Source organism: Pieris brassicae, chromosome 4 (assembly GCF_905147105.1).
Source record: "Pieris brassicae chromosome 4, ilPieBrab1.1, whole genome shotgun sequence".
NCBI classification, from domain to species: Eukaryota; Metazoa; Arthropoda; class Insecta; order Lepidoptera; family Pieridae; genus Pieris; species Pieris brassicae.
Genome location: NC_059668.1, coordinates 3,312,830 through 3,547,461, shown reverse-complemented (window position 1 = coordinate 3,547,461; position 234,632 = coordinate 3,312,830). Strand labels below are relative to the sequence as shown.

Genomic DNA, 234,632 nt, shown 5'->3' with positions numbered 1-234,632 from the left:
ATACCGATGCGTCCTAGAAATTGTTTATAAAAATTGAAGGGAGACTATCAACATTCCTGAAGTCTACCGTTTTTGCATACGATTTCAGTTGCGTTAGTTTAGCACTTAATTAATAGTTATCACTGTTATTTCTAATTATATCTAAAAATAACTAGTTAGATATTATCAAGCTGAAACATATAAGGAAAAAGTGTAGGTTTCAAAAAGCCCTATTAACTCTCGAAGCAATGCGTAGTCTTAGTTAATTAGAAATGTTGTAGACCCTTAATATAAATATATATTTAATCAAGAATAAATGAAGCGAGTACCTTTATTATACGCATAAATTTTGAATTTGAATATCCCTCAAAATATGTGTCAACTGTCATTAACTCACCTAAAAAAGAGAAATCTTGCGTGATACCATTTGTTTGGAGTCATCGAAGTCAGAACATTGATTAATCCTGTAGAATAAACCTAGCAGAATCTTGGGTAATCATTGCATTTCTGTGGTTTTATAGAGAATGTCTGAGGTCAATCGTCAAAAAATCGAGTTTCGACACTTTGTTGCAAACGCATACTACGTAAGTTTTTTTGAACATCTAATACGCAGTGTTCCACTAAAGTTAAGATAGAAATTGCCTTAAGAAACGCTTAGTTGTTGAACAACGGACGACGTGACGCTACCTACTTACTATGCCTTGACGTCCGATGATGAAAGATTCCGAGTTAGTAATAATTAGTATAGTAATACTTAAATTTCTTACCGACGTTGGTGGTAACGCTCTCTATCTGCAATACACGATGCTTTGAGTACGTGCGAATCATATCCATTTTATGACAGTGCCCATGTTCAGGCGTAAGTTACTGCAGTCACCGTTGATCCATCACAAACATTAAGAAATAATTAAAAAAAATTGTTTGTATTTCTGAATCTTGTTTATTGTCGTTATTTTTATTGTAATTCTTTTCTCTTTTGTGAAACTTTTCATTGATGAACGTGCATGTATTCTCTGTAAGTGTTTGTATATGTTTGGTTAGTGTGACTTTTAAAAAACAATAAATAAATTTATTAAACATATATGAGTACTGACTTTATGGGCGAATCAGCTCACTCCAGGTAAACTGAATGCTGAGAGAAACGCTTCAGCCAAATCAATGAAGCAACCTTAGGTGCACATAGTTGCACTCAGAGGCCTTTTAGCTATTATATCCCTTTTAACGACTTATACTTTATTAGTTCACTCACTTATGATATGGTCAATGGCAAAAGGTAGAATACTTACCTAATGTTAAATGATAAGCAATGAACGAAGAAGGTATCAAATAGCCACTCGTTCCTAATGTCTTTCTGCTACCGTGTAACATAAGGGTTTAGCTTATAAGCTTATCACAAATGCCACTTGGAATAAAAAAAAATCAAGTGCCGCAATGATCTAATGTAAGTAGGTTTGTAAATAAGGGCTGTACTAGGTAAGTTATAGCAACTAAATATAGTGATTCTGCGCTGCAGGGAGTCAGTCTCTGTTTCTGTATGTAACTAAGACAGTTCATCAATCAAATGCTTATCAAATAAATAATTCACGTTTGGACTTCTTGCACGTCTTGCTTCTAGAATTACCCAATTTTCAATATTATCGTCAGATGTTTATCATTTCTTTTTTACTCTTGAGTGACTTTGCAAATAGGTAAAAAACATTATTTATTAATATGTTGGTAGATATTTCGTACAGTAACCTTTTCAGTTTCTATTGGATTCTATACGGAGGGGGTTGCACGACTGCTACGAAGCCTGAGGAACAAAAATTGGTTATGAGCTCCTTTTTGCCACAATCAGACATCAATCCGTATAATTAGAAGGTTTGGCGGATTAATTAAGTTAATGCAACGTCTTTCACCTCGAAGAATTCTGCTGAAAGAAAAATATTTGTAACATGTGACCCTGTATTTGGAGTGATATAATTCAAAATTACCTTTAGATTAATTTGATATTAATCTAATATGTTAACCACAGTTGCTTGAAACGTTGAGTTGTGTAAAGAATGTAGGAATTTGCTTCTTTAGCCGTTTTTGTTTGTTTGAATACTTTATAACATAGCCATTATTGCAATTTTCGGACCAATACCAGCAGCTGAGTTTCATCCGGACTTCAAGGCAGAATACGAAATTCCACCCGTATCACGTCGACGTCCGTCGTTCCACAACTATGCGTTTTGAAAGGCTGATTTTAAGGTGCCCCGCGCCACCGCTGCTGGAGAACCAGCTGCCTACTGAAGTATTTTTAAACAATTTGACTTAGCGTGCGTCAAGAGCGTACCAATTCTTTGAAGGCCGCCAATGCACTCGCGAGCCTTCTGGCATTGAGTGTCCATGGGTGACGGTATCACATCAGATGAGCCTCCTGCCATAGCAAAAATAATTTCTGTTTTTCCTTTTTTATATTACGTGTAGACAAATAAGAGATTAGATATAGGTAAAAAAACACTAAACAATACGGGTGACTGTTTGTTTTACTTACAATCTATATTACAGTAGTAGATCTAGTTTTAATATACAAAAAACTATCTTTAAACTAGGGTCTAGAGTGTTCCATTAAATAACATAGATACCAATAGGTTTGTATGATTATGTCTTTTAAACAATTGCATCGTAAATATGTATTAAGAAACCTATAAGGAATACAAGAAAGACCGTCTAACCTTCGGTACAACTAAGATCAACCATGAATCCATCAAACAGGTATCTTTTCTAAATGTCGTGTAATAATATTATTTACCTGTCCACAGTTCGTAAAAATATCTAATAACACTTAAATAGCACCAGAGGCAGCAATAAGGCTTTTAAGTATTATGTTAATCCCAGTAAAGCAAAAAAAAACAAAAACTCATTCGCATTCGTGCGACAGATGCGATGATATTCGCATGGCGGCGCCCGCGCACGCGCCATACGCTCATAAACACGATTTTTACTACCACTTGAACGATCGTAAACGTCACGTGAATTGCGCCGTTTGTAGAACTCACAGTAAACACCGCTCAGATTATTTCGTATACGCCTCCGGGGCTAAACCTCGATATAAATTCGAAACTTTATGGCGGCAGCGGACGAACACGGGTTATTATGCCGCACTTTAGACATTTATTGAACCATTATTGACTTGTTTAAAGTATCAACCGCTTAATAGAGATAAAGGAGTCGTTGATAGTTTATGTCTTCATCGTGTGAGGGTATACCTAACGATGCTCGCGTCTAGCAGTCTGCCCAGACGCGATTGCAGGTTTATGGCGGCAATTTTCCTTTTTATAAGCCAGCGCAGCCTGTTTGATTGATATCAATCAATGCGATATAATGGTGTTGTCTGCTCACTTAATTAGTTTATTACGTGTGTGGAGTCGTTAGGGGCCCAATAAATCAGTTCTAACTTAATTATCACGTTTGCTTCAATTAGTGTTTTGTTAACTGTAATGTGGGAATGGGAGTGTTTATAATTAATTCTGGAATTCAAGTACTCAATACCTTCAATTTTCTTTTAAATAAAACTTTTTTCGGCTTGAAAGTTGCAGAAATCTGATCTGACGCATATAACCGGACATAAAGTAGTAGTAAAAAAATACTTTTCATTGATTTCACCACTAGATAGATATCCAAGATATAAATAAACTAATAAAACTATAAATCAAAGAAAATTCTGATATGCAGGATCAAGGCTAATTATGTGTTAAATAAATGAAATGCTGGCTGTTTCTTAACTATCAAAAAACAACCAATAAATTCAAATGTATCCAAATATAATTTAATGTTTACTTACAATTAATATTTAAAAAAGCTTCTATATCATTGTTACATACACATACAGCACATATTGGTGCTTTCGCGCCAACTTTGTTTACTACTTGTTTAACTCAGACTCCATCTATGGTTGAGTTATTGCACCAAAAAGTTGCAATTATAATTTGTAATATCTCATTTTAGTCCTTTACATAAATTAAATATTTATAACAGGCGTAATATTTTAAATTTTGCATGAATATTTCCAAAATATAACACGAAAGCCTAAACAAAGACATTGGAAAACCTTGTTATTACCGCCATCTAGAGGATTATAATAAAATTTAGTTAGCTCCACATGCGTTTTGTTCCACGGCGGTGGTACTAAAATGTATAAGGCATCTTTAAAAATAAATGATATAGCTTTTTATACGGAGTGAGAATATTAATGAATTTTTCACTACTAATATACTAATAAAGATAAACATAACAAATTAATGAATAAAAATAGAATACAAGATAAAGAAATCAATAAACCAAAAACAGTTATAATTATCTATTCAATTGCAATCATAAAATGATGCTAAAATTAATCAAAGTGATTCAAAACAATATTATTTTATTGCGAGCGTTATCACGTGTTACATAATTTTAATACGAAAAGGTGTCATAACAGCCAATATAGAAACGATAACGGGATCGTAAAATCTCAGTTTATTACTTTATTCATCATTCGGCAATATAAATTCATCAATACACTTGTTAATCGTAAAATAAATCTTACGACATAGTAAAACGTTGTTTAAATAATTGACGACAAGACTTTTATTTCGTCATAACAATAAAATTTATTTTTATGAGGGTGATGAATAGTGTCGTTTATATCAGCGTCACCTAACGGTAAAAGAGTGAACTACAATCTCAAGGTGATTTGACGTCATTGTATTAGTGCGTGGCGCCCTGAGTCTTGTTTAGTATTAAAATATATTTTAGTAAAAACAGTATTATCATGTTGGTAATAAATAGTATCTTTATTGGCATTTTAAATACTTAATGATTTAAGTATTTTTCTTTAGATTTTACTTGAGAGCGCAATTCAAAATTAAATTTTGAAAAAATGTATTTAAAAACTATATGAAAAAAATAGATTTTAATATAATACGGATATAAATATTGTTTAACGCAGTTTTTGTGAATAATTTATATATTAAATATTGAAAGGATTGGAATGTTTTACGTATCGAATCAATATGATTGTTATCCAAAATGGTTCTTTATAAATATAAAATAATATAAAACTACATAATCCACACTGAAGACTGCTCAGGTCGAAATCTTTGTGAGCTGTGGCATGGACTATGGAGTGTAGAACAAACTTCCCTATCCATTAAAACTAGACTAACTTTGCATAATTGTCTCATTCACGCACATGGGATCGTTATGATACTGACCGATAATACTATCTCTCTTCCTCATGATCGTCAAAATGGCCTCCAAACGGGATATTTTGAAGCAACATCGCGCAAACTTTTGTAGCTTAAAATAGGCGGAGCGTAGAAACAGAGCCGTACTTGTACAAGATTTTTTTATAATTTTTGAACATCTCATTCGACAATGATATTATAACTAATTAATTGAATTCTATTACATGTACGATTATTTGTATACCTGAATGTTTTTATACCGTATACTCGAAGCTTAACTATCTATGATTGAGCATTTTTTATTTGTTAGTTTATTAGTTAGCACTCGTCTTTGGTATTGTACAATGTAACATTTTTTTCATTGAAATGTCAACTCTTTACAATACCTAAAAATGGCTGGTCACACTAACGTTGCTATACATATTTTGAAATAGGTATAATCTAATTTAGTTGTAATACAGCTACATAAACCTAATACTAGATTTTATAAAATTAAACTAAAAAAAAGATATTCCCAGAGTTAGTTCCGTAAGTATACTAGTGACTATTATATTTTAACTTAATGCCCGTGCATATCAGTAAAAAATTATATAAATTATTGACTCTTCCTAATTAATATATTTTTTAAACTCGTCCTAATAGTAAATTCGGCCCTGGTTAGCTTGCCTCGCTCGGATTACGGATATGGCGACTGATAGCTTGGTGTTATAGTGAATATTTGTGATTGTGTGCGTTTTAAAACACTATTTTTGCAATATATTTAGTTCCAACAGTGATCAAACGTTAATTTATGTTAGATTAGTGCTTATTTCATGTGATTAATTAAGTTTATCTCACGAAATGTCTGAGAACATTTCAGCTTTGTGTTATTGTGTCCGCCATATTGTCAGCGCGGTCTCAGATGTAGGTTGTCTCTTTCATGTATGTAGTATTGAAAAGAAACAGAACGTAAGTTGAAATGAGAACTTTTATTTTAAATAAAGCTTATATTTAAAAGATAATAGTTTTCATATTTAAAATATTATTTAAACATATGATAAAAATGCATACTATTTCATTAAAAATAAATTCAAATACCTTAAACCATAAATATACTACCGATGTGATTATATGTTTAAGTTCGATTGGTCCCATTCATTCAAATAAACCACCTTCATAACCTTGTGGTTAAAACACACCGCATGCACACCTACAGCCCGGGCCCTTACCCATAGACCCTGGGTTCTATAATTAGTTAAACAATATTTTTTTGTACTGACAGCTCACCCTGAAATCACATATGAAACAGATGACGAATTATCTGCACGATGACTTCCGTATCTATTTTATATTGTCCTCATAATATATTTAATATGAATATTTAGTCACATTTACCAAGTAGATACATGTTCTTACTATATTACTACTGTTGGTAATACTAGAATGTGACTTCTCTTTTAAACCTACCTAATGAGATAACCAAACAAAATAAATAATGAATGTACCAAACTCGCCCTTATTCCGAATTTAATTACGACATATATTCAAATATATTTCAAATTTAAAAATAGACCTTTCTTGAAAGATGATACCGACGATGGTATTGCATAGTACTTACTAAGTACACTCTGTTTGACAGATCTCAAAATATTACCCAAACACCTCAGAACTAGATGTAAAACGCCATTTACATCAAACCAAAAAAAAAAAAACATAAATCAATCAACAGTTTCCCGTAATTTTTCCATCATTTTAAGCGTAAATACTTCAACGGATGTCGGGAGGCGCGTGCGGCGCCGGTGTTTTAAAATTCAACTCATGCGCAGTTGTTTTAACACTAACAGATGATTGCGTGATTGTTTTATTGAGTTTTTATTATGTGCCTGTGAGAACATGATACCTAAGTCGGAAATACTTGTTAAAGTTCATAACACAGAAAATCTATTAAAAATAGTATAACATTTGTTGTTAAAAAATGAAATGTTATAATAACTTTCAGTACCTACTAAGTTCTTAGTGAGTATTTGTAATAATTAAAACTTAATATTTACATAAAGACAACGCAAAAAGACTTAGTACAGAGCAATGTTGGCCTAGTGGCTTCGGCGTGTAGGTTCGTTCGTTTCTTCTACCAATTCACTTTATTTATATGTGCGTATTTAACTTTCGCTCGAACGGTGATGAAAAACATCGTGAGGAAACCCGCGTCACGAGGCACAGGAGGCTAATCACCTACTTGCCGATTAGATTGATATAATGAAACATGACACAGAAATCTGCAGCCCAGACATAAAAGGTGGTTGGCGCTACCACTGATCTATTTTTTTAAGTATCAATATAATATATATCTATGCATATTATGTATAAAATTATGAAATTATAATACAATAGCACTGCTATTAATTATGTTAGACCACCTCTATTCTTTGGTTATGTATTCTGTCGGCGGTTCGTAGACCCTATTGAATGAAAATTAATGATATTGTTTATTCATTTATTTAGAACCTTTAAATCTCAGTGGATTAACAATTAAATATATCAAACTGAACACTCTCAACTAACCTATGAAATGTAGGCCACGATTAAAGTATATATATACTATTAATGTTTACAATAATTTACGAAAAGAGTTAAAATAGTTTATGGAAAAAATATATTACTCAATAAGTGATTATTTGCGTGAAACACTGTAGTTGATATAAATTTAATAACATTTGATATGATGTGTACGATACAAATAATTGACCCATTTGATTATGACTATTAATGTAAAATGTAAAACTCCTCTAAAGACAAATTTTCGCGCCATTGTATGAGGCAGAATATGCGAACTTTTGTACTATATCCTTGCACTAATTTAGTATTATTATTATTACTGATATATAAGAATTGTATTTCATTTAAATTTTAATATCGCACTAAATATATCTCAAGAATACAGCGAATGTTGAAGGCGCGACCCTCTTGCATTTAGTGTCCATGTGGTGTCATTTAACATCAGGTGAGCCTACTAACCGTTTTCCTCTTGTTCTATAAAAGAAAATCCGTAATATATTCTTATAAATAGGTAAGGTAATAATTAAAATTATAAAAAATTGTCTGTAGAAGATGGAACGTATATATATGCCTTTTATAACACAAATAGTTGTTTTTTGTTTATGGCAATATTAGATTTTTATTAAAAAATACAATCCGTATACAATCAATACTTTGTCCGTATGATATGTATGCAAATTTTCCGCATTAACATTATACAGTTAAAACGGATTATTACGTATTTTATTTTATTTATATTACTAACCACAATATAAAGATTTAGTGAATCAAAAACTGGAGCCACTCCCTCTCACTGTCCCCGCTATTTTCTTTATCTTTATTATTAACAAAAAATTTCATAATTAACTTTATTATTCACAAAATTAAGGTTACTATAATAGTAATTTGAATCAATCTACAAAATAACCTACATTTTATAAGATTCAAAAATTATGATAAAAAAATTTTACGCAAAAATAATTGAATTATTTCATAGGCCAACACAATCCGAGATGTAAGCTTTATGCGTAATTAATTATTAAAAACATTACCATTACCTACAAAGCGCTGATGTTTGTATGAGTTTTTTTGCCTTTTTATACTCGTAAAAAATTAAATTTTTTGTATATATCGCTGGTATATTAGTTTTAAAACTATTTGACTTCCTGGCGGACAGTAAAACTGTGTCCAGATTATGTTTTTTCTACAAAACTGTAAACTTTTTTCTGATTGATATATAATAGATAAATTAAAAAGTCAAATAATATTAATTAGATACAAAATTTGCATTTTTAAGTTCGGCATTTACCATAAATCGCATTTATCCATTTATATAGTAATGTCATAAGTAGGAAGACTAAATAGGCGCCAAAGTACGTTAGAAAGTGTTCATGTCGCCATGTCTATATCTCAAAATAACCTAACATATAACCCAACACTGCTACCCTATATCGGGCGGGCTTACATGCATTGATGAAATATTTTTTAGTAATTTTCTTTTTTAAATACACAAACGCCAAGTTTAAGTATTAAACTTATCAGACGTGTGTAAAAATTAGAAGTTATTAGTTGTGAACAATTTCTTTATTGAGAGAGCCCTCTACCCCCACTAGCTTAGGTAACTTTCGCTGTCAAAAAGCTTATTACTCACTATTTGGTAAATGTACCATTGGAATTTAGTAATTTTATTCAAGCTTTAAGATAAAAATACATAATACTATTAACATAAATTAATATAACTGAAAACAATAACCAACCTTAAAATATAAATAACATAATTATAGGTCTTTTAGACGTGTGTGTGAAAGTAATTCTTATTTAACAATTTTTATTATATACCTACCTTATATCTTCTGTTAGTACTTCATAGTTACTGTATTTTTATAAAAAATATTCGCACTAAACGTATATACGGTCGGTGATATAAATATATATAATTTTTATCTAAATATATAAATAATGCATGACTTTAAAACTATTTTTAGAATTCCCAAAAACAGTTGAAATACGAATAAACTAATTAGAATATTTCTTTGATATCTCAATAATCCCCAAATTAATCACAAAAGCAAAAATGCTCTTAAAGGTTATATTCCGGAGCTCTCAGCAAGATGACGGACGACTCATGTCTGCGACTAAAAGTCGGCCATCTTGGATCCCTATGTAAGCCGCGCATCTCCCGCCGCGCCGGTAGTGGGGAAAGCAACCCCAATAAAAAAGAAATTTGAACCTTATCGTGTTATCATAAGGGTTATTATAGTATTTATATAATTTGGTTAGTCGAATACTGCCTGTTTATGTAGCCGAAACGGTCGCTTCATACACTGATGGCGTCATAGCCATCACTTTCATTATTATCGGGCGATTCACGATGTTTACCGAGCACTTGCTCGAATCTCGGTTTTGTTGTTCAATTAAAACTTCTTGATTTTATTAAAATCACCATTATTTGTAAAATGGATGGTTTTCGAAAAATAATTACTTAATAAATTGTGTTGTGAACTAATTGTTTTCAATTATTTTAACATAAAGTTTGTTTAGCCTATTTAGTCAGTTGTAGTTTGAAGTTTATTTAGTCACCGTCCTATGCCACTAGTAGATATGTTTTTACTAAAATGGGTTGGTAAATATTAGCTTAAATATTATGAATTTTGAATAATATTCGCTTTATAAATTATAAAAAAAAGTTTTGTTAAATAATTAGCCACATAAGCTCTCCAGCTTATTCAGAAACACTAAAAATACCTAACTAATTATTGCTACCAATTTACCGTCTCTTTCTATCCGCGTGTAAGCACAATTCGACAGAAAGAGTAGAACGATGACGTTTATTTATTTATTATTTATTTATTTATTAACACTTCGTTACATTACAATATAAAAATTTAACATAATTATATGAAAAGGACGTTAGTAGTGTTTAAGACCTTCATCAGGATAAGTCTTTAGCAACAACTATATAATAATAAAATTGTAGGTTTTTAAATGAACAAAACTTTCATAGTCCTATCGTAAACAATTTAGTTATACCTACTTCATACCAAAAAACACCAAAAACAATACTTTTTTATCTTTATAAAATATTATAGAAATGATACCTACTAAAATGTATTTGTGGTATAAATAATATTCTATACCACATCGTTTTGGTTTTCATCCAAACCGAAACGCGAGGCTCGTTCTTAATTACCCATCCTTATTAAATTTATACTAGGCACAGTTAAATTTCAGTTGTTTAATTACTCGGAATTTTGGCCAAGGGACACCGCAAACGATCGCTGCTGCGGACCGTAACAAAATGGAGTGGTTAGAACTACTGCATATATAAATTATAAGGCTTTTCTGTGCTAAATATAGCATTTTTCTTAAATGTAATATACATTATTATTAAATGTAAAAAGTTGGTTCGGTATTTGTCTTCCAACCACATCCTCATATGAACATATTTTATTTTATTTGCAAATATTTTTTTTAAGTTTTTTATTCTTCTTATAAGGAAGAACTACATAAATCTATGATAGGATTATTTGCCTTTTTGATTATGCTAAATAATAGAAAGCGTTTTGAGGCACTGTTGGCTTGAAACAGTTATCCATAAATATATACATAAATGTAAAGGTTATACGCGTAGCGAAACGAAAAGTAATATTTGTGGTAGCTGTAATAGGTTAGGTTATAACCATATATTTATTTTGCAATTTTCTTTACCGCCATTGAAAAATAAATCATAGTTAATATATTATATTAAAAATATACAAACTTTTTAATCATAAAGATCAGATGAAACTACTATTGCTTAGTAATTTTATTCGATATATAGTCAGAAACAAAAACATATTTTTAATTTGTGTTTGAACATGTGTTTGCACAAAAGCTACTTTTTTATATCTTAATAAAAATAACGAATAATGTGTACCTGCTGGCATAAATAAAGCATTAAATATTAAACAAATGTTGATAACATTTCTATGAATTTAAACATAGGCAGTTCTTCTTGAAGACAGAAAGAATTAATCACCAAGATCGGCAAGTGTATTAATCTCTTATATATATATACTCTTGAACAAGGTACTGTATCGAAGAAATTTATTTTTATTGAAGTCTATGAGCATATAATATAACAGTAATATTGGAAATACACTTATATAAGCTAATTTAGGTTAAAAACATACTCAATTCAATTCAACGTAAGACGTTTGACACTTTACGTTACGAGTCCGCCATAAAATAAAAGCGCATCGGCCATCGTACGCGAATAACCCTCCCAAATGAAACGCGTAAAATATCGTCTCATAGCCGTCTACACACCAACCTTCTCAACTCGGTAGCATTATCGGGGTTCCTTTACGATTATTTAGTCGTAAAAATCAAAGTTATAGCCTATTTACAACCGTAACTGTATGTTAATCTTTGTTTTACGAGTGCACGGTGGCTTATTATTTAATAGTCAATCATTTAACGCCTCAAGATGTTTATGGACTTTTTATTAACACAAGTATTTACGTCTTACACTAATTTTTATTTAAGGTTAATTTGAATGTAAATAACTCGAAATCGGATAGACATTTCGATAAAATTTATTGGATAATTTAAATAGCGAAGTCAATTCCAGGCAGTAATAAAATAAAGCTAACACTATATTGACAGTCCAAACAAGAATATTGTTTGTGTAACTCAACGGATATCGCAATGCAACAAAGACATTAAACACAATGTCAAGATCTAAAACAATATCGTACACATCTTTTAGTGCGTTATAAATCTGTGTGTTTCATGTAACAAAGCATTTTGTACGCACACAGCAATATCGCCTTTATTTATAAACAGTATGAGTAATTTTCGTCTGAGGCTAATCTGCGCCGACGCATACAAACTGATGAAGAATGCATAATGAGTTAGTTGACCTATTGTGCTATCGGTTAAGACGTATTTTTATTGAATAAATAAAAAATATTTTCTGATGTAATTAAACTTTAGCACTATTTCGCAGTTGCTTCTACCTCATCAAAGCTTTTTAAGTATGCTCTGGACCGTCCGGAGTAGTTGTAGTTATAATTTGTAAAAGCTATCCTTGCAATAGACAAGATTAATTCACCAAATACGTTTTCGGTATAAGCACTATAGAAGAGGTCTTTGTTTACTAAATTCTATAAAACATTTAATTAAAGTGTTCAATTTTTTTGTAATAAAATATAGATTTTTTTAACAATGCACTGCAATGTTATATGTTGTTTAATATTACTTAGTTATATGTATCGAATGATTTTAATTGTTTTTTTCCTTTTGTAAATGTTTGAATCTTTTTGTAAATATTATGAATTTCAACTTTGGCTATATGTTTAGTGTAATTAATTGTTGCTTTTACATACAATTTATGTTATTTGTAGGATTACGAAATAAGTATATAATGATATCGCAACCGTAATTTTACATATAAAAGGTAAATTTTAATAATTATTTCTAGATAAAATTGAATTAAATTTTTAAATAAAAATATTAGGTCAGCTCTGGTTCAGCTCTACAACCCTTGTTGTTCAGCACATTGTCTATCTTTTGTGATTTTTTTAATGGTAAATCTCGTCTCGGTAACTCAGACTCCCAAAAAGGCCAGTCGTCGTAGCCCATGGCCACCCATTTCAGTGGGTGTGTTGCTGGCTTTTGAGAGAGGAGTATACTCTTTCTTTAAACAATTGGAGGTCGTCTCTCCCTGGAAAGACACCCACCAGAAGTCGATTCCATAGTTCGCTAATTTTTACCATTTTGATTTATTTAAAAAACACGTTTGTGCGACATTTGTACTAAGAGGTTAATTTGTTTAAAAAATGGTTTGATAAAAGTGTTTTTTTTATATTAAGTAGTAGACGAACCAGATATTAGCCAGAACAATACCTTTTACGCTAAATATCTGGCTTTAGGTAAGGGCTTCTAACGAGTTACCGACACTATTACCACCTATAGCTATCAGGCCATAGTGTATAGAGAACCTTATCTCGTAGACGTGTATTGCAGTCACGTTGTTTGCAGTCGTGACGGAATACATCAACCGAGATAAAAAAAAAACATTGGGACCCCACTCACGATTTAAACGAACCTTTACCCTTTAATGTAAGAAATGATAAGAACACTATATTCAATTAGAGGAGCTCTTTGATAGGAATTTCTAAGATGTTTACAGTACATAAAATTAAGTATATCTAAAGTAGTGAATGGAAAAGTACGTCACCGTAAACACTTGTTCTGGCAGAATAATGAGTTCAATAAATTGCAGCTTTAGCATTCTTAATTCAATTTTTGTTTACGCTCAAATAAGATTATATACTAATTATAACAACATATAGACACTTTTGTGCAGTTAAATGCTATTCATGTACTTACTATAGAGATTACTTTTGGGACAATACTGTCTTATCCGAAAAGAAAAAGTCGCAAGTATCAACTAGTCTGAGTTTAAATCTTCAATCAGCGTATAAATCATTGATCTCGCGCGTACGCGATTAAAAAGAGGCAACACTGAGAAGCTGAAATCGAATAAGCTGGCAATAATTTATTCGATTGTGAGTTATATGGTATTAAGTTTAGGTGGGAGGTGCGGGGGCTTATCAACCGGACAGTTTGAGTTATTGCGCAGATATCTAAACGTTATATTACACCCGTATTCTTATAGAAATAAGGTGCAAAATAAAAAGAAGAAATTCCTTGGAATGCAGCCATCTTGTATTCTCTGTTTTTTGGATTCTGTTTTTAGCGTCTGTCTATTACAGCTAGATTATAAATAGTGATTGTCAGAGGACAGTGACTTAATTGCAATTGGTCTGTCCTCATTAAATATAATTTATTATTCATTGTTTCACTTGTTACGCGCTCACGTGTATGATAACAATAATGTAATTAATAATTAAGATTTTCTTAATTAAACTTACCTCAAGATTAATTCACCAATCACTCACTTTAACCAATAAATGTACGAGTGAACACTAGAACGATTTTTTCGAGACTAAAAATCTCTGGAACAAGTTACCTCCACACAATAGTCCTATATTTTGTATAAAAACAAAACATTACAAAAAGTTATATCGAGCCGCGTTCGCAGAAGACAATCATCTTTTAAAAAAGCTAAAAATCTTTGTTAGGAAACAATAAATAACCCTTACAGGTCGGACAAAGGTCTGCGTTGTTTTCAACATAAATGGGTTATAGATGTCCTTGAATAAATCGCTTAAAAAAATGTTTTGTATTTAAGAATCCCGCAATGTTTTGCCTTAAGTAAATTTTATTACCGCTAAAAAACACCTTTCTTTACGTAGAAAGGTGTTCCGGTCGATTTGTCTCGTTAAAAAATTATTATGAAGAAAGTCTTTCACCCATTGTTTGACAATTGCACAATACCTGTAATAATTGTTATTTGCAGGTGAATTATGAGGCGTAAAGATTTTAATGGTTTTAATGTTTTCTTTAATAATGTAGTTTGTTGAGTTCTGTGGTCGTGGCCAGTCTGTGTGAAGTGGTGAGTGATTTTACTCTGATCTAATTTGTTTTAATATGTATCCACCTCGATATGGTATTAGTAAATCTTCTCAAGTCATACGATAAAAGTAATTTTCATACTTAGAAATTACTTGAGAACAGTTTTATTTAATTCAATATTATTTATAACAAAATTTAGTAGCGCTACAACCTTTTTGGGTTTGTTACATGATTTTGGTGATCAGCCTTCTGCGCTTGACACACGCCATCAACTTATTGGGTTAAGGCAAGTCGCTTTCCTCACGTTTTTCATTTACCATTCCAGTGAATGCTAAATGTGCACATGTACAGGAAGTACATTGGTGCTCAGCCGGGAATCGAACCTACGACCTCAGGGATGATAATCGCTGCTATGTTATACTATATGTACCTACATATTCTAGCAGATTAAAAAATATTAATATTTAAAGCCACAATAAAAGCGCACAGCACAATCGTATAATCTAAAACTTATCGATTTTATGCTTCCGATCTAAAACAAAGGATATTCGATGAAAGAGGAAGAATAGACAACACTGCTACTATTTTATTATTTATTTATTTAATATACTAAATATTTTGCGTTCTAGTAGTCTATAAAAATTAATAATAAATATAAATAAATTTATACCATAACCCTCTTTCTGATTACGAATTTCAAACGAATTCTTCTATAGCTGTTAGGTAGCTAGAACGCACTGAATTATTTTAATGTACATTTGCATATCTGGCCACACAGCGTCTAAAGCCACAAAGCCGGTTAATGGCGCGACAATCGGAGCAACATTTCATAATTATCGCCTATTTTGAACGCCCTGTATCGAAGCCTCCAGGCCTTGCTTGATACGCAGTTTGCATTAGACCCTTATTAAACCTTATAAATATGGGGGATAATGGGAACTTCATTCGAGATGCTGTTAAGATATGGTTTTTTGATCATGGCGCTCTTTGTTTTGTGAAGTGAATGTGTATCATTTAGTTATTATAATTTGCAGTACAATGAATTTGTTAAAGCAATATTTTAAATTAAAATGTAATAATATTAAAGATACTAATCTTATTTATTCATAAAATTTGAGTCAGACCCTTTAAACCATTTTCATTATACCGTATGATCTAGGTACCTACTCTTATTCATTTTCGTCCCGTAGGTACCTACTGTGTAGACGGTGATTAGATTGGTTAAATAATAAAATTGTAATGAAATTTGACATATAATAAATTGATGATATTCAGTATTTACAATATCCTCAATATTATAAAAAAAAATCAAATTTTAAAAAACGGTGTGGCAGTATACCTTTAATGCTGGCAGCATTTCCTTGCTGTATTGCGTAATTTATTCGTGGAGTGACAAAAGCACCAGCTCTGGATTTACCAGTACTACGTGTATATACCAGGCGTCAACTTAAATCTGCACTTGAATCCTGTGCCCTGCCTCTATTCCAAAGGGAACAAAATCAAACCCAGAAGAGAGACACTTATATTTTAATCGTTTATTATCATCCGCTTATTCTGCGGCTGCTCCAGCTTTTGTTAGGTACTTAGCTAGTCCGAGGGAGGTGAAACGCTTGGAATCCACATAGGCAATGGTAGGCGATGTGTAAGAAAAAATAAAGTTAATATTAAAGGACTTAGTTTTATAGTATTCCTAATGTGCCAACAATACCAAAACATTATTTGTTCGACGTATTGGGATCACAATACCGTTGCCAAATGCGATCATACAATGTCACTTTTAATGCCAGCACTAATCGAGCGTAATGGCTATACTAATATACATCTACAGAGCTTCCGCATTATATAATAATAGTTTTATTATTCTAAAATTGTTCCTTTATCCTTCATGGTACCTATAATGATTCTTATAAGATCCATCAGTTTGATAAATGTAAAATTTTCTTAATAGGTAGGTATGTGGAATTCATACTAAAAAGTTATGCTGTTACACTGTCGGGAAAATATACGTAATAATTTTTTATATAGTTATAGATATATCATGTACGAATCATTTCAATTAAGCACATAAACACTACAATTGTCCGTAAAGCAGTATAGCCATCAAAAAACACCTAGTCCTATTTCTTTATAGATTCAATACAATAGCTAATGTACGCCGGAAAGTATTATTTCTCATAAAAATAACTTAATTCGTCGTATTTAAATCACCATAGCTCATTAAAAAGCTTTAATTTTAAAATTATATTATAATTTACATTTTATGTTATATTTATCGACTTAATTACATACCATACTTTCAAACCTTTGATATAACTAATCTAATTGCATTAATTGTAAAACAAATTAACTCAAGACGAAGGGCAGATAAATTGTGTAAATTGAACATTTAGATTAGGTCTATATTCGTATGTAAATGGTTAGGTAAACGCAGTTTGGGCCGGACGGCTTGGCTCATTACACTTAATTGGAGTACCATTCGCGGAACGTAAGGGTGCTCTCACTACTAATCTGTTAGAATATGTTATGATAGCTTATGTAATAATACCAGTTAAATGTTTATACTTAAACACGTACATACTAAGTACGTACGTACTTACTAAGCTATATATATACTAATTCAATAGAATGTTAAGGTAAAAATTCACTAAAAACGGATAAGACTTACATAATGCCAATTATTTTGTACGTGTTTTATTGCGGCTGAAATTTCCGTAGTTGTAATGTATCCAGTCATAGGTTGACTGACATGTAAGTCAGTTATGTTATGACTCCTTACATGAAGTTTATAATTTCTAGTCAACGTAATATAGAAACAAAATGAATATAAATATCATTATTTATATAATATAGAAAAGACACTTACTTGTTTGGTTTACATATTTTCCTTGGCTAAAAAGTATAATTTAGATGGAGTATGATATATATACATGAGCAGACCAGAAAATGTAATTTTACAAATTTTAAACGATATAAATAAAACACTAAAAGAAGTCATCTGTCATACTTCTGATTATGTTAATTTTTATTTTTATGATATACCCTCAAATAGTTTAAAATTCACTCTGTACCTATTAGACCTGAGCAATATAAAAAAATTGTCAGCATCATTTTATCTCTTTCTTTCTTAATCCTACAGCTAAAATAAATTAAATATAAGAAAAGAATGTACCAAAGATATTATCGAATATGGAATACATAATATATACAAAAAAAGTTAAAAACGTACATCTACATTGTAGTGGTTATTGTAAAGTACATTGCTTTATAGTAATGTTTAAAGAAAAGTATGGTAAACAATTTTACACTCACTTAGCACTAAGCGACAAGAATACACGTAAAGCTATATCAGACTTAATAGGTTTCGTTCAGGCAATAAGCGTTTTTCATAATATACCAGAGTTTATGAAGCATTTTCTTACAGTTATCTCTGGTTAGGCGGAAACGTTAAATATTGGCATTCATATTCCATTTACTTTCCTATTTCAATATTAAAAATCTACTGTATATGAACAAAGTACCTATGTAATAATTTGCTCTGTTCTCCTGCACTGCCTATTTTGTTTATACAGTTACAGCAGGTAGTTACAATTCATTAATGGCACCGATTGTAATTGCCTCCAAGCCAATCAGATCTTTATTTACATACATACGTGCACGGAACGAAATTAAAACCTGGCGCGCTATCACAATTGGCAATAAGCAATCTCTTATCCGAACACATCTCTATAAGCCTTTTAACATAAACGAAGTGCGCGGCCGCGGGCGGCGAACTAATCTCCATAACTTTAATCCTTTAACCCTCGCAGTACCAAGAATCCAATCAAACAGTACAAGTACCCTCCTTCCGCCAGTTCACACCCCCCGACCCCCTTCACCCGCGGCTCGCCTACGCAGCCTGTCCCGAGTAATTATCAAAGCTTTAATGACGTCATAAATCGAGTGTATAATCTAATCTGGAAAGCCCTGGGCTCCAGCGCGCAGCTTAATGGTGTGAAAGCTGCCTTATCTCCCGCCATGTGTGAATAGAGCTTTATACGCGGCAGCCTGAAAGCTCACACCGGGAAACTTTGGAAAAATATGTCGTAGAACATTCAAGATAAGAATGTGGGACGTAGAATGCTTTCAAGTTTAATAGAAAATCGAACATTATCGTAAACGGGATGTCTTTACTAACAAATTCCTTGGAAGCTCAGCGAGGCTTTAAAAAGGTTACAATTAAAAGATAGCAACCACTTTGTGTTAAACGAAAAAAGCACCAAGACTTGAATGAATTCGGGAACCGTATAAGTTGGTCAAATAGAACAACTTTTCATACAAACTTTTTATGACATTGAGTGACAATAATTTTTGTGTCAGGAACCCTGGCCGGGTCATCCAACAATCTAATGGTAATATATAATGTGCAAAATCGCTTAGGAACTGTGATATGCCATTACCGTTGCAATAGCAGTATTTTAACACATCTTTAGATGAAAGTTGCATCGTGATCTAAGAAAAGGTCGAAAAGCGATGTTCGTAGCGAATTGATGATTACATATATTAATGGTTCGACGTTGTTAGTGCCGCCGGTCTTGGAGACTATTATTGAATTACACGCCAAATTCAATCTAAAACCTTTGCATGAGAATCGAACCGCTTTGGGTATTCATTTGTGTTGCCATATGTCAGGTAGAGTAAAATAATTCGATATTAATAAATATTGTTTTACATAGCTGTACTCTACTTATACATATTTACTCTACACAATTACGAGTATATAATTTTAATATAAATGTAAAACGTTGGATAATTGTATTATATATTTATAATGTTAAAAAATGTATATCAATTATTACAACGAAATTGATAATTATTGCGTGATTTGACCCGTCCAAAATCAACTTTAATATAAGTCAAATTACTATAACTTCAGTAATTTTACTAATTGCTTGGTATTGGTTATAGGTATGTATTAAGTATTAATAAAGACTTATTTGAAACACAATTGTTGTGAAAATTGAGTTATATAACACTTATATTACATCATAATAACTAATGTTTAAAATATGTTTAAATGCGCCACCAAATTCCGTAACTCATGAACCAACCAGCTGATAATCGTCAAATCGATAATGGTCACAGACTACGCGAGTCCCATAGTATGCTATAACGGAACCTTTTATTTTCAAATTAGTTTTTTCGTTATTGCATTAGACTGTGAACGTGAGTCAACTTGTTAATTCGATTTGTTTTTTATTTCGAGAGGCGATTCATATTTAACTAGCTATTTAAGTACCGTATCGAATTCACTTCGTTCTCACGTTTTTCTTTCGTTAGCCTTTCGTGTCCATACAGATGTATTAATCAATTGGCTATCGTATATTTTTATTGCTTTAGAAATTTTGCACATTTCAAATCGATTTGAACTTTGAGCATTCACTGTTAATTACATAAATAATTAAAGATAACTTAACGAAACAATAAAATATGTCTTGTTAAAACTTTATACTTAAAACTCTAAAATAACTTAAATAGGCAAAATCAAAGTCATAAAACATAGTAATATAGGTAAAGAACTTTTCAAAAGTTGACAAAATTATTAATGTGGTGTGACTATCAAAGTATGATTTATATTATTTATGGATACAAAATTACTAGAACTACTTAAAAATATAAGTATATCTGACGCTTTGGTCATCTTATCAAACAATGACTACCAGGAAAAACTATTAAAAAAGAATTACCAGAACTCGAATATCATTTGTAGCGTTCTTAACAATATCTCTTTAAATTCTTACACTACATTTAACCATAGATATATCAAAACCACAGGCGCCAAAATGCTCATTTAGCTGTATCTATAAGTACGCAATCAGCCATTATCCTAAAATTCGCTCGCTCCCCCGCCTCGCTTAATGAACGAATAAATAAATTGAGCCCTTCTTGTAAACAACATGATACGTGGCCCACTGTAAGGGGTAAGTGGATTTTGGTGTTGTACCTCCGGTACATTATCTACCTAAGTGTATAACAGTTCATATAGCGCATGAACATACGAGTAGGGTAGGTTTGTATAACATTCTACGAGAATTCTTCGAAATTTAAATTTTTAAACTTTGAACAAACCTTTGTTATAATTAATGAAAAGTTAAGACGAGTGTTGTTCGAAATTTAAATATTTAGACATTGAACAAACCTTGTCTTACTGTAAATGTTTTCGAACTAAAAATTCAACGCCCAAAGATGTTCTATGTGCATAGATCATTTTTAAACAAAGAATTAATGAATTTTTTAGCATAAATACTTTTTTATCATGGAGAACAAATTAAGAGAACTGTATAAAATTCTGTGAGAGTGCAATAATGCAATAATCGAAAACAGCCACCGGATTAGTCAATTTATAATACCTACTTTAGGCGCTTGAAAATTACTTTGCTAATAAATAATTATATCTTCGAGAATAATTTTACTAAAATATGGGTTCACTTTGAAATATTTTTAAGATCACAAATAATGTGCTTATTTCGACAACGTGCTGACAGGAGCCTTTCATTGAAACATCTTTCCGATACCACAAAACTTGTTCAAGGCTGCCTAATTTTAACTTCAATTTATTGTATGGAATGTCTGGTTAATGTTTTGACATTAGAGACGTGTATAAGTTAAGGATTGCGTTTGATTTAGCTAATTATATTTAAGACATTTTAGTTTGTAATAACCCTATAAATATGAGTATTAATCTAAAATGTCTACTTCAGCTTCATTTATTTTTGTATAGATCAGAAGTGTCATAACAGTCTTCACTGCCGAATACCCATTGCCTCAATCTTAGATACACCAGTCTCTTTACCTTATTTTATTTCAGCGAGCCAGTGTTAATTGAGAATAAAGACATTTTTTTATGGATTCACTCTTGATAGATCTGCTCTTAAATAGAGTAAAACATTTTTGGAGCTCAGCTGGGCTCGTAATCTCTGACTTTAGTACTTCTCTTTACTTCCGGAAGCTATTTAAAAACTCACGAATGAACGCGCAAATACTTGTCGCAATAACGTGACAATCAATATTCAGTCATTTAACGAAAAAGCGTCGTTAATTTTTGTGTGACATTATTTACTAAGGCAAGTAGGCAGACATGGAACGGGTTTCAGGTCGTAAATCTTTTGTTGAAAGGCCGAAATAAATCCTTTGAATACACGATAAGAATCCGATGTCTCACGCGACGTAGGTATTTATTATAGCTACACCTATATACACCCGGAAGACTCCTGAATAGGGCTAGCATATTATATATTTAATTAAAAGCAAAGGACTGCCTGAATTTCATAATGTCTAGCTGCGATTTTAGCCGCATTAATTTGATCTTAGGATGATGTTATGTACCTATAGACTTAATTAATAAATAACCTAATACAACATTTAATATATATATAATAAAAATAATATTTAATAAAATATAATTGCTTCAAAAGAATGTTTAAGTTTACTTAATTAAATATAATTTTATTTAAAGCATATGATCTTCAAATAATAACATAAATGTTCGATTTTTAAAAACAAATACTAACTTAGGTTCATAGCAGTTATGAATTATTACTGAGAATCGTTATGACAATCGTGATAGCCCTATACAAAAATTTTCAGGAAACTCCTTACGTGAAGGTGCCTACTTTCCCTTTAAATAAATTCATTTTGACAGCCGAAGTTTTTACATCAAATAATTCAGGTCTCCTTGTGCATAAATCAAGATCAGTTAAAACAAATTGTGAGACTCCAATTTATGTGAATACGAATTATTATTGCAATTTTATTTTTTTGCTTATCGTGAATTATCTTTGCACTCGAAACACAGAATTTATTTGTAAACAATATATTGTTTTTAACAAGACATTTCATAATTATAAATACCGCTACGTAAGATATCTTTCATAACTAGTTTTGGAGCTTTGGCATGCTATAATTTACAGTCGCGGAGGAATTTTATGTCAAAGCCGTAAAATTAACGTCGTGTGCTGTATAAACGAAAGTATATATTCACAGATTTAATGTTTTTTGTGATTAATACTTTCACGTACAAAGGAAAATCATTGGTATGACTCCTATGAAGTAAGCTGATTTTTTACTTACCTACTAACAATCAAGCAACATAATACCTAACTAGTGACTAAAACCAAGAGGAAGCGCTGATAGCTTTTATTGGTAATATTGCATATATTTAGTACGCATTAGTTTAACAAGAAAGCCTATTTTTTATCAATTATTACAAAACACCTTTGCCTTGAAATGTATGCACAATAAATTACATTAAATCTAATCTTGGAACTGCGAGGTAATTTCTAAAAGCTTTATATAATTTGGTGTAATAGCCGAAATAGCGGGCATTGACCCGTTAGGGAGTGTGTCGGTTGGTCGAGGCCACTCGGAACGTTTATCATTGTACTACCATTTTTTATTAAAAGCTTCCTCATTTGCTCTGCATAAACATAATGTTCTAAATTAATAAAACGCCTCAAACAGTAAATATATGCTAATTGTTATTTGGAAAATACATTGTTTTATAGAATTCTAAAGAAATCAATTTAAGAGGTATGTTCTTTAATTTCCTATTTTGATATAAATTAATAAATAAAATAATAAAAATGTACATATATTTCATTTTAGAATTTCCAGTGAAACGTAGGAACGGTGGTATTTAAATTATCAATGATATACTTTTTTATACTATTTGTAGATGGCCACTTGGCCCAATGCCATTGTGCGTGAGGTGAGATGCACGAGGGTGGGAGCCACGAATGGAAATCAATACTAACTGCACACTACCACTGCATTGCTCCAGTATAAATCACCCCTGCCTGGCACCCCGTTGCCAAACTTTCAACCCCTAAAACGCAAACTTTATTCCAAAACGATAGGGTTCATTTTTCCTTGCGCCCAAGCGTAAGAATGGCCGCGAAGCCATTAGAATGTATCTATAGGTAAGTCTTAGATGTTTTAAAGGGAGTGTATTGTCGGAATTGCACTGTTTGTTCTATTTTACATTTACTGTCTTCTTGCTCTATGAATTTTATTTGGAGTGCTGGTTTTGTAGCAAGAAAATATATTATTTTGAAACTACCTAAATGGGTTTTAGATTGAATCATAATTTTTTTTTCAAATGTTTAATTATACAACTGAAATGAAAATTATATTAATCACAAGTCGGTGACCAGAAGCTTAAAGCTAGATATTATCATTAAAAATTAGTAAGGTCGACAATAAGTAAAAACACGGAAATACTAAGACTAACCGTATGTCAATGTAAATAATTATAAAATGTAAGTAAATACAAATTGAAATTCAACTTTATTAATGTCTTGTTAATCAACACCGCCGGTTTGCGTGTGATCGTATTTTCTCAACTATGTACCAAAACAATAAGTCAAGGTGCTAATAATTTAAGTAGGCAGGTTTAAACTTAACACCCAAACAGGATAGGGTTACAAAGCCTAGAATGCTGTAGATAAGGAACCGGGGTGTTCGCGGCAGGCACTAACTCTTAGCCTTTATTTACTGCGAGCTACATGCCTCAAGCAAGTAATCTTGGTACCACAACATTCTGCCGGAATCGCCATGACGCGTATGGGATACTCGACCTTATTATCATAGTGATAAAACCCGAGATCCCTTTCTATAGATCCAACAGACATTGTAATGTACTTCTAATTGATAAGGTGCACTATATCTGGTATTGCCATGATTTAAAAGCGCCTTCAAACCGATATGCGATTTATCGTCTGTCCGTGATGGTACTGAGAATGCGCATAAATACTTTTTATCTGAGACCTAATTAATCTTGTTCGATACGAAAAATAATATAGAAAGTAATTTTATATAGAGAAATCTCATACGCTTATGTAAATGAGACGTAGGTATTGCTTACGTCAAATTTACATATCTAATCGAATTAATGTTCACAAAAATAAAGAACGACGTTAGCTATAGATATCTGGTTTTGTAACATTGTCTATCTCTTTCAGTCCATCACATTTGATGGATGCGTGAGAGAGATAGTTGAAGACGGATTACATTTTCGCGCTGGCAACTTGTTTTTTTGGCAGTTGATACAAACTTTTTTGACGGATGTTTTTCTTACCTGGACTATTATCCGCCATACCTATATTACAGAATTAATTCCCTTGAGAGACAGTGGCAAATACTTTGATGTTATAAATTAGATTAATAATAAACCAGTTTAATTCTCACAGTATAATCTCAAAGTTTCAATGATCGGGTCCACTTACAAAGTAAGGTATGGGCCTAATTAAAATGGGAAATTAATGTTAATTAATGCCTTACTAATTAATAGTTAAAGGTCACCAGACTACTTTTTAATTAGGTACGTACCGTAATTATTATTCATTCACAATGTTATTTATTTATCAACATGATATAATTAAGGGCGAAAGTCTTATCTTCCGTGGTTTTTTAAGTTTTTGAAAATTTAGTCTGTAAAATCCTTTGATTATTAACATATTACATTGAGAATAATACATATTTATATTTCAAGCTTACATTGATTTTTTTTTTCAATTGCTTAATGAAATTGCGGTAGAAGGGCAAACAAATCAATATTTTCAGATATGATTTATTTGTGCCTCAAGGCATGGGAATTATTTTCGTATATTATTATTCGAAATATTTATACGAAGTTTTACAACGATTATTTAATAGGAATAAAATCTAGTACAGTGAGCTCGTAAATATTTTTAAAAGCGTAAAGTTGGCTCGTTGTCAGAGAGCAGAGTGTTGTGCCGGGCTGTGCCATAAGGCAATACACCAGGCGGCGTAATTTAGTGGCTTTCGAAGTTTGAGCGCGGCAGCCTCCGACAAATTACGTCTTTTTAATAAACGTTTAACTTTGCGTTTATTAAAGAGTTATATTTTTGATGAGTTTGTTATATTTGGTATGAATATTATTGGTTATTCCTGCATGTTTCACGCATAGGTAAGTTTTGTTTGTACCAGATGAACAATAACTTATTACTAGAAGTTGGCTTGTTCATAGGTTCTTATCGACATGAAAGAGATGCTTTCAAAACATAAAAAAAGAATATATAAACAATTTAAATTAAATAAACATAATTGTTGGTCACTTTCTTAAAAATAAGGAGATCTTTCATCATTGTGTTAGTTTAATAAATATTTATGATTTTCTATAAATAATTGAGCAGCCATGGGAAAAAATTCAATTAAAATTTATGTGTATATTGCTGCTATATCTTTAAGTAATGTCAGTAATTAGTCAAGGTTAAACAACGAAAGTTACCATACTGTTTGTTTGGATAATGATCATTAATATTCTCATATCATCCGATGTGTAAACTATAAAATTGTACCGGTTAAACTAAGAATGAATAGACTTTAATTATCGTTTCAAGAAAAAATCCAATTTCATACAAGTTAAAAACACTTAAAGGTGTTTTAAAATACCTTAAGCGGTGCTTAAAAATATTTTTGTCCGTCATACTTCACGTAGAACTATGTGCGTACAAAAAACTTGCATGAGACTCCCGACAGGTGTTGTTTATAAGCTTTGTGTTGAGGGCAAAAACTTATTTCCATTATTGTATTTACTGACTTACTAAGGTCACTTTATCATATTGAGGTGATAAATATCGTTTTTACTGTCACCTTGTATACAGAGAAGAAATAATTATATAAGCATCATATATCCTTGGCTTATATATACATTTTGAGCTCTATATAACCAACGTAAAAATGGAGCATAGGATGGACAAAGACTGCTTCTGTACGATTGTCAGTGGTAAACTATATTTTTTTTATCAAATTTTTAATTTATTAAATTCAAAATTAAGTATCAAATTTAGGACTTATACGCCACGTGCGTTTAGCTACAAAGGCTTCAACTAACATCCTTATTCATAGTTTCCTTTGGTTCACTTTCGTCTTAAATATCGGTAATTAATGTACCTATATCCTGTATTTAATATATAAAAGAAGCATAAATATTAGTATTTACGGCTTTCAAAATATTTGATGTGACTGTGTATACATACGTGTATATATACCTAAAATAGAGCTAACAGTCTTATAATGAAATATTGTCTTTCAATTTATTAAGACATAAACATAACAGTGAATTAATAATTTAAAATTGTTAAAGACTACATCAATTCTAACTAAAAACACCAGATAAAATCTTAATTGAAACATAATTGCATAAACTCAGTTATTTCAAGAACGAAAACTCGACCTTTTAAGACAATAATTTATTTAGTCTATTCACAATGGAGCCTACTATGGGTGGTGATGGCAAAATATGGAGGCTTCATGAAATTTATCTACACATCAATGGAATTCCAACATGTACAGTAAGGCCGCTTATGGTTCGTATAATTAAACGTGTTTTTGTGTATAAGTAGCAGTTATTTACGCAATGCATTATCTATTCAGAAGACTTTTTTGCGTATGACTGGAAAGTGAAAATTCTTTGACCGTATGTGTAATTTTTGATGAATAAATTTGCGTAGTGATAATTCATCTACAGTTTACATACCAATGTATCGTTTTGTGGTCGTTTACATAATCAACTTTCCTGCACATGTAACACTAAAAACACTTTTTTGTAAAAAAAAAACACAATTGATCGAGAATGTTTTAAATGAGAAAGTCAGAACTTATACTTCTTTGGCGTAACAAGATAATAATCTTTTCAAAAATTGTATCTTTCGTCTTATTCTACGTTTGTAGGAAAAGCGACTCTAACAATAGGAAAAAGGTATTTAATACATTGAAAGTTTTATTATAACAAATAATTCACTTTAATAAAGTTTATTTAAATATAACAGTAAAAATTTCGACGTAATTAAAGAAATTTATCGGTTTATTTTGACGGTGTGCGCGCGTAAAAAATTACCTTCATCTTTCCTAATGCGCCAAAAGAAGTATAACTTCAATAAAAATTAAATGTCTATACATGCATCAATAAAACCCGTAAGTTCGTTCGTTCGATCGTTGAAACAATCAATAACTAGTTCCCGAATAAAGGCCTTTATGGTAAGAATTCGTATGTCCCGATTTTCACTTCTTTAGATGAGACCGCCAGAATTCCATTGTTTCATGGGTCAAGCGAGTCAACTTGCGATTTATACAGACACTTGACCTCAATATTTGATTTAAGCACAGCATAAATTTCGTCTTGAAATCATATATACTTACTGGCTGTTCCATTATTTTTGTGGCACCAATAATGTATCGATATTGCGCCTATATGAATTACGTAATATTCAAGTGAATTGATTAAACGTATAAGGAATTCCCTCAATTTATGCCGACGTAACGTCTCAATCTTAGAACTAGAAAGATCTGTATCAGAAATCTATTGCTTTATAATGTATTTGTTGTAATTTAGACATTTATTTACCACTGTGACGAGTGATTGATGGCGTAAGATCTTGGTGTGTTTCCTTTACAGTAAATAATTAATCGATTCGGGTTCAAATGCGAAAAATTATTGCAAAAATAGTAAAGGCTTCGATGTAGACTTTGAAAAATATTTTTTTTAAAGCTTGCCTTGTTGTGCCTTGAATACCCAAAAATATGAATGTATTAGCTCGCTAGTTTTATACCAACCGTCAATCAAATACTGTAAATATTTTATTCTAAAACAAAACCCTAACTGACCTTTGCCTTAGTAAATATAATTTCAGATTTTTATTTGTTTATTTTAAATTCAAAACCACTCACGGTTTACTTAAGCTGGAGTCACTCCACTGTACAAAAATTGTTTTAATTTTTAAAATTAGAACTACCTTTATAATCCTTTTATATAACGTCTCCGGTAGGACATTAACAAAACTTGGTATTAAAAACTCCAACGTATTGTTACCTTACTGGTTGATAGTATATAGGTAATATAATATAAATGTCTATATACATTTTCCTATGCAGCTCAACTCACGCAAAAGGCTCAGCATGACGCGGGAACGGATGAATACATTTAAATAGTAAACGCGACACCAACGGAGATTTAGTATGGAATAATGTAACTACATAACTTCCATTACTCAAGCCTATAACTCCGCTTGTCTTGTAAATAAGTTTTGTACGGACAACTTTTAGAGTTACTGCCAACGTTAGTTCGCTCACAAAGGGTTTGTTAGTTGAAGTTATGAAATGCCCACGCGCGCCATATTTAGATTATAATAGAAATATATACCATTCTAGCTTCAGAAACGATTAGTGAAATTGTTAGGAAATATTTTTAAATGCGTATCTATTTATAAAAAGTGTTACAACTTTGTGTTTTGTGAATGGAACACATGTTTGTTTCTTAATCAATTATTGCTTGCCTGGGTATCCAACTCGGGCCACTTCCCTTGTACACTACAATTGAAGCTACATATGCAGTCGAGTTGTTACTACACAAATAATAGTATAGGAGCTCCTATGTATATCAATATTATTATATATTCGTTTAAATATTGAATTCATTTCTACATATGTCTACTTTGTTAATGTAAATGTACTATACCAAACGAATTGCGTACGTATGATTCAACTACTACAATTCGATACACAATTCCATTTTTGTCCGAGTCTTTCCTTCATATTCCTTTCAACCAATACCTAACATACCAGTTTTCACAATGTAAATATTTCAGCATAACCGATCCTCGCATGTCCTGAATTAGTCTGGCCTGCTTTGATCTGCACTCCTTAAATGTCCATGACGTGGCCATGCGTTTAATATGCAAGTGATGGTATAAGGTACGAATCATAAGTTTAAAGCGATTTTTAAAGGACAACATTCTGGAAGCCCCATAGCGAATGTTTTCTCCCTATCATTTGTCTTAGTAAAAAATAAAGGAATGAATGTATTTTTTAGTATATGGGGTCTGTAACATTAAATTTACGATTTTTATCTAGTTTACATTAAGCGAAAGTTTTAAACATTTTCACACGCTTAAACAGTTATTATTCTAAACGTTTTATCCTTTTTCCTTGTATTTCACAGATTCCTTATCCTATTTATAGAATTTTCGCTGGATTACTAATACAAAAAAAACTGTGGATTTCCTCAAGATGTTTTCCTTCAACGTTAGAGCGAATTTTAACTGCACACATACAAATAAAGTCCATTGGCGAAGAAGCTGCTATCGAACCTACGACATTAGGGATAAAAGTCGAATGCTGAAGCCACTAGGCCAGAAATGCTCGTAATATCGTTAGAAATTTACTTTAAATATTTTAAAATATAATATAAAATAGTTTTAATCACACTCTCATCTCTGCGATACATAATCTAATATCTGAAATATTTAACTTAATCTTAATTTTCATGACTTGTACTGCACTCAGTAGTCTAAATGAAACTTTCGGAATTTATATGAGTCTGTGCTAACACGTGTTTCGCGTATATTCTGAAGCTTTTCCTTTACAACCGATGTCTTCAAGTACTCAACAACTTACACTTATTATACATAAGTCTGACGAATTTTCTAATTTACCTAAAACTTACGTTTTAAGCAATAAACTTTTTAGTCTAATTTTAAATCCTAATATTTAATTCGAGTATTACAGGATTTTGAGCTTGTATTGATTTCCAGTGTATAATGGTTTCTGATGGAAATATAATATATATATAAATAATCTCACGGGTTTGAAAATGTTAGCTCTATACTCTATTTGCAAGTTACGGAACTTTATTCACATACATATAGAAAACATCTTATTTAACGTAAAATACATAATGCTGTCAAATTTCTGTATTTTTAAAAAACCTTAAATAATATATCGAAATAGAAGTAGATACATTAATTTATTACCAACAACCATAATCTTCGAATGTAAGTAGGTGTGAAATAAAAATAAAATGAGCATTATAAATTAAGATGACCGTATGTTATTTAAATTCAAATCGTGAATAATAATATGTATTTATTTATTGAGAAATGTGAAACGTGGAGCAGCCACGTGTAATATAACAACAAAAACCTGTATCGATAAATAGTTGGTAACATTTGGGAAAAGACGTGAAATAGTAATCTTTTTAATTCAAAGCAACGGTAAAATAGTTAACGTTCATGAAAAGAGATGCAAATAAATTTATTAATTAAAATTAAAATTTATTTAATTTATTAAAAAATCTAATAGGGTCTCCGAGTAATTGTATTCAACACATATATGTAGGTACCTTATATTAACTTATTTAATTATCGTGATGAAAACTAAAGTTTCACGTTTAAATAGCCGTTTGACAAACTATTAAGTTCGTAAAAAACATCGTCTAAAGATTTTTATAAAGATTGTCTAACCTATTGGTGTGTGCATTGCGCTATATGATTTTTTATGCAAACATTGATACGTGTAGGAACTTTAGGATATAACTTTATTAAAGTTTTAGTATTGCTATAGAAATACTTGAATGTGATAGAAATAACAAGTATTTTGGTAAAAACAGTGTTATTAAGATTATTTTAATCTTTTTTAATACACTTTATTACTAACTACGATCAAAATAATAAGCAGAGCAGTATTGGACTAGTTGCTTCAGCGTTTGACTCTCATCATTGAGGTCGTAGGTTCCCTGACTGTGCACCAATAGACTTTTCTTTACGAAAATCTGAGGCCCAGACCTATAAAGGTTGTAGCGCCACTGATGTATTTTAATAAAATTTTGTTAGAATATACCATAGATTTCGAAGATACTTGAAATCTAAATTACTTTTGCTAAAGAATATACCTTCAAATACCCAGTAAAACATCAAATTTCAAACAATATTAGGACTGAAATTTTTCATTCTTGTCGAGTCACGATCGAGTCTCTTTAAATATTTAATCTTTATAATCTTGGTTACGACGTGTTGGAATTCTTATTGTTTCAAATTTTAACATTTTTAGGTGTCTTTTTATGTAAAGAATAGTGATAACATTTATAAACAGTATTTAGACTTGGCTCAGATTTTGTTTGTGACAAACATAGCACATACTTAAGCTTTATAGAGTTGTCACTCGTCTTAGGATTCACTTTTATTTTATCACTGATACATATAATTCTGTTAAATATGAATTAAGCGAAAGTCTCAAGTTTTGGGTGTACCGCGCGCGCGCACACTCCAACTTGGTTAGTGAAGCGCCACTCACGCGAGCAATAGGTACATATAATAAATAGAATTTATATCGCGGTAGACCTTATTGTTTGTACACTGGCTGAGTTCACAAGAGCTGCTTTATTATTAGTTATTATACACATTTTGTTTGTTTTTCTATCGAATTAGTAGTAGAAAGTTTACAAAGAATTCAGATAACTTTATTATTAAGAACGGCTTATTTACGAGCGCGTTTATAAATATTGGTAAAAGAACAAAAGAGAGAGGTAGGTATATTTTGTTTAAGTTGATACGAATTTATTCTTCATGTGTTTGCGTTGCTAATTGCTAGGGTTGATTCTAAAGGGTATAACGAAACGATGACTGCCTATTGCTACTTGACTGCTAAATCAAATCGATCGAGTTAAGCTTCAAAGAATACACAAATAAAACAAATTGATTTATTTATAAATTATACTAGAATCTTAAGATTTTTCACAAATTTTAATCACAATATGCAGTGATAAATGATTAATTCCAACGAAGAGCGGTTCGAATCGTCGATGACCAATCCCTCTCCGAGCGGCTCGATCCTTTGGCGTTGCGTAGAGATGTGGGGTCACTCTGCATCTTCTACCGCATTTACCATGGAGAGTGTTCAGAGGAGTTGTTCGGATTAATACCTGCAGCTGAGTTTCAGCATCGGACGTCGAGGCAAAATACAAAATTCCACCCGTATCACCTCGACGTCCGACGTTCCACGACTGAGCGTTTCTCAAGGCAATTTCTGCCGCGCACCACCGCTATGTGGAACCAGCTGCCCACTGAAGTATTTCCGAACCAATTCGACTTAGGGTCCTTCAAGAAAAGAGCGTACAAATTCTTAAAAGGCCGGCAACGCACTCGCGAGCCCTCTGGCATTGAGAGTGTCCATGGGCGGCGGTATCACTTAACATCAGGTGAGCCTCCTGCCCGTTTGCCCCCTATTTTATAAAAAAAAAAAAAAAAAATACATTCAAAATGACTTTGGTGCCCACGAAATATTATTATTATGTATCTGTTCCATACGTTGTTTGGACATTAGAATGTTGATTTTTTTTATATCTTTCGTCTTTATATGAACACTTGTTTCTTCATCTGCTATTTCAAATAATAATCGGGATTCGGATTGATTATATTGCAAAATCAACTCAAGTCTTATCATTAGTAGGTATAATTTATGTTTATTTATCAGTATTAGTGGATAAAAGCGTTATAACTCATAGGGCAGAGGTGATAGAATTAATTTTGACTCAAAACGATAAAGAGTACCTACTAAATATTATATTATTATTATAATGTATTGAATGATGTACGGGATTTTATTTTGTGTAATACATTGAGTACATTAGCTGTAGTTAAAAACAGCATCATCGTAATGCTTTTGCAGTACTTTTGAGTTTTAATCTTTTGTGTCTTAATGCTTTTATATATAGTTATCTAAATTCCTTCCTTACCTTCATGCCTTATGCACATTACCATACCGTGAGTCCAGGGTTTGATTGATGACAAAATAATACCTAATTGTTTCGGTTCGTTATTGAAAGTAGATCTTGCAGAAATCTTCATAAAATCTCTGCCATATTTACACTATTTTAGGTTAGGGACTTTGGTCAAATTATCATTTATTAGTTGTTAAGTTTTTGAAAAATCTGTAAATTAAATCAGACGTTTGGAAATGGTTTAACAGTTATCTCTGATATATAAATGTGCAAAAAGTTTGCAGCTTTGCGATACGACAGTATCTATAAATTCATGTATTGCATTTTACATATGACTTTTTAATCAAACACAAGGCGTTCGCGTGGATAATATGCATTTATCAAGGCACCGTATCCATAGATCTATGTCAGTGCAAAAGTGCATTGTAGTTAAAATACGAAGCTTAGCGTCAACTCATAAGTTCCAATTTGTGTCTGCCCCTCGCAACGTGAACATACATCAGAGTTAGCGACTGAATCACAAGCGCTAGGATGTTTTGTTGGTATTAACGTGTTTTATGGCATAAATAAATTGCTTAATGTAGCCTTAACTATAGCCAAAGCTTAACTGGTTTAGTCTTTAGTTTTTGGTTACGTTCAAAAGTCAATATATAGTTATGATTGGTCGTGGTATTGTAACTCATTATGATACTGAAAATATATAAGCGTAAAAGACAAAGAATTATCTGGGATAATGCGAACCACAATAAAATACGTACGTTTAACAATCTTCAACATAAATAGGATCATATAATACAAAAGATACATATTTACTCATTTGGAGCAGGTACCGGCCAACATTTCGTTAATTGTCGTAATTAAAAAAATATATAATAACAATACAATTTTTATGTTGTTTTAGTGCATTGTACCTATTAGTACAAAAATAAATCAGTGGCGCTAGAACCTTTTTACACACCGTCGTGTTTTTGAGGATAAGGGAAGCCGGTTTCGTAACGATATTTTCCTTCACCGTTCGAGCCAAGGTTAAATGCGCACATAGAAAATAAATTGATGCATAGGTGGGGATCGAATCTACGACCTCAGGGATGAGAAACTCACGCTGAAGCCACAAGGCCAATACTACTCTATTGCATTATAGTACACTTGCTTTATTTATTGCACTATTTATTAATTAGTCTACGTTAATATTAATTTGTAAGTACGCTAACTTTAATAATATTCTGACGGAGCATCTTCTCTTGTTCAAGATTCTAAAGTTAAATTAAACTTCTCCCTGGAGCATACTGCAATTACTCGGCCCGTGTTAATGCAAATAAGTTTGCTACAGCGCACTTTATTGGTCAAATAACGTGTTTTCCGAAACACGAAAATTCGTGTCGGCCTCGGAACTAATCCATGTTAGGAACAGACAACGTTAAAAGCCTTTTTGGTTCAAAGTTTTCGAAACTTGTTGGTGTCGTAAGTTAAGGCGCAGACGGTATTAAACTTTTGTAGACAAATTTGTAAGAACCAAGTAATACGTTAATATCAAGGAAATTTATTTAAAAATATATTCCTATGAATCCATCTATATGGAATTATATTTTCTGGTTTTTACAATATTTGTGTCACTGTTATATATTTCGTTGCCCCATTGACTGCTAGCTGAAGACAATCATTAAGTTACAGTGTAGATAAGACTTTCGATTTCCCATCATAATTTTAGTGCCACTTGCTGCCTCATATGTTTATAATCATCTATGTTTTCTAGTACTTTTAATATTTTTTATAACGCAAGTTTCGCACGTTAACAATTCTACTCATGCTCGTGGCTGAGAGCCACACTATACTTGCTATACGAGAGTAACTACCCTCTACACTTTTAAATAAAACATTTCTAACTGGTGTTTAACGTTTGAAACGTCTTTTTATATAAATAAGACAATTAATATAAGTCCATAAAAGTTTCATTTTAATAAACAATTACAAAACAGAAATATGTTCCTAGACACTATTGAAGTATGAAAAATGTGTAAGTGTTGGTCTCTATACGTTTCTCTTTGTATTAAACTAACACAAAATTAAATGCCAAACTCACCGTGGGATATGAGATACGACAATAATAATAAACATTTGCACATCCTAATTGGGATCGCAATATATAATCCTTATTATCAGTAATTGTTTTTGTATGCGAGAAACATTTTTTGCATAAGATTTACGCACATTTGCGAAAAAATAAATATATTCGCGGCTCTACAGGATTTATGTTTTCCTTTTACATAAGACAGTGACACATTGTCGAGCGATTTCTTTTAAGTGTCATAAATTCGTTTTTATGTGGCAATGTAAATAAATATGGAGGATGAGAAAAATCTTAATCAGCTTTAGAGATATATTTTATAAGAGCAAGTAGGTATATCAGATTCGATCGGAAAAAAATATTTATAGAAAAGTTCCTATAAATTATTCGAATTATGTACGAATTCATTTACTAAAATTTAATCAATCTAATTACAGCGTTTTAAATTAGATATCCGTCTCTTTTAATGACAGTGTAAGCCCAACTTGACGGATAGAGATAAAAGATTGCAGTTATGCATTAGCATTTACTAAATTTTAGGTTAATAATAGGAAGCGTTTAGTTGAAAAGTCTAACAATATTACAAGACTCACCTTAGAACAAATCAAGCAATAGTTAATGTTAAATCTCTTGGGACTGACAATACATTTAGATATTTAACGACTTTATTAACAGTGAATAACGGTACAATGATAAAAAGCGTCCATTAATGTTGTCAGGGCGCAATTAATAAAACACAGTTCAAAAACCTCAAGGCTAAGAGCTGATCAAAAAGCCATACTTCAGCCTTGCGATGTCCAATCCATATTATGATAGCGATGCTTCCTTTACATAGTACTGTGTTACAACTAGCATCTGGTACTATATGTTGTGTATTTAACTATAATAATATATATACTCATAGTTCATGCTCAAATTCGTTTGGTTCCATTCGTTAATTGGAAATGAAGAGATGGATAAGAGATGAGATAGATTAGTTATTGCAATTAATGAATTCAGTTACCAGATGTAACTGACCAAGACTGATTAATTCTGACAGTGACGGGTTTGAGTAGGCGAAATACCTTAATTCTTTTTAAGGGAATTATGCAACTCTTTAAATCTTAGATCGTAAACAATATCGAATCGGTAGAAAATCAAAAAGCTTAAATTACTTTTGTATCTGAACTGATATAGATATGATTTTGCCATAGTAATTATAATAATGATGTCATCTGTAAAATAAATATCTATATTTGACTTTTAATACTTCTTCGATTAGCTAGATTGACTCCGTGCCATGTTAGTAAGCGCAGTAGGTCTTGAAAATGAATTGATAAACAGTTATGTGATGCGATACCCTATTTACTATATTTCTTGTTTTATTCAAAAAACATACTTTAAACAAAATTACTATACAATATTTATTAGTTCAATAATTATGGTGGCGGTAATTATGTCAGTTTCGTGAAAAATGCCACTTAGGTAGGCTATTATAATAATTTGAATGGCGCATAAGGCCTTGTTTTAATTTTATCTGATGATCGTTTACATATTAAGTAAAATCATGATTAATATGTTTCAATAAAACTAAACAAAATCCAACTTTGATACTTTAACATCGACTCATGTTATAATAGTTAGTTAACGATTTTTATACCTGTTACCATGAATATGTAATAGTATATCTAGTGTTAGTTATATTTTCTATAAGTCGCGGTATTAAAGTCGTAGAAAGGGAGTATAGTAATTTTGTAAAAGTAAAAAACCTAAAAACCCAACTTATCTTATAAAATAACTTAACTTATCTTGTTACCGTACAAAAAATAATAAATTTAACATTGCGCATATCAGCTTGCCCAAGTTACTTGCACGGTCAAACATTCTTAAGTACGACACCATTGCTCCGCACACCGTATTTCAATTTGAACATCACACATTAATGCCTGTAGGAAAAATATTGAATGCAACTGCCATAAATATATGGCGGGTGCAAAACACATATTTCTTTGGAGCCAATTAGTGTTGAACACATAAATTGTTAGGTATACCGTACTATCACGATAACTGTTTTTGTGGAAATCGGTAGTTTAGAGCATTATTTTGGTTTTAGAATTCGAGTTATAACTATTGACAAAATAATTCGGAAGAAAATCTACAAATACCAATAGTAAATTCCGTCTTATACGATAAATAGTGATTACCTTCTTTTGAAACTACATTCCCGTCTCTTTCTGTTAAATTGTGTTTATACTGTGATAAAGAAGGAGATGAGTACCTACTTTGATTTAAAGGTTGCAATATGAATCGTCTGACACTGATTTTTATATTTAAATATTACGAAAGTTATTTACGAAACGAACTGAATTTTTAATTATTTGATCAAGCAACACTGATAAATCAACTGAATTGGTATCTTTGTAATTTGTTTCATTTCGCGCACGCCCTGAATTAATTTCATGAATTTTAATATAAGTCTATACCGTTGAGGGCGTTTCATTAAGATTAAACTGTTTCGCTCGTTTTTAGTCTGTTATATGCGATATAATACATTCCAAATAGATTATCTGTAGGGAAAAATGGGAACAATTTAGCCCCCTTAACCTTTTAATATTTTAATTAAAATTGACGTCTTATATTGAATAAAGTTAAACTTGACGTTGTAGGTTTTTTAATTGTAATCTTAACCGTTTTTTAATTCAAAAGAATTACATATATGTATTTAAATTAAGCTAATTGGCGGGAAGTGAAACGATAAAAGTCGATTAAAAAACAACTGCTAAAATAATAGTGTGTTTGATGCTATTACAAGTATTGAATCATGTAACAATTAATCATCATACATATGGTTCTTAATGAGACAAATGTGAAATAAATTACAGCAGAACGTATACGAACAAAATTCATATGCATATTAGCTATTTAATAAAATAGCTAATATGCATATGAATTTTGTTCCAATAGATTAGGCAATCGTTAAGAGCAGAATATATTTCTAAACATTAATTTACGTCGACTTTAAAATGCTGAAGGTTTACAATTCTGTGAGTATTGTTCTAATTTGCTTGTGTGCATAACACACACATAGCGTCTACACTTTACACGTCCTTATTATTATATATGTTGCGGAAGAGCTGGGTCTCGATACTAGTAAGTGTTTTTTTAATACACATTGTATGTAATTTTTGTTAATTTTTGTCTTTGATGAAACAGCGGCATGGGTCCTGTGTATTATAACGGTCTTATATAATGTGTAACCTGTGTAAAATAAATATATACTAGTTAAAAATAGAAATATTGCATCGTTTTGTGAGTTAAAAACCTATCTATAAATAGATACAAGCCTAAAATAGCTCGGCGCATCGCCTACTGTTTCATCGTAGCTTTAGTCGAGGGTCGGAAGAATGTTGACATTTTTATTACCTAAGATAGTCAACGATAAATAAACCGGGATTCAGCTTGTGGCTTGTCTTGTGGCCTCAGATAATATTAGAATAGACAAAGGAACATGGTCCATAGACATTATCAACAAACGCTCCAAGATTAAAGTAAAATCATGTTTCAAACTATATATTTCGATGCAAAGACGTCAACATTTTATTATATAGTTAATCTGTCATGAATGTTATGTTAACCACATGCTAATGTTGGTTTTGAATATAATCGTTAAATTTTGTCACCAATAATACAGAGCAATAGATCAGTCTAAAGCTGTCAAACATTTTTTTACAGCATTAATATAAATAGGTTTTTAAAAAGCTCGGGGATGCGTAATATTGCTATTTTTTAATATAAAACGAGGAATGCCGCTGTGGAAATTATTGGAATCTGTTTTTAAAGATATATTCTAGTAGGTACCAGGTGGACCGTTGTCCATTCTTAAAGATGCTATTCAGATGAGCCTCATTCTCTTTTTTAATCTTTGATAATTTGTAATTGAATTTAAAATGAAGCTACACGACTGAATGATTTTCCGTATTGGAATTGATGAAGTTGATTTTGTTTGATTAATGATAAATGTGGCCAGCTTAGTCTGTATAATTTGAAATGCACATGCTGCATAAAAATACCTTGTAAAAACATGTACACCTTGAAATTAAGGCGTACTACTTTTTGTATATAAATTTATTAGTTTATGAGCGAATACAAAAAAAGTTAAACAAAACTCAACATATTTCTAGCTAGCATAAATCGGACCTCCATATGTATATTTCAGTTCACAAGCTTATCTATTTGCCAAATATCAAATTGTTAAATTCGGTAAATAACACCGGCACTCGTTTAGGTACATAAAGTATTTCACATCAAGGGTACAAACATGTTTTATTTATTAAGGAAGGAAGGTTAAGATATAGAATCAACCATCAAGTCCTAGTGCTAAGTATGATGCATTAGATTTTTGGAATAAGTTGTTTTAAATTTTTAATCATAGGTACCCTAAGAGAAGGTATTCCGTCGTGAAAATAAAATATTCATTGCTAAAGCCTAACAAAGTTGATCTCGAAAGTACTGAAAAGCCTCGACCCAAGGGGGGTTAAGGGATATAGCTGAGTTTATTTTTCCAGCATAGAGGGTGCAAAGAGTAACCCTCGCGTGTCGGTGACAGAGTCGGATATCAACAAAGTGTGTAATGGTCCGGAAATATCGGGACCTCTCTCGTTCCGTTCCGTTTCGCTAGTTCCGCTCATTATCCGTTCGGAACGATCCTTTGTTGCTCTTAGTGGCTTTATTTACTCCTACAATTGTGTGCCGATGTGTTTTATATAGGGATATCTTGAAGGGTTAGTATGAAGCTAAAATTATGGAAGAAGGAGAATTATTACATTGGCTTAATTCGCAAAGGAAAAAGTATTGTAACTGAAATAATAATTCCTATATTCAACAATTAGAATTATACAAAATAATCAAACGTATATAGTTCATATGCATATTACTTTTTAAGTAAACCGTCAAACAAAAAAAGGGATTTTTTTTAACAGCGAATATTGGTTTAAAAAAACTTACATGTGTCTCTTCAAATATGGTTAATTTATATAACTGAAGTATCTAATTCAAACATACAAATGTTAAATGAACTACTTTATTCTGTAAATATTATTGTGACTATGAACTTTAGAAAGTCGGGCAACTGATGCCAATACAAATTTAAACACAAAAATATAAACATTCAAATCGATAATACAAGTATTGAGTAAACATAAAAAATATTAATATTTGTCAAAGGAAATAGGATAATAAATAATGTACGTACGTGTGCGCTTCCGTCGGACGGGGAGACACCCTCTACTCAACATATTTGAAATTCTAATTTACACTATTGTTACAAGAATATGAAAATTAAATTGCTTTATGATCCATTGGTCAATAGTTTATATATTACGAGATAATGCCTGTGTAGATATTATTATCTCCGTGGCTATTGTTTTAAAGTCGTTGTATGTTTAGTTAACACGATCAGTTCCAACTTTAAACTGATAAATTATACAGGATATATAGTTGCTCAGCTTGCTTGCATTAGTATTGTATAAACAATATTAAAGATGTTTAACAAATGTATTATACGGATGGGCCATACCAAATATTACCTATCTATATTTGAATTTCGTTCGCAACTAGAATATTATTAAAATATACACCTCATTACGTAAAACATCTCAATAATTATATGAACAAATAAATGCATACATTTTCGTTTATACGCCCAAACATTACATTTCCCAAACATAGTTATGTAATAATAATTATTTATTACATAAAGAACAGTTGTCCAGGGATTCTGGAGTACATAGTGAAAAGTATACTTCAGGAGCCCGTGGCCTTTCAGTTATACTAAAAAATCTACAATTGAGGCATAAAACATAAGGAAACACAAAAAAAATTAAGGAAATACAATTTATGTGTTAAAACACTTGTATAACATAGTAATTCAGTTCAAATACACAAAACCCCTTAGTAATAAATATTTAGTAATGCATTAGCGTTCTACGCCAAGTACAACCAATCTAACTTGAAATTCCACCATGTCTCGACCCTCAATCAAATCAGTATAAAGAAGAGCAAAAGGTCGGAAAATCAAGGGCCTTCACTTATTGGCCAGACAGACGAATTATAGTGTTGATTGAATTAAAGAGTACAATTTATGTGCCAATTTAGCAATGATGTGAAATGGCTATAGGGGCTCCCTGACGGCGTTAAGTGAAAAATATGACGGTCATACTTTAATGAATTAGTAGGGTTAAGGAATACATTGTAACTGGATTAAACCGCGTTTAATTATGAATATTCTTTAAATCTCTTCGTAGTAAAACAAAGCCAAACGTGCGGCCTTTGAATAGTGTTTCTATGTTTCTGAGGAATTACCTGACCCTCTAACAATACTATGTATATTGTAAATACTGTAGTTATGATATAATATATTATAAATACTGTAAAAATGTCCTGACGTTTTGCATACTTTAGTCACGCATTAAGAAAATTCAGATCAGTTTATAAAGGCAAAATTGTGTTTAAGATATGCGTTATTATAAAAAGATATGCGTCATTATAATATATTAAGTTTATTGCCTATTGAGATAGTTACTACAAGTATACATTAATTGTTATAAGAATGTTAATAAACCTTCACAAAAAATATTTATAATCAACCAGTAGGTATCGCCATCTAGTAGGTTTCTCGTGAACTACGTTGAGGCGAAGGCTTTTACGCTCGGCGAATGACTGCGATATGAACCACATCTCAGAAACTTGTTTATATAAATAAAATAAGGTATCATACTTTATTGCAATACATAGTGTATTGCAATCCCTCAAATACTACTCAATAAAATCACATAAACTTTTTTGTTTAAGAATACTGAGCACTGAAAATCTTTCATACCAAGCTTGCTACCAAAATCATATAATATAAGATACTTTAATAATTTCTCCGATATTCAGCGTAAACCTAGTCGTACAAAATGTACGGTTAATCTTCCCACTCCTAAAATAAACCTTAAATGGGGTTTCCAGCCTAAAGTGACTGGTATTCCCGATAAGACTAACCCAAGGGTCAGGACGTCGACAAGTTGTCCGATAAGTTTCGATTTAATACGTTAAAAGGTACCCTAATCGTGTCATTCCCATTCGTTATGGGATGCCGGCCCATATTTCTTCGGTACATACTAACTTATGAAGCCGTTATACTCAATATTACTGTCTACAAAAATACTATATTGAGTAGGTACCTTGTAGATTCATCTGCGTAATTTGTCATGTATAGGTCTTTCAACTCAAATAACATTTATATGTTTGATTAATCCCGTGAATGAGTCAACAGGAGTGTCTCCTGTTCATAATTTTATATATGTCATATGTCTTGTTCAAGACCATGTTGGTAACAATATCTATATAGTATTAATTAGATTTTTTAAATTTAATTAATCTAATATATATTAATTAAATAGTAAAAAATAAAATTGTCAGTATATTTAAGCAAGAATATTGTTGTGTTCCAGAGTTTGAGAGATTAATAGTCGATGTGTCAAACGAAAGAAACAAGGAAAATTTTGAACGCCAATGTTAAGTGTTATTACTTACAAGGCATTAGGAGGATTAATTTTATTTAAATAGTATCATTATGATTCGAAATATCCATGTTTAGATAAAATGCATGCTAATTAATTACTATTGCAACCGCAAAAACATTAACACTAAAAGCATTTTTACAATCTAAAGAGGTTTTGTTATCAATTGTTTTCAATACTTTTGCATTATCCGTCTTGGCTTGCTAATTAATTATTTTCATATAGAAAGTACTAGACTACACGGAATTACTAATTAATTAACGCACATGATATTATGGCGGAAGTCTTGTTTGTTTTAAGTTCAGAATTTTCCAAATTCCGTCTGTAAAAACCAACCTAAGAAGAACCTTCAGACATTATTCAAATAATTCGCAAAAATTAGAATAAACCATAGTTTGATATGGAATGATCAATTTTAAAAAAAGCGTTGTTAAGCGCCTATCTGGTATCTAATCCGATTTGCTAAGCAGACATTTACTAGATACTAATAACAAAAATTAAGAAATAAAATTTTTGAAATACAAATTTTAACCTTCACCTTAATGTTCACCTTAGTTGTTATGTATTTTGAAATAGACATCTTGTAACATATACTGTAGATATAAATAAAAATATAAGGTAATTAACTAATTACTAAAATCAAACGGACGCAACATAATATCTACTCTAAGCTTTAGATGATTAACTTGTTGTAATCATACTAAATTTATTTGTTATAGCTATTTAGTTCATAAGTAAGTCTGTAGACAGATATCCGTCTGCCCCTCACCAACTGGCAAAACGCTGTTAGCAAAGTGAGTTTGAAGACTTTATTTTTCTATGTGCGCAACTAATTCCTTTTGATACGGTTAATAAAGATAAATATTGTATATTACATTTTCTGTATTATTCTCTAAAAAAAATATCAAGGAAACAAAGCACCTATGAGCATTATCTGGCATATTATTGTTATTAAACCGACTTAGATTCATACCAAAAATCACCGAGATTCGTAAAGCGTATGTGTGATAAGCAAACAATGTTTGTGAATAGTCAAAACAACACCTCTGTATATCATAACGAAATGTGATACAATGAACATAAAATTGCGGTATAATTTAAGTTAAATTTGCAGTAACACGAAGTTTTTCAAAGCATTTTCATGTATCCCTAATTAAAATACGCTGTGCCGCCATAACGGGGCTGTGGTCGCTTTATTTGCTGAAATTATTATTTTAGACCTTATGCAAATTTACCCTTGCATTTTGCACGTTTTTTGTACTCAGCAATGTTTGAAATTATTATGTATTAATACAACTTGCGTTGCGCTCATATAAAGTTTGTTTAAAAACACAGTTCTAGTTTGGATTTAAAGTAAATTTTACACTTTATGATATACATAATAATATAAAAAATATTAAAGTTATAATACATAATTACTTACAATTTTTTGATAACTTCCGTAATACCAGCTGACCACTGAAGTATTTCCGAACCAATCCGAATTAGGGTCCTTCAAGAATAGAGCGTACCAATTATGAAAAGCCTGGCAACTCACTGGTGAGCCTTCTGGCATTGAGGGTGTTCATCTGCACTAACTTAAGGTGAGCCTTAAGACAAAAAAATAACATGAAAGTAGGAAAACCGATTCCAAATTTAATATCCACATCAATAATAAAAGAACATAGTAAAAATATGAATGAAAAGTTTTTTATTAATTTATATATATTTGCACACATTTGGTTGAAATATACACTAATAAAGCGTTGCAGAATAAGAATGAATTAGTTTTCAATAGGTAAATAATAAACCTTCACCTACCATTTCTGAATAAATAGTTGTGATACTCCAATGGCCTTCTTACTTTGAAGATAATAATGATACTTACGAAGTCGTTTAAGATTCTTCAGCCCATCTCAGGCCCTAATTAGTCCTGAAACCCAATAAAAGATAATACGAAAGCCAAAACGAACACCGCATTCATAAGGAAAGTTTGACGATTAAAATTCCTCTAACGACCAGATCCTTTAATAAATACAGGGCCCTCCTAATTTCCTCGGGAGAGATTTAAGTGCCATATATTTTTCAGTCTGAAAAGAAACTCAGAAAGAAGAACTTGTACATTTTACGACTCTCATTCGCCCCTCGAGAGACGACTTGTCTCCTTTAAATTAAATTTTCACTCCTAATTTGAAAGTATAATGTCATCTGAGTGGGATTTCGTTATTAAAACTTTTAAATCATTCGGAAGTTTCCTATTGTAGGCATTTAGGGTGAGATCACGTGATTTTTTAATCAAAATGGGATCGTTTCTAGTGATTTTTTACGAGCGCCACTCCGACGGCATCAAACGGTCATTAGACACTCGCGCGTCGGATATTGCGTTTCTTTTGAGTTTTGCCGATTTTATTGAATAATTTGAGACCCTTTGTAATATAGCGTAAGAAATATTGAATTTAAATTGTATTTTTTAATAATCTAACAGAAGCGCATCAAATTTTGTATTCTTTTGTCTTTTTGCGAACTGTCAATCTTTATACAAACAAAGTTAAGCATCTGTTTTTAAAACAAAGAGATGTTGTCAAATCCGTAAAATTTGCCTCAAGTCCTTGACACACAGACACAGTTCAGACGAGCTTTTATAGACCATAAACATTTTACTAGCTCGGCCTTGGGTAGGGTCTGCAATGAGGTCGTTGCACTCAACTTTACGACTCCCCGTCACTGTTGTGACGAATGACGTCACTCTATTGTCTTTTAGCTTAACTTCTTTTATACAAATTAGCGAATACTTTTTTCTTATAGATTAAGATCTCTTCCTAACACCCGTAAATAGTTTTATAATTTTACGGGTAATTTGGTATATACACAGCCAGTATGAGCTTTAGTCAAATGATAATATGTTGACGTAAATGAAATGAAAATAACAATTATATATTTATTTCAAATTAAACAAATTTGACTCAACGTTTAACGATACATCCAAATTAAGAACAAAACTTGATGAAGTTTAGTCCAAAGGTTTTAAATTTTATAAAGTCTGATAAAATAAATTAAGTTTCTTCCTCAAACTTAGGAATGTTATAACAAATTGTAAAATTCACAGAAAATTGTGCAAATTCTATTATTTTTTTCAATTACATTGTTTTAGATATCTACCTGTCCCTACAGTATTTTTTCTAAAGCTTCCAAGAATCCATTGCGTCAAAGTAACGGATTCTCTTGTAATAAAAGTTGGACCGTTTCAATGAAAGGGTTGTTTTTCTTACAAAAACAAAAAGGGTTTGGTCATTGTCACCCTTTCATTGTTTATTGTTCTAGTAGGATAATAGATGGCACAAAGTCTTGTGCAACTTCGAGTTCATTGTTTGGCGTTGTTGCATTTTTAGCCTATAATAGATACCTTTTTGACCGACTACAATTTATGAAAAATTACTTTAAAAAAAACTACGTCCTTTGCTTGAGTAAACTGATTTCGGAACCGAGGAAAATATTTGTTAAAAATTTGTTAGATTTCTGTATATATTTCATGATAATCAGCCTCCTGTGCCTGACACACGCCGTCGACTTTTTCGGTCTAAGGCAAGCCGGTATCCTGATGAATTTTCCTTCATCGGTCGAGTGAATGTTAGGTGCGCAGTCGGCGAACAAACCTAAGACTTCAGCGATGACAGTCTCAGACTGAAGCCCCTAGGCCAACACTGTTCTTTTGTAAAACAATGTTTGTTCTATTTTAATATTATAATATTACGAAACTTAAAAGGTTTACATATGCCCAACGCTCATCTGGAACTAATTTACTTAAGAATATGTTTTTAGTCTGCACCATATAATAATCTAAAAAATATGAATTATACAGCCTTAATCATTTGAACCTTAAATTTAGTATGTGACTCACATCAATAATTTATGTTTCCATTATGGTAAGCAACGATTTATGACCACATAAGTAAAGTGTTATGTGGAAGACAATATCACATTTAAATTTAAAACCAATCTCAGCACGACATCACTCGATTATTTTTTCTTTTTATCCGTGCGTTATCCTACACAGCATAAATCGACCCAACCCGTATAACTCTCGGCCACCATTAAAAAGATAAACAACTTAATATAGGCATAATAATAAACAAGTCGACTTAGTTAGAGCCACGTATACCGGCGCTCATAATTTTATTTATTCACGAAACCGTAAATATCTGTAGAAATAATTCCGAAGGCTTTTTGCGAGGATTAAGGGAGCTGCGGGCCTGAGAAAATTATATTCGGCCATAACAGTTATCATGCATCACCTGAAGACGGTTAATGCGTCTTTCGCAATCTCGAGGGCGGCGCGCGGAGATGCCGCGCAAATTACTTTTTCAAAGTATTTACATGTAAATAGAGTTGCCGCTACGAGCTGTGTGATCTAACGGCGAGATCACCTTCCACGCTTATGTGCCAGATTTATTTTTGATACAATTTTTGAGTAAGATTACATTTTCCTACCGTCTTTGGTGGATTCAAGGTTTTATTGAAAATATAATATTCCATAATATACCTTTTTCAATATCCACATTTCTTTTATACCTTTGATGCAATGGATAGCTTACAATAGGTTTACAATTACTGCAGGCTTCAATATTAGTTAGGAGTAGGTTTTGTTTAGGCTATGAACAAAATTCGAGTGCAGTGTTTTTGTATTTATCATAAATATTAAAAAAAAATCTATTGCATTAAAGCAATAGTCTCGGACAGGCATGTTTATAAACACTTAACATTGTTGATCATGAATAATGTAAGATCGAACTTACATATTCCAGAAGCGATCACCAAAAGCAGGTGATACCGTCCCTACACGCGTCTGTATAATTATCATCCATTCTACTTATAAACTTTCATAATGGCCCATACGTCGACTTAACCTCTACTTTCGGAGCCTCCCTCAGGGTGAAACTCCCTTCTTATAATGGGACTCTAAGAAAAACGGGTGCACGGCTCGGAATAGAAAATGCTCCTTTGGAAATAGCTTCGGCGGAAAGCTGGCGATTTATGGGAAGAACGGGAAACTGGGAAAATACTCGGGAGCGGATTTTTAATGAGGCCATTGTTTCTATTTTAAGTGGCGCGTGCGAGCGGAATACCAAAGTTGAGTTTTGTTGTTTGTTTAATGTTATGTGCTTGTGTTGATGATAATAACGTGTATACTGCTCTTGGATATGCCTAAATTATATTTGACTTAAATGGTATCGAGAATTACAGAGAGAAAAAAATTTGGATCAGCAAAAATTTGTATCTCGTTAGATGTTATAAAAGCTAACAAACTAACATATCTCATAAATGATTCATAAGTTATTAGCATTAATAAATGGATTTTGGATGTCTTAATAATAACCTTTAAGCATCAATAAAGCAGTTGCCTAATATTTAGTTTTCAAATAAAAAAATTCAAGTTCAACCATTACACGACTAAATAGAGCCATAAATTTAATTAATGTCGAATTTCGAATAGATGCCGCTCCGTTATTATCTCAAAAAACCTACCTATTTCTGTATTCCGCCCATACGAGATGTAATTTTTCATCTCCGGAAGGTATAAAAATGCCTAAAATAATGAACTAATGGCTCGCCGGGTACACCGAAAGCAAAATATATTAGTAGGCAAGTAACACATCGTTTCGACGGTATAATGAACATGGCTCCCTCTAGCGGGGGCCATTAATCAACCCCCTGCCCCCGCGCCCCTTTACTTTACCCTACGAAACCCCTGCGCGCCATCACGGAATGTATCCAATTCATCACTTAACCCCGCCCTTGACAACTTTATAAGAAAGCGGTCGAGAAGACACTTCTGTGTGTACATCTGAGACCGAACTTAATACGAAATTGCTAAGGATAGATTTCTAGATGGTGTTTTCTCGTCGGCCATCAAAGATAAATTGTACCTTGCCTTTTATTTTTAATGAGCCGTTGTTGGTTTGTTGCATCTTGAGTTTCGGACAGTTGTTTAAAAATATCGAAGCTTTTATAAAACTAAGTTTATGTGATATTAAACTCCATAATTTTCATTTTAAAGGATTAAAATATTGAATAATGAATGTATGCCATTTTTACTTAAATAGTGGTCTGGGGTCTTATTCACTAATATAGAACAGATATTAACTTTAGAATGAGGTTCTATGATGTTATTAAATTGAAGTAGGATTGTATAAGCGAAATTGTCAAATTAGTCATTTGCAAATTGTATACCTACTATGGTTACAGTAATATAATACAATTATTATCTCTTCTGTATAATGTAATTATTAGCTATAACGTCATATAAACAATATAAGTGTTTTTGTATGGATTTTTGTTATTATTTTATGAAATCATAACGTCATAAAAAATATATATAATTTGATTTAAACATAAATAAATTAAGATTTTTTCTTTATGACAATATATATTTGGGCTGTCATATTTATAGTATATAAAACATCTAGGTTATCTAGAGAATTAAATTAGGATCAAACGAATCAGCAACAAATATATCATAGTTAAATTACCCATATAGGTATAATAGTTATATGTATGAAACAGTAGCTTACACAGCCGCAGTTTAATTGCTTGGCACATTAAATGCACATCAATTGTTATTCATTGCCGCCATTTAGCTCACTGGCGTTGTACCTATCTAGACGCAGTAAATTGTTTATTATGTTTGTAGATTAACCAATATGGTATTACATATTTTTAGGGCATTTGTTCCGAATATACATACCTAGGTTTACTGGCTGTGGTAGCGCTTTCATTTGTGTTGATTTGAAGAAAAGATCTATAGTTTTATAATTGTTTGTACATTTCATAGAATAAGAACTGTCTCATTGGTATGTATCTAAATTAGTCAAATTATGTTGGATTTGAAATAATGTTTTTTTTAATTTTAAAGTGTCCATTAAAATAGGGTTGTTTACTTTCTAACCGTCTGTTCTGATTTAAATAAAAACAGTAATCACTGCGAAAATTATATTAAAGAATTGAAAGGTTTTATTGTAAAATTACATCTATAATAGGAAAAATTATTACAAAAATCCATCTGCTCATAGGAGCATTTTTGTATTTGGTTTTTGATTTTTTGCACCTAGTACGCCATAAGTTCTGCTACATGTAAACATTTTCTTAATGAAGTAATGTAATATTACTGGGCTAGATGAAGGCTAGTCTTCAGCTTTTATAAAGTCCGGAACGTTAATTTCAAGCCAGGCTTGGGTAGTTTGAGCCTTGTGGCCAGGTGCTGAATCCTGCTAAAAATTCAACGATATATTTAAAAAAAAATATTGCCAAGATATTTCACAACATGATCCAAGACTGTATCCTGATACACTTTGACTGAAGGTTTTACTCGTTTTTAACTTGATAATGAACACGAAAAAAGTTTTTAAAATAATATACGTGTTCCAAATTCAAAATAATTAACAAGTTGAAAAAAAATATTTGACAGTATTTATGGCTAGGCTAGTTATATTCTTAACAAAAGCTCAAAGGAGTTTTAACGCGTGTAACCTCTTTTAAATTTTCTCCGTTAGCAAATTAGCAATGTAAGTAAAGGTAGGCTAGGTAGCTACTTTTATTTACAAATAAGACGTATGCATTTCAATAGAGGAAAAACATCGTCTATTCGGACATTTGAAATTGCAGTAACAAACTAAAATAACACCGGCGCGAATAGTTTATTCGCAATAAAGAAAGTGGAATCCCCGGTTCGCTCCAATTACAACGAAATACGGGGCAATCCGGGTGACGTGTGGCTTACTCGCCACGGCACTGCAATTATACATGTTGCGAAAGCTGTTTTGTAGATTGAGTTGAAACAGGCTTTTATACGTCTAAAAATATTTTTTTCCGCGAAGCGAATCTCTTAGATATCTGTTTCCTTGATGATTATTTATAAGTGCGTTCGCAGCCTCCACATCTGGTTCGCTATGTAGTAATCGCTAAGCTTCGGACGCGATTTGTGAACACGGCGATTGTTTACATATGACATTAAACGTAGTTCACTATAATTCTTGAAATATGCCTTTAACAAAATTATATAACCATACGAAATGAGACTGGTCTATGTATATTGTTAATACGAGTGAAGCCAATAAAAGCCTACATATATACCCCTAGATATAGGTTTCGTTATAAATAATGATTGTTCGTAAGTGGAATAAGCCTATATAATATAGTAATTAACTATAAGTAGCTGTCTTACTAAATATAATTTATTTGATATTGTCTACTTTCAGATTCGAGACTATTACTCCAATGGAAAATTCGTCTAAGCGAATCGTGGAAAAGCCATTTCCTTAAGCCCAAAGACCCGAGGAAAGGCCCGAGGAAAAGCTCCCCAGGGTGCCACACAAGTTTTTCCCAGCATATCTTATTGCTCCTATGTTGATTCCTACGGTAGTTAGTTTCATCGCTCCGGGTCACAAAAAGCCTAAGATCTGTTTGTACCTTTGTTACCATTTTAATGTAATTTATGATTTAATCTAAGTGTAATGAAACAATAAATATGCATTTAGCATTGGAAGTTTAGCAAGGTCAATCAGCTGATTGTCTATGAACAAAGTAAACTAAAAATATGTCTGCCCATTGTTACAGAGGTTACATGGAATTGTTGAGACCTAATTGTAAAGCTGAGAATTAATATATAAAGAGGGTTTATAAAAGCTGTTTTATTTACTAAATAAACCTATCAAACCTATGTTAATTATAAGTAAGTGATACCTTATTATGATATTATTGCCTAACGTTTCTTAGATAATAAATAAACGACGCTGGTCGAATGTGAAAAAATAATATATTTACTCCTTCCATGCATATTTTTAATAAAAGTTAGACTTTACCATGATTATTGATATTTCGTTTTGAGTTCACATTCTTCTAAATGAATCTAAGTGAAATATTTATTTTTTGTTATTTTGTCTTACTAATAATTCAAGCCGGTTGTCTCACGATGTTTTCCTTCATCGTTCTAGCGAATGTTAAATGCGCACAAAGAAAGAACGTCGAACCTTCGACCACAGGGATGAGAGTCACATAGTCAAGTAACTAGAGCAACGCTTTGGTAAGTATCAATCTTAAAATATCTTATGTTTAATTATTAAAGCAATATTCATTTCAATTCACATCGGTCAATTATTCAGTTCCATTCCTCCTCAGCTGTAATATTCAAAGGATTAAAACATTCAAATCAAACAAACGCAATTTTACAAGTGGGGATAACCCTCGACCCCTGTCTTATTTATTCATCGTAGGAAAAAAGTTGTTTTGTTTACTCCCCTAGATAGGGTCAGGAGCGCGGTATCAGCATTTCGTCGGATACAAGATATTTTACTTGTTTTCTTGGGATAAATCTTTGCGGAGTTACTTTGTTTACTATTTCGTTACGATACTATTTTAAGATTTGTGTAGTGCAATATTTGTGTCTTTAAATACAAATTATATTTTTACTTAATTTATTTGTAAAGTAAAATTTAATAACGATATGTACTTTAATTAGACGTCTGCGAAAGTATTCTTGTCAACGTTCACTTGGCAACGAAACTCTGTACAAAGTTGGTTACGAGATGTAAAATAACAATTATTTAGACAATTATAATGATAGTTTCTGTAAATTGTAGTACAATTACAATTTAAATCAATTTCATCTTGCCTCAATTAAAAAATTCCCCGTAAGAAAAACACTTTTTGAACGGATTAAAGCTATGTATTATTATTAAAATTTACAATTATGTAAATAATTTTTAAGTTTTAATAATAATACATAGCTTTAATCCGTTCAAACAGTGTTTTTCTTAACGTGTAAAATCTATTTTAACAAAAGACAATTCCCCGTAACTTTTGTTAGTAGAATGTTCTTTTAATTTTTTCACTTCTTTTCACCTAAAGGATGGAGGATTTTTATGCTGTAATTTCAGATCTCAGTACGCAAATGTAAATAGAAATCGACTGTAAGATAAAAGGTAAAGTAGGTCTTAAATTATCAAACAAAAAAGGAACACATGAACATTTAAAGCTAATATTTCAATACAAAGATGATGTAATGACACAAAATATGACACAAATTATAAGCTTCAATATTCTAATAACAAACAAACGAACTTTTAAATTAAATAATTTTAATTCCCATTTCAAATAATTCCATTTTATTGAACTTTACATTACATACAAGTTTAGTATGCAAAGACTGTCTCACGTTTATTAGATAATATAAACTAAACATTTAGTTAGTTTAATCACGCTGAGGTTGCCATTCTAGGTGCATTCTAAGATAGCCTAAATCTAGTCTGGATTTAGCTAGAAACGTTGTAATGAAAACGCCACCCCAGGCTCTGCGACTCGACAGAGCACAAAGTTTTGCTTGGTAGTGCTTTCCAACATTTTGATTTTCGAACATATAATCTTATTTTATTATTAAGAATGTATGATGATATTTAATTGTAACATCACCTCACCACCAATGGACCCTATGGACACCAGAATGTGTGTCGCCGGCCATTGTTCGAATATAGTTTATGCCTGTTTCTGACTGGTTTAGCTTAAGATTTTTCTAAGTTTCTTAAATTGATTCTTTTAACATTTATTTATTTTATAGAAAATAAGACCTAAAACCGAAATTTTGTTGTGTTGACTAAATGTAAGTTTTTACATTGAATTTGTTTTAATTGCTTTACTTTGTTGATAAATGTACAGTCACAAGCTAATTTTAATTTATTACATTCTAAAGCTATACGAGTACTAAACCCTTAACAAATTGTAATTAATTATAAAAGGTGTTGTAAATATACATACAACCATGCTTAGTTTAAATAAATTAAGGCTGTTAAATGGAAATTTAATTCTATGTTTATATCATTAAATTTCAAATAATTGCACAAGGAAGAAAAAGACAACGAAAGTTTGACTATCACTGAGTCCTGCCACCCCAAAGCTACCCTTTTAAGGGGATTTCTTTATGTTGTGAGAGCTCATTCTTAGCGTCCATCAAGACGATTCAGCCGTCATTACGGTCTCGCCAAATGTACCGAAATCATCGCTACACTGCTTCGTTCACGCTGGACATATTGTATCTAAATAATATTATAAAAATACTTTGTCTTCGTGCAAGTTGTGTCGTTATTCTGTCTGCTATCTGAAATATGAAATTTATCAACGTTTCGTTTTCCGTTTCTGTATGGGCCTGGGTATCCGGGAGCTATATCAAGAATGCTCCCTTCCCTCGGTGAATATTATGCGCTGGTTCGGCTGTCGCGTCTCAGTATATTAAAAAGGAATCCAATAATCGATAAGACTAAAACTAGCACTTACTATGAACGGTGGCGTATCTTACTAAAACCTTCCTGGATCCTTCAATGATGAATCAAAAAAAAGTAAATGCTATATGGTATGCGGTATATATTAAGTGCGCACGCGACAGCGGTTAAAATTTAACTCCCTTGCGCCATTACACCGGGACACCACCTACCATCTCCGGTTCGTGTGTCAAAGTCAAATCGACAATTGTCATCCTTCTTTGATTGACACCGATTTAGCGCGAACAGTTTCGTTTTTATCTGGTAGATGAAATTATATCAAACGAACACAAATTAGAATAATATAACTTTTATTTTTATTTATATAAATTTGTGTTAAATAGCAAGAATTCAATTTCTAGTATTCTATGTACCTAATAAAAATTGATAATTTATTTTGTCTGTGTTTTATTGCTTAAACAACTATCATATACATAACATAAGTAAGTAAGGTAAGTAAACAAGTTAGACAATAAGTTTAGACAACAATTATAAATATCTTAACTGTTATTTTTATGACATTATGATTATAAATATGACATTTTCATGCCTATTTTTATACGTCTGATTGTGTGGCTTATTTATAATTAATCAACCTTTTTTATATAGGAAATAGCTAAAACGGTAGTCGACATCAAAGGGAACCGAAGAGCTAACAGCTACCTCAAACAAAGAATTAGTCTTGATGAAATTATATCAAACGAACACAAATTAGAATAATAGAACTATTATTTTTATTTATATAAATTTGTGTTAAATAGCAAGAATTAAATTTCTAGTATTCTAAGTACTTAAATAAAATTGATAATAATAATTTATAATTGTATTTTTCTAGCTATTGAAGGGAGGAACGCTGCCAATATCTTCGGAACCTTGCCTAAAAGGGTTTTTAGTTTTAGATTCAAGGAATGTTATTTTTACGATGCTTTATCGCAATTGTCTTAATGATATTAATCAATTTGCATGCTGAATGTTCCAGTTTATTTACAAATAAATGATCAATTATTATTTATTTATTAATCTATCAACACAAAAGAAACAATTTATATGATATTGAATTTGAAATTTACTAATTAAACAAGTATAAATATTAACCTAAACAAGTGTAATCCAATAGTTTCTTTAAAGGCTATATTAAGTTAACCCGTTCAATGCTTGCGGACATTTTGTGGTGCGAAATTTTGTTTTAATAAAGGCGGCTATATAACCTTCGCAGTCGTTACGCCGTCGATATTACGCGGAGAACACCCACTAATGTTCTCTTTTCATATTACATTCAAGCATTATTATGTGCTTGGGGTTGACAATCTCTGTCTTATTGAAGTTGTGGATCTATTTTATTGTCGTAGAGTTGATGTTACAAATAAGCAAATGTTCTTTTTTGTATTTACCATCATTTTAGCTTTACGTATAAGTTAAGCTTAGGTAATATCAACAGGGCAGAAAAGCATCTTTTATTTTTGGACTTCAATTGTTTTTAACAAATACAGCAGTGGGTGCCGCTTCATTTTCAACTGAAGAGCGATAAAAGTTAATTATTACCTATTTAAAAATACCTATTTAAGATAAGAAATGTACTGGTGCCGCACAAGGACTACGGTAAATGGTATGTGTTCCCGTATCACCTCGACGTATATCGTTCCACAACTGAGTGTTCAACCACTTGGGAACCAGTTACCAACTGAAGTATTACCGGACCAATTCAATCTAGGGTCCTTCAAGAAAAGAGCCTCTGAAATTGAGGGCTCGACTTAACATCATGTGGGCTTGCTGTCCGTTTGCCCGATGATTTATAAAAAAAAGGTTTAGAATCTAATTTAAAACTTTAACTAATTGTTTACTAATCATTATGATTCTTAAGGTACCTTATCGGGTCACAGTTAATATCCTAAAGTAAACTTAACCCTCGTTAATCGTCCAAAGTAACGAAAATAATATAGTGCAGGGTTACTGGTCATAATGACCAGGAGTCTCTGAAAATGCCACCAAAGCAATTAAGATCGGAAGACCCCTATATTGCTTGTGTAGTAGGTACGTGCTTTGGGTCATTATTGGCTGTTAATGACTATAATGCTAAAATAATAATAGAGTAAAATATGAAAATTTTAGGTGTTATATTAATATATAATTAAATTATCTTGAACTATGGTATTAAACTAATATAGACATACAAATAAGCTATTAAAATTATTTACCTAAGAGCAAGAATAAATAATAATAAAAAAATATTATAACAAGTGAGGAGACTGAGTAGAGCCTTTAAAAAGTTAACAAGTGGAGTACAGTAGATATCGTGAGTACGTAATAAGGGGCATATAGCGGAGGCTCCAGTCCGGCACGTCGGCTTTATGGACCGTTAGTGCTACTGAAATCAATAAAAGTGCCGGAATGTACCGCACATGCGCAATAGAATAGCAAACTGACTCAGCTACATTCCTTTTATAGCCACTTGTATTTGTGTCTATTGCCACTTTGTACTTTTTGCTGTTGTTACAATAAAATGTGAGGAAATTAATCCACATTGTACCTTGTAAGGTTAACGTTCGCTCATAATATGAAAATACAAAAGATTAATTTATTTAAAAATTCTTTTATATTACCTAAAAAGATCAAGAAATAAAACAAAAACAAGTTACTATTTCATTTTAGGATAATATCATCTCGAGTCGAAACTTTAATAACTTTTACGACTTCTATGGCCATAACGGACGATTGTTATTGAAGATTATATTTACCATTTATTATACACATTGAATAGATTTAAAAATCCCGCTGTGACATCAAATATTTTTTAATGGATCTTCAGTGTGTACGTAAATTTTTAATTGAGTTTTTTGGTGGCACGTTTTAATATATTTAGCAATTTTAAATTACTGAAAACACTAATTATATTTTGATTATACAAGTAAATACAAAATACCACTATTTTAATTATATTCGTCAACCAAGTTAACTAACAAAAGCATATATTTAGCGTCCACAAACGAGCAAGCGTGTTATTTTATGGCCAATATTAAAGCAATAAAATTTGATGTTTAAAATTTATTCCCAATAAACGGGACATACAACGGACATTTATGTTACTTTTATTATCTATTAAACCATCAAAGTCGTTTTATTGAATCACTAGATCGTCAACAATTTTCAAGCCGTCAAAGCTGATAATAGCTTAGAGACGGGACAATTAATTAAAAAGGCATAAACGCGACTTTTATGTACGAGAGGACTATAAAGACTAACTTTTATATGTCGTAAATGTGATTGTCTGAGTACCCTGACGACTTCGCCATTGGGGTAGATCTTACCAAAACGCTTATGGGCTATAAAAAATCGGAAGTGCTTGAATCAGGTGCGCTTTTAAAATGCTATCATTTTTAAATGGACGGTTAATAGATAAAGAAAGTCTGCGAATAATTTAATTAAATTGTCTTCAATTAGTTCGTGAAATACACGGAAACGAAGATTAGTATTATTATCGACGCGAATTTAAAATCTATGCAATTAAAAAATGGAAAGGTTTTTGAATTTAAGTAAAAACAATATCACCGTGCTATAAAAATATTAGTATGGAACGTATTTAATATACATAAGTTATTTTTGCTAGACGAATAAATACATTATCATTTCTCGTGTGCAAAACATAACGTTAAATCACAAAGATACTGAGGAACAAAGCAAACATCGCATAAAAGCGATTGAGATCAAAGTTAGATGTCTCCAAGGGCTAATAAAAAAGATTTATTCGGCTTTATCGAAGAAACTTTGAATGAAAATAGCGTGATTTTTAAATAAACCATTAAAGAAAAAGTTCCGGACCATTTAAGGCGGTCTATTGTACCACTATCGAGTCGTGCAGTGTTATCATAGTGCAAGTATTCAGTGGCCTTTTGTGGAATCCTATTGTGGAGCTTTCGTGCCTTTCATTTAATATATGTATTGAAATGTGTTTTCGGTATAAGCTTTGATATATAAATGGCAACGAAGTCGCTTTAGTACAAACATTGTATGTAAAATAAATTGTAAGAACTATTGGTTTCTTTTCGAACTATAAGAATAACTTTAAAAGTCTTTACTAGTAATATTTTTATATACTAATATTAAAATATATATAGCATATTAAACAACCATCCAATAGTTTTATTGATAATGTTTAAGTTTTAATCTAGAAACTCTTACAAGTTTCTAAGTAACTTCGTACGACCATTAATTTTTACAACCGGCCGCATCCTTTGATTAATACTTAGTTTATCGAAAGAACAACTTTGTATTAAGTCGTTTCTTATGTCTTGTAAGTACAGTGATAAATTCCAAATACAAATAAAAGAGTATACATATAAATGTATATTTGTTTAACACAGTTTAATAAAATCTTTTTGATGAACTCAGTCGATTAGTCAGTGATAGTAAAAAGTCTAAGAAGAACGTCCAAGAATTAGGTTAGTGACGATGATAATAATTGAGACTATGTGCTAGTTGTATACCCATTATGTTTTCAAAGGTGATCTAAATATTATAATAGAATTTTAAATTGCCACATAGGTGCCTTCTAAAACTATATAATGAACCTTAGAACTGAAATTGTTTGTTATTATAGAGTAAAATATAAGTAAAATTCGCATCTATTGCGATTTTCAGTAAAAGGATTCTATTTCAAATAAGAAAGATTTATATATAGCTCAAGGGATGTCGTTTGTATTTATTTGTGTGTAACTAGGGGACTCCCTGGTTGGAAATCAAACACAGGAAACAGCTACCAACTTTCCCTTGAACCAGACGGAAGAGGTTTTACTGGGGTGACGTTGATATTTTCGTATTCTTAACATAATTAACTGTATTCTTTAGATACATTTTATGATAATACAGTTTATTATGTAATCATTCTGATAAAAATAAAATGTTGATAAAAAATAAATAAAAATAGTCTTTATTCGAGTACAGCATTAATATGTAAGGATTATATTAAGTTTATGTTATAATATTTAATGTTAGTACACGACCTCCAACCAAGAAGACCTACTCCAAATTCTTTCATTTGTCTCTCATCACTACTATTTTCCAATCTTGCCCGCTATCTCTCTTATTGTATCTTCCCAGGTCTCTGATGGTTCCTGTCTTTTTTCTTCCCACTGGGCCATTCGAAATGAAAGTATTTTGACCCATCTGTCATTAAAAACGCGGGCAATGTGACCGGCCCATTTCCACTTAACCTTTTTAAGAGTGTTACGACATCTGTTATTTTTGTAAGGCTTTGTATTACAATGTTTTTTTTACTTTATCTTTAATTTTCAACCGACCTAAAAATAATACGTTATGTTTCATCTATAGTTTTTCTAAATGTTTATTAGCTTTTCGACTGATTGGTGCACAGTCAGAGATCGAACGCATAGCCTTATGGTAGAGAGTGATATTGATAATATAATTCCCTATTTTACTAATCTATAATTTATGCTCAGTTTTTTGTTTTTTTTTTACAGGGACACTTCTAATAGAGCAGTGTTGGCCTAGTAGCTTTAACGTACAACCCTCATTTCTGAGTTTGTACGGCCTTGGCACTCTCAATCTGGACTTGGCTCTAATAGAACTTTAAAATTAGCACTTGTTTCTATGGCGAAGGCAATCATCGTGAAGAAACAATCACAAAACGTATGTAATCTTATATCAATACCCATATAGGATTATTATTACTACAAATATATAACTATATTCAAATCAAAACGTTGAAAAATATTAAAACAAGTAATACAACCATAAAACACATGCCATTGCGATGTTTTAAATAAAATACCAACTGCAGATATAAAAAAACTCAATTTTGATGAAATGTTACTTTTAAACGGAACATATGGAAGTAGCTCGACTTTCATATTTATATTTTTAATTTTAGGACATGTTTTGATGTTTGTAATTAAAGAAAGTGCGTTAATTTTTGTAGCCATTCATACGACTTATAAATTAATACAATTACAGAAAGCGCACCTTACAAACAAGATAACTAATATTGGACCAGCGATTGAGCCTGCTTGGCCCATTTGGCTGGGTAGATTTTCATTAACCATCATTCAATCAATCAATTTAATAAGAGATCCATTCAAATATCTCAAGCAGGGACTACTGAAAAAACTTTTTATGCCTTCAAGTTAACGATGAATTCCTGCCTCAATAGCCGGAATTGCCCTACCAAAGCAAGTGGTTTTCGGTTGCCATACATAAATGCAAAAACGAAAACCTCTAATCTCAAGCACTAGAAACGATATCGAGTATTTTTTTTTACTTCAACTGATATAAATTTAATAGAGCGACATTCAAAAAGACAAAACAAAATCGCGAGTTATAAAATATAAATTCCTCGTTTCAGTCGTTCTGCGCACACGTTACTTGTTTATCTTCTTAAGGGCGGGTTCTCATTTGAAACAACTGCTATGATCGCTGTGTAATCTTATAAAGCCTCCCCTCACAATTTGCGAGAAACAAAGTATTACGGAGAATGCCTTGAGGTTGGATTATTTCTGTCGACTCATTAACTGCTCGTTGGGCTGTATTTTCAGTTTTAGTTATTTTTATTTTCAGTACCTACCTAGCACATATGATGAAATAACTTCCATCAGTATCGTGATAATTGGACCTTTTTTAATTACATTATTATGTATAAATTATGCATTAAAAGTTATTTGTAATACAGAATTTATTCAATAAATACTTTACTTACGAAATCAAGTGTCTTTTAGTTAAAAACTACTACAACAGGCTACTACTGGTGATAAGATAAGTTATCCAGCAGTAAAGTGCAGGTATGTCAGTCTCATGACTTGTCCTGTACCAGACGAAGCAACTCTTAAGGTTTGATTTTTCCTTCTTCCAACACGTAATTCTACTTTACTCTACTGTTGGGTCACTGTAATTATCAAAATTAGTGTTCTTCACTACAGCATTCGTTTTATATGTCAATGGACACTGAAATAGTGTGATGATACGCCACCTGTGTCCCGTCTAAACAATCGCTTTCTGTTTATATCTACTAGTACATCGTATAATGTATGGAATTTGTGTCTATAGAAAACTACCTACATAAATAAACAGTTTCAAAGTTGTTCATTTTGAGAGCTCCAAACTTCCAGATTATATTTATATTTTAATAAAAATTGAATAAACATTCTTTTCGAGTATCATAGAGCAATACAGTCACTCAAGTACAAATTAACATTTAATAACTGAAGAGCATATAGTGATAATATTGAAATATGTGCGTTTGGTTCCGTGTGTTTTGGCACAGTGTCAAAGTATTTTTGGCTCAAAATGCACTTCATGAATGCAGTCACTTTGCTCACTCTAAAATATTATTATGACCTTTTTGTACGCTTCTACTGAATATATTTGTTACAGTGATATGTTCATTTGTTCCAATATTTCCTATATTTATGCATTTAATCTGTGTGATCATTGCGTTTTCTGAAATCGACGTACATTCAGAACTCAACGAAATATATTTCAGAGTAATGTTTGAAATTTATTCGACCCATTTCAATATAGTAATAATTTAAGTTATATTATCTACTGTACATCTTAAAATATTGTATTTAAATATATTACCAAATAAATGGCAACAATTATTCGTTTTGACTTAGTTTTCGAATTCAAAAGTTTTATACTTTATAGTAAAACAATTTATACATATAAATTCTTAAATATCTATACAATTATAAAAATTACAATACACTCTTTGTATTGTATAATGCGACCTTGCAAACAAAGAAACATATAACATTAAGAAACCAAAGGAAAAGGCGAAACAAAATTGAAAACAGGCCATTGTTATGTTATACGGTTGTACGAAAAAGGCAATCTACATAGGTCTGCACCGGACGCCTCCAAGATGAGGAAATAAGAATTCATCCTTTCGCCTTGGGGAGGTGAAAGCGGGTGAAGGGGGGTGAAAAGGGGGTGTCAAGACGGACGACGCCATTCCAAAAAGCCATTATACCAGAGCTGTTTTCTATCTAAAGGAACCTTTCCCGACCCTCTCCGGATTCCCAAGCTTGTTTATGAAAATTACCTATTAAAATAGCTATGAAAGTAACGCTTTTCCGCTGACAATTAATACGAATTGATATAGATTGTTTTTTGCGAATTTTAATTAATTAAAAGCCTTGCGTTTTTCTATAGCTAAAGTGTGGTTCATCAAAACAATTTGCAGTCGTAACCATATTAGTTTGGCTTTTTCTTATGATAGATAAATCTTTGGCAGTAAATATTAAAGGTATTTTAGGGTCATTTTAATTTAGTGAGTTTGATTTAAAATGTATTGTTATGATCTCATGTATGAATTAGTAGTAAATTATTTAGCCCATTTAAGCTTTATACAAACGCTTGAATTGAAAATGAGTATTATTTTCTGATTTATTTTTAAAATTTAATATATTAGTGGAATAACGTTATAAGCCTTTGAAGAGATAATAATATCAAGAAATACATTGACATTTCTTGATGGAGCACAAATATCTCATAATCGTAGATTTATTACTTTAATTCTAACGCGGTATAATCTTAATTTACAATCCCCTTCAAGCGTGCTCATTCAAGATTACTTAAGAAGATTTATTTTATGTGCCCTTTAGAGATTTACAACGTCATTACAAATTAAATTAAAAAACGAAATTATTACACTTGAACCAAAATTTAAATACACATTACCGTTCCCTCCTTATTGGGAAGCGAAGCGTTTCGCAAGGATTTTCTGTCTCTGTCGTGAAGGTTTGTTTTTGAGTTTTTAGAAAGAGATGAAAGTTTCCGTAGACGCTGCTACGAATGCGATATAAAGAAAGATTATTCAAAGCCCCTAAGGAAGTTTGAAATTGCTATTGTAGCGAAAAGGATTATACGTTAGTGCTACGCCGTAGCGGGGGATGGATTTCGAAGATCATGTGCTGAATTCTATATTGATAAAATATCTTTTTTACATACTGAAATCAGACATAGGTACACCATTCTTTGTTTTTTTGCTATTTTTATGAAATCAATTCATTTTGATTTAAAATAAATGCATTAAATACTTATTATTTTTTACGTTAGGTGTCTTATTTTATAAGAATATTGCTTATAAAGGGAACCAATTTATAAAAGCTTCCGTAATTCCTTTTCTGGTCTTAGTATTTTAATTAAAGAAAAAGTAATAACTTAAATTATGCAAAATTCTATTCGTAAATTATTGTATGAGTATATGTATTGTATGCCGATTCAAATAATAAATGTTTGTCTTTACATTGCGTGTGATTAAAATTAATACCTTAAATAGGCAATATCCATAGTGCAATGTAACACATAAACAATTCGATATCACCACAATGCAGGAGTCGCGTTACCGGTTTAATCCGGTAAAATCCGGTCGAAGCCTGCGCGAGCCTGATTTAGGGAGGGCGATACGAGCCTAGACGGTGTTAATCCCGGTTTTAAATTCTGATAAAGCCTGTTAGAGTATAATATATGCAATTCTATGTATTTGTATGTATAGAAACTATACATTAATTTCTGATCTGCAACCGTTGTGAGATAAATAATATCTGGTTTCACGTAATTGACACTAATTAAAATTGACAGTCCTACAAAAGAGCTAACTTTTTTATTTACTACTAACGCCAAAAAAAAATTTAATCGCTGACTCGGCTATATAAGTCTGTTACACAGTAATAATATTTAAACTGAAGAATGTTTAAAAAATTGAAAAGCGATATAAGCGACCATACCTAAGATCGTAGGTTCGGTTCCCATCTGGGTACCAATGGACTGTTTGTCCATGTCGCTTGAAAGCTAAAGCAAAACATCGTGAGGAAACCGGCTTATTTAACCCCAAAATCTTAACGACATATTATTATAAAACAAATCCGAGAAATCAGATAAATCTGAGGCCCAGACCAAAAAAGGTTGTAGCGCCACTGATTTATTTCTATTAATTTAATAAAATAGTGTAAATAATAAAATAATAATTTTCAATTATATTGTATTATGAATAAGGAAGTCAGCTCAATATTTATTTAATTATAAATTCATAAATTGCTATACTAATTTTGGTTTAATTTATTTTACTGCAACTGCTGTTATATGTTTACAAACGTAGATAATATCAACTTAAGTAGGTACCCAAAATTTGTGACTGATGTGTATTAAATTTCTAACACGCTTATGTAAAGGAATATATACTTACCATACTAAATAACTGTATATGTAATACTAAGTCCTATAACCTAAGTCCGATGCCACTAAACAAAGATATTTGCATATCATCACGAGGGTCCGTAATCCAGCGTGGATAACGAGATCGAAAATGAAACATAAATCGCCACACGACCATTAAAACCATTAACATAGCTCACCGGTCACCCAGGAGTATTCTAACTAACCCTTTTACCAAAAGGGCGCACGGAAAAAGAAAATAATGGAAGTGACAACCCTATGTATTTTACGCAAGAAACAAGATACCTAATTCTTATAATTAAGTCATCATATGAACTATTAGCTTGATTATCCAAATTAAAATATATAGCTCGTGGTGGGAAAATATAATTTTTAATAAGAATCTTGCAATTTAAATCTGTGATCCTTCTCGTAATTACATGAACATCCCAAGCAACTTGTAATTACGAATACTATAAGATATTTGCTGTTTCATTCAAACATACACCGTCCATCAGCCTTTACATCTGTATATAGGTTGTATTGGAATTGTCGGTGTATCAGAATTCATACCACCCTACGCCCCCACGATATACGGTAACGATCGCACCACAATACCATAGACGATAAATATAGCCTGTACGCGGGTATACATGTTTGTATTGTTTATGCCACATTAAATTGTTTGAATGCCCGGTTATTGCCGAAAGCGTATTCCGTTCGTATCGTTACGCAGTAGGCGTAAATTGTTTGAACAGAATTCTTGTGTTCAATGTTGTGTTGAAAGATTCTTTTACTCTAATAAAACTCTGTATGTATTCTTCTTAGTGTAAAGTTTAAAAATAAGGGTTCAAGTTGGATGTTGCATTGGCGATACTTGGTATCTAGCGAAACAGTAATTGTTTTGCGTTGATAGAAAGAAGGATATTGGTATCAAAAATAATACTGTGTGTCCTCCATTGGCTACGGGACTTATGTGATATCGATATTTTATTTAGTATAAAACTGTGAAAATAATATTATTTTTCTTTGAGTTTCATAATTCCAACCGTTGATGATGATTTTAGTGACTCACTTATCCATGTCATTCTTAAAATAGAGTTGCGTGACTATACAACATTTATCAAAAGCTTTTTAAATAATTATGGGTGAACAATTTTCTTAAATGTCTTTATTGAACAACCTCTCGATCACTGTTATTACCCATAAATACATATTAATGTTAATATATACAGGATTATTTATTAGAATCTATGTTAAGTTATTTTATATTAAAATTATTTATTAGATCTAGTTGTGAGTTTTTATGATGAAGTCCAAAATTATTATTTAAGGTTTTTTAAAAATAATTCATTTATTTAATAAAGATATTTGTAAAGTTTGTCTAAAAAATTGGCATTATAAAGTTTGGAGGTCTACATCTCTTTTCTGATATATAGGTACAATTCTTCAGGGACAAAATCATTGATCTGAAGATAGATAGATGAATATAGGAATAAATGGAAGATAAAATATCGAAAAAATCGTTTTGGTGGGAGTCAAGCGGAGAACTAAGATTTTTTTTTCAAAAAAATGTCTTCTTGCTAAGTCGCCCAAAGAATCTCAATTGAGAACTAACACACTACTGAAACTAGCCTAGCTAGACTGGCTAGATTTGCTTACATGCACAAAATATATATCTCAGTGCTCCAGTGTATGCAGTATTACATGCCATATATTTTTGCTTGTCCTTGCTAAGAATTTTGAACGAACTACAGTCGAAGACCAAGAGGTGAGAAAGGAAAAAAGGGTGTAATTTCAATATTGCATAAGTAATTAGCACATTTATTCACTAACATTTTAATTGAATTTCGATTGCTGGCCTTCGTTTAAAAATATTGAAATCCTATATTCCAAGGCTTAAGGGGCTTGGTACTTTTGAAATATCTTATAGATGAAGTTAGTGAGCGATAAAGGACGCTTTCGGATACGACCCACGCTACCTTATTTCAATAACAATGTCTTCCCACAAAGGGATACTAAATATATGTTTATGTTCCCTATGGCTTTACCTTTTCTACCTTACATAACGCAGGAAAGCACTGTTTTATCTATGTCAGTATGTATTTCCATCTTTAAAGCTTCTACATTGTAATATCTAAGTATTTTTAGCTAATGTATTGTAATCGTAAAATAATCGACTTTTTAAATATATTAAAATTCAATCGTATAGATATATCTAATCGAACGTATTGTATTAAATTAAAAAAAAAACATTCACTTACATAACTTTATGTCAACGTTTACGCTACAAACCAAACCAAACTTGTACAGCCTGCATCATCACGGTTTTTCATACAAGAGACAGAACATGTATAGCCGGAGTAATAAGCTGTTCATCTCAAGTAAAAAATGTTACTAAATAAAATGATTTGACATTTCTTTACATAAGTTACATGTTAAAAAAATATTTCTGATGTAAAATGGCATAGTTATGCAAGTAACACCATTCAACAAGCGAATACTCGGAGCCGAAACGCCTACTCTGAATAATTTTCACACGAACATCCAAACATTATCATAATGTTGAAAAGAATATGGAATTTATGATAACAAGTTTGGTAAGAAAATCGAAAAATCATAAATACCACCATTTTTAGGGAATAAAAAAAACAAGAAACAAATATTGTGAAAAATAATAATAAGTTTACGAAATTTAATGGAAATATATATGCCTATGTTATTCTATGATAATGACACATTCTAATGTTGCGTTCTACAGTTAGTTTTTTAAAATAATTCGTTCCAAATATAAAATACAAACCTTTCCTCTGAGTAATGTTAGTAATATATTAACTGACAAATGTTGTAATGGTAGAAATAAATCTAAATTAATGTGGTTTTATTTTGAGTTAAAACCTCATCAGTTACGGATAATGAAGTTGTTTTATGTTATATAATTGACTTTTCAATATCTCACAATAGGTACTTAATAATATACATACATTATTTAATTTTATATAATTAAGACTATAAATTACTTGAAAACACTATCCCTATGTTTTTCATTAGGCAAACATAATTAGTTATTAAATAAAAGTGAAGTAATCATAAAATTATCAATATTAATGATTAATTCGAATTCTTATAATTATTATAAAATATATAGCATTATAATTTGATTATCTTATAACGTTACTTTGTTTTTACGTAATTTCAAAAAAAGGAACCTTTCCGGTATAACGAGCGCCACCTATCGCTACTGTGTAACCATTTCTTATAAGAATGACACAACTATACCATTGTCCACAACCAGCCACGCATAGAGAGATTTCTCGGTACGTTACACTCAAATATCTTTATTTCATTTGATATATCGTACATAGATCGCATATACGATTTTAATGTATTCGGGGTGGTCACAAGGGAAATTTAACAACTTCGCAATATTTGAACTGACCCTCTATTTGAATGATATTTGCATCTAATTGTAATCCATTGTTGTTTCATGGGAATGGTCAATGTGGGTCCGATGATAAATTGTAATGTTCATAGAGTTATCACCAGCGTGGGGCGGTCATTATGTAGTTACATATATATCTATAATTATATATAAATAACACGGTATATTTTTTCTACTTAACTTGGTTTTAGTTGTATTAGCATTTTCATAATGTCTAAACTTTTCATTGAAATATTAATGATACATGTATTTTATATAGGTATTGTAGTTTTAAGCGAGACATTTTACACAGGAAAACCAATCCTAAAGGATAATTTTAAATGTTGCGTACATCATATTTAAGTAAGTAACAACATCCCCATTGTTTCACTGATCTGATAATTAAAGTCCCTGTGCCGCTAGTGAACCTTAAAACATATGACGGTTCCCAGAATCTCATTGTCCAATGAACTAACTAAAAACCAATATAACTCAATTCTCGGACTAAAACGCGTAGCTTCCGTTTTTCAGAACATTGGGCACAATTTGAAATATTTTACTGTTCTTGTAACGACTTGATGGCATTGCCGAGGGCCACTTATATATCTCTTTTATCTTTTGTTGGTTCGCCCCTTTGCCCTCTGTCAGGATAAAAGTTCGGGGAGCTTTTTTGTTCAACACTGGATTAAGCTTGAAAAGCTTTATCGCGAAATCTCGATTTAATTATAAAAAGAGGCTTCATTTAAAATTGACTTTGGTTTTCATTACATTAATATGATATTTTTGTTGTTGGACACAAATAGAGCTGTAGAAATTTGACAAACTTCAAAAGTCAGTTTGTTTCTTTAATACGATAATAACACCAGTTAAATCTGTATAAGTTTTAGTCACTATTATAAAACTTCTAACATTATATCTCTTATTATATAAGTTGAGCACATCTCAATTATCAGTTAGAATAAAGTAAAAATACAGTTAAGCCCAATCGAACAATCAACATCGGATCAATTGAAGCCTAATAAATTCGTATATACAATGTTATGTACTATTTAAAAATATGTAGGTATAGTAACTACAAGTAAAATTGCAAAAGACGAAGTCACCTGCCGCGATAATTTCTTATGTGAAATAATTATATTTCTTAGCGACATAGAATTTATCAAATCCTATCTGTTACTTTAGTACTAACATAAAACGTCTCGGAGACGCTACAAATCTTGAAAACTATGAGTTTAAATCAACTGCTTATCTGTTTTGAGCTCTGTCCTATTCCTGGTATTTCCTTTATATCTTTCGTACTCATATAGGTACAGCATTTAGAAACCTTGATGTGTTAATTATTTGCTATTATTATTATTTTTCTTTATTCTCACATAATTGTACATACCTACAGCGTTTACTAGTTCACAGCCCCAGCTGTGCTGTAAAGGCCCTTATGGCCAACAGCGACATTCCATTCCAAAATAAAGCTTTTATTCGTGGATGCTTGTGGACTCATGCGACTTCTTCAAAACAAAGAGTCCCCGCGTGAGTTGAGTGCTGCGATATTGCGGGCTACTTGAGTGTGAGGAACTTGCATGGATCTGGATAGCTATGCGCCTGCGCTCTTAATTTCTCAAGTTATTTTCACACATGTATTTTTTCTTAAAAATGATTTTCGTCGTTTGGCTAATTACAAAGTAACCATCATATTTGTAAATCAGAGGTTATCGATTACCAAATATCAATTTTTAGGTTATAACTAATTACAATAAAAATATTTATAACTAAAACGATAACTGAATAATTTTGCTGCAATTCTGAAGTGGCATTTTGTTATCCGACTATTAACATGTCGCAGGTACTTTATTACCACAACTGGTTCCCAACTCTACTTTATTGCTGATATATTCATAACATCTTTCCCATCGCATTATAATGCTTTATATAAACTAAACAAAACGGCCGACCCGGCTGTAAGTTACGTCAAACTATAATTCAGCCAAAACAGAAAATATAGCTACAAGTTTTTTATTTTCGGTAACATCTTGATTAAGTGGACCACCTGCCTGGGCCCAATTCTTACGGACTCAATAAATAAGACTTGAAAAAATATTAATGGTCATATAAAGAATACGTTGAAATTTAAGTGGAATCTTCGCTGTCCTTTTGCTTTTGCCGAACCGTACTAAGGCTGTTTAATTACTGCTTTGTGATTTTATTTATTTTACAGACTAATGTCTTAAAACTTTGATAGAAGATTACCGTACCTGTGAATTCTAGTAGTGTAGTTTTTAATACGCTGATGTGTTAATTTATCTAAAGTCTGACAAGTACGCAAAATGATTTTAATGGCCAATATAAACCAAACCGTGCAAAACAATTTCACGCTAACAAAAAAATCCATTTTCAAACTTACATTGTGGTCGATTTTAAATGAATATCAAAGTACAAAGCACTCCAGGTATATGGAAGAAAGCTTCCCCTCGCATAAATCAGGGAAGACATTTTTATACCTAATCGCAAATTTATTGTTCCGAGGCTCACCATAGTACGAATTAACAATGAACAAACTATTACATATTTTATATGAATCACTTGGGTTATTGTTATCTATACGTAGTGGTAATGAAGCCGTTTCCACTACCGCATAATGGTATGAATATATCGTAAATTCATTTTTATATTTTGTTTGACGTAAATGATTGACATGAGAGCCGGAGATTGTTCAAGGGAACTCTTTATTGCCTAATCGACATTTTGTACAATCAATTCTTCTGTTGAGGGATATTTGGACAATTTTATGAGTCATTTGATGGTACTAAATGTCCGTATATCGCTTAAGTGTAAGATTACACGTTTGTATTTTATTATGGCGCTACTGTTTACGTTTATTGTCACAATAATCGTATAGTTTTTTTAGGTGATTATTGTGATAATCACCTAGTTATTCTTGTAATAAAAATGAAACCACATTAAATGACGCCTGAAAATCTTTTATATGTGTCTTTATGTGTCTCATATCATTCTTTTTTTACCAACAAGCGCCTTCTGCACGTTCCCTACTTAAGTAATTATAGTTCTAAGGTAGTGTTTCCTCTTGACTTCCAACTATAATATATCTAAAAATAAATATCTAATTCAAAGAAATAAGTAGCATTTTCTAATTATTATTAATAAAATAAAAAAAAACGATGTTGCAATATTAAATTATTAAGACTGTTTTCATAACGTGGATCTCATCACGAAATAAGTCAATAGATAATTTAATCCTACTAAAAATGCCATACGTGTTCCAGCGTAGCAGCGTAGCAGTCGCGACGAAGGCTTCAGAGGAACAACATTAGTCTTCCAACAAGCGCCGCCTACTCACAACCTCTCTTCCCATTGGCCCAACACACTCCGCCCATACAGCCTACAATTATATTTATAATGCACACGCCAAATAATTTACATTCAAGCTGAATTTGCGACTAGTATGGGTAATTGAAAATTTGTTGTATTGAACCCAATACGGCCCATGGCTATCGGAAAGGGATTAATTTAATTAATTGCATTGATTTCCGGATTTAATTTTAATTGTATTTTTATTGTTAACTTAATAAATGAACCTTTCAGCCTTACCCGTATGAATTTATTATAATGTAAAAAAATGGGCATTAAAACAAATGTATGCATAATTGCATACATACTATACTATGTGAAATACAATTAATGAAACTACTTAAAAGTATTTTTTCGTTAACTTAATAAATGAACCTTTCAGACTGCTATAATTTTATGATAATGTAAACAATGGGCATTAAAAGGGAGCCTATGTATCAAACAATTATTTGTCAATCTAATATGCATGTAGATGACCTCCTGTGCCTGACACACGCCGTCGACTATTTGTATCTTATGCAATCTAGTTTCCTGACAAATGTTTTCCATCGCCGTTCGATCGATGTTTAATGCGCACATAGACAAAAATTCCATTGTTGCACACCCAGAGATTGAACCTTCGAATTCAAGTCGCACGCTAAAGCTACTAGGTCATGCTCGTTACTTTAACGAGGCATATCTATATATAACTTGTTAAAATAAGTATCACTACTACATGTTAAATTAAGTACCATAGATGTACATCCTTAGTTTTGTATTGTTAACGTAGTAAATGTACTTTTAAGCCTTACTACATCAACACAAAGGTAAGTTCATAAAGCCATGTGAAATTAGGAACAGGAAGATGTTCTTCATAAAAAGTATGTTTGAGTTAAATGCTTTGAAACCTTAAAAAATTTATGATATAAACAAGCGTGTTAATCGTATCAGTTTCTAGATTTTTTTTAATAGCAGGCATACGGGCAAGAGGCTCACCTGATGTTAAGCGATACCCATGGACACTCACATTGCCAGAAGGCTCGCAAGTGGGTTTCTAGATACGCCTAACATACCATATTGACAATAACTACTAATATGTCAAAATATGTCTCTTAATTAATTTTAACAGTGGCTAAAAGTGTTCACTTTAGGTGAGGCCAACTAAGTCTTCGCGTCTTAGTAACACGTAAGTAACCAAATGATGAACTTATTCATTTATTTAGTACTTATAAATGAAACAGTAATATACCATCTTAATTTTTTCTATGGTTAATCTTCCTATACCCATAGTAGTACTACAAACAAAATGTTTACGTAAAAGAGTTAACAACTCTTTAAATTGAAAAAAATCTTGCAATATCCGTGGGCATATTTGGAACAAAAGTAAGATGGTCACGACAATCAGCTTTGAATAATTCCAGTAAGATTTATTACTAATAAGTATGTTGAATACATAAGAGCATTTATATAAGAGCAAGTAACTCAAACGTTACAATCCGTCAATAAAAATATTTTACAATTTCAGTTCGAAAACTAGGCTCCTAACCAGAGCAGATCAATAAGGCCGAATAGAAGTTGTGATACTACGCGCACAAATGACTAATTATCCATAGCCATTTGAAGTAGACTTTAAATAAAATTCTTTCACTCACGTTCAATCCACAACCCTTACACATATTCACACACCCACATCCTGAGTGGATGGTACTTTCGTTTTGTCTTATTGGTTACAATAGGTTAGTCATAATATGTAGTCGAGATGACTACATATTTGTAAATTTTTTATCCGCTATCAAATGTGACCACAGGACTTCTATACTCCTATAATAGGCACCACCAAGATGGCCAAGACCTGCAGCATCTAAAGCTGTACTAGTCAATATTAAGAAGAGGCAGATAAGGGTTATAATAATTTTCTAATAAGTAACTGTAAATATCCACTAACAAAAGCAATTACAAGTCCAATTTAAGAATTTAATTTTATCAGTTTCCTTTCATAATCTTAGGAAAAGTGTAAAGATCATTTAGGTAAAGTATATAGAGCCTAGGGAGTGGGTTTTGAGCAACTTAACCCCACTGGATCATTCTTTCTACTAGAAGAGGGAAAAATTTATAAAATAGACTTTTTAACTAAACAGTAACTTTTGTCATCCATAAAATGGTCTTAATAATACCACCAGTCCATATCTCTATCCATCTATCTCGTGTTGGTCACTATCAATATCGTCATAGAAAAAATATTTTACATTTATAAAAACTAGATATACTTAATTCATTTACGTTCCAGAGGGCTCATATATAAAAAAACGGTGCTTGTTAGTAAACGACCAATGCAAGACAATGTCAATGCATGACTTTCAATTGGTTAATAGTATTACTCAATGAAACATTAAACTCTTCCAACTTCCATACATTTCTTGAAAGCTAGCTTAAATCTTACATTTAAAACGCAACAATAACCTCGTTTTTCAACTCGTTTTCATTATCTAAAGGAGTCTAATTAAGCCACATGTAAATGTACTAACATAAATACGTGTGACACTAACTGCTTCAATCGGCGTTCACGATAAACTCAGAACCCAATTCTAATAAAGCAAAACCTTTTTAATTGGTCCTTCGATATAGATTTTAATTGGCCATAAATCGGATGTCCTTTAACGGCGGATCTCTGGAATTGAGATTTTTCTTACGATATATTGCACTGATACGACGGAATACAAAATGTTTTTTTGAGATTGTTTATTCTTTTGAGATTTTACTGTGTTTTGTTATTTTAATTGATACTCAAAATTAAAACCTGTAAGCTTGGTAACTGTAAACACTGTACTGTTATTGTTTTGTGCAATACATATTTAGTATGTATCTACTTGATATTTATGTGGTCGTCAAAAATCTACTTAGATGTAATAAGGCGACATAAAATAAATAGAGTAAAAATAATGACTAATCCTAATATTTAATTTAAAGTAACTATACAAAACAATACAATTAATATAAGCCATTTATTTTTCCAAACAAAAGAAGGGTTGTTAAAACGCTATAAAAACGAACAAAACTAGTCTCTTCCTAAGATTCAGACAGCTGTAAATGAGTTTCGTTAAGGTTGGTTGGCTTAGCACTTACTTTAGATTATTAATAAAGAAATACCAATTATGATGAAATTCTAATATCTATGTATAGTTAGATATAAGATATTGTTACAGTTTCGTTTAGGTGTTACAACAGCGATGAAGAAAATCCTGCTATTTTAGACTTATTATTAATTTAAAAAAACTGTTGTTCATATAAACAACGATATTTATTTTTTATTCTCTAGTACTTATAGCTTTTGCATTTCATGCTTGAACTTAACAATTAACTGTAAATTAAACATTTGTTATACATGGGTAACACTGAAAATGTTTAGAACTGGCCAGTTACAAACATTGCTAATGAAATCTTTTTATATAATATATATTGCATTCATTTGTCATTTGTTTTTGTGAATTGGCGGCAAATTTCCTGTTCCTGCAAAAATCCTGTTACACGTGAAAATGAACCTAACGCGAGAAAATTTTCGGTCAATGATTTATTATGACTTTCGTTGTGGCTTACCAGATTACCATTCCCCATACTTTAACTGAAGACAGAAATACCTGCGCATGGACTGGTGTTGCCAAATGTTAGATAAGTTCAACAGCGGTGACTCAAATGGCCAACTAAGGTAAAGAAAGGAAGAAGTCAAGGAAAAAAAATGATTGCTTTATTATTTGGTCGGAAAGGTTATTATTTCGCCTGCCTGTTGTCTTGGAAAAAATTTGACAGCAGTGCCCTCAAACCAGGATCCTCCTTCACCACAACAACGCTTCAGAGCACTCCGCTAAACGGCCTGTTGAATATTTGACTATATCAGGTGTTGAGATAATGACCTATTCGCCATACAGTCCTGACCTGGCACCCTGCGACTTTCATCAATTCCCAAGAACTACGATAAAATTCGAGGTATTCTCTTTACGAGCATTGAATATGCAGTGAAAGCGCGAATAATTAGTGTTACCTAGGTATATTTAGTGTTGTAAATTTTGCCTGAACACAATATAGAGATTTTTATTCGTATTAACGTTTAGGGTCTAGTATTCGATATTCTGTAATTTATATAGAATTTAAACTGTAAAACTGTGAATATGAAGTTATCACAAGAACGTATAGGGCATCCTAAAATAACGCATATTTACTCAATTACTAAATGTAGCATAATATAATATAAGTGTAAAGCGGACTGGGATTAACCACAAATAACACAACTGTTGGTGAATTGTGTACCATACAAAGATAAAAGGATACTTTGTTAATAGCCAAATAATTGAAATGATTGCCTTAAAGTGTGATTAAAGAATTCAATGTCTGGCTATATAAATATATATATAAGTTGGTTCAGCTAAACGCGCTCGGCCAATTTATTATTTTTGTTTTCACTTTCTGTATATTTTTTCTAATAATAGTAATATTGTACAACTCATATTTATCCAGAAAAAAACAACAGTCTTGTAATGGTTAATATGCACTCGATATTTATTGGTCGTCAAAGACCTGGATTTTATAATTTATAGACCATAAATAAATCAACAAATAAAGTAAATACACAATATTTCATTTCAATAAGGAAAAGAAATGTAGTTATAGAAAGTATACAATTCTAAACATATTATTTATTTTGTAACATAAAAACATCATTAAAGTAGTAATTACACTTGTGTAATTTCACTCTACAGCAACACGATTTGCTGATATATTATAGGCAAGAGGTATACCTCTCACAATATTTTTTTCACAGGGTCTTGAACGCTATCACATTTTCTACTTATAATCTTGTGCAAGTATTGTGATAATATTTTTTTTCCTACACATCTGACCCCTTTTAATTTTTGAGAAAAATTCATAAAGCAATAAAAAGTTACTTTACATTTGTTTTACTTCCCAAAATCCATCTTTGCCTGTACCTGAAACAAGAAAGTTTTTTTATTTAATTACAGTAATAAATAGTTAAAAATTAACATAATGGCTACAGCGGTACTTCAAACGGCCCATGTTTAACTATATTGCGTAATAAAGTTAACCTTTTTCGTTAACCGTTAACTGAAATGTACGAATGGTAAGGGTTTTACTCAGTTAAGTAGAAAGAGTGATAAGTGAAGTTCAAATAAAGTTACTTACAACAAAATTACTTAGAGTTTGGACTAATATGTTTGCTTCCGATTGTGATAAATTAGTGATACAAATGATTGGCTAAGGTCCCGGTAAGTACCAACTAAATTTATTAATCACAAAATAATTTCTAATAAATATAAACTTAAAGATAGTATTGTAAAACGAGAGAGAAAAGAAAAACTAGTAGACAGGTCAGGCGATGGAGGTACCTAGTATGATCTGGAAACCACAGAAATAAGTCTAAAGTGCTACGTGTCCCAGTATATATTATCTCCTGTAGAACAAGTATTATTTTGTTATACTATAGTTATAAAAAAATCTATGGTCACATAAGTAAAAATTATTTAATAATAACAACTATTGATACTAAACGTTATTGTACGTGTGTAATGTTTAAATGTTGTCTGATATAATATTCATTTTTTAGTCCGATAGCTCTTAACCTTCTTAAATAAAAAGGTAACATATATAGATAGGTAATCTTTCAGATTGTAGGATGTTACTTAAACAACATAATTGTTAAAAAAATATTTATTTTAAAAGCGGTATAACAAAAGTTCAGTTTACGCCTTAGTTAATAGAAATTTAAAAACTATTTTAAATAATAAATGTTTTTTAAAGTGTCCAACAATGCGTTTCTTATTACAATGTTCATATATACAATTTAAATATGAATAGGTTAAAGCTAACTACAACACCATCTCTTAAGAAACAGCGAGGTTACAACTATTACTATGTTTTTTTTATTATAGTGCCATCTGTGAGCACGCGCACGTACTGCGTAAGAGTCTAAACATGTGCAGTTGCAGTCGCGTTGTAGTAGTTTATGTGTATCAACGAAAGATGCTGTTTCCACAGATTTCGCAAAATATTTAAGAATAACATTATCACATGTTTCATTTCCTATCCTTTGTTTAAATAATATATTAAAATGTATATTATGTTCCACCGTCACATATTTTTTTGTATTTCAATCATTGTTTTCTTCAATAAAATAAATAATAATAATTAATACGTAGGTAATTGTTTTTTGTTAGCTTCACGCACTTTTATAAACATTTATATGGAACAATCTTAAGTACCTAAATACTTCAATGCTAGGTATATAAACTCCTAATTTCAATCGACCATTTGTAATTTTTTTCTTAATTCTATATGCGTTACTAAATCATCATAACTGCTCTTGCCCGCTCTACGCCCTTGACTTGCGAACTGGTAGTAAATGTAAATAACAACAGGTCCTTCGTGTGCCACATACGAAAATATTATTGAATAAAAAAATGCTACTTAATACATATAAGTTTTTATTGTTTAAAAAATTTAACGTATCATGAATATGAACAAAATTTTATACAAATTGTATTGCGTAATAACTGTTATAAAATGTATTTAAAGGAATCAACAGTCTTGTTAAAATTATAATTAAACTGAATTCCAATTCAATGTGAACTCGTCACACCAATAGATCACGGCAATTGGCGCGTAAGGGTGAAAACCTTCTAAGTAGGTTCATTCATCGAGTTCATGTTCTTAATATAAAAAACATTAACAACCTGTTAAGTTTACACTTCAAAGTGTGTATAAATTTGTAGTCTCCTTTTCAAAACCATAAAAATTTAACGACTGAAGGGTGTCCGATTTAAGAGCCAATTTTAAAAATATTTATAGTTTTGCTACCATTTTTGACAAGAGCCAAATATGTAGTATTTAAAGCGAGAATGTATACACTTACATATATTATGTATAATCTTTATTAAGTATTTATTTTCTCTTGATAGTTTTACGTAACCTAATATAATACGATGAAAAGCTTAAAAGTAGGGATATGCTGTACAGGGCTGTCAATAAAAGATTTTACTGTGTAAATTTTAGTAGTAACATTAATTGTAACTTACTAATAAGTTATTCATGCAATTATGGGAGTTGAAATCAGAAGGCAATTATTTATTAAATAATTTTCGTAGATGAACAAATATGTGATCAGTTTTCTGTTACATGTCGTCGATTTTTGGCGTACATCTTTGGGCGTAACATTAACCATAGGAGCAAGTAATTACACACATAGAAATAAAAATAATTCGCCAGGAATTGAACGCACGAATAATTTATGATAATGTAGGTGTTATATATAGATATCTAGCCATCAGTATCAAGAACTACAGTTTTCTTCTACAATCAACGCATGCATGTATACAGTCCCAACAACTTACTCCAGTGCTATTTAGGAAACCCATCATAAAAAAAATGTACAAAGTCAACGGGCTATTTCTCAACCCTATTATTGCGGTCATAAATAGACAAACGTCGAAAAGTTATTCCTTAAAGCAATCTATCTTGAGGCCTTGCAGTATCGGTTTCTGAACGATTAACAGAGGGCGTGCGTGCCCTTCGGTTTTATGGCTTAGGTACGTACTTTTACGACGTCGTAAAAGTCGGCTATAGCCGCCATAATCTTTTTCTTCTAAAGCCTCCGGGTACCGCTGATAGATGGCGCTAAACCTGAATCACTGTCACCGACTAATGTTTAAGTTTTATTGTATGTTTCGCTAATGTGGTGTGAAATTAATAGGCAATAATGCTTTTATGGGTGCTTGTGGCCTTTTATAGGGGCATAAAAGTGTGCCAGGTGATTCTTATGATGTATCTATTTGTTTTAGTGACCGACCTCATTTTTTATAACATCCTTGTTCTCTGATTTCTATTTTGCATAGATAACAAATGATATTCATTGCATCCATATGAAGAATGTATATATTCATGATTGAGTATAGCATTTATGATCACGTCATGTCATATCCACAACTTACACATGAATGTAAGATTGCATGAAATAAAAATTATCGCCATCATTTCGCTATACAATGTTCCGCAACTTAAGTTCAAAACGAGAGCTCACAGAGAGCTCGATTAAAATTTATTATTCTTATATCAGCAAATTATACACAGTTCGTTACTTCTACATTATAATAGAATTCAGTACTTAGTAATAATTGTGCAAGCATTCCTATAGGTATAATTGTTAGTCTACAAGAATTTTGCCTACACTAGAATAGTTTTAGGCGGAATGTCCAATTCCGTACAACATAAATTAAAGTAAGCGTGAGCTAAAGTGCCATTACAATATATTTTAACCATCTCGCAATTCCGTCCTTAATTTTCAACCTACAACTTTACTCGTCTAGACTGAAACTACACAGATATTACCCCCAATTACTTTAATTTATCTTCTATCCCTGTTTGGCGTATAATTTAATGGTAAGCGCGAAAGGGACGGAAAGCGTAATTTTAGGGTGGGTCCGATTTTCCATGCAATTGAATAGAAGTATAATATGGTGTTGATGTCATGATGTGTGCAGGATTAGGAGGATTTTTTCTATTATTCTGTTTAAAGGTTTACTATTTAGCCAAGTGTTTTTATGCAATTCAATATTCACGTTATTTTTAAAAAGTCATAACAAGCTTTATAATAAATAAATAAAATGATAACTTTTTTAAAGGGTTAAAAACAAGTTATGTCTACTGTATAGTTAATAATATATTGGCTAATATAGAATGTATTTATTTACTTGACTTCTAAAGATTTTCATTAAAGTTCTAACATAATTAGATATGCAAACTGTTTTAGTAAGTAATTGTTTTAACGTGAAAAAGTGTCCACGTAAGTTGGGGTTTTGAATGAAGGGTTCTGAAAAATGCTTTGACCTTCATTTCCAAATTCCAATATGATTCGTACATTCGTACACTTACTTAATTTTAGTATATCGTCCATTTTATGCAGCTAGCTTCGTAACGGTATTTCCAAGTCTAAGAAAAAAAAAGGAATAAAAACTATTATTGACAAGAAGAAGCCTGTACACTAGTTTTATTTCGTATGCAGTGTATAACGGCATTAGGACGGCCTTCTGCGCCTGATACATGCCGTCAAAGTTTGGCTGCCATCATTCGTCGAGCAGTGATGAATTGGCGGAGTACGAGTGCGTATTCAAGGTTCAAAATCATACAACACTGTTATTCCACTATGCATGAAAATGACATAAAAAGGTCATTTAGATTTTGCAATGCACTAGGCCAGTAAGACAGGTTAACGAAGCGTCATTCTTGCCCAATGCTACCTAATTAACGTATTATCTAGTAACCTATTAGGTTATCCTAAGTTAATGAAGTACATTTAAGAGGTACTTAACGTTACTTACGTTCTTATATTACTTCTTACAGAGTAGCATACAGAGTTGAGACTTTAAAAAATATATATTCCCCGGCTTTATAGTCGTCAAAGGTATTAAACAACTTACGTAAATGGTATTGATAACCTGGATGATTAAACACTACTACCAATTTCTTTTAACAACAGTTTGTACAACATTTACAGCAAATTCCAAAATGCCTCTCAAACTATTTTTGAACAAGTTAAGAGGCATCTTTCTGGAATTTCTTATTGATAAGAAGATACAGTTAAAGGAGTTAGGCCTTAGTCATTTATGTCAAAATCGTATTGGATTCTTGAGTCGGTACAGTTGTCAAAATTCTCATCTCTTACCAATAAATTTCATATTAGAAAAATATTAATGAAAATCAAATATTCTTCTAGTCCTCCTACAGAACCCCAAAAAGGTACTTGATAACACAGCGAAAATACATGAAAGCCCTCCAGAGTCGAAACCTTGCTGAATTTTCAGTAATGGCGGCTGGAACGAGTTCGGGGGCCGTAAACCGGCGGAATTTGCATTATCGCGATATTAATATTAGGGCTATACAAAAACTCGAAGGCTTCTAACATTTACAATGCTCCTTACAGATATACCTTTATCTGTATATAAATAGGTATGCTAGTATAGCCTGCGAGGTTATTCGACCATATTGTTAGCTTTTATTATAAAATTAAAAAGTCAAATGGAGTAGCGGAGAGTAAATTGCCAGTTCTTCTCTTCCGTTCTACTTGTTATTATTACTTATTAATTATTTAATAAATTACTGTTAAAATGGATAAAAATATTCACAGGATAAAGGATTGCGATTGCACCAATGTCCTGAAACCTTAATACTGTTTTTACTTCTTCACTTTGCTAATTAGGTGGAAATCCAGTTAGTCGAATCTAAGACAGCCTTAAATTAAAATATGGATTTTTTTCACAAATTTATTATTCATTTACAACAGGTCAAAGAATAACGAGTCTTGGAAACGAGGAACATGTATTTATTTATAAAGTCAGTTTTTACTATATCCCGTGGCGCTACAACCTCCTCGCAACGTTTTTCTTCAAGATACATGTTAATTATAAACAAGACTGCATGCTAACAACTTACATGTACTTTATATTATATATATAAATTTTCAAACATGCAGTCCGGGCTCGTGAGTGCGTTGCCGGCCTTCTAAGAATTGGTACGCTCTTATTAAAGCACACAAGCAAGGTAATATTCAATAGTAATCTTAATTATTAATAAACTTTTAAATGCGATAGTGTTTTGTTTTAATCCTGTTTCTGGCAAATATTACTCTATGTACACGTTCTTCTTAGACGATAGATAGTTACCTACTACGTGTATCGTGTTGCCTCCCGTATTGTTTCTGCCGGGAATACAAACGGTTCCTTTTATTTCATATAAAATATTGCTATCGATATGGGTCTGTACGAAGGAAAATAGGCTTATAATATTTAGGTAGCATTCAATTCGAAAGTTCAATTAATCTCATTCTACAGAGTTTCTAGAGATGGAGGATTAATTAATTGGAAAATCTCATCATTGATTCCATTAACGTAATACTTTTATATTGCATTCACTCATATTTTTACATGAAATTTTGATAAATACTGAGATTTTCCGTACCCCAAACGAGCGTAGCAACAGGCATCAGCTTGTACATAAAAGCAATAAACCCACATACAAACAGTACAATTGCTAACATTAATTTACGTGGAGATTCAATTTCATTAGCGCCTCCCTAAATTAGCATTCAAAATGGGAGCTCACGTAGGTACAAATACAGTAAATAAATTCCATAGCTAAGTAAAGAGCGGTCCGAATAGCGTTATTTTAATATCCTTATCAAAAAACAAGCCACATTACAAAATGGCGGGCTTTCATGAGTTTGCGCGGGAAACGTGAAAATTATAACAAAGGCATCGCTATCTTTGTAATTATAGTAAATCACCTTGCTACATAGATAAGACCCGTTTCGAGCTTCAAGTCGTATGGGGTGGTGAAATTGTGCCCTCTACGACACTATAGGTTTGTTTGTAGGTTGTATTTGTTTTAATATGGGAAACAGGATCGTTTAAAATAGGATGTTGCTTCTATATAAAGGTGGGTTTATTTTTGTATATATAATTTATCTGATATTCGTGTTGATCTAGTGTTCGTAGATAAAAGCAAACAATATATATTCCTTCTAGAAATAAAGTGATTGGTTGATCGATGGAAAGTCTCTAATCAGTTACGACGCTTGTAGCAGGTGCTACAATTCTAAATTATCACATTAGAGTGTGTATTTTTGACTAATAGGCAATTTTAAGCATATTATGTACTATTAAGAAAAATTTAATATTCTATCAAGATTTATTTTTTAAAATAATAGTCTGTTTCGATGATTAAACATTCGAAGTGCTTAGTTTTAATTAATTACTTGGTTTTCGTGATTTATGATTGTCTGATATATCATATATGTTTCGTTTTATATACGAGGTAATTTAAATCACGCGTACACGTATAATTCTTATTGCGTCTGATCTTTGTGAAACGATAAAAAAATATAACTTAGCAAGAAAGGAACCGAAGACTTCCTCGTTCTGCCGCACCGAGGCTTACATTATTGCAATTTGTTACTCCTCATATAGTGTCTCCCACGCAATGTAAGACCCCGCAACCCACCTATGAAGCATGGTGTAAAAACAGCTGCGTATATATACCTTTGATCTTTATAGGCATGAAGGTCTTCTATATTATCTCACCAAAAACAATTATTGCTTTTTTAGGTTTGCGTTTATTTAATGTACTCGTATCGTTTGCGTTTATCGATGTACTCGTAGCTATAAATTAAAAACACAAATAAATTGCGATTTCTTTATGTGACATTTATGCCAAAAAAATAATGAAATCATAATCATTCAAACGTGAACAAAAGTAATTCATTTAACCAATTCATTTTTGTTGATCACACCAAACCAGCTTCGTATCAAACGACTATTGCCAATAAGATAGCTATTATTATACCTACCGCGATGCCTCCTTACCACGAAACAAAATACAATTTTTTATTCCCAATTAACGTACATTGCGGGATTTGTTTGAATGCTGTAAATGTAGCGATATAGTTAGGACGTAGGTTGTTGGAAAAGGGCAGAATTTTGTGGCTTAGTCGAACGTGATACTGGGTGAACACTCCGACCTGGGTTCTATCTGCAAAATCAATGTAACCATTAGCTAGTTTTCGCGCAGTCGCAAAGCAATGAAAGCTACCGGGTGAGCCAAAACGAAAAAGGAAATAAAAATTACTGTTACCTGTACTTCTTCGCTCCTTGAACTCTCTAATATTTTTAAGATAACTTTTCGGTACTGCGCTACAATTTACGTGGTTTTAGAGCAAAATACTGTGAGTCATTAGAAATTTTCTCAAAATACGATACAAATGACAATATCCTAACTAATCAACCTTATTAGAAAAAAATGGTGTTAAAATTTCATAATAATTTTGCAAGATAATATTTTAACAAAACGGCGTTATATAACCAAGTCGGCGATCAATACTGCATTCTTAATAGGTATAAGTTGTTTGGCACGGACTGTGATGCTAGTATACGGAGCTTTAAGTAGTCTGTTATCTTCCTAGAGCACTAAATGGCTGACTTGAAGGATTTAATTAATAATTTCAGTGTACTTTCCATATACATATTTTGCGAATTTTGTAAATTACGAAAATCAATAACTACGTTAAATTGAAAAGAACTTCTAGCATTGGTCTGGTGTTCCTCGTTTGAAATTTTGTAAACCTTTGTGTAAGGAAAAAACATCCATGACGCCTTTGATTAGTTTGACAGTTGGATTGTATACATTTTTGCTTTTTTATTCAATATAACTCGCTTCAATTATTATTCAGTACAAAAATCATATCAATATAATCCAAGAAAACTCCTCACTCATGATTGATATTGTTGTAAGTAATGTATTCATGAATTAATTGTTAATTTAATTTTCTCTTTTGTTTGAAGAGTCCTTTGTATAAACTGTATTACAAATTATCAAGCAGAAGCTAGCAGTGACATAAAAGATATGATAGGAAAATATTAATACATACAAAGTTTTACAATAGCAAATGTTTCTTAACAATAGGTTTTTAAAGCAAAGGGGTGTGTCAGCTATCTTTTGATCGTAAACTTCTGAACGATCGTGTGAAATTTTGTACATGTATTAGATGAAACTAGTTATTATAGGTAATAACTTGCAACTATATGATTCCTAGAGAAAGCTAAAATATATACTTTAAGTTAATTTACTCTTCCTTACTTAAATACTATAGATTTATATCCCAATAAAAATCGTACTTTAAACTCAAAAGAGGTAAAGTTGATATTCGTACGAAATATTGTGAACACATTTGGAGCTAAATCTATGAAGTATATCCGTTTATTAGAAGCTTTTTTTGTTCAAAATGCCTTTGTTTTATAAGCTTTAATGTAAGTTTTATATATACTCCAAAGTTACTGACCCCACAGTGGGTTAGATTTCCAATTAATTCTGTTAGTAAATCGGTCAAAAAATATCGATTATGGAGACGCAAATGATTCAAGCTCTATTGATGTGGACCACAGACAATTTTAAATGAAACCTTATCAAAAATTGTTATCGAAAATTCCACAAAACGAATAACAGCATCGAAATAAAAGAGTAAAAATTCTATATTTTATCATATTTGCGATAGTTTTGGAGCGGATCTTGGTCGCCATGTAAAATTGGAGCAAGTTTCTCTTGCAGTTTATAATATACTAACTGATACTTGAGTCATCCAATTTTTAGTACAAAAATTTCTTTTGAATTTTCTATCAAACCAATTTCCGCGTATAAATCCGATTACCAAGTGACTTAATAAAACTGAGAGTGTATCAATTTTATCGTGTATTGTATGTTTAATAGTACACATCTCGGCTTTAACTACTTAACACCACATTTTTAAGATGCATGTCCATAAATTCGTTTAAGTCAGTTTCGGTCGTCGTAAGTCATCATTCTCATTATTCAAATATGATATGCATTTTGTTCGAAATAAAAACCACATTAAAAACGTATATAAAACGGACAAAGTTGGGTAAATGTGAACCAGTGTTCCGTATTATACAGTAGCAAGGCTAGCAGTTGAGCACATACACGTACAAAACCTGTAACGGTGACCGCCAGAGCATGAAATTGGTATCCTCTACCTACTGTAGTTAACCTGTGCGGAGTATTTTTTCATCGGCGTTCCATTTTCAAAATTAAAACTTTTGTGAAAAAAAAATCCTATAGCTTTTTTGTAGAATTAAAACTTGCTGCGTTATTTGTTTAGAATGCACCTTTAAATATTATCATTAGTTTTCTTTAGCATTATTGGAATTACCTGATAATATATTTTATTATTTCTTACACAAATATTTGTTACAGCGACAACAAAAAAAATTAGTTTAGGAAAAGCCATAGTTCATAAGTCAAATAAATAATCTATCGCAAGAATCGAATTGAATTTGTTTTGGTTTGGTTTAAACAGTTTAAACTACCATTAGAATTTGCTACGATCACACTATAAGATATCGGGCGCCATAAAACTAATGTCAAAAGATAGGGGTACTAGAAAAACTATCTACAAAAACTGTTAGGCAAAATCAGATGAAAGGTCGGTACAAAAAATATTTATGACTTTAAGCTGAAAATCGTTTGAGATCCTGGTTCGAATCGCTTAGGTTTTATTAGGAAAAAGGAATAAAGTGCCCAGCAATTTTGAATTCAACGTGAAAAGATCCCACCTATTGTGAATTCCGTAGCTCTGATATTTATTTGACAGGACTAGTGTCTATGGATGAAAATGGCGGAGAATAAATGGTTATAACTCATGGTTTGTTTTTGGCGGGGATCCGACAAACATTATTGGTATTTAGGGGCAGTTACCTATTAAGGGCAATGGCTTTCTTTTTTCTAATGATTTAGTAGACAGTAATTGTAATAAGAATGACTTGCCGACAGTGTGAATGTTAGCTACGGTGAGATTATAATTTTATTTTAGTAGTAAGTTTTGTAAGCAAAAAGTTTTTAATGCATTGAGTATCTTTGAAGATAGGTAAGTAAAGCCTAGAAAACACAACATTCAATCTTATGGATATCATAAAATAAAGATTAATCATTAAGTTATTTGTGTCATGTAGGTATATATGTCAGTAAAATTTGACTTTAAGAAAAGAGTTAATTAACCAATTCTTAAAAACCCGTTAACGCCTTGCGGGCCGAGGCAGTGAATCACTTAGCATCAGATAGGCGTCCTGCCATTTGCTTCCTGTTACATATAACGACAAAAAATTTAGTTGTTTTAAAACTGATAGGTGGTCATATTCATCCAAAGGCTATAATATATAATAAAAACCTTTATTTCAAATACTAGGAGGATTGAAGATACATGTATGCATTATCTATATTCCTAAAACTAACACAGACACAGCGCACGCTTATAACACCTCTCAAATACATACTCACACACACCTATTTACATACAACATTCACGCATACTTAATGTCTTATACGACTTGCGTTTGATTAATTGTAACACTAAGACTTCTTATTCTTAAAATAAATGTTTTAACATAACCCGTGGTACATGGGTACCACGGGGTATTTGTAATCTAGTTACACACAACACAGGGGCTTCCTAGTGTAGGGAGTAGGCACTAGCCATAGTTGAATTTTGTCACAACCATATTTCTGTCATGAAAAAAGTTTAAATTTTTTTATGTAACACTGTTTATTTCTCGGTCCTGTTCCTTTTTTAGCAAAGAACTCCAATTACCGCAACGTTTACGCTGCATTGTGCTAATTATTTAATATAATCTGCTAGTAAAATTTTATTACATAAATTAGTGCATGTGGTGTGGTTGTTCCATTTCTATGTAAATATTGTAGGAGATAAATTTTGTAACCATAAATAAATTAGTTTATCAGTTTTATTTTTGAATCGACTGACGACTTTGATGATAATTAATATGCCAATAGTTTTAATAAAATAAATTATGGCTTTTGAGGAAATTCTAATGAAATAATATGAATCCAATTGTTAGATGTAAACAGTAAATAAGGGACAAATAAATCATAATTTTAAGATATATATACTTTTAAAGAAAAAGCCTGTTTAACGAATTGATGCTAAGTGTTATTAGAAACTTATAATTATTTTACATAATTTTAAATTTTTTACGACGTTTCACGTGCTTTACAGCGTGCGTGGTCACGGTGACGGTGAAAAAAGTGTTTTCTTTAAACGTGTAAAAGTTATGTTAATAAAAGACTTTATATACTTTCTTAAACTCATTAGCTGACACAATTGTAGACTGTAGTATCCTATTTTCTCCTTATTTAAGCAGGACCTGTCCACTGATGATGCAAATATCTTATTTATGACCATCGTAAAGTATATAAACAATCTATTATGAAGTCAATCAATATAATTTATGATAGATGTGGGATGAACTGTATTGAGTGATAAATATCGCCTATAAACTATTTTCTCTACTTCCATTACTTGAAAATGAAGATGACGCTGAGACCATATTGATGAAGTAAATTCTCAAATTGTAGGTATCACTGACGCGTAGACTTAATACAATATATTTTACGTACAACGTAAGTAGAAATTCAAGTAGAAATTCTATAATTTTTGTATGCAAGTATTCAAAAGCTCCAGATTTATTTTGATAAAACAAATTATTGCAATGTAAGTTACTAAGTCATTTTGGTTATTAAATAAACCATCAACATTTATGGAAAAGGATATTATAAAGTTTAACATAATACTATATAACTTTATAATAGTAATATAATTATACTGGTTCACGTGAGTAATAAATAAAATAAAATAATGTCAATACGAGAGACTTGCAGAAAATTTAATAAATTTGAGTTTGTTTTTCAGAAGTTTTTTTTGTAGGTAATAGATAAATGTAGCCATTGTGAAGTAGGTTATTTTTCCAATGTTTATATATTTAAACACTTTGTAAAATATCCTTCAACTGGGAAAAGGATTGTAGGGATAGTGGAGAATAAATTTATTCAATTAAAAATATCAATTCTTTTATTAACTCTTTATTCTCTTGAACCTTCGGAAGTAATGTTACAATATTGAATGCGGGTTTCATATACAAGTACCCATCTATTTTGCTTATATTAACACGACACAGTCACGTTCTGTGAGTTTGTTCACTCGTACTGCCATCACACACTCAAGTTTGTACGATGAACAACGCACAGTACATACATAAAATACATAACATAAACAAAATATAATGCGCCACAAAACGTTCACAATTATTTACAATTAATTAGTCAATATAGGTACATACTAAAAAACTTAAACGGAAGTCGACAACTAACAAAAATGTTGAAAATAAATAATTCATTAAATATTTTTTTTAATTTTGAAAGAAAAAAAAACTGAAGGTATTACAAATACCCTAGGTACTAGCTATGGTATGGCAAGATGGATGGAGGTCGTATATAATCTATTTAGCAAATTGCTCATTGTTTCACTTGAATTATCTACAGTTCTTTACGAGGCAGAAACAATAAGGAGAACCTAACATAAATCATCGGACTTACATACGCAAATTTCATTACTCATACTCTTACCAGTTAAAGGCTTTTGTTGAAAATGAAACCTTGGGCTAACGTTAGAAGTTTTATTTTAGCTCCATTTGCACTTTCCCATAAAACAATAAGAACAAGAAATTTTAATAATCGTTCAAGGGTTTGCTTTTATGTATACCAAACTGGCTATATGGAACTAAAATTTGTGCTGTTCACGAGTTAATACATAAGTACTTAGTGAAGGAACTAGAGAAAAACCGTTATTTTTCGTGTTACTTCATCGCTAGTGTTGTTTACACAACACTAGGTTTTTAAATCCATACAGTCTGTTTATTAGACAAAAGAAACGCACAAATAACGATTAAATTGATAACAATTTGAACAAGTTCGTATACAAACATTGCATTTTAATAGTTTGTAACTGCACGTCCAAGTCGTAAGCAATTATCGAATAATCATACTAATTAGGCAATTAAGCGTTTTCAAAATACTTCCAACGGTTTTTTCGCTTAAAAATATCTTCAGTATCTACTATAGTTATATCTATGCAGTATAATTTATAAAGCCTACATATCGAAATTATTTAAGTACATTTTGTTCGATTTTCAAAAGATGGAAATTTTATACCTAAAGACAACCTTACGCCAAATTTAAAACATCATTATTGCACATATCAAACCTCCGCTGATATATTCAATATGACAAAAGTAAACTATTCCTTTGGAAAACTTAAAATAATGAACTTTCGATATATTGCGGTCTACATGTAGGTATTAAATCTAAGATGGCTTGGAATTGTAATCGTAGTTAGGAAAACTTATAACTACATTACTAATGATATCACGATACTTAAAAATGTATGTGGACAGTAAGAGATGATTATAAAAATTAAGCGATGTTCTTCGATCGATACTTATTTAATTTTTTAATTCTACCCTGACAATAATTTACGTATAATGGTGACTATCAACACTAATTTTTACTAGTTCACTACTTTTGTTCTGATTACGTTACATATTTTTTTCAAGCGATCAAGTTTAGTTTCATGCTGCAAGTGATATTTAGAACATGACCGGAAATTGTGTAAAATTAGAAAACTAAAAATTAAAATCAAGTTGATGTAATTTGGCACAATATGCATAATGCAAATTAAGAATACTTGATGATTGATGAATTGCTTCATAAAACTCGATTAAGATCAAAGCAAGCGTCTAAGATAAAGCCAGATTTTGTAAGAACATACTACCTAACCTGAAAAACAAACCAGGAGATCGTATGGTACTTAGATTATTCATAAAAAGTAGAACTTATGTCTAAGATATTTTACACTTATTCTACTCAACGTTAAAGATACACTTGTAAAATTTATTCTTAGTACACATTATTTGTTAATATGTATCAATGTTACGTATATAATTTTGAACTGCTGACTTATTTGGACAACATGTTGTTAAATCGAAGTTAATAATTTTATGAATCCGATTTTTTCTATAAATTATCAATTTCAAAAAATATTGCCTTTCCAAGAACAAGATAAATAAAAACCTACACGTGGAATTGTACTTTAATACGTATTTTGCTTTAATATACGTCAAACGTTCTTATGGAATTAGTAATAAAAATATGACATACATGTTGTAAAAAATAATATATATTCGCTCAAATAAACAATATATTTCAAAATAAAGAAAACCACAACTTGATCTAACCACAAAAGTACTTTTAACCAATAATTGACAAAATACAACAAAGATTACAATATAAAGGGATTATGAATAAATTTTAAACATAACCGAACCACTAATAGCGGTAAAATAAAATATACATCAAAATGTACATAATATAATAACTATAATATAAAAGAAATAACATAAAGAGTAGCTGCAGTAATAAATACTTTGAGATTCACAGATTCAAAATCTTAACTAACAATACCGAAATTCACATGAACTTGCAAACCATCCAGCGACGCTAACACTTTTGTAAAATTTAGTAAAATATTATTGCAATACATGGTGTGGTTATGGCAACAAAATAAATGCTTAAAGCACATCACCAGCGTCCACGCGAACGACACCGAGGCAAGTCTTTCGCACTAAAGGAACATCAATACAATAAAAGTCACGAACCTCCACAACGAGGACACTCCTAAATTAGCCGCAATCATAAAACTAGTGGATACGAGACGACTAACGCAATCCGCGGTTCCTCATGGACGCAACACTTCCATTCATGTATTCACACTATGATACAGTATCAGTCAGGATTTGCTACGTGCCGATGAGGCTTACGTCGGTACCTTATTCACTTTGAGGATATCTCCGCCCTTGTCGATGGGCATTTTCATGGGATCGTGATGGTGTGTCACGTGGTGACCGTGGTGCTGACTCTCCAACTTGGCCTGTTTCTCTTGCTGTTGCTGTTTCATCCTATCCTGCTCCTCTCGTTCTCTGCGAGCCTGCTCGTTTATTTCTTTCACCGCTCTCAATTCTTTCTTTAGTTTCATTCGTCGATTCTGAAACCATATTTTTATTTGCCTCTCTGTCAGGCAGAGGGCGTGTGCGATCTCTATCCTGCGTCTACGCGTCAAATAATGGTTGAAATGGAATTCCTTTTCAAGTTCTAGCGTTTGGAATCTTGTGTAAGTCTGTCGACCCCTCCGCCGTGGGCATCCATTCGGTCCTGAAAATAAAGAAAGATACTTAATATCGATACAAATAAATTATGAGAAAGCAAAATGATATGTAAATGTATTCATAAGTTTTTGATTGTTAAATCGATTTATTACTGTCATATATTATTGTTGAGCTTTGGCTTCGATTCGCAATGGCTTTAAGTAAATTTAATAGAGCATTAGCATTTTATTGTCGCATGAAGGTAATTTTAGAATGATATGCTTCTTGATTTAAGCTCTTTATTCTTAGTAGATTCAAATGTAATTCGTAAAACTATAATTAAATGTTTATATCTAGAAAATCTGCACATTAACGATTACCACTAGTTTTATAGACATTATTTTGGCCAGTTTCTATATATTGTTTTTGAAACCTTAATTTTTAATAGTACTTTATGGTTTAAAAAAGGTGTCGACGACGAAAAGGGTTACTCACTGTCCATGAAGGACAAAGGCGATTTCAATACATCTATTCAATAATTGTCAAAGCGAGGAAGGGTTGCGCAACTTTCTAATGCTTTGTTTAAATAAAAAGTGTTTCTTGGAAACTGTGAAAGTTAACCCTTTACCGCTTTCTTATTTTTGTCTAATTGTGTGGTCAAAGTTTGTTGTTGTAAATTCTAAACCCGCCTCTAGCTGGCTACGTTTTAAAAGGTAGAGGCCGGCCCCCAGACAGGTTTCGGTCAATAAATAAGGCAAGATATAGTTTTCCCTACACGAAACGTGTATCTATAATTGATAGCCAGCTTTGGAATGTCCGGACACGTAGGACCTTTTACCTGACTCGCTTAGGTATTAAGCTAAGATAATGATGGATGATCTTCTGATCTAAAAAACGTTATTCGCCATCTTAAGTAAGGATTAGTAATTCTAGTTATGATTGGATCTATAATAATTTTTGAATAATAAAGATTAAATATATTATTAGAAAATAAAATATTTTAGTTTTGTTTTTAAACAAATAAGAAATTGATAAAATTCTTAGAGAATTAAACGTATCAATGATGTCTAAAGTAATGTTTTGTTGTACATTTTAAAAACAAGATATAAATTTTATTAAGTGTTCGTTTTATCAGAAACAATTTGAGTACAAAGGATGTCTTTGGCAGAAACAACATCCTGGAAACAATTAAAATTACCATTTACTGGGTTACGCTAATTTAAAGTACAATTGAGTCAGAGCTATACCGCTTTTATGTCAAATAAATTCGCATCGAATAAATCACGTTCTTCGGAATCCCGAAAACCGCATTTATATTATGAGCAATAAATTAACATAACAACGTCTTTACTGTTGCTATTTAACATTTACAGACGATTCTTTTTACAATAAAAACTTAAAAAGCCGTTTCAAATATTAAAAATAGATAATGTTAAAATCACAAGTGTGCAAGATTCCGAGTGAGATACAAGATAAATACCGACGTGCGGAAGCGAGACAGATTTATCTATTCTAATTTTAAAAAGCAAAGATGGAACCCGAAAATACAATACACCCGTCTCGATTAAACAATCGAAGAGAAAGGTCATAAATGATGCGCATTGTTATCCAAAATAGGATCTTCCTGTTCACAACATAAAGTCCACGTTTATGTGGGTGCGGTTTGAATTTGTTTGCTTTTTGTTGGCGTTTGTAATGTGTTAGCGAGTCAGGTTGGCTACCCTTCGTATGGTTTCCATGACGACGAATCAGGCACCTCCCGTTTCGTCAGCTGAGCTCCATTATTCTCAAAAGCTTTGTTAGAGTTCAACTCGTATGACTTTTGCATCGATTATTACAATGTTAGTCGAAAGCCTGCGTTATACAGCGTATCCTTGATTGTGTCTGATAGAAACAATGTATTGTTGTTATCCCGCCGAGATAACACAAGCGATATCAGTTATTTATTTGTAATCTAAGAATTTTAAACAAGAGAGTTAAAAGTCGCCGCACAATATATTGTGGAATGCATCGTAGCATTAATTAGAGTGTATCTTGCGCCGACACAGGACTATAAACAAACTGGGACAAGACACGGCGGCTCTTACCTACCTTTTTTCTTGGAAATAAATCTCACATAATGTTCTTGCTTATTTATTATTTTATTTAACTTTGTATAAACCTGCCCACCTTTTGTATGAAACCCGTTCTAGCTTTGATTAATGTAGGCCTGTCGGATCGTAATATTAAGGGTCAGATGTGAATTATACCAACGCTTGTCCAGTAAGAACGTTATTTATGTGGCGGGTAAAGCTGACCAGCTCCTGCAATAGCTAGAATGAGAAATTACGAGGCACGGTTGTTTTGACCGAACCCAAACTATATTATATAAACTTTTCTTAAAATATTATCAGGTTTATCGCATTAAATGGTCTTCATGCACTTTTCAAATATCAATTTTTTAACCGGATGTTAGATGTTCTATTCGCAGAAAAATTTGTAGTGAAATTTAAACCCTATAAAACTTCTTTCCGCAAACTTAATCAGCTTCCGATCAGGATAAAATTTGAAAACAAGTCTTCTAAATTAGCGGGGTTGCTCCTTGCCTAACTTAGCACTTGAGATTCATTCACACGCTATATTATAAAACAGCAGTGCAATCAAAAAATTAAACTTACAAAACACCTTATACTTTTGCATTAATTTTGAACTTTAAAATCATATAAAGCTAATTTAAGCAGGCACTTAATTACAATAATAATTAAGTCAATTATCAAAAGCTATTGTAATTTTTGAAATAAGCAATTCAAATGACACAGAATAGTAAAATTGTAGTTTAATTACATAGTTCTAAATCTAGTCAAAGGAATAAAAATTAAAATTGTTACATGGGTAAAATTAATGGGCAGATTTTATTTATGTTACTACCTCAAATCACGTAGCCTCATATAGCAATTATTATAACGATTATGTTTCTGCTTAATAACATGGTGAAACGGAAATTAATTCGCAACGAAACGTTTTTTTACCTCTATATAGGCATTTATAAATAGGAGCAGGAAAGTGAGTGGATATATAAGAATTTATTTGACTACAAAGCTAATATTTCAAGCTTGTTCCAGTCGGAAAGGACTATTTTTGCTCGTTGTGAGCGCCTGTTAAATCATCACAATGTTGTACTGTGCTCCGCTTTGAAAGGGACATTGCCATGAAGCCAGGGTTGCCAACATTCAGCATTAGCCTTATTAATATATTTTTTGTGATCAGATTAGGTCCCAGATTTCAGTTGCAATCTTTGGCATATCATTTTCTACTTGGTCTTTAGATAGTATTTCAATCTTCTGAAAAAAGATTATGTACATTGGAAATCAATCTAACGATATTCTATATAATCAAAAGGTAATAACTGGAATTGGTTTCATTTTTAGGATATAATAAAATTATTATTTGTCCGTTCTTATACTTTTAAGTTTGTAAATATTAGTTTTACTTTACACATAGCAGAAAAGCTATCTACCTAATGCCCTCATATCAGTACACAAGCATATTGTCTTATACTTATTTCACCCAAATCACTGGGCTAATATAATATGCTTTTTTTAAACAATATTAATGTGATTTCAGGGTCGAATGTCAAGTCTCACAGCCCTATTTCATATACTTGTATATGTACAGTAGCAGCGATCTTTTATTAAATTATAGTGCTATTTTAGTACTGAGTAAAGTACACAGTTGAATTATAGGTGTATATTTCATTGTTTTTTTGTAGATAAGTATGACAAAATATTGTTATTTCTGGTATGAAATTTAACGTACAAATCGTTAAGGTTATCCATTTGAGGTTTAAATAGTGATAAATATCATGTCAAAGAACAAAATTGCGCTTAAGTTTGATAAAACGATATAATTTTTTTTTAATTGTTTTAAAGTGTTTTATAAAACGAATTTCTTAGAAACTTATAGTAAACGATACGATAAAATTAATTTAAATAAACAAAATCCTCTTTATTTGTATACATAAACGGACAAGGTGACCTTTATTCGTTGAACGAATTATACTTTATTCTCGTAGTTTCATATTACAGTGTGAACAAGGCACCGGACAAACTAACCAGTGTTGACAACCTGATTTAATGCTCACAGGGTCAACGGCTCACATATGCATATTTCTTGCATGAGAAGAATTCTTAAGACGTTATACTATATGACAAGTGCGATTCGCTACTTTGTTTTGGTGTGAGCTAAGGCCGTACTTTTCTGCTTACAATGGCTTGTTTATATTTATAAAAGCCAGTCATCAATCCATTAGTTAAATTTAGATAATTATAAACAAATACATCTAAGCAATCTTAATTAAACAAAATTTTACAAAATTGGAAGGGACTGATTTTAAACAAAAGAACAAACTGAGTATGTGTTAAATCTCCATAGCGTATATACACATTTATATGAATTAATTGACCCATTATAATATATTACCTACGGACAGCTAAGCGTCCAAAAAATATTAATCAGGTTCAAAAACAAGCACTATTCGTTTGGAATTTCCGTATTAGGTGGAGATTTTTTTTTTAATTCCAACGAAACGTGTACTTTTATAGAATGATTGATACTTAAACTGTCCAAAATTTTTAATCACTATGACATGCATTGTCTGGACAAACAAGGTTTTATAGACGTATACTGACATATTGATAAGAGATTTCATAACTAAAGCCTATGTGAGAACAGTGAACAGTGAATTGCAGATTGCATATTTATGTTAAACGATATTAATTAAAATAAATACATTGTGCTGTTATGAGGACTATTATTGAAATTGATGACATATTCGAGATAAACAGGTCATATGATATCAGAAATGACACATTACACATACTATTCGATTTAATGAGCCTCAATGTTTTCATTAGTCAACGAATCACGTTTATTGCAGTTTTTATTTTATATTATTGTAATAATTACGCTATATCAACTAAAAACTTCATTGGCGTCTACATCATGATCATCGGTGTTTGATATGTGCTATTTGAAGCTTCGGTATTATGAAGTTTTATGTATGACCAACCGTTTCCGTCTAGGTAAAGGAACACTAGGATAACTTAAGAAGTCTAAAATAATTATAAGTTTAAAATTTGACTAGTTTTAATTATTTCTACGTAATATTAAACAATTGACAGTGGCTATATGTTGCTATACGCAGAAACGTTATATTTAAATACCGTAGAATAAAAGTTTAAATTTCATTGTTATATAAAACTAATGCCGTTATAAACTTAAGATAGCATTTATATGTAACGCTTGAATAGATTCTTTGTCGCGGGTCGACCGGAAACAATTATAAAAATCAATATTTATACGCTTTGTATTTCTTTAACGTATTTTATAATAAACATTTGATAATTAAGTAATCATTAAAACGGTAATTAACAGTATTTTACATATTTAACAACTGTTTCACATGCGCTGGTGCAAGGTGCATTTGTGTATTTAATTTATGTTCAAGTGTCATACTGTCTTAATTGGAAATTATTTGCATCTGTCTAAACTACCGAGTTGTTTATCTAAGAGTAGGCTAAGGGACCGAATATTGTCACAAATACATTTAATTATATCCGAAAGAAAGGGTATTTGAAATTTTATCTTAATTTTAATTAAAACAGGGTTCAATTTACAATTAATCTGTCTTAGGTATCTATATAGGTAGAGCGTAATTAAGTCTATTTCAGTGTGCAATTATAAATACATAGTTACATTCCAATTTAATGAACGTAGTTGGCGCAGGATATGCAACACGGCGATTTACTAGAAGAGCTTAAGTCAGCTCTATAACAATTTCAACTCTATCACTATAGAAATAGGGAACAACTGAAAAATCAATAGTGCTAGCGGGATTTCTCCACCAAGCCCTATTCAGAAAGCGGTTGAAGTTATTTTCACAAATAAAACAGCACTGCTGGCTGCAGTCAGACGCCCACTGCGACGGTATAATTAATACATAGCGCTTTTCTTATTTCAAAGTTATTTTGATTACATTTTGAGACGGACTTTTGTTATTTGAATATTGTGTTAAGTTGAGTCATTATGTTACATACAATAGTAGTTGTAGAGACATGCAATTACTTTTAATATGTTAATTACAATTTAGTCCTTAAACAAAACTGAGTCCTAAGCTTTTAGCTTAAAGCCTGGCATTGTTTCGAAAACATTATTTTGGCTACGGAAATGAATGCTTATTGCTTACCCTCTACTTTTAAATCTTCATTGTTTACATTAACCACGTGTAAATGTTATAACAGGATGTTTAAAACATAGAAATGCCCCTTTGATTTCCTATTACGCGTTCCATTTTTAAGATAAGCCTCTAGTATCTAAATTTATTTCGTTAATTTATTAATGCGAGGCGGTCATATATTCTTACGAACAGGGCCGTTTTATTTTTGAAAATGGCTCCATCATTCAGAGATAACGCGTTTCGAGAGTCACAAAAACATTTACACTCAGTGTAATGTGTCACATTCCATTTTCGAATAACTAAATATTATTTCTGAGGGTTATATTTATGAAGGTTTAATATACATAAATTATATCTTTTGATAGATTCTAAATACTATTGAGTGTCTATATTATAATATTTTAATAGGAGCAATGTTTTTCTCGCGATTTAATTCGTAAGTTTTCATGGTATGTAGGTATATAATTTGTTTCATTGTATTCTATGCGGAGAGTATGAAACATTTGAAAATTTAAAAATTATTACAGTGCAGACTAGATGTATGTTTTTTTATAGTAAATGTAAGTAGTTATCGCCAAAAAATCCTTGAGGTAAAACCCAATATCACAAGGATAAATCACCTTGTGATATCCTTCAAATGTCTGAACAACTAAATAATATATTTACCATTAAGCGTCATTTAATGGTTCCTTTATTAGTAATATTCATAGATACTACTATCATATCAGTACTGGTAGTACCTACCTCAACATGACAGAATTAAGTATAATTTGTTATTATTTACGTTTTTTATAGTTTGTGCTTCGAGTAATCCCGCACATATGGCAAATTGACTTCTACTTAACTTATAACGTGTACTTTTTCTACAATTTTATAAATTTACGACACATAACGTATTAACAAAATTAAATATCTTCTGTTCGACACTATAATTTGATTAAATATATGCTTTATTAGTTTAAGAACTATTTTTTTTTATTTTATTTTATAATTATTTCGTTATCTGTAATCTTATCTGCCTTTCTTTTGTTTTATCGGTTTTGTCGCCATGTGTGTAAGTAAAGAAACATTAATTCTGTTTATCGTAATCTATTCTAAAAATACTTAGTATTGTCTAATAAATATTCGAATCAAAGTTTTAATTTAAAAATCTGTTGGTACCTCCAACTACGTATAAAAGTGAATCCAACAAGTCCCGGTCGCTTTGTTTAATTAAGACAATTTCTTTTAATAAACGTAAACACCCACATAGAACACAACATGTTTGTTTAATTAAAAAAACGAAAAAGTCAATCACGAAACTCCGTAGCTTCATGAAACTATAAAAAATACATCGAAAAACTAACATTCAATTCGATAGACTCATGCTAGGTTTCATACGTTCAAAGTTTTCGTATACAGATTGGCGAAAGTGAAAATATGCTCATCTAATCTGTATACATACAAATAAGCACTTGGATACGACACACATTCGCATACATATCGTTCGCATAATGGAGCTTCGAAAACATCGCTATCTTAGCGGCCGTTGCGGCTCGTGTTACTTCGATGTTTTGAAAGCACATAGAGCTATTACGATTACGTTTCAACGAAGTGTCGACTTCGGGTTACGTTTTATACCGTCATATGAATCTTGAGCTCGGATGTTTGGTCCGAAGTGCTCGTTCATTAGCATTTTATGACTGATACGAGCGATAAAACTGGAGTACGTTCGTGTGGCGTTAGACGTACCGACACACAGGAAGTTGGCTCTTATTGGCCTTTACCGATCATTTTGGCTGAATGAAGATTGTACTTTTCTATTGTTTGAATTTCGAAATTGTACTCATTCAACAGCTTATATTAAGCTTGCGTAATTCGTTCAGATTTCGTATTACGATAAATCTTCTTTCACGAATTAAAGAGCTTTTTTGCTTACGGAAATGTAAGTTTTGTGTAAATGAATAAATGACGTGTTCTTCCATGAATCATATCTTGTTCGAGGTATTAAAAAGCTTTGATATCGCGGTCAGCGTTTCAAATATACCGACGCAAAAAAACGATAAACTTAAGGATACTCTTTGATGTAATTTAGGTACCTACCTACTATACCTATATATTTATCGGAAACATCATATTGTCCATGTTGATAGTGGGGACTAATATCAGAAATTGAATTCTTTTATAGAATGCTAGACATGCATGATATTTTAAAACTCTAGTAGATTTTACTATCGGCACTACAACAGCAATAGGAGCTTATAGCCAGATCGTGTGCCATCTGCCGTTGAGGCTGATTGTCCATCGATCCAATAGATACTTCACACCCTGGTAAGTCAGAGGCCGGGGGGCGCAGATCGTAAAGTTTTTGTAGATCCTCTACCAACAAAACGCGAATCGTAAAAGTAATTGGAGCCCATTCATATTAATAGACGTTTACGAGGCCTCCTTCATAAAACAGAGATTGTCATCGCTTACGCAATACTAGAAATCGAATTAATACGTTTTGTGTTCTATCAATAGTTTTATTGCTAATAAATCATTGAGTGCTCCGGATATTTCAACGGATGTGAAACTTGTAACTCTTAAAACATACATTAATTTGGCAATGTTACCGCTTGTCATGCTTGCAACACTGTGTATATTTTTATGTGCTACGCCCAAAGTTACAATTTTCCCACCACTATTATCTTGTTACAACCAAAATAAATAAATTTGAGCAACTAAAAAAATAATTAAAATAACTGAAAAATCTGGAATTGAAGTTTCTCTACATAATAGCGATGGCGCTGAATTAAGCCAAGAACTTCTATTGAACAAGTAGGCATATCAATCCTAGTTATGAACTTGAATGAACTAGAAATCCTTACGCTTATGTTGTATTATGACGTAGAACGAAATGAAAATGATTTTATATATTGGTAACTATGGCTAGTCTTCATGAATTACTGTAGGTGATAGAATTATTATAGGTACTTTAATGTTTTCATCAAGTGAATCCTCGCATCTGTTACAGTATAGGGAATGATATAAAATTGGCAATACATAATATACGTAATTTCATACTCCCCGATCGGAGATAAATAGAAAAGGCATTAGGCTCCACAGCTGTCGCATCGTGCCTCCTGAGGGACTCACACAATTTTCCATCCCTTAAAAGATTCTCGCAAGGTTTCCCTTATTTATTATTATATCTTTATTAACGAGTATTCTGCTACAACGTGCATACATATAGAAGTGTATACATTTATTATATTTTTTAATCTCAGAGACGCTATCGCGGGTCCTGTGAAATTGTATGTACTACACATGTTTTTTTATACTTCAAACATATTTTAATCAAATATTCTAGTAGTTACTTGGAACAAAAAAATATATTGATGCGTTCGATGTAACTTGTATTCGCCAGCAAAAAAATATTAATTATGATCACATCTACACCTGCTCTGTAAATTAAAAATTTATTCTGAAATGGATTCACGTTACAAACAAATTCACCGATTAGGTAACTTTCTACAGGTGATAAACTTTTTGTAAATTCTTACATAATATAAACTTACTATTTATTTTAGTATACTCGGAAACTAAACACTTGGTGCTAAATCATAGTTGTAAATAGACGTTGTCTTAAGAACATCGCACAAGTTACACCAACATTACAGAAGAAAATTTAACATGTATATATTGTACCATTAAAGTTAATTGAACAAAGAAATTTATCATTTCGTTTAAAGTATTATAATTCCAGCTAATAATAGAACAACTTATTTCACGCTTAAAGAGGCTTTGTATCACATTGGCTTAATTGGCTCATACCTTTACATAATTTCGAGGGATGAACTAATATTTTCTCCCTCTTACTATATTTCAACTCAAAATGCAATATCGTAACGTAATTTTAAACGAATTAGACTCCCCTACAAGCTCACAAATTTGAATATTCCTCGCGCCCCAATCTCCAAGGTTTTAAAAACAAAAGGGAGAACGCCTTGTTGTTATAATAAACTATATTTATCTCCACCTCTTTAATATTCTCAAAAATACAGCTAAAGTTAGCGTAAAAATTTCTGTGAAAATTCCTAATAGCTTATTCTAACATTAATGCTTGAAGTTTCAGCGAGGCACTTTTCCAAGTATAAATAACGTAAATATAAAAAATAAAGCTTTTCTTAACAAGTGTCTTATAAGTAGAACACTGTTTGATTTTAGTATATAGAGCTAACAAATTGATCTATGTACAGTAAATATCTATGTAACGTTATGCACCCCATAGTAATTGCGATGCAAAATGGCAACTGGACAAGGCATTCCAAGGGGGTGTTAGGGTTGCTAACATGCAAATTTAATTTGCTTCCATACAGGCGGTCACCACCGACCGTGCTCATTACTAACCCTATTGTACGTTTATTAATTCAACTGCATAATATATGGTATCGGATCAGACACATAAATTCCCTTAATTGAAGCTTAATGCGGGCACAAACGGATTCGATGGGAATGAACAATTCGATTATTGGTCAGATGTAATTAAAAATTACTGCCTTTATTCAATCGCAAAAATCAATTAAGATAATAATTGTTGAATAGGTCGATATGGCAGCTGTTATGTAAAATACACTAATTTAAAGGAATGTTAATTTTATATGCGTTTATTTTTGCAATAAAAGTTCAACTAATTTTACCGATTTCTGTTGTTCAATTTGATTAATTGAAATGGTTATTTGGCATGTGTGACATTAAATACTTTCAAGTAATCAAGATTTGGTGACAGATAAAAATATAATTCCACGTATACTTTATTATAAAATGGTCATTTCATAAATTATCAATCGGTGCAGACCCACAACCTACATCAGAAAATAAAAAAAAATGTGTTTTTAAACCTTGTCAGTTGTATCGCAGCAAATCAAATATATTTGAAACATTTTCATTAAAGGTTTACCTTATTATTAAAACTGCCAATGTTACTATAAAATATTCATACACCTGTAGATTTGAAGGCACCTCTCGAATGTCGTATTCATACATAATCGTCCGTTAGAGCGTTTAATTACGAAGGCTATATTCTAAGGTTATGTGCCCTTAAGCGACGAACGACGGCGTAACGTCCCTAACGCGCTTGTAAACTACTATACAACGCATTATATTTTAACTGAGAATTCCTATTTCACTTTATAGACCCTAACTATTAAGCTAATAGATAAGCATAGAATTAGATACTTTTAAAGACAGCTAGTAATTATAACAAATAGATAAAAGTGCAATTTTAAATTTAGAACATGATTTCAATGGCCTATAGGCGTTTCTGACAATGTTTTTGCCAACTAAAAACTGTATTTGTAATTTCCAATATGGATTAAATACCAAAAAGGTGTTAATCACATAGTAACGCACCATCTCTTAGTAGATTGGTATTTTCATAACGAATATCAATGCAATTATAGAGCTCTTATAACTCAAGAATGCGCATAATGCCCCCATTGAAGGCAGCGATTAAGGCTTTTACGCATTCAGACTGCGATTTAGCGGTTGCCATTTGCGACAGAGCGATTGTAATTAAAAATTAATCCACCCACGGGAATAAGACCCTCTCAATCGTTCTGTGCTAGAGTTATATCATTATGTAAATTTGTAATGCAAATTTGTTTTTTCTAATTATTTTCAGCGAGCCGTGTTGGTCTAGTGGCTTCATCGTGCGATTCTTAGCCCTAAGGTAGATCCCCAGATGTGCACCAATTGACTTTCTTTCTATGTGCGCATTTAAAATTCACTCGAACGATGAAGGAAAACATCATGAGGAAACCGCCTGGCTTTAAACCCAAAATTCAAAGGCGTGTGTTTGGCACAGAAGGCAGATCACCTATTTGACTATCTATGAAAAGCTTTTTTAAAAAAATATGTGTTTAATGTGGAAATTTACATAAGTATAAAAAGTGCTTCTAGTGTAAGTATATAGTGTTTGAACAGTACATTGATACTTTGCCCAAGGAATAAAAATAGAAACGTGAACAACTCTTCTGAACACAGTTCAGTCTAATACGCGCAGCTGAGTTTCATTATTGGACGTCAAGGCAGAATACTAAATACCATCCGTATCACCTCGACGTCCGTCGTTTCACAACTGAGCGTTTTCTAATGCAGTTTTTCACGCACCACCACTATGTGGAACCAGCTGCCCACTGAAGTATTTCCGAACCAATTCGACTTAGGGTCCTTCAAGAAAAGAGTGTACCAATTCTTGAAAGGTCGGTAACGCACTTGCGAGCCTTCTAGCAATGTGAGTGTCCATGGGCGGCGGTATCGCCTAACATCAGGTGAGCCTCTTGCCCGTTTGCCTCCTATTACATAAAAAAAGTCTGTTAAATATACGCATACCGTACAAACGAAGGTTACCGTTATATTAATGCTGGGCCTCCCTCACCGGGATGGGATTGCAAATTTGTGGCTAAAAATTTATGATAGCCGCGTAGCCATTTAGTTCCCTAAGGGGCGTGGGGTGGAATAGGGCTATCGGCATTTCGGAGAGCTGCTTTCGCTCGTTTTCGGCCGGAATGACCCTAAACATTTTATTTGGTAGAATCGTTATTCTCGTTACACGAAAAATTGCCTCGACTAATCCTGAGTTGCCATTTAAAGGGTGTTCTGTTTAACGCAATTTGTTTTGATCAATCTTATGTCATTGTGGCTAAGAATAAGAGGTAATTCTAGTTACTTAGATAATTTGAATAGTAGTAGTGTTATAAAGAATCCATCATTTGAAAAGTACATGCATCTGTGTGTAACGTATTATGTAAAGCCTCTTTAAGTTTTATATAATAAAAAATGTCTACTGTAGCTACAACTACACATTTGAAAGTTTCGTGTTTTATTTCTATTTTATTCATTAAATATCCATTTAAATTCAGATGCATAGTTAAAATAAGTCATAAATCATAAGTATTTGTCATATTTTTTAACATAAAAGATGCCTTCTGTACCGAATCGCTATATTTATTTAAATAAACCAGTTTGTTTGGTGAGTTATGAAAGCGGCCTTTAGATAGTCTTAATATAAGATGTATGCTACACGCTGAGTTTCAGACAGTTGACATTAATTTTTCCTGTACGTTTATAGTGTGTTGATTCTTCTATAGCTCTGAATTAAGTGAAGAAAGATAAAATGAAATTTTTTGCTTTGCAATTAGCGTTTCGTTAGTAATAAAAAAGCACATTATTTTGTTTAAATATTTCATTAGATATTTAAATTAATACTTTTTTGATGTTTTATTTAAATGAAATAACTGTATTTGTAACCTTAAATTTCTATAATATACTACTTTGCTTAAATTGTTTTCAGTAACTTTTAGCATTTACATATTAAGAAATAGAAAGTTGTTACGTGACAGCGGAACAAAAAATAAAATAAATCTTGTTATTTTTTTTTTAACAAAGTTAGTCAATTTACGCCTTTACAAACCAGAAAACAAATGCTGTTCGACAATTTATCTTTCAACCAATCTATGTAAGTCATATAAGTTTAATACATCACATTAATGTATATAAATCTAAAGCTTAGGCTTTGTTGTACACCTAGGGTGAATAAATTCAAACGCAATAAGGCAGATCCGTATTTATCGGCTATCGATTAGCACCCTCACACATAAACAGGCTTCGTGTAATTGAAGTGCTCCTATAATTGGATTAGCTTCTTCCTGTCCTTATATATTAATTGTTATATAAAACGTACATTGAGAATATTTCTATTTTATATAATAGCTTTTGTGTTATCGTGTTACTAAAGAAAAAACCCAAAGGATCGTTTAGCTAGTATAATTATGAAATAGATTTGTTTAAGTTTCCACTTTTGACAGGACTATATATCAACTGTATTAACAAAAGAATTTTTCTTGTGTCAGGTAACTCGGCATTGATATAACGCACATTTCAATCACTTCCTATTGTTATGTACATTTTGATTTAGCTTGTTTGAATTAAATATAAAAGAAAAAAATGTTGATACATAACTTCCGAACGGTATTATAAATCAAATTGCATATTAAATTGGCTATGTAATAATTCTTAATTACTAATGTTTCCAACAACAGTAATATATAACTACAATTTATTTGATATATTATATATTATAATCAGATATCGGAATAATGATATTTAAAGATTAGCTTTCAGGCAAGGCTGTGGTATTTCTGGTATCGTACTTCAGTAAAGGAATACGTGTTTTCTCAAAGAGTGGTACATTTTCCATCAAATCGTAGCTTGTTAGGTTTGTACAATACATTTAGTTCATAGGTTCCCATTAAAATAATAAATAGCAGATACTTAAGTCTCATCACCGATTGTATTTCGATACATTTTTATTTAATTTATGTTACATATTTATATACATTTCAGTCGAATTGTAAGTTATGAAGGCGATTTTTAATTCCCATTAAATAACGAATATGTTCCTCACGGAAACAAAGGGTAAGCATATTGTATTATCTAATAGGTAAACACCTCAGTATTCCCATGTCGATGTCCCAAATGTAAATATGACACCCCATAAACTGAATGTTTTATCGGCTACCAACACTACAATACCAATTTATTCTGGTCATTTTTCTGTAGCTTCGAGGGTGTTCGATTTTTAGGGGTGAATTTATTGCTTTTATGACTTTTCTTGCGAACCACTTAAACATATAAATTACCAAAACTCATCGAAATCTTCAATTAACTGGTAAAATCTATACGTTAATAATTTTATTAGAATTTCATAAATTACATTCGTAATATACCTTGTATCAGGTGTAACTGATATTTTCTTATAGTAACGGAATCTTCTGTGTCTTTCACAATGTAACAATAATTTCACCGGCAATCCGAACCTTCAATGTATTTCAAATACTTACAGCTTAAAATTTATTAACCAAAGCGATGTGAGTCAAGGGGACAAGCGCAATACGTAAATAAAAACTTCTTACGTGGGCTGCAGATGGTTTAAGATCGCGTTAAATACCAAAATAGCCCATTGAATGAGGACATTTAATCGTCAATTTAAACGTACAATGAAAGTAATAAATTAATAATTATATAACTTATCTGAAAGTACAATAATGTGTTTGTAAATAAATATTCATTTTCAATTTACGATCCCGCATTGTAATCCGTTATTAAAAGATAGCGCGTACCAAAATATTCCGATCCCGTACGAAAGTTACGCCCTCCGCAGCGGCCCCTTAACATTATACCTATGTTATTGCCACTACTTCAATGTCAGACGCACCCTGCGTCTCCCTATCTCCGACCCTACTAAGGGCTATACAAAATTATATCAATCGCATGTATTTTATTGTCGAATTACAATTTTAGACACCTACTGTAGGGTTGAATGCACTTTTGAGTTTCTGGTAATAAAATTGCGTTAGCAATAGCGAAAATAACAAGTGGCATTTTATGTCTGTCTATAGTAATGAGAAGCTTAAGATCTTATTTAGTTGTCAGAATAAAAATGTTAAGCATATACTCTGTAGTTTTAATTATTCAATTATTCGTTTGTCGGTAAGCGTTCGTGGGACATTCTTGCTTTCAACGGAATCGATTATACATTTAAAAGCTTATTTTGCCAACTCAAACTAAACACAAGACTTTTCAAAGTATTTGTATTTAAATAATAATAAACAAATTATTTACATCATGGCTTATATAAATCAATGAAACATTATATTCTCCATGGGTGGTTATTTCAGAAGCCAATTAAGAATTCTCAATTATAATTCCTTACGGTTAATTCCATAAAATCTACGCGATACGAGCAGAGTCTAGATTAACATTATAATTCATGTCAGAGACAGGACCGGAATGAGAACGGACTCTTTTTGATAAAGACGTAACTTACATTAATTATTGAGAGGTTAAATGCGAATTTGTAAGGCTACGGATAACGCATCAATTTTTTTTACAATTAAGTCAATAAATAATGAATTTTATTACGTTTATAGTGGATTGAAATTACGTTAACGTGCCTTAATTGGACTAAAGCACACACATATTATTAAAATTTTCACAATTATTTATTTTTATATAAAATTACCTGTGTGTGTGTCAAACTATACGGAAATAAATAAAATATTAATTTAATTTAAAAGTAAATGGTTGTGTGCAATTAACGATTACTGCCTTTCTTTGATTAGTGCTCACGATAATTTTAACGCTATGATAACGAATGTGAAGTAAAAATTATGTAAAAATTGATCAAAAACCCGATAAAAAACTGAGTAGTGTCCCGCGAACGAAGGTGAAAACCTCCACTATATCAAGATTGTATCAGATTTACCGCGCGATTGTATCTCAGAGATTAATGCGCAAGAGACGCATAGAGCCAGCTTGTAATGTAATTCCATGCCTTTATCTCCTTATTTATCACTACAGACCGCGTTGTTTTATTGTTTTGTGCTTGATTGGCGCCTTTGGGCTTATTTACTTAGTTTTTTTGCTTAATAAAGGAGCCGATGAGAATCCTTCTTATCTCTATGTATAATGGTTTTTATTCACACACATACACATTGGTTTAACATTAATAGTAATTAAAACTTATGTAACGTTGTATAACGTTTAGTCAAATAATATAAATATGACATTAAATTGTGAACGTGACTATAAAATATAATTCTATTTATTTTATAGTTCGAAACGTGAAATGCCAGTAAATCACCTTTGAGAATGTCGCAAAGTTTCCTTGTACGTGTGTAAAGCTCAGCAGCGGTCAGGCAAAAGCCAATTTGTTTTTATTGAGACTACCTACCCTCGAGTTATGCAAACTGGTAGGAAACGCTGAACGCGCTGTAAACAAACTCAAACGACCAATATGTATTGATCCGTCAATGTATGTAACACCCAACCAATTTGACGGGGATCGTAAGCTTTCAAAGATCAATATTAGTTGGACATTCATAGCAGGTCTACCTTTAATCTTGACGCGAATGTTTTCACAAGCCACATTACTCGCCTTACAAGCTCAATATAAACAATACAAATGGAGATATAAATTGTATTTGTTTCATTTAAGCCCTTTGAGAACTATCGACAGCTTGAGAGCTTGCTAAAATTCTCTTATCGTACGGCGTCTATATTTACTTCGGCTAAGCAACTAGTTATTGGTACAAGTAAAAAAACTATAATATATTAAATTGTCTGAAACACTACATTAGTATAACGATATCGAAAGCAGACGAATAAAATAAATTCAAACTGGCAGACATCACAGTATCAGTATTAACATAAAGTATTTGGCATGAAAGCGAGTTAAGCTCTTTAAGTTCGATGTACTGTAAAACAATGCCAGTATATCTTGAACTTTTTTACTTTCTAAAGCTAATGGAAAATCCTTAAAAACATTGTTGCATGTATTTAAAGTATGAATATTTATATTGATAACCTGTTTCATAGTTAATGCGCATACAAACTTGTACGTATATCTTAGGCGTTTGAATTGTCCATTTGTAATGTATTATTATAATCAAGTCACGTAATAACCGTAGGTTATTTGATAAATTCTGTTTTCATAATGTACATCTTTCCAGGAATTAAGACTGTTGTTTTATGTAAATATCTTCAAATAATAGATCACGTGTACCTACTATATGGTAACTAATGTTTTTTTAAAGAATTTACTAGTTTTATAAAAGTTCGTATTTACTACATACTCGTTTGTATTAAGACACCTTTTTCATTACTAAGCCAGTTTGTTTAACTATACCTTCGTACATAATAATTATAAATTTTATATAAGATATATCAAGATATAAATTACAGTGACTTTTTATTTTATATGCAAGTTGACGTTCAATTGGCTCAAAATTCCGTATGTAATTTCTTACGCAACATACAAAATGAATGATGCTGACATATTATGGACAAAATTACTGAATTTTGTTATCAATTTAAAGCGCCCTTCAAGCTTTAACTTAATTAACAACGTGCAACCCAAGTAAATCCAGTAATTTTATAAAAATACTTCAAATTAATAAAAATCAGACGTCATGTGCACATGCACTACATGACCACAAATTGAGGAAACTGTTTATTATAAAGCGCGACCTGATTGAGTAATATGTGATATGGGTATAACATTATTATTTAAAATATACTGCGTGCTTGGAGTAAAAATAGGTATTTTCAAGCGCCCTTTAGGTAATAAAATTTCTAATGACAATAGGATACGAATTAAAATTGCAAAGATGTCAACAGTGCTGCATTTCATATAGGTACAATCAGCAAACACAGCACAGTTTCGTACAGTAATTTTTACTTTGTATTTTTCTCTTATTTTGCATTAATCCAAAAATCCGTTTTTCAAGGAATCTAAGCCACCTAAACACATCTCTACATGTTACATTTTCAGCAAAATACATATGAGTGATTGAGTCTTTGTTTTAGGTATAATCTTTGATTTAAAAATATGTTGCCAAATAAAAGACTTCATTGATTTAATTATTAAAATATATAAAGAAAACGGAAAATATCCATAAATATAAATTATTGTATTTTATTTTGCTGATTGTATACCAAACTACTTATTCATTTTAAACAGCTATTGCTAACATTATTTGAATTATATTTACTATTGCTGAGTTGAGAGTTGCATTTTGAGATTGTTTACTTGTTCATATACTTTTATTAATATATTTATAGTACTTTTTCCAGCGTTTCTTTACATATTACATATATAAAGTTGGTAATGCAAATCACATTAAAAACCAATTAAATCATAAAAGTTTTGGGTCTACATATGTATTCAAGAATTGTGGTGAATATTTATTACCAACGTTTGTTTTTAAATGGTCTCATGGCAATCTCATGTACCCATTGTAAAAAACGTTTAAGATATTATAACGTCAAGATCTAGCAATAATAGATTTGACGTTCTATCGAATTAGCAGTAACTGTTAATTAATCTAAATATTGTTCTCAGGAATTTAAAACTTGTAAAGGCTGAAGAGATCACGTAAGCTTTCATAGGTATAAACAAACTTCATAGATTCCGTTATAAATGGATACACTCAAAGTGTTTTAAATAGTTTCGGAGGAACGTGGATACGAACCAATTCATAAATAAATGATCAAACAGTCCCGTTTTATGTTTATTATCCAATTATAATGGAATGGGTTCTTTTCAACAAACGATGTATTACGAAATACTGCTGCGAACTAATTATTTAACACTGTATTAGCTAATATTCATACCCATATGAATATATACCCAGAAAAATATTACCGAAAGCGATAAAGTAGCAAGGGCTACAGAGACCGTGCACTCTTCGAACCAAGAACTATGGTTCCCGTAGGTCTAAATCTAATATGTTTTTACATACTTGTTCTGAGCTCAACTCTTAATATTATGCATTTATATTTATGTATGTATTAACAGCATATATATGCCTACATATGGATATATTACCAAAAAATATAAATAATATTTGATATAATTTAGGTAACGTTTTCATATACAGTCAGGTCTTTTCACTCCAATGACAGTCACGTAGACCTTAAGTAGATTCTGTAATTAAAAAAGTATATGGATATGGGATTTAAGTATAAGTCTTAAAGTAAAGTAATTAGTTTAGGTACTTTTTACTTTTCATAAATAAAGGTATTCTGGAATCTATTCTAAAACATTTATTTTATAAGTTTTACAAATTATTAAGGTACCTACTTATCAAACTAAACTATTGTAAAACAAAATGATTCATCAATACTTATATTAAGTGTGTTGTAGCTGGTTATATAATTATATACTGAATATATAGATTATATTAAAATATAATCGCTGTTCTAATTAAATTGGCAATGCTCATAGACTGTCAACTAAAGCATTCCGAGGCTACGCGAATAAAGATGTAACGCGTGTTGTATGTATTGAGGTCGACAACCCTGCTGCATTTTTACCATAGCTAAAAATAGTTCGTTGCGTAATTCGAGTAAGTAGTCAAGGCCAAGCATGATATGAAGATCTAATGAAAACCGCGAGTGTGGCGCGTAGCACGTAACACACACGACATTGACATTTTAAATGTTGTCAGTACAAAGACCTCTGTACTGAATTAAACTATGTTTCATGGCCGCCGTATCGCACTTTTATCACAGCGCCCCACTTACCCGCAGAAAATGCGAAAACGTGAACTAAATGTGAAAGCTAAGTAAATAATAGTAAACTCGACATTAACGCTCATTTATCCGAAAATAAAACGGAAGAACAGACCATTCAGTTAATATATTGGTCTACAATAAAAACTAATAAATCACACGCCACGATTCTTTTATAAGCCTTTAAAATTTTTACGATAAAAATGCGACAGTGCAAGCCCGCGCCAGCGCAGAGCCCAAGTTGCTGGCGGTTGGCCACATGTCGTCGCAGCTGTATCTATGACGATCACGTTCACAAATCTGGCAGTGTTTATACTATAGTACGCCACAGGCTTGCCTCGTTAAATTTTTATGACCGCAAGGTCGTCAGTTTATGGTCAATTCTCAGATGTTATTGTTCGCAGACACACTTTTTTCACAGCTCTAGCGGGTTATATCAGTCGAGTTACGATTGACAGTGATTAGCTCTTAATTGTTATAGCGCTATAAAACGAGTTTTATAAACTTGTACCGTAATCCATTCTGTTTGAATATTGTAATGTAAAGGAATTGAGCAACAGCAAAGCGATGTCTCGCAACAACAAATAAATGTTCTGTGCGAGACAGTTTTATTATGAAACTGAACGTAGAACACTCATACTGACACTGAATGCGTTACGAATGCGTTTATGCCCTTGCACTTGAGTCCGACCACTATATGATAACAATTGTTGTTTTGTCTGCAATTTTGGTGATATCGATTTTCGCAGAACGGCCGGCGTGTAATAAAGCAATTTGCGAGCGTGCCAACAAAACAATAGGCTGTGTCCTAAGCTTGTTTTAAAAGCTTTCGACGCCGTGATTTAAAACCCTTTGACTAACTTTATTTGTAAACACTGGGAGCACAAAGCATAGGGTTATTTTTATACAAAAAAAGAGAATTTGCGCAACCCCATTGCCGTGAATCTTTTGTCCATTTTTTACGGCTTTGTTGAAAGTTAGCGTTAAGTTACTACCTACTACCTAGTAGATGTTGTAAAAAATGCGGAATTTATTAAGGTAAAAATAATTTAAACATAAGGATTATTAATTAATCTTTTAAATTGATTTTGCTTTATTTTCAATCCCTTCTCTGATAGCGTGATATATAACCTGTTATTTTAATGCCAAGGTTGTCTAGAGGTAATCGCTTCTAATAAAAATAACTGTCCCCTATACTATGGACTTTGGTTTCAAAAAGTTTCCTACTGCCCGAATAGAGTCATTGTTAAATTCGCTACCTTAATGTATTTGTCGCAGTGACAATTGCACAATCGCGTCTTTTGTCTATGGTGAAAGTTTGTGTTCATTGCAATTTTTAAACCCTTTCACAAGGAAGAAAGAATTTTTTGCAAGTTAAAAAAATATCTTTTGTAGAATCAAACACAAAGTACAGCGCCGGTACTTCCCATATCAAACCTTAAATAGAATCTCATTTTTTAAAAATAATATACGTATATATACCACGAATCAAAACCAAAGTATTCAAAGTTGTTATTACAATAAAAACAGTAGTTATTATAATTCGACAAAGCATGTCAAATCAATAATTGCAAATTAATTTTACGGAAATTCTGCGTTAGCCTCTATACACGATATAATCATGATCTTCCGTTCAATATTTTACGTAGACACGGAATTCGGCAAAACATCGTACCTTAAGATATATATAATATTTAAAGAGTTTTATATCAATTACAATTATACTCGTATATAGAGACTTTAGTACTTAAAATTAAAAGAAAATAAATATGAAACGATAAATACCATTAAACTCACCGCAGACCACGCGGTCGAAGGGGCTCATCCAATCTGGAAATGGAAAATCTATTATCAATCGTAAAGTAAGTTCTTTGTTTCGCAAAGTTGCATGCATAACAATTGTCCAACACGTGTCAATCAAATAGGCTAAATTTCAGCAATTGTATAAAACCAAATTGTATAAAAAATAATGTTGCTACAATATCTATACTACACACCTGCATACACAAAAAACACTTACAAACAGTATTATACAGAAAATAAAGCTCATTATCACGTCCTATTGAGTATGCATTTAATAAGTAAACAGTAGAAAATTATTGCCATTTTTTGCCGTAAACAACGAGCGTATTTAGAACGAGATATCACAAATTAAATGAAAATTAACAATTACGATAACGCACGCTATTATAAATTTTCTATATTTTTAAAATTCTTGTATACGTTATAGATTCTAGTTTTTTTACACCCCATTTAACTGTTACGCTGTGTACATACAGTTTGCGTGTTGCGTTCTACCAGAAAATGTTTAAAGTTCAAAAAGATGTGATTCATATCAACACAGTAATCTGATACTTAATATGTAGCTATGTTACACATTTATTTTAACGTTCGAATCCCAAAGGGAAATGCTGAGAAGATACACTAATATGTTCTTAAAAATCAGTGAACTAGACGCAGAGAAGTCTTTGGGCCATGACTAAAGGTCACAAACACATTTCTGCATTTATCTTAACACTTAGTGTAGTGACGAATCAGACTGCGTCGCTTGATTGTAAACAAGTGAATGTAGTCCAATCAGAGTCAAGCGAAACTGTCAGTCGTTTCGTTTTCCAAAAGTAAATTTAGTGTGACTAATAAATAATTGTATTTATTCATGAAATCGTTATATGTTTAACTTTATGGACCGCTATGACAACTAAACGTGATTTGTCTACAATTAAATTAATAAAATAAAACTTATTTACTTATTATGTAAATACCGAAATAATAAAATTACAATTATCTAACAATATATGGTCCAGAATTGAGGTATTATCATAATTGTTATTTATAAATAATGCTGAAACATTGTATTTTTTGTTTCCCTTAACGCCTTGTCTTAAAGATTAATGAAATAGTTTTATTGTGCATTATTTCTCCATAAATGAGTCATAAAACAGTTTTACAGGGTAACTTTAATTGCATTTTTTAATCTTCATTTAAGTACCTATTGCGGTTTTGTAAGACACTAAAATTAATCGAAGTGCCAATCGGAAACGCTAATGTCATTGATTACACAATCGCTAACGAAGTGCTGACATAAAACATTGATAATACAAAAATCTCGAATAAAAATTTCAAGTAGAAACTCACAAATCACGATAAACTGATAAAAACTAGTTGTGCCTCAAAGATTTCTCACGTCAATAACTCATTTTCAACAAAATATTTCACTGATAATGTAAAAATATCCCAGCTTCATCCTTTTAAGAGGGATTATCAATCAATAGAAAAAAGAATTAGAAATGTCACATGGGTAGCGCATCGGAGCCATTTCATTGGTCAGAACGGTCGGCCATGTTTATTTGACGCATGCGCCATGCACACCAGGCGCAAATCACAGACCGGTAATATACGGCGGGAAAGGGAATAGTTGAGAATATAAGATAAACTATTTATTTATCAAATTTTATCAGTTTATTTTTTTATAAATTGTTATACTTTAAATAATCTGTTAATAAGGAATTACGTTGTTCATTTTATTATTTTTATGATTCAATTAGATAAATAGACTTTGAAATAATGAAATAGTTGGGGATATATTTCATAATTTTTTTCTTATTATTATGACTATACCTATGTCATGAATTACAAAATACCAATTTACAAAAGAGCTGTTGACGGAAATTTCTACGTTCAGAAATAATAAGGTGTGAAAAAAGTCGTTACACATTTTTCAAAATACATATGATATGCCTACAATATGTTTGCGGTAGATTTGATATTTTGCCTTTGATATGACCGTCATAGTAATAATTTAATAAGCCAACATCGACTACAAATCACATGAAGAGGTCGTTTCGAAATAAAAACAAGTCTGTTATAGACCATTTGGTTTAATTTTAGTGATCTATGACTAGGACATTGGTGTGGCATTCGTTTGATTATATTTTCTTTACATTCATAATTTATTGTTTACGGTATTACGGTTTTAGATGTGAAAAGATTTCACAGTAAATTTAATTTGCTGTTAAAAATTATTATGATCGTTGCAATATGAAACGTTATGTATATATTATATGCTATTTTTGATTGATTTTAGTAGTAGATCTTTACATAGACATGTAATGTATATAGGTTAAATGCTTACTATACCAAAACTACGGCGCGTAGAAGTTACGAACGATGTCTTAAACTTAACTAAACAAACCGTCGGTAAAAAAGATCTTTGTAATAATTTAGAAATTCGGTGAAGTTTGTTCCATTATCACAAAACATACATGCTAATCTTTGTATTAAAATACTATGTAAATTTGTGATATTATTTATATAGCAACGACAATCGGTAATGTATATTTCTACAAGCCAAATTCAACCCAAATCAAGAGAATTAATGTAAAACCTACTCGAAACAGTACAAATAAGAAAAAAAATAAGTTATTTAAATGTTAATTTCATTCAAAATCATGGGTAAACGCCCTACATGAGATAAATCTTTTTAATGTTCGCTATGTATAGGCCACATCGCTATATTTTCAAAGTGACATTAATTAGTGGATAATTAAGAGGATTGATTGTTTTTTTCTGAATATTTTCTCATGAAAAGTATTCTAAGTTCCATCCAAGATTAAAGAAGACCATTAATAAATAAATTGATTGAATTATATTTTACGTACGATAATTTCATTAAAGCATTACCATTAAAGACTCTAAACTATTGCAAAATGCAATTTATAATTAGTATTTAATGTTGAAGATGTTTCAAAGCTTTCTTAGCTAACCACCTAACATATAGATACAAAGTAGATTTAGTACTCACAATAAAAAAATATATTTAAATCAAAGCTAATTCATATTACGTATCTAATATGTATTTAAATGATTGCTCAACCAAATTGGTAGGTCATAAAGCGTCCAAATAAAGCCTAGATGTTAACGGAGTATCGCAATAAAGCGCGAATAAAAATTAAACGTATTGTATTCAATGCGTACAAGCCGTAAAACTTTAATAGATGTACATTTTTTGAGTACAAATTGGACCTCACAAGATCATAAACTAGATATCCTAGGTTAGTTTTGTTTACATTTTTCTCAAAACAAGATTTCGTTGCTTTATTTCGTATGAAATAAAATTTATTTAAATTTGGAATTGTAACGATACGATCCAATACAACATTAGTGGATTTCTCAAAGAATCACAGCCCCATAGTAATAATAAAAAAATATTCAGTAATTTTCCGTCTTTTACTGTCAAATTAGGTTTACGCTGTAACAAAGTGAGACAGAATACTATTCGAGTTTAAACTTTGAATTTAGACCCATATGTTGTATGAATAAATAAGTTTTTGTTTAAAATGACTTTGGAACACTTACTTTAGGAAGTAAAAAGTTAAGCGCTTAAGAATGTTTAGCTTTCAGTACTGTATTTTGTTTATAAAATTTTATTTAAATTTGAAGTGGAACAAATATGTTATCTACATAATTATCTCATGATAAATTTAATGAGTTTTTAAGGCTTTGTAATGTACTTAAGAGCCTTAACAGCAACATATCTACAAAAAATATATTTCAGGGACTTATTTTTTGTTTGATTTTTCAAAATAACTCTTAATTCTATAACTCTTAAGGTAAATATCTAAATTAGTACCCCTACATAAATTTATGGAATATGATTATTTTTTACTATAGACGACCTATATACCTAATTGATACTTAAAAAGCCAAAACCTAATTAATATCCTATATTTAATGTAATAAAACAAAATATATAATGATTAAAAAAAAATCTTTTCAAATACTAAGAAGCGACGGCCGACGCAAATTTTAAATTTGAATTGACTTACTATTAAATTTAGGTATTCATTATTAATTATAATTGATAACTTAAGAGTTGTTTATATAATTTAATTACCTCAATAACGATTTACGGTATCAATAAAACAAAACAATTTCACCTATACTTAGTACCAACCTAGTAAAATCAAATAAGATAGTTATGACAAACATAAATCGTGAAAATACGTATTTGAATCATTTAAGATATTTAATGTTTTGTTTATAATTGATAAGTGAATATAATTGCAGCGTTATTGTTAATTGGACATTATGTTATGCGTACAGGTAACAAAACGATTATTTTTATAAACCAATTTGGATAATTATTAGTTATAAAACGTATATTAACCTTTAAAAATTGAGATGAATATTGTATACTTATATCGTTATATTAATTACTTAAGTAGAGCTACCTTTCTAAATCAATTATCAAGCTAAAATACGACGGCAAAATAATGTAAAATAAATGTTTGCAGATAAAATGCGTGCTACAACTGTCTAGCAACAAACATGCAGCATTCATAAACAGTTACCAGTAATGGACATCCAGGGGTAGCGTGGTATGTCAGGCAGAGGCTGCGCTGAAGGTTGGGAGCAGGCTGCACCCATCGCGTCTACTGAAGCTGCTGACGCTGCGGACGCCGCTGATGCTGCTGCTTGATGGTAGAACTGAGCCGCCGCAGCCATACTAGCAGATGCCGCTGACACAGCCGCTCCGCCGTTGTGCTGACCCAGTGCATAATTCACCATCGGATCGCCACCCACTGCCGTAGGGTACCGACAACTCTTGTCATCTGCTGACAGTCCAGTCCCCGTGGGAAACGGCACTGATCCTCCGAACTGCTGGTGGTGCGACACGTACGGATACATCCTTGCCGGCGCTCCCGGCGATGCCGATGATGAAGACGAAGACCGTTGCGGGCTTCCGGCACCCGGAGAGCCCGCTCCTAAAGCTGCTGCTCCCAGACCGCCAGATAACGATGAAGATAACGACGTCGAGAGCGACGACGATAAGGACGACGAAAGCGACGCCTCTATAGGCGATGTCCCGGCACCCGCGAATAAGTTCTGATGATGGAACTGCTGGTGGTATTTGGGGAGCATGCTATCGATGATGAACTTGGAACTCATCGCTCGGCGGCGACGCAGCGCGCGACGATCGCCTCGCGGGAGATGCGTTTATCGCCGGCGATTCGGATCGATCCTCGCGCGTGCACCTCTACTATGGCCGCGGATCGTTTATGACCCGCGTATGAGGCTCTACGACTCTGAATTCCCCGTCGTGGCGAGCGTTACCGCTGCCGCGCGGCATGTACGAGACAGCGAAACGTGACACGTGCGAGAGAGCGAGACGGAGTGACCTTGCAGGGGAACGCGCCGAAACCCTCTCCGTCTCATTAATTCCTACCTGCGCGGCTTATATTAGAAAGAGATAAAAGCTATTCGCTAACGACCATTCCGCCGGCCATTGTTCGTAATGGCGCCGAGCCCCGCACTTCCCCGCGCATTGCTCTTCTACGCCAATAGTAATCCGTTGCAGAACATTCACCGCCAATCACAAACCATTCCGGCACTTTAAGCTGTCAAACTGAACGGGCTTATGCAATAACGTAACACTATTTTCGTAAACATAGAGAAGTGATCTATCTGGTAAGATTTTTCTAGGTTTAGAACTTATCCATTATATGTTTTTCAAATTATATACGTTAAGGATAAAACATACAACAAGTTATATCCTTAGATAATATAATGAAAAATACAAGTTTATAAGTAATAACGTATTCTTAGAAATGCCAAAGCTTTTATGAGTTTTTATATAAATACCAATTATTGAAAATTAACACCCACCTTTAGGTTTGGATAAAATATCCAAAATTAAAACAAAATCACTTTTAAAATAATGGTTTCACTTTTTATATTAGAAGTTTCAATACTAAAAAAATTATACAGAATCCATGTGATTAAGTGGTACCTGTGTAAAATTTTATACTTTTATCTTTTTAATCAAATATGGTTTTATTTAGAAATTATACTTAGGTTATAAAGTAGTGTCCTGATAAACGAATTCTTAACTACTATATACTTTTGATCTAATTTCCAATTTTAAATATAAGTAGCCAAATATAATAATACCTATGTCAAATAATGAAACCATACTTTAGTAGCATTTCAAATAAAGGATTATGTGAGTTTTTCTCTTCTTAAAGGATTCTTATTCAGTACAACAAGAATCCTTAAAAAATAAAATAAATAATTACCAATTGAATCTAGTTAACGGTTATAAGCATCAGTCAGCAATCAGTAAACATAATTTATAGGTAATAAACGTAACGTATTAAGTAGTTGAATTTTTATTTTTTTTATTTTTACAGATTGCTATATCAATTAATACGTCAGTGTGTAACCATTTCAACAAACGTATCTTTAACGTTATAATTTCTTGAAACATCAACGATATTATAATGCAAATAAAAATCCAATAATGTCTATTTTTGTCCAATTTTATATTTGTCTTCACTTTAGCTTTCGTTAAGAATAATTTATTTAAATTTTATTGTTTGCAACGAATAAATATCTTAGAGCCATATCAATAAAATTAAACAATAAAATCCTAATAAGAATGGATCTCAGAGGTGTTACGCCGGCCACGTGGTCGAACTGGCACTCTCTGTCTCTCTCAAGCAAGTGCTTTCTCTTTCACACGTTTCATTCATGCTCACCGGTCGTAACAACAGCAGCCACGTGCGCAATAACAAACTTTACGACTATTTAAATAAAACTGTTTATTGCGTGGGAATTTTATTTATTTAGCACACTTTTGATTGTTAAAATGTGTTTAGTGCATGGTTTTTATAGGCTTAAGTTGCCTTTTCAGCTTTATCAGGTCGCTGGTACACGGTGAGGCAGTAGAACATTGCATAAGTATTGAGTTTATGTTGTTATTGTGATGTTTAGCCCATAATCGTATACGACTCCGATATGGACAATTTAGGTTATTTATTTTATGATAGGAGCATTTTTTTATTGGTATATAATTGATTTCACTGACCAATTTGAACGAGGTAGTCTTGTTAGAAATTATTATCAATAAGACCGGATGTATGAGAGAAAATATGAAAAAGAAAAATAAGTATATTTATTATATATTATTTAAATAGTTAATTAAACTTGACAAACAAACATAATTCTTCCCTTATCAAAGTTTTTCACACACATACAAGTTTTTCATACTTTAAGCATTCCTTTAAAAATTTTGTTTTAAGTTACCTCAATAATTTAGTTAGATTTTTCATATACCATTGCCAATTAGGAAGCGCTGAAATATTGATATGAGCAGAATAGCAATAAAATTTGTCAGCACTTGAATGCTTGATTAGGTACCTCATTTGTTTCGAAATGATGTTTTTCGGAAGAAATGAAAAATAAATTAATCTTGAATTTACTTTTTACAACTTTGAAGATATAGTCTGGTATTATTATTTTAGTTACTAGTTCTATTGTTAAAAAAGCATAATTCTTAAGAAGAATTTTTGATAATTGCAATAACAAAAAATAATATTAAAAATTTACAACATATCGTAACCTTTACATACAATTAACCTTCTTTTAAACAGGTATTCTCCTGTAAAATAAATTGCTGCTCAGATACAATTATGTACATTGGTAATTAAAAATTAAATGTACTGACATAATCTATGCTTATAAGTACATTTTTGTTAGTATTACCAAATTATTGACTTGAAATTATTACCTCAAGACCAATTTAACTACACATAGTAGAAATGTGGATCAATGATAAGACTTACGGGATATTTAAAACAAATTTCACCAGCATAATACTCGAAACAGAAATAATCTATGTGTCCAACCAACCAGCTTCTAGAAGATGAACGTATCGAAATTAAAGAATTATCACTGAATAAATACAAAACTCTAGTTAAACCTAAACTTAAATTAATCAATAAAGCTTGTTATAGATTTGACGAATATTTAAATGATCCTGATGATGATTAATTTGCTACAGTTCAAACAATTTGTATGACTCAATACTTGGTGGATCAAAAAGAGTGGCGGAGAGTTTCTTGCCAGTTCTTCTTGCCCACTCTACTCCCTTGATTTGCAAACTGGTAGTAAATGTAAACTTAAGTTCTTTTGAGTTATAATGAAATAATTGCACAGTTTTAAAAGAGCTGTTATTTTACCAAGCGGCTAGTACCCAACGGCAAATCCATCTTAAATCAACTCCAACGATAAATTTAATTACCCATACGTCCATATATCGACCAAAAGGAATGCTTGCACATCGCACATTTTATAGGGGATCGATGTATGGATCATACAGCCACAAAGTCTCAGGTGGGTGTGGCATCGTAAAAGTTCAACTCTTGAGAAAATTTACTATCGCTTTTGAGATTTAACGAGCAGTTTATAGAACCGCTTTTAAATCCTTTATATACATGTTTTGTCACTTTAGAGCTCATCAAAGTGATATAAGTGACGTTGATGACAATTGTTTTATAAATGGATAATTGATTGAACGCGAGTTTTTACGATAATTGGAACGACCGAAATTGCTCAAAAATTGTCGCTTCTTAATAGAGTATTCATTTTTTTTATTTTTTTTTATTTAGTAGGAGGCAAAAGCACAGGGGGCTTACCGGATGTTAAGTGATACCGCCACCCATGGACACTCAGATTGCCAGTGCGCAAGTGTGTTACCAGCCTTTTCAAGAATTGGTGCGTTCTTTTCCTGAAGGTTCCTAGATCGAATTGATTCGAAATACTCAGTGGGAAGCTGTTTCCACATACTGGTGGTGCCCGGCAACCGCATTAAAAGCGCTCAGTTATGGAACGACGGTGATACGGATGGTATTTTGTATTCTGCATTGACAGTGATAAGTGAAAATTAATGTATGTAATGTACATCATCGTGTGAAGGATGTGTTTAATAATTCCTAATACAGAGATAACATTGTAATAATTAACACTGGTAATTGAAAATTTAACCATTATAAACTTGAATTACACACACTCGTGTCATGTTCTTTACAAATGTGGTAGGCGATGGTAATATTTATTATTACAACTACTTCCATGTTCTTGTCGACCAGACTCGAAGTCGTGTTTTGTTTCACGATCCTTACATCAACACTAACTATGCAAAAAAACTCAGGTTTTTATGCTGCAACCCGGACTTAAACGATCCCTATGTTTTTGTTTGATGCTTAAAAGGAGTATTAAGAATATTATAGTGATAACCTGCATAATGAGCACACTCCACAATCACACCCATATGTACATACCATCAATATCATACCATCCCACAACACAACCGAATTAGGTATTACTTAGTTAAATGTTCTTATTTAATAAATTTTATTGATTTTTTCCTTTCGTAAATGTTTGAACCTTTTTGTATCTAACTTCATAACTCTTTCCAACATATTGATTTTACACTGTGTTGAAAAGTGACGATCTAGAGCTACTACAGTGTGCTTTAAGTTTACAAGAGTTAACTAACGTTTGAAAAGACTTGCTTTCTACCTTCACACCAAATCAACTGGGTTAATGAGCGTTATATTCTATCACAATACGCAATATTACTTCCAATTAGTAGTAGTACTAACGATTCATAAAACTATTAAGATCATCACCACTAAATCGGCTTAGAATATAAAAATTGTCACTGATATATCCCGCAAAGCAATTAACAATAATTTATTTTAGCATTAAAAATTATAAACTCGTAACGCGAGTTCAGAGCTTGGATCCTGAATTAGCATAACGTGGAAAACTTCTAGGAATTTATTGTAGTTGTCGAGACGTCCATTTCTAATAAATAATTTTAATTTTATGCCATAATACAATGTAGATAAACATAAATATTAATGGATATTACTTAAAAGATATTTATCTGTGATATATTTTGATTATTTATTTCTTACCTTATCATGTCTGTAACCTGCAACAAAAGAAATTTATTAGTTATGAAACCATTATTAATAATATGAAATTAAAAATAGTTTATGCTCTAAAAAGATTAAACATTACAATATAAGGAAAATAAAATAAAAAAAAAAAGCAAATTTAGAAAACGTGTTTCACTTGGCGACTTAAAAGGCAAGGAAAGTTCCAAGTATCTAAAATCTACTGAAGATCTTTCTTAGATCTAGACAATAATATACGATTGTACAGATATAATAAAATCGAATCTTAGCGTGATATTCAGCCCTAGTGTACCTTTTATTTTCTCTTTGCGATGATAGACAATGGTCATACAATACGTACTATAATTGCAAATAAAAATGTTACAAATATAACTTACACGGTAGAAACACTAACAATAAGAGAACAGAACACAAAATTCACATATATTTTTCTAATAGGGATTATAGAACTAAACTAAAGTGCGTGTTCTGCCATAATGTTCCGGCTACTAATTTAAATTAGATATAATTTTATGTAAACAATGTTAGGCTATATTTATTAAGCAATTCACGTCGTGTACAAGCCGTGGGGGGTAGGAAATTTTAATTTCTAGAGAAGGCCGGGGTCGCGGAAATTTGTGTGGCATAATAAGTGAGATTGTTGCGAAATTTGCTACAAGAAAAAGAAAGAGGGCCTACGCTTGCCTTCGTTTGCTTATTGTGGACGTTCTTAAACGGGAACTATTTTTCTAGTAACCCACAATACAGGAATGACCCTCATACTTGACTACTGTTTGGTATAGGTACAATATTTTCTAATTTATCAATAGACATTGATAATGTAAATGTTATGTACGTATATATAATCCTTATGGAATTGGTGCAGACACATGATGCTTACGTATGAAGATTTTTGTTCATTAATAAAAAAGGGTGTCATGTGCTAACACAGCTCATCTAGCTCACACATGGTATATCATTAATTAAATAATAGTCTATATAGAATATATTTCATGATTCTAAAACTACTATATTAGTTGTTTGGTACCAGTACTGACTTCATTATTACAATTGGACGCCTAAGTATGTAGCCAGGAGTTTATTTATAGCAAAAGCAAAGCCACACAAGAAAAAAAACAAAAGAAGGATAAAAACTAGTTATACAAATTGTAACCTATGTGTGGTCTCAATAATAAGTGCGGACGATGTCACAATAATACTTATAATAATAATTCGAATTTAAGTTCAGGCGAAATAAAATCTTTCTCATTATTAGTAACATTGTTATTTGAATTATCTAAGTCGTTTCAAGAGTTTAAGTATTAGATTGTTTGTATGTCTAAAATAATGATAAATTAATTTATCCATTAGATAAATAGGGATGGAAGGGACTCAAATAAACACATATGATTATTAACAAGGATTAAGTTTTTTATAATACGTATATATATTAGTTTTTCATAATAAAATCATTGATAAACACTACTCAAACCAGCTCAATATTTGTTTTAGACGCTGGCCTCAGGGTTAATGTGAATTTTAAAAAAAAAGTATAGTATATCCACATTAAGCAACATACAACCGCTGGGCGCACGTGTAAGTGGCGGCTTCAATATTTATGTGCAATTTTTCCGGCCTCCCACCCGCGACCCTACCATGATAAAGGACGCAGCAACCACGCCACGGAGAATTCTTAATGCCTTTATTAAATTATTACAATATTAATAAATATGTTTATTTAATCGACGGTTTTTCATTCGTACAATATGTATTTTTAAATTGAAACCTGAAAATTGATGCTATTTAAGTTCAATTAAAACCTTAAGTAAAATAAACTCCTTGTCTGTATAAAAAGTTTGAATCAGAACATATCTACGCTACTGGGTTATAATTAGTTGATTAATGTATGCAAAAACAGAAAGCCTACATTATTTTTAGTTGTAAACTGTAATCTTACTTAAAAAACTACGATCAGTCAAATTTCCATTTAGAACTGAATTTCAACAAATTATGTAAATAATCATTACCAATAAGAATAAGTATTCAAAGAACATCCGCCAATACAATTATTATCATCTCTGAATACAGGCGTTGTTACAGTAATATTATTCAAATAAAAACAATTTCAATTTGTTTCTAAATTGAAACAGAGAACAGGCGGTGTTATTACATTTGGGCGGAGGTTCCGTAGAGCGTGTAAAGTGCCGATATAGCCCGGCCTTTCCTCAAAAGCCTTAGTCTCAGAATTCGCTTTTTATACATGTTTTCATAGGTGTTATATGGCTTGTCGGTAATATTTTCATTGAGTTCGCTTTTGGGATACAATGGAGCGATGGGAAGTATAGATTACGGTTTTACTTTGGAATTTATCGAGTCGTGTCTTCATCAATTCTCTGTATAGGAGAAATATTACTGTTTTTTTTAAATTAAAAGTACTGTTATATATACAAATACATTTGATATTGCATAAGTATTATAGAATAACACATCTCTCTATAATTATCTATAGTTTTAATTTAAAAAAATGTGCATTATGTAATTAAATTTATATTTATATCAGAGCCATCTCTACAAGTTTTGCTGAACTAAGATGAATTACCTTCTAGCATTACCACCCCAAGAACGAGGAAACCCTAATTTTTATCTTTCATGCAAAAAAATCTATTTGAACAAAAAGTACCTACAATCCTACAGACCCTACCAGCCTATTAGAATTTCAAGACTCCTTTAAATATGAATATTATCTTATTTCTCCATATGTTGCTTTTAAATAATGCAGTTTATTATTTTCTCTATTTAACGCCATCTTTTGAGGGGTAAGAGAACTAACTTACAAGTAGGGTGCACTATTTGCACAGTTTTTTCTCAACAAATATTTTAGTCTTGATATATTTTTATTATTATAAGAAAACTCTACTAGTATTCATAGTAAAAACATTATATGCCAAATTATAAAAGTAAAAGAAAACATATCCACTATCGACACTTATTAATGGACTATTAAAACGCTGTATAATAGTTAACAATAAGAATTTGGTTGAAGAATCATCCGATCGTGTGAAACTAAGTAAGAGGAAGCCCACCGTGCTGCTCAGCTGAACAGAGCTTAAATTTTGCGTTCATTACTTAATACGTTTATTATTTCAAAAACCTTACATGACAAATGATAATATTTGATTAAATTATCTAGTCTAATAAAATAAGGACTAAACATGAAAGGGTACCTAAAAGTCAAAGGTAAATAAGCCAAAGTTCAGTCGCTAAAGGTCAAAGTTTAAATAAAGAAACAAAAACCGTACGCGCCAGTCCCACCACCCAATGCCTATACCATAATGATTCCATTCTCACGTTCTTCGCTGATTTACAACCGCCATAAGGCTCAGTAATGACACCTACCGCAGCCACTTTATTTTGGACCTTTACATATTTTTTTCACACGCAGCAATTCCGAATTTATATCACGTAAATTTTCCGCTTGAAAGGGAAACCTCTATTGTCATTCGGTACGGATACCCCATTTCCTTATAAACACGTGTTCAGATGCGCATTATATACCAACTATATATAGTAAGTAGATATTTCAGTCACGCAATTTTTGGCGTTCAACTTTTTAATATTCGTAACACTGCTTTGTAGACTGCATCAGTTCTGATAATTTTATCAGCGAGTGTCACGGCTAAGTGTTAGTGTGATCAGTTTTTGGCTTATTCAAGTAAATATATAATTAAACTTTTATTGACGGATATAAAATATAATATGTCACCAATGGCACAATCATTAGTCGTGTTCAGTTTGATAGTCTTATGAAATGTGTATGTGTATATCTGAGTTATGTATAATAAAAATAATAAAAAGCCTTTTATTTTCATGCTTGTGACTAGTAGTAAGTAAGTTTGAAGTAAACTTAATCCGATTTTTGTCAAGAAAATAAATAACGCTTATTTTCGCTCGAGCCAGCCGTTAAGATTATGTCATCCGCCCATCTAGTGAGCGGTCTTCCTGTGTATCGTTTCCTAATAGGCCCTTTCCACTGGGTCACCCTTAAAGTCCATCTCTTACTGAACCCCTAAACTATGCTCTAAAGCTTAAATGGAGACTTATGTATGTAATAATAAATTAGCGTTTAAATCCGTATTATTTAAATTTTATATTAATTAAGTCTAATATAATATGTTGTTATGTGTTATTATTAGATATCAAATTCAGTAGAATAAAAATCTATTGAGTATTATTTTATAAACTTATTTTCTATAATATAATACCTAGCTTTTAATTAGGCATTGGTTAAAAAAAAACATAACATAAAATAGGGTTATAATTTTTTTTTGAATATTCAATTATTGCAATTGTAAAGAAAAATATCATTATAAACATTTAAAATTAGTTATTAAGATACCTTTAGCTGAAATTTGTTTGAATAAATACATCTAACGCAACACAAATAGAATTGTGATTGCTTGAATAAATAAAAAAATATTATTTTATTAAACAATCTGTAACGTACATAATAAGATTAAATGACAAGTTCTTACATTAAACATTCGTTTACGAGCAACAAAAACATGATTAGCACATGCTTACAAAGAATTTCATGAATCTCGCTAATGAAGCTAAAAATATGCTAAGTAATACAGTAATATACGTCAGAATGCAAAATATAGCTTTCTAGGTCAATGGAAGTCTTGAATGCGGCAAAAATAACGCAAAGCTGCGAATGAAAAAACGTTGGAAATTTAATTAAAAATAAATCGTTACATCATGGCTCAAGTTATATAAGTATGTAATGTAAACCTATTTCTTTAAGCCCACAGCTTACACATTACACACGACAAATATATAAATTAAAAGTAAGCCACTAAGCTACTAAGTTTAACATGCGACTCTCATCCTTAAGATCTTAGATTCGGCTGTGCACTGGTATTTCTGTCTATGTGCTCATTTAACATTCGCACGAACGGTGAAGGAAAACATCGTGAAACGTGAGTCAAGCACTACAGGTTGATCACCTACCTGCCTATTAGATTGACAAATGCTCATGAAACAGATACAGATATATGAGCCGCAGACCTGAAAAGATTGCAGAGATACTGGTAAAAAAAACCAAGCAGGGTATAAAAACTTGACCTGCAAATTTCAATTGAAATCGAGATGTGATGTTATTCATTATGAAATGTAGTTGATAGCTGGTAATGTAAATAAAAAACACTTTTTAAACGGATTGAAGCTATGTATTATTATTAAAAACTTGTCACGGTGACCACGCACACTGTAAAGCACGCGAAACGTCGGAAAAAAATTAAAATTATGTAAATAATTATAAGTTTTTAATAATAATATATATATTTTATTGTAGGTTCAACCCATTTAAAAGGTGTTTTCTTAATGTGTAAACCCTATGTTAATAAAATACAATATATAATAATGTAATGTTATTACAGACTTACAGCCTTAAGTCTTTGTATAGATAGAAACCCAGGTAGAAACTAAGTCCAATTCTAGACATAATATTACCTCTTTGTTCCTAATTAATTTGCCAACTGGTGAGTATGGTTTAGCATAAATTTTCATTATATTTTATTAAATGTAACACTCAAGTGATATTATATCACCATGGCTTTTGCTGATAGAGGTTGATGACGGCATAATGGTTACAGCATATTAGAAGAGTGTTAGAGAGTTACTCTTCAATTTTATTCGTCTCTTCGCCCTTGATTTGTGATTTTTACATAAGTTTATAAATATAAAGGAATTACTTTCTAAAAAAAATATTGTTGGCTAATAGGTGATTAGCTTTCAGTACCTGACGTCATAATTGACACGTAATAATTTTTTTCGATCTTTGGGTTTTCTCGATTGTTTGTGTAAGTGTTGATTCACATAAAGAATCAAATACCCATTGGTGTTCAGTTAGACATCAGGGTTTTTGCCTGTAATTTATAAACGTTGTATGGTAAACAGTACGGTAAATGTACTTCTGTACTACTAAAATTTCAGAGGTATTCTAGTGACTCACTAAGGAATTATTGCTGTTAATGTGATCAGTGTTGTAAGCTGATCCTGACCAACACAGGTACCTACCGTCAAAACGGCTGAATTGCAGAGGTATTTAAAATATATTAGAATTCTACTTTTTGCCGTAAGAATATCGAACAATAGTTACGTCAAATAAAGCATAATTATAAAATAAAATATAGTTTAGGCTGTGAAAAATCATAAACCTCTCGATAACTATCTGTGTAACTTTCTAGGTAACAAACGGCTACCTGTTCTAGAATTGATACTATTATTAATTGTATCTGAGGTATAAAATATCTACTGAATCATGTGTCTATTTAAGAATGCTTATTTTAATTTCAAATTATAATAGGCATTCTTTTATAAATTTATGGGTGTGTTATAGAAATTTATGTTTTACGATTTTACATTCAAAGTATATCTTTCATCAATCCTAATTATTTACGTCCGGAGGTTTAATGCTATCTACATTTTTAAAAAATTACTTATATAATTAGAGTTACCTCAATATGCACAAACGCGATCAAGCTGCAGTTCGTATGTTAATACAAATTAAGACCCGCATACAAACAAACTTCAATCTAGCTGTCAAACCATTTTTTATCTGTGACGTTTGACATATTTGACAGCGCTCAGACGAGATTGTTACTTGATATACGAATTAGAAGGTGAAATATGAACTATAAAACTGGGTTAAAGCAAGAATTCGATCATCAACTAGTTACTGAGTCCCTTAAAATGCCTTTTGGAATTTCACGGCATATATTGCAATACAATATGGAGCTTAATGTCTTTATGAGCGGCGATCTAAGCAATAGGATAGTAAGGCGGCCTTAACATAAGTTGAAAATCACATTTGCGTCCTTTAAAAGTGATTAACATTTAGTATTCCCCGAGTCTCAGATTTTCTACGTTAAAATCTTGAAGATGGTCTTTTTCATAATTATTTCGACCTTAAGGGAATTGGTAATATTGTGAAGGCCTGATATGCCGGAAACGAGCTCAATTGAGAATTGTGTGGGCAACGCGGCGATGTGTGTCAAGACTTGCAATATATTAATAAAGAGACTGCATTATATGCCATGCATTGTATGTTTAGAAGCAGAATAAGATATATATATATATATATGGAAAGCTTTAATTTTACTTTTTTTAGAGTTACATTTAATAATGTTTAGATTTAAAAAGCCGGCAACACAGTCACGTGCCCTCTGGCATTGAGAGAATTCATGGGCGGCGGTATCATTCAACGTCAGGTGAGCCTCATGCCCGTTGACTATACCTATTGTAAAAATATAACATACTACATTTTTAATTTTTGTACATTTAGTTATATTTTTCCTATTTGTTTATAAATTTCGTGTAAATCACGTTGTAAATAATAAATAGCTATATGATAACAAATATAATAATATAAAATATAATATAAACTAATATGATACAAAAACGTTGCTTTCCGCACGTGTCTCATCAAACGATAGTGATTCAAAATATTTAATGATGTTTATTATATTTTTTATATTATCTGCATATTATCTGCAATATTACATATCTAGCTAACACACGGGCGTGTTTGTCCTGTGCCAGATGCAGCAACTTCTGCAGTCGCAATACGTCCACTCCTTAATGTAACGAATCTTTTTCTTCTACCAACACGGAGGTTACCCTACATTTTACCCCTTATAATTAATTGAAGGTAGCGGTCATGGCGCAACACGTGGTACGCAACGTTTAGTTGTTTAATGTTTTACTTAAGTTGTTTAGACATTCCAACTCGATTAAGAATTCTTCGTTCTTAAGAGTTTTCTCGTTAGAGACCTTCTGGATCCAGCCTATACGAAACAGGAAGCAACGACAACACCACATCTCAAATGTTTCTTTACTTAGTTTAATTTATCAATAATAACTTAATGACTAATTGCCTTTTTCCTACACCAGACGTCATTTTTACATCTATACACATTACGGTTACATTATGGTTGGATTTGTAGAAAACAAAGGAAAATGCTAAAATCATTGAACACTTAGTTATGTAGAAAAATCTATCCGAAATGATATTTACTCTATGTTTACCGCATATAGATATTGCCTTAAGTGAATATTTGCAGGACAAACAGCGTTCCCTACATGTGAGCTGTCACATAAACTGTTGCTTATTAATAAATCTACGTGCCTAACTCAAATGTGTAAATAATAAATGAACATTTAAACAACAGAGTTGCACCTGTATACTCGTGCGCATAAACGTTTTGTTTTACAAGCGCTAACTAGTACATAACATTTATAAAATATAGTTCGTGCAAAGTTTTGCTGGAACTCATTAAATGGATTATGTAAGGGTGTATTCACATCGCAGAGCGAGATATAATCGTGATATTATTTTTTCGTCCTTTTAGTTAACAATGATAATTCTTATTAAAGCTTACACGTCGATATGTATGTAATCTATTCATTTCGATTCAAAACCATTTTGAAATGGCCAATTTAGTTTTTCGTCATAAAATGAGCTTATTTCAGTTGCTGCTGTAAAATTAAAAAGATATATTGAAAACCTACTATATAGTATATTTCTTTGTACTTCAAATTAATATAGTAAATATAGACAGGTCGATTCAAAAGTTATACAGAAGAATTTTGGCATTGACAATTCAGTTTTTCGTCTTAGATGTACTATTTTTCAGTGGCTGCACAAAATCAAGAAGACTTTAAGATATTCCCAAAATGCACCTGTAGTTATTCTATATTTCTTTGTATTTCAAGTAATTCTATACAGGCGCTTCAAATAGCACAGTTTGCTAACCCGAAACTGTGCGGTAACATGTGGTCGCACCCTAACTTGTATACTCCCTATTGTAGACGGGGTGACAGGGGCTGATTACAATATTGGTAGCACCCTAGAGATGGTGCTGCTGGGTACTGCAAAATAGTAACTAGTTCAGCTTTTGATGAATAGATGGAGCTAAATAAAGATTATAGGAAGCTTTTTGAAACTACTTATGCTATACACGCTTTTAAATAAAACAAGAGCTCGGTTTGTATGGAAGAAATTGGCGATAAGGTTTCACCATGAAAGTATATTGATGCAATTGTTCATATTATGTAGTGTTGGACTAGTGGTTTGAGCGTACGATTGAAGTGTCTCATATAATAAATAACACCTGCTCGAACTGCGTATAAAAACAATGTTGATCATTTACTTATAAAGAAATGGTTGAAGAAGAAGATACAGAGGTATACCAAGGTTTGAAGCGCCACTTGTTTATCTGGTTGGTTTGACCTTTACCATATATATTTTTAATTTACATATTTTATACGAGCACATGCTAAACCGGAATCTTGGATCTATTGATTTTTTTTATTTTCTGTGATACAAAAGGAAACTGTCTTAAGAAGACCTGTATGCAGTAAAGTCAGTCGCAATTTTTTTGTTTACCCTATGTCCCATCGAGTTACGAGACTTGTTCCGAAATCATTACACTATTTTGTCACTATAATGGTTTCTAACAACGGTAATTTAAGATGAATCCCAGGTACCGTACCTGGTTAACTAATCACCATTACACAAATATCTTTCTCCGTTGTTCCTTTCAGTCTTTAAAACTAAGATTCCCCGGTTGAAGAGAAAGGGTTGCGTGACAGAACAATGGCCGTATTGTCGATGTTCTGTCCATTTTGTTTATAGTCTAGTGGTTAATTGCGGACCAAACAGCGTTTTGCTGCGCTCAACAAAATTAATACTTGACCAAATCAACCAGAGGCTAGCGAGCGAAGTTTGACAAACAACATGATTGGACGTTGAAAGATTTACTTTTACAGGAATTTAATTCATAGAGTCCATATCCTGGTAGTCATATCCATGCTCTCGTGTAGTGGTATTCTTTATACCAAGTCTCAGTATTAAGAGTTATGGAATACAGAGTAAACTTATGTCAGTGTACAGACAGTGTACATGGCCAGTCACAATGTAATGGAAGAAGCGGCTGTGACCAAGCACGAAGAATCATTGTTAAACAATAATTAATAAACTTTAGTTTCTATGCTATATAAAGTAAATGTGCCTAAAGTATTATAATATTTAGTTTCTATCTATACTTATTATCTATCAGCAAACGGCTATTTATTTATTTATAGCTTGTCCTTCGACAAAGGCCTGCTCTAAATTGTAATTTGTATCAAATTTATATTGATTCAGATAAGTCTAATCCAGGCACCCAGATCATAATTACCTATTTCAAACAAAATCCAATTGACCTACCTATTAATATTGTGTGGTAATTTTATTATAAAATTTATTACCTGGCTAGTATTAAACTAGGTTAATCTATCCGTAAGCATGATGCACTTTTGTCGCAATATATCTATGTAATATAAAGTTAACCACTGCTTTATAATATGCAGTAAATTAATTTTATCGTTACATTTTAATTAGGAATAAAATTACAAACAACTTGTTACACAACTTCGATTTCTAAATGACCAAGACTGTCTAATCTCAGTAGGACCGCGAAGGTATACAATGCAAGAAAATTGCACAACGAAAAACCATAAAGCCATCACCCTATTACTCAACCCTTTGAGGTGCAATAAATATTTCTGTCATAGCACCGCAAAACCTTAGCTTTACAAGGTAATGTGTACCGTATACCAACGTAAAAAGGTTAATACTATATTTGCAAGCACTTTGTACGCACCAGAATTTGTAAAAACTTAACTGTTAAGGTAATTACGGAACAATGATGAGTATTGTAGGCTATAATCACAGGTATTAAGGGGTGAAAACGCGAATTCTCTCAGTGCGTTTTTAGTTGCAAAACGGAACGTTTATAAAAGTGATTTGTGTAAAATAAATTCGTAGGTGTGAAATTGTGTTAATTAAGATCGCAAATCAGATCTGTTTTAAATTTGCTAAGATTTATTGGTGTTTGTTAATAAAATTCATATCTACTGAGTTGCGACTGAAGATTACGTTCTCGTAGATGTGTATACTTTAGCGTTAGTAGGTACGAATGAAAAATCGGAATCACCAAGGAACTGTTAAGTTTGATATCATTTTTGTATGAAACTAGATTATGGTAAGGGTTCATTTAGATCACGCCGTATGATATAATATATGAGCAAAGGTAGCTATCTCTGGGGCCTTCAGTTGGATATATTTTTTCATTATCTTAGATTAATATAACCGAAAGTTACAGAATATTATATCTTTTAATTAGTAATGATGAATAAATCGTCCATTAAAATTCTCTCATTTATACATATATTTTAGACATAAATGATTTATGACTATAAATAAACATTAAGTCGATCAGATATCACCTTTGCGAATCCAAATTGGAACTGCGCGGCGCTTAGTTATCTATAGCATTTCTGATGTTCCCTCGTAAAGTGTCCCATAAAATATTTTATAACCCATGTGTACACACATTAAACACATATAACAACAATAAATCATTATACGGTAAAAACAATACACGACACGGGATATGTAAATAATTTTATAACATTTATGACCTTGAATTGTCTCTCGAATTTTATTAGCAATAAAATTAAATTTAGACCAAATATGATTTAAGTTTCCTCCCGATTTTATGGACGTCATTCTTACATTGTTACTATCAAGTTATTTATAACTGTTATGTGCAAGAATGAGTGATTTGTTTGCATGTGCTCTAAATAGCGTTATGGTAATTTACAGTATCGATAATTTCATTATTATTAACATTAGTTATGACTCCTTCATCAGCGTAGATTGATAGTTGCTTGTCTTTTGTTATTATACCACGAAAAATCATTCTCCGACATATTACATTTAACTTCTGTTTAAATGTTTTAGTTTTAGAGAAAATAAATGAACGCAAAGTGAGAGTGGGTAACTCTGTGCTCTGGACTATAACTACCAATTTCCTGTAGAAAAAGAGCGTACCAATTCTTAAAAGGCCGGCAACGAAAATTCGAGCCCTCTTGCAATGTGTGCGTCTATGGGCGCGGTATCACTTAACATCAGGTGAGCCTCCTGCCTGTTTGCCCCTTAAAAAATATTATAAATAGTTGTATTATCAACGTAGTAATATGTAATCGTATCGATTATTCTAAATATAGTACTACTAGGATCTGAGTATTTTTACTAGACGTTTAAAATACAAAACCGTAATAATACGAAGATTTTATTCGCCCTTGTGGCACGTTAAAAATTCTAATCGTAAAGAAGCAGAAATACAGGCGGGCGCCGTAGGCAAAACACAACCAAGTGCATTTCATAAGAAAATCGATACTTTTGCATGTATTAAGCAAACAAATAATGCCTGTACATTCAGTCTGAACGAATTATTGGTGATTCAACGCTGCAGGCTACGTCTACGATCTTTTTATAGATTTGCTTTATAATCGACTAGTGAGTAATTTATTTGCAAATTAATTTTTTAAATGGCTTTTTTTCTATATAACGGCACTGCGGTGTTTTACTTTGACTTTTAGAAATAGTAAAAATTGTAGAAGTGCAAAAGCTAGTATCTTGAATAATGTTTTTATTATTAATTAAAAATTATAACAATGATCATACGATCAATTATTAATACTTTCTTTTTAAAAAAACATTATTTGAGGACACTTTTTCAGGAAATTGTACTTATTTTGAATGCAGTTCCATTTTTAAAACATTCGTAATAATATGCACTGTTTAGGTAAAATTATTACCACCATATAAACAATTTGAATTCTGATATCTTTATCAGTATAATTTGTCTTAACCAAATTCTATTGCGATATGCACGAAGGTTCATTTTAAAAATCGAAGGCGTCACCTACAGCTTATATACATCTGTACATAGGTGACTGTCTCGTATACAAAGTATCTAATGTCGTAGGTAAGGCCATTACGAAAATGGCTCTACGAGAACAAAAGTCCACGTACTAGTTTTCCCATTCAGGCAAGGGTCGCAGACGGCAGAAACCAATTTAAAGTTGGCGACTGGTTAAAAAGCAAAAGTTCCTTTTGAACTTGTTCGCATCAGCCCTTTATTTTTACTTATTTTACTCCGGTCCTTTACGACGCTCATGTGAAGGGCTGGGCTGTATTATATGTATTTGGTTTTCTTTTACATTTTATTACGCGTTCTTTTATTTTATGTATGTATTGGTTAGGTATGTTGATAAACGCAAAATAGATAATTTTAGTATTTTGTACCAAGAGATTTACTAACATGATAATAATTCATATTTTCTGGTAAGCCAATGACTGATTGTGTTTGACAGATATATAAACGATAATAGGTTTCAGAAAAGACAAACTTAGTAAATGATAATTGATAAGATTTTGTTCTACACTCAATACTTATAATTGTGTTCTTCAAACATCTTAGAATATGAGCGTCCAAAAGCCCACAAACTAACGAAATGATTCTCGATTGACCTTCATAATTGGTCACTATAGAACTTGTGTGAAGTACCTTCTTAACTTACAAAAAACAGGTTCCTTTCTTCCTTACAATCCAATATGATGCCTGAATCTCGTGAATATTCACAAAGTGATTAAACTTAAAGTGATTGTAGAAAATAGGAAAAGTTCCCAAACTGATAATGTTGTACGTTACGGCTGCCAACGGCCTTAATTACGGCCCTTTAACTTAATTACCAATTAAGAAACGTTTGACAGTTTGACCTGTATTAACATCGCTTTCTTTTTCTATAAAACAACTCTGAGCCTATTACAATTGCTAACTAATACCACTGAACATGCTTCTGTTTTTAGTCTTATTTGTAATTTGTGAAACATTTCTAATAGAAGATTCGTACCTATTCTAACCTAGACTATTCAGAATGATTTAATAACTGACTCATCCTAAGCGTCATTAGACGGATTATGATTTTGAGCCATAGATATATAAAAGAAATAACAAATACACACACAAATGATCATTTTCTGGCTAAATTTAATTAATCTTTGGAAAGTTAGTAGTAAAGAGTAGATAATAAATATAATTTATAAACCATCATACAAATTGTTCTTTGTTCCAAAATAGCACGGTAAAAAACGTTCAAATTAACCATATGCTATTTTAATTCGACAAACTATTGTTACCAATTATTAACGTTTTCATATAATGTATTTATTATGAATAGTCGTGAACGAAGTTTCGTTACAACCATTTCGAATTTTTATGCCTTTATACATGCAGAATATAGTTTTTCACACATAAATGATTAAGTTATTAAATTGATGGTTATTACGAACAATTGTCGATTCGTACGGCGCCGGTTTCTATATAAAACATTCGTTAATAATTAGTAGTGTGCTATGGAATAGTTTGGAAGTAATTTTGACTGTTTATAGCATAAGTTTCCCTCGATTTGCCGCCTAACTTTGGAATTATAAAGTGAGTTTGTGCCTGGCGTCACGTTGCACTGACAGCCTTTAAAATATGCTCACGATATACCCTGTTTGGCGGCAATTAGTTTAGACAGAATAGATAGCTGTAATTTATCATTAGTTTTAGAATTACGGTATAATTAGAAATATATGATTTAGAAGAATAATTGTGAATCAGAACAACACGATAAAAATATAAGACATTCATGGCTTTCAAAAATCAAACTATTTATTTTATTGGTAGGTAGGTACATCAATTGCGTAGAACGGACGATAAAAAAGAACCTCTGTGTCACTTTTTTAAATCGGTAAGTTCTTTTTACATACTGCTTGTAAGCATTAAATCATGCTCAACACATGTGTGAGTGGACAATAAACATACACGCTTGTGCTTGATTTGAAACTATCGTACCCATAGAATACAGCCATAGAAAAAGCTTATTACCTACTAACATACGGACAATGTAACTAACTTGAACTAACTTAAGCGCCGAGGAAAGCTTTTTAAATAAAAAATAAATAATTGTAAATAAAACATACTTACGAAATTGCTTACAGCTGAATTCACTAAAATTTCACAAATTTATTGTCAAATAAGCACTTAAATATTGGATCACACTCAAAGCATGTTTCAGAATGTATCACGGAGTTCACCGTGTCTACTGTCAGTTATTTTTATGACAGCAAAACAATTTAAATGGCGCTAGGATTTATGACGCAATAAGGAAGTGGACAAATTTTAAGGAAAGGATTGAATAGCTATTGTACGAACATCTTTGTTAGTTTTTTAAAATCTTTCTTTTAATGTCATTGTTAGTTTGTTGTGGGTGCTTCATTGTTTTAACCATTTGAAGTGCTTTTTATGAGACTGTCCTGTTTATTTAATTTCATTCTTACGATTTTGTTCGATGTTATGTCTATTATAATTCATTAACATAATAGAAAAAATAAATCAAGTTATAATCATTAAAAATTATGTCACAATCTACATTTAGTAGTAATATTGATGATTGAAAATAAATGATATTATATTTTTTAGCTGTTAAAAGATTAAAATGTGTAGGTAAGTCTATATAAGTACAATTTCTGTTTCCTATACTACTCGTGAAGTACCTACTAGTGCCGTGAAACAACTATATATAACAGATAATATTTAAAAGAATCTTTTCATCAGTTATAATACCTCATCAAATATTATATAAATATATATGTTGTAGATGCCCACGTTCATTTGCAGGGTACAATTGCATCCGCGTCTGCATTTATATATCAGACCATTACGTTCATTGCAAACACTCGCTCGTTGCATTCAATAATGCATTCTTGATGCTTCGACGCTGTTTTGAATTCAAATTTGACGCGTGTGAATCTACCGTGACAATTGACATTCGAGTTATGTAATTAATACTAAGTAATTCTCATTTGTTAATCGCGCAATAAACGAAAGATATACTTTTATTTAATCGACAAAATATTACGATACAATAGTAGTTGAATCTACCTATATACAGCAATCATTTAAGTTTGTATTGATACTATAAAAATGTACCTTTATTACTTTAAGTTTTATTAAAGATTTTATTCATATTTCGAAAACTATCCAAACTATCAAAATATTAAATGTTTTATTTCATATAACTTTGTGCGTTTACCGCTATTTTATTTTTGTATAGAGAAAGTGATTTAGTTCCCTATGTATGTACAAATGCCAAAAGTTAGAAGAGACAATTAATACATACTGTGAACTGAAATAATTTCCAAGTTTTCCAGACAAAGGACTGCATATATCTATTACATTCTATTATGTATGCAGCTTATCCACAGCGGAAGCCCTCGCATCGAGATCCTCTCATTGTGATGCAAATTCGTTCGCTGTCTGCCTCTAAATTGTCCCTTCGGTCAAGCGGGAGCGATGACCAAACATTAAAACCATCCCTTTCAAATTCGACCCCTTTCCACCTTTATGTCAAGGAATATTTCATACATAATATGATAAAGCGTTATGAAGAGAAATGGTACAATCGTGCGGACAATTATGAAGCAACCTATTAAAGTACTGGTCCGGGATAATGTCTTGTGATTCTGTTAATGGTTGTACATACTTTAGGGATTACTCGGCATTAAGGGGTGCGAGATGAATTTGAAACCCATATCGCATATCTTTTGTTTGTAACTTGTTTTACCAGTTGCAATTGCGATTATTGCCGCAAAGGCTTCATAATCGTAAAGCTCCTATTCATACTACGTCCGGTTTTAATCTTTCTTGTCCTTTTATGAGTTATCTAATAAACATTTTGATTCACGAATTATCTAGTATCTAGTAAGTATCTATAAACTCCAATGTGTTAGTGAAATAGTTATTGATTTATTATATCCTTAGTTTAAAAAAAAACATCTAAAAGACTAATAATTAACCAAAAACCAAATATATCTGAAATGAATAATTAATTAATTGAAACAATTATAAATACAACATTAAAAAACAATTATTTTAAGTAAATTCCAGATTAAAATCTAAATATGTTCTTACAAAAATTCATCGTGTAAATGATGATGATGATGATATTAATTTATCTCTGATGGGAAAGGCAAAGGAGCTTTAGTCCATACAGCCAGGTCTTGTTGTCGGTAATAATTGGAGAATTTTGGTAGTTTTAAAGGCTGAAGCCATGTCTTAATTGTTCTTGATCATAAAGTCGAATCCATGTCATATCTTTCATCGTGTAAACACTCAAATGACGAGCCAATACTCGCGCTTTTTTCCCCAGACTAACAAACTATCAATATTACAATTAAATAAAACGCCAGGTTTAAATCATGACATTATCTGTCATTAAAAATTTAAAAGAAATATAATTATTTATTTACATACTCTTTATATTTAGGTACCTATATTAATAACTCCAACTTTTATCATGAAAGATGGTATTAAGAATTATAAATTTAATGTTGTTTGTACTCATGTATGTAGGCAAAACAGAGTTCTAGAATAAAAACATATAAATAGGAGTAGAGGTAAAAGAGGAACAATAAAAACGAGGTGTTTAGTCCAGACGCTCTCCCCTGGGCCCTGCTTCCTCGCAATTTCACAAAACACCGTCTACCTAACTACGCGTACATATATGTGAGGGAACTGGGGATAAATGGATGAGTAAATTAAATACACTTTTATTAATGTCATTTCTACATTGCTATAAGATTTTTATATGTTACCAGTCAATAAATCGACTGAGTTTTAGTTACTATATGGTTACTATTATACTTATTGATTACTATTACTCTTTATTCTTTTGTGGTACAAATGTTTGATGGAGAATTTTAAAGGCCAGGCCTTTAGTTAGTTAACTAATGATTTTATTTACAATTTTACGTTTACTAATAATTTGTACCTATTTCATGCCCATAATAGTTTTCAATTAATTTTTATATTAACATTCAATTAAACCCTACCTCCTCTAGTTATTGTGTATCCTACATACCCAACATATTATAGGACTTCAATGAGAGTGTCCAGTTTAAAAAGATCCCTAACTAAACAATTTCGTTTGAATTGCATCGTTGTATAAAACAGACTCAGAGTTCTTCTTAAATTGGACTGGCAACGCTCCGTAAGCTATCCGTAGAGGCTAGAAATTAAATAAAGTCTGTCTGTTTAAAATGTTCGCTTCAAGTGTTTTAAAATATAATCAAACGTAGATAAATCGGGAAAGTTTGAGGAATATATTAGCATATCAATAGCACCATTAACACCTACTTGATAAACGAAGAACAAGCTATAATTTAAAATAAATAGGTAACTAGAAAGTTTGTTTGCAAAATATTTACAAGAATTTATCAGCGAAAACACTAAAACTAATTATTCTATAATCAATCATAAATCAAAAACTAAAATATTTTTTTTAATTTTACGTAAATTTACAATAGAGCTCCATAAATTCTCATTCTCCATTTAAATGTAACGTACTAAGCGAGAAGATACAGCTCAAGTTATACCTATTATTCAATGGATTTTCAATGCAACCTGCGGGCGGTATTATTTGACTCAAGAATCGATTTATTTTATCCAAAACTGCCGCAATTATGACATTAATTTAGATCGTAAAAGCTATAGAACATTCATATAAGATATTATAATAACTTTATTGGATGTCGGGTGAACGAAAGATGCCTTTTTTGTGAGATGTGGGAAGACTAGTGAACAACGTTCGGTCATAAATTGTAGGAATACTGACCATACTGGTAGCTTTGAACACGTTATGTAGATAAAGCTGTATAATATGTATCGAAGTAAATATACAACCATCGTATCAGCTAGTAACAAATGGGGATTAATACTTTACAGTAACATTTTCTATTGTACAATAAATAAATTAAATACCTCAAAAACGTAACAAAAGACTATATCCAGATAAGTTAGATTTAAAATTATCGAAAACAGAATAACGTACAGAGAACTGTTACATTTATTGCAAATAGTGCTTTGTAATTCGATAGCGTTATTTTATAGGTCAATAGCTATTCACGTTTTTTAAGTCAAATTATAATTACTTGTCAACTTGTACAAGTAATGACTAAATAAACGACTTACATGTTGTTTTTAATGTATTATGGAATATACTGAATGTTTTTTTTAATTAAATATGGGAATACCCAAATAAAATAAACATGTACGAAAGATACCGATATCTAAACGAATATAAATACAGCAGTTAATGGCGTAGTTTCCGTATAACAATATTTTGGCGTACGGCGCCCCAGAAAAACGATCTCGGGTCATGTTTAGATAAACATATTTCACCGCTAATATATAGTTGAGATAACTTGATTATACAGGCATTGTATTCGGTTTATTGTGAAGCTTTTATGCGGTCATATATTCGTTATATCTAGCAGACGTTTTTCGAATTTTGCACATTAGTGATAATAATTTCAAAACAGACATAGACTGTTCATGAATATATAAAAAGTTGTCTGCTACTTAAATACGGAAGCATGCAAAAATTAACATAGTATATTGAGAAATTTAATTTCTTTATCTATGCAAATAATTTGCTTCATAATTTTCACAAGTTAAGAGCTTAATTAGGATTGGCACAATTTATATTCCAATATCGCTCGTCTGGCTAAGGTGAAGATAAAGAGCCCATTAGCTTAGAAGGTGCCGAGAAAGGGCTAAATTTGCGGCCGTTGTGGGATCATTAACTGACAATCTCTTTAAATCACTTGCGTAGCCTCCCTAAGGATGAATTTGTGTTATGGCGGGGGTGAGACGCCATTAAGACACCCTATAGCGTACCTATTATATTATTTATAAAGTTATATGTTAGATAATCATAGAAGAATTGACAGTTCTCTATATTCAGCAATCTTTTTAAGTCCATCTATTAAAGCGCTATTACCGATGTTCTGTTTAGATACCAACACATGCGGCTTTTGGCGCTCTTTGGCACGAATTTAATTACATATCAAACTTAAAGTTCCAACCCCTTTGCTGCTGAAGTTTATTAAAAATGACTGAATTAATACTACAACAAGTATATTTGTACAAATAATTATTAAATAATATCATGTACATAAGACAGAGAGTTTCAAAACGAAATAACTGTTTCCTCAAAAATTGTGCTGTGACTTTTAGGTAGCAGGTAATGAACCAAGCAAGTCCCTAAACCCACGGAGGTTGTATATTATTTTACAAAGTAATGTATAGTAGTTAAATATAGGTGTATAATACAATAAAATATTTTATATAAGTCAAGTATAAAGATATTATGACTCATTTTTAAAACAAGCAACCATTTATATGAGCTTTCTTGGAAAAGCAATATAACTTTCAGGGAATCGTGCTAAGTGGTTTTAATTTTTTTTGCTCGAATTATAAAAGCCGAATTATCAAACTTAAAATAAACACTTTATACTGTTAGTTGTCATGATCAAGCACCGATGTTTGGACCGGACTTCATATTAAAATTACCAATGGTAATTAGAAATCGTATGTTAGACCGTAAAAAATCTTAGGATTATTACTATTGCCTTATAATTTAGATAATTATTCAAAGGATTTTTATAATTGCAAGTTATATTAATCAATTGGGAACCCCTTTAACTTCCTCATTTTATAGATTTTGTATTACTTACATGAATAAATTTATAGTATTTGGCAAAAATACTAACATGTTACTCATGTACAAAAGAATTTTCATCGCCATTTAGATAGGGTAATCTTTTTTCCACCCCATGCGCAATATTTATCTTTGCCGCGCAGCCTCACTAATTTCCACGGTATGCAAAATATATAGGCCTTTTTCAAAACACACGAATAATACTGAAATATAAGAATATTCGGGAATTATATCCTCCATTGTTATAACTGTTGTTTAAATTGTACATTTCTCATATAGAAAATAAATTATGTCTGATTAATGGTGAGAGCGGGGTTTGCCTATTGGTTGCTATGTGCGACTCTCGATCCTGGGGTCGTTGGTTTGGTTCTCAGCTGTGTACTAATGGACTTTCTGACTAAGTGCGAATTATACTCTAGCTCGTACGGTGAAGAAAATCAAAAGGAAAATAGGGCTTGCCTTGGACCCTAAACACGGTGTGTGTCGGTCAGGCACAGAAAGTTGATCAACTACTTGCCTATTAGAAATGATCACGGAACAATAACAGAACTCTAAGGCCCAGACCTAAAAGTTTGTAGCGCCATTGGTATAACTGAGACCAGATATAAGTTCTGTTACAAATGCATTTTTTAAATTAAGTAATGTAATATTACTACATATTGCTTAAAGTCTTAGCAAAAATATAAAACGATATTCACAAGGCCTTTAATTTGTTTGCCCATATATCTATGGATTTACCCATTGTTTTCAAGGGACATTTCGCCACTGCTTCCTCCAAAGATTCTTTAAGAAACTCAATGTCGCCGCGTCGTTTAGGCAGTATTAGGTACAGATTAATGTTTGAACGTTACTACAAACTGTTGTGTTATAGATTTATTATGTATTTGTATAACCAAGATGCACGATTTTGTTTAAATTTGTTCCCAGTTAATTTTAAACGATTTTTTAAGCTTACTTATTAAGTGCATTTTTAATAGTAGTCACGTGAATTCAAAAAACAATAATTTTCTGTGTTACAATATCGTAGACTATATAGAAAATTAACTTTTGAAAAATATTTAACTACACAGACTTAAGTCTCGCTGATTTTAATGTAAAATACTAGTGTTCTTTGAAATCATCCACAGTTTGAGTTTTACATAAACCCGGGCATGTTAAAAGCATTTTCTTATCAGCCAACGAGCTTGAATACTAAATATCTAATTTAATATTTGAACAAAGAAGATTCTCGATTGTCTCGGCCCCAAGTTCCGGTTCTATCAAATTTCCTATTCCTTTTAAAATCCCTAACCAACTACACGCGACCCGCACATTCGAAGTTGTATTAAAGTTTATATTGGAAAAGTGCTGGGATCATGAAATCGGGGGTCTATTTATATTGGTATTTGCAGGTAGGAAAACTAATTGTGTATTCTTTCCTCGTTCGAGGCATCCTTAATCCGCCCTCCTTCGCCCCACGACACAACCAACCGAAAAGTTTAAACACAATGCAAATCTTTAAGCTCGTAGATTACAACCTTAATGTTATTTACGCTGTTTAATATCGTCGAATGCCTGATTAAGTTTCGTAGCGCGTTTAAAAACAATTTCTTGTGAACATTAGGTTCGTTTAAACTCCAAAAGACAGTTGAAAAAATTCTGTTTGTGATCAACACGTACACGATAATACAAATAAACTGAATTTATTTACAATACAATTAATTTCACATTACAATTAGGTACTTTTCTGGTATGTAGTGTGTAATAATGGCCAGTGTGCATTATGTCTAAGAACAAGAAGCTAATTATTTTTTGATCATATATATTTTTAATTGAGTCATGAGACCTGACAAACTCTGCAAACTGCTCTTCCATCTTTGGTGTCCTCTTAAATTCCTTCTCAAGTCTCGATACGATTGAGTTAAAAAATATTAGGGTATTATGTGTTTAGTGCATTCAAATCAATAAATTATTTCAACTTTGTTGGTTTATAACAAATAGAGAACTTAAAAAATAATAATATAAACGATGCTCACAATCGATCCTTTCCAAGCAACCTACATGTTAACCTTTGTAAGAATACGAGGAACCTTCTGGGTTCAGCTAAAACGGAGCTCATTACTATTCATGATCACGCTTGATTACACTTTACCAAATAAGTACCAAAATAACGCAGACAATTTCTAAACAAATACAAAGATAATCCAATTTCATAACGAAGCCTAAACATAATGCAATGGAACTCAATAACGTGGCGGTAGTGAGAGAAAATTGTTCTGGGAAAATTTGCATTTTTATTGAAAATTCCACTCTTGGTCGCGGATAAAACTTACGTATACTCCATATAAAATGCGTATTCAATTAAATTATAATTATTTGTGTTTTCTCATATCTATTAATTTCACCTGTATACAAAAAGAGGGTAGTCATAAATAGGAATGATGAAATAAATTCTGTCTGGTACTGCTTATTTACTACTTCTTGTTATTTTTTGGTGCATAATAAGACTTAGTAAGGAAGAAAAGTTGTTTTGATGTAAATTTGTTAATACTTCACAAAAATAAAAAAAATTGTCTGATAGTTCTAACATAGGGTATTTAAAAACATAATATTCATTGTAAATAATAGTTATTGTAAAACTAAACCCAAAAATCTAAATTATTTGCCAGTACAGTTTATATGTATAATGGTTGCCTCTTCTAATACCTACAGTGTTCGGGGCGGGATCATAATACGAAATAGTACGTGAGTTTTATTCGAAACCCTTTTGTATTGTTTTTACTTTCCGAAACTAATGAAAGTGCCTTCACTTTGTTTATACGTATCTCGTACTTGGTTCACGAATTAACAAAGGAAACATTTAAGTATCTATCGTCGTACAGACTTCAAATTAATTTTAAAAAAATTAGAGAATTTAGTAAAAGATTTTAAACTCACAAAATCTTTTTTTTTTACTATTCATTGAGGAGGTTTTTTATCTGAATCAAGATAATGATTTTGCTTTATCAAACAATGAAAAAGGCATTCTAAAAATAACCTATAGTAAATTTGAGATGTTGGCATAATTGCCCAAGGCTTCAAAATAGTATCTAAGGATCGTGTTTTTCTCATACTTGTTTTTCGACAAAGCACCAAACTTCGGTCACTTTCAATAATTGATCTGCGAAAAGTTTTGATTTAGGGAACGGCTCGCAAGGGCTCATTTTAAGAAATATTAGTACCTATCACAAAAAATGAACCGGAAATTTCTGCTGTAAATGTCCCACAAATTACTCATAAATCTACCACATTAAATTTATTGTTGTGAAGTCGTTTAGGTATTACCTAAGTTAACCTCTTTTGCGTCGTAAAATTTGATTGTAGAATAAAAGGGTTTTCCATTTCTTTCAATATCACTATCGTGTAGGTATGGAGGCAATGTATTATTTAATGTTTCTTTATACTTAAGCTTGCAATTTTAAATGTTTTTAACAGAGAATGATTCGATTTCCCCTGCAATAACAAGCCCAAGGTATGATTGTGATGTGTTGTTTGATAAGAATAGAACATTGCCTTGTCTATAAGGTAAAGCCGTTAGACATATTAACAATAGTATATGCTTCAAACTTATAGAACTTTACGTTTTATATTTGTTTAACAAAAGGTATAAAAATAACTTCTGAATAGTGCCCTTGTTAAATAATCTTTGCAATGAAATACATTTATCCACGATAAAGCATACATACTGCACAGATAAAGAAAGATCGCCCGCCACTACATAAAGGTTTGTAGCTATAAAAATACAGTGTTTATTTGCACGTCCTACATGAATTAAGTTTCAGAGGAAAACAGGCCCACACCCTCACTGAACGATTTGCGAAAACATCTCATGCGTTAAAACATTTACGATTCATATTCAAACAAAAAAGGCATTGATGAACGATGTTTTAAATGTGTTGTACTGTATCAGTACATTCAAATTCCTATCTGAGGCACTTTTTTTTCTAAAAATGCCATTTAAATTGTGCCTGTTAGTGCAGATTGCTGGGGTAACAGACAAAGACCTTTGTCGAAAGGTTAAAATTAATGAAAGAGGTTTTATATTTAAAACAATTACTTAACAACATTTAATCAATTATAAAGCAACTTTTTAGTTTTTTTTTATATAATTTACTTAGATATCAATAAATACACCTTAGTTAATACAGATTAAAATAATCGTATAGACATCTCACACTACGTGTAGGTAATATAAATACATTATTAGCACCTTTCGCCCATCGAATCAGTTCGGAATTCTCAATATGCTAATAATGTAGCGTTTAAGATATAAAATTGAAAATTTTACTATTAGAATACGCATTAATATAGGTAGTTTAGTAGATAATGGTATTAACAATGTTTTCTTTGCACCTTCGTGTTACGGAGTACCGAAGGGCGCCATCTTGCATACATATCACATTGTACGACAAAAGTCAAACGGATTGATTTTATCTATTAATTCCCTCTTTTTATTGCTTTTCGGCCAATTTTAATGTGTTCTCGTGTCTAAAATGTCGTGAACATTATCTTTATGCACATGCTACTTCCTACTAACATATTTAACAATAGGTATCATGTTGTCCGTGATTAAGAATACCTACAGTATAATATTCTATGTCCTATGAAATTGTACATTTTTGATTAAAATTATATACCAAAGTCGGTCTAGTACATCACATTTGAATAACAATATAATTATTATTAGCGGAAAATGAATACAAAACTAATTACCTACATACCCAATTTATCAGTTTTGATAGCGTCAAGATGATAATGTATACGCATTGATTTTTATTACATGAATAAAACTCATTCAAACTATCATAAAGGATCATTGAATGGAATACGATATGTATGCTAATGATTACTATAATTTGCAAGACTTCCTCTATAGAGACATTTGATCATATAGATCGATGTTAAGCGCGGAATTATCGAAGCTCATAAGAAATTCCAATAAAGGACGGCATGAAAAATTCAATAGGTCGGGACGAAAGTGAAAAAAACGAGAAACAATAAGATTTAATCAGCATTCAGTGCGACGTGTTCGCAGCTGTGATTTTTGGCAAACGCGATATCCTTTTAAGAACTAGAACTCATAATGCACCGGGTGTTGGAACTCAAAGGTCGATTAGGTTGAATTTTTATTGGGACGTTTGTTTTTAATTTTTGAATCATAAGTTTTATCGTTATTCGTTTGACGCGCGACTTTCATAAACCATAAAACATTTATAAAAATATCCAAAGTATCACTAGTAGCGAGTATTTGTGTATTTATTAAACTTAGTTTTCAGTGAATTATATCTAAATAATGATAATAAAGCTGACTACTTTATACCACAAATATCAGTCCCAATTGAATATTACTTTAATCATATTTAAGTATGAAATAAATTAGTCTGTATTAAATTTGCGACTGTAAAATCAACTAGCAAACGTTTAAATATAAACTGTGTGGCAACTCGGTCAATTACCTGTATTTTAATCAGACGCAATTTATTTTGGTCCGATTTATCAGTTCAAAATGGCATGTAACAAATAAATTACTGGATCGTTTTGCTTGTTTTGGCTTGCTTTTTAATAACCATAATACATTTATTCACCGATTAAATTATCACTTAATTAAAGAAATTTAATTGTATAGATCAACAGTTACCAAATATATCGAAATAATGCATTTGAGAAGTATGTGTAGTACAGGTTTGTAAGTCTGTTTCTTAGGTCATCTTTCCGAATCGCCGAGGATTTAGTGTGTAAAACTGAAATGGAAAAGTTGTGCCAATAACCGAACACAATCTAGTGCTTTTTGCCGTGTTATGAAACAGACAGAAATCACATGCTTATGCTTGAACAACTTTCGGTTTCTTATTTAGTAAATACATATAAAATATATATGGCAATCTCTCTAATACCTATGACATACGAAAGAAACTAAAATAAAATATAACTGCTAATATTCAGTATCATTTAGAGAACAAATATATTACATTTGAAAGTCAATGTTTGCACTCATTCAATTGGATAAAAGTATTTTAACATAATTTTTAAGCCAGACGTCTGACTTGCAAGAATTCTAGTGTATTTTATCCACCTTTTTTAATAACTTATGTTGGTAGTGCTTTTATATATTAGGCAGTAAAATAAATAATATTTGGTTAGGCTGATTCATCTATAGGTTTAAACCAAAGAGTAAAAACAGTTACTGTATTCTGACAATAACAATTTCTAAAATATGATTTTTGAAACTATTAGAGATTTCTGTACAATTTCGAACTTTGATATATATAGTCTGGGTTTTATATCTTATATATCGTCGTAAATTTTACGTTATATTAATTTCAGTTAGTAAACTTACAAGTGCAGTATGCTTGCGACATCTAGGGTTCCGTTTGGCGTAGCCTCTAAAATTTAGGTTGTGAGCTTGTGTAGGTACATATATGAAATACCAACTTTTCTCCTTAATTTGACCACTCTATAGATATTTATCTATATGGAAAAGAACATTTGAAATATCATGAATTAAATTATTGAAGGCTTAACATGCAGTTATACTTATAGTAATTGTACGCACATGCTAAACTACATACCTACGAGCGAAGTCGTCGAACCCACAAGGACGGAATTCGTCATCCGTTAGGTCAAGGTCACAGCATGTCACAGTATCTGCATCAGATCGTCTACATAGATAAGCATTCCATTCTAGCTCTTATACCCTTGATTTAAGACAAACATATGACATATAAAAATAGTCGGTGCAATAACCTCGCACGAAAGTGTTTGCTTTAGTTTCGAAATACTTTCGTCAGTTATTTTAAGTATTAGGTGGGGTTATGGAGATATACATCAAGCTAAATGGTAATTCTGATGTAAACAAAAGAGCATACATACGTTTTAACATGTCAAACAAGACACCGATTTTGGGTTCTATTCTCTGATTAAACAAAGTATTGTTAAATATAATATTACGGATGTAAGAAAAAACTCTATTCGACGTGTTAATAATCATAAATATGCGATTTCATATAAAAATTATAAATGTATGAGACTAATCTGTGGAGCGATCACATAAATAAGGCGGGGAACAGATGCGTGTATCGTATCCCTTGGTGCCTCCATTTTCATTACAATTTTATAATAAATTGTTAAAGAAAAGGTGCCGTCGGCTTTTCAAAGATACAGTTATTATGCTACGGTGGTCTTTAATTATTTAGGATAAAAATGTAGGACTTCATTAAGTGTTCGTGTAATTTTGTAATAAATAAGCGGTGGGGGAACGAAATTAAGGAAAAAATGTTTCGACGCTATATCATTTCTTTGTTATGAACATCCACGTGGTCTATAAAATTTGCATACCCTTTGCTTTTCTTATGCATTCACTATGCGTTGAGTGTTCTTTGAATATCTACGTAAATTACTGTTTAAATTATCATATTAAATTTAATAATAGTAGTCACTGCTCCATAGCTTAGTTCCTTATTTTATCCAATATAAAGCGCACTCCCGGTTTGAATTAAAAAAGGTTAACCTCCTGGATTTTAAAACTGAACACTGGCAACTCATTGATCAAGTTTATTAAAAATCACATCCAATGTTGAGCTATTTAAAGCTATATATGAAGCTATAGACTACTTTTAAGTCCTGTCGTATTTTCAAGGATGCTTCCTTCCACGTCAGTTAGAGCTTCTTTCAAGCATCTTATAAAACGAAATACTTAGCAAATAAAAGCAAAGCATTATTGTCGTTCGTTCTACACCCTTGATTGTTCTGTTTTTTAATGCACATTTCTTTTGGTTCATAAGTGTATAAAAGCAATCGTAAAATCATATAGTCATCAAGTAAATGTTATTCGATTAGGGCACAAGGATTTTGTATTCGAATAAATGATTGATATAGCCAACGTACTATGAAATACCTTATAAAGCCGTTTAAGAAATACGTAAAATAATTTCATTCATTTCATGAAAATGATCTAATGAACGTTTCCAATTTAATTTAGGTCTGTAGGAAATACAATTTCCGTTCTTAAGATATTATTTGAATCTTTTTGTTTTAGGTAAATGTTTCTAGGCTTTTTTGTACTTACCTTTCACAATTATAGTAATATATCATTTATGTATTTAGGTATATACACTTATCTGATAACAATTCACGATTTTTTGTATCGAAATAAAAAGATTATTGCTATGCAAATGGAATTTCCCATTTTGGAGGTTATATGTTTTGTGAATACATCAAATATAGTTCTAATTTTATAGTTTTGATTAACCTATTTCTTATTAATAATATCAATGTATATTCTGTTAAAAATATTTTCACGGTCCCAAATGCCCAATGTGTCAAACATGTTTCTTCCACGGATTTATAACATTTTTAAGGGGTACTTAAACGTGTTTAAATTTTTTTCGTCAGGAACCGAAGTCAGTGCCGTCAGATTATACGCTTTGTGCGTTAAGATTAAGCCACATGCGATATAATAAAGTATTTAAAACTACAATTTAATTCCTTAATATATATAAAAGATACCTTATTCAGATACCAGAAAAATAGCAGAATTTTCTTTTAAGGTAAAACCTTCCCAGAAAATAGCAATCTTATTAAATGCCAGGGTCTCATTTGGTACCTTGATGTAAGAAATTATCAGACCGCTGGTACAATCTTAATACTTACATATATATTACGTAGGTTAGTTAGTGGATTACCTATCAGCCTTTTTTAGTCGAACACTATTTAACAGCTCGATATTTATTTAGCTAAAAGGTTTACACATATCTTTATAATGTTTTATATGTAACTCATTATTTTTTAACTTAAAACCACCTAACGTAGGCAACTTTACTACCTAAATGCTTAGTAAAAAATAGTAGGCATATGTTACAGTAGTCGAAATAACTTAAACCATACAGTAGAAAGATAAACAGCCTATTATTCTTGAGAAAAATCTTACATTTACTAGTCATTAAAAGCATTCATAACCATTTCGTCCATCTAGTAATTTTCGAGTGATCCTTTTTGCCCGATTAGGGTGCATACAAAAAGGAACTAAACCGACAAACTGGGCTTAAAACTCAAGAATGCGGGCTGAACCGCATAGATGCGTCAGGAGCAAGCCAATATATATTTGCGCTTAAAATAACCTTATCACAAGGAAATAAAGTTTAGTTCTGAATACGTAAAGTCTAATAATAATTTGTGTGTTCACAGCAATGGTGGGCCGTCATGGCGCGAGTGACGTCATTCAGCCAATGAGCTCTCACCCTCACGCGACGGTACACAAAATGGCGGCCGACGGCCGCTTGCCGCCGCCTCATTAGGCCTAAACGCAAGGAAGTTTTTATTCAATATTTTGTGATGTTAAATCATTTAAAAGGAATAAAATTAATTTAACTGTGTTATACCTATGTCGTGAAATTTAGTGCTAGCGGTAAGTGCCTATAAACATTTTATTGATTTAAATGTAATAAAATTATTTTAATGACCGCTTTAAAGGCGCTTAAAGCGCTTTTATTAATAGTAATGATGTTATAAATTATATACTAATTAGGAGAAAACAAATAAATATTTTTTCGTTTTGTGTAAATTTATAAAATCATTTTATTTAGGTTTTAAATATATAATTACTTATAAATCCTTCCTTCCTAGATCCTAACCATGGCTTTTACACAATAATTACGTTATGCCCAAAGCAATCATCAGCAATCAAAATCAAGTAAGATCTTATTCTAATTAGCAAGGTGTTTATACTAAGAGTCATATTTAAATCGTCCGTTATTTTATGTTTTTGTTATTTTTTAATTGTATCAATAGTTAGATAGTTACCATGGATAATTCTGCTAAAGGAATTATTATAAGATTTAGTAGGTACTTACACCAAATGTGCCTCTAAGTGCGGATACTGAGTCCACACTAGGTAGGTACTACCTATACCAATCTAATATTAACATGATTTTTAACGCTATTCCTATTTATTAGGAAGGTACACACGATCTGTTAACAGTTAAGTAATATTCCTAAATAATATTCTATAGTATGTTCACTTTCATAGGTTAGGTGGGCTTATTGACATCCTTAGCGCTTTTATTAGCATTAAGTTATGTATTATCGTTCGTCTAAAAACATAAACACTTGAAAAAACTGCAACAGCAATCCTTATATTTCGTCAACTATCATGATACTAAATATAAAAAGCATATAAATGTGTAAAGAAATCAAAAACCCCGTCTTAAACTAACATTGTGTTAGGTTGCATACCCAACACGAGGGTCTCTTTTCGCACTAACTCTAATAGATGATGGAGATCAAGAAATCACCTAGTAACACTTCAACCAAGATTTAATACAACTTCTTTGTATGTGTTTTCTGTCAAAAGAACTAACGTTGCCTAACTGATACATAATAAAAGCAATTTATTTCATCTTTGCAATAATTGTAACATACTAAATAATTTATATGATGTGGTGAACATCATAATTTCATCAAATAAATAAAAAAATAGAACTATCCAAACATTCATCAAAAAGACAATATGTATACTATAACGATGCCAAAAGACCAATGTAAATATCGGTTGACATTGAACTACTCACAGCTGAACGAGTAAGAACCTGGGTGAAGGACCTTTTAAAAGGACGTGTCGCCTACTCGATACGATCATAACTCAATCTTAAACAGATAAAAAAGATATAAATTGCCTATATCGATGTTCAGCAAGTCGGCGTTGGCAGAATTATTGTACCGTGTGCATTTAAACTGTATGAATTTATCGTCGCCCGCGCATTGCGCATAACAAAGATCAAAGTACCCTTTTCAATTTCGTTGCAGGTAATGGTAGCTAATGCGTTATTAAATAACTTGACGGTCGATTATATGTGGTAGGTGTTTAATTAAGGAAAGGAAATAATTTATTTGTATACGCAAATATCGTATAAAGTAAACGGTAAATAACAAACAACGGTTACATATAATAATGATTTATTAAAATAAATATTCATTATTCAGAGCAGTATTTGTCCATGGCATCAGCGTGCGACTCTCATACCAAAGGTTGTAGGTTCGATAGGCGGCTGTGCACCAATGATCTTTCTATGTGCGTATTTAACATTTACTCGAATGGTGAAGGAAAACAGCGAGGGGAAACCGGCTTGCCTTAAACCCAAAAAAATTACGGCGTGTGTCAAGCGCTGGCTTGGAGGCTGGCAAGTAGGCTGATCACCTACTTGCATATTAGATTGACAAATGATCATGAAATAGATACTGAAATCTGAGGGCTAGACCTAAAAAAGTTGTGACGCCATATTTTTTTTTTGGTATAGAGTATATTATTTTTTTTTTATTGATAAACGCTTGCCGATGCTCAGCATACTGATACATTGGTTAAAGCACCACGCAAACTGACAAGAACTTAAAGGTAAACATAATACACGAACAGATAATATAAACATTGAACAAAATAATTGACTTACAAAAACTAAACGAAAATCGAGTTTAAAGCAAGAGGGTAGCATCATTGGATATATATGTCATCAAATAATTTCGCATCTAGGTGGTTTAATAATTACGGATTTTATTGATATAATCTTTTATACTTGAGGTTGTAATTACCAGAAGTAAATATTTCCTAGCTATGTATATTTGTATATATTCTATCCTACATGTCTAAGTGATTGATAAACCCTTGTATGACCCGCATTAATTCTCATAAATATTTAGTATCACATCCTATGTAAAGTAGCAGCTTTGGCCATAATGACAAAATGCTTTTACTAAAAACTAAGTTCTTAACCTCATCAGGGGTACATACATATATAGTATGATACAGCTTTACTATACCAGTTTATCACTTCTATTTCATCATAGAAAAGTTTAATAAATTGTGTCAAATAAAAAAAATAAAAATTTCGCTATTAGGTATTCCATATTTTTATTATAAAGCTGCACTAAATATAATAAACGTACAAAATTCAATAGAATAGCTGTAGTGAGAACAGTATTATGACCTATTTTAAAAAGTTATTTAAATTATCAATTGTTGTTTGATGGCTTTGTCTTATCCTCAACCTGATAAATTGAAGTGTCCAAATGCATTGCAAAACCAACATTCCCAACAAAAGTATTGGGTCGTTACAGATTTGCAAATAAATCTCTATTTTTTGTTACAGGCCAGTGGGTATAGGGTGGCAAAGGGTACCACCCCATTTTTTACGATTTTGACTCCACCCCTAACTAACTTCCCAGCCCGTTTAATCGACGGTCGACCATCGAATAACACAGTCATTTGCTTTCAATGCTTGGATAATGTAAGGATGTTTGAATTTCTCCATAAAAGTCTATGATAGAAGGTAAAAGAGAGGAAATATAGAGGGGAGGGGGGATAAGAATTGATATCTTATTATTGTGAATAAATTTCGATATGTTATATAAAAAATCAGATCACTGCTTATTATATAAATCAAATTCTTTATCATTAAGTGTTTTTATTTTAGTTTTTATTATATAGTTTCCAATTAGATTTATAAAATAATAATTATGTATGCATGATGATTAGTTCAATTAAAATCATTTATCATTATTAGCCTTTAATGGAAACTATTATGCTTATCGTGACTTAAAAATAAAAGAAAATTGTATATGCACGTTTCATATAAAATAAATACAATATTTAATTTAAATGTGTGATAAATGTCAAATAACTACTTATTATTAAGGAATTAAAATTAATTATGTTTAATTTTAATATTTTTTTCTTTAAACCAGTTTAAACAAACCGAAAATATCATACAACTTTTGATATTATGTTTATGATAAAAGCTTCTTGCTTTCAAAACGTGTTTTAGGAATTTTATTCACACCGAAGTCTAGGACAAATGCATTTGAAGACACAAATAGAAAACTTTGCTAGATCGGAAATGTTGCACGAAGTCTGAAATTACCAAGCGTCCGGTATTATTTTAACATATTTCAGATATACGTTTCGTATTTAAAGAAATATCTTAATAAAAATTTCAAATTTTATGTTTATACAGTGGAGAAGTTGTTATATTTATCAACAATATGCAAATTCCATTGTGAACAAATAGGAAATTTTATTGTCGACCTATGAATATGTATTCAACATATTGCTTAACATATGTAATATAATCAAAACAGGCAACGATTACTAACATTTCTTGGTATATCAGTTCATCGAGCAAAATTATGCATATAAGAGAGGTTCTACAACGAAAATTTAGGTAAAACAAACAGGAGCCCTGTGTAAACTATCAAAAAACATTACGGGGTGCAAATAACAACGATCATGGCGTATATAATGAAATTTTGCATCAGGATTATTCGGGCGGCGCGCGCAGGGCGGCAATCGATGTTGAGACGGGACGCGAGCCCCGAGGCCAGACCGACAGACGCCCTGAGACGCCGTGCCTGGCCACACGTCCTCGCGCGGCCGCCTCCCGACCTCAATGTTTACTTCGCGAACAGCTGACAGACCGGTAAGTCACGTGCACGCTAACCTCACTAAACAATTGCAGGCCCGGTGTACCATAAATTACCCTTTAATTTCTATCCCTCAGTCGGGCTTGACAGGCATTCAACTTTTTTGTACGAAGCTTTTGTGTCCAACATTTTTTAAATACAATAGGCGACGTCCAATTGTCGTCGCTCGGAGACAGTAAAACTTATATTACTACCGGCTCGAGGGTTTGCGAATATTTGCAAACCAATCCTGTAATTTTGCACAAGTTGGACACTCATTGGTTGATGGCAAACAAAAGGTATTGTTTGGTAAAGCTCCGCAATTTGTTGGAATTCGCAAAGTCGTTATTTATTTACGATTGCACATAAGTTCTCTCATTTAGAATTCTATGGAATTTGCAATATCTAATCTAACTAAAAGTAAATTAAGAGCTAACTCGTTTGTTTTCTTTTAAAGGTAGTGGCACAAGACATGAAGTTTTGATTGGTAAGAATTAGTGAAGTGTTAGTTTTTATTTTGGAACTCAGTCCAAACTTATATACGAGATTTAAAATTATACGTCTTAATTTTCCTTACCATTAACTTCAAGGTGGAGAACGAAGATAGAAGAGTACGCGTCGCCTTCTGTACGTATACTGAATGTATCCTGAGTGCCTCATTCTTTCCGGTATACCTTCAGTATACGTAACAGAAGATGACACTCGTCACCGCAGAAGATTGCTGATTTTTCTTGCCGATGGATTCTTCACAGTTCTAAATTATTATAAACAGTGCCTTTAAGACTTTTTTTTTTAAAGTAACATTTTCAGTTTACAATAAAATATATACATACAATTGTTAATCTTTTTTCGGATTTCAGGATAATGATTACATCGAAATTGTCGCATAATTAACTTATGTATTTAACATTTTTGACACTTTTATACGATATTTTGTAATTGATAATAAAGTTTTAGTGTAATTTTTATTAAAATTATATTATCGTTATAAGTTTTATGTCTAAGCCGTTAATGTAATTAGTATAAACATGTATAATCACGAATCTACCTTGTTACAAACACAATGACTTATCGCATACAATCTGTATTTATTACATAGTTTCCTAATTGTTTTGCATAAAATACAATGTAATTTTAGTACTTGTTATAACCATTATATTGCTATAAAGTTTAATAAATTATACATTGTTAAACGTTGTTTTATTAAGGTGAAATTGTAGGTCATATAAAACCTGTAGCTCAATCACGGACTCACTTAATGCATATTCCCTGGGTTCGATTTCCACCACCAAAAATATTAAAATAGTTATTAATTAGGTAAAGCAATTCTTACATCCACAAGTTTTTTCTAGTCTTCTTTTATATCAGGAGATAGAATTCCTTTCGAAAGTCACTTCATATTGATGTAACACAAACAATAGAAACAGACACAGGGATGTGTCCATTTCTATTCATAGCGTTTACCTGAGCCATTTTTATCACAAAATTACATACATTACGAGTTTTATTTAACTTGAACTTACACCTTACATGCAATAAAAGTGATAAGCCTTATCAGTTAAATGCAAAACTTTGCTTGGAGACAGTTCCACTTACATAGAAGTAGTTACTTAATAAGCTATGTCGATACATATTTATATTAGTTATCTATCTATATTTGTTAGATTTGTACAGTCCCTTTTCATACTAAAATTAAAGAAAATATGGCGCATACATATTCAAATATTGAGAGTTGAATATTGCAAAACTATTAAATAATATCCTTATGTTATTAATTCTCTGGCTAGAATTTTGTATATTTATTTGATAAACCCTAAACAAATTGAAAATTCTGTTTGAATAAACAAATTTCAAAGGAGCAGTGATACCACGCACGCTTTACAAAGCTTTAAACCCCTCTAAAAGAAGTAATTTTTTGTACTTTAGAAGAAGGTTGCTATTTAAGATATGGAATAAATCTTTGAAACATTGATGTTTAGATGCTTCTAAGAGGTATTAAATCCATCATACAGTACACACATACTTTATTCAGTAGACGCATAGGTATGCATTTCAATACGCAAATCGAACTTAAATAAAGCTATGTTTTCTTCAAGAAAGATAATACTCAATATTAAATTGTTTAAATATTAAGGGTAATCTTTCAAATTAAAAGATTTTTAATAGCATTTTAAATTAGTGCATATTGTGTATACCTAATTTAAACTAACCTATAAAAATCAATTTAAAATAACTTAACCGTAAAACGAGCAAAACAAACTGCCGCAAACCCTATAGTAGGTGAAAAAAATCTGTAGCTTGTGAACTAATTTATAGAAATAAAGAAGACATTTACTCTTGCTTTACATCGTAAATAACGGTAGAAAACCAATGGTTTCAGATACCTAAGTATAGAGGAAAGAGATACCTACTATGCCAAGTCAATTCAAGGTATTCCTTCAAATACTATGTGTGTTACTGTATTTAATTTTGAAAATAGCATAATTTCTTTAAATCTGCCAATTACGTATTCATAAAAGCGTCTTTGTATGCAATAAATAATTTTAATAACAGCGCCATCTCTGTAATATACTAAGAACTACGTTGTACAAAGCTATGCTGTGGAGTATGATCGGTTATTGCGGTTGAATTTTTAACTTGTACTAAAACTATTATTATATTTTATCGTCACGTTCCGAGTTGATTATATATAAAATATTTAAAAGTTAGTTACCTAAGTTACAACTGATAGGACAATAGAAATTACAGTATTTGCTATATCTTTTATTATTATTGCTTATTGCCTGTTTGATTTTATACCTAAATAGGTCCTTGTTTATTTAATTTAATATTAAACCAAGTTTTTAACTTATTTTATAAAATTTATTAAGCATGTTAAAAACACTTTTGATGAGAAAATAATAAAGAATTGATTCAATGTTGGAAATAAAAAATACCTAAAATATTATCACATACCTACAGATACAAAGTACAAATAATGTAATTACAGAGATTAAAAAAAAAATATACAAAATAATTTTTACACAATCCTTGTACGACTGTTACAAATACTATATACTTACAAATACTATAAGTTACGTAATCTTAGAACACGCACCACATTTTCAAAAAACAATTTAACAAAAGATTATTGTTTTAAAAGAGAAAGTTGTAAAACCCTTCCGCGTTGAGGTGAAACCAGGAAGACAAGGAATTGTAACAAAAAATAGAAAGTTTAAAGGTGAATAAAAGATTTTTGGACGACCAATGGCTATGCAACTTTCTAATTTCAAAAATATTTCTGTCATTTGCAAGACGGCTCACTGAGTGATGTGATCTAGTTTGTTATTTTTAGTTTGTGCGTTACGTGTGCTGTTTGAGTGAAAATATGTGTTAACGATTATGTAATTAGTGGTTTTAATTATCAATGTTGAGCTATACATCTTTAATACCTATTATTTATGTTAAGGTCAGTATATATTTTCTGTTAAAGTTTTATGTAGCTACAGGAATAAGTATAGGGAAAACTGTACAGTATTTTATTCAATTTATTTAATTACCTGGCAACTAATAAACAGAGTCGTGTGAACTGCATAAATACCTGGATAGACTATTATGCATGTAATTAATGCAATTTTCGTATTTTAAACTAGAAGAGAATATTAAAGTTAAAACGATCATGTAACTTTAAATCCAATACGAAGTTATCTAACAAGATACCCTTCTAGTGTCCGCTGTATCTGCTATCTGTACATCTGGCATTCGGCCATCGTGATGAAAGAGACGCAAACATTACTAAAATCCGGAATCAGCATCTCATACCTTTAGGAGTAAGCGAGATAAATGCATGTTTGAATATGCGTCTGCAAGGATTCGATATCGAGCGGCCCGTTGTCATGGTAACAGACAATGGATTTCGGGTGCATAATATTTTAGACTGCGTTGTGTGGGATAGCGCACTGCGGGGGAATTAATAGCAGCCATCTTTAAAATCATATTTTGGGTTAAGAGTGCTTCCCGTATCGGATGCCCGAGTTGGCAAAGCATTATTATCGATAATTAATTTAGGTAGGTATTCAAAATAATGTTATTATTACTTTATCTCAATGTATTTATTTTGATAACGTTGGCAATAATATTTATGATACTATATTGATACATGGAAATATATAATAATATGTACAAAGGAACGTACTATTCTGTAGTTAAAAACCATTTTAAAATAAAATAACGCAATTTTAACCTCTATTTACAATATTAATATTACATTTAAACAAATATATAAAAGAAATAAAAATGACAATCAAGAATATATCATGTACATACCTACACAGTATCATTTACATATGACCGGCGCAGGCGGCAGACATGCTTTCAGCATAACTAGTGCAATGTTTTTCAAATAGGTTCACCTTTTTTCATTAAAAAAACTACTTTATATTATTATTATGCTTTACGTTAGGTATTTAGAATAATAAATATATATATAATAGGCAAGAAGAAATATACTCGTAGAGGTTGAAATACCTACCTACGGTGTCTTTACAAATTATCATTTTTTTTTTATTTCAATATTGTATATCAAGGTCGTATATACCTATTTTGAAAAACAATCACCCAACGAAATTATATTATAACTAGTCATTAAAAACGTACGTCTGTCATAACTATTATAAAACCGTTTTAACTGTTAATTACACGACAAAGCTGCAATTTCATTGTATAATTACGTATAAAGTATCAAAATTATCACGAATGCCATCTACGTATTGTATTAAGCAATTTCACCTCCAAACTTCACGTGCCCATGAAAAAGATGTTTTTATTACATAGCTTTTATCTTGCCCGAGAGGCGCTCGTAAAGCCTCCGATTAATGGCAATTCTCCGGCGGAGCCTCCTCGATTAAGCGATACCTGCCTTATATACTAATATATAATATTGGTATTTCGAGGTATACTTGGCTTACTTAATACATAGCTTCCGAACTTAAGATAAACGCCATAATGGAATCGATTAGCGGTTAATAAATATTACTTATATGTTTTACTGTCCATCACAAAACATTTGAATTATACCAAAGTATTGAACTTTCGAAGATATGTGTTAATTTTTAAATGAATAAAAATAAACTACCAGCTCAGTTTTACTTGACTAATTTTATAGTTTTCCTTTTTTAGAAATGGTTAATATAACATAAAAAAGCTCTAGGTACTAAAGATTTAAGTTGGCATCTGGTATATAGTACCGTTGACCGGCTTGAGCTTTCCTACCTCAACGGATAACTACCTATTTAAATACGAGGAAATGCTGCTTTAAAGGTAGGTCACTACCACAGGGACCAAACTTCTTAAGTTTGTTTTAATGTAAATAGTGTTAAGAATAATGTAAATACAATTTATTTGTGTGTTGGAACTAAATATAAATATAACCTTAAGCACCTACTTACTATTACTAACGTAAACCTACAAGTAGGAGGTTTTATATTCAAAGGGTAACAATATATTACATAAACAACATTGTATAGCCTATGGTACCTACGAATCTTGGGAATTTTCAAATGTCAAGTGGGAGCTCCTCACGTCTAGACATTCCCCGTTCGATGCTCGGTCATAGCCCCGGGCGAAAGGTCGTAGCGAAAAACAAAATTCAAAAATGTCGCGTTCAGTTTACTCGAATTAAATGGCTCAAAACTAATAGATTCATTTCGCTTAGTATTCTCATTTTAATTGGATTCGCTTCTACAATTTATGTGATGGTTCGATACGCTAATTTTTTTAAAAGCTTTTTATGTCTAGAATTGTATCCTCAGATTTATTTTAAATGTTATCATACGAGGAATACGAGGAAACCGATTCGTAAAAAAGAATTGAAATATTTTATTTTGTATCGCTAATAATACAATATTGTTTTTTTTTCTTATAAATAATGTGGTTCTGAGCAAAACTATAACTAGTGACTTCTGTAATAAAAACTAACATATAAAATTGGTAAACGTTTATGTCGATCGGTGGCCATAGTTGGTTTACGGAACAAAATGCGTCGGGAAACTTATATCATTTAAAATTGTTATTATTAAATTAGTTTTAACTCCCGTAAATAAAGCACGGTACAAAATATAAATCATATTGCCAATCCTTATATTAAATAATTATAAACAATGAATACTCATTATATTACAATAAAGATCTTAGAACAAATTTGAAATCAATTTGATGTAAGATATATCTAATGATTTAAATAGTTAATAAAAAATTAAATTTCGAAGTTGATTCCAGTAGACATTTTCAGAATATAAGCGGATACCTACAGGTACGAAAAATCAATGTAGCCGTAATATATTCAGATTGGGGAAGCTTTCCGACCCTCGCTGGGAAATATGTTGGAGATAATATCATTTCGATAGATCGCTTTGTGACACCTGATGCCCCTTCATCCGTTTGGGGAGGCTTTTTTAATTTAAGGTATTATTCAAATTAATTGACGTTTAAAATATGTCCGGAAAACTGCTTTGAAAAAATATTGTTCTTGATTAAATTTTATAATATTCTACGCATTGGACGCACTTTTGATGTAATCATATTATATTGAATCCAAATCATTTTGTAGGTATTATATATTTCTTACTATTATATTCCGTTGTCGTCACTTCTCTTACATCTTTCCATACGTCGTATTCGGAAGTTCGCAGTAAAATCTCCCTTCGAATACATTTGCACGCGAAATACTTCTAGAATATGGTATGATAAATTGTTATTTGTTTGAGTAGGTATACTTGTTATATTTAGGTCACATTTGTTTTTGATAGTATTAACAATTAAAGCTAATAAGACGCAAAAGCTTTGTATAAAGAATAGCATTAAGATCGTAATTACCTATATAAACAAGACAATGTAAAGTTAAAAGTTTTAAAACTGAATAAAAGTTCATCAGGTAGAAGTAATTCATTTTATTTAATTTCAGTCGTTTTTATTCAATATCCTTGAGACTAATTGTAAGTACTTTTAGATACCGAAACATCGCTCCGTACACGACCTTGTCTGTCATTTCTAACCCTTCAAATGTCCTCTCTCGACCTCAAAACTTAGCATAGATAACAAAAAGGCGTACTCTTAGAGTAGGCAACACCGAAGTTTTTACATTAATTTATGATCACCGATATGAAATGTAAATGCCGAAGATAAGACTCGCATTTTTTGTTACCCATTAAAATACCTACTTCACGACTTTAACAGGTAAAGGGCCCATTTTGAAAGCGGTTTTACATAGAAAATATTCAAATACCTGCCAATTAGTGATGATAAAACAACATATTTTATATACCATTGAGAATATTATCCCGTTTGAACTAAATTTAATTCAGTATAGCTGTGTGAATTGAGGTCTGTTTTTCGTCTGTGTAGATTATACTAATAACTTACTGTAACTAATTATATTTAGCTTGTTTAGCGAGAGTAACTCAACCCTAAACAAAGGACGAATGGTCTCTCTAATTATGTTAATCTCAAAATAAAGTTATGCCGCACTTGTAAGGGACGAGACCCTTCCCCACTTGTGAAACGTTTTTCGCACTCCCTGTACAATATGGCACCTAAGCGATATTCAAGTATAACGTAGACTTATATACTACGACTTATATTATGACTTATCAATACAAATTACCTACATAAACTTCATTTGTTTCAGTATCTACCTACGTTTCAAAAAGAAAGAAACAATTATTACGCACACAAATTAATACATTAACAAAACAGATACAGTAGTGCTCAGTGTTCATTTTGCTTCACCCAGAAGTTGTAAGTAATATAGAATTCTAGGAATACGTTTTGTTTCAGACAAACGTGCCAGTGGCTGTGTTTCAGGTAGGAATTTCAAGAGACTTATAAAACAAAAGAACTATTACTCTAATTATAATAAAGATGCATTCATAATATTGCAATTAAGGGTCTATGTAGTGTAGGATAAGGATAACGTTGGAAGTTGTTAAAATATAAAATATGTTTAAGGAAGCATTGTTCAGGGCTGTACAATATTACGCTTCAAATATGTAGATACATATGTTAGGTCTGGAGACTTTCATTCAAAATATAGCAAGGGAGCGTCGCTCGAATTCGAAACAAGGTAGGGTCGGAAAAGTAATGCGTGAAAAATTTGTATGGTAAAGACTGAAGAGTTTTATTTTCATTATTCTATCTATTTAGATATTTTGGCACTCTCGTACAGATAGTTGTTATTTTCGTTCCATAACCTTTCTTTTTACAAAAGTAGGCACATACATACGGAGGTACCTACGACAGACAAAAATCCTTGATATATACAACATTTGAAAGAAAGAAGACAAAATAGTTATTTGATAAACACATATGACGTACACATTTTAATCAATTTTATGACCCATAATGTTCTATTATTTTTAGATTTGAAATCCAAAAATTATTCTTATCTATATTAAACTTAAAATGTCGCTTTAATTGTCTCTAAATAATAAATAAGAACACAAACAAATATACGCAGTCATACTTAAAATGCATTTAAAATCGTAGAGACAGTGAATGTCACGATTATACCCAGTACAATAGATCCATAGGTAATGTGCAATGAATATTAAATGTCTTCAAGCGACGCTCAATATTCCTTGGAATAGACAAATTTATTTGTCCCCAGCGGCTAGTATCGTAGTTATGTTTTTCTTGTAGGTATGTTATGTGAAAACTTTACAATAGGCTTTAAATTCAATCTACGAAAATGTTATTTTATTCTTTGTTTTCGATTTTTAATTTAAGAAAATTATGAATTAACGTTTCAATCACTTATTGTATAGATAAAGTATTTATCATGACAAATACTTTACTAAAATAAAACTATTTAACTGGCCGTAGAAAAAAAATGATACGTTTCTAGATTTCTATTACATCTCTCAAGTAATTTTTCAAATTGAAGGAATAATGCAAACTGTACGATAGTTATGACCGCAATGACTTGATGAAAGCTCAGTAATTGCTAATAGTAATTATACAACTTGTTAAACAGTTTTTTACATTATTGGGATTTTATAAAATATTGTTACTCGTTTTAAACTTTCACTTTTCAACTCATATGTAAGATATTAAATAGCAAATATACTTGCTGACAGTACAATACGGGAGTGATGGGTTGCAAAGATAACAGACAGCAAATTGTACCTCGGTCCTATCCGGCAAATTGGGTGCATTTTCCACACGAAATTTTAACGTAGAACCCGGGAACAGTGCTATTACTTGTTAGAATGTATATATTTTAGATTACATGTACGTATTTAATAAAGCTTCATGTTATATGTAATGATTCTATATAGAATGTTTATTAAAGTATGTATTATATGCTATATGATGTCTCCAATATATATACAAAATTTTGTCTTAATCCGTATATCACGGACTTTTAATAGTTTTATCAGGAAACTATTATATAATAGTTATACGTACAGTACTGTAAACTTCTACATACAGTATACTTTTTTCCTTGAAATTTGCGAAGTCGTGACACACTATACAAACAGCAAAAAACGTCAGTTCACAAATATAGATAACTTGCTAGCGGAAAGAGTCAAGGCCCAGAGGCCCGACTTCCACATTAAATCAGAAAGCAATTATGAATAAGAATAAACTCTATTATCCAGGTATAAAGTGTAATATCCATTGATCATATATAAAACATCTTAGGTTGGCTATAGTGTTGGTGACGACCACAAACTTGCGATGATCGCTACACGTTTTATTGGTCGTAATTGTTGTCATAAAATGGTAACAAAAGTTGTTTTTACGTGCGCAAGAGACGTGTTAAACTTCCCACATTAGATTCCCATAATCAGTCAAATTGACACAATATATAGGTGGGAATCAAGTTTATGACTTTTTAATTGTTTTTCGGTACGTGATTGTAACCCTATTTAAATAAAAACATATAATACAAAGCCGTCTACCTCATACTCATTTCATAAGAACAACAGAATAAAACTCAATTCTTATCGATGGAAGTTTAATTCTTTACCGAGCCAGCAAATGTTTAATACAAGTGAGGGCTTTAATATTCCATGAAGATAGCGATACGTGGAAGGGATGGAGGGAATAAATTAAAATATATAATTGCATTATAACCGAGACATCCTATTTACAATCAAGGGCGCAACAGTGTTGCAATTCTATGAATGGTTTTATATCATAGCATTCTATTACTATTCCTTATTAAATCTGTCTAAATGCGTCTGTAGAATATTAATTTTTTCCTTCAGTTCGGTTTATTTCGTATGTTTGCTTTTGTAGGCGGTATTGAACAGGTTCGTGTGACTCACAAAGTACAACCGATTGTTCCACTAAATGTCGATGGAATCGGTAACTCAGGCATTTTAGTGGCTTAGATAATATATGAGGCGTTGCGCTGCGCTACGTTTTACCCTAAAGCATATATTTCTTTTTTTACACGTTCTCCTTTCGGTCAATGTTTGATAAGGGACACATACATACCGATACGTAACTAAAATGCAATTTGTTTTGATACAATGTTTAATATACACGATTATCAAATTTAAAAATAGGTTTATCATAATAATTAGGTATAAAGTTGTCTCGTTCTGATCCCGCTTATTTTGATGCATTGAACTGTTCGTAAATTATTAATCTTAAATTACTCATGCCATCCTACGTTCAAGATTAAACATAAAGAATGACTTCTTGACTACGCTTTAAAATACTCATAAATAATTCTAGCCATTTGGCCCACGGGGCCATCTTTTTACACTATAAACAATTCTCAATGCTCGTTAAAAAGAATGATGAGCTCTAACTGCTTTTTATGGTCAGTAAAATTGTTGGCACGCGTCTCTGTGACACTTCTCACCTGATAAACTTGAATAACTCTCTACGTTTCATCGGGAAATATACTAAGCGTAAAAATAATGAATCAGCATTTCCTTTTGCTGTCGAAAACAAAATAAAATTCGCTACATTATTTCCACTGTCCATGTAAATGTCGATGGCTTAATCGCAAGGGCATTAACCGAATAATTTATATTTAATTCCGTATTAATATGAAATATATAAGGCTTATTTATGATAGTCATAAGAATACTTTTTGTTAGAACGATGTTGATTCTAGAAGTTTCAATGTTAAGAGTTTCCTTACTCAAAAGTTTGTATCGAAGTAATGTTAAAGCCGGCTGAAAGTGAGTTGTAACTCGATCGAAATCGAGTGCAGGTAGGGAGATGGTTATAAATAGGTAAACAGCGTAAATAGAAACGGGTGTATCGACTCAACGCAACAACTAATCGATACAAGGCCTTTTCATACAAATTCGCCCAAAGTCAATAGTAGAACAAAGAGGATTTCAGATTCTGTGCTATTGAGATAAAATGTATTTTCCTTTGGCGATTAGATAGGAAGTACGAACAAATTGAGTACAATAAATACGTGTACAGCTAGTTAAAAGTTAACAATCATCACGGCTCTACTTTAATCAAGATAATGGAATCTGTGGTCCATGTAATTTCGTTGATATTGCGAGAGAAATAGGGGAAGGTTCATTTTGCGTGTTTATATATCGCTCAAGAAGTACTCATTACTGTAAATGTTCAGAACTATTGTATAAATATAGTAAATATAAAAAAATAATGAACTTATATTCAAAATAAATAAAAACTAAGTATATACCTATTTGGTTTTCTTAGATTAGTCACAAAAATGATATTTCAACTTTAATTGTATGAAGATGTAGTTTATTTAAAACGTACACAAGTATTTCTTTTTACAATTAATGTAATAGGATAACGACCTGAAGCCACAACTACAAATATACAGTAAATGTATAAATTAATATGTTTCTAAAGTATATTTATTTTTTCCTATAATAAAGTTCACAAAATAAACTGCGACTTTACATGAATTACAATCTAGCCTATACAATGGTTATCGCTAATAAGTAGTATTATGTAAGTCAACATACTCCAATACTAGTGTAAATACTAGTATTAGAGAAACTTGTATTATCAATAGTGATTTCTTGATAATATGCAGATTGCCAATAGTGAACGTGTAAACAAAAGGATTAGATTTGATCAAAATGTACTTCATCATGACCATTGACGTAAGAGGAATAAAGAGGGTTTTATTGAGGATAGAAACCAGATTACAGTTGTTATGAGATATACCTAAGATATAGAGGCCATCTTGGTTGTTTAATTTACATTGATACACTAAAGTGTATCGTAAACGATAGGTTTTGAAATATGAATTGGTTTGGTGTTTTGTGTTATTTAAGGGCTCTAAAAGTAGATTTTTAAAATCAGTTTTCTATTTAAAACAAATTCGAGATATTTTGAATTCTGTTTTCACTTACCGTCGTAAATATATTTATGTGTTGCTTTTGGTAGTATATACCTAGATAATCGCGATCTGTGCTTCTTTAAATAATTAAGATATGGGATTGTATTTATGCTCTTAATGTAACGAAGTATTTTTAATCAAAGTCACATATGGATTGCCTATTTACTACAGATTTATATAGGTTACCCCTTCAATTTAACACAGACTTTAATTTTTACGGAATTAAAACGCGTTTACTTTTCACAATTTTCTTTTGATTGTCATCGTCATAATATTTCGCTCAACCGTTGTGGTAGTTTAATATCAAAAAAAGTTCAAGATACTTGTAAAATTATTATCTATTTCAATATGTATTTATTTTTTATAAAATGTATTTTATTTTTAAAATGCGATACCTTTTCACGTAAATAAAACAGAAAATGATGTACCTATTTTATTCAAACTTTACCTTTGAATGTATATCATCACTGTTAGTTATGCATTTGTTTTTCTTTTGGTAAAAATTTCCATCACAGCGCGAGAGTGTTATTGGCAAACTTTTCACAAAACGGGGCCAGGTTTAAATGAAATCTTGAAACTTTTATCTTTTGCTCCAAGATACATTTTTCTTAAAATTTAGTTCAATATTTCTTCGAATGACAATGTCAGTTTTGTTAAATTAGTTCGTCTATTTATTTAATTTTAAAATGTCTTGGGAAATCATAGTCTATGTTGTTTCGTCGAATAATAATTAAAACTTAAAACTCTCGTTGTCGCTCTTGAATATTATTAAACTCTGAAAATAATTTCGCCTATAAAATATCGTTTTAAAAGTAGATAGTTATCGTTATAATATAATTTCAAACCATCAAGTTCCTTGCTATGTATAGATGATAAATCAAACATAAAACAACAATTATAAATAGATACTTAGATAAATATAAGATTTAAAAAAAAATTAATTAGTAAAACAAGCCGCTTAAACACGTTATATGAAGAAAATATGTGATATTACAATTCGTTTACGATCAGATTTTATAGCATTTTTATGTATTCTCAATTGATAGCAGTTGACAATCGAACTTGTATAAAATCTAGCAAATTATGTGTCACAGGAGACCGAAGGTATTAAAATGCAAATGGAATCTTAATTAACTAAACATTACAGAGCCAATAGGAGGTCTTGGTTTACCGGATTTTATTAATTAGATTCTATATTAATGATTCAAAAGTCATTTTGTATATTTAATTTGCTATCTAAAGCATATCAAGCGATAATCATGTAAATAGATCGATTCTTGTTGTGTAAATAAATTAAATCGTATCATATTTTAATCTTACCGCTCGCAATGTACATATTTTACCTAAATTTGGTTGCCTTCATTAAATTGAAGAAAAATGCTGATTAAACGAATCGCTGGCTTCATTTGGGCATTCAAGAGTGGATATTACGGTGTGATTGCGCGATTTAGCCGAAATTAAATCATTACAAACACCTGTGTTCACCTGCGACCCACGGGCTCCATTTGCTATGACATCTTTGAATTTCCTAGTTTGATAACGTTCGTTCATTAATCAAAAGTCAATACGAAATACTTGGCTTCGGGAAGTTTTTACAATGTTAAATATACAATGCACAAAATTAGCTTATTATTGTCTCTTACTGGGTACGTACGAGATATTTATTTTATATAAAATAGGACTTTACACCAATAGGTGGACTAATGACAGTACTTTGTTTAACATTTTAAATTGAAACATCGTAACCATAGTAACACGCTTGTTACTATACTTTTAAAAATGCCGCGAGAGTAGAAGAATGTCAAAGAATGCGGTCATTTTTCATCTTGGCTGTGCTTTGGATCTTTCATTAACTAGATGTCAAAATAAATTTAAAATTACCGATTTAAAGAATTCTGTATAATCAAAAGATTAGTTACACACGTCAACGAGTCGCATTATTTATTACACCCTACATTTTTCCGATTCCCGAGTTTTTCATAATATTTATCCAATCACAATCGACGCCGACGCGTTATGAAAAATCTCTTCAGTCCTATAAAGCTCATTTCAAATTAAAATTAAGGTCTAGCGTAACTAATGAAAATAAACTTGAATTTTCTCTAAGTTTCCAAATAAAAATAAACTCTAATACCATCTAATAGTGTACTATTTTGTTTTTAAATATTTTAGTTTACGACTTGTTATAAGAGTTCGCCTGTCAAAATAATGAATTGTTTTCCAAGCTCCATTTGTGTATTGGGATCCACTAGCATTAAATTATGTGGGATTTAAAAAGAATAACAAATGTCGATATTTTGGTCGTTTTTTATTATGTATTGATAGGCATTTTAAATGAGAATCGACCTGAGGAGAATTAATAAGATTTTTTTAAATATTATGGACTCTTTAATTAGTTATATATTAATATATATGAATACGTTTACTCCGTGATCTTGTATTGTAGATGGTAAGTAAAACAGACCGAGAAATCTATCTGCAGTTAGGAGAGCTCCATTAATTTGCAATAAAACCTGAAGTTACATTTTCCCTTTTTATTTTACATGCTACTTCCCTACTGTGTTTGATGTTCACTAACGAGTATTGTAAATCATATGAATTTAATCAAAAAGTTTTTCACAAAGGCATAAAATTCATTACGACATTTATATCTCATTATTTAACTCATTTTAAGTGTCATAAAATACATTATTTATCTGATATGTAAGCATAAACCATCGTGTATTTTGCTGAATGCTGCTTCATGACGAGTAGGTATGGGAATAAAAATATAGGTAAAATGTTCCTCGTAAATTGCAGGTTCTAGTCCTATTCCTGAAAAGCAAAAATCTTTGTTTATATGTTATTTATATTAGGCACAGAAGGCTAACGATTGGCGTAAATAAATATATAGTTCTGCGTCTAGTTTGATTAAATTGTCAAGCAGAAATGTGTGGACCAGGCCCGTTTGAAGGGTTGCAAAATATAAAACACAAAATCTATTGTATCCTTAAAGGCATATAAATAAACTAATACCAACACTTTTGGTCAAGTCCATTAACATCAAGCATTATTGAGGTCATATCTCGGACCCCAAGTCATTTCGATAGCTACAACGTTCCATTAAAAGTGTCCATAAAGTTTCATTATTATGTGTTAATAATTTCACAAGAAAATATTCTCAGATTCATGACTGATAAATTAGTATTTATTGTGCTTGCATCTTTGTTAATTGTTAATTACAAATTATCTTCAAAAGAGAAATTTTATATTACCAAAACAGAATATTGTAGATTTTTGATTACGAATTACGAAATATGAATGCAATATTTTTATAGTAAAATCCTTTGACCCATCCTTTTAATTAATAACTGTACAATTATCATATCTTGTACGTGTATATTATTACAACTTTAAATAATTTAATTAACGTCCAATACGAATGTCTCAATAGGATTTCAAGTATATATATGTGTGTTGGAATATATTTAGGCGAGTGGTGAGGCCGAAAGCAGTTATACACAGATGTCTCATAAAATTAGTATCTAACTGCCATTCGCATTATCAGACCTGTTTCCGACCGATTCGAACTCACATGAAGTTTGTAGGCAAAGTTTAGATTGTAACACACTTTATTAATTTGGTGGAACTTGAAAACCGGACAAAAAGTGCATCTTAGGCACAATTTTAAAATAATTATCGGTTCGTTTTTATTCATAATGACCAATTAGTATTCCATTTTAAAGTAAGTTGTTGGGTACTATATTTTATCGGCTCTGCAGAGATTATTAAAGAAATACCTAAATATTAAGAGTACTACCTATATAAATATGAATTTAATTGAATAATAAAATGCTTTAAAATACAACTAAGATAACAGGTAACACAAAACCGTAAGTAGTAATTTTGGAGGATGTCACATATTGGCTGATAAATACTTTTTGCAAGAGTTAATTAGTTTCAAATAGTAGTCATATTCTTCTTCTTCTACTTCTCTTTTTATTAAAACGCATTATGATCAGAAATGTGGGTAAATACCCCTTAGTTTAGGACAATATTAGCTACATTATTACTTATTATAAACACAAAGTCTCGATTTATAAACAAGCTATTATATACAAGTAGTATACCATCGTAAATGTATTAGATATTGCTATAACCTGTGTGGCCGGGGATTAGGGTCCTATAATTGGTCTCAGCGAAACAATTTTGCTTAGTGCACATAAAGCATATTACTTGCTTTTAATACGTGTCTGTGAGGTTCTTTTCCGTTACTCTCTCCGCAATTGCAAACCATTTACTAAGTTCATCGATCGATGCCGTACAGCAATATTGAACGAATATAGTTTCCTAGGTCGGTCATGTTTGTGAAGTAATTTATGAGGTTAAGGGCGACGGTAACTCGCCGTGATGGTTCTTTATTTTTGTTTGATATAAACAGCGCACACGCATCCTAAACATTCATTATTAATAATGTAAATTTAAAGTGTCAATTTTATTAAGTTTAACTAGAAAAAACATTGTTTAATAGGTAATTTATAGGTTATAGAAATAAATACCATAATCTATGATGAACAAAATCATTGATTATTAGACGAATTATTAACCCAAAATTACGAACTAGACAGAGTATTTTATAAAACTTTCAGCGTTTCGGTTGTCCATTTGGTGTTATTGTAATTGACGAGCCGCCTTGCCCCCTAGCCCATAAAAATGTATGCAAATACGTGAACCAGTGGACCGTTTACCATTTATTGAAAAACAGACAAATTTACTGTTTAAATAACACTAAATCAATTGAAACTTGTGATACAACTCTAATGAAACAGTCCTTCAATTGCCTTAAGTAATTCTTATAGACATGAAGCAATTTTCTGTGTAATTGTCTGTATCAATAACTAGAGTCTTCATGTGAAATACCTACTTCACTTTACCATAATTCTCCTACAACTTTAGAATTCATAGTTTGTATTTAGGAAGTATAATGTATATTGAAAATAAATCGTTGAACATTTTACCACACCTTAAAACTGTCTTGTGATTTGTAGCATTATATTAGGATAAAACTAAAACAATACACTACGTAACTACAATTTTACGTTATACAAGTTGTATATAAGATTCTCATGCCCCAATATAATTGAATCGATAATTATTGAATTTGTAAATTCTTAAATATTTTAACATTTCTAACATAAGGCAATACCTTTGAGAAATAATGTATTGAAGAATTCTTTCTTGTTATAGGAAAGGATCGCCCGCGCCGGAGCTGCCTACATATTTTATAGACCTCACAGGATACAGACGTAAAGAAAAGGATATGATATGTCTGAAGATATTTTCTATAAGTTAATAGAACATTTTGTGATTATCTAACAAGTGGTATGCAAACACTGCGTTTTACTACATGTGATTTGAATTATATACATAATTAACTCTTATCTTACGATCTTACGATGTAAATGTGTATAGCTAATGGAGCAGTACAAAATATTTAATTTTAATATTTGAGCAAATAAATGTCTATCAAAGTCGTTATGCAAGTATAAAAAATATTTTTTGCGCAAATGTCAACGCAATTCTATAATATTTTCTTCGGTAACGCTAAACGAATTATTACTGCGAACATATTTTAAAATGGAATATATAGGTATAAGACAATGGTGGCTTTTCAAGTTCATAAATTGTACCGAAATATTGATTACAGGCACTATGCCAATTTAATCTCGTTCCCTTAGTTTGCCAAGACTGCTCACACATGCTTGGAATAATAGAATTCCTGCCTAAGTCTTAATTTAGTAGGTATATGAAAAGCCCACCAGGTCTCTGTACTGTAAACGTAATGTCTTTCATATCTAGTATTATTCCAAATTGTAAGCTAAACGTATTAAACCAAAATTATTATGAGGACTACATGTTTTTATTCATAAGTTACAATTTAAAATAGTATAATAACTTATAAACTAATATTGCCTTTATTAATATATTTAATTACTTGAAATTCCAAAATATACAATGTACATATTTATATTTTAAGCATATTTATTTTATGATTTATTAGGGTTGAAAATCCCACATAGGAATATATTTAAAAAATCATAAGACTCATCCCTAGAGCGTAATCCCTTCTAACCCTTCATACTTTAGGTTTGTATCAGTCGTGGTATTCCCAAACTGCACTTTAGTTGGGACGTGGAATACACCTACATGTATGTAGGAGGGCCAACTTCGAACCCATATATTAACTAAGCTAAGTAGATTCACAAAACATGTTTTACGAAACGCTTAAGTTATTAGATACACGATACAAGACAGCTTTTTTGTATAAATATATACATTACAATTCTGAACACAATATATAAATGCATTATGTGATTACTTATTCCTTTAATATATAGTGGTTATTGTTTGCTTGCGTTTGTGTTACACAAAATCTGTTTTCTGTTACTTACCTACATGCCTACATAATACAAAGTTTTGGTCCAGATAAAATTAGTATTTGGTTTTCATTTCAGGTGACGTTTTCTTAACAAACCATTAATAAAAATTATACTAGTTATTTTTTTGTAAAAATGTTATCGTAACCATGGCGCTTTAATGCATATGTTATATTAAGACGAAGATTTCAATAACTAAATTTCTTCGATAAGATTTATTAACATACGTAATTTCTTATTTCTTTAATATCTTAAATAGCTGATATATCTCCTTTACGTATATAGCTTCTATAACCAATATAAGCTTAGTTGAAATAAATGTTAACAAAATAAATGAATATAGCCTACGTATAATATAAAGGATTCAAAAACAAAATGCTGTGCTGTAAAGACGATAAATATTATGCATTGTCTCGCTTTAGCAAAGAAATTACAGAACTGTAGTAATAAAAAATATACCTATATTTCTTTGTATATAATAACTAAAAAAAACGTATGTTAAGTTGTACATTATGGAGCATATAATCATAATTTTATTATTTATATTTAAATATATTCTCACATTCTCACGGCCGACGACTATTAAAAATAAGTAAATTTCTCTGTGTATCATAAAAATCACTTTTGTTTTTATAAATGCGAAATAGTTAATGTTTTTTATTCACTTATCGAATATTATCAATAAAATCGAACGTTGAGGTAATATGGAAGTAAAGAGCAAGTTTAAATTGTTCGTTTTACGATTATTACGATATAGGTATATTTTGAATACGATTTCGGGGCACGCAATTTTACAGTATAGAACAATCTGAAATAGACCATATGCAACTGTGTTAGAATTTAATTTTCAATATCAAATAGACTAGTATCGCGGTTCAAAGAATAAACGTAAATTGCAGTCTTTAGAAGTAGATGACAATGTAAATATGAGTAAATGTGCATAATTTTTTGTTTGTTTTATTTTAACATATAATTTGTAAATGATGTGTTGTTTGTGTTTGTATTACTAGCATATAATCGGAGGGTAATTGTTATTATTATTTTAGTTTATAAAGCGCAATATTTCTGAAGTCCCTACCTATAAGGCTATTTAAAGGGAATCAAATATTGGGTTCAATATCAAAGAAGAAATTGAAATAGATGTCGTGATGAATATCTTTATATTATTTTTATATACTATATCAGTAGCTTTTTACATTAATAATCAATAAATACAGTAAAGTAAAATCTTTGTTAGTGGAAATTGTAATGCTTAAAGTCAGTTAGCCTATGTGTACAGTTAGTTGTCTAAGGGTAATTAATTGCTTTAAACTTGCAATAGAATACATTACTATACAAAGAACGTATCTGAATTCTTATTTTACTTCTTCAAATGTTTTGTTAATTTAGTTTAAATTCGATGGTAGTCCATCAGCAGCGCCCCGTAATTTTAACAAACCTGCATTTATCAGTAGGTACTGATAAATGTTCTTGCATCTAAAATTAATTCTTGCCTTGCTCTAATTCCGTAGATTAAAATAGTACTCACTAGTTTGTAACTGAGCCATGCGAAATGTGTAATGCATTTAGCTGAGTGGCGTAGGGTTACAGTTTTTCTAGTTTTCTGGATGATCTTTTCTTTGCACTATGATTGCTATTGTTTTTTAAATACATGGCGCACGCGGCTGATTTATTTAAACATATCTTCCACTGCATATTTTCCTTATTTGACTAGAGAACCTGACCATAAAAGTTTTGTCTTCAAAGAAAAAAAATGGTATCTTCTGATGTTAACTAACCCAAGGACGCGGAAAGCCTTATGGATGCTATAACGCTGACTTATATCAAGTTAATACTATACCATAGAAATTTGAAAAAAGCTGGAGGACGTCTGTACCCATGAAGTTGTTCCAATCACTGGTACCTACTGAAAGATGTTAGGATAACTAATAAAAGGAAAAAAATATAACAATTATAAATTGTATATCGTAACATTTCTAAAGATTGAAAACAAACGGGCTTTATTATTTTATTATTATTATTACAACTAGAAGAGAAAAGACTAGGCAGGCTATAATTATAAATCTATACCCGTGTAAAGCTGATCCCGACGGCTAAACATTAATATCTCTCTTCTCTACGAGCAAGACTGAAGCAAAAAAACACAAAACTAAGGTTGTTTCTAAAGTGCTCCAAAGCCAACATTTCTACACTTTTTTTTTAAACATGCTGGTTCAAAGAAAAGAGAGAGATCTCAATATAAATACCTTCTCTTTCTACGCTGGAACTATTCGAAGTTTCTAACTATACTGGTGAGTAGAAATCTTAATTATTCAATCTTTGAACAAAACAGGTTAATGAATTTAAAATTCTAATAGGAGGATTCTTGTAGGTTTCAAAAATTATGCGTTATATTATTAGAATATCTTAATTATTATAAACTAATTATGTGATTAAAATACAAGGCCTAGATTATGTAAAATATATCTGCTATGTGGATTTCTCAAGATTTCTCTAATTGAGGTAGATCCGAGTGACTAGGTCTGTAGAAATCTGCCAACTGGCCTAAATGTATGTTTTTAGACGGTAAATTTAGGTTTATGTTATAATGAGGTATTTAAGTCGCAGCTATACAATTATTATTGATATATTTATAAGTATCGGTTTATTGTTCTTAGGTTTAAAACTTTTTTTTTCAATTTTAAATTGTCATTATAAAGGTATAAGGAAAAAAAACGTGTTTTATGTGTACCTACATATAGGTAGGTACGTACCTAATTTATATCACATAAGCAAATTAAATAAGCTAATATAAAATATTTTAATAGGTGCCAATGGGTAAATAGGTAAGTAGATGCAAATTAAGTTTTCTTTTCATCAAACGTGTTAATAAAATAACACTTAACATTATTACGTAATAAATTTACAAACGTCCAAAATTTGTTCGTGTACTAACGCCATCTCTGTACGAGTGGAAGAACTATTATGGAGAGCGCCATCTACCTAAATTTGTTTGTACTACGACAGCATCACACAATCATACAAAGAGTGAGATAAGTATATATTACTATTACTTTCCGTGGGACCTGCAGATTCCTGATTGGTCTAAATTTCTCTGAGTTAGAACTTCATATTGCGATGCACCAATAGACTTGCATAACGCATCGGCCATGATACTTTAGGCGGGGCTTACGCTTAGTTCCTCCTTTATATTCTACACGAATGCCATCATTTGAGTTATGGATAGCTCTTGTCATAGAGGGATCGTTATAGAAATGCTGAACAGTATTCTGCTGAATAATTTTTAACATAAACTAGACTAATAGGCAAGTGTTAGCGATAATTTACAAATATTTACAAATTGTGGTATCTCATACAATATATGGGGAAAGGAAATAACAAGATTTATATAGAATGATGAATCAAAATATATGGGATGTGTAGGTACTTTTGTTATAGTGGTATTTTGCTGTAATTTTTCTAGTTATAGAATTAGTTGATTTCTTTTAATAAGTAGATAAGTAATCAAACTTAAAAACATATAAAAGATGTACATACTTGTAGCTCTTATAAGACTAGGTCAACAAACTATGCTATTTATATCAATAACAAAAAAATATGGAAATCATTTTGTCATTTTAAGCGTAAAAACCAAAAACACAATAATATCTCGAGGAGTATGCAATTAATTAAGGAATTGTATTTCACTTATTAAGCGCTACAATATTTATACACTAATATTAAAAGTTTTCTAAAGCGGAATTTTTACGAAGGGTTAATGTATTTTTTCTGTTGGTAACTAATCTAAACTCAATGAATACACGTATAATTGTACCGCCAAAGTACCAAGTCAATATATAAGTGTGAATATTAACTTGTATAAACTGTTAAGTTTTTTTCAGATAACTCTATTTTAAATCACATAAAACGATTAATGTTCTCAGCGTTTCCACTTTATGGCTCTGAGCACGCGTCGCTCGTAAACTGGCGGTCACCTGGTTGACTCAACGTCATGTGTATTAAATCATTACAGTGACGTTATGTCTCTATAAAGCTGTGTCTTAAGATTATCAATAGCAGATTTAAATATCAATATATAACATGTACGGTTTCTGGGTCGACGGGGTGCTTTAAATAATACAAGATTTTATTTTTACTTTACACCTATTAACCACTCGCGTACAACAATATAATATAAGGGAATGTATGAAATGGTTACTGTATGCTATGTGGCGACTTAATGCCCCGTGACAGTTGCAGAGCGTGATTACGGCTGACTACACTCTCGGGATGCTTCTATGATTAAGGAAATCGCCACGCTTATAAAACTAAGGAGGCCTGAGCGAGCAAAATCTATAGCTATGGCTCATACATAACAAGTAACTATTCTTAATTTGATTGATCGACACATTAATGTACTCGATAGTTATAAAAATGTATTAAAAATTTCGAAATGCTAGTAATAGCAAGCTTAATTCACTCAAGAACATTGAACTAGTTTACCCTATGACAAAAATATATATACACAAGGAACTCAATAGGTAATAAGTATCTAAAGTTAAGTGATGAATGAATACGGACTACCATAAATTATTGTTTAGAATATTTATTAATTGTATGCCCTATAACTTCTCTTTATGTTAAAATTTTTAGATAAGTATTACTTAAAGTAACTATTTATTAATTGTTTTTAATAAAATAAACTATAAATAAATATAAAGCGTAGAAAGTTGTATATTTTCCAAGGCTTTTCCCTAAATATGTTTTATTTTTAATTAACTTCGAGGTACCTACCTACTTAAATTTAAAGTGTTTTTGTAATAAACTTATAATTTCACCAAAAATAGGAATAAATTACAGTTACATTTTGATAATATTCTGCTGTTATATCGTCCTTAGCAGTTCTGTAAGCTAATTAAATCACATAAACACTGATAATTAGCCAATAAACTATAGTTTATTCACCTCATTTTAATGAAATAAAAATATGTTTTATCTTATTGCAACCGATAAATGTCAGTAATACTTAAACGCTTATAAAACTCAGTAAATGTAATTAAATATTGAGTGAATAACACTTGTTTCATTTGTAAAAATATTGTTTATTTCTTTTAAATATAATAGTATTGTTTAATAGCTTTATTGCTAATTTATGTTAAACTAAAGCAAATACAAAACGGATTTTTTACATACAAACCCAAGTTATGATACATTTATTCGAATAAAAGTTTTAGGTATTAAGAAAACAATTCACATATGAAAAATGGTTGCTGGAAGCTTACCTGACCGCTTCATTATCGTTTATCTGTAACGAAACAAATATCATTAAAAAAATATTCCAATGTTTTTTATATGTATCCTATGAACAAAAATTTTGAGGTTTGTGAACTTATACATCAATATCATTGGAGTAGGCATTTATTGTTTGTCAGAAAAAAAATTGTGATTCATAAAGAACAGTCTGTGGCGCTCTGAATCTATCAGACTGGTTATAATGTATTGTGTATAAAATATATGGTATGGTGAAGCTCTCGGGTGAATAACGAAGTGTCTTACAACCATGAAATAACTGCATATTGAACCAGTCGACCACGTCCTTGTATTGTTTCCCGGTGCAACCTTACGAGCCTTAACTGTCACCTGAGCCCATCCCGTCACCGATACATCAGGCCGTAAAAACCGTCTGCCTCTAGTCTACTGTTTTTACGACCCATAGCCTATAAAAATAACATAAGCTATTATTATAAATGATACCGCCTTAACGAGAATATTTACGTTTTTATTTCACGTGTTTATTGCCTGTTGTGCAACTTAATGACGTACTTGAACTTGGTGGACTAGTGACACCGTTTGATACAAATCGTTTTATTGTTTCACTCAATGGACGAATTTTACGACCGTACCGTAATCTCTGACGTTACACTACTGACTCATTTGACACGCTTTCCGTTTCAAAACTAATAGATTTGGCTATGAACGTTGAATTCGTAAATAATTTGGCTTTATTTAAAAGCATAGATCCCTCAGGTGTTTCATATCGAATGAACAAATCGTGCCAAAATATCTTTCCTCTAGGGACGGAATTTGCATTCAGAATATCTTTAAGGAAATATCATCTTTGGGAAACAAATAAATAATAGGTTGGATACATCTGGGGCCGTATTAAGGGATATCTTTCTATTCCCTCTGAAGTTTGGTAAATATTTTTGTTATCTTTCGTCTACTGTTTGTGGATACTGTTTTGTTTTATCTTTTGGAGTTTGCTCAAAGTTTGATATATAACGATTAATTTTAAAGTATGTATATACATTATATATTATAAAGATTCTTATACACGTTTATCCTTTTAATACCGGTCAGGTTCCATCAAAGGTACAGATAGAGGTTACTTAACATTACGGAAAATAAATGTTTTGAAAGTAAACTATGTGGTATCTTGCCAATGAAAACAAGGTAGGGTTACAAAGTGTAATAATATTGACACATTTGGTAACTTATTTTTACCAAAACAGTAGGTAAATGAATACTTTGAAACGTATATATAACCCTTGTTTTCATTGGCAAGAGACCACATAGTTTACTTTCAAAACATTTATTTTCCGTAATGTTAAGTAACCTCTATCTGTACCTTTGATGGAACCCAACCCGTATTAAAAGGATAAACGTGTATAAGAATCTTTATACCTATTTACCTTTAAATTCAATCGAATTCTTAATCAAGCGAGTGACACGGTGCATAAAATGCAATGTTAACACAGTTCTTGCATTACGAATCTTTTATGTATGAATAAAATCAGCGATATTATGAGACACCGTGATCTTTTGGATTTAAAAGTCGGGAGGCGCCTTATTATTTCTGATAATCAGTATTCGGTGTCTGAGTTTCGTTTTAGCTGACTCGATATTGTGATGGGGTGATTTGATTGCGAATCTTGAGTGGCGTGGTAAAGACAGAAAACAAATTATTATTTTCGGCATATAAATACATGGCTTTATTGCTGTATGGCATAATTACTGACATGGCATCGTTAAGGTTTATTCGTTTTAATTAGTTTTGTTTGGATCAGAGCTTTAATTATTTTTAGGTTAAGGACCCAATAGCAATTAGCAAGAAAGTCAGTATATATGTAAGATATTTTTTTTAATAAACAAAGCCTTTAAGATACCTTTGCTGTAATCTTTCAGGTTCTGTCCGTAGGGACAAGATAAAAATATTTTTATACGTAAAAGTCACAATTTGTGTACAATAAGAACTTGAACGTATAAAAGGTTTCGCAAAGTTAATAAATTAAACCATTGTTTTTATTCGGGAATCTACTTATAATATAACGATTAATTTATGAACGATTTGTCTATTTATGTGTCTCACAACTTACTCAACCGATTTAAAAAATTCTCCACCATACACATGGTGAATCCCTGAGTTATAATTATTTCCAGGATACAAAATCTATTTAATTATACAACAAAGACTTCTTTTACAATTCTTATAAAATCTATGTCTGAAATTAATGGTAATCACGCGTGCTTAAAAAAAATATTTTACATATATATCGACAAAATGAAATTTACACAAGTCACTACTGGTATGAATGAATGAATTATACAATAACCGCCCTATAATCCCACATTTCATCCATTTCTACAAACGTTAATCTGGTATTGATGATATACACCTGTTTATTTATTCACTATTGATATATAGTTGCAACTTCCATTCTTTTTATTAGTTTTACAGCATAAAAATAACCTAATAAGCTGACTGTACACAAATGTGTAGGTGCAGGAAATGCAGCTCTCACATCGGGAAATGAATACGTCATTCGTATGCTCTGTGATCGCTTGCACGAGTCAACGGTTTCTATGAAAGTGAACCATTCAGCTGTTCGTAGAATATAACCAATCTGCGAGTGCTGTCGACATATTTAAGTTCAATATATTGGTACTATATGTTATTGTAGTAGTTGTAGTGTCGCTGTAGTTGAAATTATGAAATTGGCTTAACTGTAAAAAGTATATTAGAGAAATAATTTGAACCATAAAATACTAGTGATATGAAGTCATTTGTATTCGAAATTACTAAGTGATTAGCTCGTTGTTTATGATTTTAAATTCTAGACTTAGAGTTCTTAATACAATTTATTAGATACCATATGCTTTTAATTACTTGTAAAAAATTAATTTACATATTATTTTACATTTACGCATTAAGGAATAATACTTAATGTCACAGTGCCTACAGCTATTTACGACTTCATATTAAGCCAAAGTTATCCCAAAACCTACCAGTGGCACTTCAACCCTTTTACATCTAGGCCTCAGATTTCTGTGCATGTAATTTCTCAATCGAATGGGCAAGTAGTTGATCAGCCTCCTGTGCCTGAGATACACCGACGACTTTTTGGGTCTAAGGCAAGGCGGATCCTCATGATGTTTTCCGTCATCGTTCGTTAAACGCACACATCGAAATAAAGTTTATTGATGTAGCCGGGGATCGAACCTACGATCTCAGGAGAGTGGCACGCTGAAGCCCTACACTTCCGTCATCATCTGTATCTAGGTTTAATATAACACCAGTAATAAACATCCACTACTATATAAGCGACTTTTTCACTAAAGAAATTGCTCAAAACAGGCTCAAAATGTATTTGCTAAGCCATAACATTCTCCAAAGTAAAACATAACACAATGTTTCAATCCACTTCTATCTTAATTTTAATACTACATAATCCTACGTTAAACATTAAACCTTCTAAGAGTTTGAGACGAGCTTTTCAAACAAAGGAGCTTAAAACATTAAAAATAGAGCAACAAGGAAGTTTCTTGAATACACTGCATGCTTTTATATCACGAACATTAAGCTAGCTTTTGAAGGGCAACGTAGTTTTATCCATTTTTAGTCTCAAGTTGGAAGTCTAGTAAGGTAGGTAATAACGATTTTTATTCACGATTTAGAAACCTTCGATGAAGCGTTTGAATAATAATATAGCGCGTGAACGATTGACCCAATACTGGTGGTATGTCATATGAAGTTATAATAATAAAAAATACTATTCCAGGGATTAGTAGAGGTTTTTATTATTAGTATATATATTGAATAAATAAAGAAAACAACGAGATTATTAGCAACCGTACTTACTAAGAGTAATATTAAAAACGTTTCCTAGGATCTGCCTATTTATTTTCTTCCATATTAAACATGTCTAGAAGACGAAATTGGAGACGCAATAATAAATGATGAGTCGGATGATTTGCTAAAATATAAGGAGCCCTTAATTTTGTGGCACAATCTCTTTATCCTTAGTAATATGACGATAAGCTTTGATATTCGGAAAATTCGTTCCGTAGGACGGGAAATTTATGCTCGAGGGCTTTCGATATACAAAGGACCATGATGAAATTCTATGAAGTTTCTTGTTGAAAATCTAATCCTGATATTCAGAAATACTTTAAGTACACTTAGTGAGTGTGGTGTGTTAAATTCCGGACAAATACATTATTTCTATATGCGACATTGTGCTTGTGCATGAATGACATCATAGAGAACGAGCATCTCCCTTAAATGAAATAATTTAATAGTTCTTTGTATTTTATTTACATTCAGACAGACAGAAAAAATTGATTGTGATTTCTCACATAAAATATTGTAATAGAACATTGAAACGAGAAACTTTCAATTTGTCAAAGCGTTTAGATTATTAATGTAAATCGCAATGAACCGAATAAAAGAATTATTGTCTTGTTTAGGAAACTGCTTTATGTTGACGTCATTTTTAATATATGTTATGTATTGGCGGTCTTCCAATTTGGCACATCACGACCGAATATTTGTATATTAGAGAAAATGTTGCGTGAACTAATTTGTTAAATCAATGGCTAGGTATCGAAATCTAACTATCGGATTAAAATTCCGGTGAACATTTTATTTGAGCCGGTATGTGTGTCATCTAATGTATTTCTTGAGTATCTCCTGTGGACATTCCAAGTAAACTATGAAAACGATTTCATCAAATAAATAACAATATAGCATCAATTAAAATAACTACTGATGTCCACAAAAATACAATTAAAATTGAATAATGTTTGACCATCATTACGGGCGACACAAGTGTTTGAAAGATATATGTGACGCAAATACGGTAGAACTAATTAAGTCATACCAAATACACATTCATAAAGATTAGTAGGTACAGTAGATGGTATATAACCATAAATATCTGCTATAATAGGATGTGATCATACAGAAGTCGCCTGCGGTAATGAATTGCCCAAATCCATGACGACGTCTAACCGAATTGATGTCACGAAATCGATAAAACGAATTCTCATAGAAAAAGACAAAATGTCCTGTTCACATAGACATGAGCGCAATTCTAATTTATCTTAAGTACATTGTGGGCGAAGACGATCGTGATAATGCATTTACTATTATTGATTGACTTAAATAGTGTAAAGCTTTTTGTCGAAAGTAAACATTAATGATAAGACGGCATGTTGTTGGCAGTTGTTTTATTTTTTTGTTAATGTAACAACAATTTTGTGAAGTACATTATTTACCTTTTTATACCTTGGCTTAAGTTGCGTTGACGCATATTTGGTTGAAAATTATTTAAAAAAATGTTTGTTTTAACAATTACAGAGAACTAACTAAAGGATGCAACTACTGAAATACCATTCTCATACTTCATTGTCTTATCACGTGAACTTGTTTTTGTGATATCAAAAAACGTTAGCTCGGTATATCCATTCCTAAAACTATTAAAAAATCTTATTCTTTATTAACAAAGGCATTGTTTCGGCATATCAAAAAACACTTTTGTGCCATTGTACAATTTTATAAAGAAAACGAGAGTATTGTCAATTATTGGTCGAGTTAGTTTTTGTTTGGTGACCATAAAATTTAGATCATAAACAAAAAAGCGAACCCTTCCGCGTTGGTACTCGTTTTGACATCAGTTTGAAATTACAGGTGAAATAGTGAAGGTGAAATTTCATTGTGATAATTGATTTCTTTGTCTCATGCTTTCTTTCGTTGATTTATTGGTGTGGCCCAACGATGCGGTTTGTATTCTTAATTCATTTCAGTTAACCACTAATTGTTGACAGAGTATGTGCTCGAAACTAATAACTATATAACCATACCAAACGTAATTTTTATATAATTTTTTAAGTGCAAATGTGAATTTTTCACAAAAAATATAACACATTTTAGAAAATAGTGGTGATAAATTACGTGCCCAAGTGACAAAACATACGATTGTTCTAACAATTTGATATCGTGTGTATAGCCAAAACATTTGTTTTGCTAGCATTTTCTCCATATTTGCTGAGTGTAGCACAATATTTGTGGAACGTGTCGATCTAGCTGTCAATTGCAACATATCTAAGCGTAACACGTTGGAAATATATCCAGTTATTACGTGTATTCTTGTGTTATTGTTCTCCGGAGATTTTCTTTTTGTAATAAGGCGTTTGATTATGTTTACTAAGTCGTGTTGACATCTAATTGTACACAAAATCTGCTGAGGTTTATAGAAACGATTGCATGAGTCCACCGCTTGCTTAATACTGTCATATTAAATGTATCCACGACAAGAGTTTGCTAGCTATAATCAAGTAATGTATAGGTATTTTGAAAAGAAGCTCACCATTTTTCTGGTGAAAAGTTTAGATATAAACGACAAAACAATTTGGTATCATATAAACTATAGTTACAAATCCATTTAAATCGTAAAAGTATAAAAAGTTTCATAGAAAAGTAGTCTAAGAAGTGGCCTGTAGACTTGTGTCGTATATTTTTGAGAAACCTATTTAAATATCCACTCAAGACCTCAGACTATTACAAGAGAAAATCCCCACAAAATACTTTGCCTATTTTTCCTGAGAGGTTCCACCTGAAAATAGCAAATCATAGACTCACGGACATAAGAAAGCCTTTACTCCATACGCGCTTCATTTAAAATTAGACTTTATTCCATGTAAAAAGAGTAGGTATTTATTTATCGCGGGGTGATTTTTTAAATTTTGAATTTGGCGACCGAGGATCAGTATGCAAATGGCTGCAGTACCCAATTTTAGGCTGGATTTGTGGTATGTAGATATCACAAGAGATAAGACTATGCGTATATTAAGTACGAAAGTTTGATAACGCTATTGGCCAATCTCGTTTGGAGTTCCTTGAAACTTCGTAAATGGCCCAATTTCACAGATCGCGGGTTAGTTGAGTAAAATGACAGTTAGTTAAAGAGGGTCAGGAAACTTTCGCGAACTTCTTGATTAGTTTTGTGTATTTTTTATTGCTTATCTCTCTACATATTCATGGTATATACTTTAGATTAATAGGTATGCGTGATATCTATGAAATTCCGACTAACGTATATGTCAAATAAGGACCATAGCTAATTCGATTGAACTGACTAAAGATTTATAAAAAAAATAACTATATTCGTGAATGTCAATGTACCTACTACATTTCTTTAAAAATATGATCGTTCTAGCTATGAAATATAGGTCTCATAAATCAAGATAATACAAGATAATTACAGAAGCAGAAATAAGTTCGTAACCTCAATTCAATGCGGTAAATCTTTCAGTATATATACCTACATTAATATTCAAGGTAACAGGTACTGGATGAAACTCGCATGTAAGCGATTTCAAGTCAATAAAATGCATGATGAATGTAGACAAGCCCTTTCGTATCGGTACCGTTGCGTCCCACTACCACGTCTACCATGAGCTCAGGACTAATTCAATATTTGAACTCCCGTGAATTTAAAATTCACCTTTGTTGCTTAGATATACGGTGCATTTTTCAATGCGCAATAATGTATTGTTGTATCAGTCGAGTTTTGAGCACCCAGGGGCTGGGTTGTTTGCACTGGTTAATGTTGAGCTGCCCCTCCCCCCTCGCTTAAAAGATAATACGAACGAAGAGGATGAAAACGGCTTATCCAAGAGCTCTTATTAATTTGGACTTGAGTAGGGTTCGCTGCACTCGTCTCCATTTTTAAATTTGTAAACTAATGGAACTCTGTTCGATAATGGCCGATTTCTGTTGAACCGTGAGATACGGAAAATAAGGTGTTAATATAGTAATTTATTACTTTGTTTCATATAATCATATTGAATAATCTCAATAATGGCTAATTAAAATATTTTTAAAAATTGTGCAGAATAAATATTAGTACAATTTCTTCTGTAAATATTAAAAGTGTTCAGTTATTGGCGACTAACTTTGTCGTCGTTCGGTTCCCAGCCAAAGTGTTTATGTTCTAAGCAATTAACGCTTGCTATTTCAGTGAAGAAAAATCAACGTGAAAACTCCTAAGAGCAGAAAAGTACATTTGTACGTTGTCGCGTTTCAGCAGGTTTAACAACCTATAAAATAATTAACGAAACAGACGCAAAAATAAGTCTCCTACGTGTCCCATACAGCTTTTAATTTTGTAGACTTTAAAGCAGTTAACAATGTAGTTAAAATTAACTTGTATGCCTATAAGTATATAATTAAGGTACAGTTTATGTTGATATAGTAAAAAATACTAACATAATGTTTCTGCATAGACCGATATTTTCAAATTAAATGAAATACTAAAGCAAAGTGTTGTACCAATTATTAAAATTAATATCAACAAATTTGGCTCCAGCTCACAGCGTGACACACAATTACGCAAATCTAATCACATTTCAGGACCCGCTTGACATGTGAACGGGTTTTATGTACATATAAATGTTACGAAATAAAATCCTGCATTTTATAACGTTTAAATTACATCGTAATATAGCTTTCTTACTGCGATAATTCCTTGAATTATGATCAATATTTTTAGATACCTTGGCATATTTTTTATTTAAAATTTCTTTATATGACTGAATCGATTCCATTTCAGTTTGATTAAAGTTATAGGAATGTCGCTGGAGTTAAGAACAATAATCTTCAGTGTGAGGTATTTTTTTGTAAAATGCACTTAATTTTCGTAGTTACCTCCAAAGTTTCATTTCGTCAAACTTATCTTGTTGTTCTTCAAAAGTAGTACAAATAAAATGCCGATACTAGACTACTTAGGATATACATATAAGAATATATTATGTATATAACTTAAATGAACCGAACATTTATGTTAATAATAGGTGCTTGTGTATAAATAGCTATTAATTGCTAAACTTGCTTTAGTTTCCACAAAAGATACGCTTTATTAATCTCCGTATTTTTACGTAGATATAACATTAATGTGATAAATAAATATCTCAGCTACTTAGTATTGTCTTTTGTTAAAATAGCCTTTACATATTAAGAAAATACTTTTTAAATGAATTGAAGCTACGTATTATTATTAAAAACTTATAATTATTTACATTTTCCGACGTTTCGCGTGCTTTACAGCATGCGTGGTCGCGGTCACCGTGATTATGTAAATAATTATAAGTTTTTAATAATAATACATACCTTCAATTCGTTAAAAAGTGTTTTCTTAATCTCAGCTACTTTTTTATATAAACTGTTATGATTTGATTTATAAAGAAGCATTTTATTACAACATTCGAATTAAGAAACCAATTTCTACACAAGTGGTCTCAAGAGGCCCTATTCAATAAACTGAACTGGTATGAGTGCACTCAAAAAATTAATTTTATAATTAGGGTAGATTAAATAGAGCTTTGATTACAGGATGAAACCAGATGCCCAACGACTTGTAAATGTTACATAGAAATGTCGGATAATTGTTTTGTTAATGTTGTTTCGGGCTAATTAGATTTAAAGGAATGCACAAATGCTTTAATTAAATAATTTTGGCAGAGCAACGAACTTTTAACAGTACAAACTCATTTGAAAACAACCCTGTTACAATTTGCTAATTTGTATAAAGCTTTTAAAATACCACATCTTAGAGCATTTGTTTTGGATTATGCAATGTATTTTTTACTACGCTCGGGTTTAGCCGTTTGGTTTTTGGTACTGAAACATACCGCACCTTTAGCATTAAAAATCGTGTGTTTTTAAGGTTACATTTACTGTTTTAGTCTTATTAAATAATAATAAGGAAAACTACAAATAGATCCAAATGGAAAGTTAAGGAGGAGTATCCAAAAACGGTCCATACCTACTGCAGTACACCAAGAAACGGAAAAAACAATAACTATCGTAGACTAAGAGTATAATAACAAAACATTTGATATGTTATTAATAGTAGGGAATTAAAGTGGCTTTATTATTCTTATTTTATATTATTCGTTTAATAATATAAAGATAGAAAATCAGGCACTAAAATATACGTAAGTAAACTTCCTATTTTCTTTATAAAATGTATGCGTTGATTAGACTTTCAAACTATTAAAATTCAGTAGGTATATAACTCAATCCATAGACAACAGCTAAACTACATAAATGTGCACTGTTTCCTTGTTTTTATGGAGTTATGAAGTAATGTTGTAGTTAAAGTGGTCTGGGGCGTGTTTATATCCATTACCGTAGTCGCTGACGCGTCGGTTAGCATTGCATCAAGTTTGGGTAAGATATAGGGATGGTACACGGGCAGAAATAAAGCGTTTATTTTGTTTACCAATTGTCTATCTAGTAATTAACAGAGCTAATGCATTGACACACATTCACCCTTTATTAACAGAAATCTTCAGATCACCTAAGGTATTAACCTGTATTGTTTTATATATTTCGTGTATAATTATTGAAAGGTATAGCAATGTTTCAGTTGCACCGGTGTAAGTAAACAGCAATAATTTAACTCCAGTATCAGAGTCATTCTATAACTCAATTTCCTAATAAAATAATATACGAAGTTTATTAAATATTTGTATAACATTTCAACATGGACCTGGTTTTGACTACATTATACAACGTTACTATATTAGTTTTCTATGTATAAATAAAATAAATTGCTATTTATTTAAGAAGTATTATTTTATCGCTACAGCTTATGAAATGTTTATTCAATAGCAGGGTTTTCAAAGCACTCAGACGTGTACAGACCAGGATAATAGTTAATGTGTAAGGTTTCAAACACGACCTTCCGTCTCGACGCAATAACAGACTATGGGAATGCTTTCAAACGAAGTAAATAGCAGCTTAACTGTTAAGACTATGAGTAAATATATAATGGTATATAAAGCAAAAGCAAAATATAGGCCATTTAAAACGAATTTTACAAATCCTTATTATTAAATGATTGCTAATGTAATTTTAAAAAAAACTTATTGTTGGTCTTTAGAATATAATTAAGGCGTAAATTAAAACTGAAATATCAAAAAAATCCATGGAAATGTTCTTCTGTTCTATACCACATTTAAATCTATTTTGTACCACAAGTAAGTAAGGATATACTAGGTTAAATAAACAAGATTGCAAAATGGATTAAACGGAAAGTTGTCCATAAAATGCAGCGTCATGGAAATGTTATCGAACATTTGAGGAATCCGATTTTTAAATGTTCAATGGCAAAGTTCTTTATCAGTTGTACCTATATTTTTCTCATTCTTTATTTATAGTAAGTATTTAAAAGTGTATTAAATTGAATTGTAAGATCAAAGATAATAAAGTAGCTTAGTTGTGTCGTTGGTTCCATAGAAAATGTAATAAAAAATTAATTTCACTTTCATAATGAAATGCTTCTGTAGGTTAATAAAAACATCTTTAGGGCGCTTAATGATGTCAAACAATATGAATAGCCAATTACTGATGCATTATTTTACACGCACTTTTATTTTTAAAGTACCTACCATGGAGGTACATAGTCTCTAGACCAGGCTTTCAATATTTATTTCATTCTTTTATTTATTTTCAATTAATTATAATTTTGTAGTAGTGTCGTATGATGTCATACAAAACTTATAAAAAAATTTGCCAAGAAGTAAGTTATTTTATTTATACCCACATACATAACTATTGGTTATTTCTTTATCGAAAATATCAACTGTAAGTTCTAGGAGCCGTTAAAGAACAGCTGTTGAATGTGATTTTATATAGAACCGTGGCGTAAGACATTTCTAAACAAAACATTATTGGACCTGGAAATGCGCCTTTAACTCAACCCTTGTTTGTGAAGGGCGCAGCCCCTAGCACTGTTTATTCATTGCAAAGTGTGTGGCCATTTTAAGTAGAATTTATGCCTGGAATCTTAATTGAAACGAACTCATTCTCAGTTGCTAAGATAGCAAACCGCTTTGCTTTCCTAGAATACCGATCGTTTGAATAGATAACACTGAGATTGCTCCGATTAATAGTAATATAAATAAATATTAGTTACTGGTTCTTAATTAAAATTTAATGTTTATTCATGTGTAACATCGCAGCCTGCTTGACGTTAAATTATGTATTTGCGTTTGCATATCTTGGTTGTATTTTTACGATATTTATTTAATATTGTAAGATTTATAATTTCTTTAAAGATTAGGCAAGTTATTTCGTGTCTATGGTTATTTAAAAACCCAAAAGTCTATGCCATGTCAGACACACATCACCTACTTGTCTATGACAATAAAACAGTCTGAGAAACGGTCGTCTTCGGCCAAAACCCATGTAATTGTACCGTATTGTCTGTATAATAATTATTACTAATTAACAAAAGTCAAATTATTATTATTATTAACGTATTTTTTTAAATTAACTAAATAGTCTAGAAGTATTCAGATATTATGAATTCGCTTGCACAGTGCATGCTAAGCGTCGTAGCGGTCTTTTAATTTTACATTTATCTTATAGTTTGATCTCTGATAATAATAACAGAAGTGGAAATTAAAAGAACATTTGTCCTCTTTAGCATTTATTTAATGCTAAATGGTTTTATTTTGTTGACCATAGAAACATATATTATGGTCTGAATTTCAAAATGTAAAACCTACTTAATAATATAAAACGATTTCATTAATAAGTACTTATTTTGTTAATTAGAGTACAGTTTATTTATGATATTCATTCATTATCGCTAAGTGCAATTTATGTGGTCATAAGTGCAAGCTTGCAGCTGATAAATAATTGGATCGTTGTTGCCAATGGCTATAATATATTATACTCGTATTGGATGTATTGCGTTCATTGGAACGAGATTAAATGCATATATACATAGGTATACGAAGAAAACAAACGAAGTTCTAATTATATATTTTTTGAAGATTTCGCTGGCAATGTGTGAATGAACATGCGCTGTGTTCAGGAATTACATCAAAATGTGTAATTTGTATCATTTAAAAACAGGAACTAAATAGTCTATGCCATAAGTTGTTGTCAGAAAAGACGCAGTAAGTCAAAGAATTTTTGCTGTAGGTACTAGGTTGTTAGAGACAAAATAAATTGTGTGGAACAATCCTTGCTCGATATTATTCCGCAACCCTAAGTGGAATACTGAGAACGTTACCTAAGTATCTTTGAATAGGTATGTTCGTTGCAACTAGTTTTTTGGGTAGTTTTTTGTGTTTGTTGTAATGTTTTCGTTCCATTTTTTTGTATTAATTGTAAGTATTTTTAACTCTTTAGGGAATTTAAGTTTATACTGTCATGTAGCCCTTCAAGCACCAAGATTAATCCCCTTAGTGGTTTTTTGGTGTTTTCTGTACTTCTAGTTTATATATATTAAGCAGTATTAAATAAAAACAATAAATAAAAATATAATATAGCCGCAAATCGCTAGGTGCGCGTGCAGACGTCGCGTATAGGTCTCTCAAACATTTTCGCTCCAAAATAATTTATAAACCACAGATACCTAACTCATATCAAATTTTAATTAAAATTCTTATTTTACATTAAAATTCATGACATATCTTTATTTAAAAATAAAATCACCCAAAGTTTTTTTTGTTATATTAACCGAAATTGCTTTATTAAAACGCGTGGGCCGTAGCGCACTTTAATTAACGATTCAACTGACTGTAACTAATTTTCAAATCAAAGTTGTGTAAGGGGACTCGTATAAAAACTTATGAATTGTTTGAACATATTGTTATTGCTTGCTTTGTATTTAAATAATAAATAGACTATTGGGTCAGGTATTAGATGGCCTAACGATTAGCAATACAAAAATATAGTTCAAACACTATTTTTATATGCATTTGTTTCACTTCTAAACTAGACTGTTATGGTTACATTTATACTAACCGCAGTGGTTTTCACATTTCATGATTTATTATATTATTGTTTAAAATAATATAACGTACTCTTTTTCTTGTAGCATATAAACTGAGTTGTAAAGCTCATGGACAAATACATCTGTACCTACCAATCTTTATTCAACCAGGACTAGATTGAACGCAGGGCTTTTAAAATATGCACTATATTATCCCTTAACAGCTAATATTATAATAATATACATTTAATTGGATTCCTCAGGCATTACCATTTTGTTTAATATACTTACTTTATTCAAGACGTGATATGCGCCTGTTTTACAGTCTATAAGGGCATTCCTATTAACGAATTACTTTAGATATAAAAACCGGTTATTGATCCTGTCCTTATCGGTAAATTACGGTAATTGAATACCTACTTAATATGTGCAATTTTCAATTCTGATAACTACCTTATAAAGATACGTATACAATGAAATATCTAAACGTGTACAATTATTATTGTCGATGGTTATTAGCTATGGATAGTCCATACTTACTAACATCATTGCTTTAACTTTAGCCTGATTTGGAACTTAATTATAGAGAGTTAATGTAGGCTATAATAAAACAAATAAGTGGCGCTACCATTTTTTCTGACACACACCGTCGACTTGTTAGGTCTAAGGCAAGCCGGTTTCCTTACGCTTACCTCCACCGTTCGAGCAAATGTTAAATGCGCACATAGAAAGTCCATTGGTGCACAGCCAGCGATCGAACCTACGGCCTCAGGGATGCGGGATGAGGCCGACACCGCTCATGTAGGATATTATCTATATCAATTGTATTATTAAGTATATAGTATCAGTTGTCATATGAATAAAATACATAGTAGGTGCTTCTCTAAAAACATACAAATTAACAGGCAAAAGTATACCTAGCTTTTCATATACTATATTTAATTCGATAGATATTTCGTTCTGATTCAAGATCTAGAGCTGATCAAATAGAAAATATGTGTTTTGTCATTAGTTCTCAACATATACTTTGAGCCTAACTTGATTTATGTTGGCAAATAGGACCGGTGACCCCTGAGCTGGTGCATACCTCGCTCAACGAATAAGTATCGTAATATAGCAAGCAAATGTTACCATTAAGGGTTCACTGCCACAGGGACCAAACTTTTTAAATTCGTTTATATTTATCAATTTTTAATTATTATTATTTCTATGTAGGTTATGAATATTGTAAATATTTATTTTAAAGTGTTCAAGTGTATAGTCGCCTTTAGGTACACGGAGGTTGTGGACACCTTGAATTTAAGTAAAATATGTTTATTAGTCACAAGAACATTTACGAAATTAATTTTCAGGGATTCAAAGTATTCGAAAAATAAGGCGGAAAAAGCCAGTATCGAATTTCGAGTGTTATTTCTTCGATTGCGAACTTAAAGCGATAATAATGTCTCAGAAACTGATTACATCTCAAATTTATGGTATTGCACACATCGCATATAAAATCTTTTTAAATACCTACCGCTGAGTTTTAATACATCTCAAAATATAAAATATTTTTTTTAGATTTTTATGTAACAGGAGGCAAACATACAGTAGGCTAACCTGATCTTAAATCACGGCCCATGGGCACTTACATTTGCCAGAAGGCTCGCAGATACGTTGCCGTCCTATAAAAACATAATACGCTCTTTTCTTGAAGGACCCTCAGTTACACATATGTGATACCAAATATCTACGAAAGCTAGTTAAAAAGTCACCTATTTAGAATAGTTCAAAATGTTTAAATCTTCTACAAAACCTTCTTTTGCTAATTAAAAAAAAATATATCTTCTTCTATCATACTATCTTTAATCTCTAGTCATGTTACACTTGCCTAAGATTCCGTCGGCTAAGCAGAAGATCATTAAAGCATGTTCCATATGCATATATATTGCACGCTACTATATGCACGATATAATCATTTATGTTTACGTTACAAACAATAATTTAAAATTAATTGGTCTGAAAATATTATTAATTGTAAATTTTTCTCTAGCTACTCTAAAAGGGTTTAAATTTTAATCCGTTTACAAAAACTTTTCAAAATAAATTATATTAATATACTTTTCATAGAATTCAATTGGAGAAAGTAATATTTCATTTGCTCGGCGACATTGACCTCACCTTTAACACCATAGAAAACCATTGTACTTAAATTAATTAAGTATTTCAACTTAATTGTCTTATAAATTACTGTAACAAGGTGTAATAAAAATAAATCCGAATAAACATGCGATTATCCAATTAAGTATTTAATATTTAATACGAGTTGTTTTTTTTTTATTTTTTATTGCGCGCTTTAGTAGGTATACACAAATGTCTTATATAGATGTTGCTGTTGAAATATTATCGATTTTTTAAAACTACTAACAAATTTTTTTTTTAAGTCGAATTGATAACGTTTAGATTTTTTAAGTCAGTATTAAATTAATAGATAAAAGGTTAATGGTGATAAATTATAGTTTGTAATGGAACAGTTATTTCATGGTCATAACTAACCATAGTTATATTATATATTAGATAACCATATCGGAAACTATTAGCTATAAAAACTTTTTAAAATAGAAAAAAAATCTTTGATGAATAATTTCATCATTAAATACAAGATATTAGTCGAGGTACCTATTTATTATTTTTTTATTCACAATAATTTAAAAGAGTTTTTTATTTGATCACTTTAATCAGTAACAATAACAGTGATTTCCATACTATCATGGACTTAATACACACCAAACAACTTACTTCCGACCAACTAAAAATACTTCCGTTAAATATAATAGTCAAAACCTAGCGCCCTCTATCATGTTGACATTATCATATCCTATTACTTTCAGTCGCGATAAATTATCGACCAAACATACAAGTTATTTACTTAACAAATATCATAGCGCATGCGTGAATACCCTTGTGTGCGTGACTATAAATATGGCGACGGGTTGCCAAGTCGCATCGCGTTATGCAACAGAATTCATCTAGAAACAATAGCTTACCTATAGACTAATACCAATCATTTTTAAACCGGAATTTATCTATACTTGTCTAGTTAGAATTTGATAAATTCTTATTTGGATTAGGCACAAAAACTTAGAAGACACAGATAATTCAGAATCGAATTGAAAACAATATTTGATGATTTTTTTAGGGAAACACTTTTTTTGGACCGGATTGAAGCTATGTATTATTTTACATAATTTAAAAATTTTCCGACGTTTCGCGTGCTTTACTGTTTTTTTAGAAGTATAGCCGCTGTCACACGTTTTTGTTTGTAATTTCTTTATAATAGCTAAGTTTTTAGCGTTTATCATGGTTTATATCTTCATATTTGTATGATTGTAAATACTGTTACTACTAATCTATTTTCTATTTATAAAAATAAAATGCCTTTATTGTTGTTTAGCTTACTTCCTTAAATTAAAATGTGTCTAATGTAGTATAATATTTATGATACTTATCTATCAGCAAACGCAAATATAATATAATGCATTGTTTAAAATTAATATACATATAATAAAACCATATTCCTGCAACATTCATTTGTTTTAAACAAATGAAACTCGTTGATTCATTTGACGTTCACATATTCAGAAATGTCCAAATAAAGCTTAGTGTCCATATAAATTTGCTCAAAAAGGAAATGATTATTCAAATTTATTCAAAAACGATTCAATCTTAACTGAAGATTTTTTGCTTCGTCTTATTTTATTTAGGGGGTAATTTTGAATAATTATACATTTTTTGGTTATTATAAAATTGGATTTTTGTTAGTAGGGACAAAGGGCCCAATTAGATAGTAACGCCATCTATCTGAAATCCTTGGAGGCTCTTCAAATTCTTACCGAATGCTGCGGGACGTCGCTGGAATATTTGTTACTACTTATAAGGTTTATGAGTAATTATTTTATTGGTTTATAGCATATTTTCATATATCACTAAACCAAACTATATCTACTTGTCAAATTGCTTACATCTCATTTGACTTTTAACTTTTATTAAGTATATAGAAATTATTATTATAGAATTCATATTATTTCCTATAACTTTATATTGTATAAAAAATATGTGTATATAAAACATTATTTTAGTATAATATGAATTAATATGAATACCTACTTAAAAATAAACATGCGAACATCCCGCAGCATTCGTCTATAACCAGTTTCCCGCCGAAGCCTTTTTAAGGCGAACGCGATTCTCTATATATCTGTCTCTTTTTGTAATAGGATTTTATCTATTGATAAAAAAGGATAACACTATGAATAGTGTTGATTATGGGTGACAATTGTCTATCGGCATTTGTAAAATATGTTTTTTATTAAAAAGTATTTATGTAATCTCATTCAACATGTCTTTTCGAAATATAAATATAATTAAGCAGTGTTGGTCTAGTGGCTTCGTGACTCTCAAACCTGACCTGCGTTAGAAAATTTGCCCTTCACGAATGTATTTTTCTATGGGCGCAATTAAACATCTCCTCATATGGTCCATGAAAATTTATTATATTTATAAACATTTAGTTACGCGGATGAAATCAACGGTCGGCCTTGTCGCTTATATACGATCGCTTCCAGATAACCCGTTCAAAAGTAGATTCGGAGCTTATTTTTTTTTATAGAAGAGGTTAATCGGATAGCAGACTCGCCTGATGTTAAGTGGTACCTATGGACACTCTCAATGACAGAAGGCTCGCGAGTGCGTTGCCGGCAATGAAGAACCCTATGTCAAATTGGTATATAAGTCACCCTAAGTCAAAATAGGTAGTAACATTATTAGATTTTTTATGTAGCAGAGTTTAAACGAGCAGGGTCACTTAGTAAGCCTTGTCCATGGACCTGACCCACATCTGTAAAATATAAAAGACGTGGCAGAAAGTGCCTCAGACAGCGCTTACAGTGTTAGACGCATGCAATTAGGAAGCGTACCTATTCCAAAAATTCAAGCGTGCACACAAATGAGCGAAAGAGACAATAATATCTTGAAAAAAATATATATTTAAGATGTCAGGTTTGTTACTCATTAAATCATTATGCACAAAAAATCTTCATGCTTTAGTTTATTAAATGTTATGTTTATTTTTCTGGGAATTCATGGACCAGATAAAAAAAAATACATAGTTATTATGTTTTTGTCAACGTCCGGCGTGGTTAAATTTTATTATTGTCTTATATTATTGATTTTCTACAAGTTTATAAATTAATTACCATAGGTAAATTAATCTTAATGGTTAGTATAAATAAAATTTTAAACTAGAAAGATTATGAATGAATTACAGTTCCCGGTAATTTACTAACAAATACCTCTTTTACGCCTTCACTATAATGAGTAGGTAGCAAAAAACTAAACGCAAATACACATTTAAAACCATAGTTTATGAATGGATTACAGTTCCCGGTAAATTAGTAAAAAATATCTTGTTTTTACGTTTTCGGTATAATTAGTATAAGAAACAAAACAGAACACAAGTCAGCACATATACAGATTTAAAATAAAATTTAAGACCATAGATTATGAATGAATTACAATTCTAATTTATTCATGACGAACACGCAAGCAACATTCATAATTCAACGGAATCCACGAAAAAATTCGCTTCATGTATATTTTTCGACCTTCAAAAGTTCAAACGCATTATCTTCACCTGACACGGCCGACAATTGCCAGCTGTCTCACTTAAACTGTATAGTATAAAGCGAGACAGAGCGCGAGGGGCTAACCAACCCCTAATGTCAATGAACTAATAGAAATGTGTTTCTGCCCTTGATTAAAACACGCAACAAATATATATGAATGGATTTGTCATGTGTGTAACAATGTCATTCGCGGTATTTTTGGCTCCAAATTGAACTGTCAAAAATCTGCACTGCAATTGAAACGTCAAATTATGCAATATAGGGGACCGGACATTATCCTGTATATACTGAAAAAAATCATCAAACCATTCTCGAACCCAGGACAAACAAAAAGTTTCATCAGCCGTTTAGGAGGAATTACAAACACATACACAGAAGTTCAATATATATTTAAATACAGATACAGTTAACAGTAAGGTATTAGGGAAAAAAGAAGACACAAAATACAGAGTTACTAATTTTTTTTTAATTTCATAGGTATGTTTTTTATAAATCAGATTCAAATTATTAGGAATTAAAAGGGGTTGTATAAACATAATACTGTTTTTGATAATTTAAAGGACGTTTGTAAAAGCAAGGTTAGAAGAATTATGTGTGTAACACCCCCAGCTTTCTTTCGCATAAATTTAACATGCATTTATATTTGTGGGCGTTCGGCCTTTCGTAAGGTACTTGATAACGGAACTTGACCGATTCGAAATTCAAATTGAGTTACACAACGACAACAGATGACGCGACGAGATAAAAACAACATAAATAACATTTTAAGAGATATTAATTAAATAATGAGTTTATTGTTGGTAAGTAGGTGTTAAATTATACATTTATATTTTTTAATTAGTTTTATTTCGGTATCATAATTTTCTTAACAATTGTTTTAAATGAGAACATTTATTACTCTATTAAGAGTTCTAGAAATAGAATAATATCTGCCACATTAACTACAAGACTTCAGGAGTATTTATATTTATACAGTAACAGTAAATATTTATAATTACTTAATTTTTCCTTTTCATTCACAATTTAAATATTTCGCAATTATTTGAGAAAAATTAGAATAATTTTAATTTGTCTATGTTATAATCGTTCAAATCTCGTTCGAACTCGCTCTACGTAATAGATAAAGTTCTATTTTGAGAGGCCCGACGCGTATAGCTACGTAACTGAGTTTTTTACTAAACATTCCAATGTGACGCATACTTGAATAGATGACGTTTGTCTTTAGCACTGTAGGATTGATACAATTCATTTAATCAAATAATTTATATTCGTAATTATTACAAGCTGTCGCCAGCAAATTTTTGGCAAAGTTTTTATGCGACCTCTCCAACAATAATCTTTATATTTTGTTATAAACCTATCTCAGGAATCACTATCGCAGCCCATTTTATGTAAGGATTAAGGCTATTTTTATAATATACAATTGAATATAATTTTTGGGCCTTAATGCTACTTTAACCTTAATTAATACTAAAAGTAGGTAAAGATTTATTAACTGTAACGGACACTTGTATTAAGCTTCATATTTTCTTAAATTTATACCAACAACTTACATGATAGATACATTTTACTTGTAAAATTAAAAAAAAAATTAGATACAAAAAATAACGTTCAACCTTCTGAGAACCGACCTTGTGTAGTACCGTTGTTTTCGACAAGATGGCGTTAGTAGTATCATTCGGTATCAAGCGTGGTTGTTTATGTGTGTGCGTGCATTGTTTACACTTTATACAGCTATACGAACACATGAGCAACGTTTACGAGAACACAGCGTGAATACGAGTCACGCACACTAACGCAGCGTTATCGCTATGGAACGTAGTAAATAAGTTTGTAGCTTCAATGTGTGAGTACTATACGGAACGTGTATAGTTGTTGTTACATTGGTACAAAAGGTGGCGCTAGGCTCTTATGTCGCGATGTTTGAAAGTAGAATAACTAATATTTAAAATTGTAAACCAATTAGAATCAGACAAATATAGTAGTTACGTTTTTTAAGTTCTAGATACATTTTCGTAAAATAGGATTGGCTAAAGATAAAAAGATAAAATAACCATAACTAAATGCAAGATATAGCCGCTGCCAGCTTAGTAGCTGAGGGTTTGAGTGCCGGCAAAATACTTGATTTTTTATGTATGAACCAAAAGTCCCCAGAAAATTAAATTAAATTAAGTTATATATTAAAGCAACTTAAACTAACAATCTAACAAGAATTAAAATAAACTTAGTTATTAAAATATTATTACTAGGTGTGTATTCTTGCACACATAGAAGGGACATCGAATTGAATATTGTACAAGTGTTCCAATTACTCTTATTTAAAAAGTGTTGCTATTTATTGTTTAATCACCACCCATGCTTCTAACGCGGTTCTAACATTACTGCCATTAATATAACTGGATATTATTCATATAAGGAAATGTTGCCAGCATTAAAGGTACCAAGGTAACTTTTTAAATTTATTTGAATTCTCTATTAATGAATGTTTAATTCAATGTCAGATACTAGGTATTAGGAATATTTTAATTTATTATAATTTGTTTCGTTAAGCAAGAAAATGTAACTAGGTATATATAACGGAATTTATTTTATAATGTAAGCCAGGGCTTATTCGTTTTCGGATTCAGACAATCGAGACGGGTTAAACGAAAGTTATAACTCATAGTGCAGATTGGCTATTGTAACGCAAGCCCGATAGACAATATTTTCGTCTGTCGAGGTTCTTGCCTCTACACATTGATAACATCTTCAGAATATATACGAACTTATTTGTTTTTCAAGCGTTTAGTCACGCTATGAAATATTTTATCTCAAATATGTTCAGTACTAATGTGTCTATATCTAAAATACTAATATATTCATCGGCTTAGAAGTACGAATAAAACAGACTCTTACGTATGAGTTTAAACCATAAAGTATAGACTCAAGAACACAGCTGGCCGAGTACAAATTCAAAAATGGAATACCAAAAAAAAAGTCAACCGGCCGCCATTTTGTGAAATCGATTGGTAGGAAAAAATCTATTGTGTGAATTATCATTCCCTATTGGCCCAGTTACATTGGGGTGACACAATGGGATACGCTTTCCCCATTTTTTGCTATAAGGCCCTTTTAAATACAAATTCTTCGAGTTTAATCGTGCAGATGTATTCGCAGTGGCTAAAAGTTTAGACAAAGAGTTTTTCAACTTCAATTGTGTACGGAGTCTGCGCTTTTCTTGACGACAATTCCAAGGTATTACTTACAAAATTCAAAACATTAAAACTTAAGAACATATTAATATTATAATACGTATATATAAATATATTGTAGATAATATTTTTTTAATATCGATTAAATTTGAAAAATTTCGTATTTGTGTATTTTAAGGACGTATCAATAACTAATGACAGGTCAGTGCATTTTATACTATTCTATTAAAAGATTTCAATATTGAATAATAAATTTGCTAAGGCTTAGGACATGTTAAGGTTCATGGTTATTCTAAATATGCCAATATTTTACACCAGTATATTGTTAAGCATACGGACTCTACCATATGCCGACAGCCAATTGTATCTTATTTCGGTCATACAATGCACAGAGACGATAAGAACTTGGAGAAACTGATCGTGGTTGATAATACAGAAGGCAAAAGATCACCTGGCTGTTTACAAGTCAAGTGAAGTACTCATTGCCCTCAAAACTATCTCACTGTCATAAGTGAGACGATAGATACCGGTGGAAACAAATTGACGCTATAGACGTTAGACATGAGCTACTGAATGAAGAGAGAGATTTTTTAAAGATCGAAATAAATTCAATTAAAAATAAATAATACAGTAGAAACATTCACCACATCATTTATAGCTGTAGGTATCACCGGTACCTATTAATTAAAAAAAACGGAAAGCGTTACTCAAGTAATTGGATTAATTTTCACTTGATTAAGGAAAACGTATGCAGTCCCTAATGAGAACTTCCACGAACGAAGCAAATATATTGTTTTAATCCCCCACAGTTTGCATAAAATGTAGGTAAGGTACACGAAGAACGCGATACATACGATGTAGCGATAAGAATGAGTTGAGAAAATCATTGAATTTTGTATATTTCCAACGTAAATCTATAATTAAATTCTGTGTATTAAATGTTAACGAACCGTTTAACGGAGATTTTTCTTTATTACTTATAGAAACTGTAATGCGGTTAGAATATAAATAAAAAAATGTTTATTCGTCATTTTCAATTATTTAAGTTCGTAAGAAACGAAAATTTTTGGGAATTAATATTAGTTTTGATTTCCAAAAGAAACCTTTAAAAATTCGTTCTGGTGTTCGTTATAAACTAAATTATATTACATGCGTGACTAACCTTTCGTGGCTCTGTGGTAAATAGGCTTTTAAGGAGTGTATGGTAATCAAAGCGGCGTAAGACAGATCAACTCAATCCCGCCGGATCTTAAGGTAAAAGCCTTAGGCTTATTTGTGCGTAAGACGAACAAAAATATTACCTCATTTTATTTGTTGAGTTTACCGTTGTTTTGTTAAGCGTTTCTCGTAAGAACCTTTCTTGTGCTAAGAAATATATTCTTCGAGTGTATGATATAATAATAAGTATATAAATAACTTAGTGTGTTTTGAACACAGAATAGTGTGGCAGATTTAGTAATACAACACGCTTATTATCGTTTCTGAATCTCCCCTATTATAAAAAAATGTATTATTTAATTAATGTATCACTTTTTGATGCAACGAAGACAAGACAAGCAACAACAAAAAAAATCTTTAAATTAAACATAACAAGGGAGTTGACATGTGCGTTCCTACGTAATTATATTCTAATACATTTATATACACAACGTTATAGTAGTTCATTTATTCAAAGACATAATTATTGCATAATCTTGTTCTGTTTTAACAACGGTATCGCTGTAGTTACAAAGAATTTCAAGTGGACATAAATAAAGATCCACAATATTTGGTGGTTCCTTGACAAGCAGTTTGTCGTACTCAATTTAATGTCGAAAAACATACAATAAGCGCCTTTATTTATATGAACAATAGGATACTTTCTCCTGAAACTTAGCAATTTAAAAGGGCGATAAAAAATAATGAACTCTACGAATATCGATACAAAGCTTCATTTAGGATAACAAGCTGTCTTGAATTCTTTTCAGAGCCATCAGTTTAAAGAACGGATTGAATAAATTTCTTTTCGTGACATTTGTTGATAATTTCCAATCAAGTCGGTTAATAAGATCGGATAATGGTCTTAAAGATGATAACTTGGTCTCGTGATTTTGCAGACATTCAAATACTTAGTGCACTGAACTTTTGATGTTCAAACTTGTGATTCGGGTCGTATGAGAAAATTTTATCAAAAACGTTTAGTAAAGTTTCAATTTACAATAACCTTTAATTTTTTTATGCGTACCTGAATCCAAATTATATTCCCATACAGTGAAGTTTTTCTTTTTCCCTTAAGGAAATACCTTATTCACTTATCCAAGTCTTGTACAAGCAGGAAAAATAAATGAACCATTTGGGAATTGATACACCTTTACACCTTAATACAGCTCAAAAGATTTTCCCTAGTCCATTCTATTTTTCCTCCCCCGAGTATAAAACGTAGGAAAGCCTTGCTATGACTTTTCCTACTATTTGACGGCCCAAGAGACTTATTATCCTGTGTACACGAGATCCAAGTAATATTTGTCCAAATATAATCAGGGATGCGTCCAAACAAAATTTCTGTTTTATCCCAAGTAATACGAACGCGGCCATCCATTATCATATTGGATTCTGCCAAGAAACCTAAATAAAAGCTATAAAAGTGTCCCATATAAGCGTCTTTTAACCAAACATCATTGGGATCTTTGTATATTTTTTGGTTAAATATAAAATCCCTAGTTGTTTCAGCTTGGCTAGTAAACAAGGTAAATGGTACCCAAAGGCCGCCGGTGCCTCAATAATATAAAACACGCGGCCATATAGCCTCCATACGTATCTCCCTCGCCCACCTGCGATAGTCTCAATGTATGCACCAAACATTTCTACAGATAAAGAAGCCAATACCTACATTTTGTTTCATATCGCACGTTTGATAGACTCGTAAAATGAGTTTGTTTAGCTTCATATTGGTTTGATATTTGTAACCTACGTGCCTAGTGACTATTAGGCAAAAGAAATTCGATATCGTTGAATTTGCTGACGAGAGTTTGGGTCACGTATTGGGGTAACGGACTTGCGACTCCACCTACAATATCATTCATTCATAATATGATTAGGAATGCTCAAGTAGCCGAAACTTCCAACTAGTAGATATATCGTTTTATAAAGTATATTGAGTAGAATGAAAAATTTCTTATGCGATGAATAATTTATCTTATTTAAAACAAAAACAACCACTAAATAGATAATTAAACGTTTAAATCTGTGTATAATAAAGATGCGATCCAAGATAATTGTATATTGTAACAATTGAATGACTAAAGAACAGATCTTTTATAAAATACTCTCTTAATAGACGTTTTTTTATAATATTTTTGTATTTTCTTTACAATACTTTTTCAATATTTTTGTAATGAAAATATGTTTCAATTTAATTAAAGAAAAAAATATTTATAACAATTATAATAAAGGATATCAAGCAGACAAAATGTATTAGTCAGAGCAATTACTTACAAGTTTCTTTTTGGGACCTTTACAAGACCTCAAATCTTAATTAGGCATTGAGATTGAATTGTTTTCTTCGAATCAAGTCGACCCACGTAATATCGATGTGGGACTGGTTGGAAATTAAGTTTTTTTGGTAAATTATCTGGACTTCGGTAAAAGGCGTGCATATATTTAATTAAATCAATTAACATGCAAGTATATGTATTTGGAAGAACAAGAGCTGCATAAATATTAGAAAAGTACTTTCATAGATCTTAATATTAAAATATATTATTATATACTTGTTATGTTATGTTGTATTTATAAATAGTTTGAAAACTTAAAAAATAACTCTTTTAGATACCTTAAACAGTTTTGATTAGTATCATAATATACAGTTATAAAAAATGTGAACGTTTAAAGGTTTCATTAAAAAACATACGAATAACGTCAAAAGGTATTTCGCGTTATTCAATACTCGGGCAGCCATTGTTGACTCGCTCTGCCCCCGCGTCATTGACATGCAAATGAAAGCCACGCTAGCATTTCGTGGACCACGAGTTATTTATCTCTGATTGGCTTTGGTAGGTTCCAATTTCAAATGGAATACACTGTTCGTTAATTACGCACGCCACGATTACGCTGCTTATTAATTGTTTTGCCGAATTTCAATTTGTAAATGGAACAAATGGATCGAACCTATTTAAGAAATTTAAAAAGGGTTTGTGTGTTAAAATTTATAAAGTGTGTCTACTCGACATTTCTTGGAATTATTTAGATAAAACATTTATTTTAATAAAAGTACCTATAGGAATGAGGATAGACTAAGGACCATAAAAACTTAGTTACTCAAAGCGCTTGCACGCGGAAGTGAAGGAGTAAAATCGATAGAGATTTGTGGAGTTTACCGACTTTAAAGTCAAAGGTTAAAATTATTCATTCCAAGTGACTGGTGATTTTAATGCTTACTGAACTCTGCCAATATCTCAAAAGACGTTAAGCGAATGTGAATTCATGATATTAAGTTCTCTTTGCATATAAGGCCTATTGCCAGTATAATGGAATATACACATTTTTGTATCTGTTTAATTTTAACACAAAGTAAATAAGTAGTCTATGTCCCAAAACAGCTTATTTTTAAAAATCGAAACAAGGCATGGATATGTGTATTGACAAATCCAGAGAGATACTTATCAGCCATTTTGAACCAATAAGTAACATACCTACCTAAGTATAAATGTTAATGCCTAACTCGGTCTATAATTTTAGTTCTTATCTAAAATGCTCTACATTAATTGGTTCTACATCTAACTCGTGCATGTTTTTGCCAGTATATGATATGGAAATGAATGTAAATAGGTATTCTTCACATTATCGCCATCATTGCCTTGGTATCAATACAATAAGTTACCAAGTTTGTTACCTACTATGTCAGCGTCATGTAAAATAGACCATTTAGAATCAAACTGAATCGAACTTCCTCAATGTGAAAGGCAAAGGCAAAGTCACACACTTACTTTTTAGAATCTAGGTTTACCATTTCTCTTAAAGAATTCAAGCGGCTTAACGCACCTGTCAAATTCAACTATTAAGTTGTATTAAAAAAACAAAACTACTTATCGATTCTGTAACATTGTAGGCATAGGTGTATTACAGGTAACATTCTTATAAATAGTCAAATGCAAATTGTTTCTGCTGATAAATAAACACAATTACAAAGTTATATTAAACTAGACATAACAATAACAACTAGTGACCGAATAGATAGCCAGGTTTTCGGAAACCTGAATATATCAAATGAATAAAATACATCATTTTTCTCGCTTACTCGTAATTTCAATTAAATAAGAATATTACGCTCTTAAATTGTGTTTAAAGGTTCTAATCATCACCGTAACGAGATGCATCAAAACTTTATAACACCTACTGAAACATTAAACATTTTCACTGAAATATTCTCTTATTTGACATAATTTTTTCATCGTGAAAACTTTACATTCTCTATACTTACTATATATTAACTAAACCATAACCTATTTGTACATATAAAACATCACCCACGAACTAGAGCCGGAAACAAACGAGTCGCTCTATCTAAAGACTCATTGCCCTAGATAATAATACGCACTAAACACAGAATGTACCTGGAGGATCTATGTGAATAGTTCAGCAACTTCAAGTAAGAAATAAAATTGAAACAGCTTTGCAGCCTGCGAGAGCAGGTGATCGGCATCCCATGAAACATAGTCGCAGCAAGTTAAAGTGCCTACAAACATGTCTATAATAAGGTATTTCCCGTGTTAGTGAAGAGGTATAATTATATAGGATAATTAAAAATCGTCGGTCACACATACGATTAAGTCATAAAAATAAACTTTATATTAATTCATATTATAATACTCAAAAATATATAGATCAGATCAGATCATCAGAATTTGTTGGTTAGTAAAATTAAAGAGAAAGACGAAGCCATGGTCCTAAATTTGTCTTAAGAATAAGGAAGTTTTTCAAAAAAATAATATTTTGTGAATATTGCATTACCATAGCTATTTGTTAAAGCCATGCTTGAATCTCGTTGCGATATCGGTATTGGAGTTTTGATCGAATTACCATATTAAGAATATTACGCGACCCTCGATTTGTAGCGGAAAAAAATATTGTTACTTTTGAGTAAATTTTAGATACTGATACTGTATTCGTTGAATTTTGTATGTAATATTTAGGTGTGTTTATTGAATCATTTGAGTAACAAACGTGTTGAATTGTAGGTAATGATTTTATAGTAGGAAAGTTGTTCAAAGCATGAATTGTATCCAAAAGGAAAACACTGGTCCAGTCTCTATCCTGTGATCTATAAATATTATACACGTTTAAACAACTAAAAGTAATTAGACACATTAGGCTGAGCATATAATATAGTTTATTTTAAAACGTTATTTTCAAAGCTGGGATTTAAACCTGCAGCACTAAAATTATTTATTATTAAGATATATAGATACTCGGGAAATATATATTCAAAATGATATGGTATCTTAAGAACAAGTGACTATATGTATAAAGTTTTTAATAAAGCCTCTAAAAATAATCCAAACATACATCCATTTTATTTCTTTTAAATATTATTTAAAATACACAGCTTGATCATAAATATGTCTTCATATTGTATTTCATTTGTGTCAACGTCATTTAAAATTTGAAAATTGTTTAAACTCGCTAAATTAGATTTATCAGTGAAAAAAGATTTAAATGCTGCTTAGCGAGTTGATAGGCGATTATTGGTAAACTGATTCTATTATCATTATTTATAGTAAGTAAGTATTGTTATATTAATCGCTACAATTCACAAAATGTAAATATCAAAATTAGAAAGGCACTGCGCCTTCGTTTTTTTTAATAAAACGTTACAGTCAAACCTTATGAAACTACTATAGTGAAGATGTTTTATATATGTATTGTACATTTTCGTTCTATTCCAGCTTCCATCTTGTAGTTATCAAAATAGGCATTACGACGCTTTATCTACGTTTCCATGCGATTCGATCATGACGCGTTCTGTTTACAAATCAGTATGGCGGAAGCAAAATTAAGGACTATTTTTCACAAGTCACGTATGAGTGTAAGCTTATCGCACGATTGATGATAATATACATGAGATATCACAATCACTGAATGAGATAAATCTGGATAAGCTAAAAATTTATAAAGAAATGCTGTTTGTACGCGCAACAGTATAGAAAATTGCAATTGTTATAGAAAATTTCGCTATTGTTATTTCACTCCTACGCCACATATTTTGTACACAAATATTTAAATCTTTTAATGAAACAATGTTTCATAAAGCGACAAATTTGTAAACTTTTTAAAACAATATTTAACAAGAGCCGAATACAGACTCAAAAAGCTAGATTATTTACTATGCCACATCCAGTAGAAAGAGTAATATTCATAGCAATGCATCATTTACGAAGCGTCCTTAGAGTCAATATCAATAAATGGAAAGTTGGAAGATTGGATGAGCCCGACTTATCGAAGCTTTGGGCTCTGTGCATCACTTGTATGCCTTGTTACAATGTCTTCTATAATAGGGTAGAATTACTATTACGTTTAATGTCAAAGAAATAAATTGATTCGAAAACTAGTAAGTAGGTAGTAATGCAGAATTTTAATTATTTTTTTATGGTGTTTACAAAAGTTGTGTAAAACATATGAATACATTTTATTTTGCTTTGAAACGATAAAGGCGCGATTTTTAACTTAAATAGTATTTATTTGTTAGTTGTTATTATACCTTATTAACATTAATGTGCGACTTGTCAGAGGCATATACCTAACTATTTTATATTTTCAATTGGTAGTAGCCTAGGTCTTAAAGTATATTTTATAATAATAATGATTGATAAAGACATATTTTTCAGATTTAAGATCATTAAATTTTTAGTAGGTATAAATTGGAACTCCTAAAATTTCTGACCCCGTTAGGTAAAATGTAATTTTTTACCTTTTACGTCGGGCTCGCCTTTCACCCAGCGTCCTTTTTATCTGAAAGCAAATCATTAAATTAATCATGATGTAATATCATCATTCATATCATCATATCATATCATATCATTTCACAACAATTTTAATTTTCCCTACTGAACATACATTCGTTCATTTTCACGTTCAACGTTAATTTTTAAATTTCTATATATTTTTTAATTGATATTTAAAAGCGTTTAGTCTCTCGCTAACCATGACTTTGAAAACAATTCAAAACTTTAAATTATAGGTATCTATCTATAAATAAGTTTATTATTATTTTATTGATAAAATGTTTGTATTTTAATAAGTTTGCAATAAATAAACTTGAAAATTACTGGACCAATACCAAATCTTTCATCATTGCAAGATTATTCCTGACTAATATAGGCTGTATGTGTGATTGATTATCTTACAAAATAAATGATTATAGAGGCTTTATTTTAATTGTAGAAATTGCGTGAACTAAGAACAATAATAAGTTCATTATTTACATTTAGAAAAGAGTTGAAACTGTTTAGGCGCCTATGCTAAAAAGGAAATATTTAGTATTATTATTTCTAGCACGTTGCATCAGCCTACAAAGATTGATTTGACATTGACACGGTGCGCATGCGTATTACTCTAATTGGATGCAGGTCGAATACTGAGATAGAAATATATAACTATGTATATGAATGAAAGAGATGGAGATATTGCACGCGGGAAACAGGTCGGTCGGCATCATGGCCGACGGCGCTGCAAATGCACAGATAAGAAATTCTAGTATTTTTACTAAAATAAAGGTTGTGAGTAAATTGCGAGCGATAAAAAGCGATTCGTTTAAAGTTTGATTTATGTCCAACGCAGGTCACGGTTTCAATTTTTAGTTAAAAAATAATTTGGGTTGGCTGGCACAAAAAGTGGATCGCCTATTTGCTATAGTGGGCAAACGTAGAAGAAATGTTTCTACCAAAATTCTTTCCTCTATAAGTATCTATGACAATGTAGTTGTCAGATTACTTGGGGTTAATGTACAATTAGGGTAGCCGACCTTTCGTTATAACTATAAATATATGACGTCATTACAAAAGAAATGTTAGAGGTACGCTGCGTATTTGAAACATTTTTTGAAGGATTTGATATTCAAATTTTAAAACTCTACGCCACAGTTTTAGATCTAGAAGTTGCGATAACTTGCAAAGTGCAAAGGAATTTAATTGATAAAATTGTGTATGAAATAAGAATTGTCTCGCTAGATGTAAGTACTTTGTCTATGTTTGGTTTGTGGATGTCTAAATCTTGCAAAAAAATATCGCTACCTATATTCCGCAGGTAGATTTAACCTTGAAATCAGGTTAGAATAAGGTCACGCAAATATATCTGAGAGTCCTTGTTTTGTCCAACCACGTCTTACAACCTACGTCTTTTATTAAAATCACATAAATTTATATAATTGATTAAAAAATATTGATTAAAGCTTATCAACCTGACTTTCAAAAGTAAGAGTAATATTTTTAAAGCTTAACCTTCCCATGCCATTTATGGCTAGGAAAAATAAAAACAAATGTATCAGTTTAAAAAGACTGGAATGAGAAAAAATCCGATAAAAATAAAACGCGTACAGAAATGTGCCGTCTCAGTGTTATTTGTCCGTAGATATTATACTTGCCTATATTTATCAACAACTAGCTCCCGTGAACTTCGTTTCGCCTTAATATCTTTTTTTTAAACTGGTTTTAAGGAATTTGCAATTTTTCAAATTCTGAGTTCAAGAATAATTAAAAAGAATAAGAATTAGCAATCCTGTCGTCCAGCAAGATATTTTGCTATTCATTTTTATTTATATAATTTACTTGAGGCAGTTATAAAATTATTCTAAGCCCTCGTTTACATTAGAAAATATTATTGGCTCCTAAAATAAACAAGGTTGTAAGGGTGAAAAATCCCATAATCATCTCCATTACGTTGAGAACTGAAATATTATAATTTGGAAGCGTCTTGTTAAATTTGCATAGTGATCGCCACTTGACTTTGTATTTTGTTGGCTTTGTGTATAAAGAAAAATGATAAAAGCAACCCTTTTGAAACTCAAAGCCTTGAATTTACGGGTTGAGTTACAAAAAGTTAAAAAAAGATTAAATAATCGTCATATCGTAGATTTGTTAGTTCTTATGCAATTAAATGATATAATACACATTTACACAAAAAATATTTATGATCAAATTTTACTTTTATTAATTTGTATTTATGTATTTAAAAAATCTAAATTTGTTTGCCTATACTCATAAATAAAATCAATCTGTTTCAGAATTGGACTTCCCTTCGAACGAGGACGATTGCCGAATAATATTTATAAGGTTCCTAAATTACATGAAGATATTGGCTCGCTTCGTGACTTGCATACAATTGGGGTTATTTGCTGCCATCCAGTAAATTAATGTACATTTACATAAGTATACAGACACTATGACGCCGATTTCTTCAGAATTTTGCTTTGATTATTATGAGCTTCGTATGGAGGAAAATATATAATGTGCTCTGGGATTGGGTACCTAGAGCTAAAAATGTTACGTTAACAAACAAAAAAATATCGCTGACTATAAATGTAGATAAACCTTAAAAATGCGTGTAAGTTTTTAAAATGTCTGGACTTTTTAACTTAACTCTTAAAGCTAAAGTAATTTTATTTAGAATAATGATAAGAACAAAGTTTGAAATTTTTTTGTTCGTATTTTCGATGGAGTTCTGAGTTTACTATCTTGACGTAGACAAAAGCACTTTGTCTAAGTTTCAAGTATTTGAATTTGCCTTCAGGATACACGATTTTAGCTGGGGAGGCGATTATAGTTGAGTATAACTTTTCTCATTGTATGTTTTACGCTAGTTGGAGATAAAACAAAAAGGTAGAATTCATCTAACTTTAGGAGCGGTATTTCTAGTTAAACGTACTGTAACTGCTACTTAGTTCTGTAAATTCTGGAAGTTCTGGAAAGCATATCATGCTAAGGCCCTTAAAATTACCACCAAAAACTACTATAATGTTAAATCCACGATGTTATATAATACCAAAACTAATCTGTTTGCACCTTTTTGAGGTTACTTAGATTAATGAAAATATTGTTTAAGCATTTATAATAAGTTCAATAAACCTACGTATCGCTCACGTAATACACCTGCAATTATTGTCACTGAACTACAGTGGCATAGTTCCTTTTTACGCATTTACAATACAAAGGAACAAGCAAAACATAGAACCATAAAGCGCTTCTGTTTAATTGTTTGAAAGTAAAAAACAACAACTTTCACTTTCGACAAATCTTTTCAAGCGTCATAAAACTCGTTTAATTTTTATTACAGGTAAAATCTGACAAAAAATGATCTGTTTTTTTTAATACATGTATTGAAGCAAATAGATTTGGAACAAAGTTTCTTGTTTACGTATTCCATTTCGGAGTTGGGCGTTCAATATACGTTCAGGAAAGTATGATATTTTGTCAGTAAGGGACGCGAACTATTTTCCCTCTTATACAAATTTCAGGAAACCGCCTTGCTTTTATACATTTTGCATGAGGTTTTCTTGGCATCCCGAAAAACTTCAGATATAAGACCGCTCCTAAAGTTAGATGAATTCAACCGTTTTGTAACTTTTTGCTGAATTTATATTGTATTCTGCGCGTAGATGAAATGTTTCTTTACTCTGAGATATAATTTTCATATAACTAAATTATTATATTTTTTTATAGAACAGAGGCATACGGGCAAAACGCTCACCTGTTGTTAAGTGGTTGGGTGCTTTGCCGGCCTCTTACAGTAAAAAACTACAAATTATTAAAAAAAAAATCATATTGTACTAATATAAATTCATATATTTTGTATATTATACGACTTAAATAAACTTGTTTGGAATGTTTTTAGCGGATTGATAACATTACAATTTATTGTGTTGTTGGAACTTTTTTAATATCATAAGTGTTTAAGATAGAGGGTAAGTTATACCATATTAGTAAAATGTATTTGTCTTGGTTAACCTTAGATTTATGGACAGAGCGTCAGCATTATATACGCACAAAATGAATATGAAAATTTTATTTGGCACAGAAACTCTAATGTAAGCACATATAATTTAGCTGACTTGTATCAAAATAAGCTTTGTGATAAGAAAAACAGTATATTTTTAACTATCATTTCACTCTTATCCAGCATCATTAAGCTAACATTTTTAATCTATATTATAAAGAGGAAACAGTGGCATATATAGATATAGTTTCTAATGAGTATACTACAAAACTACTGGATTATTTTGCAAAAAAGATTTCATAATTACAGTGAGGTACCTTTAATGAAAATATTTTTAAAAATCCAGTCGTAAAGTAGTAATCATTGTAAACATTTAATGAAACAATTATTGTAATATAGGCTACATTGAGTAAAGTAGATACTATTGCATAGAGAAAAAGTATAGTGTACCAAAAAACCTTGTCGTCAAATCAATACAAACCTCGTAAAATTGAAAGGTAGAGATTTGTCAAATTCGAAATTACTCTACACCAATTATACTTAGTATATTAGCGATAATAAACTTACAACTTCTAAAGTTGAAAACAGAATAAAACTCATAACCTAGAACAAGACATGTAACATCTGTGAACAACATTGTTGTTTCGTTTATACGTTTTTCGCTTGAGCTAAATTATTTTAACAAAATGAAATGTCTAGTCTATTTTTATACCTGTACAACTTGCATCGCCTACTCCACGGTGGGACAAAAGAGACCTGATATTGGATACCATTCAATATAATGAATAATTATTAATACGTAATTTTACTTTGTAAATATAAACCCTAAAAAGTTTTAAATTATACCATATTTGAAACAGATCACTTCCAACGCGTTAATAAACCAAAATAAGAAGGCGTTTAGTATATGTTAAGTAGTAAAATTCACATTGAATATAAATTTGCATTTACGCGATACCCTTAAACAATGAGAGAATAACAAAATAATTTAACATTTAATTGTTCGGCTATCATTGAAGCCAGGCATTTGTCGGTAACTGAGGGCGGAGTATTAGGCAAATAATTCCTTACAATTTGGACTGTAAATGCAGCTGTATTTTAGTTAAGGCATTACGAATTCCTGTCCATGAATTAACGGTTACAAAGTTTTTAATTACGGTATATTGTATAAAATAAATTACATGTGATTCTATAGTATTTGATATAGTTTAAATAAATACCTTAACATATATTTTATTGAAAATAACAAATGGCTGATGTAATGTGCCCAATCCGATAAAAATAATATTAGAAATGTGATCCAATAATATACAAGAAAGACACTCAAGGGAAATATTTACATCTTCCTTATATGGAATACAATAGGCAACAATACAGTGCCAAGTAATTCAGTAAAGGGGTAAATTGGGTGCCTGTCGCCTCACCCCTTAAGCCTTCGGATGTTTCCAAACGGCCTCCATATTACCGCATTGTGATATCATTACGTCTCACGTAAATAACACTATTTGTTATTTGTTTTATTATGAACGCTTCAGTTTCTTAAAGAATTTTGTAATTATATAACACATATTTGTTAGTTCTGAAATTGAACAACTTAAATAATTTTAAAGAAATATACATTTATGAAGCGGCGATGAGGCCAAATGATGTAGGCACTACATATTTACCACGCCAAAAACTTAAACACTGCCGTAACTGAAACAGTACCAATTTGTATTAATTTCAAATTTCTCAATATTTAATTATTATTATTACTGTTAATTAAGCATATTGTAAATACTGTATATTTGTGTTATGGAAATAAATTTGAGAAAATATGTCCATAAATATAAAACAAGAAATTTATTGTAATTATTAAATAAGTGTAAAATACGTTTCTTCTCTAAAATATTAAGGTATATTTTGTTCTATTTAAACTCATTTGTATTCATATTAAATTGTATTTAATATTGTACAGCAAACACAAATTATAGCAACATTTCACCTATTTATTGATCATATGGATATAGATCATTGTCATGAAAAATGTACATCTCCACCTCCAAGAATGTTCGAGTCATAGTTCCGTTATTCGTAAATGAAGAAACTATCACTAATTGAATAAGATACTGTGACAGTATGTAATTAAGAAAATAATTTAAGAGCTCCCGCCTTTAGCGATCGTATTATCATAAACATTTTGTCTTTCCCGTTACCTAAATTATACCGGTCCGTTAATAGTAGCCATGGAGACGCAACAATCATAAAGAAATACCTTCTATATGTCTAAATGTATTTAACAAGAACGATAATTGGTGTACATGTTATAAGAAAATTGTAAGACGAAAGAAAAACATTGATTTTAAGGATGATTTTGTTTTAACAATAGATGGGTGGGCGAAAGATGTTTTTTTACTAACTTGGACAACGTTGAAATGAAACGGTACAACTTGTACGAACAATTGTTAAGGAAATTATAACTTCTATCTATCTGCGAATTGTGTACTTCATATATAATATTAAAAAATAGGTAAATACTTTATAAATTCTTAATTTATAGGGAAACTAAAGATTTGTTAGTTTCACACTATAGGTGTTATGACAGAAACATTCAATTACGGCAATTTATATTTAGTATCTCAATTACTATTTTGTTGGTAAACGTAGGTAGTTGCGATGCCGCGGTAGCTCTGTAAGTATAATATAAAGGTAACTTAACATATTACGTTATATACCTATAATATGACATACACGTTTGCTCTTCTTTCGCAGAAAATTTAATACATAGGTATTGTAAGGACTTTTTTTAAACCAATGCATATGATAAAATAAGTCTAAATTATATTTTATTCAATTATTTACATTTGTTATAAATGTTCGTAATAGGTGCTTTTTAAAATAAACTTTACTTTCGATTAGTAGTTTTATTTCTAGTTTTGAGTTGGTAATTTGAGCCAGGGGTGGCGGGCAGTGTAGACGGCGGGATTGGCTCGGGAATAACGAAGGGACGTGTTCAGCAAGTGTATTAAATTATTCTGAATAATGCTCCTGCATCTGACGTAGGTACCTATAGCATTGCACCTGCATTGTATTTTATTTAAATTAAAAAAAAGTTAAAGGTATATTTGTATAATGCAAATTTAACCTGCAATGATATTATAAAGGTTTGTTTGATTGAATGTTAATTAGAGTAGTCCAAATTGAAAAAAATCTTACCTTGAATTTATTATAAAAATACGCTACAAACAAATCGACGCCGGTAACAGTATTACACAGTGATATATATCATTATGAAAGTTGCAACTTGTCTTATGTATGTTGAGTGCTTATTGTATGTACGTGAGATATTTCGAGTGCTTCAAGTTATTGTAGGTACATGCGCGTATGAACCTACCTACTACCGTAACGTATTATAGGTATTTATACATTATATATAAAAGTTTAGTAAAGATAGAATGTCGCTAAAGAGATTTATTGTCTAAGTGTTTTGTTAATTTACAAGAAAGCTTCAGAAAGCTCATATATGACACGACATACAATAAGCGTCTGAACTTGAGTAACGCATGGCTAAACTCATCTCTATTGTTAGCTCCGTAGAGCTGTGGTGCCATATATCGCAGCTTCAAATTTGAAATTGGAACGAATGGAAGACCCCAGTAATGGGTGAAGTTAGATGAGTGGGGGCGGGTGGTTTTCGCCACTTGCTACCCCACACAGATCTTGAACTTTGACTCGATCCAACTGAGGTCATTTTTAAATAAAGAAGTTATAGATTCCGTATCAAACTTAATGCAAGAGTAATTTTTCGGTTTATTAAATCTTGAACTTTTCAAATGCGATGACTTGCTTTTTAACACAGTCTTTTGTTTTATGTGGCGTTTGGAGTATCTTTGTAAAGAATTATATAAATATATGATATCGTTTGAAATTATGACATTCGGGACGCCAAAAATGGCAGTTGTCTCACTCCATGGACACCAATTTTAATGGGTGTATTGGCAGAATCTCTACTTCTATTTTAACAAATAATTAACAGACATAGAATGTGACGCATTAGATAAATATTTGCAGAAACGAGGAAGGGATCTTAATTTACGGTAGCTCGTATATTTTCTCTTCAGAAGTAAATACGAAGCTTCCTCTGTAGTCATCAATTATGCACGCATGCATGCCCATGAGTTATGAATAAGTTAACTGGGTTCCACAAAATCGCATGCCTTCTAGTTATTTGTTACTGCATCTGAAGTTTAAAATGTAATTTATATAAATGACTAACTTGCAATAAATGTGCAACACGACAAATTAAAATATGATATCAAAAAGCTCGCGTAATGTTTTATACATAACACTTAATTTAGGCATACATTATAGGAACTTATTATAACTATGATTCATAATTTTTTATGTTGTATAATAAATAAATATTGTAAGGTACGATGTTTATGTAATACTTAAACATTTTTATCTGTTCCAATCCAATAAGGTAGTGTTGCTACAACCTCTAAATTTTGGATTCGAATAAAGCATCTGTTTCGTGATCACGTGTTCAGATGCGACACGTCGTCGATTCTTAGATCTAAGATATGCCTCACGATGTTTTCCGTCACCATACTAGTGACTTATAATATGCATAGAAAGTCCGTTGGTGCACAGCCGTAATTCAAACTCACAGCCTCGGAGTTAAAAGGCGCAGGCTCAAGCCACTATACCAACACTGCTCAATAGATGTACTAATCTAACAAAACCTTAATGTAAATTATTTATTACTTATGTAATTTGAGACTCGTTAAACGTTTTCGTGATTGCTACATACCTAGTTATTTAAGAACAATTGTATAGACATGTGGAGAACTGAAATCCTTATACATATTTATGATTTTTGTAAGTTCCTGCCTAGTACATATTTACATATATTATATTATTAGCCACACAAGAAGTTTGATAAGAATATGTTTAATTTGCATGATTACAAAATGGGGTCGAGGTTAACGCTAATTACTTGTGAGAATTTATCTTCTTATTATCTCGTTTGAATATGTATTATCTAGTGTTGAAACATCATTCTAATACGCCTCTTAACAATATAATTAAAAAAATTGTCTCTTTATCTTCATTCATCATCATCTATTAACAAAAATTACTTAAGTAGGCCAAAACCCGCTATTTTTTGCACTTTTAACTCGTTTAATGTAAAGTAATGTAATTAAGTAGCATAAACGTCTCCAAAGCCCTACAAATTCTATAAAAGTTTTCGTAGTCAACACAATATCTAATAATAATGCTATTAATCTTATTAGAATTAACGGAGAACACTAGCGCCAAACTCTACGGTTATATAAACTAATTTAACCCAGAAACGAACCTTTCGAACAACGCCACCCTACGGCGGACAGCTGAAGCTTTTCAATCGTTGTTTTTATTACTTTTACGCACGCAACGTGATCTACATACACCTCACGCACACTCTGACGCTAAACGAGTTCCAAAATGTGCTTGTGTAAGGTCCTTTATGTGTTGACTTGATTGTATACAATGTAAACGTTGTCCTTAAGTTGTCTACAGCCTACATAGATGGCATTAGGTGTATTAAATTTATCGAGAATTCAAGACTCACCGCCAACTGTCGGACTGTTTTTCACACATGTTTTCAACGAACAAGCACTACGTCTGGACAATATTTGGGTCGGGCACGCTACCAAGTGGCAACAGATTTACACAGAAGCACACTGAATTAATTAAATTAAAGACGTGCTGACCAACGCGAGGTGGTCATATAACTGATATTCATTTTTACAATGCAAAAAAACTTGCCGCGTAGAAATGTAGACCATTACTGTTATGCCCATTGTTTAGTTTGCCGATTTATACGGCTCGGTTACACTTGCGACTTTTATTGAGGCATTATCGATAAAAGGAGTAATAATGATTTTTTATAGTTAGATGCTAGTATCGATATGAAGCATAAACCAGGTTGCAATCAACGTATTAATTTATACACGACATTAAATGCACAAAATGTTAAACATTGTCACAGCCTATCGTTATTTCGATAATATTAATTCCTAACAAAAATATTGAGAGTGATTAAAAATCATTGCATAGGATTCAATAAACGCAACTTAATTAGTTTTTGTATATGAATATGATCGGCATTTTTGAATTAGATTTTCAATCGAGATCTTTGATTAGAACTACAATAGGTTTCTCTTATCGTACAGTTTATCGAGTTTAATATGCGTAGAAAGTCGCACTTGTTATCAGTAATGTAGGAACGTGCTCCATTTTGCTATCGCACAGGCAACTGTATAAATAGTTATTGTATTCTGTATATGATCTGTGGAGAAGTTTTTCAAAAGAAAACTTAAGGTCTTTTAGTCTACAATACTTATTAAAGCAATAGATTTCTGTTATTTGAGAAATCCCAATATCCAGTCGATGTTAAGAACTATTATTAATATCTATACAATATGATTCTTTGAGAAGAATACCTTCAGTGTCTGCAGTGTTTTTGATTAAAACTTTCAAAGGATTATAGGGCAGAGAACTTTTGTCTGCCACCCATATTTTGTGCAACTACGGAAATTAAATCCAGGATCTTGTTTTCATTATATACTACATTAAATTTAAATAATTATGATATTTATGTATATTAAGAAGTAGAGTTATTTCATCATATTCGAATAAACTTAAATTCGTAAGGAATAGATGTTGCAGTCATTTGAAGCGATAAAATAAATTTAAAACTACAAATTTAACGCATTACGTCTGTTGCGTCGGAGGTCATGTGAGCTCGCTTAGCCTCAGCTGATTTTGCCATTAAAACTCAAACGTCACTCGGTTTTTTCTTCATGATTTACAACTCAGCCATAAACTACACAATAACTGTACCGATTGTTCAACAGTTAACCGCAATGTTTAAACCCTTTTCTAGGTAACCGTTAGGAACAAAGCTTTTACGGTTTTTGCTCCAGTTTAGAACGAATTTTGGGAATGTTACGCAATATGCAAAAAAGGGTTACGTGTGACGATTGGACTTATTATACTCCTTTGGGAAATTCTAAAGCCTGTTCGAAATTTGAATAATTCTAACAATTGCAGATGTGACTGACCTAAGATGGATTTGTATCCTTTAAAACTGGAACTACGGGTGTTTTGTACAATAAAAAATTGTTCAGATGGTCACGCACGCTGACTTGATGGTATTAAATTGAATATATCTAGTCGGTAAGAAAATTATTTAAGGAATCTGAATGAACGGTCTTAAAGAGATGCCGGTTGCCCTCTGTACGAGGTATGTAGCGTCAAGTAGGTTTATGTACAGATTTAAATTCTGAACCATACTTAGGTTAAAACAGATTGCAGACTGCAGTATTCCAACGGCCCTGTGTCCTTTCAATAATTCATGTTTATTCAAGAATAATTCTACTGCTTTATATGTCCCTCAATACAGGAACTATAACAATAATGAAGCAATAACTTGTAACAAGGCAAAGTCTTAAGGGGAGGAACCTCGAAGGAAATGATCTTAATTGGCAGTAAAATAACTGCAAGAGAATTGAAAACTATAGAAAAATATCTCCCCCATATACTCCAAGAATACTAATACCTTTGTGTTATTGTTTAAGTCCAAATTTTATGATTTATTATATGATTATGATTATTTTTTTATACATAAAGTTCTCCACGAATAAAAATATAATTATAATTCTAATTAGTACTGATATGAGACATGTGAGTTTTCTTGATGAATTCAATATTTCAATTTGTTTCCAAATTTAGGTTCACTAAAACCTTTGTATTGTAAACCTAACCTTTATTAGTTTGTAGTTTTTAAATCATCTACAAAACTATCCGAAAATACACTAGAATATGTCCGCGTGTGTGACACACATAACACACAATAATATAGCCAAATAAATGAATAAGTTATTTTAACCATTGATAGATTTTCGTAACTGTATTCATGTTTTTTCTAAAGTACCAGGACACCAGAAAGTATGAAATGTAACCGCCACCCACACCCAAAATTAGATATCCAATCGATGCGTTTGAGCAGGCTCATAAATCTTAACGAGTTCGTGATTTATGCGCTCTCTACATATTTTTAGAGCACTACAAAAAATAAATTGAAACAGTTACATGAGCATATGTAATAAAATAGTTTGTAAATTTGAATCGTTTAAAAATAAATAAAACTACATTTTTTATAAAAAATCTTGTGCACTTTAAATGAAATACATAAAAGTGGCCGTATAGTTACACCACATGTAGTAGTAGTAGTTCCCTATTTCGAAAGTACCTACTTGTACACCATATACAAGTAGGTACTTTCGAAATAGGGAACAATTCCATAATAGGTTTAATTGTTGAATATTGAATTTCTGAGACCCTCTTCGAAAATCTGATAGCTACTTATACGTTACATTTGTGCTCGTGTTCAAATACCTACCTACATCAAAGGCTCTGCTTTCGAGATATTAGATAAGATTTACTAATGGAAACACTTTCAAAACAAAATTTCAATTTAAAATCAATCACTTAATTATTTTTTTGCCTTCAGACAATTTGTTAGGAACATAATGAATATTAAATAGTACCAGGCACTTATTAGAAGTGATTTTTATGAAAATCAAAAATATACTTAAATAAATTTCCTTAAATTATGATAATTAAACTACCTATAATGGTGTATATTTAAATTATTAACATTTCATTTGAACCAAGTGGGTAGCCATAATAAAAATATTCAAATTTATTTTATTAGATTAAAGGAAGACTAGAAAACTTCGTAGTATTGCGTTTTTAAAGTTATTTAAGATAATATTATTAAGATCAACTCACATTGGTGTTAAGTTATAGTTAGCGTTAGCTATATATAAATGGAAACAACCATTTTTTTAGTGTTAACCCACTGTAAGTCATATAAATAAACTTATAATATACGGTACATATGCACTAAAGAGTATATTAACTTTCGTCGCTTTCGTTTGTGCGATAAAACAAACGCAATCGCCTTCAAGGGCTTAAAGCGGCCATGACCTCACGATACATATGCGACAGTTTATTCAACTGGGACTGGATTGGATGATTGTACAATATATTAAGAACGTAGAAGCTATTCAAATAAAAATGAATCAAAGTTTAATACAAATGTACTACACTGTTCAACCATTCACTTTTTAGTTAAAAACATTCGGTAGGGTTTCTATAAAGTAAAATTAAGAGGATTGCAATTTGGCCTCAGTTTGCTTAAATATACTTTGAGTGCTGAGTTTTTAAGTAAGATAGGACGATAAAGCGTAAGTATGGAATATATTCGTTAAATTCAAAACTGTTTTTCTAATTTTAAGGTACATATTGTTTTTTTTATGTAATAGGATGCAAACGGGCAGGAGGCTCACCTAATGATAAGTGATAATGTGATGCAACTCACATTACCAGAAGGCTCGATGCGTTATCGGCCCTTCAAGAATTGGTAAACTCTACAAATATATGCATAATATAAACATCGAATATTGTACATAATTTGTTTTAGCAAGGTACAATTGTATTTTCAACGACGGACTGTGAAGGCGGACTCATTACTGTGTGTAGATTACAAAAGATGCCTAAAATTACAAACTATTCATCTTTTTAATTAACTGTATCTACTTTGTGATATCTGAAGTCGTAAAGCAAAGGGACGCGATCAATAATGAAGTCCCGGAAATTTGTCCGTATCCTCATTTAGCCGGGATTAAACATTAGTTTTGGCGTATACTCAAGGCCCTGGACAAAGTGTGTCAACGTTATTAGGACAGATTTTGTTTTTAAAAATAACACAGAGAATACGTATTTATTTAATAGGTATACAAAAAGGTATATTTATTACAGATTGACCTACCAAAGAATCCTTCTTAAACCTATATAAAATATTATTTTTTCATTTTCACTAAGATTATAATCCCAGTGATACAATTATTATTTCCCATACTGTAACAGTAGAAATATACAGTCAAGTTATTAACCAAAAAGACGCATAAATGTATCTACCACATGCTATTTTAAAATATTAGTCTCATCCCAATTCGTAGGTACTATTAATTACAAAAAGCAATTCGTTTTTTGTCACTCTCATGTAACTTGCAATAAAATTAACGTGAGTACTGACTTAAACGTAACCTTATTAATTAAAATTGTCCAAGGATGAAACGACTTTCAAAAGCGAAAAAACGACTTGTTGCAATAACCGAAAGTATTTTTTAATTATAGAACCCCAATTAAAATCTCAATCATATAAGTAACAAGCACATCATACCATTTCAAAACAGTAAAGTTGGTCTGCCTGACCGATGTAAAAATCTGGAACTTCAATAAGTCTAATTGGTCTGTCTGGCGCGACATTGGATAAAGTATTACTCACGTCATGTTATATTTTACCTATAGTCTCGGAAGAAATGGCTGGAAATAATGTAGTTTTTTTGGATTATTTTTATAATATTCTCTCAAAGCTAAATATAATATGTAGTCTGTATATTTGCGTACCAAAAGTTCTTTTTGGATAAAGTTGCTGGCTGGGGAAAAACTGATTTATTTAAATTGTTCACTCAGGTGAACTTCTGTGTACAATAAGCATTTTTAAATAATTTTATTCTAAATAAAATTGTATACATGATTTACAATATGAAGTACGACAAGATACTACTTCATAGCCGGTTCAGTGACAAATAATACACATTTATACCTATTAATGATAAAAATGTAGCTCTAAATATACAGAGTGGTCAAAAAGTCGTGGATCAAACGCAACTAGGTGTTGGATGGGGTCATCAGCTGCAAAAAATCTTACAAGGTCTCACCAGTACCAATCTAGTGGATAGTATGAAAAAGATACAGTGTGTAGATTTTTTCGAGCCTTAATAAGAATTAATAAAAAAAGTCAATTTTCTTGTGAAAACGCAAAATAAATTATAACTCTGCAGGGGTGGAGATTAAGGACCTGCTGTAGAACATTTTTTTGCAGCTGATGATCCCATCTCACCCCTAGTTGCGTTTGATGCACGACTTTTTGGCTATCCTGTATACCTATTTAGCCTAGTCTTAGTCGTCAACTTCAAACGGAAAAAAACACAATTGTCAAATGATAAGTTAACGCGGAAACGACTGTTACACAGATATACCTGCAATATGCCTTTCAGTACAAAAAGGAGTTTAAAAAAATACTTACAAAATAATATATGATTGAGTAATTAATAGAGACAACTGGCAATATTGACACAATTACATGTGCCTTATAACAAATCATGTGAAATCAAAAAGCGATCAGCCGTGTTAAAAATCATGCATTACCCCCAACACAATTTACAAAACAGTATCTATTACGAATAATAATAATTATTGTCTATGCTTGCACTAGATCTGTCAACTTCGCACAATTAAGTAGAGTTTATATAGCTTTTTATTCGATTATAGTATTCTTAAACGTCAGTATCATCATAAAAAATTTTATCAGTTCAAAATCAGTAAGTTTGAGTGATGACCACTATGTGGAACCAATTCAACTCAAGGTCCTTCAAGAGTGTACTCTTGCCATCCATTAACATTGGATGAGCCTTCTGCCCAATTGTTAAAAAAATACAAAGCGTTTAGATTAATCGGGAATTTCATTCGAACGATGCATGTACGTGCTTCCGTGTAACGTTCAACATATTCAATGTCACATTGAAACGATACAATTCAAGGCATGAAAATTAATAATAATTGGAATATCAGGTGCGCTTAATATAAAAAATAGTTCACAAACAATCGCGAAGAGCCTGATCGCTAGACTTTCGAGATTTAGTACCGAATAAAGTCTATCAATAAATTTTATAGATGCGTAACATGAATTTGTTTTTCCTTTTCTGAATTCGTCTGTTACGTAAACTTTTTCATATATACCCAAAAAACTTCTTACGAATACTAAGTACGGCAAATATTTTCTGATAAGGAACAGTACCGTATAATATTAGATTTTTTAAGTTAAATTCTATACGTTGTTACAGTCTAAAGCATTTGAAATAAAATTACGTATTTATTACCACGGGATTTTATCAGATTAATTTCAGTCTTTGATTTATGATTTGTTTTTATATAAATAGGCATGTGACCTTTCCGCCCTTTATTAATCATATAACTTAATAATACCGTCTCTAAAGCCTTTCTCAAATCTCATTTATATATTTAGATTTAATCATTTAATAAATAATTACATTTCAAACAATTTTTTGATTAATGCCTAAATTTGACTGAAACTGTACGATTGAAAATAATACCGTTGTTTAGCTGAACATTAAGCTATTATTAAAATGATGATTAGTTGTCTATGTCTAGGCACTTTATATAAAGCAATGATCTATATAGCTCAATTAGTGAGGTCTTACGAAAAGTAAACACGTCGTAAATAACGCTTAACACAAACAAGAGTTAATGAGTTCGTGCCAACATCACAATCGTGTGTGAAGAGCCCTTGTATCTAACAAGGGCCGATTCTCTCGATTGTTTGTACATTGCTATGGAGTATTTGCTCTCGGATACATGACATTGCTATTACTATGACATAGCTAGATTGTAAGAAAGCCTGATAAAAGACATTCTTAATTTGAATTTCCTCCGAGCATTACGTACATACATGATTAAAAAGATATAACAGATGCAACGTTCTGAATAAGTATTCTATATTCAAATGGTCTCAAAAAATTCAAATAAATGTGTCGAAATTCGAAATTATTCTAAATTTAAATTATATCAAACAAAAATCTCAACTGTCCTTCTACATTTTTATTTTTGAACAGTCAATATACAAAGTATTTTCAGAAACTTTCGAGACATGTTTGTTAAAAGTCCGACTCTAATTTAGTTGCACAAAACCATAGAGCGTAGAACTTTTAAATATTTGGTTAGATTTTAGTTGTATATACTGGGATTGGACATCGTGAAGCTCATGTTATGCTGGTTGTGTGTATCTAAAGGGAGTGACCGCACTGCGGTTATTCCTGCGACACAAAACCGCTTAACGTTACCTCCACTTTAAATCTCGAAGTATCTGTCTAAGTATCCTACATATAATTATTACATAAAACTTTCACACAAAAATGGATATATCGCGTTATTCAGAGAGTTTTATACTTTGTGCGTTTTTATACTTTGAGTGCGTTCATTCAAATTATTAAAACATGTGTTGCTAGAGTAAATCAGAGACGATACCGGATTTATATCTATATATTTTTTGTATGCGATACGATATATTTTTTACTATTCGGTTTATATGTGGTACTAGATTTCTCTCGTACTTATTGAAACGTAATCGTCAAAGTGAATTTTTAGCCTACAAATTTATCAGGAATCACATTATCTATTGGTAAATACTCCGATTAGACTTATCACGTTTAGACAGAGATGGCCGGGATTTTATTTTTTAATATTTAAAACTAAAGTCATCCTCTACCTCGGGATTAGAGTGATGTTTAAAAATCGCGGCGTTTTAGCCCTAGTGCGTGCCAAAGTTCTGATTATATCTTTAGGAATATCAGTCGGTGAAATGGGGGGAGGGGGAATAGGAGGTGTGAGACAATGTTTACTGCGCTCTGGGGAGGCGAGCGTTGGAATGAAATTGGTGAATGACGCACGTATTTCTTGCTAAGCATTTTCTTTAAAAACTAGTATGGAATTTTTGTTTTCAAGATTCCCTTTTAGACAAGAATTATATGTAATTTTGTAAGAGAAATTCATATTGATTGGAATTTGTTTTAATATCATATATTTTAGAATATAGCCAAAGCTAGCGATCATTATGACTACGATACTAATGATGTTATGGATGGCTATTTTTATTAATATACATTTTTTTCTAATTCAAAAGGTACATATATACACAAATCAATTTATTAAGGTAAGAGTAGGTAGGTTTTAATAATTTAACGGGAATTAATTAATTAAATAATAAGTGAATTATTAAATAATGCTATTTACGGAACTTATTAATAACTGGTTCGACTTAGGAAAATACCTAATTCTAACAATCAGTTATGATAAAGAGCTTATAGTAACATAAACTTACAATTACTTTTTTTTTTTAAATTGTTCCGAATGCTTTGTAGTAGTGACATTACGACCACGCCAAATATTTAATATGGTACGTTCAATACACAGAATTGGAATTGGATTGTACATACATTTTATTTGTTTATCTATTAGCTCATACAAAAAGAAAACATTGTGAGGAAACCACGATGTTTCTCCTTCCCTACTCAAGGAAATGTTATGTTTCAAGCAAGGGCAGAGTACCTACTATACAGATAACCTTATCGAAACTAAATATTAAAAAAAAACACATGTAATGATTTTACTGCATTTGGCCTTAAAACTTCCTAAGAGCAAGCAAATTACATTCTCTAAAGCTTTAACTTATACATGAAATACGCCCCATGTCCGGCTTTCAAATTACCAGCTCCAAGGCAGCTATCAAACTGTACGCTTCATTTTCTTTTGTTACGTTCGCTCATTTACATAAATTTACCTATTGTTATTCCCGGGCCGTCGCCTGAACTTATTTCTATACAAGAGGAAATTTGATTCGTCGAAACGACAACAGTATCGGAAACGGGTAAGCTTTTGTTTTCAAAGAATAATAAAATGAGGAGCCTGTTGTATAATTTGTAGTTTTTGCATTGATTTTTATTGGTTCAAAGTACTGAATTTATTTAATGTAGAATCTATGACATTTCGGGAAGAAGATTTTTCTTCTTTGATGTAAGTTGGTGGTTTGTCAAATTTATTTTAAAGTTACCTATATGTTTCGTACCGGCAACTTCACGGTCATAATAAAAACAACGATTTGAAATTGGGCCCTATACCGTTAGATACCTTTAAGAGACTTAAAAATTAACCACTCGTGAAAATACTGTAGTAAGTGGTATAAATGTTAGGAAGCACCACGGGAAGAATGCAATTTTTTTTAATCACAAAGACATCGTATAGGAGTTAATACATTAAAATGTACTACCACACAATTGGATATTATATCTAGTAGAAAAATAAGGTCAACGTCCTTTTGAATAAATAAAAAAGCATTTGCATTGATAGATATAAATACGTGTACGCCTAAAATAACCTAATAAATAGTTTTAAAATCAAAGCTATGCCGTCTAACCTGGACGTACTAAGTTGCTTAAAAGCAATGACTCTGCTTCATGATCCAATGTTGTATCGTTCTAAATTTAAAAATTGATAAATTAAACAAGGACAATTATTGTGGATTTGTATAAAAACGTCAATATATAAATCACTAATGAATATACAACGGAGGTTTATAGTAATAATTAATTGCGGGAATAAGAAAAGTATGAGTTTCGTGTCAAATTTCTAAATTAACTTCTGCGTTTATATTACTAGTTAGGATTCTTTATGCAATACATATAAAAGTACTGGACAAAAATAAACCGTGTAATAGGGTCGGCTTCGTTAATACGTAATACCCAACTTTCATTCCACAAACGGCCTTAGTCCGGAGACGTGGCTATTCGCCGGGAACCGGCTAAAATGGCTCGCCTCCATCTCGAATAAACTGAACACACTTTTCAAACTGAGAACACCGTTTTAGCCAGAGTCGTAAAATAGAAGATTCCAGACTGCCACTGGGACCAAGCGACGTCTGTATTCAAATTTGCTACTATATAGAATTTACATAACTGAAAATTTAAAACAAAATCTTCGCTATAAACGGGAGGTATAATATGAACGCTATATAAAAATACCATTTGCGTAATTATACAAAAACTAAGAAATAATTAAGTACTTGAATATATCGATTTTAATATGATGAATAATTCAGTAGACATTCTGAAGCAACATAAGCTTCTTTAATTGCGTTGTTAAAAGTTGCCGGCGAATTTGCAAGCTACAATGTAAAGTAACCGCTATGTGATTAAAAACAATAATAGTAATGAATAAATGCAAATGGGAATTATTAAACAATAACAGTAAAACTGGCCATCAATTGCTATATCTTTGCTTTTTCATACATATAGACAACATTTACAGATGTTAAGTAAATTTAAGTACGATAAAATTAAGTCTTTACTATGTAAACAGACAAGTCTACAAATGTCTTTTATAAGCACAGAATAAAAATAATGTTCGTTTTTAAAAAAGGAACTTTGATATTTTAGTACCGCAAGCGAAAAAGATTGAAGTATAATAGTATATTTTCAAGAGAATGTTGTTTCTATGGGAAAATGTAACTTCTCGACCTAAAGCGTTGCGAATAGAGGCGTAAAACAACGAACAACCATTCATTTGAGGCTCTCAAGTTACGTCAGAGGCTTTTGAATAAATAAGGAAAATAACAGAGATTTAGAATGAACTTTTTTACAGAATTACTAAACGTTAAAATATCGAACTGATTTTTTTATATTTATAAAAGGGACTTGATCTTGTGAAAATATATTATTTACCTTTTAAATGATAAGAGATATTAATGGTCCTGATATCAAATATCAAGGTAGTATTTGTTACAGTTTTGTATGTATTATGTACTTACTTTAAAACCTGATTAAATAGCGACAAATATGTGTGTGTACAAGGTACATATGGGGGAATTAAGGTGCTTCAAACGAAATTCGATCCAGCTCAAACATATGATATGATATATGGGGTCTATGATAAATAAGTAATATCCGCCTGAACCAGGTTCTCACGAAAACCTAAAAGCGGATGGGTTTTTAATTATTTTCTCGTGATTCGTTCCAGGACATTAGATGGACTGAGTGGAGGCAAATCCCGGCCGAGTTACGAGATATCCGGCTTAGCGTGAAATTGTGAAATTACCGAAACGCAACGCTAAGCTGAAATAGAGTTATATCTTTATTCTTATGTTAAAATGTCGAAGGCATATGTAAAACCCATAGTTGTCTTTTAATTTCCAGCCAGCTAGATAAATAAAAATATATCACTTTTCGTTTTTTAAATAATGACGTTTTAAATTCGAATTTTAAAATTTAAAGTAACCTTTTATTTTTATTTTTTTTTGTATTTTAGTGCCAGTATTTTTCAGACATATGGGACGTGTTTATAGGTAAGTAAATACGGAAAAAACTAGGTAACTACCTATTTAATTACCTATTCATGCCATTAAATAATAATAATTACCAGACCAAGAAAAACACGATACGATAAGGAATATCTTAAGGAAAAATCAAAAACCTATTTCCTATATTTAATAGAGTGAACTTTATGCTGATGAATCGATCGAGTTACAACAGCCGTGTCGAAGATGAGCCTGATAAGAAAATGATAGAGGCTTGGAACAATGTTTTTATTAAAATATAAAGTAAGACGTTCATTTACGGATTTATGCGATACTTGTTAATTTTGAAAGCGAAAGAACCGCCATTAACAACACATTTTGAAATAAATTGAAACATAACCTAAATAACGTTAAATTTATTATGGATTGGCTTTTTCCGAGAATTTAATACGGTATGAAGATCTTTTTCACCCTCTCCTCAGAAGAAGTAAGAAAATCTATGAAAATTTATTGCAAAACTCTAGACATGGTAATTTTTTTTATAATAAACCTGCACTGAAGTTTGAATCTTGTTACAAATTAAATACATTTTATATTCAATTATTTTTACAAATAGATACGTAAGCTACCGATGCAGAAAGAGTTTTTACATTGTAATTCAGGCAGTAAACACAAAATTTCTCAACCATTTGTATTTAAATTAACATAATTAAGGGAATTAATTTTATTATTGGAATAATTATTATCATGTTACGCATCTACCTACCGCATCGAATGCGATGACTAAGGAATTTACTTAGGACTTACATATTATGATACCGAATTTAATTTTTTTAATAGAG

The 234,632-nt window shown here is 31.3% G+C and overlaps 1 protein-coding gene across 6 annotated transcripts; it reads right to left on the bottom strand.

Moving 5' to 3' along the window:
- Positions 1-88,984: 88,984 nt before the first annotated feature.
- On the bottom strand, positions 88,985-222,600 carry LOC123707966 (homeobox protein abdominal-A homolog). 6 transcript variants are annotated; one of them, XR_006753561.1, is made up of 5 exons: positions 222,361-222,600; positions 212,749-212,789; positions 182,159-182,181; positions 124,203-124,219; positions 92,088-92,196 (listed from the first exon to the last, which is right to left on the bottom strand). XR_006753561.1 is itself a non-coding variant. In XM_045658331.1 (3 exons), exons 1-3 carry the CDS (start codon positions 119,386-119,388, stop codon positions 91,802-91,804), a joined length of 1,041 nt encoding a protein of 346 aa, XP_045514287.1. In that variant the 5' UTR covers positions 119,389-119,917; the 3' UTR covers positions 88,985-91,801. The 6 variants fall into 6 exon arrangements, 4 of the variants coding, with proteins under 4 accessions (XP_045514287.1, XP_045514289.1, XP_045514288.1 ...); XR_006753562.1 differs by lacking the exon at positions 92,088-92,196 and adding an exon at positions 114,260-114,270; XM_045658331.1 differs by lacking the exons at positions 124,203-124,219; positions 182,159-182,181; positions 212,749-212,789; positions 222,361-222,600 and adding exons at positions 114,238-114,285; positions 118,791-119,917 and having other exon boundaries at positions 88,985-92,196.
- Between the last annotated feature and the right edge of the window lie 12,032 nt (positions 222,601-234,632).

What these genes read in the sequence shown, in the direction of transcription:
- LOC123707966 (XM_045658330.1), bottom strand. Translation starts at nt 119,388, where the DNA reads ATGAGTTCCAAGTTCATCATCGATAGCATGCTCCCCAAATACCACCAG. An exon ending in CCCCTGGATGTCCATTACTG is followed by an intron (nt 114,286 to 118,790) that starts GTAACTGTTTAT and finishes GATTGATAATAG; the next exon opens with ATTTTCCATTTCCAGATTGG. An exon ending in GGTCTGCGGTGAGTTTAATG is followed by an intron (nt 92,197 to 114,225) that starts GTATTTATCGTT and finishes CTTTATTTTCAG; the next exon opens with GACCGAATGGATGCCCACGG.